The 288358-nt window shown below is 45.2% G+C and overlaps 2 protein-coding genes and 1 pseudogene across 2 annotated transcripts; 1 reads left to right on the top strand and 2 right to left on the bottom strand.

The window, feature by feature from the left end:
* Positions 1-3178: 3178 nt before the first annotated feature.
* Positions 3179-32432, bottom strand: sgcb (sarcoglycan, beta (dystrophin-associated glycoprotein)). The gene is made up of 6 exons (XM_078547805.1): positions 32334-32432; positions 26710-26916; positions 17748-17933; positions 10533-10724; positions 6119-6250; positions 3179-5006 (listed from the first exon to the last, which is right to left on the bottom strand). Exons 1-6 carry the CDS (start codon positions 32346-32348, stop codon positions 4803-4805), a joined length of 936 nt encoding a protein of 311 aa, XP_078403931.1. The 5' UTR covers positions 32349-32432; the 3' UTR covers positions 3179-4802.
* Positions 32433-48103: 15671 nt separating this feature from the next.
* spata18 (spermatogenesis associated 18) lies at positions 48104-153368 on the top strand. The gene is made up of 13 exons (XM_078555551.1): positions 48104-48224; positions 74525-74630; positions 80245-80360; positions 87117-87235; positions 93052-93147; positions 105738-105872; positions 110518-110728; positions 119499-119657; positions 124257-124432; positions 127956-128079; positions 130733-130807; positions 133373-133421; positions 152534-153368. Exons 1-13 carry the CDS (start codon positions 48138-48140, stop codon positions 152560-152562), a joined length of 1482 nt encoding a protein of 493 aa, XP_078411677.1. The 5' UTR covers positions 48104-48137; the 3' UTR covers positions 152563-153368.
* A 21530-nt stretch (positions 153369-174898) lies between these two features.
* Positions 174899-188375, bottom strand: LOC144694739 (developmentally-regulated GTP-binding protein 1 pseudogene; annotated as a pseudogene).
* Positions 188376-288358: the final 99983 nt, after the last annotated feature.

Raw genomic sequence — 288358 nt, forward strand, 5'->3', positions numbered from 1 at the left:
TTGAAGTTTATCACTATCCTCCTCAGTTCGCAAAGCTTCCAAATTTCATGTCATCCGCAAAGTTTGAAATTGTGCCCTGTAGACCAATGTCTTGGTCATTAGTATATATCAGGAACAGCAGGGGTCCTAACACCAATCCCTAGGGAACTTCACTATAAACCTTCATTCAGTCTGGAAAACAACTGTTCACCACTACTGTTTCCTGTCACTCAGTCAATTTTGTATCAAAGTTGCTACAAAAGTGCATATTACTTGTCGTCATATTTTCTGTGGTTATAATGAAAACAATAACCTCTGCACTACTTAGGTCAAATGTTTTTAAACAATGTATACATTGAGTAAAAGTATTGGTTTTAATCAATTATCTTACAATATTGCATTAAATAGCAAGGAATTAATACCCATTTTCCTCAGTCTCGTACAAGCTGGTCAGACTTGTAATCTTCATGGATAGACTTCTGACTGCCTCAGAGCACTCCAAATAAGAGAAAAAAAATGTCCCATTCTTCACTATTTGGCTACTGGTATCTTGGGCTCTATCTATGCACAATAGTATGCATGGGTGCATTCTTTCTGAAGCATGCATTGAGGTTTTTACCTCGGTTCTAATCCTTCAGCCTTCATTTCTGTTCTACAAACTTTGTTTAAAGTACTTTAAATGTGTTGGCCAAGTGGATTGCGGGTATTTTCATTTGTGCTGTCTTAGCGACTGCTCTTCATCTTGAGATGGGCTGTACCTTGACCTGTCATTTGAGTTTTCAAACTGCCTTTGTTCATACATTTTCTCTATCCTCCATATTTGCTCTTTGGCCAAAATGCTAAAGAAAAGACTTCTGGGAAACTTTAACCATTTAAATTATTTGAAATAATCTAACCAGTCTCGTGCTTTTCTGTGTTTTACCACAATGTCATCTTAGTGTTCAATAAAAGGCCTTTATAAACAACTATCTGAAGTGACAAAATGAAAAAATACATCATGCTGTAGAAGAAAATCTATGTTGAAGGAAAATAAATTAGCTTCTGAAAAAATTAACATCCTTGTGCAAATCTCAAACTTCTTTGGAATCTGGCTTTAAGTAAATCACTGTGCCATTCTCACAATATATTACAGCTTAGTTTTCATCAAGTAAGGACCAAAGTCTAAATGAAATATTTTATGTGTAAGAGTTAATAGGTTACTACAAATAATCAAATATAAATTGCTTTGTAAAGCCAAAAGAAGCAAAGTAGAATTCTACATAATCTACCAAACAATGCATAAGTCTCCAAGACTGTTATTCAAACAAATAGTATTTATTAAACACAAAACACAGGGCAATAATTAATACTTGGCAATTCTGAGTTTGTAAACATTAATAAAAAGGTTTCCTACAATTGTAGTGTAAAGACAACTGATGAGATGTACTGCAGGATAATGCACCCATGTTAAGACCAACACTTTTGCCATATTGTCATAGCTCTCAAAATAATAATTACAAACAAATGTAGGTGCTGTTCAAGAATGCCATGATGAGAACTTATTGTTCAGCATGTTAAACTAGCAGTCTGATCACTAACAAAAATGTAATACCAATACGCTGTTTGTTTTTATAAGCGTTAGAGATCTCTATACCACCCTTTTTTTCTGTTTAAGTCTCAAGATTACACTTTGTTTTATTCATTTTTCTTCATTTAAATAATCGATTTGTGTTTGTGGGAGTTTAATTAACAATTAAATTCAGCTCCCAAAGTGTTGGACATAGCAACTCTTTCCAGGATAGTTTTATTTTAAAAAATCAAGAGATGGGGGGAAAAGGAAGTTAAAACAATTTAGAAAAAAGGTTGCAAAAAGGCACTGTGTTAACACTTTCTCCTTAAACTTAATTAAGAAACATTTGTAGTTTTCGCAAAAAAAGTTGGATGGGTAATAAAAGGCAAATGGTCTTTCAGAAAGTGATTATATAGAAACATCTCCAAAATTAGTTGATTTGAACATATTCCAGCACTAGCTGCAATCCATCAGTCATTTTATCTCAATGTTTAAAACTGAAAATTCTTTACATCATGCAACATTATATTTAATCACACAAATAATATATTTTAAATAGATATATAAATATGCCAGAAAGGGCTAAAATTGCGATACAATGTATTGCAAAACAAAAAAGCAATTTGCAATGAAGTCAAAATTAAATATAAACTATGCTGGTTGTTATATATAAAACAGTGCAATCTTTTGAGTTTTAATAAACTGCTTTATGTGATAGAACTATAAGCTGCTACTGTCAGCACTTGGTACCAATAACTGAATAATCAGTTACAAGCAATTATTAGTTTTCCGCTAATTCACTACCATGACAATGTTCAGTGTAGTACTGGCTTATGAGAAAGGAATAGTGAAGAAGCAGCACCATTGTAGCTATATTACAATTTTGTTAAGATATACACATGCAATACTGAATAACAGATACTCGGGAGCAATTACAAAGCAGTAATCCATTTAGTAGCTTAGATGTCAAATCATAAGCATGACGCTCAGAGCACAAAACACACCTCTTTTTTAAAAATATGTAACTTGAATTTAGTGACTACTTTTAAATTTTTACTCTTATTTCTGTTAGAAATTGGAGCTTGTCAAGGCTACAATCATCACTGCACCATGCAAATTACATGGTGTGGTGACTGTTCTTGCTGAAAAACGAAATAAGTGCAATGAACATAACAGATTTACTGTGCAGTTGCAGGAAACAAAATAGTTTGTTGATCGGCATATAGCTCCTATTTTGCTACTCTTCACACTCTCTCGTATTGATTAGGAGTAACTTTAACTTCCCAGTTTGATTTTTAACCACAGTCTGAATTGAATGTTAATCAAGTCATTCACATGCATGAGGGCCAAAATAGACACAAAGATGACCCTATGCTAGAATCTTTCAACAGACCTGCCAAGCCTATATCCTTCAGTGATGGTGAGATTAAATCTTATCCTCAATGTGGTTGTGCTGTCTTCCATTTTCTTTTGCTTCCATTGTTTATACAAAAAGTAACCTTATCTATAAATCTCAACAAGTCATAGCAACATGGTTATCTGGCACATTATGGGCTCCAAAGCTTAGTTACCTATGCATTCACACTTCATAAATGATTAACAGTCTCTTTGAAAAAAATGATTTTCAGTCACAAATTTTACTCTTTCCACAATATTTCAAGCAGGTTTATTCCAATTTTTAATTTGGAAAGTCATTAGTTAAAAGAAAAACAATATTTAACATGGCATTTAAACTATTTGCCATTTTCTTTCACTACAAAAAAGTTTTGTGAGTGATATACATGCAGAAAGATGAGTGTTTTGACTTTTAGCTTAGTCAATGAAAGGTGAGCCATTTCTTTAACTTAGCTTAAAACACGCATAAACAAGTTTAACTCAATGAAAAGCCCACATTTGGGCTTTCAACTAATTAATTTAAATTTTCAATGAGTGCTTTTAAAAGGGTTTTAATCTTGTCATTTTCAGATAACTACAGTGCAGTAAAGTTTGTATTAATACTTAGGTTTTACTTCTACTTTATTATGTTTATTTCTTATTTACTTCTTCCAAACATATTAAATACAATTAAATTAGAATATGGTTGATCATGAGAATTCATTTTACCTATCTTGTTCATGTTTCAAAGGAGTTTTCCATGGTAACTCTGACAAAAATCAAAATTTAAAAAAGGGCACATTTGCCCATTTTCTGCACCCTGAAAATGGAGCAGTATTCCTATTATGCTATAAAGCATGTCCCCTTCTGATTCAAAGCTTAAAGTAAGCGAAAAGAACAGTGCTCAGGGTCTTCTGTTGCACAATTCCCTGCTCATGATTCTTTTCGTTAAAATTAACTGGACAAGAACCATAGGCTCACACCAGCTTGGTGAAAAATCCTAGTCAATCTCTTTAAATGTCATCACAATATTATAGCTCGGGATTTGCAATGCCGTGATTAAAAATTACATTGTAAACCAGTGTTGGTAAAGTATATTCAATAGAAAATTAGATATATAAGATAAGAATTCCTCCAGATAGGATGTTAAAATGAGGTCCCCCATACTCAACTAATTTTCTTCTGATTTTGAATTATTAATACATAGGTTTTTGGGGACATCTACTATGTAATAAAAAGGTAAGTTTCACTTCTAAGTGTTCAATGGCAATTGCATTGTCTTGCTTTAACATCTAGAAATAGGAAACTCCTAGTCCAATTCCACAATAATTATAAACTGCTTAGCTTTATTATGCTTTCATACAAATTCATTGCATACTTGTTGCCAAACTCCAAAATATATTGATGAGGTGGAGCTAGTTTTATAAATCCAAAGGTAAATATAGTGTTCTCTTTGTTACTGATATTAGATGAATGGAATTATTCCATTTTCAGTAAATGACAATGCTAAGAAAAATGCTTTGAGTGAGAATGGAACTTTATTTTTGGTTTTAAACTCCAGCTTTAATTTTATCGGAGGTTTTATTTATCTTTATCTATACTCTCGTCCAATACCTACTGTACTATGTAGTCTTTTTCCACCCAATTTGATTTTTTTCCTGCTTTTAACAAAATGCCACTTTTTCAACTTGCAGATCAGCAATAGCAACTCTTGTATCTTAATTTTTTTGTTACGTTTTAAAATAAATCAGGCACTTGAGTCACAAGCGACAGTGGCTATAATGGGTTGGTTAATAGTGATTATTCTGCATTAAATTGGACTCACTTTTTATATGAAAGACATTTGATAACATGCTATCATCATTCCCTTCATTTCTCATTCTCTTGTAGGTTGTCATCTTCAGTGCATGATTCCACAGGGATTACTGGATGTTTGACAGCCTGTATTTCTGTTTTTCACCTGGACTCGGAAGAGTGTTCCATCTGCACACATGCAGAGTTTATAGCGCTCCCAGCCATTGTCTACCAGGAACTCCCCAGTCGATGAATTTGGAAGCCGTGATGTGTTAATCATCACAGTTCCATTAAGAATAATACTGTTTACCTAAGGGAAAAAAACACTGTGCTTTAGTAAACCAATCACTATTAAGGTCTTTTGGAACAGAACATTAGGTAGGCAGCTTCAAGCATACAGTTCCTTTGAAAAATTAAAAGGGAATTCATAATTTAAAAATTCCAATGCAGTGCCTAAAGTATGTGTTTAAAATCTAGACTCTTGTTGTAAAAATTAAAATTTTAAACTTTCAATTTCTAATGGCTGGCCTCTCTATTTTCCAAACGTGGTCAGCCAGACATTATTTCAGGACTCTTATCGAGTCACACTCAGTTTTTCCACTGAAAGCAATGGACCATTTCCTGGTTATTCAGATACCCACAGGATTCTCTATCTTCCAGATTCTCATTACATTCAAGCCCCATCTATTGCAAAGTTCTTCTTCCTACCCTTCCTCCTTTTTGTTCAAAACCTATTACATTTCCAACTTTTCTCAGTTCTGATGAACGGTCATCAACCTGAAAGTTTAATTATTTCTCTATCCACAGTCACTGCCTGACCTGTTGAGTATTTCCAGCATCTGCAGTATTTCACTTTAGTATTAATTGGCCTGTTGTTCCCTGATTTCTCTCATTCTCCTTTCCTGATTAGTGGGGTTACATTAACTACCTTCCAAACTGCAGGGACCATTCTAAAATTTAAAATCAGTGCATTCAACATCTCTGTAGCAATCTCTTTTAAAACCCTATGATGGAGGCCATCAGGTGCAGGGGATTTCTTGTCTTTTAGTCCCATTAATTTCTATAGTACTATTTCTTTGCAAACACTAATTTAAGTTTCTCATTCTCACTAGACCCTTGGCACCTCTCTATTTTTGGAATGTTTTTATGTCTTCTACCATGATCACAGATACAAAATATTCATTTTATGCCTCTGACATTTCCTTTTTCCTCATTATAATTGCTCCTGTCTCTGCCTGTAAGGATAATTCAAATAAATACTATATATTTTAGAAAGATGACTTGTTAAATGTTCATGAACACTTTTAATGACTCCAGAGAGCACAAATAGAAGAAAAAGAAAAATCTGTTGGAGAGAAGTGAATGACCACTACTACATTCTATTGATTTCTAGACAAAGTTAGCAAAGACTTCCGCACTCACAGCCTTGAGTTCCATATCACCCCTCATGCGAAATTCAATGGTTTTGCCCATGATAAAGACTCCTTCATTTCCACGCACAATCACTCGGCCACCAGCATGAATCTGTAGATCAGTGCTATGATTGCTCGTTATCTGAAAGAATAATGATCTAATTTGTTTCAGTAACATATTGAATGTCAACATTGATATAAAATTTCACAACACACTTAGCTGCTAACTGTGGAAAATCTACAAGATTTTATTTTCATGGTATTAGTTTCCAAATTCTGCTTTAACAGTATCAGAAATGCTTACTGTTGTAAGTGCAGGGAAACTATATAAACCAGTTAATGCAATGCCCTAACTAGCAAACTAAAGAATTAGAACAGAATCCTCTTTCTCTCTCTATTCTGGAAATTCCATAAATAGATATACACCAATATACCAATAAATATGATACTCATGAGACAGGCCATACCTTGTGAATGACAAATGTCATGTGAAAATAAACAGCATGCATACCCATCTATATATACACACTATCTGAATATCAATGCAATGGACACATGCAAGTGCAGTGAAGAATGAAATGTAGTCAATGAAACATGAGTATCAGGACAGCCACAGAAATAGACCTCTGGCATGGGTGAATGCAAATTGATTTTCAAACAAAAACAGCTACAATGTATATTGTGAAGAGAAATATAAGGTATGTCATTAGAAGAAAAAATCTATTAAGATCAGTACTTGGTCTCAAGCATGTATTCCTAATTGGGCTCTATATTATTATTATTTAAAGAATTTCTTCAAAGAGTAAATGGTGCTACCAAGACTGGGGAAGGATTGGAAATGGTGTGCTCCATGGGTCAATGCTGGGTCCACTTTTACTTCAGATGAGGGCGAGTTTCTTCTGGGGTTGAAGACTATGGCTGGAAGAGCTGTGGCCCATAGAAGACTAGCTGTCAGACAACCAGCCAGACAGCAGAGAGATCAAGAGGTAGAACTGGGTGCCATGCGTATACATTTGGAAGCTGTCCCTATGGCTGTGGACAATGTCATCAAAGGGCAGAATGTTGATAAGAGGACAAGGGCAAGGAAGGATCATGTGGGGACTCCAGAGGTTACAGTACAGAGTTTACAGTAGGCTGTAAATAATCTGGTTAGGACCCTTGGGTAAGAATAGAAGCAAGTGAGAGCAGTCTCACCAAGCAAGACAATAGAGAAGAGGTGCTGGAGGAGAATGCTGTGATCAACCACATCAAATGTTACAGAGAGGCCAAGAAAGCACCATGGGCACAGAAAATACCATTGTTAACTTCAGTCCCAAGACATTGCTGCAGGAATTCCTCAGGGTAGTGTCCTAGGCCCAGCCATCTTCAGCTGCTACATCAATAACCTTCCCTCCTTTATAAGGTCAAAAGAGGGAATGTTCGCTGCTGATTGCACAATGTTCAACACCATTTGCGACTCCTCAGATACTGAAGCAGTCTGTATCATTACGTAGCAAGACCAGGGCAACACTCAGGCTTGGGCTGATAAGTGGCAAGTAACATTCACACCACATAGGTGCCAGGCAATGACTATCTCCAAAAAGAATATCATCTCCCCGTGACATTCAGTGGCATTACCACTGCTGAATCCCCCCTACTATCAACATCATAGGGGTTACCATTGGCCAGAAACTGAACTGGACTAGTCATATAAATACTGTGGCTACAAGAGCAGGTCAGAGGCTGGGAATTCTGTGGCGAGCAACTCACCTTCTGACTCCACAAAGCCTGTCCCAACATCGACAAAGCACAAGTCAGGTTCACAAGTACGATGGAATACTCTCCACTCGCCTGGATGAGTGCAGCCCCAATAACACTCAAGAAGCTCGACATCATCCAGGATAAAGCAGCCCGTTTGATTGGCACCTCATCCACCAACTTAAACATTCACTCCCTCGACCACTGACACACAATGGCAGCAGTGTGTACCAGCTACAAGATGCGCTCCAGCAACTCACCAAGGCCCCTTTGACAGTACCTTCCAAACCCACGACCTCTACCATCTAGATGGACAAGGGCAGCAGACACATGGAAGCACCAGCACCTGGAAGTTCCCTACAAGCCACTCACCATCCTGACTTGGGGCTATATCATAAAACGTAGGAGCAGAAGTAGGCTATTTGGCCCATCGAGTCTGCTCCGCCATTCAATGAGATCATGGCTGATCTGATAATCCTCAACTCCACTTTCCTGCCTTTTCCCCATAACCCTTGATTCCCTTACTGATTAAAAATCTGTCTATCTCAGCCTTGAATATACTTAACGACCCAGCCTCTACAGCCCTCTGCCATAAAGAATTCTACAGATTAACTACCCTCAGAGAAGAAACTCCTCCTCATCCCTGTCTTAAAAGGGCGACCCCCTTACTCTGAGATTATGCTCTCTGGTCCTAGACTCTTCCACAAGGAGAAACAGCCTCTCAGCATCTACCCTGTCAAGCCCCTTAAGAATCTTACATGTTTCAATAAGGTCGACTCTCATTCTTCTAAACTCCAGTGAGTACAGGCCCAACCTACTTAATCTCTCCTCATAAGAAAATCCCTCCATATCCAGGATCAACCTAATGAGCCTTCTCTGGACTGCCTCCAAGGCTAGTATATCTTTCCTTGGATAAGGGGACAAAAACTGTTCACAGTATTCCCCGTGTGGTCTAACTATTGCCTTGTACAGTTTTAGCAAGACTTCCCCATCTTTGTATTCCTTTTCCTTTGATATAACCGCCAACATTACATTTGCCTTCCCTATTACCTGCTGAACTTGTATGCTAGCTTTTTGGGATTCATGCACAAGGACTCCCAAATCCCTCTGTGCTGTAGCTTTCTGCAGGCTTTCTCCATGTAAATAACATTCAGCTCCTCTATTCTTCTTGCCAAAATGCATGACTCCTCATTTTCCCACATTATATTCCATTTGCAAAGTTTTTGCCCACTCACTTAAGTCGTCTATATCCATCTGTAGACTTTGTGTCATCCCCACCACTTGCCTTCCCACCTATTTTTATGTCATCCGCAAACTTGGCGATAGCACATTCACTTCCCTCCTCTAAGTTATTAATACGTTCTGTAAATAATCGTGGCCCCAGCACTGATCCCTGTGGCACTCCACTAGTCACAGGTTGCCATCCTGAAAATGCCCCCCTTTATCCCAACTCTCTGTCTTCTATTAGTTAGTCAATCCTCTATCCATGCTAATATACTACCCCCAACACCATGGGCTGTTATCTTATTAAATAGCCTCATGTGCGGTACCTTATTGAACGCCTTTTGGAAATCCAAGCACATTACATCTGCTTGTTACCTCCTCAAAGAATTCTAATAAATTTGTCAGACGCATGATTTCCCCTTCATGAAGCCATGCTGACTCTGCTGCTATCACCGTTCCTTCACTGTTGCTGGGTCAAAATCCTGGAACTCCCTCCCTAACAGCACTGTGGGTGTACTTACACCACACAGACTGCAGCGGTTGAAGAAAGCAGCTCCAACACTTTCTCCAGGACAATTAGGGATGGGCAATAAATGCTGGCCTAGCTAGCGACACCCACATCCCATGGAGGAATTGAAAAGAATTTCCTCCTGGGGTTGGTGAGGGACGGAGGGGGGCGGAGCCAAAACACAATCAAAGTTTCAAACATGCTGTTACAGGAACTATAGACCCGGATTTTGGAAGCAACACATTCAATGTCTTTGGACAAAAGAAGAAAGGTAGAGATCAGAGGTAATTTGCAAGGGTGAAGGTAAAAGGCAGGGTTTTTTTCTTTGAGATTGGATTGATATTGACAGTTTTAGGGCAACAATGAATGAGAAAAAAAATATTTGCAATGTCAATATGCGTGGGACCTGGAAGGAAAGTTGATGATCATCAGTTTTGTGGGGATATTGTAAAAGGATCAGAAGATGGCTCTTGTGAATGAGATGAGCATTAAAGGAATGCCCTAAGAATTAGAGAAAGCAGGGGGTAGAGACTAGCAATAGACTAGGATTTAGAGCTAGGGAGGGCAGCAGCAGAGGCACCCTATCACAGGGCAAAGAAGTTCATGAACTCCTCACGCTTGTTTGAGGTGAAGGGAGTGGGTGTGGCTTAAAGAGTGTTGGTGCTGCAGAAAAGATGGGGGCTAGCTTTGCCCTCTAATATGATTCTATAGTCGTGTGTGAAATAAAAAAGACAATTCAGTAAATTGTACATTATTTATTTTGGACATTAGAAATTTCAATTACGGAGAAAGAAAAGTAACGGATGAAACAATTTTCAGAAAGCATTTGTGGGAGCTCAGTGGCCAGATCATGAAATCACAGGATGATATACTCTCACAATAAAATCGCATATACTGTGTGTGAAATAACATGAGATATTGAACATCGAAAAAACCTAACATGTTGAACACTAACCCTCTCTGTGGATGCCTTTTGTACATTCAGTGTCTTCACGCCTTTGGGCAAATGGAACTCATGGGTATCATAGTCAGTGCTGAACACAGTTTTCTGGGTCCGGGGATCAACAAAAGACATGCCAATATCACTGGTGATGGAGGTTTTATCTTTCTCTACACTGAGCTTCGTTGTTCCCTGCTGAAACACCACCTAAAGGAGCACAGAAACAAAAGTTATGAACATAAATCCACAGATGAACTAATATGCACCACAAGTAAGAACTACACAGAAACTCAAGCAGGTTTGTTTTTCTTTGCCATTCTGCAAGTTACCAAATAAATAAGCTAAATAATAATTTGACCAGTTGTCAGAGGGGCAGGTCTTAGGATTGTATCCATTAGACTTGCTCCAACACAGGGAATTTTCAATTTCAGCTATATTGTTGGAGAGAGGCAGCAAGTGTAAGCCAGACACTTCCCCACAGGACAGGAAAGAAAATATTCCAGGTTACACTTATGCATCTTATAATCTTCTCAAAAACCATCGAAAGAGATAGGGAAGTAGATTAATTACCTTCTTCCATCTCCTTCAAAAGAGGAGGAATGGTATGGTGTACAAAGAAGCCTAAAAAGGGAAATTAAAAAGGTGTCCAATTTCTGGAATACGTTGCAATATAAAAATACAAATAAATGTTTTGCATTGTAACCTATTGGATTTTAAATTACAGAGTAAAACGCAAATTACAGACGACTCAGTATTTATAATAATTCTTACAATTTGTTGTGTTTAAAGGTATTTGCACCCGAAGTCTATGCCTGTACACATTTATTGACTTTAATAATGAAGTAGGACTCTTTTTTAATATAGGCTTAAGTTTAAAGAATGATTTGGTATTGTTAAATTGGAAAGTACCAATATGTTGACTCATACTGTACTGGATTAATTGTAATGGGACAATCGCCATATTTCCAATATTACTAATGCACTTCCCTCCGAGACTGCAACTCGCACCAAGGCCCAGGTGGTGTCCAGTCCTGCCCCTGCCCTGCTTTGTGTCTCAGTCTCTCTCCCCGAGTCGGGGAGGAGAATTTCACCCAGTGAGAACACAATGAACAACAAGTTGAACACGTCAGTCACTGATTTTCTCCTTCCCCATTTCATCCTCTCCCATTGAACCTTTCTACTGGGTCCGATTTTGACAATGGTACCTGGACCCCAGGACTTTTTTCTTCTTCTCAAGACCATTTAAAAAAAGTTGTCTGCAGGGGAATCACCAACTTGGGAGTTCCTGTTCCTTCACCCAGGTGCATTAAGAGATGGGAAGGTGGATTAACAAACCAATTGATTTGAAAAATTTAACTGAAGCCTGAGGAGGAGTCAGTTCTTACATTAGTGAGTATGTGGGTGGTGACAGAGAGGGCAGGGGCTGTCAGGGGCAGGGGAGGGTGTGGCTTTGGTGGGGGAGTAACCTTCCTAATTATTACATGATCCATTCTGAAAGGGGACAGCATCAATTACAGTTTTCCTTCTAGCATTACTTTGGTGGAGTATGGGGGGAGCAAACTTTCTAAGAATTGCAAGTTTTAATAAAAATATTCTTAATAGTAATAGCTGGTAAGTACAACAGCTGCAGGGATTGACGAATCAGCTGCATACTGGCTCGGGCTGTCAGAGATGCCCCACCTTCCCCCTGGCTGCACGCTGTGTCGGGGAAAGAGGGGCTGATTACAGTGTGCGTGTGTGTATGGCCGGGGTTGAGGGGATGGGGGTGGTGGTGCTGAGAAAGTGGCTGATTATGTGTGTGTGTTGGGGGAGGGGTGGGGGCAAGAGGCAAGGAGGGCTGATTGCAGTGTGTGGGGAGGTTGGGGGAGAAGAGGGGATTTGCTAAGTCATCTGCCACCAGGGAATATGGAGAGCTTGGCTGAAATCTAATCTGAATACATAAATAATAATCATAATATTTACATAATAATAACATTTTTACAAAGTACTTTAAAAACAGATTTTCATATTTAAATTATGTATTACATGATCATCTATAATACTTGGACTTTAATAATTGCATATTGGTTGTTACTATACTGTTTTATTGCTGTTTTGTTTTTGTTGGTGTCTGGGTTTCAAGGTTAAAATTAGGCCACATTGGAAAATAGTTTCAGAAGCACTGCCATTGAAGGATTTGAACAGAAGGATGGGAATTTCAAATTTGAGTTGTTGCTGGATTGGACCCAATTTAGGACAGCAAGCACATGGGTGAGCGTGACCTTCTGCAAGTTAGGAAACTGATCATTGTTTCTCCCCTGCCAGGTAAGAGTTTTGAATAACTGAAGTTTATGGAAGGTGGAAAATGGGAGATCAACCAGAAGAACAGTAGAATATCAAATCTGGGCGTAACAAAAATATGGATGAGAGTTTCAGCAAATGATGCAGGGGTGGAAAAGGGTGACATTAGAGGTGGAAGTAGGCAGTCTTGGTGTTGCGAAAGGATTCTGGAAAATGGCAAAATGGGGGTAAGAGAACAGGTCAGATGCCCAACTCTGGGTTAGGATGCCTATAAACAGTCTGGCTCAACCTCAAATGAGGTGGTGTAGTGGTAGTGCCACTGGACTAGTAATCCAGAGACCCATGCTAATGCTCTGGGGACACAGGCTCAAATCTCACCACAGCAGCTTATTAAATGAATGAATTTAAAAAACTGGTTTAATGGTGACCAAGAAACCATAGTCGATTATCGTAAAAACCCACCTGGTTCAGTAATATCTGGCCTACGTGTGACTCCAGACCCACAGAAATGTAGCTAACTCTTAAATGCCCTCTGAAATGGTCTAACGAGATGCTCAGTTATATCATACTGCTACAAAGCCTTAAAGAAAAAGGAATTAAACTGGATGGACCACCCGGCATTGACCTAGGCACTGGAAACGACAATGGCAAACCTGACAGGACAGACCCACCAGAGGTGGTGGCACAGTGGTATACAGACCGGAGGGTGTCCTCAACATTGAATCTGGACCCTATGTAGTTTCATGGCATCAGATCAAACATGGGTAAGGAAACCTCCTGCTGGTTACAAGCCACAACTTTCCCCCACCCCACCTCAGTTGATGAATCAGTATTCCTCCACCTTGAACGCCACTTGGAGGAAGCACTGAGGGTGGCAAGGGTACAGAATGTACTCTGGATGGGGGACTTCAATGTCCATCACCAACAACACTAAAGGACATAGCTGCTAGACTGCGTCTGCAGCAAGGGAACCAAGAAGAGGGAAAAAACTACTTGACCTTGTCCTCACCGATCTACTTGTCGCAGATACATCTGTCCAAGACAGTATGGGTAGGAATGACGACTGCATAGTCCTTACGGAGACAAAGTCCAGTCTTCATATTGAGGATACCCGCCATCATGTTGTGTGGCACTACCATCATGCTAAATGGGAGGGATTTTGAACAGACCTTGCAACTCATCCATGAGGCGCTGTGGGCCATCAGGAGCAGCAGAACTGTATACAACCACAATCTGTAATCTGATGGCCCAGCATATACCCGATATCTACCATCACCATCAAGCCGGGGATCAACCCTGATTCAATGAAGAGTTCAAGAGGGCATGCCAGGAACAGCACCAGGCATGAGGTGTCAACCTGAAGCTACAACACATGACTACTTGCATGCCAAACAACGAAAGCAGCATGGGATAGACAGAGGTAAGTGATCCCACATCCAACGGATCAGATCTAAGCTCTTCATTCCTGCAACATCCAGTTGTGAATGGTGGTGGACAATTAAACAACTCACTGGAGGTGGCTCCACAAATATCATCCTCAATGATGGGGAGCCCAGCACATCAGAGCAAAAGACAAGGCTGAAGCATCTGTAGCCATCTTCAGCCAGAAATGACATGGGGATGATCTACCTTGGCCTCCTCCTGAGGTCCCCAGCATCACAGATGTCAGACTTCAGCCAATTCAATTCACTCCACGTGTTATCAAGAAATGGTTGAAGGCACTGGATACTGCAAAGGCTATGGGCCCTGACAACATTCTGACAATGCTTTTGAAGACTTGTGCTTCAGGATTATTCAGAATTGCCCCTGGCCAAGCTGCTCCAGGACAGCTACAACACTGGCATCTACATGTCAATGTGGAAAATTGCCCAAATGTGTCCTGTCCACAGGACAAAAACAACCCAGCCAATTTCCACCCCATTACTCTACTCTCAATCATCAGCAAAGTGATGGAAAGTGTCGTTGACAGCGCTATCAAGCGGCACTGATGCTCAGTTTGGGTTCCGCCAGGGCCACTCAGCTCCTGACTTCATTACAGCCTTAGTCCAAAAATGGACAACAGAGATGAACTCTGTTGTGAGGTGAAAGTGACTGCCCTTGACAGCAAGGCGGCATATGACCAAGTATGGCATCAAGGAGCCCTAGCAAAACTGAAGTCAATGGGCATCGGGGGAAAACGCTCTACTAGCTGGAGTCATACCTAGCACAAAGGAAAATGGTTGTGGTTGTTGGAGGTCAATCATCTCAGTCCAGGGACATCACAGCAGGAGTTCCTTAGGGTAGTGTCCTAGGCCAAACCATCTTCAACTGTTTCTTCAATGACCTTCCCTCAATCATAAGGTCAGAAGTGGGGACGTTTGCTGACTGGGAGCCAGTGGATGTGATTTATTTGGACTTTCAGAAGGCTTTCGTCAAAGTCCCACATAAGAGATTGGCGTGTAAAATTAAAGCGCACTGATTGGGGGTAGTGTATTGAGATGGATAGAAAACTGGTTGGCAGACAGGAAATAACGAGTAGGAATAAATGGGTCTTTTTCCAAATGGCAGACAGTGACCAGTGGGGTACCGCAGGGATCGGTGCTGGGACTCCAGCTATTCACAATATATATTAATGATTTAGATGAGGGAACTAAATGTAATATCTCCAAATTTGCAGATGACACAAAGCTGGATGAGCTGTGAGGAAGATGCAGAGATGCTTCAGTATGATTTGGACAAGCTGAGTGAGTGGGCAAATGCAAGGCAGATGCAGTATAATGTGAATAAACGTGAGGTTATCCACTTTGGTAGCAAAAACAGGAAGGCAGATTATTATCTGAATGGCTATAAATTGAGAGAGGGGAATGTGCAACGAGACCTGGGTGTCCTCGTACACCAGTCGCTAAAGCTAAGCATGCAGGTGCAGCAGGCGGTAAAGAAGGCAAATAGTACGTTGGCCTTCATAGCCAGAGGATTCGAGTACAGGAGCAGGGATGTCTTGCTGCAATTATACAGGGCCTTGATGAAACCACACCTGGAATATTGTGTGCACTTTTGGTCTCCTTATCTGAGGAAGGCTATTCTTGCTATAGAGGGAGTGCAGCGAAGGTTTACCAGACTGATTCCTGGGATGGCAGGACTGACACATAAGGCGAGATTGAGTTGGTTAGGATTATATTCGCTGGAGTTCAGAAGAATGAGGGGAGATCACATAGAAACCTATAAAATTCTAACAGGACGAGACAGGATAGATGCAGGAAGGATGTTCCTGATGGTGGGGGAGTCCAGAACCAGGGGTCACAGTCTGAGGATACCGGGTAGATCATCTAGGACTGAGATGAGGAGAAATTTCTTCACCCAGAGAGTGGTGAGCCTGTGGAATTCGCTACCACAGAAAGTAGTTGAGGCCAAAACACTGTATGTTTTTAAGAAGGAGTTAGATATAGCTCTTGGGGCGAAAGGGATCAAAGGGTATGGGGAGAAAGCGGGAGCAGGCTATTGAGTTGGATGATCAACCATGATCATATTGAATGGTGGAGCAGGCTCGAAGGGCCGAATGACCGAAAGGCCTACTCCTGCTCCTATTTTCTAGGTTTGTTTCTGTGACTGCACAATGTTTGGTACCATTTGTGACTCCTCAGATACTGAAGTAGTCAGTGTCCAAATTCAGCAAGACCTCGACAATATTCAGGCTTGGGCTGATGTGGCAACTAACAACTGCACCACACAAGTGCCAAGCAATGACCATCTCCAATAAGAGAGAATCTAAGCATCTCCCCAGGACATTCAGTGGGATTACCATCGCTGAATCTTACACTAATGACACCCTGGAGGTTACCATTGACCAGAAACTGAACTGGACTAGGCATATGAATACTGTGGCCACAAGAACAGGTCAAAGGCTGGGAATTCTGTGGAGAGTAACTCATCTCCTGACTCCTCAAACTCTGTCCACCATCTACAAAGTACAAGTCAGGAGTGTGATGGAATACTCTCCGATTGCCTCGATGGGTGCAGCTCCAAAAGACTCAAGAAGCTCGACATCATCTAGGACAAAGCAGCCCACTTGGCTGGCACCCCATGCACCAACTTCAACAGTTACTCCCTCCATCGTCGATGCAGATTGGCAGCAGTGTGTACCAACTACAAGATGCGCTGCACGAAGGCTCCTTCGACGACACCTTCCAAACCCACGGCCTTTACCATCCTAGAAGGACAAGGGCAGCAGCTGCATGGGAACACCAACACCTGAAAGTTCCCCTCCAAGTCACGCACCATCCTGACTTGGAACTATATTGCTGTTTCTTCACTGTCGCTGGGTCAAAATCCTGGAACTCCCTTACTAACAGCACTGTGGGTGTACCTACAACACATTGACTGCAGAGGTTCAAGAAGGCAGCACACCACCACCTTCTCAAGGGAAATTAGGGATGGGCAATAAATGCTGGCCGAGCCAGTGATGCCCATGAACAAATAACAAAATAGTGGCCAGGAATTGGGATGGAATAGGTGGCATGGGAACAAAATGTATTGGGGGTGAGGGGGGCGGTAGCTTCCCAATATTTAACTGGAAGAAATTTCTGTTATTCCAATACTAGATGTTGGACAAGCAGCGTGGCAAATTAAATGTATTGGAGGGGTCAAGAGAAATGGTGGTGATGTCATCAGCTTAAGACAATATCACTGGGGGGCTGCATGTAGATGAGTTGGGAAGAGGGAAGGATAGATCTTTGGAGGACTGTAGATGAATATTTTTATATTTCCAGCCCCCCATGGAAATTCAGTTATTTTTAAAGGATATTTCACTGTTCATCTTGTTCACCCACTGTATGTTATATTGGTTCACGTTGATATCTACTCTCCATATCTCGTTTAGAGCTTTGATAGCCTCAGCATTGTTTCTCAACTCTATTCACAATTTTACCCTTTACTATACTTGCAAAATTTCAAAATATAAAGAGTTAGGCTTACTGGTTGGTCGTTGCCAGTGATTAACAAGTCTTCATCTCTTCTGCCTCCCACGGTGCTCTTGTGCATGGGATATACCACTCCCATGTCAGACTCCTGTTTGAACCGTAGCAACCCTTCCTCATGGAACTCCATACTATTACAGCCATTGGGACCAATTCGAATTACAGCCCAGATAACAAGCGTAATCTGAAATAGTAACAATCATGTTAAACCTTTGCTCCAAATCTGAGATCTAGGATTGCCTGTCACTTGGACTATTTTGAGTAAACAATATATTCGAAGTACTAGACAGTCATGCAAGTATATACAATTGTTTTCAAAATTATCTATTTTCACAAACCTAATGTTTTAAAGCTTATTTTGTCATAGATAATTTCATGAAATCAAAGATCTTTTAGAAACAATAAACACAAAATATCTCAAAGAAAATCACCTGTGAAGCATTTTGACACACAGTCTTATTGAAACCACAAATTACTGCAAGCACACATTCAGACAACCTATAATGCAAGTTAAAATTCTTCAACAGACATCAGATAGAACTATTAGCTGCTTTACTACTTTTCATTGCATCACATGAATTAGTTTCACCACTTTAGGTATCAATCTTGACTTGTTAACAGCACTCTACACTCTGCAGGAGAAGGTCATAGGTTCATATGTAGTTTCACCAGTATAAAGAGCCCAAAAATAATAGTAACTAGAAAGCAAATAACAGTTCTAATTGAGATATTATCAAAACACATGCCATGTATTATAATCACACTGAAGTTAACAGTTTTAAAAAATATATATTTTTCATCAACATCTATCAGAACAATAAGTATGAAAACATATTTATAATACAATTGAGGTGTATCCAAAAAGTTCTCAGGTGTTTAATGTCAGGAGATGCAATCTGCAACATAGATCAGCTCAAGTCAGGAGTCAAAAGCACAACTGACTCGAGATAATTAACCTAATATTTTACAATACTCTTCTTGCTCTAATTTGCCCAAATAATTGCATATACAGGTATTTCTTTTCTGCCAACAGACACTACTAGCATGCATCCATATTGCACTGTGGCAGTCATCGTCAACCTTTCCTCGATTCAAGGATGATGTCTGCTCAGGATTGAACTTCTGCCATGGATCTTCATGTGACTGAACAGGCAGATTCTCAATTCACAGATCTTTGGGCACATGAGGCAGGATGACCCACGAGGTAGTGGGATCTGGTGTGCAGGATTTGCTTCCTTTTCCTTCCTTCTCTGCCCCATCATTAAGACATTGTGACTCAAAGTGTACTGCAACTTGATGGACAAGTTGTCGCCATTTTGAACGATTGGTAGCAAGCTCCTCCCAGTCATTAATGTTAATGTTACTGCACTTCAAGGAGAACTTCAAAGTACCTTTGAAGCGTTTTCTTTGTCCTGCCCTGGAATGTTGGCTATTTGAGGGTTAAGAAAACATGACATGCCGGGGAATTGGTTTTTGGCCATCCAGACACAGTGTTCAGCTCAACAAAGTTGATTTTGCAGGAGTTTTGCCTGAATGCTTGTGGAACTGGCTTCAAGAAGGACACTATGGTTTGTTCAACAGTCCTCCCACCAAATCTGGAGGATGCGGCGGAGGTATTGCTAATGGAATTTCTCTAGCGCTCTTATATGTTGCTGATACATAGCCCAGGTCTCACTGTAGTACAGGACTGTGGTGACAACAACTATACATGAGAACTTCTGTTGATTTGAGGAGGCCTTTGTTGTAAATCACTTGCTGCCGTAATTTGTAGAAGGCTGAAGTGGTGCAGCTGATCCGGTGATGGTTTTCCTCGTCAATAGTGGATTTTTGAGAGAGGTGGCTGCCGAGGTATGGGAAGCACTCAACATTTTCCAGTTTTTCATCAACGTGGTGCTTAATACTGACACCAGAGAGCAGTTGATCTTTGATGACATGAATAGCTTCAGGTCGGGTAGATTGTAACCAGTATGGGAGCTATCACACAGCCTTGCTTGACCCCGGGCCGGGAATTTGAAGGTACTCCCACTAAAGATATTGCAGTCATAGTCATCATGGAGCAATTGCTGGGTTGTCATGAAGTTTCTTAGACATCCAAATTTTTGCAGCACAATCCACAGAGCCTCATGATTTACTGAGTCAGGTGCTTTGGTGAGGTTGATGAACGCAATGAAGAGTTCGTGGTGTTGACATCTTGACATTTTTATTGGATTTGTCTGGCAACAAAGGCCATGTCAGAAGTTCCTCTGGAAGGTCTAAAGCCACAGTGTGTCTCTGGGAGGATTTCTTCAGCCACAGGAAGTAGGTGACTCAGGAGAATCAGGATTTGTCAGGATTTTCCCTATGGACAAGAGGGAAATACCTCCACAGTTCCCACAGCATGATTTATCTCCCTTCTTGAAGTTAATTTCAATTGTCGCCTTCCTGAAGTTGGAGGGTGGGGTGGGGAATTACATATGAACAAGAAGCAGGAGTAGGCCATTCGGCCCCTCAAGCCTGCTCCGCCATTTAATAAGATCATGGCTGATCTGATAGTAACCTCAAATCTGCATCCCCCACTACCCCCGATAACCTATCATCCCCTTGCTTACCAAGAATTTATCCACCTCTGCCTTAAAAATATTCAAAGACTCTGCTTCCACCACTTTTTCAGGAAGAGAGTTCCAAAGACCCTCAGAGAAAAATTTTCGCTTTAAATGGGCAACATTTATTTTTAAACAGTAACCCCAGTTCTAGATTCTCCCACAAGAGGAAACATCCCCTCCACATCCACCCTGTCAAGACCCCTTAGGATCTTTTGTTGCAATCAAGTCGCCTCTTACTCTTCTAAACTCCAGTGCATACAATCCTACCCTGTCCAGCCTTTCCTCATAAGACAACCCGCCCATTCCAGTTATTAGTCTGGTAAACCGTCTCTGAACTGTTTCCAACACATTTACGTCCTTCCTTAAATAAGGTAACCAATACTGTACACAGTACTGCAGATGTGGTCTCACTAGTGCTCTGTACAACTGAAGCATAACCTCCCTACTTTCATATTCAATTCCCCTTGCAATAAATGATAACATTCTATTAGCTTTCCTAATTACTTGCTGTGCCTGAATACTAGCCTTTTGGGATTCATGCACTAATACACCCAGATCCCTGTGCATCTCAGAACTCTGCAGTCTTTTACCATTTAGATAATATGCTTTTTTTCATTCTTCCTGCCAAAATGGACAATTTCACATTTTCCCACATTATGCTCCATTTGCCAGATCTTTGCCCACTTACTTAACCTATCTTTATCCCTTTGTAGCCGCCTTATGTCCTTTTCACGAATTACTTTCCTACCTGTATTTGTGTCATCAGCAAATTTGGCAACCATCCCATCCATCCAAGTCATTTATATAAATTGTAAACAGTTGAGGTCCCAGCACTGATCCCTGTGGCACACCATTTGTTACATCTTGCCAACCTGAAAAAGATCCATTTATGCCTACTCTCAGCTTCTTGTTAGCCAGCCAGTCGTCTATCCATGTCAATATGTTACCCGTTTACCATGAGCTTTTGTTTTCCACAATAAGCTTTGATGTGGCACTTTATCAAATGCCTTCTGGAAATCTAAGTATAGTGCATCCACCTGTTCCTCTTTATCCACAGCACGCTGCTTCCTCAAAGTACTCCAATAAGTTGGTTAAACATGATTTCCCTTTCACAAAACCATGCTGACTGCCTGATTACCTTGAACTTATCCAAGTGCCCTGCTATAGCATCTTTAATAATAGCTTCTAACATTTTCCCTATGACAGATGTTAAGCTAACTAGCCTGTAGTTTCCTGCTTTCTGTCTCCCTCCCTTTTTGAATAATGGAGTTACATTTGCTATTTTCCAATCTAATGGAACCTTTCCCAAATCTAGGGGGTTTCAGAAAATTAAAACCAATGCATCAACTATCTCACTAGCTACTTCTTTTAAGACCCTAGGATGAAGTCCATCAGGATCCAGGCACTTGTCAGCCTGCGGCTCCAACAATTTACTCATTACCACTTCTCTGGTGTTATCGTTTCTCCTGAGTTCCTTCCTCCCTTCCATTTCCTGATTTATAGCTACTTCTGGGATGTTACTTGCATTCTCTACAGTGAAGACTGATGCAAAATGCCTGTTCAATTCATCTGCCATTTCCTTGTTTTCCATTATCAATTCTCCAGACTCACTTCTATAGGACCAACACTCACTTTGTTAACTCTTTTCTTTTTACACTATTTATAGAAATTCTTACTATCTGTTTTTATATTACTGGCTTGCTTTCTCTCGTACTCTAATTTTTCCCTCCTTATTAATCTTTTAGTCACCCTTTACTGTTCCTTATAGTCTGTCCAATCTTCTGGCCTCCCACCTAACTTTGCACAATTATATACATTTTCTTTAAGTTTGATACTATCTTTAACCTTTCTAGTTAACTATGGATGTTGTGTCCGTCACTTGGACTTTTTCTTACTCATTGGAATGTATCTATTCTATGTTTTCTGAAATATCCCCTTAAATGTTTGCCACTGCATCTCTGTTGACATATCCCTTAACCTAATTTGCCAATTCACTTCAACCAGCTCTGCTTTCATGTCCTCATAATTGCCCTAATTTAAGTTTAAAATACTAGTCTTAGACTCACTCTCCTCTCCCTCAAACTGAATGTAAAATTCAAGCATATTATGGTTGCTGCCACCTACGGGTGCCTTCACTATGAGATCATTAATTAATTCCATCTTGTTGCACAATACCAGGTCTGATATAGCCTGCTCTCTAGCTGGTTCCAGAACATGCTGTTCTAAGAAACTAACCTGGAAACATTCTATGAACTCCTCATCTAGGTTACCTTTGCCCATCTGACTTTTCCAGTCTATATGTAGATTAAAATCTCCCATGATTAACACCGTGCCTTTCTGACAGGCTCCCTTTATGCTCCATTCTACCATGTGGTTACTATTAGGAGGCCTGTACACGACTTCCACAAGTGACTTCTTGCCTTTAGCATTTCTCATCTCTACCCAAACCGTTTCCACATGCTGGTTTCCTGAACTTAGGTTATCCCTCTCTATTATGCTAATACCATCATTCACTAATAGGGCCACCCCTCCACCTTTTCTTCACTTCCTGTTCTTCCTAAACGTCCCATACCCTTTAATATTCAGATCCCAATCCATGTCCTCCTGCAGCCATATCTCTGTAATGGCTATCAAATCGTACTTATTTATTTCCACGTGCACTCTCAGTTTATCTGTTTTGTTTCAAATGCTTTGTGCATTTACTCAGTTCTTTTTCCTCCCAAGTCTGTAGGATGAGTGCATGGAGTTTTGATGTAAGCAAATGCCCACCAGCGTTGAAGACCTCAGCTGGAATACCATCAAGGCCACAGGCTTTGTTATTTCTCATCCATTTGATTGCATGTTGCAGCTCTCCCGTCGATGGTGTTCACCCATGGATTCTATCACAGGGTACTGGGTGATAGCCTGGAGAGTATCAGCTGCCACTCTGAATTCATGGCTGAGGAGTTGTTGAAAATGTTCTTTCCATCACTGATAGACTGTCAACCTTAAAAAGGGAAACATTATCCTATGAGCGAAGGTGATTTGACCTTAGTCTATAGATGACCCTGGTGGCTTCAAAAAAACTTTGCATGTCATGATGGTTAGCATATTGTTGGATCTCTCAGGCTTTCTCTTCCCACTGTGTGTCCTTTATTTCAGGATTTGTCTTTGGGTGTCTGCCTTGAGCTGTTGAAATACTGTCTTCTTGACTTGCAACCTTGCATTGTTCTGCCAAACAATGAAGGCTGGTCGTTTTTGTTTTAGGAGGTCACATATTTCAGCATTGTTTTCATCGAACCAGTCCTGGTGATGACAATGCTTGAACTCAATGGTCTGAGCTCAGGAGTTTAGGACAGTTGACTTTATTTGAACCCACTATTCTGGAATTCAGTTGGATGTGTGAAGATTTTCCAGATTGGTTATGAACTATACTTGGAATTCCTCTCTTCGATTGGGTTGCTTTAAGGCTGAGACATTGATCTTCTTCCTCTTGGACGTTTGGGTCTTGCAATGTCTTGGTGTATGGTGTATGTCTAGGTGTATGTTTACTACCGATTGAACAAGTCTATGTTCTGTCTAGCAGGCATCAGTCCCCTGCATGGATTGAGTGATAAAGACATCACTTAGATTTTTAACCCGAACAAGACATAATCCAGGAAATGCCAATGCTTTGATCTTGGATGCCTCCATGTGGTTTTGTATTTGTCCTTCTAGTGGAAGAGGGTGTTTTGTTATAATGACCACACTTTGTCAGCAGGAGGATGCCATTTGCATTGGCTTTTTTGATGCCATTTTTCCAAATGGTTCCTTGCCAGACATTGGTGTCAACCCTGGCATTAAAGTCCCCCAGAAGGATAATCTTTTCTTCTCTGAAGTGCAGTGAGGACTTCATCAAGGTCAGATAGAACTCTTCCTGAACAGCGTCTTCGGAGTCAAGTGTCGGAGCATAAATGCTGATGGTGGTGGCATATTGATTATGGCTGAGCTGTAGGTGAAGTTATACAATCGGGGAGTTCTGGCAGAACATCCAAGATCGTATTCTGAATGGTGAAAACAACTCCGTGGACACAAGGGTCTCTGTCAGCCATTCCTTTCTAATAGAGGATGTATCTCCCTGCTTGTTCCTTTAGCTGCCCCTCCTCAGGAAGGCGGGTCTCACTGAGGACGTTGATTTCAATTTGGAGCCTTGATAGCTCACATGATACGATTGCAGTTCTTCTTCCCGGACAGTCACTCTTGAGATTATCCATCAGTGTTCTAACATTCCAAGTTGCAAAATTTAAAATTTTTCTTTCTTTGACCACAAAGCTGGTAATCCTGCAGGGTGTGGTTCCCAACCAGGAGAAAGTGGGACAACTTATTTTTAGGGCCCCCTCCCCATTTGGGGTGAGCAGAGGGTTTCCTGAAGAGGACTGCTCAGTCAGAAATGCTGTTGACCAACGGGGCCTCTGTTCGAACGTAGGTGGCTATGACTTTCATTCTTCTGTCACCTGTGTGCAGATTCTTGACTGGGGACTCCCAGGTTCATGGCCCTATCACCAGTTCCAATTCTCCGACAAGATTTTGTTAACGTGGCCGAAAAAATATTTAGTGCAAGTCACATAAATCTGACATACCAAATCATTGCTTTAGAGTTAGAATTTAACCATGTGACCATCATAGTTACTAAGCTTGTACAAAACAAAAACATTAATGTGTATAGTTACTCAAATTTCCTCATTACCATAACCAGTATTTGCATGGGTGAATTGATCAACCTAAAGGACAAAATGACGAACAAGATTATGGCAGAAGACAAGCGCCAGTTTCAAGAGTTAAAAAATTAGCACTTTCAGATTTTGCATTCAGATTGCTCATACAATTCTCAGAATAATTTAAATTTTGCATATTTTTTATTCTTTAACAGCGCGTGGACATCACTGGGAAGGCCAGCATTGATTACCTAATTGGTCTTAACTGAGTGGCTTGCTAGGCCATTTCATTGGGCAGCTAGGAGTCAAACACATTCAATGAAGAGTGCAGGGGGGCATGCCAGGAGCAGCACCAGACATACTTAAAAATGAGGTGTCAATCTGATGAAGCTACAACACAGGACTACTTGTGTGCCAAAAAGCATAAGCAGAAAGTGATAGACAGAGCTAAGCTATTCCACAACCAACGGATCATATCCAAGTTCTGTGGTCCTGCCACATCCAGTGGTTAATGGCAGTGGATGATTAAACATCTCACTGGAGGAGGCTCCACAAATACCCCCATCCTCAATAATGGGGGAGCCCAGCACATCAGTGCAAAAGATAAGACTGAAGCATTTGCAACAATCTTCATCCAGAATGGATGATCCAGCTCGGCCTCCTCCGGAGGTCTCCAGCATCACAGATGCCAGTCTTCAGCCAATTCAAATCACCCCACATGATATCTAGAAACAGCTGAAGGCACTGGATACTGCAAAGGCTATGGGCCGTGATATGTTCCGGCAATTGTACTGAAGATTTGTGCTCCAGAGCTTGCTGCACCCCTAGCCAGTACAGCTACAACACTGGCATCTACCCGGCAATGTGGAAAATTGCCCAGGTATGTCATGTACACAAAAAGCAGGATAAATCCAACCTGGCCAATTACCGCCCCATCAGTCTACTCTCCATCACCTGCAAAGTGATGGAAGGGGTCATCAACAGGGCTATCAAGCGGCACTTGCTTAGCAATAACCTGCTCACTGACGCTCAGTTTGGGTTCTGCCAGGGCCACTCAGCTCCTGAACTCATTACAGCCTTCGTTCAAACATGGACAAAAGAGCTGAACTCCCGAGGTGAGGTGAGAGTGATTGCCTTTGACATCAAGGCAGCATTTGACCGAGTGTGGCATCAAGGAGCCCTAGCAAAACTGGAGTCAATGGGAATCAGGTGAAAACTCTCCGCTGGTTGGAGTCATACCTAGCACAAAGGAAGATGGTTGTGGTTGTTGGAGGTCAATCTCCTTCTCAAGGGCAATTAGGGATGGGCAATAAATGCTGGCCTAGCCGATGACGCCCATATTCCATGAACGAATTTTAAAAAAAACACTGCTGTGGGTCTGGAGCCACATATAGACTAGACCAGTTGAGGACAGCAGATTTCCTTCCCTAAAGGACATTAGCGAATCAGATGGATTTTTATGACAATTTGCTAGTTTCATGGTCACCATTCCTGACACTAGCTTTTAATTCCAGATTTATTTATTAACTGAATTTAAATTCCCCCAGCTGCCATGGTGAGATTTAAACTCATGTCTTCAGATTATTAGACCAGGCCTCTCGATTACTAGTTCAGTCGCATAACCATTATGCTACTGTCCATTACATCATATGCATTCCCATTATCACTCAGTATTGTCAACATATTGACAAAGGGTTGTACTCACAATTAAATTAATTACTGCCAGTATAAACATAAGGACAATTACACAAATGGCCAGATTGCCCTTACGACCTCTTAACCCTGTCTTGTGCAGTCTCTCTTCATCAATTGGGACATAACCAGCCTTAAAGTTGCTGTTGTGCTCCTTGTTTATATTTCTACGATCAACTGCTTTCTCATGCATAGAACGCCGAACAGGACCATTTGAACTCTGTTGAAAGAACAAGGAAAAAAACGTTCAAAATTAGCGTAGTAAATAATGTGCAATTGTTTTTCAGCTGTTCCCTACCGAAAAATACAACTCATGTCTTACTGTGAATCAATTTAGATCGTCACTGAATATATCAATTGAAACTGTTTTGAATTGAAGAATATTTGTCAAAGATCTAAGTTAGGTACAAATATACTGATCTTTATAAGTCTTTGGACTGTGTACTTCCATTCCAAGATTGTGCAGTATTACTGTATAGACAGAAATAATCACCAACTATGTCTTTCAAACCAGAGGGGCAAAACTTGGCTGAGAAAAATACTCTCAAGATCGTTATCAGGGAATAAGAGTGACAACAGAGTTATAGTACAATATTGTATCTGGAAACTGCTCAGACAGGATGAAGCTTTTACTGGAGAAAATATTGGCCTTTTTTTTCTTTAGCTTCTCTTCATTTGAAGGGTTTTTACATTAGTCGGCCTGATGACACCTCTAATTGACTGCATTCTCACTTTTTGCATTCTTCTTAAAGCAGAAGACCCCAGGACATGAGAGAAATTAGCACCGATCCTCCAAGCTCCAGGCCACACTAAGAAAATGTTTGAGTATGGGAGGAATCAGAAGGTAAGGTTCAGTTGCAAGTTTGGCATGACGGCCTGCTTCTCTTCCTTCTCAGCTGTAGCAATTTGTAGTATTACAGTCCACTCTGGGGTATGTAGCAGTGCCAGGCTGATCCAACAGTGCAGGCTGCATTGGCCTAACCAGTCAGCAAACTGCATCATACAACTTGTATATCACTCCTACTAAAAGCCATAAAGTCTGGTACTCAGGAACATCATCTAACCTTTTTTCTTGTCCTCCTCTAGATACACCCCACCAAGAAACTCACTGCTTCCTGGCAGTCAGTACGTCATCATGCACGCTGTCAATCACTTTCCCCTTACCAGGCACCAGTCCAAAAACCCAAGAGGCAGTACACAATGAGCCAGAGGGGAGTGCACAGAGTGATGCACAAAGCAAAAAGGGGCAGAAATAGTTGTTGTGCAAAATAGGGAGGAAAGTATCAGTGATTGAGGAAGAGGTCACCCCACCCCTGCTGAAAAACCACATGACTTAGTCTCATAAGTCCACTTTTTCAAAGGATGCTTGCAGAGCATTTGATGTATGTGCAACCACTATTATATCAATTGCAGGAATTCACTATCTACATGTGTAACACCTTGAACAGCGTTGCAGTATTACAGTCCACTCTTGAGCATGCAGCAGCTCCAGGCTGGCCTTAGTGCAGGTTACAATGACAGAGCCCCTGTGGACATCTATACTTCTATCATTGTTACACAGGCTGCTTAGAGGCCTTGTGTACCAGATTGAAGATTAGTCTTTTCCAGTCTCCAAATGATTGTGGCTGGGATATCAACTACCTCTCAGGACTTTATTGATGTGATTGGTAACATTAGGTACTTTTCCCTGCAGATCAGTAGAGAATCATGAGGAATCAATATCTGACACTAGCAACACAGCAGGAAATCACTCAAGATACTAATCTCTCTCAGGGTGGCAGTACATGGGTATCATCCCACTAACCTCTTTCAGATGACTGCATGCTGGACAGAAAAGAGACAAGGCTAATTTGCCAACTTCAGAAGCCTAAGAAGTGAACATGAAGGCCCATCCTTGGGCTTACCTACCATGAGACAACAGGCACATCAGACTCAAGGGGCTCTGGCTGGAAGGCAGCAATAAATGACCTCCTGTACTCTTGCCTCGCAGGTAATATTCAGGAAAAGCACAACCTAGGTTTGAGAGAACCAGCATCATGGGAACATGAGACCTGACAATATTCTGGCAATAGTACTGAAGGCTTGTGCTCCAGAACTTGCCGCACCCCCCTCTAGCCAAGCTGTTCCAGTACAGCTACAACAGTGGCATCTACCCGGCTATGAGGAAAATTGCCCAGGTATGTCCTGTACACAAAAAGCAGGACAAATCCAACCCGGCCAATTACTACCCCATCAGTCTACTCTCGATCATCAGTAAAGTAATGGAAGGGGTCATCACAATGCTATCAAACAGCACTTGCTTAGCAATAACCTGCTCAGTGACGCCCAGTTTGGGTTCCACCAGGGCCACTCAGCTCCTGACCTCATTACAGGCTTGGTTCTAACATGGACAAAAGAGCTGAACTCCCAAGGTGAGGTGAGAGTGACTGCCCTTGAGATCAAGGCCACATTTGACCAAGTGTGGCATCAAGGAGCCCTAGCAAAATTTGAGTCAATGGGAATCGGGGGAAAACTCTCCACTGGTTGAAGGAAGATGGTTGTGGTTATTGGAGGTCAGTCATCTCAGCTCCAGGACATCACTGCTAGGTTCAACCATCTTCAGCTGCTTCATCAATGACCTTTGCTCCATCGTAAGGTCAGAAGTGGAGATGTTCGCTGATGATTGCACAATGTTCAGGACCATTCATGACTACTCAGATACTGAAGGAGTCCATGTCCAAATGCAGCAAGACCTGGACAATATCCAGGCTTGGGCTGACTAATGGCAAGTAACATTCACACCACACAAGTGCCAGGAAATGACCAACTGCAAGAAGAGAGAATCTAACCATCGGCCCTTGGCATTCAATGGCATTACCATCACTGAATTCCCACTATCAACATACTGGGGGGTACCATTGACCAGACTGAACTGGACTAGCCATTTAATACTGTGGCCAAAAGAGCAGGTTAGAGGCTAGGAGTCCTGCAGCGAGTAACTCACCTCTGACTCCCCAAAGCCTGTCCACCATCTACAAGGCACAAGTCAGGAGTGTGATGGAATACTCCCCACTTGCCTGGATATGTGCAGCTCCCACACGCTCAAGAAGTTTGACACAATAGTCCAGGACAAAGCAGTCTACTTGATTGGTACCCCTGCCACAAACATTAACTCCCTTCACCACCGGCGCACGGTAGCAGCAGTGTGTACCATCTACAAGATGCATTGCAGGAATTCACCAAGGCTCCTTTGACAGCACCTTCGAAACCCACTACCACTACCATCTAGAAGGACAATGGCAGCAGATAGATGGGAACACCACCAACTGGAAGATCCCCTCCAAGTCACTCACCATCCTGACTTGGAAATATATTGCCATTCCTTCACTGTCGCTGGGTCAAAATCCTGGAAGTCCCTCCCTAACAGCACTGTAGGTGTACCTACGCCACATGGACTGCAGCGGTTCAAGAAGGCAGCTCACCACCACCTTCTCAAAGGCAACTAGGGATGGGCAATAAATGCTGGCCCAGCCAGCGAAGCCCACATCCCATGAATGAATTTTAAAAAACATTGTGGACTGAGACACTATGTGCACACAATATAGATTTCATTTAAGTTATAGCAGCTGTAAAGTTCCTGTGTGTACAGACTCTTAGCTGCTTTCCTCCAGAGCTTCTATTATAAGGCAGTTTTATAAGTAAAGTTATACAGCTGCTAGCCTATCACCTCAATCTTTGAGATCTGAGGTGGACTATATTGAAGACCGATCCAGACACCTAAAATATACCTTCAGAAATACAATTGTGCATTTTATGGCATCAGTGGTAGAAAAGAAAAGCAGACATTGCTCAAATGCTGCTGCACTGGTGTCCTAAGAATAAAGCACAAATGTCACCAACCACGATCATAGAGGATATCATCGCCCAGTATCCACATAGAAACTTGCCCTCCTAGGTCAAAGTACAGGCTTGGTGAATTACTTTAAAATTAAAGGCATTTTGGCATTTGCCAGAAAAACATGATGTGTTCCTGCTTATCACAAATTAGCTGGACTTCAAGAGATTGGAAACCTTTCTTGTTAAAGCAGTTTATGGGATTGACGAAGGAAATACATATGACTGCGCAGGTACAACCTAGGATTTTTTTTTCAACCTTGTGTAGTCATGACGCTATGAAGTTGCAGCAGCCCCTCACACCACTGGTGCTTATCTCCATAAGGACTGGATCAATTGGCTTTCTTTAGCAAACACATATCTGACATGTTTTATATTTTTATATACAGATGATGTTACTGCTGCCCCCTAAGGAAGCCTGAAATGATCCCACAGGATAAAAGTTAAGAAATGCAATGTGAATGATTGTCAGATTGCAACACAGTTAACCAACTGGCTTCCTTTGTGAAACACAAACACTGCCCGTGGACCAGCTGGAGAACTCAGCCCTAACATTCTGGATGCGGGGTACTGGTGGGTGGCTGCAATGCATATTCTGTGTTCCCAAGGCAGCCTACAATACCGGCATTGGCCCTAACACAGCCTATAGCCCCTGCATTAGCTCTCCTCCTCTTTTAAAAAAGGAAATGAAGGAAAACCATTCCTGCCTCGTAAGAACAAAGGGAAGGCAAAAACAACACACAGAAGCCGATGGTGAGGCAGATGACAACAGTGGAAAAAAAGGAAATGATCCAGATCAGCTGAGAAATAATAATTATTTTCTAATATTTATGTGGAATTACATCAAAATTACAATAAGGAAACATGCCATTTGATCCAACCAATCTGTGTTGTTTATACTTCACATAAACAGTAATCTTAATTCTACATGTTTGCCCTATATAATATACCCTTTTCGTTTGGTCACCTCTTTAACCGATTCTTAAAAGCTAACATGGTGCCTGCTTCAACCACTAACTCTAGCCTGCTGCATAAAGAAATTACTCATGCTCTCTGTCCTAAATCTTTGGCATTTAATCTTAAAGCTGTGTCCCTCACTCTGGATCTCTTAACCACAGGAAACAGTTTGCTGCAAACTACTCTATCTCATTCCTTCATGATTTTAAATACCATCAATTACTCCTTAATTTCCCCTGTTCTAATGAAGGCAAGCTCAGATTTTTTTATTTTTGCTTGTATTTGTATTCCCTTATACCAGGCAACATCCTAATCATTTGGTGCTGTATCCTTTCTATTGCCTCAATATCCATCCTATAGTGTTGGGCTGAAAGCCGCACACAGCACTCCAACTATAATCTTTCTAAAGTTTTGAATAGATTCACCATTATATCTCATATTTCATATTCTATACCTCTTACCATTAATCCTAATTGTATTATATTAGTTATATTTTATGGCTGGATCCACTTGTAGAACTACCTTTAATATCTTGAAGCAGAACACAAAATCCCTGTTTTTCCACAGAACCCATTCCTCCATCAAAGTATAATAACCTTCAGATGTTATAAAAACGCGACATTACATTTACTGCAACTGATTCCATCTGCCACTTTATAATCCATTCTACCTTAACAATAACCTCTCACAACCTTTTCTCCCTCTCTCCATTTGTGTCTCAGTCTCCGCCATTTTTCAAACATTCTGCAAAATCTCTCTCTCTATTTTCCTTTCCCTCTCTCCTTTCTCCAAGTTTCTCACCCTCACCTGTTCCGCCGCCATCTTGTCCCCACTGCAAAGGCCCCGCCCCCCGGACTCAACCACCGAGAGAGGGGGAGAATGGGGCGGAAGAGACAGAGAGGAGCCCGGGGGCGGGGCGGAGGATGGGGGAGGGGGCAGAGTGGGGGAGGGGGAGGGGGCAGAGTGGGGGAGGGGGAGGGGGCAGAGTGGGGGAGGGGGCAGAGTGGGGGAGGGGGGGGAGGGGGAGGGGGCAGAGTGGGGGAGGGGGGGAGGGGGAGGGGGAGGGGGCAGAGTGGGGGTGGGGGAGGGGGCAGAGTGGGGGTGGGGGAGGGGGCAGAGTGGGGGGGGGCAGAGTGGGGGGGGGGGGGCAGAGTGGGGGGGAGGGGGCAGAGTGGGGGGGGAGGGGGCAGAGTGGGGGGGGAGGGGGCAGAGTGGGGGGGGAGGGGGCAGAGTGGGGGGGGAGGGGGCAGAGTGGGGGGGGGAGGGGGCAGAGTGGGGGGGGGAGGGGGCAGAGTGGGGGGGGAGGGGGCAGAGTGGGGGGGGGAGGGGGCAGAGTGGGGGGGGGCAGAGTTGGGGGGAGGGGGAGGGGGGCTGCGGGAGAGGGAGGTGGGCGGAGGGGGAGTGGTGTCGGGGGAGGGGGGAGAGTGGGGGCGGGGGGAAGGTGGGGAGAGTGGGGGCGGGGGGAAGGTGGGGAGAGTGGGGGCGGGGGGAGGGGGGAGAGTAGGGGCAGAGGGAACGTGGGGGGGAGGGAGGAGGGGAGGGGGGAGAGGGGAGGAGTGGGGGCAGTGGGAGAGTGGGCGCGGGGGGAGGAGGGGAGAGTGGGGGGAAAGGGGAGAGAGTGGGGGCGGGCGGAGAGTGGGGGAGGGGGAAAAGGGGTTGAAGGCAAGAGGGGGTGCGTAGGGGAGAAGCGGGAGGGAAGAGGAGTGGGGGGAAGAGGGGCAGGGGAAGAGGAATGAGGGTATAAGCTGAGCGTGGGAAGAGGGGGGAGGTGTCAAAGGGAAGAGTGGGGGGAGGGGTAATGGTGGGAAGAGAAGTGAAAAGTGGTGAGGGGAAGGGGCAAAGAGGGTCGGGTGGGGAGGAAGTGGAGGGGGAAGAGGAGGTGGGGTGTGGGGAAGAGGGTGTGGGGAAATGAATCAGGGGGTCCGGGGAGGAGGGTGGGAAGTGGAGCGGGGTGGGGGGGGTGGGGGGTGGGGGGTGGGAGGGAAGTGGAGCGGGGGGGAGGGAGATGGAGCCGGGGGGGGATGAGGGAGGAGGTGGAGTGGGGAGGGAGGGGGATGTGGACCAGGGGGGTGGCGGGAAGTGGAACGGACATGGAGGAAGTGGAGGGGGGAGGTGGGGGAGTGGAACGGGGAGGGTGGGTGTTGGAGCGGGGGGTCGGGTGGGGGAAGTGGAGCAGAGGGTGGGGGATGGAGGGAGGGAAGTGGAGCAGCTGGTCGGGGGTGAGTCGAGTGGGGGAGGGAGGGAAGTGGAGCAGGGGGTCGGATGGTGGAGTGGAGCAGGGGTTGTGTGGGAGAGGAAGAGGAGTGGGTGGAAGAGGAGCAGGGGAAGAGGGTTGGAAGAGGATGGGGAATGGGGATGGAAGGGGGGAAGAAGTGGGTGGAGGAAAGATAAGCAGGGGAGCAAGAGTGGGGCGGGGGAAGAGTAGCGAGTTGTGGGAGAAGATGGGGTGGGGGGAAGAGAAGCAGGGAGAAGAGTGGGCAGAGAAGAGGAGGGGGCAATGGGGGAAATGTTGCAGTGGGAGGTGGAGGGAGGAGAAGAGTTGGAGGTGTGGTTGAAGAGGACTGGAGTGGGGCAAAGAGGAGCGGGGGCAAGAGCAGGAGGGAGGAGGAGGAGCGGAGGTGGAAATGGAAGAGGGGAGATGGGGGGCAAGAGGAGTGAAGTGGGGGGGGGTGCGGAAGAAGACCGATGGGAAGGGGAGCAGTGGGGAAGGTGCGGAAGAGAATTGGGGAGGAAGAGAGCAGGGGGAAGAGGAAGGGAGCAGGGCAAGGGAGGAGGGGGGAGAAGTATGAAGCATGGGGTAGGGGAAGGGAGCGGAGGGGAGAGGAAGGGAGTTGGGTGGAGAGGTTGGGAGTGTCAGGAAGGGAAGAGGGGGTCTGGCGAGGAAGGGAGCTGGGGGGAGAGGAAGGGAGCGGGAGTGTGGAGAGGTATGAAGCAGGGGGAAAGGTTAGAGAGGGAGGGAGCGGGGGGAAAGGAAGAGAGTGGGAGCGTGGAGAGGAAGGGAGAAGGAGGGAGGGGAAGAGAGCTGGGAGAGAGTTATGCAGCGGGTGGGGGGAGAGCTTTGGAGCGGGGGGAAGGAGGTGCAGAGGAAGGGAGTGAGGGGGGAGAGGAAGGGAGCAGGGGGGGTAGAGGTAGGGAGCTGGGGTGAGAGCTAAGGAGCTGGTGGGAGATGTATAGAGCAGGGCGGAGGGGGTGCTTAGGAAGGGAGTGAGCGGTGGTGAGGAAGGGGGCGGGGGAAAGAGAGGAAGAGCTGGGGGAGAGGTAGGGGGCACAGGGAGAGGTATAGGGTGGGGGGGGGGAGGGAGTGCAGAGGAAGGAGCTGGAGTGTGGAGAGGAAGAAATTGGGGGGAGAGGAAGGGAGTGTGGGTGTCGAGGTGGGGGAGGGGAAGGGAGCAGAGGGGAGAGATATGGAGCAGGGGGATGGGAATGGAATGGGGGTGTGGAGAGGAAGAGAGTGGGGGCAGAGGTAGGGAGCACGTGGGAGGGGAAGGGAGTGGGAGTGTGGAGAGGAAGGGAGCTGAGATGGAGTGGGGGGGAGGGAAGAGGAAGGGAGGGTAGGGGTGGGAAAGTGGAAGAGAGTGGGGGGGGGGGAGGGTGCAACAAGAGGGAAGGGAGTAGGGACAGAGCGGGTCCAAGGGGAGGGAGCAGGGCCAGGAGTGGGCGTGGGAGTGGGGCCCAGGTGTTGGGAGCATGGCCAGAGGGGAGAGGTGAGAATGGGGTATTGAGGGAGTAGAGCTGGGGGGAGAGGGAGAGCGGGGTCTGTAGCCAGGCCCTGTGAGTGCTCCCCGTCCAACATGTCAAGCTGTTGCTCGACTATCGGCTCTACTTGGCCCACCTCAGCTTATGGGAACAGCTGCTTTTGCCTAAGAAGCTGAATGGCTGCCTCCTGTTCATCTGTTCGAAACCAGTTTGAGAGATATTTACAGATAATACAACAATATATAATATATAATTGGATTCCCAAATCGTTCTCTTGGTTGGTCTTTGTAGGCATTTTCATATTTATCCTGATAAAATCCATACCCTAAATACAGGATTTTATCTCCATTCTGTCAGCCCCTCAATGGCTTCTTTTCCCACTCCAGCATCTTTAGCTCTGTTGTCCCCCAAGGATCTATCCTCGACCAATTTCTCATCTAAATATTGTCCTTCAGCAGCCTAGTTCAAAAACAATGTGTTAGTTTTCGCATGTTGGCTGATGATACCCAGCTGTACCTCACCATTACCTCTCTTGACCTCTCTGCTATCTCTAAATCAGTGGTTCTCAAACAGGGGTCTGGGGGAGAGAAAGGGAACAGAAAACAAAAAGACAAGCTGCTTGCTTTTTATAAATTAACAGTAGTTAATGTTGGAGTCTCAAATTTACTTTCAGTAGGAAGGGTGTTGGGAGGCCTGCTACAGCTGTGATACTCATGTTAGGAAATAGAGAGAGTTTAAGTAAGTTATAGTTTTATTTGTATTTCTGTATCTGTGTGATAGGAAAATATCAGACTGAGTTTTAGTTTCACTTTAAAAGGTGCCAATGAAAGTTTTACAACTGTTGCAGCTAAATTAAACAAACAAGAGTAGAGAAACTGGGCTGTTGCCCAGCAACAGGGGTCCGGAGAGACAGGTCCCTCCCACAGACACACACACACAAGAAACTAGAAACAGCAGTTTGATTGGGAAGCTGTTTGAGTTCAGTTGGTTTTGAAAGTAGCTGCCAGGAGAGACTGGAGCAAAGGTGGCATATAGCCAGTCCTCAACCAGAAAGGAAGGTACTGAGGGTGGAAGTGACATTTGAAAGCCTAAGTGTTTTCATTGTAACAAGGTGGGACATGTTAGGGCAGATTGCTTGAGATTAAATAGCAGGCCTATTGCAGTAGTAGGAACGCCTAAGAAATCCTCAGGAAGGGTTGCATCAGAAAAGGAAATGGTTGTGAAAACTATAGCAGTAGTACAGGTGAAACGTGTTCTCTCAGAATATACGAGAAAGGGGATATGGTTCAGGATAGTCCAGAGAATTCTTCTTTGATTACTCATGAAGGAAGCCAGGCTAACAGAGGTTCAGGATGCTTTGTGTTGAATGGAATAGTGTTCCCTTACTCCTCCAACAAAATAAGTAAACAGATCAACATTTTGAGAGATACAGGGACAGATCAATCATTGATGGTAGCTGATAACACAATTTGCATTCCAGGTAGTTTTATGAAGGAAAAAGTATTAATAAGAGGTATTAATGGAATTTATGAACCTGTTTCTTTGTGTAAAATTAACTTACAAAGTCACTTTATAAATGGAGTTGTTACGTTGGGAATTATTCCTAAATCACCTATTGAAGGGGTGGCTTTTATTCTGGGTAATGATTTGGCTAGTGGAGACAGTAATGTGGTAACAGCTGTATTACAGCGGGTGGTTGATCATGTTGACCTTAACCAACTTCAGAATGCTCCTGTGGCCAAAAGTGAAACACTTATTGCTGATAGCAAGCTATTGAAGGAAAACCTGATTAATGTAGAAAAACAATTTTCATGTATAAAAGAGGAGTTTGCTAATGAAAGAAGAGAATTGGTGAGAACAACTGAGAATCAGTCACAGAAAGTAGAACATTTGACTGAGGACATGAAATATCTAAATGATAAACTTGGAGAAGCAAATTTAGCAAAGGTCGATCTTCAGTTAAAACTTGATGAACTACAAGCATAGAAAAACAAGTAGTTGCTATGAAAAATCATGGAAAATGCCTTGATCAGGGAAAGGAAAATTGTTGGTAAATCAGAATAATTGGTTGAATGCAGAGCTAAAAACCAAATTTAACAAACTGTTCGAGTGTCGTTGTGAAAAGAGCAATGAGATTCTCAAACTTCAATGCAAACTGGAGAAGATGAAAAAGAAGATGTGTGGCATAGAGTATCACAGTTCCAAAGTTGCTCCTGTGAATAAAAATTTCTTGCTGAATTGTGGTCCAGTTGAGCTAAAAACTGATCCCAGTAGCATTACTGATGTGTCAACTTCAGTAATGGACAATATGAAAACAACTTATGTATCTGCAGAATTGGAAATCAAAAATTGCCAACAAAAAGGACTGAAAGCGCAAAAAGGCCTGGAAAGGTCAATGACCAGAGACATTGATTTACAAGTGTTTGCCAGTGTTAATACACAAAATACAGCAGTTGGAATCCAGGCAAGTGGATAGTTTGCAAAAGATCATACAAAACCTGTAAAGGAGTGGAATAACATAGTCCATGGGTCGTATAAAGGAGTTGAAGGGTTAGAAGAAACTATGAAACTCCACAGGGCGAATATAATTGACATTTCTCAGAGAAGTGGAAAAGACCCGTTCGAAATGGGATCTGGAGAAACAACAATACACAAAAAGTTTAAAGATCAAACCAAGCAGGAACATGAAACCCTTTTGAGTGAACATAAAAAGCATCTCAACAACATGCTTGAAATGACGAAAAGAGATTTTGACCAGAGAAGGAATGAGATGTTAATACACAAAAATCACATTTTGACTTTGTTAAATCAAAATAAGAATTAACCACATTTGAGTTTGGAAAATGGGCTTGGGGTGGAATTACGCCTACAGCGAACGAAAAGTATGATTGGGCTGTAGACTTAAATGAAACATTCTTTGCTGAGTTAAAGACTGGGAATAAGAGGAAAAAGAAACATAAAAATTGAGTTATAATAATACTATGATGTACAAATTTTGCTAATCTTATTACATTGATTGACTTTGTTTTGCTTAAGTCTTTGTAGTTGTAAGATATAAGGTGTAATTGTGAAATGAGGTGAAAGGTTTATCTATATAGAATGTAATAAGCCATTGTTAGATGTTTGTGATGTTAAGTTTGTGTAAGGTGGATGTAAGACCATTGTAAAGAAACAATGTGAAGCTTTCTTTCCTCCCAAGGGATGGTGTTAGGAAATAGAGATAAGGGCGGAGTGGTATTGTCACTGGACTAGTACTCCAGATATCCAGTACTCCAGATATCCAGGGGACCTAGGTTCAAATCCTACCCCAGCATATGGTGAAATTTGAATTCAATAAAAAATCTGGCATTAAAAGTCTAATGGTGACCATGAAACCATTGTTGCTTGTTGTAAAAATCCATCTGGTTCATTAATGTCCTTTGGGGAAGGAAATCTGCCATCCTTACCCAGTCTGGCCAAATGTGGTTGACTCTTAAATGTCCTCTGAAATAGCCTAACAAGCCACTCAGATCTCAAGGGCAATTAGGGATGGGCAATAAATGCTGGCCCAGCAAGCGACACATGACACCCCATGAATGAATAAAAAAAAGATAGTTTCAGTAAGTTGTATTTGTGGGTGATGGGAATGAGTTTTAGTTTTAATGTTTGAGTTTGATTTGTATTTCGATATCTGTGTGCTAAGAAAAGGTCAAATTGAGTTTTAGTTTCACTTTAAAAGGTGCCTGCTTTTCTAATGAGAGTTTTACGACTGTTGCAGCTAAGTTAAACAAACAAGAGTAGAGAAACTGGGCTGTTGCCTAGCAACAGGGAGGCAGGTCCCTCCCACAGACACACACACAAAAGAAACTAGAAACAGCAGTTTGATTTGGAAGCTACTTGAGTTCAGTTGGTTTTGAAAGTAGCTGCCAGGAGAGACTGGAGCAAAGGGACAGATAGCAAGTCCCAAGCTAACACAGCCTGGCTGCTGGGTATTACCAGCCTTTTATGTTTATATTAATCTCTTGTTGACCTGATCCTTCTAATTGTGGAAAAGCTAAAGCTTTCACCTTGCTGCAATAATAATGTAAATTTCTTAAATGACTAAATCACCCTGAGAAAATGGGCTGGGTTTGCAAAGGTTGTAGAATATTACCAAGTATGTCACGTTCAATAGTCTAATAGAATTGGAGACAAGGAAACTTGTCTGTTTATGGGAAGTTATTTTTAAATAAAATGATATTGTTACGACTAGTCCCCGGGTGAGGTCCCGCAATTTGTTATAATCCCAGACAAGATACCCCAAATTTTGATGCTCCTGGGTGAAGAGGGATGAACTGGCTCCCATTCTTTATTAAGCCCCCTCAGTTGGTCGCAACAGGGTTAATTTAAAAGGATCCCTTCTCCCGTGGATACCTTTTCCCAATCAAAATGTATTTATGTTTTCGAAGGAGCCAATTTAACCAGGCTTTTTTGAGTCAAAGAAAGAGTATCACAGAATCACAGAATATCACAGTGCAGAAGAGGCCCTTCGGCCCATCGAGTCTGCACCAACACGTGAGAAACACCTGACCTACCTACATAATCCCATTTACCAGCACTTGGCCCATAGCCTTGAATGTTATGACGTGCCAAGTGCTCATCCAGGTACTTTTTAAAGGATGTGAGGCAACCTGCCTCCACCACCCTCCCAGGCAGTGCATTCCAGACCGTCACCACCCTCTGGGTAAAAAAGTTTTTCCTCACATCCCCCCTAAACCTCCTGCCCCTCACCTTGAACCTCGTGACTGACTCTTCAACTAAGGGGAACAGCTGCTCCCTATCCACCTTGTCCATGCCCCTTATAATCTTGTACACCTCGATCAGGTTGCCCCTCAGTCTTCTCTGCTCCAACGAAAACAATCCAAGTCTATCCAACCTCTCTTCATAACTTAAATGTTTCATCCCAGGCAACATCCTGGTGAATCTTCTCTGTACCCCCTCCAGTGCAATCACATCCTTCTTATAATGTGGTGACCAGAACTGCACACAGTACTCCAGCTGTGGCCTCACCAACGTTCTATACAACTCCAAAATGACCTCCCTACTTTTGTAAGCTACACCTTGATTGATAAAGGCAAGTGTCCCATGTGCATTTTTCACCACCCACTAACATGCCCCTCCGCCTTCAGAGAACTATGGACACACACGCCAAGGTCCCTTTGTTCCTCAGAACTTCCTAGTGTCATGCCGTTCATTGAATACATGCTTGTCAAATTACTCCATCCAAAGTATATCACCTCACACTTTTCAGGGTTAAATTCCATCCCTCACTTATCTGTCCATTTGACCATCCCGTCTATATCTTCCTGTAGCCCAAGACACTCAACCTCACTGTTAACCACCTGGCCAATCTTTGTGTCATCTGCAAACTTACTAATCCTACCCCTCACATAGTCATCTATGTCCCTTATATAAATGACGAATAATAGGGGACCCAGCATGGATCCCTGTGGTACGCCACTGGACACTGGCTTCCAGTCACTAAAGCATCCTTCTGTCATCACCCTACATCACCCTGTCTCCTACAGCTAAGCCAATTTTGAATCCACCTTATCAAATTACCCTGTATCCCATGTGCCTTTACCTTCTTTATAAGTCTCCCATGTGGGACCTTGTCAAAGGCTTTGCTGAAATCCATATAAACTACATCAACTACCCTCATCTAACACCTGGTCACCTCCTCAAAAAATTCAATCAAATTTGTTAGGCATGACCTCTTTCTGACAAAACCATGTTGACTATCCCTGATCAAACCTTGCCTCTCCAAGTGGATATAGATTCTCTCCTTCAGAATTTTCTCCAATAGTTTCTCTACCACTGACGTGAGACTCACTGGTCTGTAGTTCCCTGGCTTATCTCTACAACCCTTCTTAAATAGTGGAACCACAATAGTTGTTCTCCAGTCCTCTGGCACCTCCCCTGTGGCCAGAGAGGAATTAAAATTTTGGGTCAGAGCCCCTGCGATCTCCTCCCTTGCCTCCCTCAGCAGTCTGGGACACAAATCATCCGGATCTGGAGATTTGTCCACTTTTAAGCCTGCCAACACCTCCAATACCTTGTCACTCCCTATAGCAATTTGCTCAAGAACCTCACAGTCTCTCTCCCCGAGTTCTATACCTTCATCCTCATTCTCTGGGTGAAGACAGATGTGAAGTATTCGTTCAACACTCTACCGATGCCCTCTGGCTCCATCCATAGATTGCCCCCTTGGTCCATTATGGGCCCTACTCTTTCCCTGGTTATCCTCTTCCCATTGATATAGTTATAGAATATCTTGGGATTTTCCCTACTTTTACCAGCCAGAGCTTTCTCATATCCCCTCTTTGCTCTCCGAATTGCTTTCTTAAGCTCCACCCTGCACTTTCTTTACTCCACTAATGCATCCGCTGATTTGCTCCCCTTGTACCTGCTAAAAGCCTTTCTTTTCCTTATAGTTAAGCTAATTAGTTACTAAAAACCCGAGAAAAAAAAATGCAACACACATACACACAGATTAGAAATGAGAAGTTGAGTCCAAAAATAAAAGTTTAAAAAATATACAAATCAGTCATTGGCTTGTTTGCGAGGAATAGATGGTGAAACATTACGGCTGTTAAGCTGGGTGATTTTGGTAGAGCTGACTTTGGGAGTTGAGCAGTTTGGAGACACTTAGTTCTGCAGGTTAGCTGAACGAGCTGTGGTTGCTTTAGATTCTCAGCCAGTTTTTGCTTGTTGGTCTTTTTAAAAAACACATGTCTTCCTTAAAAGGTTCAATATGTCCATAAGTAATTTGGGCTGTGATCCACTGTCATGACAGTAACTTGCTTTGAGTCTGTTAAATATCTAAATACTGTTTTGACAAATAGCTGTTTGTATTGGATGTGATCCGTGAATTGATTGGGTATGTAAGCTATTAACAGGCATTCTTTAACCACATTAAAAGTAGTCCAGTTAGTGTGCACTAGAATATTAGTGAAGTCACACTTACCCTTTATCTCTGGTTTGTTTGATCTGTTTCATTGCTGTCTACATGGTGAAATTGTCCTCAAATTGCTACTCTAATAACTTGTTTTCTTAAATATATTATTTAAACACTATATACAGCACTTTCGTATTATGAGCATTAAACGTTTTATAATTTAGATTGGGCAGTCTGTGATTGCTAATCCATTTAAAATGGGGTTCTTCAAACAAAATAGTTTGAGAATCACCACTCTAAATTATCACGGTACTTGTTCTCGTGCTGGATGAGCATAAATTTCCTCCAGTTAAAGTGAAGACTGAAACCATCATCTTCAATCTCTGCCACAAACTGTTCCCTAGCATCTTCCAGGCTCACGACCTCTACTACAAGGGCAGCAGACACTTGGGAACACCACCTCCTAACTTGGAAATGATTTGCCGTTCTTTCACAGTGCTGGATCAAAATTTTAAAACTCCCAACTTAACACAACTGGGGAAATATCTTTAGTACATGAATGCAGTGATTCAAGGAGGCAGCTCACCAATACCTTCTCAAAGGCAATCAGGAATGGGCAATAAATTCTGTCCTAGTCAGTGATGCATGCATTCTGTGAATTAACATATAAAAAAAAAATCATGATCTTGAATATTGCTGAAAAGAGAGATGTGTTGCTGAAGTTTTCATGTTGCGCTCATCAGGACAAATGCAAGGATGCCAAATTTCAAACAATCACAACAATTTATACTACAGGAGAAGCGGATGCTGATTGGTTGGCGAATTGTTTATGATTGGCCGAGACGTTACCATGTTGAAAGCAACAGGGAATTATATGCTTCCCAAGAGTTCCCGAGTAATTCAAGAAAGATACAAGGCTTGAACATATTCCTTTTGTTTGCAGAGGATGGGTCCCTGCATATGAATGTAAGTTATTTCTAGCAAGTGTAAATGAGCTACGTTACAAGCTTGATCGTTTATCTTAAATTGGTTGTTGGTATAGCTATTAGCGCACTCCGGATTGTTCAGCTAAATAACCCTTTTCTCTTGTTGTGTAAATTGTTTTAAATTTGGCATTCTTGTGTTTATCCTGAATAGTGCAAGACAAAAAGCTTTGGCAACATGACTCTCTTTTCAGCAATATTCAAGTTCTGTCCTACCAAATGACTTTTGTATACCTAAGATCATGATCATTTCAATCCAGGTGCCCCACCTATTACAGCAAAGAACCAGACCTTTCACGCTTAAAATAACCGATAAAAAGACTCTTAAAAATAAAATTTGAACCATATTTATTTACTAGCCACAAAACTAGATGGATTGAATTAATGTGGCATGTTAATGATTTTGTATGCAATTCTTAGCTATTTCAATATTTATTAGTAATAGTACACGCTATAACTTTAACTTCATTTTTTTTAAGGAATATACAGGAAATCTTCTCGTAAGGCTAGACTATTTGGAAGGCTTGCTCTATAGAACAAATAATATGGAAAACAAGGCATGCCTACATAAATGGTTGTGATTCTGGCCATTTATACTACCCATAATGAATAAAATCTAAACTGTGTGACCATATGGTTTCTAGATGTTAGTGAACAATCCCTGTTTAACTTAAAGAAATGCCTTACGATCGTGATGAGCATTTAATACATAGTTATATAGAAATTCCCAATAATCAACTGTAAATCTCAGTATTTCTCAATAAACTTGCAGTCACACTGCCTTGCAAAACAAGCACCAGCACGTTTCCTTAAAAAGTTGATCCTAGATTTATCTTGCCTCCCTATCATCCCACCTCTAACTTTTTCCTTCCTAATGTCCTCAAACGTGGCATCACCTCCAGCCTCCATGTATATCTGTCTCAAAAATCACTATTCCAATCCCTCCAAGTCAAGTTTATCTGGTCATAATCATATTGGTGTTTGTAGAAGCTTGCTGTAGCCTATATTACTATAGTGACTATGCTTCAAATAAAGCCTTTCACTGGCTGTAAAGTGCTCTGGTAACCCCTGAAGTCATGAAAGGTGCTATAGAAGTTTCACGCTGTTCATGGCACTGAGGCTACTGTGGCCAAAGTCACAAATGACTTATGATATGGCTGTGGCACATTAACCATTCTCATGACTTTTCTACAATGCTTGACATGATCAATGGCACCATCTACCTTAATCACCCACATTGTCCAGATCTGTTACATTGTTCTTGCATGGTTCCACACTGCATCTCCAGCAATGTCTCCTCTTTCCATGACAGCACTGTCACTTCTGAAGTCTTTTCTACCCACTCCTTAGATCCTAGTCTACATTTTCATCACAATTATTCCCCATTCCATTCTCTCCTGAACAGAACCTCTTAAGATCCAGCCCAGGCAACAGTTTCTTTTTGACATCGAACTCCAGGGCCTGAACACAAAATTCAAGGCTGATGCTCCAGGAAAGTACTGAGGGAGCGTTGCACTGTCAGGAGTGTCTTTCAGGTGAGATGTTAAACTGAAACCTCATCTATCTACTTGGGTGGATGTAAAAGATTCCATGGTACTATTTCAAAGAGCAACAGGTGTCCTGGTCGATATTTTTCCCACAATCAACATCACAAAAGAACAGATTACCTTATCACATTGTTGTTTGTGGGAGTTTGCTGTGTGAAAATTGGTTGCTGTTTCCTACATTACAACAGTGATGACAGTGCTACATAGATGCAAGTATTTCTTTTATATGCATATGTTACAGTGAGTAGGCGAGCAATAACAACTCTTTTTTTTAACTTTTCAACTGGTTGATGTTGCAAGCATCTGTTATGATCTCTGTAGAGACCAGTAACTTTTTTTAAATAAAAGAAATGCAAAGTCCTTGTAATTTACCTAAAGAATGAAGCCATGAGATTCCACGGTTTAGAACAGAAGAATTTTTACTATACAGGAGTCAACAAAGCAAACATCAAATACCACCTATCCAATTACTCTAAAATCCAGAGTTAGCATGAGTTAAAAATGAATTAACAGGCAACTTGCGGTTGAATTGATAAACTATCAATTGCACATTAAATGGCAAGTACAACTAAAACAGATCTTACAAATTGGCTCAGCAGTCCACTCAGATTTTAGTGATCACAGTGAGTCACAGAGTTCTTCAAACTCTGTCTTCCTCACAGGAAATTCTAACTCCACTCCTCTCATCCAACAGCAGTGCGTAACCAATCTGGGTGTCATGGGCATGGTCTTCACCACCAATGGCATAGATCTGCAGAGCCTGCTCAACCTGGTCTGGATGATGTAGATTCACCAATGTTAACTTCAACTAACAGAAACAGCTGCAGCAACTTATTCTCAGCTTCTGGGTCTAGCCTCTGTCTTCTTCTTCAGCTTGTCAGTACTGCAACAGTTGAATCATCAACTTCTACTGCCCAGTTTGGCCTGATCTGTGTCCTTTTATATCTCTTAAATAAGGCCATTTAGTCAGAAGTTTTGGTTTTCAAGTCTCAGTTTGTTCTTGTTTCCTTAGAAACTGGGAGGGTCAGTTTCATTTCTAAGGGCAGAATTTTGCTTGGCGGGGGTGGGCAGGGGTGGTTGGGAGGCTGACTGCCACCTGCGATTGGCACCGCACTGCGATTTCACACCGGTGGGCCAATTAAGGCCTGCTCAGCATGAAACGTGAGTGGCTGTGTTGAATGCTGCCTGTGCGGGGTGGTGGTGGTGGTGGGGGTGGTGGGGGGGTTGGGGGGGGGGGGGGGGGAGGGGGTGCGGGGACGAACTGCGAGCAGGCCGAGTGTGAACTTCGCTCATGCACATGAGTGAGCGCTTCATAATCTCATAATCTCCCTGAGGCATGGAGCTGATTTAGGGAGATGAAAAGATGTAAAAAAAACTAAAATAAAAATGTAATAAAACATGTCCCCTCATGTGACTCTGTTATTAATGAAAAATTAAAGTTTTTATTTTATCTTTATTTGCTTTTGGAAACCTCATCCTGCCTTTGGATGAGCTTTCCAAAAAAATGCAAAGGCTGCTTGGCCTTTTTGCCTGCCTGCCAGCTGTTAGGTTGGATGGGCAGCAAAAAAATTAATTTACTTGATAACTTAATGGCCTAAACAGGCCTTTTAATTGTCGGCGGGCTCGCTGCCGGCTCCAGTGTACGCTTGCCGACCGAACTATCACACAAGTGTGCATTGACGTTGGCACGCTCGGCCAACGTCATCGTGTATTTTTTAACGCTCAAGCGGGTCGGGCGCATGCCCGCCCGCCAAGCAAAAAATCCTGCCCTAAGTTACCTGTGCTTTTTCTTTTTATGTTCCTGTTTCAGTTCAGTTTCTATTTTAGTTAAGGTCTGCCTCAGTAAATACAAATTAAATTTAAAGACACAGATTCCCTCAAACTTCATTGAGTAGTTCAGTCAAAGAAGCATGGTGACCAGGATAAAAATGTACACCAGCCCTTTCCCAGCCATTGCATACGTGGTTCTCAATGTTCCCTGAAAATATTAAGATGAACAGAATAGGTTTTGGGAATGCCAGTTAGTGATGACAGTGAGCTCCTTGTCTATAATTTTGAAGTGTTTTATGGTGTTCTGGAGGGAGTTACAATGAGAACTGTAGTTACAAGCCCGGGGAACTACGGTAATTTCTGCTGCTTTCAGAGGACTGGGTTTTGTATTGACCCACAGGACTCCCCTGGAGATCAGATAAAAAGGAGAGGCTGGGTGACAAACAGAAGAGGAGACTTGCAGAGAAAAAAGCAGTGAGGAGCATACAGAGAAAAGAAAGAAACTACCTGTGAAACAGACACAGAAGAACTAGTGGGGAGATGAAGAGAAAATTTACACAAGTTATTATGATCTGAAATGCTTGAAAAGGTGCTGGAAGCAGATTCAAAAATAACTTTCAAAAAGGAATTGGATAAGTACTTGAAAAGGAAAAGATGCTGGGCTATAGAGAAAGAGCAGGGGTGGAATTATTTGGATAGCTCTTTCAAAGAACTCACACAAGTATGATGGGCTGAAGGTCTCCTGTGCTATATGGTATAGTACTCTTGCCTCATAGTTTTAAAGTTCTGGTTCAAGTTCCATCCCAGGGCTTGAGCACAAAAATCAAAGCTGACACTCCAGTGCAGTACTGAGGGAATGCTCCAATGTTGGAAGTACCATTTTTTGGATGAGATGTTAAACCCCTGAGGCCCCATCTGCCTACTTGAGTGGATGTAGGATCCAATGATAGTATTTTGAAAAAGAGCAAGGGAGTCATTCCTTGTGTGCTGGCCAATATTTATCCCATAATCAATATGACAAAACAAGTTATCTGGTCATTATCACATTACTGCTTGGGAGCTTGTTGTGCACAAATTGGCTGCTGCATTTCCTACAACAGTGACATCTGATGGTCGTGAAAAGCGCCATATAAACGCAAGTCTTTTTCTTTTACTATATAACTGAAAATTGTTATTGTAAATTGCCTTACAAATAAAACATAATTTAATTGCTCTACATTTTATTCTATTTTCCTATAATATCAAATAAAATATTATTTGCAAGGGATAGCAAAAAAGGTGTGAAAAAGACAGTGCATACATCTGCAATTTTAAGACTGAGTTCAAAAAAATTAGGCATAAATGGAAATTGCAATCATTGTAAAAAATGTTAATAAGGATTCATCTTGTTGGAATGGCATGCAATATTTTGCTAAACAGGGTCAACTGCACACATTTCTGAATGATCCAGTGCAATAACAACTGAACAGGTCGTGACAAGATTGCCAGCAGCGAAGAAAATAGCGTTGCTACAACTAAAAAATAGCGGCGGGAGCACAGCGCAAGCGTAGCGTCCCTAACACCAAAAGCAGCTAACAATCCTGCCAGCCCTTGTATAAATAGTGCAGAGAGCGCTTTGGCTCACGTAGGTGTGGATTGGAGTTCTGTGTGTGCATGCGTGTGGCCGTTCTTAGGAACTACGAGCGGCTGCATCTCAGCTATGGCTGACACCTTGCGAAAGTTGGTTAATACGATGACCTATAAACTGCTGCAGAATAAACTCGAAACCTGGTACAAAGACTATCACGTGAGTTTTATTTTACTTTCATTCTTTTTCACTTGAGAAGTCCTGACGACTTTGCCAGAAAGTCTATGGAAGAAATGCGCTGCAGAATCTGGCAACATTTTCTTTTGTAAAACGTTTTTTTTTGCGAACTAAAACATCAGTTGCAAAATAATTATAACGTTTGCATGAATAAACTATTTGAAAACACTAATGTATGATTTAGTCTCACGTGGTTAGCAAGTGATTAATCTTGATTTTAATTATCTGCAGGTAATTGTTTTTTGCTATTTAATGTGGTAGACTGCAAATATACGGCAGCTCTTTTGTTTGGACACTACATTCCCGTGTGTCCTGGTGAAATCGTTCTTGTTAAAATTTTGCAAGTTAGCGTGGAGATTTCCCGGGAGTTTGGTAACTAAGGACGCCCGTTGCTATGGCAATGTAGAAACCAGTCCCGGTAAAATTGCAACACATTTTCTGCAGCTACACTCTAATGCATTTTTACTCCTGCAGTCAAAATTACACTTAGCACTGACCTGTCAAATGAAGTTGACATTAGTACGTTAGTTAGTTAGGACGAAGTATAAACATTGGTGATATTTTGTTAGGGAATAATACATTTTTCAAACAGCATTTCGAGGAAAAGACTACAGCAGCAACTTGAGTTACTTTCGTTTTGTTTTTGATTTCTATACAGGTTCCAGTTTCAGGGAAGTATAGTATTTGCATAATCGGCTGCAGTCCATGCATGTTTATTTAACAGGGTTATCTAAATCAGTAAAATTTAGAAATTTCCACGGACAAAAAAATGGACTAATTGCCTAGAGTTTTATTTCAATAGTGTGTGATTTCACCCCATAAATATTGTACAGTAGTAATCGTTTTTGAAATATTTGAAAAAATCAATTGGGGGAAGTCTTTCATGATACTATTGCAATTGTTTAATTAACTTCAGCAATCTTGTCCTTTGTATTAGAACAACACCCATTTATTAAGTGAATACCTATTAACTTTTTTTTTCATTCATGGGATGTGGGCTTTGCTGGCTGGGCCAGCATCTGTTGCCCATCCTGAATTGCCCTTGAGAAGGTGGTGGTGGTGAGTTGCCTTCTTGAACCACTGCAGTCCACGTGGTGTAGGTATACCCACAATGCTGTTAGGGAGTTCCAGGATTTTGACCCGGTGACAGTGAAGGAACATAGATATATTTCCAAGTCAGGATGGTGAGTGTTCCCATCTGTCTGCTGCCCTTGTCCTTCTAGATGGTAGTGGGTTTGGAAGGTGCTGTCGAAGGTGCCTTGGTGAATTCCTGCTGTGCATCTTGTAGATGGTACACACTGTGTGTTGGTGGTGGAGGAAGTAAATGGCACCACATACACAAACAATGAAGTGGGCTGCTTTGTCCTGGATGGTGTCAAGCTTCTTGAGTGTTGTTGGAGGTGCATTCATCCAGACAAGTGGGGAGTATTCCATCACACTCCTGACTTGTGCCTTGTAGATGGTTGACAGGCTTTGGGGAGTCAGGAGGTGAGTTACTCATCACATGATTCCAAGCCTCTGACCTGCTCTTGTAGCCACAGTTTTTATCTAGCTAGTCCAGTTCAGTTTCTGATCAATGTAACCCCCAGGATGTTGATAGTAGGGGATTCAGTGATGGTAATGCCATTGAACATCAAGAGGCGATGGTTAGTTTCTCTCTTGTTAGAGATGGTCATTGCCTGGCACTTGTGTGGCACAAATGTTACTTGCCACTTGTCAGCCCAAGCCTGGATATTGACCAGGTCTTGCTTCATGGACTGCTTCAGTATCTGAGTTGCGACTGGTACTGAACATTGTACAATCAACAGTGAGCATCCCCACTTCTCACTTTGATGGAAGGAAGGTAATTCATGAAGCAGCAGAAGATAGTTGGGCCTAGGACACTACCCTGAGGAACTCATTCAGTGATGTCCTGGAACTGAGGTGACTGACCTCCAACAACCACAACCATCTTCCTTTGTGCTAGGTATGACTCCAACTAGTGGTGAGTTTTCCCCCTCATTCCCATTGACTCCAGTTTTGCTTGGGCTCCTTGATGCCACACTCGGTCAAATGCGGCCTTGATGCCAAGGGCAGTCACTCTCACCTCACCTCAGGAATTCAACTCTTTTGTCCATGTTTGAATCACCTAGTCCCACTACCTTGCCTTTCCCTGTATCCTTACACATCATTTCTTTTCAGGTAGCAATCCAATTCCCTTTTGAATACCTCTAGAGGGTGGTGGAGGCAGGTTTGATCAGGAAGTTTGTTCCAGACTCCAACCATCCTCTGGGTGAAAAATGTTTTCCCCACAACACATTTACTCCTTTTGTCAATTATTTTGAATCTGTGCCCTCTAGTACTTGATGTTCTCTTGAGTGGGAACAGTTTCTCAGCATTTACCCTGTCCATACCCCTCAGGATCTTGAATACTTCTATCAAGTTTCCTGTCAGCCTCCTTTTCTCCAAAGAAACCAGTCCGAATCTCTCCAGTCTAACCTCATAGCTACAGTTCTTTATCCCTAGAATAATTCTTGCGAATCTCCTCCATACTCTTTTCAATGCCTTCACACCCTTCCTCAAATATGGCACCCAGAACTGGATGCAGTACTTCAGATCAGACCTAATTAGTGTTTTATACAAGTTCAACATGACCCCCTTACTCTTGGACTCAGTGCCCCTATTAATAAAGTCTAAGCTACTCTATGCTTTATTAGCTGCTCTCTCAACATGCCCTGCCACCTTCAATGACCTATGTACGTATACATCAAGGTCTCTCTGTTCCTGCACTTCCTTTAGAGTGTCTCCCTTTAGTTTGTACTGTCTCACCATGTTCTTCCTGCCAAAATGGATAACCTCACACTTCTCTGCATTGAACTTCATCTGCCACTTGTCTGCCCAATCCACCATGTCTACATCCTTTTGAAGTTCAAGACTATCCTCATCGCAGTTGACAACCTTTCCAATCTTTGCACCATCTGCAAATTTTGAAATCATGCCCTGCACACCACAGTCTGGGTCATTAATATATATCAGGAAGAGCAAGTGTCCCAACACTGACCCCTGGGAAAATCCACTACAAACCTTCCTCCAATCTGAAAAACAAACATTTATCACTACTCTGTTTCCTGTCACTCAGCCAATCTCTTACCTTAGTGCCCACTGTCCCTTTTATTCCTTAGAATTTTGCTCATAAGTCTATGTGGCACTACATATATCAAATGCCTTTTGAAAATCCATGTACACCACATCAACAGCATTGCCCTTAACAACTTCTGTTACCACTTCGAAAAAAAACTCCAGCAAGTTGGTTAACATGATTTTTCCTTCATGAATCCATGCTGGCTTTCCGTAATTATCCTGCACTTATCTAAGTGACTATTGATTTTTATCCCGAACTATAGTTTCCAGCAGTTTCCCTGCCGTTGAGGTCAAATTGACTGGTCTGTAGTTGCTGGCTTTATCCTTGCACTCCTTTTTGAAAAAGGATGTAACATTCACAATTCTCCAGTCCTTTGGCACCTCCCCTGTGTCTAAGGAAGACTGGAAGATAATCACTAGTGCCTCTGCAGCTTCCACTCTCACTTCCCTCAGTACCCTTGGATGCAGCTCATCTGGTCCTGGTACATTATCTATTTTAAGTAATGATAGCCTTTCTAACACCATCTCCTTCTCGATTGTAAATTCTTGTGTGCCAGTTACCTCCTCTCTCGCCTCAGCCTGGGTAGCATCTTCTTTCTTTGTAAATACAAATGCAAAGTACTTGTTCAACACCTCCGCTATTTCTCCAGCCTCCACATGCAAGTCCCCCTTTTTTTTGTCCCTAATCTTTCTTTTACCACCCTTTTATTATTTATATGTTTATAGAAGACCTTGGGATTCCCTTTTCGGCTGTCAGCCTCTTTTCGTGCTCTCTCCTTGCTTTTCTTATTAGTTCTTCACTTTCCCTCTGGTCTTTCTATATTCAGCCTGATTCTCCATTGTATTTTCTACCTGACATCTGTCGTACGCGCACTTCTTCCTTTTCAACTTCATGTCTGTCTCTCCCTCGTCATCCAGGGCGCTCTGGATTTATTTGCCCTACCTTTCCCCTTCAAGGGAATATACCTTGGCATTGCCTGTAATTACCTCTTCTTTGAAGGTGGCCCATTGTTCAGCCACTGTCCTTCCTGTCAACACTTGATTCCAGATACATTCTCATCCCATTGAAGTTGGCTTTCCCCAATTAATTATCCCTGCTCTGGATTGTGTCCTGTCCTTTTCCATGACCAACCTAAATCTTTATGATACAATGATCACTGTCCCCTAGAGGCTCTCTCAATGATACTTGATCCACTTGGGCCTACTCATTCCCCAGAACTAGGTCCAAAAGTGCATGTCCTCTCGTTGAACCGGAAACATACTGCTGTAGACTTTGGGGCCATGATAAGTCCAAGAAATGAGATTTAGAAACTTCAATAGCCCAGGATTCTGAAGGGTCACTACCTGAAACATTAACTCTGTTTTTCTCTGCACTGGTGCTGCCTGACTTGCTGAGTATTCCCAGCATTTTTTGTTTTTATTTTAGATTTATAGTATCCACACAGTTTTGCTTTTTTACTTGTAGTAGATGTTAATTATCATCTGTGTTGACGTAGACTGAATGTGAAATTTTTAACCCATGTTCGAGATGTAGCCAGGCTATCCATCCTATTCAAGATTGTCATGTTTTAGGGTTTATGTTTGACCATATTTCTACCGAGAATTTGGAGAAGGAACTACTCTTAAATTTTGGGGTTTTAAAACAAAATCTATTCGCACAGATGTAAGGAAAAATGTCACCTAGACAAAAGGCGATTAACATGCTATTGGAAATTGTTTTCTACAAAGATTGTAAACAAGCGATTCATTTGCTTTTCTTGTAATCAAGAAACACCTCACACACCCTCTTCTTCTCTTAGGCAGTCCCCTGGGATTAAGAATGACTTGCTTCAACTCTGGTTCGATGGATTCTGAAATGGCTGATAAGTCCAATGTGTGATCTGCAGACTCGCCCACATGCGGGGCAGGTGGTTCTTGAAGGGTAGGGTAGATGGGTTGTTTGGAGGTTTGTGCATTGCTGCCAATTTCTCGACTTTGCTTCGGCACTTTCCCAACAAAGTACTATGATGTGTTCACTGCATTCCCGGATGAGCCTTCTCTATTTTGGCAGGTCACAAGCGAGGGTCTCCCATGAGTTGGCAGAGATGTTTGACCTCTTCATGGATGCATTGTAGACATACCTAAAGCAGTTCCACTGACCTCCTGGGACACTCCTGCCACAGAATAGTTGCTTTGGGAGTCTGGTGTCAGGCATACAAACTACATGCCCTGTGCCACAGCTGGTTTTGAGTGATTAGTGCCTTGATGCTGGATGAGTTGGCTTGGGAGAGGACATTGCTGTTGGATTGCCTCTCTTGCCATTCGATTTGAGGATCTTATGAAGGCACTGGTGGTGATACTCCTCCAGTGTTTTGAGCTGCCTGCTGTGTGGTGGTCCAAGTCTCTGTAGCATATAGGAACATGGGGATCACTGCTGCCTGGTAAACCATGACCTTAATCTCGGGTTTGAGATCCTGGTCCTCAAATAGTATTTTCCTCAGCTGGCACATTGGACGCAATGATGAATTTTTTCATCTATGTCTGCCTCTTTCGACGAGAGGAGGCTCCCAATAAACAGAAAATGGTCTACGCTTTCCAGGATCCTCGCCGTTGATCTTAATCAACAGGGGGAGCTGTTGGGTTGTGCGAGCTGATTGTAAGAGGACTTTAATTTTCCGGGTGTTTAGTGAAAGGCCTATTTTCTCATGTGCTTCGTAAAAGGAGTCACGATGACCCAGAGCTCGGTTTTTAAAGTGAGTGCATGCACAAGCGTCTGCATGTTGAAGCTCTGAGTGGTTTTGGATTAAAGGCTGCACATGCTGAACCGTTTGCCATTTGTTCTGTAATGATGTCTATGCCTGTGGGTAATTTGCTGGAGGTGAGGAGCATTATTGCAGTGAGGAAAATGGAGGAGGGAGTTGGTGCAGAGACCTAGTCATCACTGAGATTGGGTTTGCGGTGGTTTCGTTGGTGAGGATCACAGCTTGCATGTCATAGTGGAGTGGCTGGAGGATGGTGACAAATTTGAGGGGGATACTCGCATCTTCACAGTGGACAGAATCAAAGGCTTTTGGGAGTGCGAAAAAGGCCAGGTGCTGTTCTTTGCATTTATTTCTTGAATTGGCTGCATAGCGAAGAACGTATCTATGGTGCATCACAGTGGGTGAAAACTGCATTGCAGCTCTGGAAGGAGTTCCTCAGCCATTGGGAGGTGGTGGTTGAGGAGACGAGAGGGGAAACAGATAGGAATGAATGACTGATAAGTAGAAAGCAGAAGTGGAAGGCAGAGGAAACGAGGGCTGGCAGCAAATAAGGTCATAGTACAAAAAATATGTCTTTTTGACATTTTTAAACTAAAGGCACTATATCTGCACGGAGTGTTTGCAATAAGGTAAATGAATTAACAGTGCAAATAGATGTAAATGGGTACAATATGATTGTGATTACAGAGACATGGCTGCAGGGTGACCAGGGCTGGGAACTGAATATCTAAGTGCACTCGATATTTAGGAAGGACAGGCAAAAAGGAGAAGGAAGTGGCGTGGCATTTAATTGAGGATTAAATCAGTGCAATAGTGATAGAGGATATTGGCTCAGAAAATCTAGATGTAGAATCAGCCTGGATGGGGCTAAGGAGCAACAAGGGACAGAAAATATTAGTGGGAATTGTCCAAAGGCCTCCAAACAGTAGTGGTAAGGTAGGAGATGGCATTAAACAGGAAATTAAATGCATGTAACAAGGGTACTACAATAATCATGGTTGACTTTAATCTACATATAGACTGGGCAAACCAAATTAGCAATAATACTGTGGCGGATGAGTTCCTGGAGTGCATCTGAGATGTTTTTTTAGACCAGTATGTTGAGGAACTGACTAGGGAACAGGGTATCCTAGATTTGGTATTGTGCAATGAGAAGGGGTTAATTAATAATCTTGTGCAGGGTCCTTTAGGGAACAGTGACCATAACGTGATAGAATTCTTCATTAGGATGGAAAATGAAGTAGTCCAATCTGAAACTAGGGTCCTAAATCTAAACAAAGGAAACTGCAAAGGTATGAGGCATGAGTTGGCTAAGATAGATTGGGGAACTTCATTAAAAGGCATGACAGTGGAGAGGCAATGGCTAATATTTAAGGAATGAATATGCATTGCAACAGTTATACATTCCTTTGTAGCATAAAAACACAATGGGGAAAAGCAGCCCAACCATGGCTAACAAATTAAACTAAGGATAGTGTTAGATCCAGAGAGGAGCTGTATAAAGTTACTAGAAAAAGTAGCAAGCCTGAGGATTGGGAGCAGTTTAAAATTCAGCAAAGGAAGACCAAGAGATTAAAAGGGGAAAAATAGAGTCTGAGAGTAAACTTGCAAGGAACATAAAGGAGGACTGTAAAAGCTTCTATAAGTATGTAAAAAGAATAGTGAAGACAAATGTAGGTCCCTTACAGTCCGAAACGGGAGAATTTATAATAAGGAACAAGGAAATGGCAGAGCAATTAAACAATTGCTTTAGTTCTGTCTTCACGGAGGAAGACACAAATAACTCCCAGAAGTACTAGGGAATCGAGGATCTAGTGAGAAGGAGGAATTGAAGGAAATTAATATTACTAAAACAATAGTGCTGGAGAAGTTAATGGGACTGAAAGCTGATAAATCCCCAGGGCCTGATAATCTACATCCCAGGGTGCTAAAGGAGGTGGCCATGGAAATAGTGGATATGCTGGTTGTCTGTAGATTCTGGAACAGTCCCAGCAGATTGGAGGGTGGCAAATATAACCCTACTATTTAAAAAAGGATGGAGGGAGAAAACAACAAATTACAGACCAGTTAGCCTAACGTCAGGAGTTGGGCAAAATGCTAGAGTCTATTATAAAAGATGTGATAACTGGACACTTAGAAAATATCAACCGGGATTAGACAAAGTCAACATGAATTTATGAAAGGGAAACCGTGTTTGATAAACCTACTGGAGTTTTTTGAGGGCGTAACTAGCAGAATAGATAAGGGAGAACCAATGGATGTGGTGTATTTGGATTTTCAGAATGCTTTCAATAAAGTCTGACATAAGAGGCTAGTGTGTAAAATTAAAGCACATGGGATTAGGGCTAATATATTGGCATGGATTGAGAATTGGTTAACAGACAGGAAACAGAATAGGAATAAATGGGTCTTTTTCGGAATGGTAGGCGGTGACTAGTTGGGTGCTGCAGGGATTAGTGCTTGGGCTGCAGCTATTCACAATGATTTGGATGAGGGAACCAAATGTAATATTTCTAACTTTGCTGATGACATGAAACAAGGTGGGAATGTGAGTGGTGAGGAGGATGTTCAGAGGCTTCAAAGCGATTTAGACAAGTTGAGTGAGTGGGCAAATACATGGCAGATGCAGTATAGTGCGGATGAAGTTATCCACTTCAGTAGGAACATCAGAATGTCAGAGTATTATTTAAATGGTGATAGATTGGGATATGTTGATGTACAAAGGGATCTGGGTGCCTTGTACACCAATCACTGAAAGCAAGCATGCAGGTGCAGCAAACAGTTAAGAAGGCAAGTGGTTTGTTTTGGCTTTCATTGCGAGAGGACTTAAGTACAGAAGCAAGGATGTCTTGCTGCAGCCATACAGGGCCTTGGTAAGACCACGATAAAAGCTAAAAACTGCGGATGCTGGAAATCCAAAACAAAAACAAAAATACCTGGAAAAACTCAGCAGGTCTGGCAGCATCTGCGGAGAGGAGCGCAGTTAACGTTTCGAGTCCGAATGACCCTTCAACAGAACCACACCTGGAGTATTGTGTGCTGTTTTGGTCTCCTTACCTAAGAAAGGATACACTTGCCATAGAGGGAATGCAGTGAAGTTTCACCAGACCGCCATCCCAAGAATCAAATCAGGATTGTTGTTTGAGGAGCGATTGGGCTGACTAGGTCTGCATTCACTGGAGTCTAGATGAATGAAAGGGGATCTCAATGAACTGTATAAAATCCTGACAGGGCTGGACAGGCTGGATGCAGGGATGATGTTTCCTCTGGTTTGGGAATCTAGAACAAGGGGTCACAGTCTCAGGATATGGGGTAGACCATTTAGGACTGAGATGAGGGAAAAACATCTTCATTCAGAGGGTGGTGAACCTATGGAATTCTCTTCCACTGGGGCTGTGGAGGCCAGATCACTGAATGTATTCAAGAAGGAAATAGATAGGTTTTTAAACTCTAGAGGTGTCAAGAGGTTTGGGGGGGGTGAGAGAGAGAGAGAGGACCAGCCAAGATCCTATTGAATGGCGGAACAGGCTCAAAGGGCCAAATGACCTACTCCTGTTTCTATTTTATATGATTTTCCCTTTGGCATCTAGCAGAGATATTCCTCTGTAGTTAACACAATCAAACTTGTCTCTCTTTTTGAATATAGCTTTGATCACAGCAACCCTAAGATCTCCTGGCATGCACTCTTCCCAGATGAAGGAGGCTGTGCAACCATGCCTGGAAAATATCTTTGCCATGTTTTAGAATTTTAGCAGGGATTCCATATGTTCCAGAGGTTTTGTTTCTCAACTGTCAAATGGCTTTTTCAACTTCGCTCCGAACCAAGGTTGTGCTGAGACTGAGCCAGACTGGGTACTGAGAAATGCAGTTGAGGACATTCAGGTGTTAAGCCAGAGGGTGGAATTTTCCCAGAATTGCACTGAGTGCGGTAGAGAGCGGGTAAAATGGAGTCCCACCCACTGATGAAAATGGCGGGTTTTCACGCTGTATTTTCCTGAGCACGCCTCATTATTTATGCATTCCTGTGAAACACGCTGTTTCCATGGCGGGTGGACTCTCATTCGCCTGCTCGCCATCATTCCGCTGTTGCATCACACTGGCCATCATCTTTAAAAGGCAGCCGCCAGCAAAGTGCTCATCACCACCCACTCACCACCGCTGCCTGGGAGACATGGCCAGCAAAGGCAAAAAGACTGCAGCCCCCCTGCTTCAACAATGGGTCCCTCAAGCGACTGCTGGATGCTGTGGAGCCTGCTGGGATGTGCTCTACCCCCACTCTGGCCGCAGGATGGGTAGTAATGTCACCAACCCGGCTTGGGAGGCGTTGGTCAGCACGAACGCTGTGCAGAGGAGGACAGCCACCCAGTGCCACAAAAGGATGAATGTTCTCCTCCGTTCTGCCAGGGTAAGTCACTCTTTTCATCACTCCCAACTCACACACTCACAAACCCATCACACATCCACAGGGCCCTCACTCACTGCCAGTGCAAGGGACATCACCATTCACTCTTTCACACTCACTGTCATTGTCCTCAGCCTGTCCATGGGACCACTCAGCACCCACACAGGCCAGGCATACTTATCATCTGGCCTGGCAGGCATCCTGATACACTTCCCCCTATCTCTATGCATGCAGGACAAACTGCCTCACAACAGGAGGGAAAGGTCGCAGACATGTGGAGGGATGGCGAAAATAAAATTTCTGACAGAATTCGAAAACCGAGCCATTCAGCTGGCCGGCGATGACTGGGACTGGTCCTGTGCTGATGGTGAGGTCAGCGCTGCTCTAACAAGTGAGGATCCAGCAGTGCAACATCCATCACACGACCACGCCGTGAGTAATGTGTCCTCTTTCACAATGCACTAATTATCTCCCCTTGATTTCGCAGGCATACCTACCAAACAGCGACAGAGTCCATGACCCAGGGCCTCCAATCAAGACCCGAAGAAACCTCTGAAGAGGAATCTGGAGACACCATTCCTGATTTCCTGTCACAGTGCTCACCCACACCCTCTACCAGCACAGAAACACACACCTCAGTGGGACCCAGCTATAGAGTAGACTCGGGATCACAATCTGGTCAGCACATCGCACTTTCTGATCCACAGGCGGAGGCAGGGACTTCCCAGGTCTGAGAACTGCTGGAGGCCAGAACGTTGCTGAGTCCGAGTCAGATGAGGGAGCCTCTGGATTCGGTCATGTCACAGTTGCAGGAGCTGCAAAGGCAAGCACTGGAACATCGGGAAGGGATGTCCGCTGTACTCCTCAGATTGCAAGGCACGATGGAGGAGTCAGTCTGTCTTCAGGCTGAGGTAATAGTGCCAGCATTGCAATGCACAGAGGTCAACATTGGCAGGATGGCGGCCGCCATGGAGACCTTGGACCAGGACTTCACTCCTGCATTGCTGTGTGGGCTTAACTCATCGCTGATGCCATAGTTGGCGTTCAACAGTGTGTATGTGAGAGGGATGCTGGGTAGCTTGAACTCACACCAGCTACCCCTTCCGCTCAGAGTCAGCCAGCAGCCCTTGGGCACCCATAGGGAGGAGGATCAGCAGGTGCATGCTATGGGGCATCCACCCAGGTGACTCTGGGAGTGACTGGCCCATCTGACTCCCCTCTTCCTGTGATCTCCGCAGCTCCAGGTTCACGGGCCGAGGAGGGTGCCACTGCCACACAGCAGGATCCTGGAAGCAGGCCGAGACCCATCAGGTCTCGGCCCTCCAGAGGATGCCCGCCAAAGCCATCAGAGACAGGGCGTCGCAGTCAGCAGGCTGCCTCCACCTCTGCTGTGGATGTCCGGGGAGCACCAAGACATAGTGGCAGGGTTAGGAAAATTAGGTAAAAGTAGTTGCACAGCTTGGGCATAGGTGTTGATCACTTGTACATACTGTTCACTATTGTCAATAAACTCCCAAGAATGTCTTCCTCCCTTTGGCTCCTTGTCCTGATGAGCAGTGTTTTTGTCACTCAGATGTGAAACCTTTCTGCACAAGATAAAGGCAGGTGTCTCAGTCCAGGGCCTCTTCCCTGTGCTCTGTGAAGCCTTCAGACCACGGTGATGGTCCAGCCTCACACTCCCTGGTAACATTACTGATGCCTGCACCTTGGCGGTGCTGGTCATTGCTGCCAGCATGTAGTGGGCAGGCACCACAGAGCGCTCTCTCGCTCTCTCGCTCTCTCGCTCTCTCGCTCTGTGTGTGCTCTCAGCACCCTTTTAAGGTCGGGCTGGCCCCCCTCACTGCATGTTATCATCATCTTGCAATCGAGTGACTATGTGTCTCCATGACAGGGGCATTCTCACCGGCAGTATTGGTGCTGTGATAAGCCAGACTGGAATCAAATGTTCACAACTGCGATGTGTGGATCGACAGGGACACCTCACTGTACGTTGTCGTCGTCAACATCCTCCACAAATCTGGCAGCTATGAGGGCCTCCCGAGTGCACCTGCCTCATCTAGCCAGTGCGAGAGCCTCATTGCTGCAATTGTCACCACCGAGGACCCCCTCACCCTCATCCCTGTTGGCATCCTCCTCATTGGAGGAGATGTGCAGCTCCTCAGCCAGCTCCTCTCCCCATTGCAGCGCCAGATTGTAAAGGGTGCAGCAGGCGATGATGATGCATGACACCTTTTGTGGACTATATTGCAGGGCTCCACCAGACCGGTACAGGCACCGGAACCTCATCTTCAGCATCCCGATGGTCGGCTCCACCAAGTTGCGAGCTGCTGCATGAGCCTCATTGTAGCGTCGCTCTACTGCAGTCTGAGGCCACCGCACAGGTGTCATCAGCCGCGGCCTCTGTGGTTAGCCCTTGTCCCCAAAGAGCCAACCCTGCAGCCTCTTTGCGCCCTGGAAGACTGCAGGGATCTGCAAGCGACTCAGGATGTAGGCATCGTGCAAACTCCCTGGAAACCGTGCACAGACCTGCAGGATGCGTTTCTGGTGGTCGCATACCAGCTGCACATTCAGTGAGTGGGAGCCCTTGCAGTTGATGAAGTCCACTGAGTGTAGCGATAGAGACCTGAGTGCCACATGAGTACAGTCAATCGCACCCTGCACCTGTGGGAATCCCGAGATCAGGGCAAATCCAATGACCCTTGCATCCTGGCTGTCCTGGTCCCGGGCGAAATGTACAAAGTTGTATGCCATGGAGAAGATGGCATCCGTGACCTCATAGATGCATTTGTGGGTGGCAGATTGTGAAATCCCACAGAGGTTGCCTGTGGAGCCCTGAAAGGAGCCTCTGGCATAGAAATTGAGCACCGAGTTCACTTTCACAGCCACTGGCAGTGGATGCCCTCCATGTCCCCTTGGCACCAAGTCCTGCAGTAAGTGGCAGATGTGAGCCACCAGGTCCCACCGGTGACACTGGTTCTCAGTCATCTGCAGGAATGACAGGCAGTGTCTATAGACCCTGGGTGTCGCTAGGCGCCGCCCAGCCATGGCTTCGCTGTCGCTCCTCTGCAGCGTGTGCAGGAGCCCCTGCTGCCCCTTGTTCCTGAGGTTGCTGTTCCTGCCTTTGTGCAGCTAGGTGCCTCAGTTGCTCTCGCCACCATCTTCGGTCTTTGTAGACCATTAAGCATACACCTAGGTCACCAAGATCCATGATCCTGATGTCTTCCTGCAGCGTGAAAGAGAGAGAGAGAGATGTGGTTATCATGGCTGTACTTTCCTGGCCCTGTGTGATTGCCCCTTAATGCTTCCCGGAGAGTGCTGGTCACCCCTCGGATGGCCAGAGATGAGTGCGCTGCATGGTTGCCCTGTCAACCTGCAACATGGGGGACACTGGTTCAAACCAGGCTTCTGAGATTGCAAGGGGCTGTGAGCGTCTGCAGCAGTGACTGCTACATGGCCAGCGTTGGGGAGGAGATTGTACAATGTGTGCAGCCCAACTGCTCCGCTGTCCAATAAAGTGGTGGTGGACTTGAAGTCTGTGCCGGGGGTGGGGGGATAGTATGTACCGCTTGGTGGCCTTTTGGTGCCTCCGTGTTGTTTGCATGGGCGGGCAGGCTAGGAACCCGACCCCAATCATATCACTGTGGCTGCGCCTGATCTGTTTCAGTTGTAGAGGCATGGTCAGTTTATACAGGTGTCTGTAATGTGTGGCCACTTCCCTTGCTTACCCTGCCCCCCATCTTGATTTGCCTGTGCGTGGGATGCAGCACCAGGGCAACACTTGACCCCCACCCTGCCCCTCAGCAGTGGCCTCTGAGGCCAGGCATCAGTTGCCCCGGAGTCCCTGAGGCCTGTAAACAACGGGTGAGCTGTGGAGAACGCTGCTGCGCACTCACCTCCATTCCCTCAAAGTGAAGGCCGCCAAGTGCATGTCGCCTGCGTGCTGTTGTGAAAACGTCGGTGTGCTTTCCCGCCGATATGGGTGGATGATACGACGGGGTTCCAAGAGCCTGGCGGGATGGCCTTTTAATTATATGCTGATGTATTACAATTAGCTCTCCGCCGACTGATGGTGGGAAAAGCGGCCCGCTGTTGGCAGGCTGCATGGAAAATCATGACCTGCCTTCACACCATCATGAAGTGGGCCCTGCCATATTTTCAGCGCACACCATCTATCGTGCCCGCCACCAGAGAATTCGGAAAATTCCACCCAGAGTCTCAGTTGAAGAGTTCTTTTTTAATGCTCTCTCCAGTGAGCACTGACTACCCCCCTGTCCTCAATAAGCACCCCCATGTTTGGCTGTCAGCATGGTGGGCCCTTGAGTGCTTGGGCCATAGATCGTCTTGACTGAACTGAAAAACTACATGTTGGATCTCTCACACTATTTCTACCTACCATTTGTTCCTTGGGTCGCAGGTTATTTGCTGTAGGACGACTGCTGCTTTTCTCTTGAGTCGTGTTGATGTTTCCAGTTAATGAAAGCTTTGTGTTTACACTCAGTTTAGGTCCTATATTCATTGGTGATTGTGCTGATAAATTTCTGGTCCTGGATGCCTGGCAGGGTTTCCTGTAGCTCTTCTCTTCACTTGTGGCTTAGAGGAAATCTGATACAGATCTTTATAATTCTGAATGGGTTGGACAGGGTAAATGTTTTAGAGTGTTTCCAGCTCTTGGAGAACCTACTCCCTGTAATCTGTGGCAACTTGAAGTAATGGTGAAAAGCAGTAAATATTTCTGTTATTACTGCAATTGTAGTAATCAACTAACCTGTAAGTAGTTGATGATCTCTAAGTAATGCTGGTGCGGGCTACTGCTTAACATGTATTCAGCTATGTCAGGTTGGGGGTGGGGTTGGATGGAGTGTTGAGCTTTGAAATGGCATTATTGACCTCAGCTGATTGACATTATGATCTGTTTCTGGCAGACGTTAGTTGCACGCGCTAACACCCTCACCAAGATGACATCCAGTGTGATTTGCAGAAGTGTGCATCAGACAATATTTGGTCCCCGAGCAGCATCCTCAGTACCCAAACAACTGAAGCTACAAAGCCCATTGTCACACCCAATATATTCTATTGGATTGTACTACATGTGGTAACACTAACACCATTGAGTGTGTGATGATATGTACTGTTTACAGAGCAGGAAAAGGCAGTGTGATATTTCAAATAATTATAACATTTAATTCACATTTTAAGGGATATGGGGAGTGGTTAGGAAAGTGGAGTTGAGGCTGAAGGGCAGCCATGATCATATTGAATAGCAAAGCAGGTTCGACAGGCCGTATGGTCTACTCCTGCTCCTATTTCTTACGTTTTTATGCGTATTGTTGCTCAGATTTCTGTGTCCATCTGTGTGATTTTGATTGCAAGTACTGAAGTGAGATAAGAAAAGCTGTGAAGATTATCCTTACTGTCAGAAAATGAGCATGTTTGAAGTTTAATGTCCCAGGACTCCAAGTTGCTGAAGTTCTAAACCATCATTTTTTTTATGATGGGCTTGATCCTTTTATCCTGGCACCTCTAGGGCATGTTCAGCAAATGCATAATGTAAGAAAATAAAGAAAGTTTATTACATCCTGGATTAAAATCCTTATTTGTTTTTTCACCTTCAATTATTACACTGTGTATTTTACAGGTGTAACTTTTTTTCCCTCAAGTTCTTCCTCTTCCTGTCCCTGTTGTTTGCACAGTACATTTTCTTCCTTACCTGCATTCTAATTTCGCTCTCCTTCCATGTTTAAGATTACATTTGTTCCTTATTATTTATGTTAAGTATATATTTGTCATTCACATTTATTTAAATAGTTGGCTAATTTTATGCTGCTGGTTGAATTTAAAAATGAGCTTGATGCATTTGTGACTGGATTTATTTAGTGTGACTGCCCTCAACAGTTAAAGCAACATTTGACCAGGTGTGGCATTCAGGAGCCCTGGCAAAATTTTTAAGTCAGTTGAAATCAGGGGGGTGTGGGGGGGAGGTGGGTGGGTTAGGGTTGGGGGGAGGTGGTTGGGTGGGGGTGTGGGTTAGGGTTGGGTGGGGGTGGGGGTGTGGGTTAGGGTTGGGTGGGGGTGTGGGTTGGGTTGGGGTGGGGGTGTGGGTTGGATGGGGGTGGTGGTGAGGGTTGGGGTTGGGGGGTGGGGTGTGGGTTTGGGTTGGGGTTGGGGGGGGGTTGGGGTTGGGGGGGTGGTGTGGGTTGGGGTGGTGTGGGTTGGGGGGATGGTGGTGTGGGTTGTGGGGGGTGGTGTGGGTTGAGGGGGGGGGGTGTGGGTTGGTGGGGGAGAAAGCTCTCTACTTGTTGTATTTATACCTAGCACAAAGGAAGAAGGTTATGGCTGATGGAGGTCAATTATCTCTGTCCCGGGCCATCACTGCAGGAGTTCCTTTAGGATAGCGACCTAGGGCCCAGCCGTCTTCAGCTGCTGCATGACCTTCCCTCCATCATAAGGTCAGAAGTGGGGATGTTTGCTGATATTCAGTAACATTTGTTACCCTTCAGATACTGAAGCAGTCTGTGTACATTTGCAGCAAAACCTGGACAATATTCGGGCTTGGGCTGATAAGTGGCAAGTAACATTCACACCATACAAGTACCAGGCAATGACCATCTCCCCTTGCCATTCAGTGGCATTACCAGTTTTGATGATGGGGGATTCAGCATTCTGGGGTTTATCATTGACCAGAAACTGATCTGAACCAGCCATATAAATACTGTGGCTACAAGAGCAAGTCAGAGGTTGCGAATTCTGCGGAGAGTAACTCTTCCTCTTGATTTCCCCAAATCCTGTCCACCATCTACAAGGCACAAATAAGGACTGTGATGGAATACTTTCCACTTGCCTGGATGGGTGCAGCTCCAACAACACCAAGAGCCCAACACAATCCAGGACATAGCAGTCCTCTTGAATTGGCACCCTATCCCCACCTTAAACACTAACTTCCTCCACCACTGATGCACAGTGGCAGCAGTGTGTGCCATCTACAAGATGCACTATTGCAACTCATCAAGCTGCTGTCAACAGCACCTTCCAAACCTGTGACCTCTACCAGCTAGAAAGACAATGGCAGCAAACGCATGGGAACACATCGCTTTGCAAGTTCCCCTCCAAGCCACGTTCGATCCTGACTTGGAACTATATTGCCATTCCTTTACTGTCGCTGGGTGAAAAAACCTGGAACTCCCTTCCTTCCTAACGGCGCAATGGATCTACCTAGACCACATGGACTGCGACAGTTCAAGAAAATGGTACACCATCACCTTAAGAACAATTGGGCACAAATGTTAACCTTGCCAGTGACACTCAAATCCTATGAAAGAAAAAAAATCCACCTTTTTTGTCAATTGCTATTGAGAGCACTTTTTAAAATTGTTGGGATAAGTATGAATTTAAACACCATTTTAGAATTACATTACATTTCATGTAATGAGCAATTGACAGCAACTGATTAATATTTAATTAGCTTGTGTTTCTACCAACCCATGCATTTTTCCATGCTGATCCACACCTATTGATTCAGCCAACTGCTCCTATTCCAGATTATCCCCAAGTTCTCTTTGCACTTTGCATCTCTAGATTCTATGACTGGTATCTTCTCTAATTCTTTTCTATAATTCAGTGCACCAGTTCAAAAACTATCCTTGTCTTTCCAAGAGATTTCCCTGAACACTCTTGACTCAAACATTCAGTGGTGCTAGGTCAAAGTCTTGGAACTTACTGCTGAATAGCATTGTGTGAGTACCTTCACATAAACTGCAGCTGTGTAAGAAGAAAGCCTCCTTCTCAAAGGCAACTTGGTATGGGTTATCAATGTTGGGCTTGCCAGCAAAGCCCACAAACAATGGGAATACTGTGGGCTAGATGAAACTGTTCCACAGACCACGTGTTTGACATCCCTATTTGAAATCTGCTGAGGTGTATTGGGACGACTGACTGTGTGAAACATTGTTGTCCACTAAAGAAGCAGAAGGCCTTCCATCTCTAATTGAAGCATCTTCTTGGGACATTGTGATGATATTGTTCTGACTTCCAAGGGGGTGGCTTTGTGTGTTCCAACAACATATATTTGTGCAGAGCTTGATGCACCTTACCTGAAATTCCATAGGAGCTGTTACAAATTCCCAAAGCTTACTGTTGGTGAGGGGGGTGGATATTGAATATAGTGGCAAGGGTGCTGATCAAGCATCTACACAACCCCCCTCCTCCCGCCTCCCAGACTGTCATGCTTCTTAAATGTTGTGGTTCCATCAATCTAGGTGAGTGTTCAGTATTCCATGGTAATCCTGATAGATGGTGAATAGGCTTTCAGGGGTCAGGAAATAAGCCACTTGTTGGAGAGTATCCGGCCTTGGCCCTGTGCTTGTAGCTACAGTGCTGATCTGGCTACTCCAGTGAAGTTACTAGTCAACTGTGTTCCCCAAGATATTGATAGCGAGGGAGTCAGTGATGGTGATGCCATTTGAAGATTATGGGCAGATTGCTGGGCTTTCACTTTTTTTGAGATGGTCATGTTCTGGCATGAACAGTACCTGCCCAAGTTGGCTTGTTATCCAGATTTTGCCGTAGATTTGCTTGGATGGCTTCATTGTTGGAGGGATTCTGAATGGGTTAAGCATCATGAAACCTCCCCTCCTAACCGTTAGGATGTAGGGAATATCATTGAAGTAGCAGAAGATGATTGGATGAGGGCACTTCTCTGAGAAACTCTGCCAGTTATGTCCTGGTACTGCAATGACTGGTTTCTGACAACCACAACCATCTTCCTCTGCCAGTCACTAGAGGATTTTCCCTTTGATTCCCATTGACCATGGTCTATTTCCTTGTTACCATACTGGGCCTTGATTGTTGCCTTGATGTTAAGAGCAGCTACACTCAATTCCTCTTTGGCATTCAGCTCTTGGATTTGTGAATTTGAGATCTGCAGCCAAATGTGCATTTTTAAATTCATGGACTGTTACTCACCTCTGAACTACAGGATTAACCTCGTGGCTAACTCTCCACTCCTGGTTGGTTCACTCTTGCTCTCGCTCTTGCTCTTCCACTGGATAACCTCCACCCATGTGCCCGCAGATACTCTTCCCCTCAAACAGCTCCTGGACTTCCTTGCACTCTAGGTCTGTACCTGAACCTGGACATTTTATTACTGCAAGCTGATTCCATTTCCCCCTGCACAGGCCTCCACACTTCAACTTTTGAACTCACTGAAATCATCTCTCAATCCTCTGTTTACAGCCGGGATATGTTTCTGCTAATCCTTGCTGTGACTATGTAACCTAAATTCCTTCTACGTCCAATACGGCTGCTTCTCTCTACTCACACTTCTATATCCATTTTTATTCTCAACCTCTATTGATCTGTTCTGGTCTCTCCTGTCTCATTCCATTCTGGTGACACAATCCTTTTTATTTCTCCCCTCTCTAGTACTTTACTGCCCTCACCCCCTACCCAAACCTATCACTACCCCTTCTGGCTTCCTAGTCTCTTGCTATTGTTTCAGGCTTGAATCCACCTTGAATAAGACCATACGACAAGCCTAAAACACTGGTGATCTGACCCTTGCCATCAAATCACATTTATGGTTCTTCCCATTCTCCATTGACACTACACCTTGCTATACCCCCAATTTTTACAATTTCTGTTTTCTACCACCATCAAGCCCTACCTGAAATTTTTCACTCTTTTCATCCTCAAGCCTCTACACTGAGTAACTCTTCCTTTTCGGTGATTTCCAACAAGCTTAAGGCCTTCTTTTGCTCTAAAATTAAGACCATCCAATCATCTCTGCATCACCCTTTTTGTCTGCCCAACAAGTCAAACCTTCTCCAAGTTCCCCAATCCCCTAGTGAAGAACCTATATCTCTCTAGTATCTCAGATATCTCGCCTCATACCCTCATTTGAGTTCATAAGACCTACCTTCTGTTCTCTCTCTTGACCTCACTCCCATTCAACTTCTGACCACCAAACTTCTTTTCCGGGCCCCAGTGCTAGCTGACATTGTTAATAGTTCCCACTTCTTGGGTATTGCCCCTCTTCAAGGCTGTTGTCCTCACCACCCCCTCCCTCAAGGACCCATCCTTTTACTTGCACACTCTTGCCCTTCCTTTCCTTGAACATGTTCTCTCAAAACTGAGCCAATCTTTCCTACATATTCATGTTTAAATCTCTCATCTGCAACAGCACTGAAGTGGCCCTGAGCAAAGTCACAAATGACATATATATTCTGTCTGTAACCATTGGTGCATTAGCCTTTCTTATCCTTCTCAGCTTGCTGTAACCTTTTAACAAAGTCAATTATACCACATACAAGGAACCCAAAGTTAGCATTCAGGTGCAGCAAGCAATAAGGAAGGCCTGTTTTGCAAGGGGATTGGGGCCCTTTTTGGAAGGGGATTGGGGTGCAGGAATAAAATAAGTCTTGCTACAATTGTATGGGCCTTTGGTGTCCCACATCTGGAATACGGTATGCAGTTTTGGCCTCTACATTGTTATGATCCTAGGTCAGACCCCCAAATTGTTGGTAAGATCCAGTTAGGGACCAATAACATTTTGACACATGCTCAGTGAATAAAGCCGCAAGATTCCACGAATTTTAAACAAACAAAAATAAACTTTACTATACAAGGTCAGAAAGATGAAATAATTTACAATATATCTTGTACTCTAACATTTAAGGTAAGTATGAGGTGCATGTGATTTAACAAGCCAACTGTGGTTGAGCACAGTACAGTACACAATAAATGGCAGATGTGACCAAGACAGAGTCTATGGATTTCTCAACAACCCACCCAGATGTCAGTAACACTGAGTCAACCAATCTCACTGAAACTCTTTCTCAAAGGATTTTAGTCTTTACATTCAGAAATCTCACCTCAGAATCCTCTTCAAAAGTCACTTCAACTTGGACAGCTTCAACAACAGCCTATCTTGCAAGGTTTCAATCTCATCTCCTTAGACTCTATTCCTCTGGATTCCTGACTATACACTTGAGCACCAACTCGCAAGTGCAATTTCAGATCTTTGGCCATGCCAAGCAGAACATTTCTACTCCAAAAGTGTGCCTTTGCCCCAACTGCCCACAGCGTGGAGTCACCAACCTTTGACTGCCGCCTTGGATCTTCAGGGCCTCTCTTGAGCCCCCTTCAATTATCAAACTTGGATGGCATCGACCATAGCCTACTTCACAGGGTTTCATTCTCCATCCCCTGGATTCCTGAGTATACACTCGAGCACCAAATTACAGGCACAACTTCAGATCTTGACCGTGCCAAGCAGAACATTACTGCTCCAAAGGGGTGCCTTTGCCCTAACGGCCTGCAGCACGGAGCTATCTGCCATTTTCACTTAGTCTGCTCCCTGCAACCCTCTTCCTGTTTCTCTGCTCCTCCCTTCTTAAACTGTACTTCGACATTTTCCCGTCCCTGTCCCCTCTCTGACTCTTATTTTGGGGCCTCTCCCTATCCCCTGCCTGGGTCTGCTCTGCGCCCAGTCACCTGACTTAGGTTTTGGTGCCATTTTTCTTTATGTACAGGCACACTGGGCTGGCCGTCAGCCCCAAGAACCTAAAGATGCAGCTCTGTTTATGTGCAGCCTGCTCCCAACTTGTGCATGCATGGAAACTCTGAAGACTTTCGGGATTTGGAATTCCTGACGAGCAGATAAATGTCATGAAAGCCAAATGTACCTGCGTTGGAGGCAGTACAGCAAAGGTTCACTGGATTCATCCCTGGGATGATGGGGTTGTATAATGAGAGGCTGAGTAAATTGGGCCTGTGTTCTCTTGAGTTTTTTTTAAAAAAAAAGAGGTGATCTCTTCAAAACATAGATTCTGAAGAGGCTTGACAGGGTAGACACTGAAAGGTTATTTTTGCTGACTGGAATCTAGAACATGAGGGCACAGTCTGAGGATAAGGGATCAATCATTTAGGACTGAGATGGGGAGAAATTTCTTCACTGAAAGGTTCGCATTTCCCCAGAGTGTTGTGGATGCTTCATCATTGACTATATTTAAGGTTGAGATAGGCAGATTTTTGGTGTCTTGGATTCATGGGATATGGGAGCTATTAGGGAAGGAGAAGGGGAGTTGAAACCCAAGATCAGCCATGATTGTATTAACTGGTGGAGCAGACTCACTGGACATTGTGGTCTCCTTTTTTCTCTTGTTCTTTTTGCATTCACCTACTTTTTAATGCCTCTCCTTCATTTTCCAGAAGGTTGGGACTGCCCAAGCTTGCCTGGTTCCATTCTTGCATATCCAACAGAGGCTCTCCAGGTCTTTTCCCACCTCAATACAGTTAACTCTGGAGTTCTCCAAAGATTTATCCTTGGGTCCCTCTTTCTCCTCTACTTGCTGCCTCCTAGGCAAGATCATCCAAAGACATGGGAGAAGATTTTCCTATTTTTTTGAGGCAAGAATCACAAGTCAGGATATTTTATCCTGCTTCCTGCCCAGCAGTGCCTGTCCATGCTATTTTCATGGTGTGTTTGGGGATCAGACCAGAGGCAGGTGAAGTGAGGCTGCCTGTCAGAAGACCCACCTCTATTTGTTGGGAAGTTGGCCAAATTCTGTACATGTGTTAGGCACCCTAGCCCCCTTTCCCCACCCCAATACGTACCTGCCCAGTATCCACTGTGGACCGAACTCGAGCCCCCTAATAACACTGGAGTAGCTTGACATGCTCTTGACATCAAGGCAGCATTTGACCAAGTATGGCATTAAGGAGCCCTAGCAAAACTGGGGTCAATGGGAATCTGGGGGGAGGGGTGGAATCTCTCCACTGGTTGTACTCATAGCTAGCATAAAGGAAGATGGTTGTGGTTGTTGGAGGTCCATCATCTCCAATTCAGGATATCACTGCAGGAGTTCTTCAGGGTAGTGTCCTAGGCCCAACCATCTTCAGCTGCTTTATCAATGTCCTTCCTTGCGTCATAAGGTCAGAAGTGGAGATATTCGCTGATGATTGCACAGAGTCCCCATCCGCAAACATTCACTCCCTCCACCACCAATGCAAAGTGGCAGCAGTGTGCACCATCTACAAGATGCACTGCAAGAACTCACCAAGCCTCCTTTAGATAATACCTTGCAAACTACCATCTAGAAGGACAAGGGCAGCAGATAGATGGGAACGCCACCAACTGGAAGTTCCCTTCCAAGCTTCTCTCCATCCTGACTTGGAAATATAGCGCAGTCACCTTCACTGTCCTGGAACTCCCACCCTAACAGCACTGTGCGTTTGCCTACATCGCATGGACTGCAGCCATTCAAGAAGGCAGCTCACCACCACGTTCTCTAGGGCAACTGGGATAGGCAATAAATGCTGGCCTAGCCAACAATGCTCTCATCCCATGAATGATTAATTTTTACAAATGCTCACAAAACTGTCAAAATAAACAGCGATGCAAAAACCATTTCCAAAAAACCTTATTCCTCCTTAGGAGCTCAAAACTGTCAATCTAAACAGATCGCAGTCCACTTCACATCTGTATCAACAGTTCCTGCTGAGTTGAATACATTAGTGGGAATTGAAGCTCAGCCAAGCATTCATAATGAGAATCCACTGGACAACTGTCAACAAAGCCTCCAAAGCTGAACATTTTAAAGCCTTTGAAGTAGTGGAACAGATGGCTTAACAGGCTGATCTGTCACCTGATGAAAAGATAAAGGCACAGGGTGCAACAGACATAGTAAAATCTGAATATCAATATTGTTCAATGCAGAAGAGCACTTTATCCAATGGATATCTAATGCAGGCGAAGGCTTTTCCACTTTCACAAAACTGGTCAATTTAATGGTCACTTACCTTTTCTAACAAACCCCTAATATCAATCACTGCATTAAGAATGCATTTAACTTCTCATACAGGATTACATTATGATGTGTGAAGTAGCAATACCCTTAAGCATGCCTGTCAAAATGTTGCTAACTCCAGAACAGACTTTCCCTTATGGTTCATGGCACCTCTGAGCTGACATGACCCACATTTCCTTCAGAACCTGGCCCAATTCCATGGGCAGAATTTTTCATCCCACGGGCGGGTGTGCACCCGACCCAAATGGGAGTGAAATAGTGTGCGATGGCATCGGCCGAGCATCCCGACATTATCGCGCAATCTTTTGGTTGGCGCGTGTGAGAGGTGGCAACGTGCCTGCCGACAATTAAGAGGCCTTTTAAGGCTCTTAAGCAATTAATTAAGTTGCATTTTTTTGATGACCGCTCAACTGTCCTGTTGGCGGGTGGATGAATAGGCCAGGCAGCCTTTGCGCTTTTTATGAAATCTCATTCACAGGTGGGATGAGGTTTCCAACGGTAACTTTAAAAAAAAGTAAACATTTTTTAACGTGTGACTCAGTCACATGAAAGAGGGACAAGTGGGGCATTTGTAAAAAGTTTATTTTTGTATTTAAAATCCTTCAGCTCCCTGAGGCAGCTCTGTGCGCAGACTTCAGCGCTCACGCTGCTCCGTCCCCCGCCCCGGCAGCACTGAATGTTTCCGCGTGCCTTTCATGTTGGCTGGCTGTTAATTGGCCAGCCAGAGTGAAATCACGGTCGGACCCCGATCATGGCCCGTGGTTGGTCTCGCAGCCATACCTGGGCCCGCCCGCTGCACATGGCTGACGAGGGGAAAATCCGTCCCCATGAAAATTGTGGGGTGTCTGAAATCGCCACCCTGTGGAAATGGAGCCACTGGCGTCTGGGTTTGTGTGTGGACTCGTGACCAGCACCCTTAACCTGCACCCCTGAATACCACACAGTGAGAATGAGGGCAAAAAATCCCAGAATAGCGTCCTGCCCATCTTTGTCCTTGCACACACACCCCGCCCCACCCCGCCGCCCCCAGCAACTGCCTGACATGAGTTTGCCCTGCGTCAGGACAGCTTAACCTGGCCCATGGAATCAGGGTTCATATGTACGCCAAGTAACACCCAGGTCTTAGTCTCCACCACTTCTTTCGACTGTTCTATTATCTCTACTGTCATACTGCTTTGTTGCTTTCTTCAGTTAAATGTCAAGAAGACCAAAGCCATAATCTTCAATCCCTCCTGCAAGCTCCATACCCTTCCTTGACCACTACCTCAAGTTGAACTGATAATTCATCCGTGCTGAGCTTCTGATCCCATATTCTCTCTATCACAAAGATAGCCTGCCTCTGTTTTATAGAATTCACTGTTTCCACCTCCTTGTCCATCTGCTGCTTAAATCTTCATTTCATGCACTTCCTGCCTCCAGACTGGACTATTCCAATGCTCTCCTGTGCATACTCCCATACTCAACCCTCAACCTTCAGGTTATACAAAGTTCTGTGGCCTGCTTCCTATCCCTCACCAAGTGCTACTCACCCATCACACTGGGTTCGTTGAGGCTCCTGGTCCTTAAGCCTCAAATATCAAATTCTTCTCTTTTGTGTTCAGATTTCTTCATGGTCCTGTAGAGTCACTAAAACTAAAAGGTCATGCCACTTGCTATCTTTAACTTTCTCTAACCCCGTCATCCTCTGATAAATGTATGCTCCTCTAACTCTGACTTTGTGTGCATTGCCCACTGCGTTTGCCCCATCACTGGTTGCTGTGGCTTCAGCTATCAAGAGCTTGACCTCTAGAGCTTGCTCCCTTTAACGTGTCTATCTCCCTCCTTTTTAGATCATCCATAAAAGGTACCTCTTCAACCAAACTTTTAGTGACTCTACAAAGATCTTATCTTTTGGCTTGTGTAAATGTTTTGTCTGATTACGGTTTTGTGAAATAGCTTGTGACATTTTCTACATTAAAGGTGCTATATAAATGCAATTTTTTGTCTGTTAAGACAGCTCTTGTCTGAGAGTGAAAATAAATTTGGATTAGCCAGATTTCTAGAATTAACATCAATGGCAAAGTATTGAGTGTGCTTCCAGTTGAAAACATGGTGAATTTTAATTGGAAGAACTTCACTGTTAGTAAATGTGAAAAGTAGAGATGTTGTATCTAATTTTTTTTATTTTATTAGATAATATGAAGGGTTCTTCAGTTTTTTCCTTTGCCTTATTCACAGGTCAACTTATGTGACCAAAATTTGAACCGATGCTGTGAACTTATTGAACTGACCTCAAAAGTCCAAGGAGAATTATTCACCATTCTCAGTCTTGCAGCTAGTGAAGGTATCACTTTTAAATTTAAATCTTATCTCTACATCTCTCTTTCACTACCCGCCTTTTAAAATCAAACCTACTTCACTTTCACTATTTACTTGGATTGCAGGCACTAAGTTCCTTTTTTTGGGCCCTCAATAGAAGGATTTGTTGTTTGACATGGGGGTGGGTGGTGGGTGGAAATGAGCCCAGATGGCCATTTTTCCCTATATATATGTATATGGGGTGGGGAGACACTGAAGAAACTAGCTGAGGAATGTTCTCAACAGGTTTTAGGTTTTCTAGGTTTTTGTTCTATAGCATTGTGAAAAGAGTGGCTGCGCTCACACTTTTCTCCACTTTTAACCTATATGTTTTGCTTTAAGTTTCTGGCAGGAGGAGGAAGAAGCTATTTTATGGAATGTGGAAAGGATTAGTCTGCAATTTTTTTTCCCCCAAAATTTTCCGGGTCATGACCAATAAGTTTGTGAAGTGCTGAATTTTCCTTTGTCGTCCTGACCCTGCTATTGGAAACCCACATAAGCTGGTACCTGAAGAGAGAATTTGTAGAGTTATGGGGGAAAGGACAGGGGGATGGAACTATAGCAGCTCTCCCAGAGCACTGGCACAAATGGGATGGGCCAAATGTCCTCCTTGTGTGCTGTAACCATTCTATGATTCTACGGAGGAAACATACAGTTGTCTAGTTGAGGGCCACCAGTTGGACAGCATTGAGGCATGGTCTTCTTGAATGCAGCTGGCACCAATGCTGGTTGCTTTGGAAACTAAAATTGCAGGCGGATGCCCCATATTTGCATATGCAGAAGTATTAATACTGTTTCAGGTGTGGGCCCTGACTGTCTATTGCCAATATATCAATACAGCAGCTGATGCACTTCCTGCTTTGTAATGAGGTTGGGGGGATGGGGCTTCCTGCCTGCCATATCAGAGGCTTAGCACTGATAAATGGCCACAGCACCAGCGAATCACTACATGAAGGATCCTAAATTTTATAACACTTCTACCAGTCTCTCGCCAAAATTCTCAGAGAAATGCTTAAATGATGGGAGCTGAAATTTCAGAGGGCTGAAAACCAGAATCATCTTACACAGGGGATGAGTATGTGGTACAGCCTCTCTACGGGGGCAGTACAAGTGGGGGATGTTCTTGATGATATGTGGCCTTTTAGACTGACCCAATGGGCGAAAATGGTTTTCCCTGATATTCTTAGACTTGGAGCACATGAGGCGATTGGTTGAGAGACTAAAATTAAGCATGTGTGTTAATGCTTCATCCGTAACCTTGGAACTTGATCATTGGAAAGCAGTTTTTTTATACACCCTAGGGCCAGATGAGCCTTGATAGATTTCAGCCTTCTTTTTCCTCCTTTTATCATGTGTCAATGTTGATTCATGGGAAAGTGAAGGAAACAACATGTCCCAGTGAGGTCAGCCAGGAAGAACCATGTCCATTAAACACTGTTAATGTGACTGCGGCTGCTCTAATTTCAGAGCAGGAGCTGTCATTCGAGAATAATGAAACTCTGAGCGGAATTGTCCCAGATTTGCACTAAGTGTGGTAGCAGGTGGGGAAAAAGAACGTTTTACCTGCTGGCCGCAATGGCGGCTTTTCAATGCTGTATCATCCCAATCCTGCCTCATTAATCATGCATTCCCGGGAGTCATGCCGTTTAGCTGGCGGGCGGCCTCCAAATTGTCCGCGACACCGTCACCTCACCACTTCCTCGCGCCAGGTGCCATATTTAAAGTATAGCTGCGTGCACGCCTCAGTGCTTCTAGCCCAGGACTGCTGCGCAGAAGACATGGCCCTGAAAGGTAAGAAGACTGCAGCTCCCCGATTCAGTGACGCATCCCTGGAACATCTTTTGGACGTCATGGAGGCCCGCCGTGATGTCCTCCAACCCTGCTCTGGGCAAAGGCCAGCAAGCAAGGTGACAAACCCAGCATGGCAGGCGCCAATGTCTGCAAAAGAGCACAGCCACCCAGTGCCAAAAGAGGATGAATGGCCTCATCCATTTTGCCAGGATCAGTCACTCTTCTCATCACTCAACTCTCACACTCTGAAACCCATCACACATCCACAGAGATCTCTCACCTCAAGGGACAACACCACTAACTCTCATGCACACCCTCACATCTCCATCAGGCTCATATCCTCTGGAGCTCGCTTACTCATCCCATCCATGGCTCCACTCACCACACAAACACGCAATGCAGTGACGTATGTTCTGCTCACACTCTCTCCATCTGTTTTCATGCAGGAGAAACATAAAAGCTAGGAGCAGGAGCAGGAGTTGGCCACTTGGCCCTTTGAGCTAGCTGTGCCATTCAATATGATCATGTCTGATCCTCTATCTCAATGCCATACTCCTGCTGTCTCCCCATACCCCTTGACATCTTTAGAGTCTGGAAATCTATCTATTCCACTCTTAAATATATTCAGTGACTTGGCCTCCACAGCCTTCCTTCTGCGATAGAGAATTCCATAGGTTTACCGCCCTCTGAGTGAATAAGTTTCTCCTCATCTCAGTCCTAACTGGCCTACCCCATATCCTGAGATTGTGACCCCTTGTTCTGGAACCCCCCCCACCCCAACCAGAGGAAACATCATCCCTGCATTCAGTCTGTCCATCCATGTCAGAATTTTATACGCTTCAATGAGATCCCCTCTCATTCTTTTAAACTTCAGTGAATAAAGGCCTAGTCGGCCCAATCTCTCCTCATACGACAATCCTGCCATCCCAGGAATCAGTCTGGTGAACCTTCACTGCATTCCCTCGATGGCAAGTATATCCTTTCTTGGGTAAGGAGACCAAAATGGCACACAAAACTCCAGGTGTGGTCTCACCAAGGCCCTGTACAGCTGCAGTAAGACTTCTTTGCTCCTGTACTCAAGCTCCCTCGCAATGAAAGCCAACATATAATTTGCCTTCTTAACTGCTTGCTGCACCTGCATGCTTGCTTTCAGTGATTGGTGTACAAACACACCCAGGTCCCTTTGTACATCAACATTTCCCAATCAATCTCAATTTAAATAATACTCTGCCATTCTGTTGTTCCTACCGAAGTGGATAACTTCACACTTATCCACGTTACACTGAATCTACTGGCTGACAACTGTAGGGAGAGGTCCCAGACTGGGGGTGGAGTGGCTGACATTAGTCTCCTCACTCACTTTGAGGAATGTGCCATCACGCTGACTGGCGAGGACGTAGACCCTGCCTTCTGCGACAGTGATGTCGGCGGTGAACATCCACATGAGGATCCTGCACCACATCATCCCTCTCTCGACGCAACTGTGAGTGCTCTCTCTCCTGCTTTTGTCTCTGCTGCCATACGCTAATTATCTCTACTTTGGTTCACAGGGAGCTCTGCCAAGCGACTGACACTGTCAGCCAGCCCGACTCTCAGCTCCATCCAGGTCCTCACCTCCAGCCAAGAGGACTCCTCCATTGAAGAGCTGGAAATAAGCAGCCTGGAAGATCCATCACAGCGCTTACCCACACCCTCCACCAGCGCAGAGACACACACCTCGATGGGATCTAGACCTAGAGTAGGCTCAGGTTCACAACCTGGTGGCCACTGCACAGATGCTTGTCTGCAGCAGTAGGAGGCAGGTTCAACTGAGTTCCCCGGCACTCTGAGGACTGCTGGGAAGAGATATCTGTGACGTCCAAGTCAGATGACGAGCCTCTGGATTTCGCTTTCCACCACTTCGTGGAGAGTCAGCAGAAGGCGGGGAACATCATGGTGTTGGAAGCCTTCAACAGAGTGGCACGCGAATTGGAGGAGTGCGTCTGAGTGTGTGCGCGCATGTATATGCGATTGCACGCATGTGTGCAGGTCTCCATGGGGAGGATGGTGGACGTCATGGAGCCCCTGGTCCAGCAGGATGCAGAGATATGTGCATACTGTCCTCTCCCTCTGAGTCCCCTTTGCCTGTGACCCCCCCCCCCCCCCCCCCCCCCCCCCCAACCTCGTCCTCTGTTACTGCAGAGGGAGCAGCTGGCCCACAGGAGGACAGCCAAAGCAAGCTGGGGCCTCCAAGGCCTCAGCTCTCCAGAGGACCCATGCTGAAGTCATCGGAGGCAACAGGGCCAACCATTGCACAGGCTGTCTCCACCCCTGCTGTGGATGTCAGGACAGCACCTGGAATTGTTATGCCTGGAAAAGTTAAGAAATTCTGACCACGATTTGGTTCCATGGTGAACACATTGTGTCCCTTTTTTTTATAATCTGAAAATACATTCTCTTTCACTGAATAATGTGTAATGGTGTCTTACAGGCTTCAAGCCCTCCCACTGCATTTCCCGTGCCCCCCCCCCCCCGCCCCCCCAGCAGTTCAACTGCACACAGTCGGCCCACGAATGATTCTGGAGGGAGAAGTGTGTGTGTGTGGGGCAGGACCTCCCCCCATCATCCTTCCCCCATCACACTCATCTCACTGTCCTGAGCATTTTCAATGCTCTCTGCTGGGGTTCGCTTTCAGTTGTTCATCTGAGCTGACCTGCATCTCCGCCCGCCCACTGACCACACTCCCATGCTGCACCTGTGTCCATCCAACACGATTCTCCTTTCACTTTTTTGGTTTTAGAAGCATGGTGAGTGTAACATTTGTCTTTAGCACCCCTGTACTTTGCCCTCCCCAAGTCATCCGTGTCCTTTCCCCTCCCCACCATCACCTACCAACCAGGACCCTTTTTCTTTTCGGGGATGTTCAGATGAATGTGCATGTTCCCTACCTTCTTGAAAATCCCACCCCCATCCACATTTACCTACCCGGCCTTCTCCTTCCCAACCCCAGGGTCCATGTCTGCTTCAGAGTCCCCACCAACCACCTCCGCTTTCCCTTCTACTGCTACCGTCGCACCCACACCCTCCTACCCTACCAGTTCTTTTCTAAACCACCCCCCCCCCCCCCCCTGCCCTGGCAAATGATCATCCGTTGCAAACCATGGCCAAGACACCGAAGTTCCAAAGCAGACCCTCGACGGTGACCTTCCAACTTCCATGAGCTGCTTTGTGGTGGAGTCATGTTTATGAGAGTTCACCCAGCATGTGATGCACGTTCCTCCAGGGTCTCATTGCTGTCGGGCTCCAGCATCTTCTGCTGCTCGGATGTCCACAATGTGAGCAAGGTCCTGACAGCAAGTCCTGACTTGTGCATGTCGCACTTGCCAAGACGTGATCCGCACTGGCATGTTTTCCCGCTGACATGAGCAGTAAATTTGATGAGGGGGAGATGATACTGGCAAGCTGGCTTACAATGATATGCAGAAGCATTACAATGAAATTCCTGACATGTGGCGGTGGGAAACACGGCCCATCATTGACGGGCGGAGCGGACAATTGCAAACTGGTTTCATGTCGTTGAGAAACCAATTTTTGGCCTTCCTGCCATATTGTCGCTCATGCTCACGGGCGATGCCTAATGTCAGCATGCATGGAAAATTCTGCCCTCAATCCCTCAATATTTTCCTTTGCCTACTTTTTTTAAACAAAAACAATAAAGGAAGATGTTCCAAATCAGTCAGTGAACACTAAACAAATCGTAGGCTAACATTTGAATAAGTACTTAAACAATTGCCTTTACCTTAAATTATTTTTCCTTTTTTTACAAAAAGGTGGTGTTTATTCTGGTGTTGATACTATCAAATCTCGCTTCCTGCCATGGCTTGGGTCTAGCTTTACTGTCATTAGCTCAGGGGTGACATCTGACACAAGCTTTACTCTCATGCAGGTACGTAAACAGAAACCTGAGTGACTCCTATTCTTGCATTTTAAAAAATCTCTGGACATGTGGCCTTTTTTTTTTGGCTGACAAGTGAAAATGAGAGAATTTCCTATAGCAGGCATCCTCGGTGTTTGTTGTTAATTAGATTTAATCCTTCAGTTTAAAACATTTTTGTTCATAAAGTTGCTGAGAGTGCGAACTGATAATGGTGCAGTGAGGGAAATGGCATCTGGGTGAAAAGAGCAATCAACAGCGCATTTCCTAGCCAGCCACTCAGATTTAAGGATTGAGAAATAAGCAGTAGAAGGAATGTGAATTAAAGGGGATGAATTTAATGTTGGATCAGGTAGAGAAAGAGAAATAGAGGGAATGAAAGATTGGGCTAAGAGACGGAAAAAATGATAAAATGGAAAAGTAAAAAAAAAACCAACTTAAGTGTGTTGTTTTTTTAAAACTCCCTGAAAAATTCAAAACCTGAAGGAATACAGTGGCAGAGAGGATGATTGGCAGTAATTAATAATTATCACGTTGGTAAAAGCTTGCACTACTAATCACTTGCTCTAATTATCTATAGTGGTTTGGTTTGTATCTACTGCAGAAATGCAACAATTTCATGACATTCAATGCAGGTCAAAAGTGAAGCAGACAGCGAAATGCCATTCTTGCAAAGTTAACATCCGAGTTGTTCAGGTATTGGATATTCACGTTTAACCACTATTTAGGCATCAGTGATGGTGAGCACTATTAGCTTCACCATCATTTCGACAGTAACACTCTGCACAATAAACAATCACAGCCTTTGAACTGGTACATCAATTCGAACTTCCAACCAAACACGTAAATCTTGAAATAGAGTAACAGTTAAATTTGTTGTAAAAGAAAACATAATTTTTTAACTTTGTTCTCTAGTGAGCCTTGCCCTCTGGCAGTGTCTGTGGGAAATTCTGATCTATGCTGTGCATGATTTCTCAACTATTTGTTGGAAAATGAGGCAGCCACGCATTAGAAATTATTCTGCAAAGACTGTATGAGAATTTGAATGCTATGAAGAACTAATGAGCACTCATTAAGAATCATCAATTCTGAGCACCACACTTAAGGAATAATGTCATGGCTCTAGAGGAAGGAGGGGAGATTTACTAGAATGGTACCAGGAATGAAAGACTCCAGTTATGTGTGAGACCCGAGAGAAGCCGGGATTGTTCTCCTTTAGAGAAGATTAAGGGGAGATTTAATAGACGTATTCAAAATCATGAAGGATTAGATAGAGTAAATAAGTAAAACTATTTCCAATGGCACAAGTGTCAGTAACCAAAGGACACAGATTTAAGGTATTTGATAATAAAACTAGAGATGAGAGGAAGCAGATCCCGTAATAACTTTCGAATGGGATTGGATGAATACTCAGTCCTGCAATTTTTCACCTTCTATGTGGAAACTGCAGGACAGTGGGTCTAATAGATAGCTTTCAAAGAACCACCTCAGACATGATGGGCCAAATGGCCTCCTGTGCTCTATATCATTCTAAGGCTCCCCAGCTGGAGCACAGTGAAAAATTATTCTCCGTTCTATCTGTATAATTAAAAGTTTTATGTATTGTTTGTGTCACACTAAATCTGTCCTAAGCACAAGTTGTTTTTCTGATTGGCTCCAGCAATAATTTGGTTTATTTTCTCAAATTTGGATGGGTTGCATCTAAACTGGAGGGGCACCAATATCCTGGCTGCGAGGTTTGCTAGTGTCACTCGGGAGGGTTTAAACTAGTATGGCAGGTGTGTGGGAACCAGAGCAATAGGTCCGTAGGTGAAATAAATGATTGGGAACCAGTGAATATGGCCAGTAGGACTAAGAGGAAGGGCAGGGAGGGAGAAATTACTGAGCATAGTGGGACTGGGGGTCTGAAATGCATTTGTTTCAATGTGTGAAGTATAATAGGCAAAGGCAGATGAGCTTAGAGCTTGGATTAGTACTTGGGACTATGATGTTATTGCTATTACAGAGACTTGGTTGAAGGATGGACAGGATTGGCAGATAAACGTTCCAGGATTTTGATGTTTCAGGCAGGATAGAGAGGGATGTAGAAGAGGTGGGGGAGTTGCACTGCTGGTTAAGGGGAATATCACAGCTGTACGACAGAACACCTCAGTGGGGTCATGCAGCGAGGCAATATGGGTAGAGCTCCGGAATAGGAAGGGTGCAGTCACAATGTTGGGGGTTTACTATAGGCCTCCTAATTGCCGGCGGGAGATTGAGGAACAGTTATGTAGGCAGATTTTGGAAAGATGTAAAAGCAATAGGGTTGTGGTGGGTGATTTTAACTTTCCCTATATTGACTGGGAATCACTTAGTGCTAGGGGTTTGGATGGTGCAGAATTTGTAAGGTGTATCCAGGAGGGCTTCCTGAGACAATATGTAGATAGTCCAACTAGGGAAGGGGCAATACTGGACCTGGTATTAGGGAATGAACCCGGCCAGGTGGTCGAAGTTTCAGTAGGAGAGCATTTCAGGAAAAGTGACCATAATTCAGTAAGTTTCAAGGTACTGGTGGATAAGGATAACAGAAGTCCTCGGGTTAAGGTGCTTAATTGGGGGAAGGCTAATTATGACAATATTAGGCAGGAACTGAGGAATCTAGACTGGAGGCGGATGTTTGAGGGCAAATCAATAACTGACATGTGGGAGGCTTTCAAACGTCAGTTGATAAGAATTCAGGACCGGCATGTTCCTGCTAGGATGAAGGATAAGCATGGCAAGTTTCAGGAACCTTGGATAATGAAGGATATTGTGAGATTAGTCAAAAAGAAAAGGGAAGCATTCATAAGGGCTAGAAGGCTGGGAACAGATGAAGCCCGTGGAGAATACAAAGGAAGTAGGAAGAAACTTAAGCAAGGAGTCAGGAGGGCTAAAAGGGGTCATGAAAAGTCACTGGCAACCAGGATTAAGGAAAATCCCAAGGCCTTTTATACATATGTAAAAAGCAAGAGAGTAGCCAGGGAAAGAGTAGGCCCACTCAGGGACAGAGGTGGGAATCTGTGTGTGGAGCCAGAAGAAATGGGAGAGATACTAAATGAATACTTCTTATCAGTATTCACCAAAGAGAAGGACTTAGCGGTCGATTTGTCTAGGGAAGAGTGTATAGATAGCCTGGATCATGTTGAGATCAAAAAAGAGGAGGTGTTAGGCGTCTTGAAGAATATTAAGGTAGATAAGTCCCCAGGGCCAGATGGGATCTACCCCAGAGTGCTGAGGGAGGCAAGGGAGGAGATTGCTGGGGCCTTGACAGAAATCTTTGTATCTTCACTGGCTACGGGTGAGGTCCCAGAGGACTGGAGAATGGCCAATGTTGTTCCATTGTTTAAGAAGGGTAGCAGGGATAATCCAGGAAATTATAGGCCGGTGAGCCTTACGTCAGTGGTAGGGAAATTATTGCAGAAGATCCTTCGTGACAGAATTTACTACCATTTGGAGGAAATGGGCGTATTAGTGAGAGGCAGCATGGTTTTGTGAAGGGGAGGTCATGAATCACTAACTTGATCGAGTTTTTCGAGGAAGTGACAAAGATGATCGATGATGGAAAGGCAGAGGATGTTATATACATGGATTTCAGTAAGGCCTTTGACAAGGTCCCTCATGGCAGACTGGTACGGAAGGTAAAGTCGCACGGGATCAGAGGTGAGCTGGCAAGATGGATCCAGAATTGGCTTGGTCATAGAAGACAGAGGGTAGCAGTGGAAGGGTGCTTTTCTGAATGGAGAGCTGTGACTAGTGGAGTTCCGCAGGGATCAGTGCTGGGACCTTTGCTGTTTGTAATATACATAAATGATTTGGAGGAAAATGTAACTGGGCTAATTAGTAAGTTTGCAGACGACACTAAGGTTGGAGGAGTTGCAGATAGTGAAGAGGATTGTCAAAGGATACAACGGGATATAGATCGGTTGGAGACTTGGGCGGAGAAATGGCAGATGGAGTTTAATCCGGACAAATGCGAGGTAATGCATTTTGGAAGGTCTAATACAGGCAGGAATTTTACAGTAAATGGCAGAACCCTTAAGTGCATCGACGGGCAGAGGGATCTGGGTGTACAGGTCCACAGGTCACTGAAAGTGGCAACGCAGGTGGATAAGGTAGTCAGGAAGGCATATGGCATGCTTGCCTTCATTGGCAGGGGTATTGAGTATAAAAGCTGGAAAGTCATGCTGCAGCTGTATAGAACCTTGGTTAGGCCACACTTGGAATATTGCGTGCAGTTCTGGTCCCCACATTACCAGAAGGATATGGAGGCATTGGAGAGGGTGCAGAGGAGGTTTACCAGGATGCTGCCTGGTCTGGAGGTTATTAGCTATGAGGAGAGGTTGGAGAAACTCGGATTGTTCTCACTAAAGCAACGGAGATTGAGGGGCGACTTGATAGAAGTTGACAAAATTATGAGTGGCATGGACAGAGTAGATAGTCAGAAGCTTTTTCCCAGGGTGGAAGAGTCAATTACTAGGGGACGTAGATTTAAGGTGAGAGGAGAAAACTATAGAGGAGATGTGCGGGCAAGTTTTTTACGCAGAGCGTAGTGAGTGTCTGGAATTCGCTGCCAGAGGAGGTGGTGGAAGCAGGTACGATAGTGGTGTTTAAGAGGCAGCTTGACAAATACATGAATAGGATGGGAATAGAGGGATACGGACCCCGGAAGTGAAAATGTTTTAGTTGACGGGCAATGTGATCAGCGCAAGCTTGGAGGGCCGAAGGGCCTGTTCCTGTGCTGTACTTTTCTTTGTTCTTTGTAAATATAGGTAAGTGGAAGAACCTACTTGTGGTACACGTTACTTCCTCACTGCCCCTTCTATATAATGGCAACCCAGTGTAACTCCATAGGGAGCGTGCTGTAAAGGCCAGGATTTATGCCGAGACCTCAATATACTGGGTTCTAGCTTTGTGTGGGGGGTTTGGCAGGCCTTGTAATAGGAAGAACTTCTGTTACCCCTTATGAGGGGTGTGGTATAGGAGAGGATGGGTCTAAGGGATGGAAACTCTCAATACTATACTTAATATTTCCCTTCCTAACAGCACTGTAGGTCTACCCGCACCAGAGACTGCAGCAGTTCAAGAAGGTGGCCCACCACCACCTTCTCGAGTGCAATTAGGGATGGGCAATAAATATTAGCTTTGCCAACAATGCCACATCCTATTAAAATTGGGGGAAAAATAAACTACAAGTTCCTGTGTCCCTGATTCTCAGCACCAAACTGGTGGGGCACTCGAGTAAGAAATGTTCCTCATAAAAAGGGAACCAGTGGAGGCAGTCCTGAATTGGACTCTCCAACACAGCGTTTTTCTGCGCAACCCCACCACCCCATTCTGGATACATCCAGTCACCAACCGCCACCCCCACACCCCCCACCCCCACAACTATGGATGCATCCAGTCACTAACCCACTTCACCCCCCACTATGGATACATCCAGTCAATCTTTCACTGCAGCACATGACCTACTTGTCAGGTTGGTGTCCGAGATTCTTTTTAAATAAAGGAACCGAACCCTTCTGACTTAAGGAGGGTCAGTGACAAGAGCTTCTGGATAGGCACATTTCAGTACTTAACACCAAGATGTACCCCTTTGTGGATTTTTGGCCACGATATTTATCATCCTAAACACATGTAAAATTCAATCAATCTGAAAAACAAATACAGACTTTACTGATACTTTATGCATTATATCACCCATTGCTTCATCATCTTTCATTTCCATAAGTCTTCACTTTTTTGGCAGCTTATACCTGCTTTCTGCTTCAATCCTGGAGCTCTTTTTCTAACCTTGAGTTAGTGCCTCTCAGTTTGCTCTTAAGATCTCTCTTGTATGATAATTTATATATAAACCTTAATGGAGCAATGCCAGTGCCACAGGATGTAGGTAGCCTGGGTGACAGGAATGGGAGTCAGATCAAAGAAACCATTGGCAAGCTTACATTGTTAACCCTCTTTATTAGCTACAAAACTGGTCTTTCAACCTGAACTATGATTAAAGGGTTCACTAACTTTCTAAATCTTGTGTTTCCACCTCACCAAACATAACAGCATTGTGAAGTATAATTTGGAGCAGTTATGCCAACTATTTACTTCTACGCATTAAAATGAAGTGTAAGGCACCTGCTGAACAACAAACTTGTATTTATATAGCACCTTTTAATGTAATGAAATGTCCCAAGGAGCTGCACTGGAGTGTTATAAAGCAACATTTGACACCGAGCCACATAAGGTGATATTAGGTCAGATGACCAGAAGCTTGGTCAAAGAAATGGGTTTTGGGGTGCATCTTAAGGAAGAATGACGGGTGGAAAGTTTTAAGGAGAGAATTCCAGAGCTTAGGGTCTTGGCAGCTGAAGGCATGATCACCAATGGTGGAGCAATTAAAGTTAGAGATGTGCAGAATTGGAGATTAGAAATATCTCTTAAAGGTAATGGGGCTGGAGGAGATTAGAGCTAAGAAGGGACCAGGCCATATAGCGATATGAAAGCAAGATTAGAATTTTAAAATTGGGATGTTGCTTAACTAGGAATGAGCACAATCCAAATTTGATCCAATCTGTTTGGTTTCAAAATATCCTATATAAAGCTAATGGAAACAGGTTTTACAGTAATGTAAAATTTAAAAGCTGTGCATACCATTAGGATAAATATTCACTCTACCTACTTTTTATACTTGTGCAAACACAGTTGTGATTTAGTAAGAACGCACAAAAACGCTAATATTTATGTTGTTCATTACCTTTCCAGGAATCTGCTGAAAAGGATCAGAAATTAAGGGAGCTGGCAACAGTCCATGAAAAGGAAATGATAGAATTGGAGACTGAATTAAATGCAACGCGTCGTCAACTTGGGACCATCAAACAGGAGTAAGAAATCTAAGCAGAGTTATGAATCGTTCTGAGATACAGCTGATGATTAAAGATTCTTCTGATCTTATTTATTTGAGAGCATCAAGGTAGTTTTTTTAAAGAAGATCTTTGAGCTTTAGAAGGCAACGGCACAACAGTCAGTAGGTTGAGCTTTTAGAAGCCTAGCACTTGCCAATCATCCATATAGAATAACAGTTTCTTGTGTGCCCTAACCCTTTAAAGAATAAATGGGATTGGTTTTGACTCTGGGTGGGATCAATACGTGGAGGGCCCAAAGCCTGCATGCAACTGAAAATCTGAATGCTCGTGATCAACTGGGCCTCCTTTTAAAATATGAAATGTCGCCCCTGCCAGAGATCAGCGGAGATTTGGGATAGTAGTCATTGGGGATCCAAGGAGTCGAGCCACTGCATGTGTTTGGGATGGCGGGGTTTTAAATAGATGCCGGTGAAACTATAGTCCATAACTCAATGACCTTTCTTCACAGACCTTTTGAAGCAAGATTAAACATTTGTAGCTTTATTTAGAAAAAAATGTGGATAAGTTAAATTGCATGATTGTCGTGATGGGTGACAAATAGCTGATTCACAGTTGGAAAAAGAGGGATTGAAGATTATTTGCAAGTTTTGAATAAGTTGAATGTGTAACTTGCTCAGTGAGTTTATCTAGTGAATAGCTGAACCATGTGGATTAGGATGGTTCGATTTGTGATCAGAACTGATATTATCTAACTCAGTAATGAGGCAGTATGGGTGTTATAATTAATCTTTGGTGCTCTGGGCCAGAGTTTTACGCTGTTCATGCGGGCACGCGCCCGACCCGGAACCGCGTGAAATAGCACGAGAAGACGTCGCGTCACAACGCTATCGCGCTCATGCGCAACATTACAGTCGGCGGATGTGCGTGGGGGTTGGAAGTGCGCCCGCCGACAATTAAGCCCATTAAGGAGCCACTTGTCAGCGATTTTACGCGACCCGTCCACTTTTATAAGCGGACGGGCAAACGGCCAGGTGACCTTCACACTTTCACTACAAACTACATCCAGGGCAGGATGAAATATCTGGGGTTAAATAAATAAAAGAAGATTATTTGAGGGATGATCTGCTATGTAATTTGCTGCCAGGTGCTTGTAATTACAGTACCATCACTGTTTGCAACAGTCTTTTGAGCTCATCTAGTTTTTAAATTACTGCAGCTCCTTGAGGCAGCTCCACAGTGTCTGTCAGCCTTTGGGGAGCGCAAGCCCACACCCTCCCTTCTCTCAGTGCCTGCCCTCTTCCTGCAGCCTCCCCACCCCCGGCAGTGCTGAGCCTTTCTCAGCCTGTGTTAATTGACCAGCCAGCCTGAAATTGCGTTCAGGGGCCGATTGCGGGCAGAGGCACATTTTGCGTCTGGTTCCAGGCCCACCAATCGTGCGCGCCCGACAAACGTAAAATTCAGGCCCTGATGATGTAGAGAGTTGAAAATTTTAAGATTTCAACTCCTCATCACTATTACTCCTGTTAGAGATTTCTGAAATAGTTTAATGTTTGCGACGGGGGTCTTGCTTGTCAGCTGGAGAACCTGCAGGAGCCCTGTGTTTGGGGAAGGCCTGCAGGTAATAAGTGGCCATCAGTCACTTAAGTGGCCAGTGACAGGCCTTCCCCAGGATTAAGGATGCCAGGGGTGGTAGTAGCTGCTGGCAATGCACCCACCTGAGGTTCGGGATCAATGTGGGACATCAGGCCAAAGATGGATGAGGTGGGGTCATGGAGGGGGGGATTTGGAGGTGCGGGGGGAGGGGGGTGCTTTTTAAAGGCACCATTTCACCCCCGCCCCCCCCTTGCATCCTGACACTGACACCGGGTCCCTCAACCAGGCAATGTGCCTCTGAATGAGGGACTGCCACAGGAACTCCCAGGGATTACTTTTTGGACACCCCACACAGCGACTCCCCCGCCCGCCCCTGGTTGAATACCAGCAGCGGCCATGATGGGGACCTTAAATGGGCATTAGTTGCCTCAGCTGGCATCCAGGTGGGAAGGCTCTCCATAAGCCTTCCTGCCTCGGATTTATTTGGAAGGAGGCAGAAGGTGGCGCAGTCACCATACTGCATCCTCTCACTTGATAAAATGCCTCCAAACTCGCCTCTGGAGGTCATTAAATTCTGTCTACAGGATCAAGCTTGCCTGTCTTGCCCCCTCCCCTCCACCAAATACCTACCATGGTTCACAGCTGAATAAGGAGTATTCAGAAGAGGGCTGTAGAACTGTACCCCAACAACAAGTGACTGCCTATGGGAGTGGTGAAACTTGGTGAAAAAAATACTGAAACTTAATTTTTAAGAAAGATATTGGAATAGATTTTGACTTTATGTAACGGTGTTAAATGGGTGTTGGAAATCAGGCTGCCAGTTTACTAAAATACAAGTCTGGAGAGATGTAACGTGGGCTGCTATTGACCATTTTACACAATTGTGCCAAACCAAAACCTATCCCACTGTGTATATAACAAACATAACCGTATCATCAAAGTGGATGAAATTTGACAAAACAAATTGTTTGGATGCACTATTATTGATGAAAGTGGAAGGAGAGTACAGCTATAATTTAAAATCTGACCAAAATATAAAAAGGCTCTCTTTAAATCTGTTATAGATGCAGCCCCTCTGGAATAGATGCAATCAGCATAAAGCTTTTCATTTAGATATGATCACATGATTAAATAGGCTGATATTCAGATATTACAACCTTATTATAATTTTCTGATTTCTGTCTATTGTAACTGAAAGCAAAATGTATTTGTGTGGCTGGAAACACTGCTAACTGAGATGGACTGTTAACTCTCCTAATTCATTTAGTGCTGTCTAGACCAAAATCTCCACAACCTCTACAAAATTATGAGAGGAATAGATAGAGTGGACAGGATAAAATTGTTTCCCTTGGTGGAGAATTCTAGAACCAGGGGACATAGATTCAAGATAAGTGGCAGAAGGTGTAGGGGGGACATGAGGAAGAACTTTTTTACGCAGAGGGTAGTGGGTGTCTGGAATTCGTTGCCAAGTTGGTGGTAGAAGCAGAAACTCTAAACTCTTTTAAAAAGTACCTGGATCTGCACCTTAAGTGCTGTAAGCTGCAGGGCTATGGGCCAGGTGCAGGAAGGTGGGATTAGAAAGGGCACCTGGGTGTCTCCGGGCTGGCATGGACAAGATGGGCTGAATGGCCTCCTTCTGTGCTGTAACTTTTCTATGGTTCTCTAGGGTTACAAGGCTGAGCTATATTACCACCACTCTTCCCCCCACCTTCAATTGCATATAATTAAGAAGCAAAGAACTTGCATTGATTTGGCCCCTTAACATTTTTCTCAACTGTCCCAAAGATTTTCGCATTCAATCGATTACTTAAATTTCAGTCAGTGTTATGTAGCCAAATGTGCATTTTTCACACAGGAAGATTCTGCAAATCGCAATGAATTAAATGACCACATAATTTTTAAAAAATGTTGGCCAGGATATTGGATGAACTTTCCACTCTGGGATCTTTAATATCCACCAACCTGTAGAAAAAGGGGGACATTCGTTTGTCTATCCAATTGGCGGCAACTCTAACATTTTCAAAGGGAAAAATTTGCTTTAGTGCAGCATTCCCTGAGTGTTGTATGGAAGTGTTGGTTTAGATTTTATGCTTAAGTCGAAGACGGCTGAACCTGCATCATTTGACATTGGAACTGCAAACCAAATGATGTCGGTGCTTATTACCTACACTTCTCACCAAACCACGATTTACTGTGTTCCTTTCCTGGGTGGCCATTTGTGGCTTTTGCTCTTTTTGGACTAACCATTGTAACCAAAATCTGGTATAGAATCTGCTGGAAAACAGGGTGGTGTTTGAACAGAGTTTTTGAGACAGCTGTTGCAGGATTTGACTCTATTGGACAAGTGCCTAAATTTGTAGCCAATGTTCTGTTTACTGGGATTTCCATGATAGGATGTCACTGTAATTTTAAATTTGAATACCGGCTTTGCCAAGAAATGTTCATGGAACCTTTTGCCAAAACCTATTAATAGATGATGCAGCATTTTAATATGACTACTTGATTTAAACAATAACTTGTACTTGTCAAGTGATTTTATAGTTAAATGATCTCCATAAACACTGCCAAGTGTATTTGCTGTTCTCTGTATCCTCCCCTTATTCAAATCAAGACTCATTGCACATTCTCCTATTCTCTTTTTTATAACCTCCAGATAGTGGCACTTCTTTACTTGCTCAGTTTTCTCTTCCAGCTATGATCTAAATACTTCAAACATCCAAGCTTGATGCCACCTAATAATTGCTACCTGATTTATAATAGACTAGTTTATTGTAACAGGGAAACAAATGCATCTGCCATTAGTTGGACTTGCTCTGCATCCTTCAGCCCAAAGTATTTTTGCCTAGAAGTTTGTTGGTAGAGTGTGATCTAATAATGAAGCAGTGAGGGAAACTACATCTGGAACCTGAGTGACTAGGGCAACCATTGGAGTATCTCCTTAACCCATCAGGTTTAAGGATTGGGAAATAAACACCAGAAGGATAGAGAAGGAAAGTGAATTAAAAATGGGTTAAATTCTATGTCCGAGAAGGTACAGAAAGAGAGGAAAAGGAAGATTGGATTAAGAGGCAAAAAGGAAAAGTTGGGGAAAAATGTTACATTTAAATAATGACATTTTAAAAATCTCTTCAATCAAAACCTGAAAGAATGAGGTGCCACGTTTGTAGTAATTAATTTTCAGTGCCAGAGAGGTTGCTTAATCGACATGATACGTCTTACCATCTGCCAAAGAGGACAATTGTAATAACAAGATTTAACATTCTGAAGAAGAGTCATACAGACTTGAAACATTAACTCTGTCTTTCTCTCCACAGATGCTGTCAGATCTGAGTTTTCCAACAATTTTTGTTTTTGTTTAACTTTCCGTGACTAGCTTAACAGATATATACAGCAAAAAGAACCCTAGAAAACAAAAGCAATCTCGTTTTCACAAAGCTAATGGTGAAACAACACAAATGGGACAGCAGGTTTTGATATTTGCACTTAATTGTACATCTCCTCCTCATCTGAAGTTGCTATATCATTCTCCCATAAATAACAGCAAGCAGTATTATCCACATTGTTATCTTGAGCAAAATCTGATCCATACTTTTTTTTTACATTTTGATGACATCTGCTTTTGACTCTTGTTCTTTCAGCAAACAGCAAAGTTTGTTGGAACAAAGGGAAGATGAAGAACAACAATATTCTTAATTACAGGGCCACCTGTAACTCACTGCTTGCATATTCTATAAAGAATTAGTAAAATTATTTCTTGTGCAGCATCATATTTAAACAAAAATCTGAGGGCCTCTGAATATTTTGCTTTTGTGGAGAAGAGAGGATTTCTTGTTCTGCGTACATTCTTTTATATTTGTTTGAAATGTAAATGTTATAACCTGACACTTCCATGTGTTAAAATTCTTGCACCTTTTTTATTCTTTCATAGGATGTGGGCATTGCTGGCAAGCCCAGCATTTGTTGCCCATCCCTAATTGCCCTTGAGAAGGTGGTAGTGATTAGCCACCTTTTTGAACTGCTGGAATCCGTCTGGTGCAGGTACACCCACAGTGTGGTTAGGAAGCGGTAAAATTCAAACTAGGAATCGTTTCCCGTAAAATTCCTTAAAAAAATCTAGTTACAGAAGACTCGTGAATCAGTGCTAAAAATGACCATATGCTGGTCTGTTCAGAAGTTACTAGCCAGCATTATTGATATTTTGATCCTTATACTGGGTCATTGTTGGTTTCTCTTTGCTGTAGGTTAGCAGAAGCTCATATGGAGCTGGACGATACTCAGAACAAATCAGCTGCAACATTCCTAGCAACAGAGGATGAAATCATTCAACTGAGAGCTGAGTAAGCTTCAAGTCCTTAAATTAATCTTGCTTAATTTCCTGTATACAAATAAATGTATTGAAAGTTAGAGGGGTCAATTGTTAACTCATATTGGTCAGATCCTGTTAGATGCCAAATTTAGCTTGAAATAGCCCTTTGGGGGTCTATGCTGCGAAGGAATGAAGGCCTTTTTGCTCTTTTCACCTTTCTTCAATCATAGCAAAGCCTACTGCACATTAAACTGTGGCATATAAGCCAGGTGTACGAATAGTTCTTCTTTATGGTTCAGAACTCTTAATGTGGAACAGAAAAAGGTTTCCTTCGCTCAATCGCAAATGTTAATTGATGGCAAATAGGGAAACAATTGCAGGGAGAGAAGACTCTAGTCTACCATAGCCAAGAACATATCTTTGCTAAAGTATCTCGCATGACCTGTTGTGGTGTGCAGGTTTCCTGTCTGGCACTAGAATTGACATCTTGTACATCAAAGTGGCTGTCACATGGCAAGCTCCTTCCATTAAAGTGGAAGTGGGTGTCTGTACTATAGCTGTTAACAAAACCCTGAGATTTTGGCTGACAGTCACTGAAAGGCATTATCTAAATAACTCTATAAAGCAAAAAAAAATTGCTCTCATGTTTTGATTGCATGAGGAGGAGCTGCTACTAAATTTCCACATCTCCAACTGATGGAGCCACTCTTCACTGGAGTCTAGCATGCTGTGATCAGGAAGATGGTGACAGCACATTCACACATCGAGTTGTGCTGCTCGCAGTGTCACTCATGAGGAGCTCTTGATATTTGCTGCCCAACTGATGAGGACTCGAAGCTATGCTTGTCAGTTATTCAGTTCCCGAATATCCTCCTTGGTGGTGGAAGTATGTTGGTTCTCCGTGCATTTGAGGTTTGCTTCAGGATGACACATCTGATGATGGAAGATTCCATGGAAGACTCCATGATCCAATACCAGGGAACTGTCAGGGAATGATTAGCTGGCAAGCTTATTAATGGGACCCAGGAGAGTAACATGTCACTGGTATTAGAATCCTTCCCACTTGGCTTCGGAGATGTATGCACGCCAGTTCTTTAACAAAAGCAAAATACTGCAGATGCTGGAAATCTGAAACAGAAAATGTTGGAAATGCTCCGCAGGTGTGGCAGCCTCTGTGGAGAGGGAAACAAAGTTAATGTTTTGAGTTGATGACCCGTTTTATCAAAACTGGGGTCGTGTTAGAGATGTATAACAGGTTTTCAGCAAGTACAGAGGTAGGGGAGGGGAGGAAAGAAAAGGGAAAGCCTGTGACAGAGTGGAAGGCAGGAGAAATTAAATGACAAAAGGGATGACCGTGAATGGCAAAAGGGATGGTAATGGGGCAAGTAAAGAAACAAAAGATGGGTCTAAAGGAGGTATAATTGGAAATAGCTGCTGTTCCCCCGCCCCCAAAATTAGAGCTTTGGGTGCATTCTGAAATTTTTGCACCCTGAATTTGGAAGACTCTAAAGTTCCTGTTCGAAAGATAAGGTGCTGCTCATCTAGCTTCTGTTGAGCTTCATTAGAACAGTGAAGGAGGCTGGCAAGAGGTCAGGAGTAGGAGTGGGGAGGAGAATAAATGACAGGTGACCAGAACCTCGGTCACGTTTGCAAGCTGAACAGAGGTGTTCTGCAATGTGATCCCCCATCCCCCCCGATCTGCGTTTGGTTTCCCTAATGTAGAGAGGACCATAATGTGAGCAGTGAATATGAAAGAAATACAAATAAGTTACTGTTTCACCCGGAAGGAGTGTTTGTGGCTCTGGACGGTGTGAAGAGAGGAAGTAAAAGGGCAGGTGTTGCATTTCCTTCACTTGCATGGAAAGGTGTTGTGGGAAGGGAAGAGGGTATTAGGGGTGACTGAGGAGTAGACCAGGGTATCATGGAGGGACCAATCCCTTTGGAACATTGAGGGCTTGTGTTCTTGTGAGAAGATGTGTTCAGAGGCTTCACATTTAGAGGTGGCAGAAATGACTGAGGATGATCTGTTGATTCTTGGAGGCTGGAAGGTCAGGACAAAGAGGGAAACCCTATTGTGGTTCTGGGAAGGAAGGGAAAGGGTAGTGGCAGAAGTGTGGGCAGTGGCATGGATACAGTCGAGGGCCCTGACAGCCTGGTGGAAGGGAATCCTCGGTTGAGAAAAAGTAATGATTATTATTACGACGATGACGAAAGGTAGAAAGTTTACCAGTCTGCCATTTTGGCTGTTTCACCTCTAGCTGTATCACAGTGCTTATGTAAAGGGGTTTCTTGCTGATCTACACTAGAATTCCCCAAACTTCACTAAGTGGCCTGTGTCCCTAGTGGGAGAAAATATACATGCAGTACCAGCAAACAGACAGTCTACCTGTTTGGAAACTAGAGCATTGTAATGGATTTCTGTACCTGATGGCTGGCTGCTTAAAAAAAAAGGTCTGTACATAATTGAATTGAACGTTGCTTCTGCCTGTTTGCACATTGATTTTAACAGTAAAGGAGAAAAAGTTTGAGCAGACAGAGCCTCCGTAGTCTGAATAATAAATTGTAACCTTGATTGAAATATGGACAGGGGCAGAATTTCAAAGGTGAGGTGGTAGTGACTGTCCTTGACATCAGGGTAGCATTTGACTGAGCGTGGCATTGTTGACCCTTAACAAAATTTGAAGCCAATGGGAATCGGGGGTTGGAGGGGGTGGTAAGAAACTCCCAAGTGGCAGGAGTCATACTTAGCACAGAAGAAAATGGTGGTTGCTGTTGTTGGAAGCCAATCATCTCCATCCCAGGACATTGCTGCAGGAGTTCCTCATAGTCATGTCCTAGGACCAACACCTTCAGCTGTTTCATCAATGATCTTCCTTCTATCATGAGGTCAGAAGTGGGCATGTTCACTGATGATTAGTGTTCAGTACCATCAGCAGTGCCTCACATAATGAAGCAGTCTGTGCCAACATGTAGCAAGACCTGGGCAACATTCAGGCTGATAAATGGCAAGTAACATTTGCACCACACAGGTGCCAGGAAATTACCATCTCCACCAGATGTTCAATGGCATTGCCATCACTGAATTCACTGCCATTAACATCCTGGGAATATCATTGACCAGAAACTTAACTGTACCAGCTACATAAATCCTATAGCTAAAAGAGCAGGTCAGAGATTGGGAATTCTGTAATGAGTGACTCTCTCTAAAGCCTTTCCACCATCTAGCTGCAAAAGCAGGAATGAGGAAATATTTTATGCTTGCCTGCATGAGTGCAGCTCCAACAAAGCTCAAGAAGCTCGAAACCATCCAGGATAAAGCAGACCACTTGTTTAGCATCCCCTCCACCACTATAAACATTTTCTGCCTCCAACATCAACACACCATGACAGCAGCGTGTACCATCTACAGTACAAATGCACTGCAGGAACATACCAAGCCTCCTTCAGCTGCATTTTCCAACCTCCAAACAAGTAGTTTTAAATGCTATTTTTGTAAACCCTATTTTTGAATGTGGCTAATTTGGTTTCATCATAATTTAGCAATGGATCAACATGCCACAAGATTTTATTGAATGTTGTATTTCCCTTTTGAGTACTGATGTTAATAGATGACAATTTTCTGCAATAAACACACAGGTCCTGAGTTTTGCAAAACTTCGTTCATTTTGAATGGCCTGGGCAAATACCTGCTGTGTCTACTGCCTGGCAATTGCACTCACTCCAGATCAGGGAGGGGGGAAGTTGTGAACTGTTGCTAGCCTTAAAGACTTTTCAACAGAGTTAACCTGGTGGGAAATTTAAGGCTGCTGGCTGCTGTTACAGACATGCCAATTCTCCCAAGAGGGCTGTGAAATCTCATGATTTGTCACGCTGACATGGTTGCTGGCTCTCTGTCTGCTGACTGGGGCCTTGCCTGATGACCAAATCACCAAAGCTGCCGCTAGTGATTTTTTTTTAAGGGAAAAGCTATCCCATGGGAGAAAGGCTGGAGATGGTGATCTGCTGTGGGGAAGAGTGGCAGGGCTAAGCTCAGTAGGTCAAAGTTTGCTTAAGACAAGTGCATTAGTGCTGCCTTTCTCTCTTTCTCCCCCTTGCTCTTTCATGGCTCAGGCCTTAGCAAGGCCATTTAAATTTTTGGACTAATTTTCATCTTACGTCCTGTCGTCCTCTCTCTTTTTCTAACACCAAGGCCCAGATTTTTATCCTCGAGGTGGGAGTTACGATTTGGGCCAATTCCTGACTTTACAATTCCACCTTCCCAAAAGTGCCTACCCTTGGTATTTTCATCGTGGGGTAGAAGGGATGGGCTGGAGTCAGGGCTTCCACCTCTGGAAGCAGGATTGAGGTGGGTAGATACTGAAGCTGGCAAGTTTAAAGGCCCACCTCTGTCCCTTGGGACATCAGCCCAGTTTTGTAAATAAATGTTAGGCACCCTGCTCCTCGCACCTCATTCCCCATGTCCCCCATGCACTCTTCATACCCAGTACCAATATGGGCAGAACTCATGAGCCTTATAATAACACTGGGAAATCCTTTGAAATGCCATGGAACTGTCAAAATGAACAAACATCCATTCAAACTCCCCTTGGAATAAAAGATTAATCCAATTAAACACTCAAAGCTATCAAAATAAACAAAAATTCAAAAAGTACTTCAAAGAAACATAATTCAGCAACTCATAAAACTGTCATTCAAACAAAACTCAAAGTCCCCTTCACAATTGTGTAAACAACCCTCAAAGAGCTAAAACAAAAAAATGCTGGAAAACCTCAGCAGGCCTAACAGTATCTGTGGAGAGCAAAACAGACTTAACGTTTTGAGTCCGTATGACTCTGTTTTTATCTCCACGGATGCTGTTAGACCTGCTGAGTTTTTCCAGCATTTTTTGTTTTTGTTGCAGATTTCCAGCATCCATAGTATTTTGCTTTTACCCCATAGAGCTAAACCCATTTGTGGGTTCTGGAGCTCAGCCAAGCATCCATAATGGAACTTCATCTCACAGCTGTCTCAGCAAAGGTCCTAGAGCTGAATACATTGAAATCTTTCAAGCAGGCTGAACAGATGGCTATCTGGCAAACTGTAACTTGTGTGGAGTACCGCAGTTATCAGTGGTGGGACATCAACTATTTGCGATCTACATTAATGACTTGGATGAAGGGGCGACTGTATTGTAGCCAAATTTGCTGATGATACAAAGTTAGGAAGGAAAGCAAGTTGTGAGGAGGATGCAAAGAAACATTGATAGGTTAAGTGAGTGGGCAAAAATTGGACAGATGGAGTAGAATGTGGGAAAATGAGGTTGTCCACTTTGGCAGGAACGATAGAAAAGTACAAAGTAAAATGGAATGTTGGCCTTTATTTCAAGGGAATGGGATATAAAACCACGGAAGTTTTGCTACAACAGTACAGGGCATGGGGAGACCACACCTGTAGTACTGTGTTTTGGTCCCTTACTTAAGGAGGGATGTACTTGCATTGGAAGCAGTTCAGAGAAGGTTCACTAGGCTCATTCCTGGGATGAAGGGTTTGCCTTATGAGGAAAGGTTGATCAGTTGAGCCTATACTCATTGGAGTTTGGAAGAATGAGAAGTTATTTGATTGAAACATATAAGATTCTGACAGAGCTTGACAGGATGGATGCTGAGAGGAGGTTTCTTCTTGTGATGGAATCTAGAACTAGGGCACAACTTAAAGATAAGGGGTCTCCCATTTAAAACAGAGATGAGGAGGAATTTCTTCTCTGAGAGTCATTGGTCTTTGGAAATCTCTTGCCCAGAGAGCAGTGGCGACTGGGTCACTGAATTTATTCAAGGCTGAGTTAAACAGATTTTTGATCGAAAAGGGAGTCGAGGGCTGTTAGGGACAGGCAGGATAGTGGAGTTGAGGTCACAGTCCGGTCAGCCATGATTTTATTGAATGCCTGAACAGGCTCAATGGGCGGAATGGCCTACTCCTGCTCCTGTTCCTTATGACCTTACAAAAATGGGCCTGCCACATATAGCGCGGGGTCTAAAGTTCCTATCTCCACATTGGAATAGGCTAGAGCGGAATGCTGAATATGTTTTCACTACCCCCACCATTATCTTGGGGCCCATAAAAATCCCACGAGGAGAATGGGGGCAGGAATTCTGGAATTGGGTCCCACCCACCATTTTTAAATACCACCCTCCTCTCTGAGATCGACAGAGGCATGAAAATCAAGCCTCAAGCTTCCTATTATTTTTCACTTCTTCACTAATGCAGGCCCCTTGTTTAGCCACGAACGTTCTGCCCTCTCTTCAGTCCTCTGCTTTTTTAAAAAAAAAGCCCCCTAAAACATTTTTCTTCTGTTGTACCTTTCATTTCCCAACGTTCCTTATTCTTTAAATTTATTTTTAAACTTTCCCCTCCTGCTTACCATCCATTGTTTTGCACTCTTCAGTGTAAAGCATTTTAAGGTTAAAATTTTGGGTTCAGGAGCCACAGATACCTAAGATAGGGAATCGAGTATTTGTAAGTAATTTTAAGGTAGTTCATAAATTTATTAAGAAGTAACAGTTTAGATATGATGTGTCAGCTAAATAGACTAGAAAAGTAAACGACTGGTGACAGTGAAGAATGGTTCACTGATCCCAGAGGACAAATGGATAGTTGGCACAGTGTGTGCTGATCTCAGCAGCTTGTGATAGCAGCAGTGTTTGGGAGCTCTCCCCTCCATCTTCCTCCATCTTCCCTGATCCATCTTCAATCTGAACAAGGCTGCTACAAGGACTCCGCCTTTCCGAGCACTTGTTAATATACTTTATTTCCAGGGGCTAGTAGTCACTCACTTGTTTGAACCTTTCCTAATAAATGAATACAGGACAGGTACCCAAGATGTCAGGATGGTCACCTACCCGCCCCTGTTGGACGGGGTGTCCAACACAGCTTGGTGTCACTTTTTAGTTTACCTCGTGCTGAATGTCATTTGCTAGTTAAAGGCAGTATGCAGGGTGCTAGAAGGCTTTTTGCTATCAGTTTCCGGAATGTTTGGAGAGTCTAATGACCTCAATACGGGACATGCAATCTTTGTGACCTTTATCTCTACCTTGTCTTGGCCCCTGACTCCTGAGAATCTTTTGGTTTTTTTTGGAGAGAGAGAAGTAATGCTGTACCAGCTAATTCCATTCAAGTTCTATCTGCATAAAGAACACTGTAGCATTGCAAATTGTTGTCTATTGGTACCAAAGTGCAGCACAACTGTATTATTCACTGTTATTCTACATGACTATTTGTTATATTAAATCATTTCAAGATATTGAAAACAAAAATAAGGATTAAAATTGATCATTGGAAGAGATAATTGAAATCTTCACATTTTATCAATGGGGAGCATATAGATAATGGCCAGAATAGAGGCCATAACTGGCCCGTTAATTAATAGTGGGCGGGCAATGAGAAAGGAGGCGCGTCCGCCATTCATTAACGGGCTAGCTAAGGCCCTTGAGGCACCAATTGTCTGGGAGTTTACGTAGCCCATGCGATTTTCAGGGTGTCGCATGGGCGCAGTGGGCAGGTGGGTAGGCTACATTTTCAAAAACCTCATCCACGGGTGGGATAAGAGGGGTGAGTGGGCTCGCTAATGCGAGTTATTTGTACTTTAGCTTATAAGTTGCTAATGCTTGCTTGTGTGAACAGGACATCTTCATTTCACTTCAGAGCTGCTTTGACAGAAATAAGAGACTTCAGTTCAGGACTCTGGAGGAGTCATACCACTTGGTCCTTCTAGGTATCAGACAGCCTTCCCTTACCCTGGGAATGGGGATTGTGGTCTCCGCAAGAGGCACCTCCTCTGAGAATGAAGAGAGGGCCAGAAGGGGGAGGAGGCCAGGTGTCCCTATTCACCCTCCAGGGGAGCAACCTTTGGGAGGACAGGTGCAGGCACAAGGGGCACAGGGCCAACAGGAAGCCCAAGGCGGAAGAGGCTGTAGAAGATGCCACTATCCTGCTGCCAGGGTTTACAGGCGGCGAAGCAGCTACCTCAATATGTCTGAGGTGCAATACCGAAGGAGGCTCCGCCCCTCAAAGGAGACAGTGACCTCCATTTGTCAGATGATCAGCCCTGAGATCAGCTCCGACTGTGTGGGTGGACACCCCATGCCAGTGGTGCTGAAGGTCACAGTGGCCCTCAACTTCTATGCCTCCGGCTCTTTCCAAGGGTCGGTGGGTGATCTTTGTGGAGTCTCCCAATTTAGCTGTCCACAGTTGTGTGAAGCTGGTGACAGACGCTCTGTTCAGATGTGCATTGACTTTCATTCACCAACGCACAGACAAGACCAGCCAGGCAGAGTGAGCCAGAGGCTTTGCGACAATTGCTGGCTTCCCCCATGTCCAGGGTGCACTCGACTGCACACATGTGGCCATCAAGGCGCCAGTGAGTGCGCCCGGTTCCTTCATCAACAGGAAGGGATTCCACTCCATGAATGTGCAGATAGTGTGTGACCACAGGATGCTGATTCTACAAGTCTGTGCCAGGTACCCAGGCAGCTCCCACGACGCCTACATCCTGAGACACCTCTCAGGTGCCGACGCTCTTCAGTGCTCCAGCCCGGCTGGATGGATGGCTGCTGGGTGACAGGGACTATCACCTCAAAAGATGCCTCATGATGCCTCTCCGCCATCCAAGAACAGAGACTGAGCAGCGGTACAATAGGAGTCACGCCTCCACAAGGGTTGTGGTAGAGAGAACCATCGGTCTTCTCAAAATGCGCTTCTGGTGCCTGGACCGTTCAGGGGGAGCACTGCAATACTCCCCAGATCATATGTCACTGATAGTGGTTGCATGCTGCGCTCTTCAGAATCTGGCACTGGAAAGGGGAGACGCAGTGGAGGAAGAAGATGTTGACGCAGCTGCTCTGGCAGCAGATGATGAGTCCAGTAGTGAGACCGAGGGTGAGCACGCACAGGAGAATGCTGAGGGGATAGACGTTGACCTGGGCAACCTCCCAGGGAGGCAGGGACACCTAGAAGGCTTTGATCCAACACTCCTTCAGCTAGCCTACCAAATAAGAAGCACCACCACATGCCAGGGCTGCAGGCTCCCTACTTGCTACCTGAGAGCAACATTTGCTTGGTGAAGAACATGCGCTATGTACCATTTCAGTAAAGTTCAATGACAAACAAGTCACTCATAACATCATGGGTTACCCTGCACCTGCAGAACTAATGAAGCACCCAGAGGCTTGTTGAACAGAAACACATTTAATGCTGTGGTGCCTGGCATACATAATACAAATTAAATTGAAAGGTGTTATCCATCACACCAAATAATAATTAACGTAAAAGTGTGGGGGAAAAATATCACCAGTGATAAGCCCGTATTGTGCTTAAGGTGCTTTAAGTTTTCGGGTGCTACATCTAGGTGCTTCCCCCCTTCGCTGGCACTGGCATTGGAGACAGCCTGCTCACTCTGCTGTCCTGTTGGCCTTGATGACCTTGGCGGGCGTCCTCTGGCCCATGGAGCCTGTGCTGGCCCCATCTGGGAGGGAGCGGCCAGTGGCACGCTGGCATCTCCCCAGTCGCGGCAGCCTCATTGGATGCCATGGTCACTGGCAGAGGGGCGGAGGAGCTGCTGCCATCATCTAGAGCACCCTGAGAGGAGCCCACAGAGATGACAGGCAGCTGCTGTGCCAATGTCAGGTTGCTTTGGACCTCCCTGCTCACCATTGATGGACGGGCACTTAGCCAGGATACTGGGTGCCCAGACCATCTCCCACACTGACTGTGACCACCAGTAATTGCCGGTGTGACGGCTTGCTGGTCCGATCGCATCCCCAGGAACCTCTGATTCAGCACCTGGAGGAGCCTCTCCATGAGAGTCGCCACCCTCTCCATGGAGGAAGCATTGCGCTCGGCCATGAGGGTCATTGCGTTGCTCATGCTCTGCAAGGATTCCTCCACAACGGAGACCATGGCATGCATTCCCTCATGTATCTCTGCCAGATCCTCCCACACACCCTGCTGGACTTCCAGCATCTGCTGCATCAGGGATGACTCCAGAGGCCCATCATCAGCCACCAACTGGGCATGTTCCTGGTCCACAGCAGTCCTCCGGCTGCTGGCGCCATGGGAACTCTCTGCCTCCACCTGCACCTCGATGTGCACCAAGATACTATCCGCCGATCTAATGCCCACTGAGGTGCTGGTATCTGCGCTGGTGTCTGCTTGGCTGAGAGGGTGTGACGCAGGTGTGTTGTGATGGTTGCTGTTCTCTGGGGTCAGTGGTGGGCATTCAGGCTCCTCACCCCGATGGGCTGCTGGTGAGCCTGAAAGGAAGAACAAGGACATGTCATTAGTTGAAGTCATTACACTCTCACTGTGCATGCCTGGCACCCGGATCAGGGAGCCCTCGTCTTTCCATTATCAATGGGGATTCCCTATTCGAGGCTAACATCAATATAGAGACTACAGTGGAATGGCTGCTATTACAGACATTCTGACCCAAGTGCACTGCACTCTTACCTCCCTGTGGCACCCCAACCTCACCACGGCCGGTTGACCTAGGCTCATGGTGCCTCTCCAGCTCCAGGGCCTCCTGCTCATATCGAGTTAAGATTAGAAGGTGGGGTGGCCCTCTGCCAGTCCGCAACCTCTCGGCATTGTTATGGGATGTCTTCTCCTGAAAGAACAGAGGAGCATTGATTAGTCCACCCTGTGCCTGCAGCGCCATTGCAGCCTGGCCAACCCCACCTGAGGAAAACCTCACAGGGCTCAACCGATTCGTGACCCTGGAGCTGCAAGACACTCATTCCAAGCAGCCAGGGCTCACCCCCTCGCCCAGATGCTGCCTCATTGACATTTGCCACTAAGAACTCTTGAGCTTTGGGGGTGGGGGTGGGGGTGGGGGTGGGGGGCTGCCCCTCCTGTGCTAAGTGACCCATGCCAACACGGTACTCACCCTTCCTGATCGCAGGAGATCATTGAACCACTTACGGCACTGCACCCATGTGCGCCTCACCACATCGTGGGGGCTCACCCTGGATGCCACCTCCTCCTGGGCATGTTTGGTGAGGGTGGGGGGGGGCCTCCTCCCGTCCCTCGGGACAAGCTCTCTCTGTGTGCTGCCACCTCCTCCAGGCGAGCAGCGAGACACTCATCAGAAAAACACAGGGTCATTGCCCCTCCCACCTGTCGTGTTCAGCACTTACAAGCTCCAAGACGAGGTAGGTCTGCTTCACTGGCAGCCTTCACGTGGCTGCCGCGGCCGCTTTCGAATCGGCCGTCGGGTTGCCATTGGACCCGGTGGACATTGAGCCCCCGCTCACCCCTTCTCCCTGTTGCTGCTGTTGCATCTTACACTGGGTGGGCCCTAATTGACCCACCCACGTAAAATGGCGGTGCGGAGCCGATTGCGGGCGGCAGTCGGCTTCCCGACTGCCCCCACTCCCGCTGAGCCCACACACCAACCGTAAAATTCTGGCCAACGATACACAAGACATTGGAATTGTGTGGGGCAGGTTGGATGGACCAGAGGATTATTATTCATATGTTTGTATTAACTTAACTGCCACCATCATATTTTGAATAATTCCAATTTGATGGTAATAGTTACACTACAGTAGATACATGTATTTTTATTTTATTAATGGGTCACATGGTTAAGGTTACATCTGAGAAGGAAGAAGCTGTTTCAGCAAATAGTGACTGTGGTGGGAGGGCAGATCCTTCTTTAGCACACGCGGGGATAGCGGGAGGTTTTTAAAAAAAGTATTTTATAAAACTTTTTCAGATTCGGTAACATAAGCCTTGTGGGCCGGACCAGAAAATTTGGAGGCAGCCAGAAGTCTGGGACCGGAAAATCCCGCTCCTGGTTTTTGTAAAGAGCTCTGACCTGTTAGATTGAATAAACCACTGCTGAGATTTATAAATCAGCTATCATTCTTCTATTGGTTTATCTTTTGGAAAAAATAGAAACTCTCAATTTTTATACAAAACCTTTCAATTTGTTTTAAGAGTTTGCCTCTTGATTTATGCGATGGTGGGGTAGACATTACTGCCGTTATAAACGGCAGCCAAATGGCCTGTGTTTTGCAGGCTTGATGCATTTAAAAAGTATTAATTCAAAGAAAAATCTTGCCTGTCTTGGAAGGAAATTGCTGGCAGATCCTGTGTGCTGAAGGGGTAGCTCTGCTGGTTCTAATGGCCAGTTTGCTTTGGTGGCCTTCTCAATAGGAGCCTATTCACAGAATTTCAGGAAAGTGGGCTGGGATTTTCCAGCCCTGCCCACCGGTGGGATCTTCTGGTCCCGCCAAAGTCTGTGGGGGAACCCCCTGCGGCGGGGCTGGAAAGGCCTGCCTGTGATGTGGGAGGCATCATGGTATCGCTTCTGTATCATTTGTATTCAATTTAGTGGCTTCCTATATGAGGAAGTGCGTGTGGTGGCCTAGGATTACAGATCTATTTTTCTTTCAGATTTCCATCATATGCAGTATTTTGCTTTTAAAATCTCGACCCCTTTTTGCCATTCTCTGAAACCTCCTAAATGATTGCACATGAGCGTTAGGAAAATTGGCCCTGTTATATGTAAACGTAGCCATGAAATCTGATAATTTTTCCTATGGCTTTCTTTGCATTGTGGAATAAGCTACACCCTGTATTCTCTAGACTGAGAGCAGTTCGAGAGCAAGTGAGATTTTATAAACAAAAGGTGGATGTACTGGATGACTATGAGCGGCAGATCAGACAACTAAAGGATGAAGTCGCCTTCCTATCTGCAGAGAAATCCTTGCTGCAGGAAAGGTATAGCCCCTTAACCCCACTTTTTTTTTAAAAAACTCCAGCTCCATCTGTCTTTAAAGGTTTTTCCTTATTGAGAGCCATGTTATTTTGGTTACCAGAAAACAAAAAGGGTGCTCTTTGGAATAACTATTAAACCATGCAATTGAACTCTCACATTTTATCATCCAAACAGGTAATTTGCAGGTGCTCCATTTAAGAGTAAATGCCAGAATTGTCTTATTTCTTCCAAGATTGTATGAGCTGCTGAGGACTCATTTCCTCCATGGGTCTGAATGTTATAAATTGCCAGTTAACAATGGAGCTAAAGTTTAAGGCAGTGATTTTAACAACCGGACAGAAATCGGGCGGGTGGGCCATTAGAAGATTCTGCTTCATTTTCCTCGAGTGCAAGAGTATCAGGAGTGCATCTCCTGTGTCTCCCAGCAAATCTTGGGCTACCCTTGCAATGATCTATCTGTCTGGGGAATGGTCTGAAAGCCAATCCCACCACTCACCTGGTGTCAGTAAACAGCTTCTGAACCGTGTGAATTACAACTGCTCCCCCGCCCCACCCCACCCCACCCACTGGAATGGGTCAGAAGTGCCCAGCAACTTTAAATGAGGTCCAGGAGTTTTTCTCGCTCTCTGTCTCTCTCGCTCTGTTTTGCTGCAGTGAGTAAATGTTGAGCGAGCACCAAACTGGCCACAGTTTAAACCCAACACCGAGGCAGTGTAAATCCCAGAAATGCCCTGACAGTTTCAGTTTTAAGTTATCGGAAATTGGTTTCTCTTCAGTGTCTCCAGATGAAATAACTTGGAGCTGTAGATGACTACTGTGGAATTTATATAATGGTTGTGGTATCCAGAGCAATGTAATAATTCCAGTTATGTTTAAGGGACTACTTTCAACCACTGCAAGCTCCACAATATGCTTCAGTCACTCTCCCTAAAATTTCTGACAGAAACACTACAGATCATAAGATACCTAGAAACAATCTTTTTTTTTTCTTTCCAATTTTCATCACAGCTGAGCCCACTCTGTTGTCACCTGGTGTCCATACACACACACACACGCGCACACTGCTACTGAATTATACTGTAGAGCAGTCAGGAGCAGGAATCTAGCTAATCATTCCTTTCCCCATCTCAGGGATCCTATGGCCAATGCTTTTGATGTAAACAACTATCACAGCGTGGAGCAGGATTAAACCTGAGGCGTTCTCGCCCTGTGTGGCTTAGAGAAGGGGAAGCCCTTGGGATTGCTGGATAAATAATTATAAGCTTCTATTTTGTTTCAAATGAAACCTAATCCTTAGCAAAGTAAGCATGATGATGCTCGAGGAGTCGGGAGGAGGAAGAGGGGGTAGATATTTTCCTGGGTACATCTTGATGGTGGGCAGCTTTGCCCACTGCGGAGTATATAGGAGGCATGGATTTAAAGTAAGATTAGCCGGGAGATGAGGAATTTTGTTTTTCACCCAGAGGGTTGTTGGAGCCTAGAGCTCGCTGCCTGAAAGGGTAATAGAGGCGGAAACCCTCAACTCATTTAAAAGGTGTCTGGATATGCACCTGAAGTGCTGTAACCTCTAGGCCCAAATGCTGGAAAGTGGGATTAGGCTGGGTGGCTCGTTTTTTGGCCAGCGCAGACACGATGGGTCAAGTGGCCTCTTTCTGTGCCGTAAATGTTCTATGATTCTATGATATCAGAAAATTGGAAACATTCCCACTCCTGTCTATGGTTATATGCTATGCACTGGTGGCCCCTCCTACACATAAACATTTCTCCCATAGGCCCTTCATTTGAAAAGTTTTGTCTATTTTAAAGACTATTTGCCTGAGAAAAATGTTCTTGAACAGTGAGGGTTCACACACCTGAGGCCCTGATCTCCAACTGCTACTGTACTGGGCACAACTGTCATATTGTCCAGCTGTGTTGTGCATCAACATAAGGTGGGTCTTCTATCTTTTACATTTCTTTTTTTGTTCAAGTAGATGTTTAAAATATAAAAATATCTATTCTTTTACATAGTAGACCCTGCAGTGCCCATTATCATATATTTTTCTCACTGGGCCTGACAATTTGTCACACAAACAGCAATATTGCAAGTCCCTTCATTTTTAAAAAATCTGTTATTTACTGATATGCTGTGGGGTAATTTCAGTTTCATACAATGCATAAGAAGGCAGTTCGGCCCATTGGGGTTGCGCTGTCTCTTCGAAAGAGCTATCAAATTAGTTCCACTCCTTTTTCCCCATAGTCTTGTACTCGCCCCCTCCCCGCTCCCCCATTTTTAGCTAGATATTCACTTCCCTTTGTAATAGAAACTTTATGCTTAGGTTGCAGATCAGCCATAATCTGATTAAATGGATGACTCCTGATCCTATATTTCTGTTGTTCCTACAAGTGAATTTGCTTCTGCCACTTTTTTCAGGCAGTGCCTTCCAGATCATCATAACTTGAGTAAAAATATTCTTCAAATCTCTCTCCTGGCTTTTTAATTTGTTGTCCACTTATCTTGGATCTGTGTGCTCTGGTATATCTCCGTGGCTGGGATTTTCCAGTCCTTACGGCAGCGGGTGTAATGGCAGACGGGTGGGGGGAGACAATGCAGCGGGAACGTGTGCTCCTGTCTGACATGGCGCATCACCAGCATAAAACCATTTTGCATCCTAAAGCCCCAACTAGAATTCACCCCCCCCACCCCCGACACCTTGCTGCCATGCACCCCCCCCCGCCCTCCAACTGTCCAATTATCTGCGCCGCCAGCAGAATATTATGGTGGTCCAGAACACGTCTGGACCAACGTGGGTGGGCATTTCAGGACTCCTCTGGAGGAAGGCCTGGGGCAGCTTGTGGAGATCATAAGAGGGAGGCCTCCAGTGACTGTGGACCCTGGAACACCAGGTGCAGCAGTGGGTGGGTGGAGCATCATTCATGTGGATCTTCGAGCTGCAGGTGGTCCCCAGAACATTATCCTGGGCCTCTGGATTATCAGTCCAGTGACAAAACCACTACACCACCACCTTCCCCTAGCTGATGTTCTGCCTGAGGGTTCATTTCCCCTGGCAGCATGGATGAGGTCATTTATCCATTTCTGGCGTTACAGTGGTGGAGCCCCTGGGCACTGACCACCCTGGAAACTTCTCCCATGCAGGGTTGGTCTGATGGCTTGGCCTCCTCCTTCCATCCTCTGGGTACAGGACGCCCCGCCTGGCCTCCACTGCATTGAGCAGCACTTCGAGGGAAGCATCGCTGATTCTGCAGGCTGGAGTTCCCTGTGATTGGCAGGTCATCTCCTCCTTCAGCGGTGTGTTCGCAACAGAGAAATTGATGTTTTGGCACCTGGACATGATGGTGGGGCACGCGTCACCCAGCCTGCCCTGCCACACAATACGTCGGGAAAACCCTGACTGCATAATTAATAAGCCCAGCATCGCACAATTCAACATGAATACTCACCGGGCTCAGTGGCAGGAAACGCACCCCCTTCCCGACCCTGCCATGGGACGTAGGCTGGGAATGGAAAATCCTGGCCCGTGACTTTGAATGAGCTGAGATTTCACTCGTTGACCCAAAATCTGAGCTGTTTTTCTTCTCCGTTGGTCCAGTTGTGATATTGAAGATGAATATTGTGGTATTCAGATTGAGATGTGTAAATAGGGGCCAGAGCTAACATTCCAATGCCAGGTTTAGTAAAAAACCATTTAAAAATAATATTGCACTCCAGTATTTAAACAAGCTGCCTGGCTTCCCAGTGAATCTTTTTAAATTTATCACTAGTGTTGCCTCCCCTCTGATCGCCTCCATTTATGTTTCAGGGGCACAGTGTGCTCTCCAGCACCTTGCGCTATTATCATGTGTGAGCCCAGACAATGAGTACAGACAGGTTATCTGATGATATGGGCACCATAGTTGATCATGTACTCATCTGACACCCACACGTGCACTTCCAGCAAGAAATAATAATAATCAGAAGCTAGAACCCTGGCTATTATCTCCCTATCCTGGTTGTAGTACTGTCATTGTGAGCATCAGATAAGTTTTATGGTGTTTAGCTGGATGAGACCTAACAGACAGTGGTCTGTACCATAGCATTAACAGTTTCAATGCAGCCAATAACTACCAAAAAGTCAAAGGGACTACAAGTCTAATCATTCAGGGATAATTTTCTCCATTATCTATTCATGGTCAAATTGTAAATGTAAGAATGAATGTTTATACTTTTGTTACAAATAATGAAGAAAGGAAATCTTGCCCACCTGAGTGAAATAAAAGACAAGGTAGGAAGGTTTGCTTTCTGCCCTTTGTGTAATAGAAGCATAAATGTGTTCTTTATAAACTATTTGTGATTTGCACATATCACATAGAGGAAATATTCCCCCAATCCCCCAAATGAGGCAAGGTTCCAGTGCTAAAAGGCATTTTAAAACTGCGCTGGTACCTGTTGAAAAACCTGACCATGGAAGAAGATGGAGAGGATCATTGTAAGTTGTCTAAGGTTTCTTTCTTTTCCTGCATCCACCGTCGAGAGTTGGCAATTGTCTAGAAAATAATAGGTACAGTTGTTTTATAATGTTAATTCCAAAGTTCCGTTCCATGTTTTATATTGTGAATTACTTGCTTCCTAACTTATATAGTAACGCCAGTGATTTATTTTTCCTTTAGAATCTCAGGACGCCGTTCTCCTATCTCTTTTTTCCCTGTGACCAGTCACTCACTGACCAGTATTAAACTGACTAGTGCCTCTCGTCACGCTCGATTGGTTTCCCGCTTCAATGATCTTTATGCCAATGAACGTCTGAATGCACAAAATCTCCTTCGACGTTATGTTGATGATCTAGAGATGGTGCAGAAAATAATATTCATTGCCACAACAGTAAGTAGAGATTACTGTGCACAGTTCCGGCTTCCGTATCACAATAAGGATATAGAAACACTAGAGAGAGTGCATACATTTACAAGGAAAGTATAAGAACTGAGTGGATACAAGTATCAGGAAAGATTAAACAGGTTGCAACTCTTTCCTCTAGAAAAGGGAAGACAGAGAGATGACCTGATAGTGGTCTTTAAAGTTATGAAGGAGTTCGATAGGATATACACAGAGAAGAGGTTTCCACTTGTAGGGTAGTCAAAAGCTAGAGGCCATTAAAATAGAAGAGAACCCTAATAAATCCAATAGGGAATTCAGAAATTTCTTTACTTAGAGTAGTGAGAATGTGGAGCTTGTTACCACAGGGAGGAGTTGAGGCAAATAGCATGGATGCATTTGAGGGGAAGCTAGATAACTATGTGAACAAGAAAGGAATAGAAGAATATGCTCATAGGATGATAGCAGGTAAGGTGGGAGGAAGCTAAACAATGGCATAGACCTTTTTTGTTGTTTCTGTACTATAAAATTTTATGCAATTCTAATTTATTTGTGTTGAATGAAACTCTGTGCTGCCTCACCGTCACTGACTATTTCTCTGAAATCTCCCCAAATTTGCAAGGAAATTAGAGAGATGCAAGAATTGTAGAGTAGTTGTAATGGGGGAACTTTAATTATCTGAATATAGACTGGGATAGTAGTAGAGTAAAGGGCAGAGGGGCAAGAGTTCCTAGCGTAGTTCAGGAGAATTTTCTTCAGTATGTTTCCAGTCCAATGAGAAGGGAGGGATTGCTGGACCTGGTTCTTGGGAATGAGGAGGGCTAAATGGATCAGGTATCTATGGGAGAATATTTAGGGGACAGTGACCATTGTATCATAAGGTTTAGGTTGGATACAGAAAAGGATAAAGAAGCAATGCAGAGTATAATAACTGGGAGAGAGCTAACCTCAATGGGATGAGCATGGATCTGGGCTAGATCCTTTGGATTTAAAGGATGGCAGGAAAAACAGTAACTGAACAATGGGTTACCTTTAAAGAAGAAATAGTTTGAACACGGGGTATATTCCCATGATGGGGAAAGGTAGGGCAAACAAATCCAGAGCTCCCTTACTAATGAAAGAGATAGACATTGAGATGAAAAAAAAGTGTGCTTATGACAGGTGTCAGGTGGATGATACAACTGAGAAGCAGAGTGAATATAGAAGGTTCAGAGGGGAGAGAGAAAAAGCAAATAAGAGAAACAAAGAGAGAGTATGAAAAGAGACTGGCACCCACCATAAAGGGGAAATCCGAAAGTCTTCTATAGGCATAGGGTGGTAAAAGGAGGAGTGGGGCTGATTAGAGGCCCCAAAAAGGGGATTTATGCATGGAGGCAGGGGGCATGGCTGAAGCAGTAAGTAAATACTTTGCATCTGTCTTTACCAAGGAAGAAGATGCTACCCAGGTCATGGTGAAAGAGGAAGTACTTCAGACACTGAAGGGTTTAAAATTGATAAGGAGGAAGTATTGGATAGGCTGCCTGTACTTAAAGTTGATAAGGTACCAGGACCAGATGAAATACATCCAAGGATACTGAGGGAAGTGAGGGTGGAATTGCATAGGCATTGACCATAATTTTTCAGTCTTTCTTGGACTCAGAGTTGGCATCAGTGGACTGACCTAGCCACTCGGTCAAAGGCAATTGAGGGATGGGCAACAGATGCTGGCCTTGCCAGCATTACCCAGATCCCTTAAAGAATAATAATAAAAGAAAAACTTTGGTGGGTAAACTTCTAGAAACAATAATTCGGAACAAAATTAATAGCCAAATAGGCAAATACAGGTTGATGAATGAAAATCAGCATGGATTTGTTCAGGGCAAAATGTGTTTAACTAACTTGCTGGAGCTTTTTTGATGGGGTAACAGAGGGGGTTGGTGAGGGTAATGTTGTTATGGCGTGCATGAACTTCCGAAAGGCATTTAATACAGTGCCACACAACAGACCTGTGAGCAAAGTCCATGGACTAAAAGAGACAGTAGCAATGTGGATACAAAATTGGCTGAGTGACAGGAAACTGGTTAATGGATATTTTTCAGACTGGAGGAGCGTTTGTAGTCCACTGGGCTCAGTGTTGCGACTCTTGCTCTTCTTGATGTATATACCTTGATATATACCTTGGCGTACAGGACACAATTTCAAAATTTGCAGATGATACAAATGTTGAAAGCATTGTGAACTGAGGAGGGTGGTGTAGAACTTCAAAAAGACATAGACAAGTTGAAGGGTGGACACATGGCAAATGAAGTTCAGTGAAGAGAAGTGTGAAGTGATTAATTTTGGTAGGAAGAATGCAGAGATACGATATAAAATGAAGTGTATAATTCTAAAGGGGTTGCAGGAACAGAGGCAGGTTCAATTGAGGCATTCAAGAGGGAATTACATTACAGTATTATCTGGAAAGGAAGAGTGTGTAGGGATACGGGAAAAGGTGGAGGGGAGTAGCACTTCGTGAATTTCTCATTCAGAGTGCTGGCACTGGGCTGAAAGGTATCCTTCTGTGCTGTAACAATTCTATAATTCAATACATATTGTACTAAAGGCTTGTAACATTTCAGATTTTATACAAACAATGATTATCCAAGAATCATCTGGGGGTCAAATTCACGCTTTTAAAATCTCAAGCTAGGCATCATTGATTAGTACTTCTTGATTCAACTGGTATTTTCTCTTCTCTTTCTCAACCGAGGTAGTGTCCTGCATTATGGACTTTGTTTACCCAATAACTAATCTTGTTATTTATTTTTAAAAAAGCTCAGTCCAAAACCAGCTACATGACAATTCCAATCATTTCAATATTCCCTTACATAGAAAAGATTGAAGAGTGATCTTATCGAGGCGTTTAAAATGTTAAAAGGATTTAATAGGGTAGATACAGAGAAAATATTTCCTCTGATGGGAAATCAAGAACAAGGGGAAATAATCTTAGTTAGAGTGAGGTCATTTAAGAAGAAAATTAGGAGCCACCTTTCACACAAAGGCTGGTAGAAATTTGGAATCCTCTCCAAATAAATGTTGTGGCTGCTGGGACAATTGGAATTTTCAAGTCTGAGATTTTTGTTAAGTAAGGATATTAAATGCTATAGATAAGTGAATAATGGAGATGATGTACAGATCAGCCATGATATGATTGAATGGTGGGACAGGCTCAAGGTACTATGATGGCCTATTCCTGTCCCTATGTCCCTATTATTTATGTTGAAAGAACAGTAATAAAGTAGATTAGGTAGATGAGTTAAATGTAGGATGTTGGTAAATACCTTGGGAGACATACGAACATACGAATTAGGAGCAGGAGTAGGCCATTTGGCTCCTCCAGCCTGCTCTGCCACTCAGTAAGATCATGGCTGATCTGATCGTTGCCACTTGCCTGCATACCCCAGATACCTTTGGCTCCCTTGTTAGTCAAGAGTCTATCTACCTCTGCCTTAAAAATATTCATTGATCCTACTGCTAACACACTCTGGGGAAGAGAGTTCCACGGACTTACCGACCCTTGTGGGAGACCCCTTATTTTTAAACGGTGTACCCTAGTTGTAGTCTACCCACGAAGGGAAACATCCACTCTGTCAAATCCCCTCAGAATTTTCTATGTTTCAATAAGATCACCTCATATAGGTCCAACCTTTCCTCATTAGATAACCCGATCATTCCAGGAATCAATCAAGTAAACCTTCTGAACTGCTACTAATGGAGTTATCTCCATTCTTAAATAAGGAGACCAAAACTGTACACAGCACTTTAGATGTGGTCTCACCAATGCCCTGTGCAACTGTAGCAAAGCATCCCTACTTTTTATATTCCATTCCCCTTACAATAAACAAAGCATTCCATTTGCCTTCCTAATCACTTGCTGTACCTTATCTCTGCAATCTCTCTCCGTTTAGATAATATGCTGCTTTTCTATTCTTCCTGCCAAAGTGAACAAATTCACATTTTCACACATTATAGTCCATTTATCAAATTTTCACCCAATCACTTAAGCTATCAATATCCCTTTGCAGATTCCTTATGTCCTCTTCACAGCTTACTTTCCTGCCTACCTTTGTGTCATCAGCAAATTTAGCAGCCATACATTCAGTCCCTTCATCCAAATCATTGATATAAGTTGTAAATAGTTGAGGCCACAGCACTGATCTGTGGTGCTCCACATGTCACATCTTGCCAACCCAAAATTGACCCATTTATCACTAAGATCAAAGCAAAAAACTGCGGATGCTGGAAATCCAAAACAAAAATAAAAATACCTGGAAAAACTCAGCAGGTCTGACAGCATCTGCAGAGACGGAAATCCTGTTGGAGAGAAGAGCAATACTTCTTCAAGGTAGGCATTCCTTGAAGAGAAGTGGCAGTCAATTAAACACTAAGATAAAAGCAAAAAACTGCGGATGCTGGAAATACAAAACAAAAATAAAAATACCTGGAAAATTTATCACTAATCTCCGTTTCCTGTTAGCTAACCAAAACTCTATCCATGCTAATATATTACTCCCTACATCATGAGCTCTTATTTTGTGTAGTAACCTTTGAGATGGCACCTGTCAAATGCCTGCATTTAACTCATCTACTTGTTTTCATTACCTTTCCTCTCTGAAGTTCTTAAATGTGTGGTTTACCACCCAAACCTGTGCCCATCTTTCCAGCAATTACATGAATGAACCTGTAATCAGGTTGCTATTCCTGCCACAGCACTGAAACGGCCTTCACCAAAGTCATAAAATAACATGCTCTGACAAAAGATCATTGATCTGAATTGTTAGCTCTGTATCTCTACCACAGGTGCTGCCAGACCTGCTGAATTTCTGTGTTGTCAGAAATATGATGAAAGACTTGAAAATGCGGTACTGATTTTGTACAAAATAGGCAGAAAAAGACTGTTTCCATTGAATCTACAACTAGAGGACAGATATAATAAAAGATATTTTGGACAGAAGGCAGGAGAAATGTTTACATGGTTTGTGAGGCTGTAGAATGCACTACTGGATTTAGCAGTTTGAAGCCAAGAACATGACAAGTTTTAAAACTAGAATAAATAGGTGTTTGGAGGAAAGGGGAATAATGGGACTTGGGCACATTGGATTAGGACTACTGCCTGTGTGGAGGATAAAAAATCAGCATAGGCAAGTTGGACTAAGTTTAATGCTTCTGTGTCATAACTCCTGTGTAATTTTATATTTTTTGGCAGTTTGGGATTGGGAAGGCCCAGTGTCACCTTTTAGATGTTCATGACACATGCTATAATGATGGTTTTGTGGTGCAAGTAACTGCTTCATTGTCTATAAGCTGAAGAAAAAATCTTTTCCAACAACTGTGTAGGGTGACATGGCCTCTTTCAGGTCATGTTATAATATTTAGTGCAGTGGCACTTTCTAGCACTGGATGGCAGTGCAGACAGCAGTTTCGCTGCATCCAGCGCTGGTTTTTTTGAAGTATGGGTAATGTTCATTTTCACCTCTGCGCCTTTAGGGAACTAGTGTGGTGCTTAAGTTTGGAGCCTAGGACCTGAGCTAGTATATTAGTGAGAGGCAGGAGTAGCTCATTGTTCATTAAAGTAAAGATAAGGGGATAGTGCAGAAAGGAAAGTGCTGCTGTAACGAAATATCAGATTTGTAATTGTGCAACAGAAAAGTTATTTTTCCTCAAGAAAGGATTCTATCCTAAACTGACAACAGCACAGGAAAGATATCTGTTTTGCATTGCAACAGGAAAGCTCTTACTTTTTGATCTGTGCCAAATGTACAGTTTTCCACTAGTGCACAATCTAAGCCACCGTTTGAAGCTTTGTAACCATGAAAGTAGTTGATATGTAAAGTACATGTTAACTAGGATAAGATAGAAGATGCATGACAATCCAATTGTATAAACCAAAATAAAAAGAGAATTTTTATTCTTTCCGAGGGTTATAAAAAAGAAGTTGGTGGGGTGGGGGGGCGGCAGATGGAATATTGTGAAATATTATAGATGAGGAGCCTCAATTTTTCTTACTCAACCATAAATTGGGTTGTGTACTGTTTGCAAACTCCTGACTTAAATTCTGGAAGAACCTGGCCATTCCAGGTTAATACATTGGGGGAGTGTTGGGTGGATGACTGGCTGGGAATTGGTTTTTGCTCTAAATTAAGAGACAGGTCATGTGCACTGCCTCTGGTCTGTGGATGACTGTTTTGACCTGCTTTCTGCTGACAGAAGTTGGAGCCAAGCCAAATTTCTACTGCATTCGCAGCCCTGCTGCATTAAAGAATGGGGGAAAAAAATACTTGCCTGAGGCAAGTGGAAATTGCTGAAGCTTACTGATGTCCTTTTCCAGATAAGAAGCAGCACTGTCTTTGCAGCTCCTAACTGGCACAGATATATATGGCAGAATCCCTAGTGGGAGGGGATGTTGTTCTTCCTGCACCATTTCCATACCATGCAAACATGTTTTTCAGGCAGTTTCCATGCTGGGTATGTCCTAGAAAATGTTCAAACTGAGCAGTGACCCAGCATTACTATTTGCCTCCTAATGCTTTCAGAACTGATGTGCACATCCATTAGTTCCGGGATGTCATCTCAAAATAATGATGGATGGGTTCAGGGGACAGAGGAAAGAATATTGTATCTCCTAATGGAATTGGTTAATTTGGGTTTCCTACTTATCAAGGCGCTATGGTTGCTGAGGAATGTCTTTTTAACACACAATTGTTCCATAGCCTTTCAATAAAAGGGCAAACAGCTATAGAGCTGTACTTATATTGGTATGATCACAGCTGATGTTGCTACTGGACAAGTCAGATCCAAGAGTGAAACCTGGCTTGATAGATCTCAACTTTTATTTTTTTTAGAAGCCATGGAGGTAAGTTACTGAACGAATTCACAGGAGTCTGCTGATGAGCTTTTGACACACAAAATAAAACATTTATTAAACAAGTAAAATGAACTATATTACACCAGACAAAAAAGGTTGGAAAAATCTTAAGACAAACACTAGAATGTGATTCAAATATTCACTATTCCTTCACTATCTCTTTAAAGACGCATACAAATCAGGAAAGATAAAACAATTTACCATATCTATGTTATATTCTAATATTCAGGGTAAGTATGCAGTACATGTGGTCAGATGCACTGCATTCCAAATTAAATGACAGATGCGACCAAAGCAAAGTCTATGGATCTCTCAACAACCCACCCTGATGCTTGTCACACCATGAGCCAACCGGTCTCACTGAACTCTATCTTTCTCATGAGGGTTTTAATCTCCATGTTCGAAGAACTCGCCTTGGAATTTTCTCCAAACATCACTCCCACTCAGTCAGCTTCAACAAGAATCAAGCTCCAGGGTTTCAATCTCACCTTCTGAGATTCCTTACCCCCGGATCTCCGAGCACACTTGAGCTTCACTTTCCAAGCACATTTTCAGATCTCTGGCTGTGCCAAGCAGAACACCACTGCTCCAAAAGGGCACCTATTCCCTTACAGCCTGCAGAATGGTGTCACCAGCCTTTGGTTGGCTGCCCCCTCAGATCTTCAGGACTTCTCTCGAGCCCACTTCACTTCAAGCCTGCTCCTCGCAGCTCTTTCTTTTAACCTGGAGCCTTTTCCTCTGCTCCTTTCTCTCAACTTTACTTAACAGGATTTGTTTCTGATCTCTGCCCTTGTCCCTTATCTGGGACTGTCTTCTGGGACCTTTTTCTGCCCCACTCCCTAGTTTGGGACCTCTTCCTTGGTTTGGGACCTCCTCTCTGTCCCTTTCCTAAGTCCTACTCCCTGAGACACAGCCTCTCAAATAGCACTTCAATTCCAGGTCACCTGACCTGCTTTTTGTGCCATTTCACAATTTTTCTTCCTTTCCTTCTGTGCACGTGTGCAGGGCTGGTTCCCGGCCTGAAGACGAGAAAAACCACTAACTGTGAATCTATGGCCGTCCCCCAGCCAGCGCATGCGCAGGAGACATGGAAACAGAAAAAGACTCTCCGCTCGTGCGGCCAGTTCCCGACCAGCACTTGTGCAGAATCCCGAGGTCTGGCGGGAACTGGAGTTCCCGAACCCGGAGGTAAGTGTTCAAGTTTTGGAACCAATATAATGAGCTGAAACGTTTTCCTCCACTGGTAGTGGCAACTCTATATATGGCTTTGTGGGTGGTGGTAGCTTTCCAGTACTTCGTCCCAGTAACCATTCTCCCTGTCTAAGTCTAGGCACGAGTGTCCATGGAGTGCACTCTGTGCAAGTCATGACAGCCAAGCTCAATACTCTTTTCTATGCCGCTACCAACACACACACTTCCAACAGTGGATAACAGTCAGGAGCTGGAATCCTGGCCGAGGGATAGTGATTTATCATGCCTTTAGTACCCAACCAGTTGAGATTAGTTAACTTGGCACATTAAATTAAATCCTTGACTGACTTGGTCTCTGTTATTCAGTACCACACCCTGTACACAGTAAAACACTTTCCTACTGAGCATAGAGAGAATAAGCAGAAAAAATTCCTTCTCCAACTATTTAAGTTATTTTGGGCCATGCTATAAAGATTGTTTTCACTCCTTAAATGAAACACAGACTATTTTTCTTGTGTGCTATCATCCCCAGAAGAAATGCAACTTAAGTGGCAAACAGACCAGAATGGACTGTGAGCTTAAATTAGTGATGTGCAATGAAAATCCATTAAGGCAAATATCCCAAAAATGGAACAGCTTATAAAACATCAAAAGGTACAGGGTAATTCTTGTTTCTAACCTGATTGTTTTCCCCATTGAACATAGGAGGCATTCCAAGCAGCCAAAATGGCTTTCCGACAATTCAAACTGCGTGTAAGGAAAACACTTTCTCCCTCTCACCTTGGGCCAGAGTCATTGGATGAAACTGTGATGGATTATATCATTCGCAACCTGGATCTCTATGATGTCCAGTCCAGCATTAATGTATGTATGAATGAAAGTACATTGGAAAAATGTGTCAAGTGCGCTGTAGACTCTTGTTTGTATAATTGATTCAATTTATTATGTGTACGCCTTTTCACTACTGTTAAAGATAATTTTAGGTTCACAACCTGTGGGATTTGAACTTGCAATGTCTTGATTTTCTAGTTCAGTAGCATAACCACTAGGCTATTGGCCTCATGTCCAACCCCACGGCGCAAACCATCGTGTTATGACACAGAAGGCTGTCACGTATTAAAATAATCCAGTTAAATTGAATAATCCATGCTATCCACTTACTTATATAAAAGCAAATTACTGCGGATGCTGGAAAGCTGAAGCAAGAACAGAAAATACTGGAAAATCTCAGCAGGTCTGGCAGCATCTGTGGAGAGAGAAACAGGGCAGAATCTTGCCTCGGATGGCGTGTGGGCCCCACCGGCTCAGCGGCGGGCGGACAGCTGACCCCCGCCACTGAAACGGGGCCCACCGCCATTTTAAGTGGGTGGGCCAATTAAGGCCCACCCAGCGGCCTGCCCAACAGGAAGCGCTATGCGCGGGAAAGAGCGCACTTCTCCCTGAGGCAAAGTCCTGTCTCAGGGAGGTTGCTGACAGTGGAAAAAACTTTAAAAATAGAAACATTAAAACATTTTTAACATGTCCCCTCGTGACAATGTCACACGAGATGGGACATGTTAATAAAGAACACATAAACTTTATTAATTTTTTACAAAACGGACATGAAACTTCATCCCGCCAGTGGTTGAAGTTTCATGAATAATCTGGAGCCTGCTGGGGCTCTTGGCCTGCCCGCCAGCCTTGAGGTTGGCCGGGTAGGTCTTTAATTACTTTAATTAACCTGTCAATGGCTGATTTCGCTGTCCGCCCGCCTTCCTAAAAATTTAAATGGGGCGGGATGACGTTGGGGGTTCCTCCCGTCGTCATCGCGCGTCATTTTCCCCTTGGCGAGTGGGCCCCGCCCCCAAATCGCTGAGGGGAAAATCCTGGCCACAGTTAATGTTTCGAGTCCATGTGACCCTTCTTCAGGACTAAAGGGAAGTGGAAATGTGATGAAATTTATACTGATTAAGGGGGGTGGAGCAGGTGAAGCTGGATAGAAGGTCAGCGATAGGTGGGCACAAAGGAGAGATTGACAAAGATGTCATGAACTAAAGGACAAAGGGAGTGTTAATGGCAGTGGTTAGTGCTAACAAAGATGCTGATAGCGGCGTAAAGGTAAGAAAGCAAAATGCGATAATGGCAGAACAAGGGTAAGCATTGTGTGAAAGAACAACATGGAACAAGTAACAGATGGCCCTTTAGGGGATGGGACGGGGGGAGGGGGCAGTGGTGGGGAAAAACGATAGAAAATGGGATAGATGGGATAAAAAAGGGGATAAAACAATGAATAAATGAATGAAAATAAGTGGATAAAAATAAAAATGAATGGATAAAAAAGGGGTGAGCTTGGAGGAGAGAGTTCATGGTCTGAAGTTGTTGAACTCAATGTTAAGTCCGGAAGGCTGTAAAGTGCCTAATCAGAAGATGAGGTGCTGTTCTTCCAGTTTGCATTGAGTTTCACTGGAACATTGCAGCAGGTCAAGGATGGACATGTGGGCATGAGAGCAGGATGGTGTGTTAAAACGGCAAGCAACAGGAAGGTCTGGGTCATGCTTGCGGACAGACCGAAGGTGTTCCGCAAAGCAGCCACCCAGTCTGCGTTTGGTCTCCTTCCCAATGTAGAGGAGACCACATTGGGAGCAGTGAATGCAGTAGACAAAATTGAAGGAGGTGCATCTGAAAGGAGTGTTTGGGCCCTTGGAAGTTGAGGAGGGAGGAGGTAAAGGGGCAGGGAAGGTGCCATGGAAAGGGGATGAGGTGTTGGGGGTGCTGGAGAAGTGGACCAGGGTGTCCCGGAGGGAACAGCCCATATGGAATGCTGAGGGGGTGGCCGGGGGGTGTGAGGGGAAGATGCGTTTTGTGGTAGCATCATGCTGGAGTTGGCGGATATGGCGGAGGATGATCCTTTGAATGCGGAGGCTGGTGGGGTGAAAAGTGAGGACAAGGGGGACCCTACAATGGTTCTGGGAGGGAGGGGAAGGTATGAGAGCAGAGGCGTGGGAGATGGGTCGGACATGGTTGAGGGCCCTGTCAACCACAGTGGGGAACCTCGGTTAAGGAAGAAGGAAGACCTGTCAGAAGCGCCATCTTGGAAAGTGGCATCATCGGAACAGATGCAACAGAGGCGAGGGAACTGAGAGAATGGGATGGAGTCCTTATAGGAAGCTCTGAAGAAGGGTCATATGGATTAAAAATATTAACTCTGTTTCTTTCTCCACAATGCTGCTAGACCTGCTGAGTGTGAGTTTTTCCACATTTTCTGTTTTTGACCCACTTACTTATACTGGAAATCAAAAAGAGTCGGAATAGTTTTGAATCTTTCGATTTCAGTTTTCGTTTAACATATATTAAAATATTTATTATTTATGCTGAATTTTGCTCTTGGTGTGCGGGATCGGCAGTGGGGGGGGCGGGGTCAGGAAGCCGACCACTGCCCATGATTGGCAGCAGTCTGTGACGTCCAGCGTGATTCGCAAGTGGCAGCACTGAGCGCTGCCTGTGCGGGGCGGAGGGAGTGCAAGCAGGCCTAGCGCGGACTTCACACATGCATGTGAGAGAGTGTAAAATAATCTCCCTGAGGCACGGAGCTACCTTGGGGAGATGAAGAATTAAAAAAAGATAAAGAGCAGAAAAATTAGTGAAACGTTCCATCATGTGACTCTGTCACATGAGCAGGGACATATTTTTAATTACAAAATGAAGTTTTTATTTGTATTTCTTTTGGAAACCTCACCCCGCCCATGGATGAGGTTTCCAAAAAAATGCAAAGGCCGCTTGGCCTTTTCGCCTACCCGTCAACTGTTAGGTTGGACTGGCAGTGAAAAATTGAAGACAATTGATTACTTAATGGCCTTAATAGTCCTTTTAATTGTCAGCGGGCACACTGCTGGCTCTGGCATGTGCCTGCCGACTGAACTATCGTGTGACTACATGTTGAATTTGGCATGCTTGGCTGATGTCAATGCGTGTCATTTCACGCTTGGTTGGGTCCAGCGTGCAGCTGCCCAACGAACTAAAAATTTTGCCCTAAATATTTCAGAAAAATTCTCTTATGCTTGCTATGTTGGTCTCATAAATATCAGCTTAAGAAAATAGAAGTGATTATTGAACATAAGGTTGGATCAGAATAACTAATGCTTTCCTCCAGTATTTTAACAGAGGTGTTAATTAATGCTTCCATCAAATAGTGGAGGAATTTGAAATGTTATGCACTCATATAGCAACATCAGTGATGGTAACTTATATCCTAGCATTTATTTTTGGATATTTGCAAGAGCTGAAAATATCTGTACAGTGATACCCTTGAATACCCAGACCCATGTCTGTAACTATTACAATTCGCTGAAAACAAACAACAAACTTAATCGACCCTCAGCCCTTTTCAGATCATGGTCCATATACATTAGTAATGATGCAGCTCGATTTTTAAAGAGAAAAACTTGCAGCTGGAATACATTAAACGAAACCAAATACTAACCTGATTTGCTTACATGGCCAGTATTTAGCATTCATACATTTTAATTAATGTCTTGAAGCAGAATTTTTTTTTTACACAGGTAGATCCACACACAAGAGAAGGGGAATGAAAAGAAATCTTTAGTGCCTGTTTATTTAGTCATGATGAGCTTGTCTTATTTCTGATTTTAATTTGGACTGATATCTGTCCTTTGTTGTTCTTTTAGTATGGCAGCAGACTTGAGTTCTTTTATAAATAAACAGGGCAGGGTGAAATTATCTTGGGCAGTAGTGCCAAATAGATGACAGTGCTTTAGCGGTTGGTTTTATACCATGCCGATTTTCTTTTCCGTTGATTTCGTAGACTGCTGTTAGTGGGCACCCATTCCACTAAAGCTGCATCTATTGTACCCACAATACAAAGAAGGCTGAATAGCCTGGGTCGAGGACACTCATCTGTTGCAATAGGAGAGCTATCCAGCCTAATCCCACCTTCCAGCTCTTGGTCCATAGCCCTGTAGGTTATACCACTCCAGTGAATATCCAAGTGTTCTTTTTAAATGCGTTGAGTGTTTCTGTCTCTACCACCTATCAGGCAATGAGTTCCATATCGATTCCCAATGAAAGCCTTAAGATTGGATGGGCAGCCCAGACAATCAGTTTAATTAGGTGATTATTGGCCTTAACAGGCCTTTGACTGTTTAGCAGACACACAGCTGACTCCGGTGCATGCCTACCAAACTGAAGATCGGAATGACGCGCGGTGACGTCGGGACATAAGCCTCCCGCACGCCGACCAGAAGATTCAGGCTTATGTTCTGAATCTCTAACTTGTTTGGTGAATTTTTCTAAACTTGCAGGGCAGCCACTGACCTCAACTAGCTTAAAGTCAGCTGATACAACTGTGATGTTATAGCTGAAAGTCTCACTTTAATTCACCAGTATTTTTGTGGGATATAATACTGGATGAGACATATTTAACTATAGGATGGCCTGTTTTTTAAAAAAAAACTTGTGTTTCAACAGGATGTGATCCGCAACATGAGTGTCAATCCTAAGATTTCCTTCCCACCTGAGGTTGACTTTATAATGATCAGCAGTTTTATCCGTGATGTGTGCCGTGTAGCCTTTGCCATGCAGACGCTGGAGCCCCCGCTTGACGTTGCCTTCACAACAGATGGTGAACTTTTCAATGAGAAAAAGTGAGAGTGCCCTTCATTTTATCACAATGAACTAAACCATAGTGTTTGTGGTGAGCAAATTGCTTCCTCCTACACATCTGGAAAAAGCGTGTGCTAAGCAACCCAGCATTGTTCAAAGTTGCTACTGCATTTCCCTATACACAGTGGTGGTTACTCTTCAAAAGGACCTCATTGGCTGTGATATTCTGAGGCTGTGTAAGGCACTATATAAATGCAAGTCTTTTAAGCAAACCTAGCATATCATACCAGAGATGTTATATTTGTAGGAAGTCCATGAATGTCAACATTTTCTATGTTTTTATAGGCATCAAGGGGGATGGGAAGAGTGCGGGTGTACAGTGTTGAGATAGAGGATCATCCCATGATTATATTGAATGGCGGAGCAGGCATGGAGGGGCAAATAACCTACTCCTGCTCCTATATTCTATGTTTATATCCATAAATCATGAATAATGCCTAATTGAAGGGGGATTGTCCCCATTTTGGGAGGGAGAGAGCCTGGAGGAGATAACATAATTTTAACCACAATGGCACCACAAGAAAGCTCCTAGATAGTTTTGAGACACTTTGACATTTTCATAGTACATATTTAGTGTATTGGTGTAGTTGGAATTTATTCCAGTAACTTGCTGATGGTAACAACCTGTCTTTAAAACTTTATTTTTGGCTTTTTATATTTATGTTCCATAAAGCAATCGGTGCTGTGACATTCAATGGGAATTCTTTAAATGTGTTGAGCTACGGGTCAATTAGTGGTATCTAACCTAGTTACTCACCATTGTTTCGTATCCCAATTATATTTCTCTACCAGCGATATCAGCAGACAGAGGTTTAATGGACTTATGTTACAGTGGCCAATAGAGGAATGCCACACAAGTGTTAACCCATTTATTTCATTTGTGTTAACACCCTTCCATGATCATATTGAAAGGCAGAGCAGGTTGGATGAGCCATATGGTCTGCTCCTGTTCCTATTTCTTGTGTTCTTCCAAAAATGGCAATCAGAGGAATTTCATTTTAATGTAAATATTTATCCACTGATATTGCCAATAATTGTTTCTCGGCCTTTATTTCTTCTAAAAAGGGGAAAGCAATGCATCAACCTAATTATTACTTTGTCTGCAATGATACTGGAGAGAAGCGATATTGGAAACATATTTCCTCTCCTGAAGGACATTAGTGAACCAGATAGGTTTTTACAACAGTCTAGTAGTTTCATGATCATTATTAATGAGACTAGCCTCTTATTCCATTTATTGGATTTAAGTTCCCTCATGATGGGATTTGAACTCATGTCTCCGGAGAATTAGTTGGGCCTCTGGATTACTAGTCCAGTAACATTGCTACTGTCCCCTTAAATTTGCTGTCTCTAAAATCTAAATCCACTTCCTCACTTTTAAAAATATTTTATCATCACGAATCACAGCAAAAATAATAAATGCAGATCTTCTTGGGATGTTGCACAACATTAGAAGTGCTACATAAATTTGAGTTTATTATTGTATTCATTGAATTACACGACCTGTGTTTCTCCTGAATTCCCTGTTGGGACTATCCTCCATGTATGCCTGGTTGTGAACTCTCCAAGGTCTATGGGATCGCCTCTCAGCCTTTGCTTTCCTAGAAAGAGAATCCCAGCCTGCAGCAGTCTTTCCTGATACTGGTAATTATGGCCTCAAGTTATAATTCGTATTGGAATTTGTGGACTGCTGACCTGATGGTTTTCTCTTGTATGCTAAATAGAGAGAAACTCTCTTTGCAGAGAATTGACAGCATTGTGGAGCCTTGAAAAAATAATCCCATGGACCTGGCTTCAGAGGATAGGAACAGGAGTAGGCTGTTTAGCACATGGAGCTGCTCAATTAGGACCAGCTCTCAGGATTATGAGTCCAGTAACAAAACTGCTACACTAATGCACCAGATGAGCTTTTTGTACATGATGATCTAAGTCCTCAAGTTTTTTGAAGTATATTTCACTTTATACAAGGCTAAACAGCCACTTGTCCAACTCTGTAATTTGTCACCAGTTCCCTTTATGCCATAGGCAGACTTAGCCATTTGAGCCTGTTCAGTTGTTTAAATAGATATGGGTGATATGAACCTGAATTTCTTTACTTGCCTTTACATGCAGAAAAGGGGTTTCTGCTGCTCTTGCAAAAAGTAACACTAGCAGGCAAAACTCTTGAGAAATCTCCTGGCATAGTCTTTTGGTTAATGACTACATGAGCATCATTCCGGAGTTGAATTAACTAACAACCATAATAAAATGATAGAGACAGAATTCGGTATCACTTTGTTCCTGCTCTGCCACTGCAAGGCCAAATTTAAAATCAAAACTCAAAACAAACTGCTGGAAATTCACAGTGGATTAATCAACACCTGAAAGATAAAGGAAGGTTAAAGTTCTAGGCCCCAATATATAATCTTTCCCTTTTCTCTTTTGGATGTTAATTAACATGCCATGCATTTCTGTCATTTTCTGGCTTTATTTCAGATTCCCAGAATTCGTAATTATCTTTTTAGCATAAAAGTAAGTTTTGTTAAGAAGTGCACCAAAACTTTGAGTCACAACCTTTCTCTGTTTCGTATTGTAACAAAGTAATTTTACACCTTTACTTTAAATTACTCATTTGCTCAGAAATGAGTGAAAAATTATGGGATTTGACAGGTAACTTCCTGATGTGCTGGCATTTATTTTGCAAGGCACAGTTGGTAAATGACCACTTTTATGTATTTGTGTAATGGAAAAAAAAAGATAGAAATTGTAAAATATTTAAGGAATTGAAATTAACATTGTACAAAAGTAGGACACAGTGCAAAGTATTTGACTGTATGTGAAACTGGACTGATCGAGTAGCCTTTTCTCAAATACAGCTATACAAAACTGGACAGAAGCAAGTTCATTTCTTAAAATTGCTGTTAACCACCCCAAATAGTGAGGAAGCAAAAAAAAGAATTGCCCTTTCATGACCTCAGGACATCCCAAAATACTTCACAACCATTGAAGTAATTTTGAACTGTAGTCACTACTGTAATGTAGGGAAATATACCACCCAATTTGCTCATAGCAAGGTCTGCAAACAGATGATCTGTTTTACTGGTGATAGCTGGGGGATAAATCTAGCCAGGACACCAGTGGGGGGTTGGGGCTGCCCTGCTGTTCTTCAATCTTGCTAGGGTAGTTTAAAATATCATTTGAAATCGGCACTACCAACGGTGCAGCACTTGCTCAATATGTCATTGGAGTGCCAGCCTGGATTACACGTTCCAGTTTCTGGACTGCAGCTTGTTTGAATGCACCATCACCTGACCTGAGCGATAGTGCTATAACTGGATGAAGATTGAATCACAATGAAACATTCAGCACAAGTCATACGGAATGACAACAAGATCGAATTTACACATGAATATAGTTTCCTCACAAGCGCTCATTATGTAGATCTATTGTAAGATTCTGTTTTATTGCACAGTTCTGACTGCTTGTAAAATTTTAAAGAACAAAACATTTTTTTGATCCCTTCAGGTATCGCCGCAGCTATGATTCTGATTTCACCGCTCCACTGGTGGTCTATCACCTCTGGCCAGCCCTGATAGAAAATGACACTGTCATTGCTAAGGGAGAAGCATTCACAAAAAGAGGAGCTCTGGTGAGTTGGGAAACCTATGTTGGTGGTTAAAAAGGAATAGCCGATTATGGGCTGTAATTCTCATTCTTGTGTTCAAATCCCTCCAGGGCCATTTTCCTCATCTCTAATATCCTCCAGCCAGCAAGTCTACCAAGATCTTTGCACTTATCCAATTGTAACCTCCTTTATATCCCTGATTTTAATTGCTTCATGATTGGTTATTCCATCTGCTGCCTTAAGCTCTGGAATTCCTTCCTCAAACCTCTCCACCCCTTTATTCTTTTAAGATGCTCACTGAAACCTATCTCTTTGACCAAGGATTTGATCACATGATTTAATATCCCCTAATATGGATCAGTGTCAGACTTTGTTTGATAATCATTTCTGTAAAGCACCTTGGGACACTTTGCTATGTTAATGACATGATATAAATGTGCATCATTGTAACAATCTGACTATAAAGTGGCCAATTCCCCTCTACTTAAAATTATCAGTAGTCTAATGGGGGGTGGGGGAAGAAAAAAACAACAATATGAGGCTGAAATGACTCTAATTCACTGGGTTAACTACTCTTTGTCCAAATTGGCGCACAGCTCACATTTAGACCCATATGAAATATAGGTCACATGTACTACATACTTGTTGTTCACCTAATCTATACTTTTCTGTTGTCATAGTTGATAGGTAGTGAGTAGATTCAACATATAACTTCAAAAAACAATTAATTTTGCTTTTTGAAACAATAATCTGATGCTTGCTAGCCTAATAATGATATCACTCCTTAAAACAATTATGAACATATGAACAAGGAATAGGAGTAGACCTATGGTCCATCGAGTCTGCTCTGCCATTTAATATGATCATGGCTGATCTGATAGTAACCTGAAATGTGCATCCCACCTGCCCCCGATAACCTATCACCCCCTTGCTTACCAAGAATCTATCTACCTCTGCCTTAAAAATATTCAAAGACTCTGCTTCCACCGCCTTTTCAGGAAGAGAGCTCCAAAGACTCGCGACCCTCTGGGAGAAAGAATTTCACCTCATCTCTATTTTAAATGGGCGACCCATTTTTAAACAGTGACCCCTAGCTCTAGATTCTTCCACAAGAGGGAACATCCTCTCCACATCTACCCTGTTAAGACCCTTCAGGATCTTGTATGTTTCAATCAAGTCGCCTCTTACTCTTCTAAATTCCAGTGGATACAGCCTAACCTGTCCAGCCTTTCCTCATAAGACAACCCACCCATTCCAGGTATTAGCCTGGTAAACCTTCTCTGATCTGCTTCCAACGCATTTACATCCTTCATTAAATAAGCTGACCAGTACTCCAACTGTAATCTTACTAGTGCACTGTACCTCCCTACTTTAGAATTCAATTCCCCTCACAGTAAATGATAACATACTATTACCTGCTGTACCTGCATACTAACCTTTTGTGATTCATGCACTAGGATACCCAGATCTCTCTGCGCCTCAGAGCTCTGCAGTCTCTCACCATTTAGATAATATGTTTCTTTTTTATTCTTCATGCCAAAATGAACGATTTCACATTCTCCCACATTATACTCCATTTGCAAGATCTTTTCCCACTCACTTAACCTATCTATATCTTTTTATAGCCTCCTTACTTTTCTACCTATCTTTGTGTCATCAGCAAATTTGGCAACCATCCCTTCATCCAAGTCATTTATATAAATTGTAAACTGTTGAGGTCCCAGCACTGATCCCTGTGGCACACCACTCATTACATCTGGCCAACCTGAAAAAGACCCATTTATGCCTACTCTCTGCTTCCTGTTACCCAGCCAATCTTCTATCCATGTCAATATGTTACCCCCTATGCCATGAACTTTTTATTTTCCGCAAGAACCTTTTGATGTGACACTTTATCAGATGCCTTCTGGAAATCTAAGTACAGTACATCCACTGGTTCCTCTTTATCCACTGCACATGTTACTTCCTCAAAGAACTCCAATAAGTTGGTTAAGCACTATTTCTCTTTCACAAAACCATGTTGACTCTGTCTGATGACATTGAGCTAATCCTAGCACCCTGCTATAACTTCTTTAATAATAGCTTTTAACATTTTCCCTATGACAGATGTTAGGCTAACTGGCCTGTAGTGTCCCACTACTGTCTCCCTCCCTTTTTTGAATAATGGAGTTACATTTGCTATCTTCCAATCTAAAGGGGACCTTCCCCGAATCTAGAGAACTTTGTATCCGGTACATTCATTTAAGAATATTTTAAAATATATTTTGTTTAGTAGTCTAATCTTGCGAGCCTAGGAAACTGCACTGTGCACTCCACATCCACATCTTTAGTATGTTTTCCAAATAAGCTCTTAAGGCTGGTTTGAAGTTGTGGCCTCTACTATTTCAATAGATTCCCCTGGGTTCAAAGTAGCGCCTCTTGATTGAGTTTTGGTGGGGGGGGATGGCAAAGGAGACCCAGTTATTTTTAAATATACAATCTTTGTGTATATTTCTTTCTATAAAATTGGGGATTACTTGAAATAAAAATACTCCCTTTAATCATATGACATTGACATACTTTTTAATGGTAATTTTTTGGGATTTGTACTCAGTTACTGTAGAATGATAGAGTTATTCTAAACTTATGGTAAAAGGCTTCATTTCTATTGGTAATCTTTGCTTTTTTATTGAGTTAGTGGTCGCCAAGTAAAAGCCGAAGCAGAAGTTCCAGTCCCATTCGTTCTCGTTCTATCAGTCCAACCCGTGGCCTGGTAGGTTCTTTTGAAATGTCTCTTGCTGTGACTCTAACAATACAAAGTGATAGTAGACTAACTGCTTTTAAACTAAAGCATTACAGCCATGGTTAATACAAATATGTATGTGATTTTAAATCTATTTTCTTTAATTTTACTTTGGCTATTGCTGGGGGTAGATGATGAATTGTACCACTGCTTTGGACAGGGATTGGACTGGGATCCTCTTCCCCAGTATGCAGAGACTTAGGCCCGGATTTCATGCCTCCATCCATATCTGAATGGAGGTGGGGTGAGATTTAAAAATGGCAAGCAGGAGCCAACTCTGGAATTCCTGCCCCCATTTCCACTTCCATCAATTTTCGCTGGGGTGGGATAAGGGTGTGGGTGGTAAGCCCGTACCCTGCACTCCCAACCTGTCTGGCTCAATTGAGGGAATAGGCACCTTATTACCAGTGGAGTCTGACCAGCTTTTCTAGGCCTTGTGTTTCACGGCTCCTCGGAGGAAGCGTGAACCATAGTCTGGATTTGGGAGCCTTTTGACAGGTAAGTTTAAAAAGAATGGCAACAACTTTTTAATGCCTCCTCATACATGTGCCCCATGCTCCCTGACTTAATCTTCCCATCTCCTCCACAAAAATTGAGCCCCTAATCTCTGTTCTGTACCTCGAATGCCAGCACAACTGGGATCAGGAATTAACCATGTAAAGCATCATTGTCAGCACAATGTGCTGGAGCACCAACATGCAGTGCCATACCATTAATGTGTTAGCTTTAAGATATTTCAATTTAAAAACCCAGAATTGGAAACTATTATTTTCTTTTGGAATGCAATAAATTTACTGTTTTGTGTTTAAAAATACCAAGAAAGCTAGAATTGCATTACCTATTAATGTTTTGTTGATAACTTACAGCTTTTTCTACACAGTTTTTAAAACAAAAACTAATGGGCTGGATTTTATGTAGCCCGTTGCGGTGGGAAACATGGCGGCCAGTCACGCGTCAGTCTCCCGGTGGCACCAAAAGCTACCCCAATAAAGGTGAAGGGTGGAAGGAGCTGATGTAGGATTGGCAGCTGCCACCAGCATGTGTATTAAGCCCAGTAATGAGCCAATTGACACCCATTATCCTGAACCCATCATAATTTAGTGGTGGCCTCCTAGGAAGGCTGTCCAGCAAACACAATTTGGGTTTGCCAGCAGACCTCGGGGTGGCAGCGGGCAGGTCCGCTACTAGGCACCCTACCCAATCTAGAATCCTTGCATCAGATAGTGGGGCGGCCACTGAAAGAAATCCCTCGCCCTTGCCCCCTCCCCCGCAACTTTCATTTCCTGATCCCCATCCTGCCTTCGCTCATCTTTGATCTGGGATCCCACGATAATTATGGGCCTCGGGCAGGGGTAGTGCTGCCAGCTGCCCCTGCTGGTGCTGGTAGTATGAGGGGCTGTCAGTCTCTGGCCGGCAGTTCTTGCCAAGCAGGATTTCCCCTGCTGAGGACCTCAGACACTTGGAAGGCCTGATGGTGACTTAGGTGCCTGAAAGCATTTGATTCCATCAGGCCACTGCCATGGAACTGACGGGGGTTACCTGCCTATTCTCCAACTGGTGGACCAGACATGTGTTGACCCCACAGAATCCCAGCCAATGTATCAGTATCATTACAACTGAACAATCTCACATATTACCTATAGGTTTTCCAATATCCCATTGAGTGGCCACATTAAGTACACATTTTCTGCCAAAGTCGATAGGAAGGATATATGGGCTTTGGAGAGGTACAGTGTAGATTCCCCAGAATTATACCAGAGCTTAAAGGGTTAAATTATCAGGACAAGGTGTATAATTTTAATATTCTCTTGAACTTATAAAGTTGAGAGGTGATCTAATTGAGATCTTTAAAATGATCAAGGGAGCCTTACTGATGTTAGTGCTAGTCACCAACGCAGTTTCTAAAATGAAGGTATTCTCATTAGCTGCTAAGTGCCATGCATCTAATTTTGTGACCTGCACTTGCTTGGCTGTGTGACCCCAGCAAAGCCTCTCAAAATCAGTGCCATAGTTGCTGAAGAGGCACGGCACTCCACCTTGGGGGCAGAATATCCACAGGGGATAAGCATTAATGCAGATTACCTGGACCATGGCCAATTCAACAGTTTATCTGGCTTTAATTTGTATTGCTGATATAATCCTTGAGATAACCATTTCAGTCAAATGATGGATCCAGACAACACTCCTAGCTGTATTCTGCTGCAGATTGTAGTAATCTGTAATGCAGCTTTTCAACATTACATCAAGTATCACCTCTTTTAGCCATCAGGCCTATCCATAATGCCCAGTGTAAATAATAGGATTAGTCAATATTGGGTTAACTTGGTAACGTTGTCCACCTAGCATCCTTGAGGCAGCTCCATTGAGTGTTGCTAAGAACTATAATAAGTCATTTGGCTCAATTTTGAGCTGCATTGTGTGGGTGACTGTGCTCCTTATGTTTTCATTAATCATTTCTTGTTTCATGCAGTAAGAGTGTACAGCTGTTTTGCAGCTGCAAGATTGAGAGCTGACATTTTATCACGTGTTTTACAGTCTTCCCGAAGCCGTAGCCCTTCCCCCGTCAGACGAAGCATTAGTCCCAGTAAGTGTGAAAGCATTTTGAATGCAACAATATGGAATAGTTTAGAGGTTTATTCTTGAATATATGATTTAATCATTGAAGCGATTTAACCACTTCTGCCAGTAGGTTGGTTCATGTGTGTGTGTAAAATTACTTCTTGTATTATGTCAGTGCAGCTGGGAACCAAGGTGTGCTGTCCCTGCACCGATCTATGTATAGGGAAGGGAACAAAATGCTCAAGGCTGGTAAAAATCTAGGAGGACTACTGATGGTCCCCTGAGGAAATATGGCAAGGAGGTTGAGAAATCAACAGCTCCTTGGCAGGAGTCCCTAAAATAGTTGCAAGGGGCAGAATATTAAGCTCGACGGGCAGTTGTGCGCCTGACCTGGCCGAGTGTAAAGTGACGCATGATGACATTGGGCAAGCGTCCCGACGTCATCGTGCAGTCCCGCGATATTATGTTCGGCGGGTGCGCGCCAGAGTCAGCAGCCTGCCCGCTAACAATTAAAAGGCCTGGTAAGGCCATTAAAAAGGTAATTAAATTCAAATTTACACTGCCAGTCCAACCTTACGGTTGGCTGGCAGGCGAAAAGGCCAAGAGGCCTTTGCACCTTTTAGGAAACCTCATCCACAGGCAGGATGAGGTTTCCTAAAGCAAATAAAAATTTTACCCTTGAATTAAAAACATGTCCCTGCTCATGTGACAAAACATGTCCCCTCGTGTGACTCTATGATATTTTTATTTTTTTTTTTAAAGAGTGCTTCATCTCCCTGAGGCAGCTCTGTGCCTCAGAGAGATTATTCAGCGCTCTCTCGCGGCAAGTGCACAGTTCACGCTTGGCCTGCTCACCCCCCTCCCCCTGCCCACACAGGCAGCGCTGAGCACTGCTGCCCGCGTTTCACGCTGGGTGGGCCTTAATTGGCCTGCCAGCATGAAACCGTGGTGTGGTGCTGATCGCGGGTGGTGCTCAGCTTCCCGGCTGCCCCCACTGAGTCATACGCCAAGAGCAAAATTCTGCCCAAGGTGCTGGTGGAGAAGGTGGAGAATTAAATGATCAAAATGAAGGATTGTTATAACTTTCAAAGGTTTTCTCGCATTTGTTTTTTTTTTGAGGGTTGTAATTGGTTCTATTTTGTGAATTGAAGTTTTTTTGAGAGTGTGGCTTATATTGTGTTTTTCATACCACTCACTAAAAAGCAGCTAATCAAACTGCATCACACGCCCCTTATCGTTTGCATCATGCATGTGTCAGGTAAATCCAAAGCTTTCTTGAACTAGATAGATTGGCCTTGAAATTGCACATTTTTAGCAAATGAACACTCAAATCCAACAGTTTTAACACCCGTTAAAACAACAAGGGAAGCAAATCATATCAACATGCCAGAGGTACTTGTAAGGAGCATGAGCTGAGAAATTGGGGACTTTATATAAATGGATGGAAGGTGCACTTACAACTTTTTTTCCAGTACTCTCTGCAAATGTCACTCCATCGCTTTGCATTGGGAGCATCCGACTGCAAATCACTCTCCACAATGAATTCATGCACTAATAATGGCAGTGTAGTTGTAAGGCCATTGAGTTAAAAAGAGGGAAATAGGATGGTGATGATAATGGTGCATTCATCACAATGCTGCCCGAATTACGGCATTTTGTTCCAAATCCCAGGGATGGAGTCATTAACATAAAGGGAATGGGCTTTCACAGCATTTATGGTGCTCCCCACCCTGTGGGAGAGCAAGAATATTGGAGCCTGGGGAGGGTGTGTCCCGGTTGAGGAGTGGAGGTTTAAAAAGGAAAATGCTGCCATTTCTCCCATGCGGCAAATAATTTCCTGTCAGAAAACCAGCGTTAGGATCACCTGGTCGCAAAAGTGTAAGGGGGCATACTATCAACTGACCACCAGAAACATGGACCCAGCAGGGTTTCTTTCAGGGAATGTTCTTCCTTCAGTCCTGCCTCTTGTTAGTGAAGTCAGGAAGGAAGAGGTGGATGGAAGAAATGCCTTTCAACTGTTTGTTTATTGGTAGAAGAGAAGTCATGGAGCCCTAGCGAAACTGGGTGACAGACCAAATTCTGCCACCTCCCCCAACCACCTGATATAGCTCAGCCTCTTGTCCTCTCACGTGTTTGGTCAGGAATTTTGGCCTAATAATTCTTTGTAAAATGTTTTGAAAGGGGGATGCAGTTGATGGAAAGAGCTGCTAAAGTGAATGCAAACTAACTATCAGTTTTTTTCCTGAAATACTCGTGAATCTTTCAGCGCTTTCCATATATTTTTCTTACTATTACACAAAGTGTAATTCCGGACAGTATCTTACTATAAGATGTTGCAGCTTTAAGACATTATGTGGGCAGACACAAGCCCCATGCAGTGCGACTGGAGACCAAAGCATTTGAAACTGCCTTTTGTGTCGTACCACTGAGTTCTAAGGAAACATGTTGATTGAGATAATTGCCAGTTTCTCATAGTTTAGGCAGAACATGAACTAGAACATCAAAGGCAGCATAGCAGAAGGTTTGCAGATTGTTTGTTTGTTTGTTTATTGGTTAATGTTTTGTCACGACATTGTGTTAGTCAGATACAGATGGACTGCCCCTTTGTGTGGGAAAGCTTGTTAAGGTGGGCATATCAGAGGTAGACACTAGAACAGTACTTCCAGTGACAAAACTGACTGAGAACATCCAATACTCCCAATGCAAGCATAATGGATTCGTAGTGAGAAACCTCCTGTCATAATATAGGGACAATACAAATCAATTCCATCTGGAGAAGAACACAGTGTCCATTGATGGACAGACAGTTCAATTCCTTACACTTTGCTTATAATTTTCTCTTCTCTTCCTGTCAAAGTTAGTGACGTACAACTGGGCTATGATTCTATTGCTGTTACCAGCTCTCTGCTACCTCATTAATTGGTGATCCTTCATGTTTAAGCCTTAATATTTGGTGCTGCAGGTTGTTGGGGTTTTGGAGCTGAATACTATCCTATCCTTTTGGATAGCCACACATGTGGACATCCCATCAGTGTGCTGAATTGTTCAGGAACGTGAACCCTAGGTATTTTTGTTTTCTTTCTCGAACCCTAGTTAACTCTGCATACAGGGATCAAATCAAGGATATTCCGCTGTCTCTGAAATGGTATCCTGCATGACTGACCACAGCATACTTTCCCTTCTCAGCCGCTGCATAGATTTTTACATTACATTGAGTTCTCCATCCTGCTCCTCTGTGGCAGTCAACCTATTTTGGTTCCACCCTTAAATGCCTTATTTCAGTCTTTCTATCTCCCTCAGTGGTTCACCTGCTACCTCCTATTCCTAATTTATATGCTGTCTGTCAGTGACATCATTCACAAACATGGGCCCAGCTTCTACTTACGTACCAATGACCTGGTCTTAATAGTGTTAATTCTCCATGTCCATTGTTTTTGCTAAGCTGTTCAGTTGCCTGGTACACGAATTATAAACAGGCATGCCCAATCTTTTTGCATGAGCGGCCACATTTCAGTTTTTTGTTCTAACTTAATGGGCCAGTGAGTAAATTTTGGAAATATAAGGCATTAGAAATTTGTCTTGCTATCGATCAAAATAACAAAAAATGTGCATTTTTATGAACCAGCTTCAAAAGTGAAGATGAATTTATTAGCTTGATGAGAATTTTTAAATCCAAGAGCTGGTTGATCGGGAGCGATTGTAGGCCAATGAGAGCAGGGGGTGATGGGTGAGTGGGACTCATACAAGTTAGTCCTGAGATGGTGAAAGGTGCTGCAATGCAAGTTCTTTATTTTCCTCTTTCTCTTCTGCTGTTCTCTAAAGACTGGACCAATCTAACACTAGATTTGAATCCAACTGCATTGGTACATTAATTCCATTTTAAAAGCTTTAAAAGAATGAAACTCCTGGCCTAACATGGCCATATCTTGTGTTAACACCCTACTTGCTGCTGACAGGATCAGCACTTGAGCTGGCTCACTACAGCGAGCCAGTAAGGTTGATTTTAAGACTGTTGACCTGTAACTGATAAGCCCACACTGACTATCAATGGCTCTCAATGGGAATTAAAGTGAAGGACAGACTGTCGGCGTTTCTGCATGAGCACTTTCTGCTAGGAAACAGCAGGGTTGGCCCAAATAATCTCCCAGAGAGTCAGTGCTCCAACCTGGTAACTCCAGGCTCACAGCCCTGCAGCCCCGTGGAGTTTTCCAACCCAAAGGAAGGTGCAACTTGGGCGCAAGTCCGACGTAAGCAAAAAAGAAACACAGCAGCAATTTGAAAACAAATGGGGGAAGATGTTGTAGTAATATCACTGGAGTGGTAATCCAGAGGCCCAGGGTAATGGTCAGGGGACATGGGTTCAAATCCCACCATGGCAGCTGGTGGAATTTAAACTCCGTTAATAAGTCTGGAATATAAAGCTAGACTCAGTAATGGTGACCATAACAACGATCATCAATTGAGGTTAAAAACCCATCTGGTTCATTAAGGTCCTTTTAGGGAAGGAAATCTGCCATCCTTGCCTGGTCTGGCCTACATGTAGCTCCAGACCCGCAGTAATATGATTGACACTGACACAATTAACTGCCCTCTGCAATGGCCTAGCAAGCCATTCAGTTCGAGGGCAATTGGGGATGGGCAATGAATGCTGGCCTTGCCAGTGACATCCACATCCCAAGAAAGAATAAAGAACAAAACAAATAAAGAAAATTAAATCTACGAATTTCCTCCTGTTCTGAAACTCGGCATTTCAATTCAGTGCTTGTTGCTTATAGGAAATTGACAGAATAATCCAGGATTTGTCAGCGCAATTACATATCAGTTTCAATTCATTTTCTGGCAGATAAACATTCCCTCGCAGCCTCTTTCTCCTCCACCACCTTAACAAACATTCCCTCGCAGCCTCTTTGCACCCCTCTGCAAACAATCACTCTCACAGCCTCATCCCCCGACCCCTTTGCAAACAGTCACTCTCACCCTCATCCCCCGACCCCTCTGCAAACAATCACTCACAGCCTCATCCCCCGACCCCTCTGCAAACAATCACTCTCTCACCCTCATCCCCCGACCCCTCTGCAAACAATCACTCTCACAGCCTCATCCCCCGACCCCTCTGCAAACAATCACTCTCTCACCCTCATCCCCCGACCCCTCTGCAAACAATCACTCTCACAGCCTCATCCCCCGACCCCTCTGCAAACAATCACTCTCACCCTCATCCCCCGACCCCTCTGCAAACAATCACTCACAGCCTCATCCCCCGACCCCTCTGCAAACAAACACTCCTCGCAGCCTCATCCCCCGACCCCTCTGCAAACAAACACTCCTCGCAGCCTCATCGCCCGACCCCTCTGCAAACAATCACTCTCACAGCCTCATCCCCCGACCCCTCTGCAAGCAATCACTCTCACAGCCTCATCCCCCGACCCCTCTGCAAACAATCACTCTCACAGCCTCATCCCCCGACCCCTCTGCAAACAAACACTCCTCGCAGCCTCATCCCCCGACCCCTCTGCAAACAATCACTCTCACAGCCTCATCCCCCGACCCCTCTGCAAACAATCACTCTCACCCTCATCCCCCGACCCCTCTGCAAACAATCACTCTCACAGCCTCATCCCCCGACCCCTCTGCAAACAAACACTCCTCGCAGTCCCTTTCTGCCCCCCTTCCTCACTCTGCAGACAAACACTCCCTTGCAGCCTCTCTCCCCAAACTGCTCCCCCCTCCGCAATCATTGTCAGACAGATGGTTCCGTGCAGTTTCTTGCACCCAGTAACCTCTCTTTTTCACCTCCAACCCAACCAGACTCACGACCGCTACTGCGCCAGGCCTCTGGCTGACCGCTGTCACTCATTGTCACACTGCTCGCTGCTCCTTGATTTTTCTCTCTGGCGTTTGCTGCTGAGAGGCTTCTAGTGAGCTTATCAGCACCAAATGTGGGAGAGAAACAGCCTGTGATTGGAGGAGCAGCTCTTTACAGAATCTGTCACTGCTACTTAGGTGTATTTTGAACGTTGGCTGGCGGGCCAGATGGAAACCCTTGGCAAGCGAGAATATGGCCTGCTGAACAAGCTTGGGTTACAATGTTCTTCATTCACCAGTAATATTGGTAAAAACCATCTCATTTAGCTCCTAGAGGAAATTACTTATTTAGCCTCCTCCTTCTTTGCTTGCTGTGATTGAACCCACAGGTGCACCGTTTTGGTGTCCTGCTTGACCAAAAAGCTCAGCTTTAGATCTTTTACTTTCACCCGAGAGGAACAGATACATGGGCCATCGATCCCTTGTCTGCTCCAGCATTCAGTTAGATCATGGTTGCTCTATATTTCCACTCCATTTATTCACCGTGGCTCCCTATCCCTTAATCCCCTCACCTAACATTTTTTCTTAATTATTCTCTCACGAATGTAGATGTCACTGGCTAGGCCAGCATTTTGTTGCCCATCCCTAGTTGCCCTTGAGAAGGTGGTGGTGAGCTGCCGCCTTGAACTGCTGTAGTCCATATGGTGTAGGTACACCCACAGCATTGTTAGGGAGGGACTTGCAGGATTTTGACCCAGTGGCAATGAAGGAACAGTGATACATTTCCAAGTCAAGATGGTGTGTGGCTTGGAGAGTGCTTTTGGTGGTGGTGTTCCCATGCACCTGCAGCCCTTGTCCTATATGGTAGAGATCATGGATTTGGAAGATGCTGTTGAAGAAGCCTTGGGGAGTTGTTGCAATGTATCTTGTAGATGGTACACACTGCTACTGCTGTGCGTCAGTAGTGGGTGGGGTGCCAACCAAATGGGCTGCTTTGTCCTGGATGCTGTCGAGCTCCTAGTGTTGTTGGAGTTGCGCTCATCCAGACAAATGGGGAATATCCCATCATACTCCTGACATCTGCCTTGTAGATGGTAGAAAGGCTTTGAGGAGTCAGGAGATGAGTTACTCACCGCAGGATTCCTAGCCTCTGACCTGCTCTTGTAGCCGCAGTATTTATATGGCTAGTCCAGTTCAGTTTTTGGTCAATGGTAACCCCCAGGATGTTGATAGTGGGGGTTTCAGTGATGGTAATGCCATTGAACGTCAAGGGGAGATGGCTATATTCTCTCTTGTTGGAGATGGTCATTGCCTGGTACTTGTGTGGCACAAATATTACTAGCCACTTATCAGCCCAAGCCTGAATGTTGTCCAGGTCTTGCTGCATATCAACATGGATTGCTTCAGTGTCTGAGGAGTTGTAAATGGTGCTGAACATTGTGCAATCGTCAGCAAACATTCCTACTTCTGACTTTATGATGGAAGGAAGGTCAATGATGAAGCAGCTGAAAATGGTTGGGCCTAGGACACTACCCTGAGGAACTGATGTGGTGGCGGAGTGGTATTGTCACTGACTAGTGATTCAGAGACCCAGAGTAATGCCCTGGGGACCCGGGTTTGAATCCCACCATGGCAGATGGTGGAATTTGAACTCCATAAAAAATCTGTGTAATTAAACATCTAAAGATGACCATGAATCGATTGTCGTAAAACCCATCTGGTTCACTAATGCCCCTTTGGCCTATGTGTGATTCCAGATCTGCGATAATGTGGTTGACTCTTAAATACCCTCTGAAATGGCCTAGTAAGCTGATAAAAAGGAATGGAACTGGATGGACACCCGGCATCGACCTAGGCACTGGAAACGACAGCGGCAAACCCAGCCCTGTTGAGCCTGCAAAGTCCTCCTTACGAACATCTGGGGGCTAGAGCCACAACTGGTAGAGCTGTCTCACAGACTAGTCAAGCAGCAGCCTGACATAGTCATCCTCACGGAATCAAACCTTACAATGTCCCAAACACCACTATCACCATCCCTAGATATGTCCTGTCCCACCAGCAGGGCAGACCCAGCAAAGGTGATGGCACAATGGTATTCAAGGAGTTCTGGGAGTCCTCAACATTGACTCCAACCCCATGAAACCTCATGGCATCAAGTCAAACATGGGCATGGAAACCTCCTGCTGATTACCATGTACCACCCTCCTTCAGTTGATGAATCAATACTCCTCCATATTGAACATCCCTTGGAGGATGCACTAAGGGTGGCAAGGGCACAGAATGTACTCTGGGTGGGGGACTTCAATGTCCATCACCAAGAGTGGCTCGGTAGCACGTCTACTGACCAAGCTGGCCGAGTCGTAAAGGACATAACTGTTAGACTAGGTCTGTGGTAGGTGGTGAGGGAACCAACAGTAGGGAAAAATATACTTTACCTTACCAGCCTGCCTGCCGCAAATGCATCTATCCATGACCGTGTCAGTAGGAGTGACCACAGAACAGTTCTCTTGGAGACAAAGTCCCGTCTTCACATGTTGTGTGGCACTACCACTGTGCTAAATGGGATAGATTTTGAACAGATAAGACTGGGCATCCATGAGGCGCTGTGGACCATCAGCAGCAACAGAATCTGTAACCACAATCTGTAACCTCATGGCCCGGCATACCCCCTCTCTATGATTACCACCAAGCCAGAGGATCAACCCTAGTTCAATGAAGAGTTTTTTATTCGTTTGCAGGATGTGGGCTTTGGCTGGGCCAGCATTTATTGCCCATCCCTAGTTGCCCTTGAGAAGGTGGTGGTGAGCTACCTTCTTGAACCGCTGCAGTCCATGTGGTGTAGGTACACCCACAGCGCTGTTACGAAGTTCCAGGATATTGACCCAGTGACAGTGAAAGAATGCTGATGTATTTCCAAGTCAGGATGGTGAGTGGCTTGGAGGGGAACTTGCCGGTGTTTCCATCTATCTGCTGCCCTTGTCCTTCTAGATGGTAGTGGGTTTGGAAGGTGCTGTCAAATGAGCCTTGGTGAATTCCTGCAGTGCATCTTGTAGATGGTACACACTGCTGCTACTGTGCGTCGGTGGTGGAGGGAGTGAATGTTTGTGGAAGACGTGCCAATCAAGAGGGCTGCTTTGTCCTTGACAGTATCGAGCTTATTGAGTGTTGTGGGAGCTGCACTCCTTCAGGCAAGTGGGGTGCATTCCATCACATTCCTAACTTGTGCCTTGTAGATGGTGCATAGGCTTTGGGGAGCCAGGAGGTGAGTTACTTGTCACAGGATTCCTAGCCTCTGACCTGCTCTTGTAGCCACAGTATTTAAATGGCTATTTCAGTTCAGTTTCTGGTCAATGGTAACACCCAGGATGTTGATAGTGAGGGACTCAGTGATGGTAATGCCATTTAACATCAAGGGGCGCTGGTTGGATTCTCTTGTTGGAGATGGTCATTGGCTGGCATTTGTGTGTCACAAATGTTACTTGCCACTTGTCAGCCCAAGCCTGGATATTGTCCAAGTCTTGCTGCATTTGGAAATGAGCTGCTTCAGTATGTGCAGGAGGGCATGCCAAGTGCAGCACCAGGCATACCTAAAAATGAGGTGTCAACCTGGTGAAGCTGCAACACAGGGCTACTTGCTTGCCACACAGCATAAGCAGCAAGTGATAGAGCTGAGCGATTCCACAACCAATGGATCAGATCTAAGCTCTGCAATTCTGCCATATCCAGTTGTGAATGGTGGTGGACAATTGAACAACTCTCTGAAGGAGGCTACTCCACAAATATCCCCATCTCAATGATGGAGAAACCCAGCAAAAGATAAGGCTGAAGCATTTGCAACAATTTTAAGCCAGAAATGCCAGGTGGATCCATCTTGGCATTTTTCGGATGTACCCAGCATCACTGATGCTAGACTTCGGCCAATTCTATTTGCTCGATGTGATATCCAGAAACTGCTAAAGGCACTAGATACTGCAAAGGCTATGGGCCCTGACAATATTCCGGCAATAGTACTGAAGACTTGTGCACCAGAACTTGCCGCGCCTCTAGCCAAGCTGTTCCAGTACAGCTACAACACTGGCATCTACCGGGCAATGTGGAAAATTGCCCAGGTATGTTCTGTACCCAAAAAATAGGACAAATCCAACCTGACCAATTACCGCCCCTTCAGTCTACTCTTGATCATCTGTAAAGTGATGAGACTGGTGATCAACAGTGCTATGAGGCGGCACTTGCTTAGCAATAACCTGCTCACTGATGCCCAGTTTGGGTTCCGCCAGGGCCACTCAGCTCCTGACCTCATTACAGCCTTGGTTCAAACATGGACAAAAGAGCTGAAATCCTGAGGTGAGGTGAGAGTGACTGCCCTTGACATCAAGGCCGCATTTGACTGAGTGTGGCATCAAGGAGCCCTAGCAAAACTGGAGTCAATGGGAATCAGGGAGAAAACTCTCCGCTGGATGGAGTCATACCTAGCACAAAGGAAGATGGTTATGGTTGTTGGAGGTTGATCTAACCATCACCCCATGACATTCAATGGCATTACCATCGCTGAATCCCCCCCTATCAACATCCTGGGGGTCACCATTGACCAGAAACTGAACTGGACTAGCCATATAAATACAGTGACTACAAGAGCAGGTCAGGGAATGGGAATCCTGTGGCGAGTAACTCACCTCCTGAATTCCCAAAGCCTCTCCATCTATAAGGCACAAGTCAAGAGTGTGACTGGATATTCTCCATTTTCCTGGATGAGTGCAGCTCCCACAACATTCAAGAAACTTGACACCACCAAGGACAAAGCAGCCTGCTTGATTGGCATCCCATCCACAAACATTTACTCCATCCACCACCGATGCACAGTAGCAGCAGTGTGTACCATTTACAAGACGCACGGCAGAAGCTTACCAAGGCTCCTTCGACAGCACCTAAACCCACGACTGCTGCTATTTAGAAGGACAAGGGGAGCAGACGCATGGAAACGCCATCACTTGGAAGTTCCCCTCCAAGTCACTCACCACCCTGACTTGGAAATATATCGCTGTTTCTTCACTGTCGCTGGATCAAAATTCTGGAACTCCCTTCCTAACAGCACAGTGGGTGTACCTACACCACATGGATTGCAGCAGTTCAAGAAGGCAGCTTACCACCACCTTCTCTAGGGCAATTAGGGATGGGCAATAAATGCTGGCCTAGCATCCCGTAAATTAATTAATTAAAAATTGTCCTGAGACAGATAACTATATTCCTTTGCGCAAGGTATGACTCCAACCAGTGGAGAGTTGTCCCCCTGATTCCCATTGACCTCAGTTTTGTAGGGCTCCTTGATGTCACACTCAGTCAAATGCTGCCTTGATATCAAGCGCAGTCACTGTCACCTCACCTTGTGAGTTCAGCTCTTATGTCTGTTTTTGGACCAAGGCTGTAATGAGTTCAGGAGCTGAGTGGCCCTGGCGGAACCCAAACTGTCAGTGAGCAGGCTATTGCTGAGTAAATGCTATTTGATGGTACTATCGATGACCCCTTTCATCACTTTGATGATTGAGAGTAGACTAATGGGATGGTAATTGGCCGGGTTGGATCTGTCCTGACCTTTGTAGACGGGACATTTCTGGGCAATTTTCCACATTGCTGGGTAAAGGGGAAAGAGTGATCTTCTGGGGTGGGAGGGTACCTCTGGGCCTCGGGGACTTGCAAAGGAGGTTACCCACCCCGCTGTCCTCCCAAATCTTGCTCAACAGCAGCATGTGCAGCGAAAGCTGCTGGGCCTCTTGCATAGCATAGGCCTCTCCCTGCAGCAGGTGAAATATCGGTGTGGGAGGGATGAGGCCCTTAAGTGGCCATTAAATGGGGCCATCCAATGCCGTCCCCCCACCCCCTTTAAAATTTCAGACAGGTCCAGAGCAGGCAGGTAGGCAGCGGGAAGGCCCACCCGCTAGATTTTAGAAGCCCCTCTGCTTTCCAAAACAATAGCCACAGTGCATAAAATCCAGCCCATTGAGTCTATGTTGTTTCTCCCTAATACTTCTGCCAAAATGTATCACCTCACATTACTCTATATTAAATCCCATTCGCCACTTGTCTTTCCACTCTGCTGGCCTATCCATGTTCTGTTGCAGTCTTCGTATCCTCCAAGTTTGGTATCATCGGGAAATTTTGAAATGTTACTCTGTATTCGAATATCCAAGTCACCGATATGTAACAAATAAGCGGTGGTTATAGCACTGACCCTTGGGAAACACTACTGTCGATCACCCTCCACTCTAAGAAATAACCATCTGCCACGGCTGGCTGTTTTCTCTGCTTAAGCCAATTTTTTAATCCAAGCTGAATCTGGCCCTCCTATTCCTTGAGCCTCAATTTTGTTAACCGGCCTTTCAAGTGATACTTGTCGAACACCTTCCTTAAAATCCATATAGATAACCCCCACTACATTTCCTTCATAGCCTCCTTCCATAATAGAGAAGGTTTATGCTGAATTTTTAAAAAGACACTCGTTAGATCTCAGCTGGAGTATTGTGTACAGTTCTGGGTGCCACACTATAGGAAGGATGTGATTGCATTGGAGAGAGTGCAGAAGAGATTTACAAGAATGGCTCTAGGGATGAGACACTTCAGCTATGAAGATAGATTGGAGAGTTTGGGACCGTTCTCCTTGGAGAGGAAAAGGCTAAGAGGAGATTTGATATTGTGTTCAAAATCATGAGGAGGCTGGATAGAATAGATAGGGAGAAATTGTTCATCAAGGGATCGAGAATGAGAGGACACAGATTTAAAGTGATTTCCAAAAGAAGTAAACGCGATGTGAAGAAAAACTTTTCACACAGCGAATGGTTCGAGTCTGGAATGCACTGTCTGGAAGTGTGGTGGAGGCAGGTTCAGTTGAGGCATTCAAGAGGGCATTGGATGATTATTTGAATAGAAACTGAGTAAGGGCATGGGGAAAAAGCAGGAGAATGGCACTAAGTCATGATGCTCATTTGGAGAGCCAGTGCAGACATGATGGGACTAATGGCCGCCTCCTGCGCAGTAACAATTCTGTGATTCATCAAAATTTCAATTAGATTAAAAGGCAGATCATGCTTGACTACTAATCCCTGCTGGCTGCCCTTAATTAACACGAACCTCTTCAATAGTGGGTAAGGTTTTAGAAACAATCAGGAGAAAAAAAAACCAGCAGACATTTGATGTTAAACTAACTGGCCTGTAGTTACTAGGACTGTCCTTACAGCCTTTCTTGAATTAGTGTGTCACATTTGCCACTCTCCAATCCTCTGGCATCTCCCCCACATCTAGGGATGATTGAAAGATCATAACAAGCCCTTCCACTATCTCCACCCAACTTCCTTTAGCAAGTTGGGATGCAAACCATTTGGACCAGGTGACTTACCCACTCTTAAGCTTAACCCAGCCTTTTCAGTACCTCCTCCCTCTCAGTTTTCACCCCATCCTTTACTTCTACTATAGGCAAATCAAATTAGTAACAATACTGTAGAGGAGGAATTCCTGGAGTGTATACGGGATGTTTTTCTGGACCAATACGTTGAGGAACCAGCTGGAGAACAGGCCATCCTAGACTGGGTATTGTGTAATGAGAAAGGAATAATTGGCAATCTAGTTGTGCGAGGCCCCTTGGGGATGAACGACAATAATATGATAGAATTCTTCATCAAGATGGAGAGTGACGTATTTGATTCTGAGACTAGGGTCCTGAATCTTAATAAAGGAAACTACGATGCTATGAGATGTGAGTTGGCTATGATGGATTGGGAAATGTTACTTAAAGGGATGACGATGGATAGGCAATGGCAAACGTTCAAAGAGCGCATGGGTGAACTGCAACAATTGTTTATTCCTGCCTGGCGCAAAAGTAAAATAGGAAAGGTAGCCAAACCATGGCTTACAAGGGAATTTAGAGATAGTACTAGATCCAAGGAAGAGGCATACAAATTAGCCAGAAAAAACAACAGACCTGAGGATTGGGAGCACTTTAGAATTCAGCAAAGGAGGACCAAGGAATTGATTTAAGATGGGGAAAATAGAGTAAGAGAGTAAGTTTGCAGGGAACATAAAAACTGACTGTAAAGGTTTCTATAGGTATGTGAAGAGAAAAAGATTGGTGAAGACAAATGTAGGTCCCTTACAGTCTGAAACAGTGGAATTTATAATGAGGAACAAAGAAATGGCTGACCAACTAAATACATACTTTGGATCTGTCTCCACAAAGCAGGACACAAATAACATACCAGAAATGTTGGGGAACACAGGGTTTAGTGAGATGGAGGAACTGAAAGAAATCAGTATTAGTAGGGAAATGGTGTTGGAGAAATTGATGGGATTGAAGGCTGAAAAATCCCCAGGGCCTGATAGTCTACATCCCAGAGCACTTAAGGAAGTGGCCCTAGAAATAGTGGATGCATTGGTGGTCATCTTCTGAAATTCTATAGACTCTGGAACAGTTCCTACAGATTGGAGGGTAGCTAATGTAACCCCACTATTTAAAAAGGGAGGTAGAGAGAAAACAGGGAATTATAGACCAGTCAGCCTGATGTTGGTAGGGGGAAAATTCTAGTGTCCATTATAAATATTTAATAGCTGAGCACTTGGAAAACAGTGGCAGATTCGGACAGAGTCAGCATGGATTTACGAAAGGGAAGTCATGCTTGACAAATCTACTGGAATTTTTCGAGAATGTAACTAGTAGAGTTGATGAGGGGGAGCCAGTGGATGTGGTTTATTTGAACTTTCAGAAGGCTTTCGACAAAGTCCCACATAAGAGATTAGCATGTAAAATTAAAGCACATGGGATTGGGGGTAGTGTATTGAGATGGATAGAAAACTGGTTGGCAGACAGGAAACAAAGAGCAGGAATAAACGGGTCTTTTTCCGAATGGCAGGCAGTGACTAATGGGGTACCGCAGGGATCGGTGCTGGGACCCCAGCTATTCACAATATATATTAATGTTTTAGATGAGGGAGCTAAATGTAATATCTCCAAATTTGCAGATGACACAAAGCTGGGTGGGAGGGAGCGCTGTGAGGGGTATGCAGAGATGCTTCAGGGTGATTTGGACAAGCTGAGTGAGTGGGCAAATGCATGACAGATACAATATAATGTGGATAAATGTGAGGTTATCCACTTTGGTAGCAAAAACAGGAAGGTAGATTATTGTCTGAATGGCTGTAAATTGAGAGAGAGGAATGTGCAACGAAACCTGGGTGTCCTCGTATACCAATCGCTGAAGGTAAGCATGCAGATGCAGCAGGCGGTAAACAAGGCAAATGGTATGTTGGCCTTCATAGTGAGAGGATTCGAGTACAGGAGCAGGGATGACTTGCTGCAATTATACTGGGCCTTTGTGAGACCACACTTGGAACATTGTGTGCAGTTTTGGTCTCCTTATCTGAGGAAGGATGTTCTTGCTACAGAGGGAGTGCAGCAAAGGTTTACCAGACTGATTCTTGGGATGGCAGGACTGACATGTGAGGAGAGATTGAGTCGATTAGGATTATATTCGCAGGAGTTCAGAAGAATGAGGGGGGATCTAATAGAAACCTATAAAATTCTAACAGGACTAGACAGGGTAGATGCAGGAAGGATGTTCCCGATGGTGGGGGAGTCCAGAACCAGGGGTCACAGTCTGAGGATACGGGGTAGACCATTTAAGACTGAGATGAGGAGAAATTTCTTCACGCAGAGAGTGGTGAGCCTGTGGAATTCGCTACCACAGAAAGCAGTTGGGGCCAAAACATTGTATGTTTTCAAGAAGGAGTTAGATATAGCTCTTGGGGCGAAAGGGATCAAAGGATATGGGAAGAAAGCGGGAGCAGGATATTGAGTTGGATGATCAGCCGTAATCATAATGAATGGCGGAGCAGGCTCGAAGGGCCGAATGGCCTACTGCTCCTATTTTCTATGTTTCTATGTTACTATGTCTGCTTCTACTGACACTTTGTCAGATTTTCCTCTTCCTTAACGAGCATTCTATAACAGTGTTTACTAAGTATTCTAACCTTGCTCTGCGACTCTGAGCATATGTCACCCTCTTTGTCCCTAATAGGACCCACTCCAGCTCCTACTTCCCGCTTATGGTGCTGAAACCTGGGAATGAACCAGGGTCCTCTAGATTGAGCTGAAATCGAGATCCATCTGTCTAAAATATATATCACACTGGGTTCTTACTTAATTACAACCGATACATTGTAAACAAGTGTGAAAAGAGCAGTGTAGCTTTAAGCACATTTCTGGGAGACCGTTTACACTATTTTCTCTTCTCTCAATTCTACAGCTGGATTAAATGAATAAAGCTAGCTGTTAAATATATAATAATAAACAATTTATCTTCAAAATGTTTTTGAAAAAACACTTCAGGAGCCAACTATTGTAACAACTATTAATTATATGCCACAAAAATTGCATTATTACCATATATTGTTCATTTTGTACCTGATTTAAATTAGAAACTGTAATACTTTAATGAGTTCCAGGCAGTACTATGTAATTTTTTTTCCTCAACAGCTGGTTTAACTTTTGTAAATTAAAGGTTATAGCAGCTAAGTTGATCCACTTAAGTAACTTATAAGATTTACTAGCAAAACAGAGAGCCTAACCTAGATAAATTAACACACTATTCTTTTTTCTGCTTTTCCAGGACACTGAAAGAATCGAAGTTCAAGAATTAACAGATTGATGGACTTCTGGTATCACTTGGGGTGCTTTCAGGAGTGTAATCAACAGAAGTAAATTAATGTGAATAATCTGCATGTTCTCATCTTCTGAGAAAGGAATACAATCTCCTTTTGTCTGTGTGTGTGGCTTAATTGTTATGAGTTATTAAATACATCCCTTGTACAGTATCATAAGCCTTACCTTATGGGTTATATTTATTTAACAAGACCTATGGGTGCATATTGAGGTGCCAGGGCAAGCAATAAGGCAGTTAAGTGTGTGGAATATTTGGCTTGGCATTGAATATGAAAACAAAGAAGTTATGTTAAATCTTTACAAATCTCTGGTTAGACCTCAGTGAGAGTTTTGTGTGCAGCACAGTTGTGTACTGTTTCCTCTTGCAAATAGGTCAGTAGCCACAATATTTCACATAATAATTGTGAAAAAAAAAAATCTCCTAATTTCCTCTCTCGTTCTGTTATCAAAAGGGTTGTTAAGGGTTGCAACATACTACCTGAAAGGTTGGTAGGATCAGATTCCATAGGAGCTTTCAAAAGGTAATTGGACATATATTTGAAGAGTCCTAATTTGAAGGGCTATGTGGAAAAAGCAGGAATGTGGGACAATATGGAACAGCTCTTTGAAATGGCATGGCACAATGGCCCAAATGGCCGCCTTCTGTGCCGTAAGATTCTAAGACAATATGTGGGCAATGCATTCCTGACTTTGTGGTCGCTGTGATCACAAAATACATTTAATAGGCATGGAAGGAATTCAGCTGAAAGAATAAAGCATAAACAAGTTAATCTCCCCAAAATTGTAGGAATAACAGAATGTTCTTTCAAAATCCTGAGCTTTTTTTTTGAACTCTTAAGTACTGCAAACCAAGCACAATACTGAACTGAAAGCAAAATACTGCAGGTGCTGGAAATCTGAAATAAAAACGGAAAATGCTGGAAGCTCAGCAGGTCTGGCAGCATCGGCAGAGAGAAGGTACCAATAATGTTTCAATGCAAACATCCTTCATTAGAACTGCTAAAAGAACCAGTTTTAATGAAAGGTCATTGACATGAAATGTTAACCCAACCTTCCTGTCTGCACATAGGCTTCGTGACCTGCAGAGTATTACCAACAAGATGAAGCAGGTTTTTGTACTATTTAAACCAGGGCTGTCAGTGTCCGATTATGGTGCTGAATGTAATTCGCTGGTAAAATAGATTTCAGTCAAACATGAAACTGAATTGTTTTTAAATCATTCAAAATTTTAGTCATGCTAATTTCGGTTGCATAATGGCTCTATAAAGAATGCAAATGCTATTTAAGGTTTTAAAAAATATTACAATTATCTTACATGATAATCTGCAATTAAAAAGGCATTAACTGACACAACTATCAGTGACCCAAGTAGGAACACTTTCATATGGTTCTGCAATAGGAAAATGTTTTAATTTGCCGAGCTATTTGGTCCTGCAGCAGAATTATAATTCAGTAGAATTTACCAGATTGTTCTGCTGTTAACTTTGGTCAATGGAATGGAATGAAAAGCATAGTTAAACCTAATCCACAGGAAAACTTCAACTATTTTCTAATAATTTCTATATAACATTCCATTCTGCATTTCTTTCCTCAAATTCCTTCATTTTACTTCAAACTTCAAGCCTTTTCCTATTATTTTAATGTCATAATCCCATTTCATAATATTTACCAGCTTTTGCTGTTCTCCCCTGATTTCTATTGGTCTGTTTAAAAGGTATTATTCTAGTACTGTATAATTTTACCACAAAGACGTAAGCAATGCAATAATATCATGGTACATCAGTATAAGCAGTATTGAGAAAACAGCCAGGGATTTAAAATACAGAGTTATCTACAATACTTTGACCCTTAAGCTGTGATAAACATGTCGTGTGTGTGTGTGTGTGTATACATGTATGGCATTGGTACATTCACTTTTTTAAACTTCTATAACCTTTATCCTGCACGTAAGCACTTTCTGTTGTGATTGTAGGAGATCAAAGTAGCCTATCGATAGCCAAATGGAATTCCTACCATAGTCTGGTGACTGATTAATGTAGTCAAAAGTTGAAAGCACAGCCACTGTTTTTCTTTAATTATTCACTCTTTCATTTTTTTATGTATAATTTAAGGCACTAACGAAGTGGAATTGGATGATGCCTTGTCCTTTCCCCTGTGTGATCTGGGTTCAAATCCAACTCCAGCAGATAGGACAACAACCTCCAATTCTTTTTGGCTGTATGGATTCCTTGTCAAAAATGAGTTTGAAACCAGTTACTTTGGAGTCAGCCCAAGTCACGGAATTGGCAACTTCACATAGAACTACAGAAAAACTGATGAAGAAAATAGAAAGAATGTTACTGTTGCAGCAGGGGTACTCTGCTAAAATTAGTGCTGAGGCACAATGGCTGGGTTAGAATAGAAGGAGCTTTACTCTGCAGCTGGATATGCTTATATCTTGAGCTGTGCTTAATGCTGACAGAGTGCCTGAAATGAGAAAGTGTTTCATTTCCCTACATTAATCTCCGTTACCTTGACGAGCACAAAATTCACCAAAGCATTTGAAAGGAAAAGGGGCATTATGAGAACTAAAATTTAACATTTTATAGGAAGCAACATGTATTGTAATTTTGTTGTTTATCCCAACACAGCGTCTGGTTTAAGAATACCTCCCTGGTGAACATGCAACCTGCACTTGTTACTCTCTTGCAGTCACTCCCTTAAGGATCCAGCAGCCAAAGTTTTTGAAAGAACAGCAGTATTTAGCAGTTGATAGTAATTGTGTTATCCCACAGATTGGTTGCAAGAAGGCACACAAAAGGCCTGGAGAACATTCTGTCAGTCTACATTGATGATCCCTGGCTTAGAAACATTGTACCTGCCAAAGGTGGCAGCTTAGTAGCAATGATTATAAAATGAAAAATGCATATGCTCTTAATTTTCATTTCTACCTGCTGTTTTCAAAGAGAAGCATTGCTCTTTGTTCCCCGAAGGGAGGGGAGGAGATAATTTTATGAACCTGGAGTGCATTGTTGGCACTTGAATCCCCCAAATTATTCTCTAGGCATTAGCCACAGCGATTCAACAAGTTCCCTTACATATTTTATACTTAGCAGGGTCCTTAACCAGATGCAGATCTAGATTTATTCAGATGGTTTTAATATTAACATTCAAGAATTTTGTGCTATATTTAAAAGTACAAAAGAAAGAATTACTTTAAACTATAGTATTGTGTCCAGTGTTTTGGCTAATGCTTGAAAATAATGCTAAACATTTTTTCATGGTGTGTGCTTTCTTTTTTCCAGAACATTTTTATACTTTAGAAACTTATCTATCAAATACTTTTCTATGATGAATCAATATGATCATATGTCTTGATTTTATTGTATGCATTGTGACCAATGAAGTAAAGCTATATCAATATTCTGTTGACTATTGTGTGATAAGTCATGTAATGTGTTTGGAAGAATACAAATAAATGCCCCTCAATGCAGATCTTCATGTGTTGTTTGGAAATGAGGGTTTTGGATGCAAGTTAGTTACCACTATTAGTGCTGAGGTGCTGAAGGTCTGGCCTGTTCAACGTCCCCATGCCGAATGTACAATAATACATCTCGGAGGAAGCTGTGGTGCACAGAGGCCATGCACTTATCATGCATTAGACATGAATAGTGAGCATTGTTCTCCACAATGTGCCTCAACAGAACTTATAGATATTCGTCACCTGCATAGGAGACTCCCTTAAGTGGGATTGAAAAGTGGAGCTTTGATCATTTTACAGGTATAAAGGGGCACGATGAGACCCATTTTTACAGACCAATGTTTTGTGCCCCAAAGACACTTGGGGGGTGAGAGGGGGAGTGGGGGGGGGGGGGGGGAGGGGAACGACATCAGGCCTGAAAGTAGATTGATCAATTCTTAAGCAGCCTGGGTAACCACCTAGAGCATCAGATAAACACTTTATTTAGGAAGCCTCAAGGGCTGCCCTGAATGGAGGACATTGGGCTTGGTCCACTCGGCGGTTCCAGCCATGGATTTGGGTCCAGCTAGTGACTGCCACCAAAAGTTTAAGTTTTAAAAACTCCAAATGGAGTGATGAGGAACAGGAGCGCCCCCTCCAATGTCCTTTTCCCTCCTTGCACTCTCCTCCTCCTCCTCCATCTTCCCAGTCTTCCTCCACTGTCCTATCTCTCTCCCTCCACTGGCCCCCTCTTCTTCCACTGTCCTACCCCAGCAGGTATCCGAGGGTTGCCACCTCTTCAATCAGGTGAGCTGTTTGTAAATGGACAACAGTGCCTGCAGCTCACTGCAATGATTCAGGTCAGGCCTAAGGACTTTCTAGTGATCCTCTGGCTTCTGTCCTCAGTCGCAGGGATCACTTGCCACTCTTAATTAGTGCCTGAAAACCTGTCTAACCAAACTTCTAGATTGTTATATCTTTTCTCATAAAGGTTTACCCTTCTATCATATTTTGCCTGTTGCTGTTTCTTAGAAATGTTTTTATTGCCCCTTTTGCTTTATTGCTATTTGTGGAGATGGGGCGTTATTTGGAACATGTTAAGGCTGTACTGTTGTGTATGCCCATTCCTTAAGGAACCTGTCTTTGTGTGTTACCTTGATGGAAGCAATGGGGCAGATCTAGGTATTCCAGCTGCTGCTCATGCTAAAATCAGCAAAGGTGTGGCATCCACTGGAAGGTCGAGCCATCAGCGAATACAATTTGAACTTCTTTCTACAAGGAAGATCGTATAAAGTGGCAAATTAAATGGTGGATTTTACAATTGCCCCTTTGGAATGGTTAGTAACAAACAATGATGATAGTTTGAGGCTCTCTGCAATCCATTCAGTTACTGGTTATATTTCACCCAGTTTATTTTTAAAAAGTGAATTGCCACTTGAATTCAAGACATGGAATTAACAAGCTGCAAAGCTAGTTGTTAAATGGACATACATCTACTTATTGCAAAATAGATCAGATTCAGCGCTGGCTAAAATCACACAAAAAAAACCACCAGTCTAAACAAATCTGCATGTCTTTTCTGTTTCCTGCTTTTATTGGCAGTGACAAAGGACGATTATCAGATATCTAACATCAGAGTGGGGAAAGATAGATATAGATAGACTTTGGAAAATATTTCAATTCATTTAAACAGTTGTATATGTCAAAATATTAAAGTATAATATTCATTCTGACTGAAATGAATGATAGTCATCCCAGTCTATTTAAAAAAAGAAAGTAAGGAACATACCAGGCATGTGTGAGCTACATATTCTTGCTAGATGCCAGTAGCTTAAAATTGTATTTTGGGATAAGGATTTGAGATATTTAGATGAGAAAATGCAATAATTTCAGCTCAGCCCAAACAGAATTGTAAACTAAGGATAGCATTCAAATATATCAAACTGCATCTGCTCACATTGTGTAGAATGCCTCACTCTTTCATATGTATGAATGTTATATTCATTGAGACTGAAGGAATATCTCATTCTCTGTCATTGTAGTCAGTTCCTGATTCAGGTAGAACATTTCATGATGCGAGGATGCAAAATCCTTCAGTTCCTCGCCTGAACTTAGGGAACAAGCTCTATCCTCTCTCAACAGTCAGTTGGAAAGAGCAGAACATCGATATTCCTGCTACCCCTGCCCCCTTTAAACACCCCCCCCCCCACCCCACTCCACCCTCCACCCACCCTAGGAGTAGGTCACCCAGAGGTCCTTGAAAATGTGTGGCACCTGCCACCATGAACACGAGCCTGACATATCCCCCAGCCTGGCAGTGGATTGCACCCAGAATCAGTGGCAGACACACAGGAGTGGAACACCAGACCCAGGTGTTTTGGCGTTTAAATTCTAAGATGTTTCTGTTCAGTCAGAAACAAAAGACTGCGGATGGTGAAAACCTAAAACTAAAAGAAAACCTTTGTGACCTGTATTCCTGTACACCAGATGGTGCTGAAAATGCTCAGCAGCTCAGGCAAATTCTGTGACAAGAGATACTTAATGGGCAGAATTTTCCTGCGTTGGGCCCAAATGGGGATCCTGAGCCCCAGGTCGGCATCACAATCTTCTAGGAGGCGGCCTCCTGAAATAAAAACAGGGGGCTGGATTTTCCCTTCGCCGGGTGGGCCGGGAGCAGCCGCGAAACGAAGCGCCGCCTGTGATTGGACCCCGACCGTGATTTCAGGCTGGCGGGCCAATTAAGGCCCAGCCAGCGTGAAATGAGGCTCCGCACTGGCTGGGAAGGGCCGAGCAGGGGCCTGTCGGCCGCTGGGTCCAATGGCGACCCGGCGGCCAGTTTAAAAGCAGCTCACGCAGCCCCTGGAAGGCTGCCACGGAGGACGTTCCCTGAGCCGGTAGTATGGATCCAAATGCAGCTGGACATGGCAGGCGGGAAACATAGAAAATAGGAGCAGGAGTATCGAACTTGGGGAGAGAGACTGCGAGGTTCTTGAGCAAATTGATATAGGGAGTGACAAGGTGTTGGAGGTGTTGGCAGGCTTAAAAGTGGACAAATCTCCAGGTCCGGATGATTTGTGTCCCAGGCTGCTGAGGGAGGCAAGGGAGGAGATCGCAGGGGCTCTGACCCAAATTTTTAATTCCTCTCTGGCCACAGCGGAGGTGCCAGAGGACTGGAGAACAGCTAATGTGGTTCCGCTATTTAAGGAGGGTTGTAGAGAGAAGCCAGGGAACTACAGGCCAGTGAGTCTCACGTCAGTGCTAGGGAAACTATTGGAGAAATTTCTGAAGGAGAGTATCTATCTCCACTTGGAGAGGCAAGGTTTGATCAGGGATAGTCAGCATGGTTTTGTCAGAGGGAGGTCTTGCCTAACAAATTTGATTGAATTTTTTGAGGAGGTGACCAGGTATGCAGATGAGGGTAGTGCAGTTGATGTAGTTTATATGGATTTCAGCAAAGCCTTTGACAAGGTCCCACATGGGAGTCTTATAAAGAAGGCAAAGGCACATGGGATACAGGGTAATTTGATAAGGTGGATTCAAAATTGGCTTAGTTGTAGGAGGCAGAGGGTGATGACAAGGATGATTTAGTGACTGGAAGCCAATGTCCAGTGGCGTACCAAAGGGATCTGTGCTCGGTCCCCTATTATTTGTCATTTATATAAACGACATAGATGATTATGAGGAGGGTAGGATTAGTAAGTTTGTGGATGATACAAAGATTGGCCGGGTGGTTAACAGTGAGGTTGAGTACCTTGGGCTACAGGAAGATATAGATGGGATGGTCAAATGAGCAGTTATAATTTAACCCTGAGAAATGTGAGGTGATACACTTTGGAAGGAGTAATTTGACGAGGAAGTATTCAATGAACAGCATGGCACTAGGAAGATCTGAGGAACGAAGGAACCTTGGCGTGTGTGTCCATAGATCTCTGAAGGCAGAGGGGCATGTTAGTCGGGTGGTGAAAAAGGCATATGGGACACTTGCCTTTATCAATCGAGGCATAGATTACAAAAGTAGGGAGGTCATGTTGGAGTTGTATAGAGCCTTGGTGAGGCCACAGCTGGAGTACTGTGTGCAGTTCTGGTCGCCACATTATAGGAAGGATGTGATTGCACTGGAGGGGGTGCAGAGGAGATTCACTAGGATGTTGCCTGGGATGAAACATTTAAGTTATGAAGAGAGGTTGGATAGACTTGGGTTGTTTTATTTGGAGCAGAGAAGACTGAGGGGCGACCTGATCTTGGTGTACAAGATTATGAGGGGCATGGACAGGGTGGATAGGGAGCAGCTGTTCCCCTTAGTTGAAGGGTCGGTCACAAGGGGGCATAAGTTCAAGGTGAGGGGCAGAAGGGTTAGGGGGGATGTGAGGAAAAACCTTTTTACCCAGAGGGTGGTGACGGTCTGGAATGCACTGCCTAGGAGGGTGATGGAGGTGGGTTATCTCACATCCTTTAAAAAGTACCTGGATGAGCACTTGGCACGTCATAACATTCAAGGCTATGGGCCAAGTGCTGGTAAATGGGATTAGGTAGGTAGGTCAGGTGTTTCTCACGTGTCGGTGCAGACTCGATGGGCCAAAGGGCCTCTTTTGCTCTGTGATTCTGTGATAACATAACATTCAAGGAGTAGGCCATTCGGCCCTTCAAGCCTGCTCCACCATTCATTATGATCATGGCTGATCATCCAACTCAATAACCTGCTCCCACTTTCTCCCCATATCCTTGATCCCTTTTGCCCCAAGAGCTATATCTAACTCCTCCTTGAAAACAGGTCAGGTGGGCATTCGGCCCCCCCTGCCGCTTCTCTGATGAGTGCCTCGCTGTCCTCCTGGAGGAGGTGGCAGCTGGGAGGGACACCTTTGTCCCCAGGGATGGGAGGAGGAGGCCACAGCACCTCACCAAGAGGCCATGGGAAGAGGTGGCAATACTGATCTGCAGCCGTGACGTGGTGCGGTGTTCCTTGGTGCATTACCGGTTCAATGACTTGCGCACAGGAAGGGTGAGTACCGTGTTGCCATGGGTTAGTTTGCAGATGTGTTAAGGTCTGGCCGTCTCTCCGTGGGCCTCAGGGGTGCTAGAGTCTGAGTGCCAACTGTCAATCACGCCGGAGCTGTCCAAGTGGGTGAGCCCTGGCTGCTTGGACTGAGTGCCCTCTGGCTTGAGGACTACAACTTGGATGTACTTGCCAGGTGCTCCTCAGCTGAGGTTGGCCAGGCTGCAATGGCGCTGCAGGTACAGAGAGGACTAATCAACGTTTCAGGAGAAGACGGCCCACAACAATATAGAAAGGTTGCAAAGGCCCCGCTAGCCTCATAATCCCCTCGAAGTATGAGCAAGATGCCCTGGAGCTTGAGAGCTGGCATGCCTCATGTGCAACCGGGTGTGGAGAGGCGGGGGTGCCAGACAAAGGTAAGAGTGCAGTGCCCAGAGGTGAGACTTTCAGGTGGTGCAACCATTCTAATGCAATCTCTTCATTAATGAGAGCCTCAAACCTGGATTCCCCATTGATCATTGGAAGACGAGGGCACCGTGATGCAGATCTCCATGGTCTCACCAGAGTGCCTGGTATGCACAATGACAGTGTGATGGCTTTAACTAATGACATGTCCTTGACCTCACTTTTAAGTTCGCCAGGAGGCGTTTGCACTCCGGACCCCGAAGGGCCGCCCCTGACACTGGAGGACCAGTGGGCATCATTTACACCTGCGTCATACCCGCTCTCTGAAGCAGGCACCAGCGCAGATACAAGCATCTCGGTGGGCATCAGAGCGGCGGCTAGTATCTTGGTGCATGTTGATGAGGGCACTTCACAATCGCTTGAGAAGCAAGTGGAGGCAGAGAGTGGTCAGGGTGCTGGCAGTCAGAGGGCTGCTGGGGACCAGGGCTGCTGGTTGTCTCTGCGGGCTCTTCTCAGGGTGCTCTGGATGACGGCAGCAGCTCCTCTGCCCCCCTGCCAGTGACCATGGCATCTGTTTAGGCTACAGTGACTGGGGAGATACCAGTTATGGCAGTATCTCCCAGGCTGAGCCAGAGCGGGCTCCACTGGCCAAATGACATCAAGGCCAACAAGACAGCAGAGTGAGCAGGCTGTCTCCAATGCTGGTGCCAGTGAGGGGGGAGCATCTCGATGTAGCACTCGCAAACGTAAGTTAAAGGCACTATGAACATAAGAGGGACTGGTCACGGTGATTTTATGTTAATTTTTGTTTGTTTACTGGCCTGATGTTGAATAACAGAAACATTTATGTAAATATTATTGAACTGTCAGAATGACATAAATTATGTTTTTATCGTCATGGCCTGAGTATGTTTCACCTTTTTATTCCATTGGTGTGGGGAACGCCAGTATGTAATGCTGGACATAGGTGGCTCTGAACTTTATTGCACAGGCACTGAGTGTTCTGTGTTCAAATGAAAGGGTCCTTTCAGATATCCGGGATAGAGCTGGCAGCCCTGGCATGCGGTTGAAGCTGATCTTTGGTAGCCTAGCTGAAGGAACATTGGATCAAGGCATCCCTGCCTCCCTGCAGGTTACCGAAGTCTGGCTCCTTGCCCTCAGAGTTCTCCTCACTGTGCCCCTCTTTGGACCCACTACTGGATTCATCCTCTGTGGCCTGTGCAGTTGCATCAAGATCCTCTTCCTCCAGTGGGTCCCCCCTTGCCATTGCCAGATTGTGGAGAGCATAGCATGCAACCGCTATCAGTGACACCCACTCTGGGGGGTATTGCAGTGCACTCCCTGAATGGTCCAGGCATCAGAAGTGTATCTTGAGAAGACCTATGGTCTTCTCCACCACCACCCTTGTGGAGGCATGACTCCTATTGTAACGCTTCTCTGCCTCTGTTCTTGGGTGGTGAAGAGGCGTCATGCGCCGCCGCTTCAAGGGAAAGCCCTTGTCACCCAGGAGCCATCCATTCAGTCGGGCTGGAGCACTGAAGAGCCTCGGCACCCAAGAATGTCTCAGGATGTAGGCATCATGGGAGCTGCCTGGGTACCTTGCACAGACTTGCAGAATCTGCATCTTGTGATCACACACTATCTGAACGCTGATGGAGTGGAAGCCCTTCCTGTTGACGAAGGCACCCAGCTGACTGCTGGCGCCTTGATGGCCACCTTCCAAACCCACAACCACTACCATCTAGAAGGACAAGGGCAGCAGATAGATGGGAATACCACCACCCAGAAGTTCCCCTCCAAGTCACTCACCATCCTGACTTGGAAATATATCGCTGTTCCTTCGCTGTCGCTGGATTAAACTCCTGGAATTCCCTTCCTAACAGCACTGTGGGTGTACCTACAGCACATGGACTGCAGTGGTTCAAGAAGGCAGCTCACCACCACCTTCTCAAAGGCAACTAGGGATGGGCAATAAATGCTGACCCAGCCAGCAAAGCCCACATCCCGCGAATGAATAAAAAATGTGTGCAGTCAATTGCACCCTGGGTGCAGGGGAACGCAGCAATCACTGCAAAGCCTCTGGCTCACTCAGCCTTGCTGGCCTCATCATTACGGGAAAGAATAAAGGTCAGTACCCGCCTAAATAGAGCTTCTGTCACCAACTTAACAAGACTGTGAACAGCTGATTGGGTGACTCCACACAAATCACCCACTGAGCCCTGGAAAGAGCCGGAGGCATAGAAGTTGAGGGCCACTGTGACCTTCAGAGCCACTGGCATGGGGTGTCCACCCACACAGTCGGAGCTGATCTCAGGGCCAATCATCTGATAAGTAGAGGTCACTGTCTTCCTTGAGAGGCAGAGCCTCCTTTGCCATTGCACCTCAGATATATTGAGGATGCTGCATCACCGCCTGTAAACCCTGGCAGCAGGATAGTGGTGTCTTCTGCAGCCCCTTCCACCTTGGACTCCCTGCTGGCCCTGCACCCCTTGTGCTTGCACCTCTCCTCTTGCAGGTCCCTCCCCTGGAAGCTGGACTGGGTCACCTGGCTTCCTCTCCCTTCTGCCCCTCTCTTCCTCAGGAGGAGGTGCCTCGAACCGGAGACCACAATCCCCATTATCAGGGTAATGGAAGACTGTTTGATATCTGGAAGGGTTCACATGGCCTAAATCCTCCGGGGGCCTGGCAGACAGCAATGAGTCCTGAAGTGAAGCCTGGAAATGCAAAGAATGAAGCCCTGAATGGAGGTGAAACTGCCAAGTACCAATAAGCAACCAGCAGCAATCTATCTCCAAAACTTCTCACTACTCACACTGGCAATGCTGCTGACCCTTTTTACCACGCTCTGGATGAGGCTTGTGAAAATGTTGGCTGGCTGCCTGCCCGTTTTGCCCGTGCAACGAGAAAATCGCATGGGCAGGGAAAAATCTCAGTCAATTGGACTGTTAAGGGCATTAAGTGGCCACTTAATTAATGGAGGGCGCTGCACCGGCTCCCATGCACGCCCGCCGAGTGAAATATCGGGCGAGTGTGTAATGATGTTGGGACGCTCGCCCGACGTCACCGCGCACTATTTTACTCCCGGTCGGGCGTGTGATTGCCCGTGGGATGAAAAATTCTGCTCAGAAAGTGCTGTAAAAAACTCAGCAGGTCTGGCAGCATCTATGGAAAGGGAAACAGAATGAACATTTCCAGTCCAACAGTCCAGACTCTCATCGGAACTGGCTGCCACTGAGCGTGCTGTCCTGTCCATGCTGCCGACCCAATCTCGGGCTCGCAGTTTTACAGCCTTGGCAGCCCCACCAGGAGAGGTTGGCGCTACTGAGGCAGGTCGGGGACTGAGAAGCCTTCTCAGCATGGGGCTGACCTCGCAGGCCTGCATGTCGTTAATTAAATAGTCAGGATATAGACAGGTAGGTGAATCGAGATGGCGAGGAAACCCCTCTGATAGATTGGTCTTGGCCACGATTGTGGCCTTTCATGAATGTAGCTCCCTCTTTGCAACATGGCGGGTCCGACTCCAAAGGATCCTGGGCCTGCTGCAGAGAGGCCGCCTGCATTGAGCTGATGGCCTCGTTATGAGGTGAATGGCCAGTTTGCCACTGGGAAAATGTTGACGAGGCCACAAAATCACCTCTAATTGGGTCATTAGCTATACAAATTAACTGCCTGCATCCATGGAGAGGGCAGCCTCTCCAGCCGGTTTTCCAGCCCTGCGCGGGAAAGTTCTCATGCAGCGGGAATGCATTGGGAAGCCATCCCGATGCAGGCCCCCCACCCCCTATTTTCTTGGCGCTCCCACACCCCGCAACTCCAAACCTGCCAGGAAAATTCAGCCCAAAGTTTCAAGACCTTTCATCGGAACAGGAGAAGTAACACAGGTTTTAAGCAGGTACAGGGGCAAGGAAAAGGGGGTAAAAGCAAAATACTGCAGATGCTGGAAATCTGAAATAAAAACAGAAAATGCTGGAAAAACTCAGGTCTGGCAGCATCTGTGGGGAGAGAAACAGAGTTAACGTTTCAAGTCTGTATGACTCTTCTTCAGAGTTTCCAGATCTGCTGAGTTTTTCAAGGAAAGTGGGGGTGGGTGGGGAAAGGACAAAGGGGAAGTTATGTCGTAGTGTGGAAGGCAGGAAAGATTCACAGAATTAGCACAGAAGGAGGCCATTCAGCCCTGTCATGCTCTCTACAAGAACAACTCAGCTAGTTTCACTCCCCCCACCCAGTCCCTCTAGCCCTGCAATTTTATCTCTTCAGGTACTTACCCAATTTCTTTTTGAAAGCCCTGATTGACCCTGCCTCCACCACACTGCCCGGCGGCGCATTCCAGATCCTAACCACTTGCTGTGTAAAAATGTTTTTCCTCATGTCACCATTGGTTCTTTGCCATTCACTATAAATCAGAGTCCTTTGGTTCGCAACCCTTCCAGCAATGCGGACAATTCCTCTCTATCTACTGTGTCCAGACCCTTCATGATTTTGAACGCCCCCTATCAAATCTGTTTTGTTTCAGGTTTCCAGCATTCGCAGTATTTTGTTTCTGGCTTAATTCTTAAATGTCAAAAGGGATGATGGTGCAAGGCAAAAGAAAATGTTAAAAGTGTTAAACTTTAAGTGATTTAAATGGGAAAGCAGAATCATCAATAGCTTCTATTGAAATAAATGGGAGCAGTGGTTATGATCTGGAATTGTTGAATGCAAAATTGAGTCTGGAAGCCTGTAAATCCTGCGGTCAAAAGATGAAATGCTATTTCTCAAGGCTCCGTTGAGCTTTGTTGGAACAAAGTAGCAGGTTGAGGACAGAGGTCAGTGCGGGAATGGGGCATAGAATTAAAATCACAGACTGCTGGAAAGTCAGGATCACACTTACGGACTGAAGGATGGTATCCTGCAAAGTGGACACCTGCTTTCTCTGATCCCATCCTTTCTTTCAATTTCATCCATTGCTGTATTTTCTCTGCCTTTTGATTTCTCACTTCTGACCCTAAATGATCTGTCCACAGCAAAGGCCTTAGCTTCATCCTCTCATGCCTTCACCTCAATGAATTACGAGCTTGAACCAAAGCTGAACACTTTTAGCATCACCTCCAGGTCAGGAGTCCTTTATACCATGGACACCCAATCCCTCTACAAATCCGTCCCCATCAGGATGGTCTGAGAGTTCTCTGTTTCCTCCTTGAACAGAGGCCCAATCAGTTTTCATCCACCATTACGCTCCTCTGCTTGGCTGAACTTGGGTGGAATCTTGTTCTCTCTCTGGTGGCGAGCTTGGAGATGGGAAGGACAGATACTTAGATAGGATGTTGGCATACCTGCACCCTGCCACCGCCCAAATTAAGTTCTGGGTGGGCAGGCCCATGGTAGAACTTCCCACCCCACTGCCAATTGAGGCCCTTAAGGGCCTCATCCCATTGTTGCTGGGATTAACCCAGCTGCAGGTGGGCCTGTCACTATGCAGGCAGCCTGTCACCTCTGGGGGGGTTCTCTTGATTAAAGACATACAGTGCCTAATCTAGGGACTGGACATTGGGAAGGTGGGGCTTCTGAGGAGCACCACTTTCCCTTGTTTCTAAACCCCTGCAACCCTCTTCAGTGACCACCACTTCGCGAAACCCACCCCTCACCCCCCCTCCGCCACCAAATCAACTACCATTGTCCTGGGTCACCTCATAATCCTGGGACTCTGAGGGGTGTTCTACTGGCAGCAGCCATGGCCCTCACATGGCGGTGCTGAGTGCAAGAGCTGCCGGCCTCTCTCGCTAGACAAGACTTCTGCCCCCGGGTCCTGATTCCAGAGGAAGGTCAGCCGCTGGCCTTGCCACTGCCTGTTTGGCATATGGTTCAGCGCACCCTCCGGAAAACAGGCACCCCGGTCCCTCACTGGCTCTCAGCCTGAGGCCTCAACATGATTCCGCCCATATTCTCACATTGAACAACATCTGCTTGAACTCCACTATTTCCTCTAAATAAAAGTCATTGCTATGGTTGACTCTTACCTGCCCTCTGAAATGGCCTAGCGAGCCACTCAGTTATGTCAAACCCCAACGGAAAAGCCAAATATAAATAAGACTAGACAGACCATCAGGCATCAACCTAGGCTTTGGATATAACAAAGGCGCACTCAAACCTGCACAGTCCACCACACTAACATCTGGGGCCTTGCCCTAAAATTGGGAGGGCTGTCCCACAAGCTAGTTTGATATAGTCGTACTGAATGAATCATACCTCACAGCCAATGATCCAGACATCCCCACTGCCATCCCTGGTTATGTCCTGTCCCAGTGGCAGGAGTGACCCACCAGAGGTCGAGGTGCAGTGCTATACAATTGTGAGGGACTGACCCACCAGAGGTCGAGGCGCAGTGCTATACAATTGTGAGGGACTGACCCAGGGGGTCCTCAAAATTGACTCTGGACCTCATGAAGTCTCATGGCATCTGGTCAAATATGGGTAAGGAAATCTCCTGCTGATTACCACCTACCACCCTCCCTCAACTGATGAATAAGTGCTCCTCCATGTTGAACACCACTTGGAAGAAGCACTGGGGTAGTAAGGGCACAAAATGTACTCTGGGTGAGGTACTTCACCGAGACGGGCTCAGTAGAACCACTACTGACTGTACTGGCAGAGTTTTGAAGGACACATCTACCATACTGGGCCTGTGGCAGGCAGTGAGAACCAACATGAAGAATAAACTGAATTGAACTCGTCCTCACCAATCTACCTGTCATAAATGCATTTGTTCATGACAGCATTGGCAAATCCCATCTTCACACTGAGGACACTGTCTGTTGTGCTGTGTGGCATTACCATCGTGCTAAATGGGATAGATTCAGATCAGATCTAGCGGCTCAAAATTGGGCTGTGGGACATTAGCAGCAGCAGAATTGCATTCAACCACAATCTGTAACTTCATGGCCTGGCATATCCCTCACTCTACCATTACTATCAAGCTAAGGGATCAGTCCTGATTCAATGAGAAGTGCAGGACAGCGTGCCAGTAGCAGCATCTGGCATAGCTAAAAATAAGGTGCCAACCTGGTGAAACTACAACACAGGACTATTTGGATACTGAACCACAGAGGTAGCATTGCTATAGACAGAGCTAAGTGGTCCCACATAAGAAAGCTCTGAAATCCTGCCACATCCAGTTGTGAATGGTGGTGGACAATTAAACAACTAATGGGAGGTGGAGGCTCCACAAATATCCCCGTCATCAATGATTGGGGAGCACAGCATGCTCAGCAAAGTCAAACCTGAAGCATTTTCAACCATCTTCAGCTAGAGGCACCGAGTGGATCATCTGTGTCAGCCTCCTCCGGAGGTCCCCAGTATCACAGATGTCAAGCCTCAGCCAATTTAATTCATTCCACATGATAACGGGAAAGACTCAGCATACTGGACAGAGCAAAGGTTATGGGCCCGATAACATTTGCCCTTGATTTCCCTTGACATCAAGGCAGCATTTGTTGAATGTCAAGGGGAGATGGTTAGATTCGCTTTTGCTGGGGAGGGTCATGGCCTGGCACTTGTGTAGTATGAATGGTGCTTGCCACTTAGCAGCCCAAGCCTGAATGTTGCCCAGGTCTTGCATGTGTGGCATCAAAGAATCCTAATAAAATTAAAGTCAATGGGAATGGAGTGAGTTGAGGGGTGGGGGGATCTCTCCACTGGCTGGAATTGTATCTAACACAAAGCAAGATGGTTGTGGTTGTTGGAGTCTAATAATCTCAGGCCCAGGACATTGTTGCAGGAGTTCCTCAGAGTAGTGTCTTCGGCCTATCCACCTTCAGCTGCTTCCACAGTGACCTTTCCTTAATTGGGTTGTTTGCTGTTGATTGCAGTGTTTAGCTCTGTGCCTACATGGAATCTAACCATCCCCCCTCAAAATTCAACAGCATTGCCATCGCTGAGATCCCCACCATCAAAATCCTTGGGGTTATCATTGACCAGAAACTGAACTGGACCAGCCATATAAATACTGTGGATACAACAACAGGTCAGAGGCTGAGGATTCTGTGGCAAGTAACTCACCACCTGACTCCTCAAAGCCTGTCCAACTTCTACAAGGCACAAGTCAGGAAAGTGATGGAATACTCTCCAGTTGCCTGGATGAATGAAACTCCAACAACACTCAATAAGCACAACACCATTCCAGACAAAGCAGCCCACTTGATTGGTATCCCGTCCACTTCCTTAAACATTCACTCCTTCCACCACCGACGCACAATGACAGCAGTGTCTACCATCTACAAGATGCACGGCAGAAATTCGCAAAGGCTCCTTCGACAGCACACTTCAAACCCAATATCTCTACCACCCATAAGGACAAGTGCAGCAAACACACAGGAACACCACCACCTGCAAGTCACACACTATCCTGACTTGGAACTATATCGCCGTTCCTTCACTGTTGCTGGGTCAAAATCCTGGAATTCCTTTCCTAACAGCACTGGAGGGTATACCTACATCACATGGACTTCAGCGGTTCCAGACGGTGGCTCAACACTACCTTCTCAAGGGCAAATAGGGTGAGGTAAGATAGTTGTACTTCTGTCAATTTAGTATTTGCTGCTCACAATGTGGTTTCCTCTGCGCTGGGAGATCAAACACAGATTAGGTGATTGCCTTGCTCCATTCAGTCTGTAAGCGTGACACTAAGCTTTCTGTTGCTTGTCATTTTAATTCTCTGCTCCCCTCCCACTCTGACCTACGCAGCTCTAATGAAGCTGAATGGAAGCTCGAGGAACAACACATCAATTTTTAATTAGGTTCTTTAGACTTGCAGACTCAACATTGAGTTTAACAATACAGATCAGAACTTCTGCTCCCATTTTGCAGACAGTTGTTGGTGATGATTCTGCTTTTGTTCCATAACCATCCCCTTTCGCCTTACACCATCATTCCTTTTGTCAGTTAATCTCTCCTGTCATCTCCCCATGACAGACCTTCCCTGTTGTTCTTTTCCTCCCCCCAAAATCATTCCCTGTTTCAGTAAAACTTCTTACACCTCTTAACTTTTCTCAGTTCTGACAAAACGTCATCGACACGAAATGTTAACTCTGTTGTGGTTTCTGAATGACACGATTTGAGGACATAAATGCCAAGCTTCAAAGAACAATGGAGGGGTAAAGGGTTTTAATTTTTCCCTGGAACATTAGATATGTGGAATAAGCTATCCGCTGGCAAAATAATTAATGCTGTGCTCATTAACTCCTTTTTAAAAAAAGTGATGGGTAAATCAGGTAAATTGGGACTACAGGTGACTAAGTGTGGTGGTGGGCAGGTTTGGTAGTGCCTACCCTGCTGTTCAGAATAGCGGTTACTCGCGCCCGATTCCGCACTTGGACATCATTAATTATGCACAGGTGAGTATCGGACTGAATCATAGTTAAATATGATTCCATATTTAAATGCCACCCGAGCACACACATCTCACTTTCTTCAGCCCACCTGTCTTCAGGACATGCACAGAGATGTCGTCGATCCAGAAGGAGACAGCTGCAAACCTCAAGAAGAAGGCAGCATCCCACTTCGCCCACCACACCCTCAAGGCCCTGGTCAGAGGAGTGCGGGTGCACAGAGATGTCCTGTATCCCAGGGATGGATCCAGGAAGCACACCAGCCTCCCTTCTCCGACATGGGAGGCCATCGCAGGGGGTGTCAGTGTGGCTGGCAGACACACTTGAAATACCATCCAGTGTAGAAAGAGGATCTCACATGCTCCGCCAGGGTAAGTCATCCTTCAGCTCCCTCCAATATCAAACTCTCATCATGGCATCATGTACTCAAATGGCTACTCTCTTCAGGAATCTCACACAATCATAAGCAGGGAACACATATCACCATCAATTGTCTCATGGAAACTTTCACATCACCACCATCCCATCCATCATGTTGCTCACACTCCATCCTCAGCCCTTCCTGGGGAGGGCTCACCATACACAGGGGGCATACATTTTTCCCAACCTATGTTCCATCCCATCTCAGCACATGCCTTTCTTCTGTCTGCATCCAGGGCAAACTTGCTCATAACAGGCGGGAAATATTGCAGACCAGGGGAGGGATGGCTGACATCACTGTCCTCACGCAATTTGAGGAGGATGCTACCGAGATCGCGACCACCACAGACACCTTGGTCCAGCAGGTCTTGCCGGATTTGCGCTCGGCCCTGGACTCCATGGCGGGCACCATCAAGATATAGGTGACAAGGCACCTTGACCTTCCTCCAAGTGCACCATCTCCTGCAGGAGCCATGTCGGGGCTATTGGGCACCCACAGGGAGGATGAATGTCAGCTGGATACCCCGGGGGCCTCCTCTCAGGACACACCAAGCATGTCGAGCCACTCCAATTTCCCTCTGCCTGTGACCCCCCATCCACTCCAGCTGCTCAGGCCGAGGAGGATGCATCTGCCCCTGAGCAGGAGACCCTTATCAGGCTGGGTCCCTCCAGGCCTCCAGCCACCAGAGGACATCTGCTAAGGTCATCACAGACATCAGTATGTAGCAGTCAGCAGGCTCAAACCTTCTGCCTTCTTCGTCCATGAACCCAACCAAACCCTGATAAATTTAGCAGTGTATCAAAGGCATCCATTAATCCGTGTGGGCTGTCACTAAGATAAATTTGTTATTGCTGTGCGTGTCTTAATGTTTGTTGAATGGACGAACTTAATGATCCAATAATGTGTTTTCTATAATGGTGGCGTCTAAGACTGCACAAAGTGCTCTAACTATGACCTACCTATTGCGGTGTACAAAATTATCGTTAAATTCTTTACCCTTGTACTCTATTCCCCTATTTATAAAACACAAATTGCAATTGATCTTTTTTGTCTGTATCTACCTGTCCTTATGCCTTTAGCAAATTATGTATTTGAATGGCAAACTGTCATCCATCCAAACTCTTTCATTTTCATTTCATTTCCATTGAGCATCACCCCATTGTTCCTTTCCCTAACCACCATCTCAGGCTGAACTGGACTGTTTGTGATCTTGATGTCAAATCAATCCCTTAGATGCTTCTGACCCCATTTCCTCTCCATCACAAAGGCAGCCTACTTCCAGCTCAGTAACATTATAAGCTCGGTCCTACCTCAGCCCATCTGATGTTGAAACTCTTAACTATGTCTTTGTTACCTCCAGATGTGACTTTTCTAATGCCCTCCTGGCTGGCCTGCCAAATTACACCCCCTGCATTTTAAACTCATCCAAAACTCTTCCTGCCATATCCTAACTCACACCAACTCCTGCTCACCTATGATCCAAGCCTTTGCTGCCTACATGTGCTCCCAGTGCCTCAAATGCCTGCAGTTTAAACTTCTCATCTTTGTGTTTAAATCCTTTCATGGCCTCACCCTTCAAAATCTCGATAATCTTCTCTAAACCTATAACATTGCTCCCTGAACTCCCCATTCCTCTGACTCTGGACTTTAATGCATTCGATTCTACTTTTGCCCCATCACTGATGGCTATTCTTTCAATGGTCTAATCCCTATGTTCTAGAATTCCCTCCCTAAAATGCTCCATCTCCCTATCTTATTCTCCTTCTTTAATATCCTGAAAATCCAACCCTTGCCCTTCCTAATACCTTCTTCTTCAGCTTGGTGTTAATTTTTTTTTGTCTGATATAAACTTCTGTAATGTGGCATGGGATGTTTTCTTGAGCACAGTCTACAGTACCTGCAGTTTATAGGTACAGGAGAAGACAGTACATTTGGGAATGATGAGACTGATCAACAGAACGAAGGACCAACATAGCACCTTGCAATCTTTTGTGTTCTTGCTTTTTACAACTTTACAGCTCTTTCATTGCATTTCATACACACTGATATCTCAGCAGGAGACGCAGCCAAAGTACAATGTGCAGTAGAAGCCTTGCCACTCATTTTCCACAGGTTTCAGATTGGACACATGGCAGTAATCAGTAACTTCCATTTTGGGTGCAGCATTGATAAAATCACATTTATTCACCATCATTAGCTGCCCAGTGAAGGTGGAAGTTTCTTGACTTAAGTGCGTTGTTGAACTAATTGAGATTGTATTCTAATATCATAACCATTACAATAACCATAAGCTGTGGACCATTTCTCCATTGTGGTGCATATTTCCAGGGAATGGTGATGATGGGTGGAATTTAATGCCCTCCCCTGTGGCAAGTTTGGCAGCGGGGGGGGGGGGCATCTACTCGGACAGTGGGCCACCATCTTCATGCCTCCAGCCAAATTAAGCCTGTGCAATTAATGCCCACCTAAGGGCCTCATGTTGTCGCCACTGGTATTACTCCAGCAGCGGGCAGAGGACTCACCATGCGGGAAGCATGACAAGCAAACTGGTGAGGAACTGCTTGTAGGTTCTCAGGGAGGACCCTCATTCAAAGGCACTTAGTGCCTGATCGAGGGACCCAGCATTGGGAAGGGGGGAAACCTGTAGAAAGCCAATCTCTACAATTGTTGCTGACCCTCGTCCCCTCCCCTCCTCTCAGTCCCCTCCTGTGCAACCCCCACCCTGCCACCACTCACCTGTGGCCTGGGATCCAGTGACGATACTAGGACTCAGGTAGGTCAGTTTTTGGCAGGCAGGACTTCCATCCCTTGATCCTGGGGAAGACCTGCCACCGTCCAGTTAAGTGTCTAAGTGGTACTTAATTCAGTGGGCCATCCCTAAAAGAGGCGATGTGGGGCTCTCATCAGCTACTGACCCCCATCACTTCCATTAAATACTGATGTGTGGGAGCTCTGCGCAAAGGGCTGAGGTCCCATTGTACGAAGGACTTCTTAACTGATCTTGAAGAATATTCTTGCCAACTACTATTGACCAGAATCTTCAGATTCTTCAGTGCCTTCCATGTCCTCCCCCTTAGTAACCCAAGGGTCCTCTTCCTCCAGTAGGCACATGTTTATTCCACCTTGCTCAGTACAGTTGTATGGCATTCAGCAAACCAAAAAGATGTGTGACACTCTGGCCGGGCTATACTGGAGAACTTTCTGTACATTGGAATGATTGCTTCGATTTTCCCTGATCCAGGCTGATGAGGCAGGTGTCCACACCCCTGTCCTGCACATAGGCAATTGTATCCCTGAGCAGCGCGAGGCTGTCAGAGATCTTCCTGCCTGGCACAGTGCAGGTCTGGTCAGGGTGGATCACCAATTCCAGAGGGGGCTTGACCCGATTGGCAATGACCTTGGACAGAATCTTATAGTCCACATTCAACAGTGAAATGGGTCGCCAATTTCTAATTTCCTCCCTTTTCCCCTTGTGCTTGTAGATGAGGGTGATGATGCCTTTCCTCATGGATTCTGACACGCTGCCGGTCAGAAGCATACTCTCATACACTTCTAGCAGGTCTGGGCCCATCCAGTCCCACAGAGCCGAATAGAACTCTGCCGGCAAGCCGTCGCTTCCGGGAGCCTTACTCTTCTCGAAGGACTCAAGGGCCTTAGTCAGTTCGTCAGGAGTTAGCGGTTTGTACAGGCTCTCCCCGTGTACTGTCGTCTAAGACCTCTGTGATAGAGGACAGGAAGGACTGGGAGGCCGTGCTGTCTGTGGGCTTCACGTCATACAATCCGGCATAAAAGGATTTGCTGATCCTCAAAATGTTGGACTGCGATGACTTTACTGAGCCGTCTTCTTCCTTTAGGCTGCTGATCACAGAGCTCTCTCTGTGTACCTTTTGGAAGAAGAAATGTGAGCATGTCTCATCCTGCTCCACGGAGCGGACTCTGGAACGGAAGATGATCTTGGAGGACTCCGAGGCAAAGAGCGAGGCTTGCTGGCTCTTCACCTCTTGGAGTTCCTCATTGACATCGACCCCATCGACTGCAGCCGGAGCAGATTCTGCATGTTTTTCTGGAGTCAGGACATTTCCCTCTGTTCCTTTCTAGCTTTCTGGGTGCCTTTGAGGATGAAAAACCTCTTGATGTTTCCCTTGATTGCTTCCCACCAGCGTGTCAGGGACTCAAACAGGGGTTTCATGGTTCTCCAACCTTTGTAATCCCTCTTGAGCTTCTCAATGTTCTCTGGGGTCAGCAGTTGCACGTTTAGCTTCCATGCCCCCCTGCCCACCCTCTGATCTTCCTCTAAGTGACAGTCAGCCAGTAGGAGGCAGTGGTCAGAGAAGAACACTGGCTTGACGTCAGTGGATCTGACTGCGAACGCACGGGACACAAACAGGAAGTCTATCCTGGAATGGATGGACCCGTCTGGCTGCAACCAGGTGTATCCACGCTGCGCTCCATCTGCAGTTTTGCTGAAGACGTCGCGCAGCTTGGCATCCTTAACTGTTTCCATCAGGGATCTGGACGTAGCGTCCAATCTGCTGTCGGCCCTGCCGGATCGTCCAGCCGCATCGATGATGCAGTTGAAGTCACCGCCCAGAATGACTGGCCTGGAGTTCGCCAGCAGCAGTGGGAGCTGCTGAAAGACCGCCAGCCGCTTGCCATTTTGTGCTGGGGCATACACGTTAATTAACCAGAGTGGAGCACTCTTGTACATTATGTCTGCTACGAGGAGGCGCCCGCCCGCCACCTATTTAACCTCGGAGACGGTGAAGTTGCCTCCCCGCAGCAGAATACCCAGGCCGGAGGAACGAGAGTCGTTTCCGCCCGACCAGATCGATGGCCCATGGGACCACCATCGTGACCATTGCCTGTAGGAGCTGAGGTGCAGTATCGCGCACTCCTGCAGAAACAACAGGTCAGCTTTGACCTTGGCAAGGTAGTCCAAGTTCGCAACACATTTGCGTAGTAGATTTAATGCTACACACATTTATGGATACAATCTTTATACCCATTTTAAAGCATTTAGTCTCTTACCAAACCTGTTACCTCTGAGAGTCCCAGACCTTTGGTCTGCTCCTGCATACCCATAGTCTTCACAAATTGCCTCACTTTGGATGGGCTGAGGAAACTGTCCTGAACCTCCCCATTGGCAATGTTCTGCTCAGGTGGCATCTGGGAGTTTGTGCAGAGAACAGGATTTGAAATGTCCTCTGTTGGAGAAGCTTCTCCAATCCTCTCCTCTTCTGGGGCATTGCTGCTCCCAGGAGCTGGGGTGCACTGAGTGCTTCACTGCTTTTTTTTGCAAAAATATACTTTATTCACAAAATATCTTCAACAACATTTCAAACCATTTCAAAATCACCATCACAAAAGTACAATCAGGTTCAACTTTTACAACGTGTATCACGAAATGCATCAATACAATAAATGAATATTACAATCATTTGCAGACATTCATTTTGAGCTGTACAGCCCGAGGGGATTTAAACAGTTCCCAGTCCCTCGGTGCACTATGGCAGAAAGGTCTTAGGCAGCGACCCTTCCCCATTGCACCTTTGTGGCGGCTGCCCCAAGCTTTAGTGCGTCCCTCAGCACGTAGTGCTGGACTTTGGAATGTGCCAGTCTGCAAAACTCGGTCGGGGACAACTCTTTGCGCTGGAAGACCAACAATTTTCGGGCAGACCGAAGAGCGTCTTTCACCGAGTTGATGATCCTCCAGCTGCAGTTGATGTTTGTCTCGGTGTGTGTCCCTGGGATCAGCCCGTAGAGCACAGAGTCCTGTGTCACAGAACTGCTCGGGGTGAACCTCGACAGAAACCACTGCATCTCTCTCCAGACATTCTTTGCAAAGGCACAATCCACCAGGAGGTGAACAACAGTCTCTTCCCCACCACAGCCACCTCGAGGGCAACGTGCAGAGGGGGTGAGACTCCTGGCATGTTGGAAGGATCTGACGGGGAGGGCCTTTCTCACCACCAGCCAAGCCACGTCTTGCTGCTTGTTGGAAAGTTCTGGCGATGAGGCATTCTGCCAAATGACTTTGACAGTCTGCTCGGGGAACCATCCCACAGGATCCACCCTCTCCTTTTCCCTCAGGGCCTCTAAGACGTTATGTGCTGACCACTGCCTGATGGACTTGTGGTCAAAGCTCTTTTTTTTTTTGATGTTCAATTCTGTTCCTCAGAATATGTCTCAGTCTTTATTAGCTAAATTATACCATAGCAACTGCATGTTAAAACACAAGATTCTCATATCTCTCCTTTTGCAACCATTTTGGACGAAACAATATCTCTGCAGTTTAATCAAACAGGTTCTTATTCAAATTCTTGCAGTGACTAGAAGTTTATCATGCTTGGTATGATGGAGTTTGGCACCAACAGGAGAAAGGAGCTTCCATCCAATGATGGAAATTTCCCATTTTACTTCTTGACCATCTGAATTACTTCCTCGTCTTCCAGCACATGGTCCTTGCCAACCTTCTGCGGGTTGTATTTCACAGAGGAACCCCACACCAAAGCATATTTGAATTCTTTAATTAGGTTTTTGTGAATTTGCATGCAGAAATCCTCGACTGTGGTTTTTCGATGTGGTAACACGACTGGGGCACTGTAGTCAGGTAACTGTCCCTTGGGTTTGGTATAAATCCATACAAGTTGCAAGTAATCCCATAATTTTTCCAGTAGATCATCAAAGTTCCAGTGGTGGTGTGCAGAGATTGGCACACAGTGCGGTATTTTGTAAATGACATCCAGCTCCTCCAAAGAGATCTGGTCAATTTTGTTTAGAATGTAAATACATGGGATATATACCGGATTACCCTCAACCACATCAATTAGATCATCTGCTGTTGAATCGCTGCATAATGTGATATCTGCATTGTGGATTTTGTATTCAGCAAGGATACTTTTAACAGTATCCATGTCCAACTCGCTCTGCACACACGTCGATGCCAGGTTAATGCCTCCTTTGTCCTTCTTCCTGAACCCAATGTTGGGCGGCTGCTTGTTAAGCCGGATTCCAAACCCTTCCACCTCATTCTCAATTATTTTCTTGCATGCCAGCGGTTTCAGCACATCCAGTACAATAAGGATCAGATTGCAGGTACGAACCACAGCAATAACTTGACGCCCTCGGCCTTTACCGTCTTTAGCTCCCTCAATGATACCAGGAAGATCTAGCAGCTGTATCTTAGCTCCTTTATAGCGAATCACGCCCGGTACCGTGGTCAAGGTGGTAAACTCATAGGCTGCAACCTCAGAGTATACTCCAGCCAGGTTACTCAGTAATGTCGATTTTCCAACAGAAGGAAAGCCCACAAACCCAATCCGGACATCTCCAGTCTTTGCAACATCAAATCCTTCACCAGGTCCTCCTCCACCTCCACCCTTAGGGGTGATAAGTTCTCACTGTAGTTTGGCCAGACGAGCTTTCAGAAGCCCCAAATGGTGAGCTGTTGCTTTGTTCTTCTGTGTCCGGGCCATCTCAGCCTCAATCTCAGAGACTTGTGGTCAAAGCTTTTTTTTTTTGCAAAAATATACTTTATTCACAAAATATCTTCAAACAACATTCCAAAACATTTCAAAATCACCAAAGCAAAAATACAAACAGGTTCAAACTTTTACAACACGTATCACGAAATCCATTGATACATACAATAAATATTACATTCATTTTGAGCTGTACAGCCCGAGGGGATTTAAACAGTTCCCAGTCCCTCGGTGCACTATGGCAGAAAGGTCTTAGGCAGCGACGCTTCCCCATTGCGCCTTTGTGGTGGCTGCCCCAAGCTTTAGTGCGTCCCTCAGCACGTAGTGCTGGACTTTGGAATGTGCCAGTCTGTAACACTCGGTCGAGACAACTCTTTGCGCTGGAAGACCAACAATTTCGGGCAGACCAAAGAGCGTCTTTCACCGAGTTGATGATCCTCCAGCTGCAGTTGATGTTTGTCTCGGTGTGTGTCCCTGGGAACAGCCCGTAGAGCACAGAGTCCTGTGTCACAGAACTGCTCGGACAAACCTCAACAGAAACCACTGCATCTCTCTCCAGACCTTCTTTGCAAAGGCACAATCCACCAGGAGGTGAACAACAGTCTCTTCCCCACCACAGCCACCTCACGGGCAACGTGCAGAGGGGTGAGACTCCTGGCATGTAGGAAGGATCCGACAGGGAGGCCTTTCTCACCACCAGCCAAGCTATGTCTTGGTGCTTGTTGGAAAGTTCTGGTTTTTTTTTTTGTAAAAATATACTTTATTCATAAAAAATCTTCAATCACATTCAAAACCATTTCAAAAACAACATTACAAGGGTACAATCCAGGTTAAACTTTTACAAAATGTATCACCAGGTGCATCAGTACAAACAATATTACAATCATTTACAGCCTTTCATTTTGATCTGTACAGCCCGAGGGGCTCTAAACAGTTCCCAGTCTCTCGGTGCGCTGTGGTAGAAAGGTCTTAGACAGCGACCCTTCCCCATTGCGCCTTTGCGGCAGCTGCCCCAAGCTTTAGTGCGTCCCTCAGCACGTAGTCCTGGACTTTGGATTGTGCCAGTCCGCAACAATCGGTCGGGGACAACTCTTTGTGCTGGAAGACCAACAAGTTTCGGGCAGACCAAAGCGCGTCTTTCACCGAGTTGATGATCCTCCAGCCGCAGTCGATGTTTGTCTCGGTGTGTGTCCCTGGGAACAGCCCGTAGAGCACAGAGTCCTGTGTCACAGAACTGCTCGGGATGAACCTCGACAGCAACCACTGCATCTCTCTCCAGACTTTCTTTGCAAAGGCACAATCCACAAGGAGGTGAACAACGGTCTCTTCCCCACCACAGCCACCTCGAGGGCAACGTGCAGAGGGGGTGAGACTCCTGGCGTGTAGGAAGGATCTGACGGGGAGGGCCTTTCTCACCACCAGCCAAGCTACGTCTTGGTGCTTGTTGGAAAGTTCTGGCGATGAGGCATTCTGCCAAATGACTTTGACAGTCTGCTCGGGGAACCATCCCACAGGGTCCACCCTCTCCTTTTCCCTCAGGGCCTCTAGGACGTTACGTGCTGACCACTGCCTGATGGACTTGTGGTCCAAAGGTGTTTTTCTGCATAAATTTTTCCACCAGGGACAGGTGGTACGGCACGGTCCAACTACTTGGAGCGTTCCGCGGCAGCGTGGCCAGACCCATCCTTCGCAACACCGGGGACAGGTAGAACCTCAGCACGTAGTGACACTTGGTGTTTGCGTACTGAGGGTCTACGCACCGCTTGATGCAGCCACACACAAAGGTGGCCATCAGTATGAGGGCGATGTTGGGCACGTTTTTTCCCCCTTTATCTAGAGGCTTGTACATCGCGTCCCTGCGGACACGATCCATTTTCGACCTCCAGATAAAGCGGAAGATGGCTCGAGTGATCGCCATCGCGCAGGAGTGTGGAATGGGCCAGACCTGCGCCACGTACAGCAACAGCGAGAGTACCTCACACCTGATGACCAGGTTCTTACCCGCAATGGAGAGGGAGCGTCGCTCCCACATGCCCAGTTTCCTTTTCACCATAGCCACTCGCTCCTTCCAGTTTCTAACGCATGCCCCGGTCCCTCCGAACCATATCCCCAGCACCTTCAGGCCGTCAGCCCTGACAGTGAAGGGGACAAAGGATCGGTCAGCCCAGTTCCCAAAGAACATGGCCTCGCTCTTCCCACGATTTACCTTGGCTCCCGAGGCCAGTTCGAACTGGTCGCAGACGTGCATCAGTCTGCGCACCGACAGCGGATCCGAGCAGAAAACGGCGACGTCGTCCATGTACAGGGAGGCTTTTACCTGAGTGCCTCCACTGCCTGGGATCGTCACTCCTCTTATGCCCGGATCCTTCCTGATGGACTCGGCAAAGGGTTCTATGCAGCACACGAAAAGGACAGGCGAGAGAGGACAGCCCTGCCTGACTCCAGATTTAATCGGAAAGCTATCTGTTTCCCACCCATTGATTGAGACTGCGCTACTGATGTTAGTGTAGAGCAGTTGGATCCAATTTCGAATTCCCTCCCCAAAGCCCATTTTGGAGAGCACATCCCCCATGTAGGTGTGCGATATTCTGTCAAAGGCCTTCTCCTGATCCAAGCTGATGAGGCAGGTATCCACACCCCTGTCCTGTACATAGGCAATCGTATCCCCGAGCAGCGCCAGGCTGTCAGAGATCTTCCTGCCTGGCACAGAGCAGGTCTGGTCAGGGTGAATCACCAATTCCAGAGCGGATTTGACCCGGTTGGCGATGACCTTGGACAGAATCTTATAGTCCGCATTCAACAGTGAAATGGGTCGCCAATTTCTAATTTCCTCCCTTTCCCCCTTGTGCTTGTAGATGAGGGTGATGATGCCTTTCCTCATGGATTCTGACATGCTGCCGGCCAGGAGCATACTCTCGTACACTTCTAGCAGGTCTGGGCCGATCAAGTCCCACAGAGCCGAATACAACTCCGCCGGCAGGCCGTCGCTTCCGGGGGTTTTGTTGGTCCTGAAGTGAGCAAAAGATGCAGTTGGTGATGTGATAACATCTCTGATGAATTAATTGCACTGCTATATCTGGTAAAGCATCTTTCAGGTTGCACTTATCCAAATGTGGATTAGAAATTAGAAATTACATTTCGCAATATTAGCATTCAAATACTTGACATGTTTAAAATAAATGGATTAGCGTTTCAGGTAAAGCAGTGAACTGAGGACTATCATAAATTTTAGAGTTCATATGCTAATATTAACTTCTATGTTTGTAAGTATCGAGTGTTCTTTTGTATTGCAGCACCTTTGCCAAAAGATGGCAGTGTTGATTCACAACTGATTCATATTTCATTTTCTATTCTGTACGCCCCAACCTCCCTACCACTGCCCCCAACACATCATACACATCCCCAATCATCTTCAGCCACTACAATCTTTACTGAATTTCCAAAACAGTAACATGACCAGTTAGATCTGAGTTAATCATTGCTGCATATGCAAATAAAGCGGTTAAAGCCTTCTTTACAATAGAGACTAGATACAGAATTAATTTACAGAAAAACACTAGCTTTGATTCTAATTACAGTTTCCAACCATAAAACTTAATACTTCACCATCTTAAATTGCAGAAAGAATAGCTGAAAGGAGGAAGAATTATAACGTTTTTCCCCCTCACATCTGTGTTTCTGTCAAAGTGAAGAAACCTATTCCACAAATTGAAAACTGCTTTTAAATGATGTGAGATTGTTGTGTATTTAATCAACAAAGGAAGATAAAAGTGTAGAATATTTAAAGTGGAGTAAACGAGTCCATCAGTTATTGATTGCTTTCCTGTCTGTCACATTCTTCATTCCTTTAGAATGCTGTATCATACAATCTTTCTCAGACACCAAATTGTGGACAATTTTTAAATTACAGAGTAAATATACAGAGCTAGATCCATGAACACCAAGTTTTGCTATGGGAAAGCAAATATGGCACACTGCAAATCTATCAATAAAAGAAAGAGTATGTATGCTTCATATTCATAACTGGGCACATTAAAATGAAGGTTGTTAATATTCAATAATGGCACTGGGATTGTTTCAAAGGGTTGCAAATCATTGTACAAAAACCATATGTATTCAAGAGTTAGAAATTGGGGTTTAGTAGAACAAAATAATCCGAAATGCTGTACACGTAAGTTGGATTTCTTCAAATTTTCTAATGGCTAAGATGATTTTTACATATATAAAGAAAAACATCCATGCATTTGTGTTCATTGGAATTTGACTGAATATAAGGAGGGTGGGATTTTGGTCTGTTTACTGCTGCATTCACACTGGAAAATGAGGTGTTAGGCAAATGAAAATTTAAAATCAAATCTCATGCCCTCTGGTCACAATTTTTGAGTAGGCTTCAAATTGGGCAACCAATTCTTTCAGTTCAACCTAGTTCTGCCAATTGTACTGGATTTATCTTGATGCACCAAGGAATTCACTATTTATATCGTGTAAGTGAAAATCTGATGATTCAGAATTTGAAGATAATACCAAATCCAGGAGGAGCAGTGGAGTTGTAATTACACAAGTTGTACAAAATATGCCAGACGGCAGGATGATAGCAGACAACGCAGACAGCATACAAGGCTCCCTGTGGGAAGGAAAAATAGGCATGGTGCACACTTTATGAATATTGTTCAAATATCTAAGAACAGGGCAGAAAGACACCTATGAATCTTGGTAGAACAAAAGCAAAATGCTGCAGATGCTGGAAATCGGAAACAAAAACAGAAAATGCTGGAAAAACTCAGCAGTCCTGACAGCATCTGTGGAGAGAGAAACAGGGCTAATGTTTCGAGTCCGACTCTGTTTCTTTCTTGGTAGATCAATGGTAGTTTTGTCCAACCAATGCAGAACAGCCAGTAATAATGCCTGTAGGATGCTGAATTAAATAAAGTACTATTTTATATAAGTCAGTAGTGATGCTGATCAAACAGTACAGACTGCACCATGAGTACTGCACCCACTGGGTCACTAAGAAATGTTGAAATCAGAGGAAGACTCACAAGGCTAATAATTTAGGTCAAAGGTCGAGTTAGGAAAGCTATAATGGGTTGAATTTTACAACGCCTCCCAACGGCATATTTAAGAGAGGGGGTCAGGTAAAACAGAACGGGTGGCTGGTCCACTACCTTACTCACCAGCCCTAAGCTGTCCCCCAAAATAATGTGGGCGGATAAGTCGGCCCGCCTGCCCTTAGGCCTATTGAGGCCCATAACTGGCCACTTATTGGTCAGTTAAGGGCCTGACTCTGCCTGCACCGCAATAATACATGCAGCTGGGGAAGGCAGAACATAGGAGGTCAGCCCACTTCTTCACCAACCTGGGCTAAAAGGCAGGAAGGAAGGGTGGGGCTACCTGTGGGGTGCCCATCAGGGGCAACCCCCCCCCCCCCCCCCCCCCCCCCCCACCCACCAAGATGGTACCCTCAATTTGTGCCTCCAAGAGCCGACCCCTCACACCCCATAGCCCCTCCCTGGGGTCTCCAATCCCTCCCAAACCAAAAATCCCGGAATCACCTTTCAGTCCGGCATGCATGCTCCTTCTCCTCGGGACTGCTTGTCGTCCTAGCAGTGGCCATTGACATTCTGGCGCAGCTGGAACTACTTTTGAGGGCAGGACCTCGTTTCCCTGAGGGACGGAAGTCCCACTCACCCCATTAAGGCCACCCCTGGTGGGGCAGTCAGCTTGAGACCGGCTTTTCACCGTGGGCCACTCTGCCCAATCAAGGTCTCCTGAGCAATATGCCCCCACCCCTGTAAAATTTACCCCACTATATTTGTATTTTCAGCTTGGAATGATGTCCAAGAGGTAATTATATAGACTGTATAAGATTTTTAAGGATTAAGAAAAGGTTAACCATATTATTTGAAATTGAAAGATAAAAGCTCTGAATATGGACTCGTAATGTTAACTTTGTTTCTCTCTCCACAGATGCTGCCAGATTTGCTGAGTTCTTCCAGCATTTTCTGTTTCTATTACTTGAAATTAAACCAGGGGACAGAGACTCAAGCCAGTAAAAGATCATTTTTGAGCTGACAGGAATTTTTTGTTCACACAAGGAGTAATCAGCATATGGAGTAAAAGTCCATATATAGCAGTGCAGGCAAAAACTCTGAAATTATTTAAGGAACAATTAAGATCTCTCTGGTTGGATGAAGTAAGATAGGCTGATGGCCTTCCTCATCTGTAATGATCTTGTGATTTTGTGAAAGCAGCAGAATAACCTAGTTTCTAGTCCTTCATCAATGCTGACAGTGTGCACTGTCAAGATGTCAATCCCTGTGCTAGAAGAGATGGACCCAAGACTCACCAGATATTTACCCTTGGGCCTCATTTACATCCATCTGACATCTGCTGGACATCTCCAGGAAACTCGCTGGCAAAAGTCATTTGAAATTTGAGCCACTGCCATTGCTCCAGAGATGGATGACAGGATTGTGCTCAGAACAAACCAATTTGGTAAAAGGTGCATCAAACAGATGTTAGGTCTCTTATTTGCCTAACCCCTGTTTTAGGCACGAGCTTGGAGGGCTCTTTCAATGCCTATACTAAAATGGCGAGAGGCATCCTTCTGACTCAGAATGTAAGTGTACACACCAGGCTGAATTTACACAGGGCAGCAGGGCCCCTGAAGAAGGGCCTCAAAGCTGTGGCTAACCAAGCCTCGGCCGTTTATGGGATTTGCAGCCAGATTTTTCAGTTGTCCGACCACTAATTAGTTAGTGTCAGGCCTCCTGTTCCTTTAAAGGATTGGATCTCCAAGAGATCGGAGGGCAGGCAGCTCTTCAGTCTCAGCAGCGTCACTGGAAGCAATGATCATAGCTGGGACTGCGCCTAGCAGAGTGAATGCAGTGTTGGTCTCCACAGTTGCAATAAGGTGAGTGGAGTCAGGAGTCACCAGGGCCAGTCAGGCATGCCCCGGCGAAGGTTGGGGGGTTGGGGCGGGGCTGGGGGGCGGTGATTGGTGAGGGCATAGCGGGGGTTGTTGCTGCGGGGGTGGCCATTACCACCAGGGCCACACTGCCCAATCAAGGTCTCCTGAGCCTGCTGGAAGGCTGCCAGGGTTCAGCAGGTCATGTACCAGGATCCCACCCATGGCTGGTAAAATGCCAGATGTGGTGGGAGGACATCCTTAATTGGCAACTTAAGTGGTCCAATTGGTCTCTGTGTGGGAGGGCCATCCTCCATCTTCCCCACCACTGGTAAAATGCCATGGCAGCGGGAAGGCAAGACAGGGCACCCCCTTGCCAGTTTATGGGTCCCCCTGCCTCCCAGCCTGTCCCTAGCAGTCTGGTAAAACCCAGCCGATTGCCCGCAATGTCAGACGCTTTGCCACCTGTTTTCTGCCCATAAAACAGATGCAGCATCATCGAATTTCCAGGCTAGCGTGTCCTTCCAATTTCTCATCTCCACCCACAGCAATCTTAATACAACTCTTCCAAATCAATAGTCCTCGATGAACAATAGGATCAAATATGTTTATTCAGAGACTGTCAATTAATTCTTTCTGTTCTACTGCAGAATTAAGCATATGTCTGTCTTTTTAATTACCACTCTTCCCCTAATTAAATCACATAAACCCAACTGTCAATAAAGGATCAAGAAGCCCCCAGAAAAATATGAGACACCATTTTAAATTAAAATCCTCGAGAAGCATGGGATCAGAGAGAGGATTAACCCATGGTGGCTTGATTTGATTTAAGCACAGGAAACTTGCTGCTACAAATCCTGCATAGATATGTTGCATACACCAGTATGACCTTCACACTAATTTATCATCTGGATTAAAAGAGGGGATCTGGGTGTCAAGTTTGATTACCTGCTTGCCTCTTTTTGTGAGATATTGGAAGACTTGACGGGGTAAAGAGAAAAACAAATGAAAACACATCTTACAGAAGTTGCTTCTGCCAAAAAGTTGAAAGCAGGAATAAAAGCCATAAAAATCTGAATACAGTATGATTAGATCTAAAAGGAACAGAAAAGAACCCACAATAACCCTTAGAGTCTGTCTTTAGGCTTCTCATTGTTTTCCATCTAAATTATTGCTGGAAAGATCAAAGACATTAAACTGTAATAACATTCAGTCTTCATCTAATCATAATTCTTTCATATGCTGTTGAATTTAATAAATTATATCAGAATTGATGACCATAAAAATTAAATGGAATATAACCTCTTTCATTTTCAAATGAGTGCATTACAAAAGTATAACTTTACATATATAAAGGTCAGTCTTTTTACTATCCAGACCTCTCAAATTTATTGTCTTTTTACTAACTCCTTTATTGCCACACATCCTCCCCAACAGTCTGTCCTATGCAGCCAAGTCTCATAATCTCACTCCAGCACTTCATCTAAATTATTACAGTTATTGTAGCAATGATTATAACATTTCTTTGCAAGTCAAGGTCAAAGGAAATGAAGAATGGGCACATTTTATACACCATGTTTTTCCCTCAGAGGTCAATTTGACATTTGCTGTTCCTCCACCCCACCACCCCTCATAATCACTCACCATCCTGTCTGCTGTATTCACTTACTCAATCATCCCAAACTGTGCTCCTTGCCCAGTGCAGTTACTCCGTCCAATCACCTTAACCTTTCTGCCGCTGTATCTGTCCTCACTGGCCTGGTCATTCCAGCTCATGTTGCTACCCAGTGCCTTAGGCATCTTAATCTATGCTCCATCTTTCCAATGCCTCTGCAATATCTCTTCCAGTCTCCAACTGAATTCACTAGCACCCTTACTATCTCCAACAGGCAGCAACAGCTCCCCAATTAAAGATAGAAGACAATTCCACATAAGCCAGTGGTCAGGTTATAGGGGCCAAACAGCTCCTTCACCATATGAATACCACTGGCCTCCTCTATAACCCTGCTTCCCAACCTAAGTTCAAAGTAAAAGAACCAATTTATTATTATTCTTATTGCTGAAAAGAGAGACAGTTTGCTGAAGCTTTTCATCTTGCACTCATCAGGAAAAATGCAAGAATGGCAAATTTTAAACAATCATGACAATTTATATAAGAGGAGAAAAGAGTGCTGATTGGTTGGCAAATTGATTCTGATTGGCCAAAGTGTTGACATGGAGAGAGCAACAAGGAACCATAGACTCCCCAAGCTCCCAGGTAATTCAAAAAAGGCGCAAGGCTTGAACATTTTCCTTTTGTTTGCAGAGAACAGGCCCCTGAGTATGAAAGTATGTCGCCTCTAGCAAGCTTAAATGAGCTACGTTATAAGTTTGACTGCTTATCTTAAATTGGTTATTAGTGTAATTATAGTTTTGTAGCTACTTGAGATGGTTCAACAAGTGCTGCCCAATTGCGGAATCACATCTAACAGTAGATGTATTGTTTTGGCTTTTGCAAGTGCAGGTTGGTAGGGTTCTATCTGTACTCTATTACAAACAACCGAGCTTCAGCAACATGTTTCTCTTTTCAGCGATATTCAAGCTCTGTAGTACCAAGTGACTGTTATTATTAGTTTAACTAGCTAATCTTTACAAACACTTTGTTACAGAAAGACACATTAGTGGCACATAATGATCAGCTTCAGAATTCCAATTGGTTAAAGATAGATTTGGAGCCAATCCTTACACATTTTTATATTTATTCACAGAATTGCATTCTACTTACATTACAAGCATACACCTCCTAACCCAACAACAACTGTTTTAGTTAGTATCTACCTATAGGGGCTCAAGTGAATCCATAGTTAATGCCTACCACCTGCACACAATTAAACACAATTAATATACAATTACATAAATGACACAGAAATTTGTCAAACAGAGAAATCAAATAGAAGCTGTTTCCACTAAATTTCCACCTTTGAAACAGTTCCTCCAGTTCCCATGGGTTTTTCAACATTTCTGTGTTCTGCCCACTGAGTCTTGACTGGACCTCATTTGTTTATGACAAAGTCAGCATCAATTGAGGTGCAACTCTGAATTTCCTAGTTTTACAATCCTGGTGCGCTCTGAGTAACTTAAATGCAGATTTATAAGGCATGACAGCTGCCATGATTCACTGATACAGGTGAAAGTGAGAATTGCAAATAGTGGCTGAAGCAACTGTATTTTTCTCAATTCCTATCCCCAATTTTTCTTTTGCCATTCTGATTAGAGACATACACTTTTTTCTCACTGCTCCTGACATGGTCACAACACTAGAAGGTTTTTGTCCCATCACCTCCTCCTCCTCCTGACCCCCTCCCCCCCTCCTCTCAGCCCTCCCTCCCCCAATTCAAGCCATCCACCTACTGTGAGGGCTTCTCAAGAGCAGATATAGCATTCCCTGTGGACACACCCCTTGAATGTCATGATGGAAGAGGAGGAGCATGAGAGATGGATGGCCCTCTTTTGAGAAGAAAACACATCAACAAATGGTTTCTTGTTGACAGTGCCTACCCCTATCGCTCATGGTTAATGACCCCACTAAAATTGGCCCAAACAACAGCAGCAGAGTTCTAAAAACAGGCCACATGCCTTTCCAAAAAGGGTCATTGAGAAGCCATTGGGGTTTGAAAGGCATGTTTTCGCATGCCTGGTCCGGTCTGGGGGAGCTCTGCAGTGTGCTTCACAAATGATTATAGTTCTTCACAACTTTACCATTCAAGAAGAGTTGGATTTACACATCTCATCACTTAATCCCTCCCTTCTTGGTAACAGGGTCAGGTCTGCTTTTGACTATCAATTTACCTCCAACTCTCGCACTTTGCAATAAAGGCAGTCCACCATAACAACACACCAGCCCGGGCCCCTTTGCTCCTTTGTGAATGGAGTGAATAAGTCCCCTTTCCTGCATGAATGTAGCTTCTAATGAATAATCATGACCGTGAGCATTCTATTTCAGTACAGGCCCAAAGTGAACACAATATAATCTTTCTGTGCTTTCCCTGGGTGGCTTTGTGTGCCTTTCTCTCATCTAATCTACTGTTTTTCTTAAATACAACACGAGAGCCAGGAATTAGGGTGAATACTGAACTAAGTGAAATTCCAATGGAATGGAACTCCAGTTTATTTTCTACTCTCAGCTGTTTTATTTACATTAGTGCAGGGGCAGGTTTGATTATAAAATCTAGACGACTGGGAGGAGCATTATCACAATAAACGCAGGAACTAAAAACCAACTAATGGAGGTGTTCCTCCCACCCTCAGCAGTTCTGAAGATCCTTGCCAGCCACAACTCGGCTTTCTAGCAAAACCTCCCGCTTCCAAATGTGCCCCTTTCCTGCTTGATCATGCCTGCCCGCATCTTCTTAATTAACCCTTCCCACCCTGATCATCCCCCTCCTTCTCAATTGTCCATTCTTCCTCGATCTCCCCCTTCCTCCCAATCACCCCCTCCTTCTTGACTACTCCCCCTCCCTTCCTCTTGCTCCCACATCGTCACTCCCTTGATTCCAGGATGCACCTGATTAGCACTACTAGCAATTCAATGGCCCAAAATATGCCTCAGCTTCACTGGCAATCTGCCTGGGGAGTTAGTACCTGTAAACTAGTTCTGTGACATTTGTGTGCTTATGTGTATGGCAAATGAAAAATGGCACCAGACCATCACCTCAGGTGCATCCCCCCCTGCCGAGGCTTACAGAGGTCTGTGGTTCATTATTCCCTTCACTGCCTTAATTGCTCAGCAGCTTCGTTCAGGAGTCGCCCAGCTTATTATTTCTGTTCTACAAGTTTATGAATGTATTCCTGGAGGGTTACCCGATCCCTCCAGAATCCAAAGCAGGAAGGTTATCCTGGGTGTACCACCTTGCCAGATGACCTGGTAAAAGGTAGCCTGCTGACAGTGTTTTTAAGATGATCTAGCTTCCTCTAAGCTCCTGCGGGTAGTGTGTCATCAATGTCAGGCATGCTAATTGCTGTTCATTAGGGAGGGCAGCCCTCCTCATGACTCCCTAACATTGCAGCAGTTCCAGCAAGTCATCTGCAATGGTTTAGGTAGAGCCCAGGGTGCCAAAGGCAGGATTTATTCACACCGCCAATGTAAAAACTGAGATCAACCTGAAGCTTCACAGCAAAGCCAACATTAGAAAAATAACCAACAGCTGGACATCACCACCTTTGGAAAAGGACAATGATGTACAATTGGTAATCTGCAGCAACATTAACTATGATGCTAGGTCAACTTGTTTCATGGTTTTTGTTCTATTTACAATATTTTCTAACCACAAATCAGAATTCAAAGCTGGTATTCCTTGGCGCAAGATCAGTTGCTGCAGACATCCGTACCATGTGCGACATTTGAGAATGATTTGTGGGATTTTTGAAATTGCTTTAATGATGATTTATTGCTCAGAGCACCATTGTCCTGTTGAGCATATGTCATGTTGTCCTTAAGTATACTTTAAAATTGTCTGACTGTATATGTAGATGCTTTTCCTGGTTCCACCACCTCTCCCACTCCATCCCATTCCAACAGTGGCCTGGAAAATTGGATGGTTGATTGGTGGCCCTGGAACCCGATGGCCTGAAGGTAAGGAGGCATCAGAATTGATGCATTGCTCCTAAGGGAGTGTTAGGCTGCTAACGTTAATGTAATCATTCTACCCCTGGATCAATCACCTTTGGAAAAGATCTGGGGCCTTTCCCTGGGCCTCAGCAGGATTTACGGCAGTTTTCAGGTGTGAGTTATACAGAAGCCTGCCAAGGCAACTTTGATAGAATTCCCAGGAATAGCTGCAGATACCACCCCAACCTTCACCATTCACCCACCCCCCCCTCCCCGCCCCTAGTTGAAATGATATGCACGCAGAAGATTTTCCCTCATCCTGCCCACTGGAAAACTCTTCAGCTGCTCCAGTAGACTGGGACTGACTCTTCTCCATTCTCCAGCTTTCCCCTTTGGGTGATTTGTCCCAGTTCCACTCAGAGCTCAATCAAAATTTCTGGTCAATTGAATCTGACAGACACGTTTCTTTTAGGTGATTTTTCGGCTCCATTTTGTTTCTACCGTTGGACCAATGGAAGTCAATGGAAATGAAGCTCGAGAGAGATGTAACAAGGGCTGTCAATTGCTGTTTGTCTTTCCTCCTTTTTTATTTATTTGTTCACAGGATGTGGGCATTGCTGGCTACGTCAGCGTTTATTGCCCATCCCTAATTGCCCTTGAGAAAGTGAACTGCTGCAGTCCATGTGACGTAGGTACACCCACAGTGCTGTTAGGGAGGGAGTTCCAGGATTTTGACCCAGCGACAGTAAAGGAATGGCAATATAGTTCCAAGTCAGGATGGTGAGTGACTTGGAAGGGACCTTCGGGTAGTGGTGTTCCCATGGCATCTGCTGCCCTTGTCCTTCTAGATAATAGAGGTTGTGAGTTTGGAAGGTGCTGTTGAGGAAGCCTTGGTAAGTTGCCACAGTGCATCTAGTAGATGTGCTCCAATGTGCTTCAATGATGGAGGGAGTGAATGTTGAAGGAGGTGGATGGTGTGCCAATCAAGCGGGCTGCTTTGTGCTGGATGATGGTGAGCTTTTTGAGTTTGTTGGAGCTGCACTTATCCAGACAAGTGGGGAGTATTCCAGCAGACTCCTGACTTGTGCCTTGTAGATGATGGACAGGCTTTGGGAAGCCAGGAGGTGAGTTACTTTCTGCAGAATTCCCAGATTCTGACCTGCTCTTGTAGCCACAGTATTTATATGACTGGTCCAGTTCAGTTTCCCCTAATGGTGACCCCTAAGATGTTGTTAGTGGGGGATTCAGTGATAGTAATGCCATTGAATGTCAAGAGGAGGTGGTTAGATTCTTTTTTGTTGGAGCTGGTCATTGCCTGGCACTTGTGTGGCACGAATGTTACTTGCCACTTATCAGTCCAAGCCTGAATATTTTCCAGGTCTTGCTGCATATGGACATGGACTGCTTCCTGCACTCCTTTGAGAAATTAGCCAAGAATCCTCAATCCTGTTTTGTTGGAGTACATGCAATGGAACAGACCCTCCTGACCCCGTGAGAAAATCCATTGTCAGGCTGGCATCAGCTGATTAGAATATTGCCAGCGAGTGCTTGGGCCAATATTGCTCTAACTTGGGAACCTGCTAGAGAAGAAGTGAGCAGATATACAGTGTCAGATGACCACTTGGCAGAGCTGTTGGCATTTCCACCCCCAAAGTTTAGTTATCCATCTGATTGGCCAGCTTCATCAGAGAGCTAAACTTAGAAATTTTAAGGCAGCATTTCTAGGGTCTTCCAGGCACACATGGACTCTACTCCCGCCATGCCCCTCACCCCCCCACCCCCCCCCCCCCCCCCGCCACAAGATGTTCCGTATGTTGTGTTTGTTCCCAACAACTGGATTGGTGGGCATTAGAGAAGTGAAATTCAAAGAAATTCTCGACATTGGAAAGACCTCCCCTTGGCCATGCTTTCTCCAAAATCATGGGCCACATTTGGGCAAACATAAATTCTGCACAGCCCAGACCTCTGCACAAATTGGAAGACACAAGTCTTTGGTTTTGAGACCTGGCACCCTTATGTCATACCCCAATTTTTGTCCTCGCTGGGCTTTCAGTGCTCCAACCTGCACTATCTTCTTGGCAGTGGGCTCAAAGATTTTGGAACCCATTAGTTTATTTTTGTTAGAAGCTGATTATATTCAAAATTGCAAACCTCAATGCCAACCACTTCAAACTCATAGTCATAGAGTCATAGAGTTATGCAGCACAGAAACAGGCCCTTCGGCCCATTGTTGTAGAACTTTACATTATGCAGCAGCAGGAAATTTCCTGCCCACCAAAGAGTAAGTTCCCAGTTACAAACATTTCCCATACCTGGAGCTTGTCCACATTATTCATGTGGAGCTGAATCTGGGCAGATAGGTGGGCTGAACAGTCAGCAGGTGCAATTCTTTCGCCACCCCACTTCCAGTTAGACTGACACCCAATCGGAAAACCTAGGTTTCTGCATCAATTCAATATCCTGTGACCCAGTATATGTATTCTTATTTCCGTTTATACAAAGCTTAGTGTACTTAGTACTTTGCTGCGATACTAACAAAAGGAAGTTCGTAATTAGCGTTGGCCAGTTGGAGAATGAAATGAGTCTTTTTCGCTCAGTGGTCTTCAGGAACCTTGTGCAATAGCTCAAATGCGTTGCCAAGTGGGTGATAAAGTAGAACACAGACCAGTGATTAATTTATCTTTTTTCCATTTATTTTGTGCCAAAATCATTCAGCTGCATTCATTCAGGATGTGTTGGAGCTGCCAAGAGCATCCTTGTCACGACTGTCATGGAAACTACAACGGAAGTTTATCTGTGATAAACATATGAACCAGCTTCCAAAGACTTGTACAAGAAACAGCCTCTATACAAAAATATCTCTAGAAAAGAGAAAATATGCTTTGGGGTATGTGACATCACAACAAGAAAGCAGCTGTTGCTCAGCTGATGTTCCCCCCTCTGTGCATGATGGAACACTCACGGCTCTTGTGCCATATGGAAGTCATTTAATCTCTTTTACAAATTATTAAAACTACAATTTGAGGCACTTGAAGTGAGAGAGGAGCTGAATTCAAAACTCAAAGTGATCGAACTTTGGGCTAATTTCTTATCACTTACATTTTTCCCAGCTGTGGTATTGTGAGGAAGAATCGAAAGAGCGCTGCATGTTTACAGAGATGGAAATATCCTCAGGGTGTGGGCTGCCATCTTCTTTATCGCAGCATAACTCTCCTGGAATGGCTGCCATTTAAGGCTGGAGTTAAAATATTGCCAATTTTTAGATACGTTTCAATTTTTAAAAAAATGTTTTTGATTACATTAGTTCACAAAATACTTCTGTTTATTTTGTGGCCACTACACAGTATGGTACATGGTACTCACAGCAATATACATTGACACATTGGGGTGTTTGTTTGATTGTGTAATCATTAAGCACAATGGTTTGGGGATCAATTAACTTGGTTGCGGTCTCTAGGTTTCAGCTGGGCCATTTGGACTTCAAATGCTTTTCTGACATAGAGAATGGCCTTGGAGGCTTGGGGCATTGGCTTTTGTAAAGATTTGAGGGGTTTGATGTTAACTTGCCTTCTCATTCTGAGTTTGATCTATTTTTAATCTTTCTTGGGGTGGTCTGGGTGTGCACAGTTAATTTCATTGAGCTAGTTTTTCTCCTGCATTCAACAATTTATTATAATAGTCCAAGAGATCACAGATGATTCACTGGACCTTCAGTTCTTACAGACTCATGTCAGGCCTGTGTCTCACTTACCGGAGAGTGAATCTCACCCTACAATGGTCACTGCTAGTTCAAAAAGTAACAATTTTGGCAAAAGGCAACCTCACTCAACAAATATGTGGGTGAAATATTTGTTGGATGTATGTCAGTCAGAATGGATAATGTACAGGTTCTGTCTGGAGCCCTTGTTTTCTGAAAACAGCCTAGAGGCTTTGTTTATTACATAGCTGTTTGAGGGAAGAAACATTTGATAAATTGCTAGACTGTGGTTGAAGTACGTATTTACTGACTGGCATTAGACAGATTGCTTTGGGTGATGGCTTATAATCAACCACTGGTGATGTTGTGGTGAGCATGTGTCTATTTTTCCCAGTGTTATAGAACAATGATATACTCTTGATCCCCACAGGGAGACCCTCAGGATGATCAATGTGATTGGATTTTCTGATTGGCTTTCCAAACACCAAACCCCAGAGTCCAGCCTGAACAATGAGCTTTTAGCCTTGTGGTAGTGTCATCAGTTTAACAGGATTATTAGCTGGAAAGAGGAAGCATTAACTTTTCCCATTACACAGTGCATTTCCTGTGCAGTCATCAAGGTCTTGCCTTAGTAACATGCATGGCTATGCCTGTATCCTATTTCATTTCCTCATGACAGCAACATGTGGGAGGATAATTTGGGGGAGGGAATGAGAAGATAATATGAGAAGTGGGAAAATCGAGAAAAAAAAAATTCTTTTCACCTCAGGGATGTGAGTTTGAATCAAGCCCAAATGAATATGAACATCTTTCTATTTCCCTCTCAAATGGCTATTAAGGGTCCTGAGTGAAATGAATTTGGCTGTCCTCAGTCATATTCCCTGCAGGCATATGTCCACAGCTGCACAAAACTGGCCTTATAATTGGCGCTAATTAGCATTGAAAAGTAGTGAAGCTTCAGTGACCTTAACAAACTGCCTGCTTCACATTTCAGATTTATTTTCCTGTCCTGTTTTGTTTTACTTCAAATAAAATGTTATTGCTTTGGCTTTACATTATTGCTAAAAAGTGACTACCGTACTCTGACAGCCTTTGTACTGGAAACTATGATAGATGTAACTGGGATAACTCAAGAATGGTTTTAGAAATCATGTTCAGTAAGGAAGACTCCTTCCACTCATAGTTGTGGCTGAAAGGACTGGTGAAATAAGTCCCCTTGATTTGCAAGTAAAACTGAATAAACAAGTACTAGTAATGATACACAAGTACTAGTGCATTAGAGGCTATAACATTGTAATAATTTGACATACTGGACAGGTTTCTACTTGAAACAGAGAACTTTATTACAGAGAATTTTTCAGAAGCTACATGCTTGATCTAGGTCCTCGACTCGAAAGCCATACGCTGTCCCCCTGCCCTGGATTATCTGTGCTTAGGGCTCATTAGTTGGAGTCTCCAAGAACAATCATGTGACTCCCTGATAGACAGTAGGGAAGACTGTACCTTCAATTACTACAAACATGAAAGCAATATTACAAAAAAATCTCTTTACAGCACAGTTCTCGTTTGAGAGCACATCAATTTTCCAGTACTGAACTACAGCGGAGTTGCTGGAGATTTAATCATATCTGCCTGAAGGTAAGAAACAAAATTGAGTAATAAGGAGCACAAAGGCAATGGAGAGGAAACAGTTCAGGTCAAGCCAAACTTCCCCAAGCTTCCCCCCATCCTGACTGTGAACTCACATTTTCCCTTGTTTCTCTCCTATGCCCCCTCATGCCCTTTCTGAGCTCACCTTGTCTATTCCTGCTCCCTTGGCCCTTTTCCCATTAAGCTGACAGCCATCCAACTTCCCTTCCTGGTCCCGGTGCTAGCTACTCTTGTTAATGAATCCCTCTCCTCTGGTAATGACCCTCTCCCTTTCAAATCTGCTAACATCACTATCCATGCATGTCGGCAAAACCTCAGCAGAGAAAGTCCAGTGTTCAGGGCAGTTCAATTTTCCTGAGGGGTCCAAAAACAGGCATTAGGCTCCTCATTAGCATAGGCAAGGGACCCTAATGCCTGTTGTAGGTGGCTGTACATCCCAGACATTTTTATGGCTCTTGGACATGTCCTTGGAGATGCAGGATATGGTCTTGTAAAGTTATTCATTTTTGTCCCTGTTTTCCACTTGGAAAGGGGGCATAATGAGGTGCAATTTTTCCAATTGAGCAAAAAATGTTTTGAGTTATTCTGGAGGGAAAGTTACATGCTGCTGCAGCAGCTCCACCCTAACCATAAATTCTGTTTTCTCCTCAAATTCTCACCACTTGTATATCCTCTATTTTAATCACTCCACCATTGGCAGCCATGTCTTCAACTGACAAGGATTTGTGTTCTGGAATTCCATCCCTAAACCCCTCCGCCTCTCTACCCCTCTCTCTTCCTTTAAGATACTTTTTAAAATCTACCCCTTTGACCAAGCTTTTGGTCATCTGACCTAATATTTCCTTAAGTGGGTCTGACAGCATCTGTGGAGAGAAAAGCAGAGTTAACATTTCGAGTCCTTATGGCTCTACTTCAGAGCAGAGTCATACGGACTTGAAATGTTAACTCTGTTTCTCTCTCCACAGATACTGTCAGATTTCCAGTATCTGCAGTATTTTGCTTTTATTTCCTTATGTGGCTTGGTGTCAAAATTTGTTTTGTTACACTAAAGAGCCCTGGACTATTTTACACCAATAAAATGGCATATAAAAACAAACCCTTGGTGTTTTTGATAGTTTGGCACATTATTGCGACCATACAGATTGACTGTGCATGATAGTGTAAATAATAATAGTCGATACAAATTATTAGGCTTCTTTATACAATTGTGATGCCTAAAGAATAACATTCATCTCAGCTCCAATTTTGCACCAGTGGCACAGATACATAATGAGTGAAGATCACAGTGATGGTGAAAAGGAGGTACAGAGTTTGGCACTGATACGTTATGCCAACAAAGAACTATGAATGTGGGTTGATAGAGGATAGAGGCAGGATGAACGTCCCCTAAGCTGACTACTCTTCTTGAATCGTATGGAATTTTACTGGTCCTGCTTTCACAGAAAATTGGTACAACATCAGTTCCATATTTAGGAATCTATATCCACTAGACACTGAATGATGATCTAGTTATGTTGAATGAGCAGTTGTCTGCCAGTGGCACTACATGGTATTTGCCGTGGCAACTTCAGTTACAAAGGCCATAGGTATAGCAGCATCTCTGATTGTCAATAGAGCCCTTTAAGTTCTGTAGGGGTTGTCTCAATCTGAGTCCCTGAAGAAATGGTGCAAACCACCATGGTAATTTGGGGTCAATATGTTAGTAATAGTTGTGTGCCATCTTGCAGTCCTGCAGAAATAACAGTAGGATTCACCATCAAGTTGTGAACCTGCCGCTATTCCAGTGAAAGTGACTCTTGGCATTGGTTACAAACCCACCATGTACTCCATGGGATTTGCCAGCTGGGTCAATGTTACCACCCACCAATGCTACTTCATCCACAGGCAGGCACTTAACAGGAGAGCACCTGCACAAGCAAAACTTACCATTCTCAAGGGCCAGGCACCGCCAAAAAATATTAAATATATATGATGTAGTGGGTATCTTGTTCAGGATGAAGGAGCTACAGAGTATCTCTGTCTGCTATGTCTCTGCAGACCAAATCTGCCCAAATCAAACATGCCTATTAGCTTCACTCAGCCTTGCTTGAAAGTCTTCAGTTGTAATTAATGAGAAAATTTATAACCTCTGCAGCATTTACAAAAGACTTTTACTGTGTCAAGAAATTGCCTAAGAAAATCTTCATGGGTTTAGTTCTGAATAATCCAACCTAAATCTGTTTCTAAACATTTTTACAGCTGTAACTGTGAAAAATAATCATTAGGTGCTTTTGCAGAAGACGATCTAGTATTTAACAAAAAGAATATTTTGCAGTAGCAATGGAATTATGAATTAAATAATTATTTTCATGCAATTTTATATGCTGTTTGAATTCCCTGACACTGACTGAGAGCTTCAGTACTTTTCTTTGTGTTCTGGGACCCCTTCTGAGGAGGTGTGCAAGAGTGACTTGCAGTGAGTTATCCTCACTCTTCTCTCCTTTTGTGTTTGGAACTGATTGTCAAGTCCCTTTTCTTGACTCAATAATTGAGACTAGGGGCAGAATTGTCCCAGATTTGGGAAAAAGAATGTTTTATCTGCGGCCACAATGGCAGCTTTTCACGCCATATTGTCCCAGTCCTGCCTCATTAATCATCCATTCCCAGGAAACATGCCATTTCAATGGCGGGCGGCATCCAATTCGCCCGCCGTCACCTCGCTGCTTCATCATGCTGGTTGCCATATTTAAAGTGCAGCCTTACGCACACCTCTGTGTTTCCAGCCCAGGACTGCTGCAAAGAGACATGGCCCTGAAAGGCAAGAAGACTACAGACTCCTCCAGTTTAGTGATGCGTCCCTTGAGCGCTTTTTGGATGCTGTGGAGGCTCGCCATGATGTCCTCTACCCTCACTCTGGCCGCAGGAGGGGCAGCAACATCACTAATCCAGGAAGGGAGGCAGTGGCAGCAGTGGTCAGTGCCACCGTCCTGCAAAAGAGGACAGCTACCCAGTGCCAAATGATGATGAATGATCTCCTCCGTTCCACCAGGGTAAGTCACTCTTCTCATTATTCTCAACTCACATACTCACAAACCCATCACACATCCACAAGGATCTCACACCTCAAGGGAAAACACCACTAACTCTCACACATACCCTCACATCTCCATCAGACTCATATCCTCTGGAGCTCAAGTCCTCATCTAGCCCATGGGTCACCGCACAAACATTCCACGCAGTGCCATGAGTCCTGCTCACACATTCTCCATCTGTTTTCATGCAGGACAAGCCTGCTCACATCAGCAGGGAGAGGTCCCAGACCGGGGGTGGAGTGGCCCACATTAGGCTCCTCACTTGCTTTGAGGAGTGTGCCATCATGCTGACTGGTGAGGACGTGGACCATGCCTGCGGCGATGGTGATGTCGGCAGTGAACACTCACGTGAGAATCCTGCACCACATCATCCCTCTCTCAACACAACTGTGAGTGCTCTCTCTCCTGCTTTTGACTCTGCTGCCATGCACTAATTATCTTTACTTTGGTTCACAGGGAGCTTTGCCAAGCGACCGACATCCTCAGCCAGCCAGTCCCTAATCTCCACCCATGTCCTCACCTCCAGCCAAGAGGACTCCTCCTCCATTGAAGAGCTGGAAATAAGCAGCCTGGAAGACCCATCACAGCACTTACCCCACCCTGCACACACACCTCAATGGGACCTAGATCTAGAGCAGGCTGGGTTTCACAATCTGGTGGTCACCGCACGGACATGTGTCCACAGCAGTAGCTGAGCTCACCGGCACTCGGAGGACTGCTGGGGAAGAGGAATCTGTGAGGACAAAGTCAGATGATGAGCCTCTGGATTTGGCCTTCCAACTTATCCTGGAGAGTCAGCAGAAAACAGGGAAACATCATGCAGCGCTGTTGGAAGCCCTCAACAGAGTGAACTTGAGTTGGAGGAGTGTGTCCGCCTGCTCTCTGATGAAGTGGTGCCCACAAGTATGCATGGGAAAGATGGCAGATGCCATAGAGACCCTGGTCCAGCAGAAGGCGGAGATGCACGCAGAACTGCACTCTATGGCAGTAGCCATGGGTGAGTTCCTGCAGTGGCAATGCAAGGGGGAAACGTCTCTCCAGGTCCTCCTACTCCTCAAGGAGTCAGGCTGGGGCCCTCAGGCATCTGAAGGGAGGAGGAGCGGCAGCTGGACACCCCTAGGTCATCCACTTAGGAATCGCAGTGGCTGTCCTCTCCCTCCAAGCCCCCTTTGCCTGTGACCCCCTCAAACTCATCCTCTGTCACTGCAGAGGGAGCAGCTGGTCCACAGGAGGACAGTCAAAGGAAACCAGAGCCCCCAAGGCCTCAGCTCTCCAGAGGACCCACACCGAAGGCATCAGAGGCAACAGGGCTAACCATTGCAGAGACTGTCTCCACCCCTGCTGCGGATGTCAGGGCATCACCTTAAAGTGGTCAGGCCTAGAAAAGTTAAGAAATGCTGATCACAAGTGGCTGCACAAGTGAACACATTTTGTCACTTTATAATCTGAAAATATATTCACTTTCACTAAATAATGTGTAATGGTGTCTTTCAGCTTCAACCACAGACTTTGCAAGTCATCCCCCTGCATCCCCCCCTCTCCACTAGCAGTTCAGCTGCACGTAGTCGGCCCATGAGTGATTCTGGAGGGACAAGTGTGTGCGTGGAGCAGGGCCTTTCGGAGCTTTGTGCAAGCACTCTCCCACAATGCGAATCCTTCATGGTTCACACTCAATGTCCTGAGCATTTTCAATGCTGCCTGCTGGGGTTCACTTTCAGTTGTCTATCTGAGCTGACCTGCATCTCCGCCACCCAATGATCACACTCCCATGCTGCACCTGTTCCCGCCCAACACGAGGCTTCACTCACTTTCAATTTAACAAGCATGGTACTGGTACAGCATGTTTTCAGCTCCCCCATCCTTTCTCCTCCCCCAGTCACCCATGTCCTTTCCCCCATTACTGTTGACCCCCCTGGCATCACCTTCCAACTGCCACATACCAGCCAGCATCCTTTTCCTTCGGGGGTGTCCAGGTGAACGTGCACATTCCCTATCTTCCTGAAAATCACACCCCCATCCATATTAACCTCCTCAACATCTTCCTTCCCATCCCCAGGGTCCATGTCTGCCTCCGAGTCCCCACTAACCACCCTCGCTGTCCCTTCTACCGCTACCGTTGCACACTGACCCTCCCTCCCGCCTCACTCTGCCCTCCGTCATTCTCACCATTCCCTCCTACCATGCCCACCCTCAGTTCCCTCCCCAGGATGCAGTCATCGGCTCCACAGATCCCTCCCTTGCACGTTCACCTGGACATTCCTCCCCCCCAACTCCTTCCCCTCTTGGAACTCCTTCCCCCCTCCGAACTCCTTCCCTTACACCTTCCTCCCTAGTTGATGTATTCTCCCCTGTTACCCCATCCTCCCCCGTACTCTTTCCCCACTCCCAACCTCACCCCCACCCCGGCACCTTCGTTCCTCCCTTCCAACCTCACCCTCCCAACACCTTCGTTCCCTCTCCCAACCTCACCCCCCAACACCTTTGTTCTCCCACTGCCAACGTAACCCCCCCCGATACCTTTGTTCCCTCCTCCCCAACCCTCTTAGGCCCAGTGGGTCCTACATTTGGTGAAATTAGTTTATAGAGGACCCTGCATTTGCAAGGGTGAATAGCAACAGATCTTGGAAGTACTAAATGTTGTGTATGCATAAGCCAGATATTACAGGACCGAGAAGTTTTAAAAATGATTTACCTTTCTGTTCAGCCTAATTCACGCCCTGGGCCCTCGCTCCCAGAGGAGCAGGTTGCTGCTCCAGGTTCTGCCTCTTCTGTGGGTCCAACGCACCTTTTATGATACCACAGGCATGAGCACCCAGCTAAATATTTAAAAGAAGTCATCCTTGGTATTTGGGATGGAGTCAGTGACAAGGCAAAGTGGAAGATTGAAGTTCTGTTCCTGCCATACTTTCGCAGGTGCAACTATTACCCTGACGTAATCTGATTGTGCAAGAGTCACACAGGCTGCAAAGGCAGAGATGCCTTAAGATCACTTTGCAGGGGAAAATTTTCATCTCTGAAGCCTTGGAAGCTCTGAAAAAGTGGCATGCCAACTCGAAACAATAACTCTGTTTTTCTGCCCACAGATGCTGTCAGACCTGCTGGCCTGGATTTTACCATTGGTGTGTGCCCGAAGTCGGCACGGCTGGAAGCGGACGTAAAACCCACTCCCGGCCGAGATTGTGCTGTGAATGCGCTTCTACGCTGGCCGGCCAATCAACAGCCAGCTAGCATGAAACGTGCCCAGAGAAAGGCTCAGCACTGCCATTGAGGGTGGGAAGAGGGCGGGCCCCGACGTCACTGTGGGTGCTGGTGAGCGCTCCCACTGAGCTCCCTGAAGACAGACAGCTGCCTCAGGGAGCTGCAGGCCTCCAAATAATAAAATAAAGTGAAAAAATGCTCCAAAAAATGTCCATGCAGCACAATCAAGCACCTGAAAGCATACTTCATTTAAAAAAAAAAGTCCCCAGATATTTCTTTTTATTTTAAATCCTAACGGAGATTTCATTCCGTCCTTGGATGAGGTTTCATCAAAAATGTAAAGCCTGCTTGGCCGATTGGCCCGTCCGCCAAACGTAAGGTTGGACGGGCCATGAAAAATTGGTTTCAATTGGGCCGTTAATGGGCTTAATTGTCAGCGCCCGCTGAGTGAAACATCGCGCGAGTTCTCGTCGGGACACTCGCCTAACGTCATCCTGCCCAATTTACACCCATTAGGGTGACCACGCACCTGCCCACAAGATGTAAAATTCCGGCCGCTGAGTTTTTCCAGCTTTTTCTGTTTTTATTTCAGGTTTCCAGCATCTGCAGTATTTTGCTTTTATTTATGCTTAAATTTTCATCCTCACCTCCTGGCTGGCAACCTGGTGGAGCAGATGGCCTACCCTTTGTAGGACCCACCCAATGGAATGCAAATCAGATGGGTGATCCACTCTGCCAGATTATTCCCCAGGGGGAGAAGGTGAAATTTTACTCCACGCACTTTACATGAAGCAGCAACTTTTAATGCTCTTTTCATGTGCTGATGGTCTTTTGCAAAATTAGTTTTAAATTGTTCTAGCAGAAAGCCAACACAGAGACAATGGTCTATAAAGACCACAATAGCTTTGTTCTTTTCTGTAAAAAGGAGCTGGTTGTACGGTTCCCATATTTTGGACAGAATTTAACGCCCACCCCTGTGGGAAGTTTGGTAGCGGGGGGAAATTGAAACAGCCGGGAGGGTGGCGGGTGTGTCCCTGCCTCCTTCCCACCTCTGCCCCGATTAAGCCCGTAGACAGCCTTCCTGCCCTGCTGCCAATTGAGGCCCTTGATGCCCACTTGAGGGCCTCATCCTGTCTGCTGCTGGTATTCACCCAATGGTGGGCAGGGGACTCACCATACAGGGAGACTGGAAATGTGGGCTTCCCGGGGATCCCTTGTTCAAAGGCACTCAATGCCTGATTGAGAGACACAGCATTGGGAAGGAGGCCCACTGAAAGCCAACCCCCTCTGCACTCACTGCTAACCCCACTCCCCACTGCTCCCTTGTGACCCCCACCCCGTGAACCCTGCTTCTGCCATTATTCACCTGTGCCTGGGTTCGTGGTGATCCTGAGCCTCGGGTGGGTGTAGTACCGGCAGCAGCCACCACCTCCCCACTGGTGCTGACAATCAATGAAGAGTTGCTGGCCTCTGATTGGCTGGCAGTTCTTAGTGGGTGGGTCGTCCATCTCAGGGGACCCTGTGATTCTTGGGAAGACCCACTGCTGGCCAGTTGAATGCCTGATTGGGCATTTAATGTGGCAGGTTTTCCCCAAAGCAGATGACGCAGGGCTCTCGCCGGTTCCCCAGCGGGCGGGTGAGAGCCTGTTTGTTGCAGCCATTAAATACCACCCTTACAGTTTTCATTTGAGATTCCCAAAATTTGCAGGCTTCTTTCTTCCTCCACATTTAATAAAGTCACCCCGATTTTCTGTAGACTTGTAACATAGTAGACTTGACTCTTCCTTTAGCCTTTATAACACAACACAGACAATGTGAGGATTTCAGTTCCGAGCAGCATTAAAATATTCCATTGATTAAAAGAGTGGTTCATTGAATGGTGAACTCAGGGTTGCTACCATGAAATAAGAACTCAAACAAAGAAGACTAAACCACATTTAACCTTTTCATAAAAGATTTTCCCAATCTATTACAACATGTTTTCTCACATCTGTTCTGTAAATTAAATTTTTGTGGTTACATCTCCTGAGTGCAATTTTTTTAGCAAGTTTAAATAATAAATGGCATGGGATCCTGAGGTCCCAGCTTAGAAACTATCTATTATTTTGTTTGTTCTGTGACTCATGGGGGATGAATTTTATGGAGCCTGCAAGGACGTGAAACGTGGCGTGTGGGGTGACTGAATTGGGTAGGAGCTGAAATTTCAATTTCCCGCTGGCGATTGAGATGCAGCAGTGAAGTCGGCAGCGTGTATGTGGTGTGTGGGCCTCACGTTGTCCTGTGGCAGGTTTCCGCCAATAATACACTTAATGCCATGAATACTCATTAGTTGGGAAGCGCACCAAATTCAGTCCTACCTTCAAGATTAAGTCAGAGGCGCACAGGAAAGCTGTTCCTCCTGTTTTCCGACAGCTCAAAGGTGGCATGCACCAGATGAGGTTGTTCAATATTTGGATTTGAGGTGAGGTTTTGTCTTTGTCTAACTTGGCAGCACAGGGCACGTTAGGAGGGGAAGGTAGCGGAAAGGGCCAGGTGGGGGTGGAGAGTGGGAGAGTGTGGTGCTCGGGCCCTCGAATGGCCCAACAGCTGGGCTGGCAAGAAGTTGGAGCTTATGCTCGGATCCTTAAGAGGCAGCACAGTAAGGCACTGGCACCTTTTTGGAGGGGAGGACGTGAGCGAAGGAGGCAACGTTCCAGCCCATAGGGCAGGGTCTTTCATTGCAGTCATCTGGTCTATGTGTCCAAGGGAGGCAGCTGCACCATACATGCTGGGCGTACAGTCATGGAAGGGGTGTCAATCTTGAATCAGGGCAGCTCCAGTGGCAGGGTCAGAGTGTTAGTGTCCATCAATTTGGTTGCTAAAAAACTGCTACCTTGCTGGAGATCAGGTGTCGCTGGGAATCCTTTACCCAACAGGAGGTCAGGTTGTTGTGGGAGGAGGTTGATGTAGGATGGGAGGTGTTCTGAGTGTAGTCCATGGGAAGGTCATGCACTCCCATTGGTTAACTGCAGCTGCTTGAAGAATGAAGGCCATGCCAACAGAGGTGCTCAGATCATTGCCTGCCTTCTTCACGCAGTTCACTTTGTGGATCTCATACTTCCAATCTTCTTGCAACCTCAGGTGGTGGAGGAGAGTATTTGCAAGAGGAGGGCCTTGGTCGCACAACATGGGCTACATGGCCATCTCACATCCTACATGGCCAGAGCCAGGACCAGCCAATGGGAAGGGGCGCCAGGAGGAATTCGACCAGTGCTGTCTTCATCGCTGAAGAGCATTGACGCATCACCACATGTTCAGAGCGTGCACTTACTTTCAGATGTCTGAGGAAAGGCAAGAGTTATAGCTGAATTGTCGTGAAAAAGTACCATCACTTGATCTGATATACAGCCACCAGCTCAGGCACTGTGTAAATTATGTGTTTTGTTTTATTGGACTTGAGTGGGCTGCAGCTAGGCTGGGGGAATGAAAGTTCAGAACAAGATAGCATACAAGTTCTGCTACAGGAGACTGAGATGAGGACTTCAATGGCGCAGTGTGCAGGAGAACATTGATGGACATGCAGACTGAGATGCTTGATGCATTGGCAGACCGTTTCGCTGTCAAGGATCATGGAGGAGTCCGTCTCAAACTTGGCACAATGCCCATCCTATCTACCATGGAAGTGGCGACCATCTTCTTGTCGGCTCAGCCATTACACAGCATCTGGTAGCCTGTGCCTCGACCTCTAATGCAGCACAGGCAGAAGCTGTTCAATGTCTCAGTGCTGCAGTGGAAGCTCTGACTGGGGTGGTGAGATCTATGCTTGTTGCCGTGCAGGCTCAGACTACTGTCATCATTGTTACAGATATCAGTGTTCAAAGCAGGGGGTCTAACAGCGGTCCATTAAGTTTTCCTCCAATAGATGTGAGAATGAGTAAGTGTGAGTGTATGTGTGTGAGAATGAGTGTGAGAGTGTGTGAGAGTGTGTGAGTGAGTGTGAAGGTATATGGGAGCGTGAGAGTGAGTGAGTGTCAGAGTCAGTGAGTTGAGTGAGTGTGTGTGTGTGTCTGTGTGAGACAGAGTGTGAGTGAGTGTGTGAGAATGAGTGAGTGTGAATGAGTGAGAGTGATGTGTGAGAGCAAGTGAGTGAGTGTGAGAGTGTGTGAGTGAGAGTGAGTGTGAGTCTGAGAGAGAGTGAGTGTGAGTATGAGTGATTGGGAGTATGTGTGTGAGAGTGAGTGTGAGAGTGTGTGAGTGAGTATGAGAGTGAATGAGTGTCAGAGTGAGTGAGTGAGTTGAGTGAGTGTGCGTGAGAGTGAGAGCTTGTGAGAGAGTGTGAGTGTGATAATGAGTGTGCAAGAGTGAGCGAGTGTGAGTGACTGTGTTTGAGAGTGTGAGTGACTGTAGGAGTGCTTGTGTGAGTGAATGTGTGAGTGAATGTGAATGTGTGCGTGCATGTGAGAGTGAGTGACTAAGATTGTGTGAGTGTAACAGTGAGTGCGTGTGAGAGACAGTGTGTAAGAGTGTGTGAGAATGAGTGAGTGTGAGTGAGTCAGAGGATAAGTGAGTGTGAGTGAGTGAGAGTGAAAAATTAGAATGTGTTTGAATGAGTGAGATGTGTGAGTGAGTGTGAGAGTGAGTGAGTGCAAGAGTGAGAGTGTGTGAGAGTGAGTGAGTGTGTGAGAGAGTGACTGAGTGAGTGTGTGTGAGAGTCAGTGTGTGTGAGAATGTGTAATTGTGAGAGTGAGTGAGTGTGGGAGTCAGTGTGTGAGATTGAGTGAGTGTCAGAGTGAGTTTGTGTGACAGTAAGTGCATGCGAGGGAGAGTGAATGTGAAAGTGTGAGTGTGAGTGAGTGTGAGTGTGTGAGTGAGTGTGTGTGAGTGAATGTGAGAGTGTGTGTGTATGTGAGAGCGAGTAAGTGAGATTGTGTGAGTGTGAGTAAGAGTAAGTGAGTGTGTGTGTGAGTGTGTGAGAATGAGTGAGTGTGTGAATGAGAGTGACATGTGAGGATAAGTGAGTGTGAGTGAGAGTGATGTATGAGAATAAGTGAGTGAGCGTGAGTTTGAGTGAGTGAGATGTGAGTGATTGCGAGTGTGAGGGTGTGTGAGGGTGAGTGTGTGAGAGAGTGACTGAGTGAGTGTGTGTGAGAGTCAGTGTGTGAGTGAGTGTCAGAGTGAGTTTGTGTGACAGTGAGTGCATTCGAGGGAGAGTGAATGTGAAAGTGAGTGTGTGAGTGAGTGTGTGTGAGTGAATATGAGAGTGTGTGTGTATGTGAGAGTGAGTGAGTGAGATTGTGTGAGTGTGAGTGCTTGTGAGGGAGAGTGAATGTTAAAGTGTGTGTGAGAGTGAGTGTATGTGCGAATGAGTGTATGTGCGAATGAGTGAATGTGAGAATCAGTGTGTGTGAGAGTGATATGTGAGAGTAAGTGAGTGAGTGTGAGTGTGAGAGTGAGTGAGTGTGTGAGAATGTATGTGAGAGAGTGAGTGTGTGAGAGTAAGTGTACGTGAGAATGAGCGTGTGTGAATAAGTGAGTGAGTGAATGTGTGAGAATAAGGGAGTGAGTGAGTATGTGAGTGAGCGTGAGAGTGAGTGAGTGAATGTGTATGAGAGTGTGTGAGTATGAGAGCATGCGTGTGAGCGTGAGTGAGTATGCAAGTGACTGAGTGTGAGAGATTGAGTATGTGTGAGAGAGATTGAGTGAGTGAGCATGAGAGTGAGTGAGTCTGCCTGTCAGTGAGTGTGAGAGTGAGTGTGTGTGAGAGTCAGTGTGTGAGTGAGTGTCAGAGTGAGTTTGTGTGACAGTGAGTGCATTCGAGGGAGAGTGAATGTGAAAGTGAGTGTGTGAGTGAGTGTGTGTGAGTGAATATGAGAGTGTGTGTGTATGTGAGAGTGAGTGAGTGAGATTGTGTGAGTGTGAGTGCTTGTGAGGGAGAGTGAATGTTAAAGTGTGTGTGAGAGTGAGTGTATGTGCGAATGAGTGTATGTGCGAATGAGTGAATGTGAGAATCAGTGTGTGTGAGAGTGATATGTGAGAGTAAGTGAGTGAGTGTGAGTGTGAGAGTGAGTGAGTGTGTGAGAATGTATGTGAGAGAGTGAGTGTGTGAGAGTAAGTGTACGTGAGAATGAGCGTGTGTGAATAAGTGAGTGAGTGAATGTGTGAGAATAAGGGAGTGAGTGAGTATGTGAGTGAGCGTGAGAGTGAGTGAGTGAATGTGTATGAGAGTGTGTGAGTATGAGAGCATGCGTGTGAGCGTGAGTGAGTATGCAAGTGACTGAGTGTGAGAGATTGAGTATGTGTGAGAGAGATTGAGTGAGTGAGCATGAGAGTGAGTGAGTCTGCCTGTCAGTGAGTGTGAGAGTGAGTGTGTGTGAGTGAGTGCGAGAGTGAGCGAGTGTGTGTGAGAGTGAATGTGTGTGAGAGTGAGTGTGTGTGAAAGGGAGTGTGTGTTAGAATGAGTGAGTGAGTGTATGTGAGAAAGTGAACATGTGAGTGAGTGAGTGTGTTTGAAAGTAAGTGAGTGTGAGTGAGTGTGTCAGTGAGAGTGTGAGAGCAAGTGAGTCAGTTAGTGTGAGAGTGAGAGTGTGTGTTGGAGGAAGGGAGTGTGAGGGTGAGTGAGAGAGTGGGCGAGTGAGTGTGTATGTCATTATGTGTGAGAGTGAGTGAGTGTGAGAATGTTTGCATGAGAGTCAGTGTGCAAGAGAGTGAGTCTTTGTGAATGAGAGTGAGTGTGTATATATATGAGTGAGTTAGTGTGAGAGTGACTGTGTGAGCGAGTGAATGTGTGTGAGAGTAAGTGTGTGAGAGTAAGTGCGTGAAAGGGTGATTGTGTGAAAGAGTGAGCGAGTGTGAGACTAAGTATGTGAGTGAGTTTGTGAGAGTGTGTGAAAATGAGCGCGTGTGTGAGACAGTGTGAGTGAGTGTGAGAGTGAGTGAGCGTGAGGGTGAGTGAGTGTGTGAGAGAGTTCATTAGTCATTGTGTGTGAGAGTGAGTGAGTGTGATTGTGAGCAAATCTGAGAGTCAGTGTTTGTTAGAGTGTGTGAATGAGTGTGAGAGTGTTTGTGTGAGAGTGAGTGAGTGTGCAAGAGAGTGAGGGTGAAAGTGAGTGTGTGTGTGAGTGTGTATGTATGTGAATGAGTTAGTGTGTGAGTGAGTGTGTGAGTGAGTGAATGTGTGTGAGAGTAAGTATGTGTGTGAGTGAATGTGTGAAAGAGTGAGTGTGTGTGAGACAGTGAGTGTGTGTGAGGGTGATTGTGAGAGTGTGTGTGTGAGAGTGAGTGAGTGTGAGTGAGTGTGTGGATGAATGAATGAGAGTGAGTGTGTGTGTAAGGGAGTGAGTGATTGTGTGTGAGAGTAAGTGAGTTTGTGTGAGAATGAGTGTGTGAGTGAGTGTGCGAATGAGTGTGAGAGTAAGTGTATGAGAGTGAGGTGTGAGTGAGTGAGTGAGTGTGCAAGTAAGTGAGTGAGTGTGAGAGTGAGTGTCTGTGAGAGTGAGTGAGTGTGTGTGAGTCAGTGTGAGAGTGAGTGAGTGTGAGGGTTAATGATATTGTGTGAGAGTAAGTGAGTGAGTATCAGAGTGAGTGTGAGTTTGTGTGAGAGTAAGTGAGTGAGAGTGAAAGAGTATGTCAGAGTGAGTGATTGTGAGGGTTAATGAGTATGTGTGAGAGTGAGTGTGAAAGTGAGTGTGTGATTGGGTGAATGTGTGTGAGTGAGTGTGAGAGTGAGTGACTGTATGTGAGAGTGACTGAGTGTGTGTAAGGCGTAGTGAGCGTGAGAGTGAGTGAGTGTGTGAGAGAATAGTTATGCACGAGAGTGAGTGTGAGATTGAGTGAGTCTGTGGATGAATGTGTGAGTCAGTGAATGTGTATGAAAGTAAATGAATGATAGTGAGAATGAATGTGTGAGAGAGTGAGTGATTGAGTGTAAGAGTGCGCGAGAGAGTGTGTGTATGAGAGTGAGTGAGTGTGAGAATGAGTGAGCATGTGAATGAGTGTGTGAGTGAGTATGTGTGAGGGTGAGTGAGTGTGTGAGAGAGGGAATGTGAGAGTGAGTGAGTGAGTGTTTGAATGAGTGTGTGTGAGCATGTGAGTGAGTGTGTGCAGGCGAGAGTGTGTGTGAGACAGTGAGTGGGTATGAGAGTGAATGAGTGTGAGAGTGAGTGAGTGTGTGGGGGAGTGAGTGAGTATAAGTGAGTAAGTATGAGAGTGAATGTGTGTGAGAGTAAGTGAGTGTTAGATTGAGCGTGAGTGTGATTAACTGTGAGTGAGTGAGTGTAAGATTGACTGAGTGCATGTGTATGTGTGTGTGAGTGAGCACGTGTGTTTGTGAGCAAGTGAGTGTGTGTGAGAGTGAATGATTGTGTGTGTGAGCGTGAGTGAGTGTGTAATAATGACAGTGTGAGTGAGTGAGTGTGAGAGTGAGTGAGTGTGTGTAAGAGTGAGTGAATGGGCTGCATTTTACCTGCCTTCGCTGGGTGCGTTTTCAGGGGGGGACAGGTAAAATAGGGTGGGAGCCCACCCAGGGCGGGAGCCCACCCAGCACCTCCCCACCCACCCCCGAGCTCACACCCATAATATGAGGGCGAGGTGGGCGCTGAAATTTGACGGCTTGCCTGCCATATTTAAACAGATAATTAAAGGTCAGTTATGTTTGTTACCAGGCTAAGTGACCCTGATAATACACTGCCCACGCCATAAAATGTTTGGCGTGTGTAGTTGGGCGGGAGTGGGCAACCTGACTTTTTATATAACCTCTTCAAAGGATGGGAAGTGGGGGCTGGCGTTCTATCTTCGGGAGCTGCCCTTTGTCGATTGATGGATGTATCCTGATGGTAGAACCCGCTCTTTCTTCCTACCCGCCTGCATCCTTAAACCCACCACCCCCATCCCCCTCCCTAACCTGCCCAATCCCTCCCTGCCCAAGGCCCTGGACTTAAGTATTGCTGAAAAATATTTTTTCTGTTTTCTTGCACTCTTCAGGACAATTCACAAGAAAATAACAATGTTGGGGGAAACAGCAACTTTATACTGTATGAGAAGAGAGTGCTGATTGGTTGGCAAGTGGACTCTGATTGGTAGTGGCGTTGCCATGGAGTATGCACTATTTGATGGTGACTGACCACTGCCAAGCATAGTTTGAAATTTAAACCTAGTAGCTTGGCTCTGATTGGTCAAGACATTGGCCTGGGGAATGAGTCAGTGAATGGCTATCACTTATTTTGTTTAGCTGAAACAGGCGCACTGTGTGAACATGTTCTTTCTGTCTCCAAAGAACAGGGCCCTGTGTGTTAATATATGTAGCTTCCAACCTGGACCCAACATGATGACTTTGGAGGTCAGTGCTGCCATCACATGATTTCCCCTCCCCCAGACCCCACCTCCAATGCCATCCTCAAAGGGGCAGGGAAAACCCGGCTATTGACTTTGTGGTAGACTCCATTGAAATGCTGTCACCCAGTTATTCTTTTAGGATTTCTTTAAAACATTTTTAAGTCATTTAAGTTTGGTCTTTTTAATCTGTAGGGAATTCAAGCAATTTGTTTATAATTACTTGGCAATATACGCCTGGCAATGCACTCTGATCAATGTAGACATCAAATACTTGCTTATTTTGTGACTTTGCTCTGAGCAGACCATACTTCCAGGCTGACCATGAGCATGCCCTAAGCAACCCAGGCCAAGAAATAACTATAACAGACATTGTGCGGGGAAAATATCCCAGTGAGCTTCATTGCCCAAAGGAGTGTTATTTTGTATTTCACTCTGAACTAACCTATACTTCCTGTGAATGTCTCTGTGATTTATGATGCCTAGCACATGCATGATCCTCTGTTAAATATATACAGGCACAATGTGAAGAAACACGTATTTCCCATGATCTTATTTTTACCCGGAAGACTCCATGTGAATATTACAGATGAAAGTCTTGAGTCTGAGAGTTAGAGACATGGAGTCTAGTCAAAATGTGATACAAAAAATGTATTTTTTCATGTCACGATTATAATCCCAGTTAAAGGGACAGAGTTACACCATAGAATCATAGAAACTTACAACGCAGAGGGAGGCCATTCTGTGCTGGCCCTTTGAAAGAGCTATCTACTTCGTCCTAATCTCAGGCTCTTTCGCCATGGGCCTGCAACTTTCCTCCCTTCAAGTATTTATCCGATTCCCTTTTGAAAGTTGCTATTGAATCTGCTTCCTCCACTGTTTAGGTAGTGCATTCCTGATCATAATAACACGCTGCGTAAAAAATGTTCTGCTCATCTCTGGCTCTTTTGCTGATTACCTTAAGCCTGTGTCCTCTGGTTATCAGCTCTTCTGTCACTGGAAGCAGTTTCTCCTTGTTTACTCCATCAAAATTCTTCATTAATGACTCCGTTAATTCTCCCTTTAACCTTCTCTGATCTAAGGACCACAATCCAGTGGCTTAATATTTAAAAAGTAAATAAAGTAAATAATGAAACCTGTATCTTTTCAACTGTATCTTCTTTGAGGAGCATTATAACCAAGATAAATATTAACAGAAGCAAGGGATGGACAACATTTGCAGGAAGAAAGCCGTTTCTGAATGGCCTCAGGAGGCAGTTGTGTCACCTGATTGGTTTATAAAATTCATGAATTTCAGAACCTTATGGTTTATAAAAACTCAGGGAAATCCTTTTATATCTTCCCCTTTTAGCTGTTGCCAGGAGAATATGAGCCATCTATTTCAAGGCTCTCTCCAAAATTATACTGGATACAATGATGGCAAGGAGATTGAGGAAGGTTTTATTTTGCAATTTTCACCCCTTTTTGGGTGGCACTGCATCGGCTTCGAAACATAAGCCAGCGACATTATTCTGGGCAGTGTAAGGGAAGCACTTAAATGTACCCCAATAAACCTGGAAGTATTTGATACTGAGGGAAAAGCTGTATCATCATCCAACACAGTATAACTTCATCTTAAAATAACAAAGGTTTAACAAATTAACATATGGAAACACAGGTCTAATCTTATTGGGCAGGATTGTCCCATGAGCTTTGTGTCACCGATGCCGGAACCAAATGTGTGTCCTGAGTCCGCACTTTCTGGGATCCAGACCTGGGGAGTTGGTTTTCCCAGAGGGGCTTCCTATTAGTCGCCTCCAAGCTCGGTGTCCTATTAAGGATGGCAGGCGGGCTCCCGATACTGCTCGCCCAATCACAGGGCTGACAGCATGAGAGCCTCGGCAGCCCCACTGAGAGAGGTGAGTGATGCTGAGGCAGATAGGAGGATGTGAAGGCACCTCAAAATGAAGGAACCCTCGAAAAGGTGAAAATAATTCAATTTTTTAAAGGGGCCAAGCTGGTAGGCCCCTCTGACAGGGGGGGATTCCCTCTGGCAGCAATGTTTGGGCCTCTTTAGGGGGAGTAGATTCTGGCTCCGAGGGCCCTCTGGCCTGCTGCAGGGAGGCTGCCTAAATTAAGCTGACGACCAACGCTCGCGGTGGGTGGGCCGCCCAGCCACTGGCAAAATGCCGGCGAGCGCTCTAAATGTCTCCTACTTGGATCATAAATATGCAGATTTGTTGCCTGATGCAATGCAGCCGACATTTAATCCACATTCCAGCTGGCCCCAGGGAAATACCCCCGGCGGTGAGAATGCTATTCTCCCGACCCTCCCCCGCCCCCACTCCTGCCAGCTTTCAGCTGGAAAAATACTGCCCATTGTTATTCTCTTTAATTATCCATCCAAAAGTGACCACAGTAGCACACAATGCTATGCTGCCCAACATAGCCTTAAATTATTTTTGGTCATTCTTCTTATTAGCATTTCAAACTTCCAGGGCCTGTCAAATGTCATCAGCAGTATGGCACCAATTTTGACCTTGCTGCTATGGTCACAGCCGTATAACCTAATAACTGCCGCACCATCAAATTAGCACCTATTAATTCTGCGGAGTCTAAAAATATCTTGGCAGGGATAAGAGCCTGGTCTCACAAAAGTACTGCAAACTGAAGTTGATCCCTGCGTGACCCATGCCACCCCACCCGACAACACCCACCCACTGAGCCTATTTTGAGCACATAGTTCGGGAGGTATAAATGAGCTCTGGTCCCCGGGCATCCTGATGTTGGCTTCAGGCATCAGGCAGGCAACATGGTTGTTCTGCTCAATTCAAGGCTGTTGTGGGTAGCAGTGGAAGATTCCCCCTCATATGAGCCATACTGATATCAATTCAATTATACCATATAGAAACATAGAAACTAGGAGCAGGAGTAGGCCATTCAGCCCTTCGAGCCTGCTCCGCCATTCATTATGATCATGGCTGATCATCCAACTCAATAGCTTGCTCCCGCTTTCTCCCCATATGTGCCCATGTGGTTACAATCATAGGGATCAGATAGGAAGAACCATTGGTTTATATTAAATTGTACTTATGCAATCATCACGCATGTAGATTATCAATTGAGCAGGAAGGAGACCTGGTGGAGGGGAGGGCCGTGGACAGAATTTTTCGCTGAATGGGCAGGTGCGTGCCTGACCCGCTCGAGAGTAAAATAGCGCGTGTTGATGTCGGGCAAGCGTCCCGACGTCATTGCGCGCCTCTGCGATATTTCGGTCGCTGGGTGCGTGCGGGATTCACAGCCGCACCCGTCATCAATTATGAGGCCAATTAAGGCCATTAAAGAGGCAATTAGATTTTACGTTGCCCGTGCGATTTCGCACTCGTCGCACGGGCAAAACGAGCAGGGAGACAGCCGACAATTTCACAAACCTCATCCGAGGTCAGGATCAAAAGGGTCAGCAGCATTGCCAGTGTGAGGAGTTTTGGAGGTAGTTTGCTGCCAGTTGCTTATTGGTACTCAGCAGCCTCATCTCTGTTTGGGGCTTCATTCTTCGCTTTTCCAGGCTTCACTTCAGGATTCATTGGTGTCTCCAAGGCCTCCAGAGGATTCAGACCATGTGGATCCTTTCAGGGATCAGACACCCTTCCGTTGCCCTGGTAATGGGGATTGTGGTCTCCACTGGTGGCACCTCCTCTGAGGAGAAAGAGAGGGGCAGAAGGGGGAGGATGCCAGGTGTCCCAATGGAGCTTCCAGGAGAGCGACCAGAGGGAGGAGAGGCGCAGGCACAAGGGGCGCAGGGCCAGCAGGAAGTCCAAGGTGGAAGGGGCCGCAGAAGATGCCACTATCCTGCTGCCAGGGTTTACAGGCAGCGATGCAGCTACCTTAATATGTCTGAGGTGCAGTGCCGAAGGAGGCTCCGCCTCTTAAGGGAGACAGTGACCTCTATTTGTCAGATGATTGGGCCTGAGATCAGCTCAGACTGTGTGGGTGGACACCTCATGCCAGTGGCGCTGAAGGTCACTGTGACCCTCACTTTCTATGCCTGCTGCTCTTTCCAGATCTTTGTGGTGTCTCCCAATCAGATGTCTACAGTTGCATCAAGCTGGTGACAGAAGCTCTGTTCAGGTGTATACTGACCTTTATTCTTTACCCTATGGAGGAGGCCAGCCAGGCTGAGCGAGCCAGAGGCTTTGCAACCATTGCTGGCTTCCCCCGCGTCCAGGGTGCAATAAACTGTACACATGTGGCCATCAAGGTGCCAGCAGGTGAGCCCGGTGCCTTCGTCAACAGGAAGGGCTTCCACTCCATGAACGTGCAGATAGTGTGTGATCACAGGATGCTGATTCTACAAGTCTGTGCAAGGTACCCAGGCAGCTCCCACGATGCCTACATCCTCAGACACTCCCAAGTGCCGGGGCTCTTCAGTGCTCCAGCCCGGCTGGATTGATGGCTGTTGGGCGACAAGGACTATCCATTGTAGAGGTGGTTCATGACACCTCTCTGCCATCCAAGAACAAAGGCAGAGAAGTGTTACAATACGAGCCATGGCTCCACAAGGGCGGTGATAGAGAGAACCATAGGTCTTCTCAAGATGCGCTTCCGATGCCTGGACTGTTCAGGGGATGCACTACAATACCCCCCAGAGCGGGTGTCACTGATAGTGGTTGCACTCTGCGCTCTCCTCAATTGGACCCACTGGAGGAAGAGGATCTTAACGCTGCTCCACAGGCCACAGAGGATGAATCCAGTAGTGAGTCAGAAGAGGAGCACGGTGAGGAGAACGCTGCGGGCATGGAGGCAGACCTGTGTATCCTTCAGGGAGACAGGGACACCAGGCACACCTTGATCTAATGCTCCTTCAGCTAGGCTGCCAAAAATCTGCTTCCACCGCATGCCAGGTCTGCCGCCTCCATCCCGGATGTCTGAAATGACCCTTTCATTTGCACCCAAAGTCCACTCAGTATTTGTGCAATAAAGTACCGAGCCACTCACGTCCAGCAATACGTACTGGTGTACCCTGCACCTAAAGTAAAGGGGAAGCATACTCAGCCCATCAGAACCAAAGCAAATTTAATGTTATTGTCACATTGAATGCATGACCATTACTAGTGTTGATGTCCATACCAGCAGACATATAAACCAAACATAAATGAACAGAAAATCACCCATGAACTGTCCCTCTGGTGCTCATGGTGCCTTTAACTTACGTTTCTAAGTGCTATGCCTTGGTGCCCCTCCCCCCCACTCCATCACTGCCACAGACATCGGAAACAGCCTGCCGACTCTGCTGTCCTGTTGGCCTAGATGACTTTGGCAGTCATCCTCTAGCCAATGGAGCCTGTGCTGGCCCTGCCTGGGAGGGAGCGGCCAGTGCCAGGGCTGGCATCTCCGCTTTCACCACAGCCTCATCAGATGCGACAGTCACTGGCGGAGGAGCTGCTGCTGTCATCTAGAGCACCCTGAGAGGAACCCACAGAGATGACAGGCAGCTCATGCGCCAACGTGTGGTCGCTTCAGACCTCCCTGCTCACCATTGATGGATGGGCACCTTGCTGGGATACTGGGTGCCTCATCCATTTCCCACACTGGCACTGACCACCTGAGCTCAGCACCTGTGTGAGGTCTTGCAGGTCTGAGCGCAACCCCAGGAACCCCTGATTCTGTCCCTGGAGCTGCCTCTCCATGGGAGTCGCCACCTTCTCAATGGAGGAGGCAGTGCGCTCGGCCATGAAGGTCAACGCAATGCTGATGCTCCACATGGACTCCTCCACAATGGAGACCATGGCGCACATGCTCTCATGGATTTTCGCCAGATCCTCCTGCACATCTCGCTGGACATTCAGCATCTGCCGCCTAATGGATGACTTCAGAAGCTCATCATCAACCTTCGAATGAGCATCTTCCTGGTCCCCAGCAGTCCTCTGACTGCTGGCACCCTGGGCATTCTCTGCCTCCGCCTGCACCTCAAGCAAGTGTGAAGTGCCCTCGCCAATGTGCACCGACATTCTAGCCGCCGATCTAATGCCCACCAAGGTGCTGGTATCTGCGCTGGTGCCTGGTTCAGAGAGCGAGTGTGACGCAGGTGCAAATGAAGCCCATTGGTCCTCCAGTGTCAGGGGTGGCTCTTCAGGTTCCAGAGAGGGAATGTGTGCTGGCGAATCTAAGGGGGAACAACAACATGTCATTAGTTAAAGTCATCACACTGTCACTGTCCGTGCCAGGCACCCTGGTGAGACATTGGAGATCTGCATCACGGTGCCACCGTCTTTCAATGATCAATGGGGGATCCAGGTTCGAGGCTCCCATCAATGAAGAGACTGCACTAGAATGGTTGCACAATCCGAAAGCCTCACTTCTGTGCACTGCACTCTTACCTCCGTCTGGCACCCCCACCTCTCCACACCACGTTGCATGTGGAGTGTGGCTCTCTAGCTCTAGGGTGTCTGCTCGAATCTGGTGAGCAGCAGCAGGTTGGGCTGCCCTCCACCTGTCTGCGCCCCCTCTGAATGGTTATGGCTCGTCTTCTTCTGAAACAACAGAGGAGCATTGATTAGTCCACTCTCTACCTGCAGCCCCATTGCAGCCTGGCCAATCCCAGCTGAGGAACACTTCGCAGGGCACATCTGAGTTGTAGCCCTCGAGCTGGAGGGCACTCAGTCCAAGCAGCCAGGGCTCACCCCCTTGGCCAGCTCCAGCGTCACTGACAGTTGACACTCAGACTCTAGCGCCCCTGAGGTCCACCAGGCTTGGGGGGGGGGGGGGGGGGGGGAGACATCCAGATCTTAAAACTTCTGCACACTGACCCATGCCAATACAGTACTCACCCTTCCTGAGCGCAGCAGGTCATTGAACCTCTCCCGGCACTGCAACCAGGTGCGCTGCACCACGTCATGGCTGCTAACCAGTGCTGCAACCTCCTCCCATGCCCTCCTTGTGAGGTGCGGTAGCCTCCTCCCCCCATCTCTGGAGTCAAGGGTGTCTCTCCTGGCAGTTACCTCCTCCAGGAGTACGGCGAGGCGCTTATCAGTGAAGCCGGAGGCCGAGTGCCCGCCTGACTTGCCCTCCCACCTGTCGTGTCCAGCTGCACTTGACTCCATAACTTGATTACTGAAAATGCAGAAGAGCCTTCAAGGGGCTGCCTGTGCCCTTTTTAAACTGGCCGGCGGGTTGCCATTGGAGCCGTCGGCTGACAGGCCCCCCCCACAACCCCACCCACCCCTTCCCGACCATTAGGGAGCTGCGTTTCACGCTGGGCGGGTCTTAATTGGGCTGATTGAGGGCAGCGGCCCATTTCCCGGCTGATCCCGGGCGTGCCAATCGCGCCTGCCCGCTGATCTGAAACTCTGCCCCATGTTTCAAAGTGTTTGTTTTTTATACTTGATAAGTATCTCCAATTTAGTAGCAGATTTGTACTAAGGTGCAGTCGACCGGGAGTCAGCCTTGTTTATTGAATCTCTGGGTGGAGTCTTCCGGTCCCGTTAACCGCAGGAAGCCAAAAATTTGGCATAAGACCAAAAATCAGTTTCCCAACATCAGGATGAACTTTTGGAATTCTGTTCTCGGGACATTATAAGCAGGTCAAGCTTCCTGACGAACAATGTCGGGAAACCCTTTAGCATTCATTAGCATGTCATGCATGCTCATTAAAATGCTACCTCGCCTGAATAAAGATTCTCCCCACCAAATTAATTTCTGACTACCGGGGAGCTTAGAATGTTAATTTTTACAGCTGTACATAAATGGCGTGCATCAGGCAAGGTAGACTTTTACCATGATTAACGGTGAGTTGCCGCTGCATTGACCACTTTGGGGAGCATATGTAAATGGCAGCCCATGCTTGAGACTGGGTGGTGACAGTGCAAATTGCATGGAGGATGACCAAGGAAGGAAGGGTTAGGGGAGAAGAATGGAGCAGTGGTTGGGCAAAGGCGAAAGGGATAGTGCAAGCTGTCGGTGTGCCCTTTAAATATGGCGTCTGGACCTTCGAACCCATGATGTAATGGTAAGGATGGCGACTTCCTGACTGCCCCCACTGCAAGAACCTGCGAGCTCCTCGCAAATGCATATTTAATAAGCTGACCAGCGCAAAATTGTCCCGCTCCCGAGTGGAGGTCCCTCCTACTTTTGCACCTGCCACTGAACTTAGGCTTCAGAGTGGAAGATTCCGCCCGCTGCTTATTTCCCCTTCAAATGTGACCATTAATATATAATGCCACTTCTGCTCGTGTGCTTTCATTCACTTAAACTTTCAGTTCCCTTCAGCTCTCCCGATATGGCTAAACCTTCCCCATCCCATCCTCCCATTTCCTGCTTCATGTCTTTATACACGCAGATCATATAGCATCTGGGAAACACATGGACGCCTGGTAAGCAATATAAGTCTTTTCCTCTTTGCCTCTTTGTTAAAAGTCAAACTCAGTATTAAAGAAACCAGCAGACTATAGAATATGATGTGGGTTGTAATTTGCAAGATAATGCACAAGAGAATATCCTCATTAATTGCAGTGAAATGTCTCTTCCTTAATTCAGAAATCTGATACATGAAAGCAATTTAGTTTATTATCTTTTTTAGGTCTGAAGTGCTGAAAAAGATAATAAATGTCCTCTTCAAAAACCCAGCCAAGTGTAGAAAAACCTAGAGTGAGAAATTGGGATCGTTTGTGGCTGTTTTTTTGGCTGCTATAAATACTTTTAGTGGTCAAAATGGCCTCTGTGGCATATGCACAGATATGTGGGACAATTTGCACGGGTGCCATATTGGTGCAGGTTTTAGCGCATGCAGTCAACGACCACCAGATGCTCGTTGTTGACAACATTCAATACACCCTTTGGATATAACAAATTCCTGTGTCTACCTTTTGGTCTTAAAGTGAGCCATGATAAGTTCCAGCAGAAAGTAGAGGAGACATATAAAGGATGCAAAGGAGCAGTGGCATTGCCGATGATATCCAGATCAGTGGTGTGGATGAATAGGATTATGACCACCATCTACACTAAGCCATAGAGAGAACCAGGAAAGCTGGAATCAAGCTAAATGGAGACAAATGCATTTTGAAGGTGACGGAATGTTGACTCTTCGATATGATGTACACACCTGATGCAGCCAAGCAAGTCCTGAAAACGTCACAGCCATCTCTAGGATGGAAGTTCCAAGAGACAAGAAAGAATAGAGAAGTTACCTTTATTTGATCCAGCACATGAGTTCTTTCATACTTCACATGCCAGAACATAGCTCAAACCTACAAGAGAGGGATGTTGAGTACAGTGGTCAGAGTCACACGAGGGGAGTTTCAGCATCAAAGAAGTAGTATGCAAGGAGACAAGTTTGTCATAATGCAACAGAGAGAAACCTGTCAATCTACAAGCAGATGCTTATACAAAAGGACTGGAAGCGGCCCTGGTACAAGAGGGAAAACCAATAGCATTTCAGCCAAAGCTCTAACATCAGCTGAGACCAGATATACCAACGTAGAAAGAGAATGTTTGGCAGTTATGTGTGGATGTGAGAAATGCCATACAAATCTCTATGGGAGAAAGCTCATAGTGGAGGGTGATCATCATCTACTAGAGCAGATCCACAAGAAAAATGATGTAAAATACCAGCAAGATCACAGAGGTTACTCTTGAGGCTTCGCAGTTACAATTCCCTTTTGAAATACTTGCCAGGAAGAGAAATGCCCTATTGCATCTGCATGAGAAAGATGAGATAAAAAATGTAGGTGTAGATCCATCACCTAGTGAACATAATACTGCTGAAACTGAGTCAAATTAGAGATGAGACCAGTAAAGAGGAAGAGTTACAGATGTTCACTCAACAAGTGATCCAGGAATGGCCTGATAAGATACAGCAATACGCCAGTACTGGCCAATCAGAGATGATATCTCACTAGAAGATGCTATACTGCTGGCCAGATCCAGAATAATCATACCCAAAATGATGCAGACAGAACTTCTTCAGGAGGTACATGAAGGCCACATAGGAATGGAGAAGTGTAAGCTCAGAGCCAGATCAGCTGTGTATTGGATAGGCACCTACAAAGACATGGAAAGAATTGTGTCTACATACAATATATGCCAGAAGTACTGAAATGTAGCCAGACCATGGCATAGTATGGTAGTCGATTTATTCACACGCAATGAAGACTGGCACCTCATAGTGCCAGACATTAAGGCCCAGGTTTTCAGAGCCGTGGGGCAAAATATTTACCTCGGTGGGTGGGCATGCACCCCACCTGCTTGAGCATAAAATGATATGTGTTGACATTGGGCGAGCTTCCTGACATCAATGCGCAGCCGTGCGATATTTCAGTTGCCGGGCATGCGTTGGAATTGGCAGCGTGCCCACCAACAATTAAAAGGCCTGTTAACACTGTTAAAGTCTCAATTAACTTACATTTTTCGCTGCCCATCCAACCTTACGAGTGACAGGCAGGTGAAAAGGCCAAGCGGCCTTTGCACTTTTTAGGAAACCTCATCCACAGGCAGGATGAGGTTTCCAAAAGCAAATAAAAATAAAATAAACATTTTAAATCTTAATTAATAACAGAGTCACATGAGGGGACATGTTTTATAACATTTTTCAATTCTTTATTATATTTTTTGAAAACTCTTCATCTCCCTGAGACAGTTCTGTGCCTCAGGGAGATTCTCAAATGTGCACTCGCACGCATGTGTGAAGTTTGCGTTCGCCCCGCTTGCCCTCCTCCCCACCCCCGCACAGCGCTGCCGCTCGCGTTACATGCTGGGCAGGCTCGCCAGCGCGAAATCACCTTCTGGTCTTGATTGCGGGCGGTGGTTGGCTTCCTGACCGCCCCCACCAAGCCCACCCGCCAAGGGCTAAATTCTACCCATGGAGATTTTGTGCCTTATCCAAAATGGCATCAGGACCCTGGATCCAGAAGTTTAGCCCCCATTTCAAACAAATCCAATATTTGCTGGGAGGGGAAAGGTACTCACATGTGATTAATATGTGGAGGAAATCCAAATCCAGCAGGGCCATTTAAACTCAGTGTTGAGTTCAAACAGATCCCAGTTTTGCTGGAGCGAGATCTGTTTCCCGCAGTGCGTAACTTATGATTTTTAAGAGTTGACGTGAAAGTGCTTAAAAATGGATAAGATATGTGGAACTGTCAGGCTGTCAAGTTATTTAAATACCCTGATCTTTAAGTTTTGAAAAAAACAGTCTGCTGTGTCTCTGAGTTGAAAAAAATCGGTTGATTGCAATTTCAATAGCTGTTTGTTGCCATAAGCCTGAGGATTACCATTATAGTAATATTACTGCTTGGCTGCTCCCACAACCTGTCACTATCACAGTGGAGGGGGCGTGGGGGCGGTGGGAGCTGAAAGTTCACACTTTGATGGATCAGAGGGGTTATTGAGGGATTCACTGGTGTGGGGTTGTGAATACAAATGTTTGTTTTTATAAGGGATTAAGTACTTGAAGGGTATACATGATTTGAATGGGCTTTTATTAATGAGAGCGTTTTTATATATATAGTGAAATCTGCAATTGATACTTAGAACTCTATTTTATTTTATCTCAGCATGGTCCCTGAGGTCTGCCTGGATATTAGGTGAGATGGCATGGAGGGTGTAAGGGCAAAGGGTGATGGGTAGGGAAGGGTTGGCATCAGTTGGCACTAAGTTAGTATAGGATCTATAAGGGCCATAGGGTTGGGTAGAGGGGCATAGGTTGGCATGGAGGGTATGAGGGGCCATGAGGGGTGGGTGGGGGCATGACTTGGCATGGAAAGGATATGGGTAGTGGATGGGGGGTGATGGGGTATGAGGTGTGAGGGCTACAGGGCTTAACTCCTCTTATTATAAATGGGACTAAGGTCCAGAGCACTGAGGTGGGCCTTTTAACCAGCCCACCTTGACACACAGAAGCCCCCATGGCTGCCTCCAAACTGTTTCTGGGGGCTGTGGGCCCTTCTCCAGGACGCACCCGCCCACACCCTCCACCCGGAACGAAGATCCGGCCATTTGTGGCTATTTATCCCAAGGTGGGTTCACTGAGACGGGAATTTTCCCAACCCTGTGCACTCGCCTTGGGATGGAAATCCAGGCCTCATCCCTTTATCAGGAAAGAGAAAGATTTGAGAGTTATAACAGTCACTTTAGCAGTATGAGCTCTGTTTGCTGAGCATAGGATTTCAGAAAGTGTAAAAGTGATAATGAAATCCAATTCACCTCCAGAACTTGAGGAATTTGCTGAACATTGTGGGTTCAATATCATCACCTCATCACTGCCTAACTCAGGGGGACACAGTTTTACTGAAGTACACATCCTGATGGTCAAGAGAACCCTCATGAAATGCTGAGGACAAAGGAAGACCCAAACCTTGCCTTATTGTCACTCTGAGCTACACCTCTGAAGGACATGAAATCATCTGCAGAGCTGGTTCATGGAACAAAGTATAAGACAATTCTGCCAAGCAAGATACTCCGTCCAAGTGATCAGGAGGAAGTAAAACAACAACTCACTGATGCACATTAGAAGGAGGTCAACATTTCAACAAGCATGCCTGAGTTGTTGAAAGCACCAACTGTACACGTACAGGATCCAATCATAAGACCCTGGAACCCAGCAAAAGTTGTTTGTGAAGCTGAGACTTTGAGGCCATACATCATTGAAACCGAAACCGGTAACTAAATGATAAGGAGCAGAGCCCATATATGACTTACACCTGAGCTGGAAAAGCAGGGAAGATCACCAACAACACCAGCAGCATCATTAAACAGCGAGACAACATTACTAGCATCACCAACAAGCAGTGCAACATCAACAATGTCACCAGCAAGTGACACAACATTGCGACATCAAGCACAGCTCCTCCTACAACACCAGGAGCAACATGCACAATATCACCAGTACAGTGTGCACTAAAATCCTGGTCCTTACCTCCAAAGGACAATCTTTGGCTGCACCCACACCCAGGCAGGCAGGGAGGGGCTGCAGGCCTGCCTGGAGTGCTGCACCATCCCCATCCCACCCCTGCCTGCCACTTGGTGCAGGACTCCAGGTGCTTAACTGTCCCACTTCACGTCAGGAACTGGAGGCTGACTGGAAAATCCCAGTCGGCATCTTTTCAGTGCCCTTGACAAGGCTCTTAGTGACCCGAAAATAAAGTCAGAAAGTACTGAGAGTACACAGCAGCTCTGGCAACATCTGTGGAGAGAGAAACTTTTCGAGTTGAATATGATTCTTCAGAACTTCCGAACTTTTAATGAGCCTAATTAGCTACCTGCCTCACGAGGGTGGATAGCCCTGTTAGGACCCTAGCTAAAATGGCCAGCATGGGCAGGGGGTGGGAAACCAGCCCACCAGCTGAAATCGGTATTTTCGGGCCCTGTCCAGCTCTGTTCTTGACCTCAGTGGGGCCTGAAAATTCTGCCTCATTATCTCTGTTTCTCTCTCCACAGATGCTGCCTGATTTACTGGGTATTTCCAGCATTTTCTGTTTTTATTTCAGATTTCCAGCATCTCCAGTATGTTGTTTTTGAATGAAAATATCTCATTCAGTCAACACCCTGGATTTTTCACACCATGTGGGAGTACCATCAGCACAAGGACTGCAGCAGTTTTTAAAATTTAATCTTTCATGGCATGTAGGTGTCACTGACAAGGCCAGCATTTCCTGCCCGTCCCTAGTTGCCCTTGAACCGAGTGGCTTGCTAGGCAAATTCAGAGAGCAATTAAGAGTCAACCTCATTGCAGTGGGTCTGGAGTCACACATAGTCCAATCAGGCGAGGATAGCAGCATTGATGAACCAGATGGATTTGTATAACAATTGTTCATAATGACTGAAGCAAGTTTTCAATTCTAGGTTTATTAACTGAATTTAAATTTCAGTAGTAGTGATGAGATTCGAACCCATACCCCCAGAGCTTAGCCTTGGCCTCTAGATTACTAGCCCAGCAACATTATCACTATGCCACCATCTCCCCCTGGCAGTGTAAGGAGAAGGCCCATCAGTACCTTCCCAAGGCAACATACAAACAAAGGAATTAGGAGCAGACCACTCAGCCCCTTGAGCCTGATCCGCCGTTCAATAAGATCATGACTGATCTGTATGTAACCTCAACCCCACATTCCTGTCTACCACCGATAACCCCCTTGTTAATCAAGAACCTATCTAGGTCTTCCTTAAAAATATTCAAAGGCTCTGCTTCCACTGCCTTTTGAGGAAGAGAGTTCCAAAGACTCACGAACCTCTGAGAGAAAAAAAATTCTTCTCATATCTGTCTTAAATGAGCGACCCCCTATTTTTAAACAGTGACTCCTAGTTCTAGATTCTCCCACAAGAGGGAACATCCTCTCCACATCCACCCTGTCAAGACCCTTCAGGATGTTAAAGATTTCAATTAAGTCACCTCTTGCTCTTCTAAATTCCAGTGGATACACGCCTAACCTGTCCAGCCTTTCCTCATAAGGCAACCCACCCATTCCTGATATTAGTCTAGTAAACCTTCTCGAAACTGCTTCTAATGCATTTACACCTTTCTTTAAATAAGGAAACCAGTACTGTACACAATACTCCAGATGTGGTCTCATCAATGCCCTATACAACTGAAGTATAACCTTCCTACTTTTGTAATCAATTCCTCTCACAATAAATGATAACATTCTATTAGCTTTCCTAATTACTTGCTGTACCTGCCTACTAACCTTTTGTGATTCATGCACTAGGACACCCAGATCCCTCTGAATCTCAGAGCTCCACAATCTCTCATAATTTAGTTAATAAGCTTCTTTTTTATTTTTCCTGCCAAAATGAACAATTTCACATTTTCCCACATTACACTCCATTTGCCAGATTTTTGCCCACTCACTTAACCTACCTATATCTCTTTGTAGCCTCCTTATGTCCTCTTCACAAGTTACTTTCCTACTTATCTTTTTGTTGTCAGTAAATTTAGCAACCATCCCTTCATCCAAGTCATTTATATGAATTGTAAAAAGTTGAGGCCCCAGCACTGATCCCTATGGCACACCACTCGTCACATCCTGCCAACCAGAAAAAGACCCATTTATGCCAACTCTCTGCTTCCTGTTAGCTAGCCAATCTTCTATCCATGCCAATATGTTACCCCCTAGACCATGAGCTTTTACTTTCTGCAATACCCTTTGATGTGGCACTTTTTCAAATGCCTTCTGGAAATCTAAGTACAGTATTTCACTGGTTTCCCTTTATCCGCAGCACATGTGACTCCTTTAAAGAACTCCAATAAATTGGTTAAACATGGGGCAGAAATTTTCGCTTGGTGAGCAGGCGCACGCCCTACCTGCTCGAGTGTGAAATGACATCAACGTGCAGTCGACTGATAGTTCGGTCGGCGGGCACGCCCCGGAGCCGACAGCGCCTGCTGACAATTAAAAGGCCTGTTGAGGCCATTAAGTAATCAATTAACTTGAATTTTTCACTGCCCATCCAATCTAACGGTTGGCGGGCAGGCGAAAAGGTCAATTGGCCTTTGCATTTTTTTGGAAACCTCATCCACGGGTGGATTTTTTGGAAACTTCATCCACCTCATCTGTTTTACAAAACCATGTGGAGAATTTTCTCCCTGTCGGGGGGGGTGCGGAGCGGGCGCAGGTGGGCGCGCAGCCGATCACCACCATTTAACGTGGGCGGGCCAATTAAGGCCCGCCCAGTGTGAGGCGCACCAGGAAGTGCTGAGAGCTCCCTGTGCAGGCGGGGGGAGGAGGGAGAGTTGGGGCCTGCACTTGAAAGAGCGCAGAAATCTCCCTGAGGCACAGAGCTGCCTCAGGGAGTTTAATTTCATTATTAAAAATTCAAATAAAGAAAAAAAATTTCAGACATATCCCCTCATGTGACACTGGGACATAAGCTGGGACATGTCAATGATTATTAATGAAAAAATTTATTTGATTTATAAATCCTTCATGAAACCTCATCCCGCCCGTGGATGAGGTTTCATGATAAATGCGAAGGCCACCTGGGCTCTTTGCCTGCCCGCCAACCTTAAGGTGGGACGGGCAGCTCTGTTACTCCTTTTAATTAGTTTTTAAATGGCCTTAATAGGCCTTTGACAGTTCAACAGGCGCGCAGCTGACTTCGCTGCGAGCCCACCGAACTAAAGATCGAAATGACGCGCGGTGACGTCGGGACCGACATCACCGTACAATATTTTACGCCAACCCGAAGTTTCTGGCCCATGTTTACTCTGCCTGAATGCCTTGAATTTTTCTAAGTGCTCTGCTATAACATCTTTAATAATAGACTCTAACACCTTCCCTAACTGGCCTATAGTTTCCTGCTTTCTGTCTCCCTCTCTTTTGAATAAAGGAGTTATATTCACTATTTTCCAATCTAATGGAACCTTCCCCGAATCTAGGGAATTTTGTAAAATTAAAACCAATGCATCAACTATCTCACTAGCCATTTCTTTCAAGACCTTAGGGTGAAGTCCATTCGGACCTGGGGATTTGTCAGCCCACAGCCCCAACAATTTGCTCAATACCACTTCCCTGGTGATTGTAATTTTCCCGAGTTCCTCCCTCCCTTCCATTGCCTGATTTACAGCTATTTCCGGGATGTTACTCGTGTCCTATATAGTGAAGACCAAAGCAAAATACCTGTTTAATTCATCCGCCATCTCCCTACTTTCCATTATCAATTCCCCAGGCTCCCTCTCTATAGGACCGACATTCACTTTGTTAACTCTTTTCTTATTTAAATATCTATAAGGACTCTTACTATCTGCCTTTATATTTCTAGCTAGTTTTCTCTCATACTCTAATTTTTCCCTCAATAATCTTTTTGTCATTCTTTGCTGTTCTTTCTATTTTTCCCAATCTTCTGACCTGCCACCCGTCTTTGTGTAGTTATATGCTTTTTCTTTAAGTTTGATACTGTCTTTAACTTCTTTGCAATAAACTCTTGGCAATAAATTCAGTTTTGCCAAGCTGCCCACATCTCAAGAACAGCTATGAAAGAAAAATACATCTGACATCTGACTATTTTTATCCAGATATTATAATTTTGTTTTAGCATGCCGTCTATTTGACTTTTATTGGTTAATGTAATCCAGACAAAAACGATCCAATTTTCAGTATTTCAGAATTGTTTTGGTGCAGTTTTCAGTACTGTGAGGTTTACTGTAAATATCAAAAGGAGACTGATTTGAACCATTCTCATATTTGAAAAAAACAATCGACCCTGAAAAATAATGCTAAGTGCCATCAGCAAAAATAGAAGTTACAGCAGACAGTCCCAGGAATTAACTGCAAAAATTCGAGAGCTGCAGCATGGGCATCTCTTAATGAAGGGCTACACTGAGCAACTGGAGTGGGACTTGCGAGAGATGCTTAAGCAGATGCAGTGCAGCTTCAGGAAGAGGCACAATCAACATATGGAACTTCAATCACTACCAGCGAAGTGTTCACTGAAACAAACTAGCTCGGCTGCTACCAACAGGGGGATTCATTCATGCAACTCCCAATGAAGATCAAAGTTGGAACGTGGCTGAGTCCCAGGGGAGTAAAACAGAACAGGCACTGTCTCCAAATCAAGATCAATGGTTAGTTACTTCAGCAAAATAAATGTGAAAAACATGGGCCAGAATTTTTAGCTTGGCGGGTGGGCGGACGCCCAACCTGACCGAACGTGAAATAACGCGCGATGACATTGGCCGAGCACGCCGGAGTCAGCAGCATGCCCGCCATCAATTAAAAGGCCTATTAAGGCCATTAAGTTATTAACTGACCTTACTTTTTTACTGCCCATTCAACCCAATGGTTGGTGGGCAGGCGAAAAGGCCAAGCGGCCCTAGCATTTTTTTGGAAACCTCATCCACAGGTGAGATGAGGTTTCCAAAAGCAAATACAAATGAAATAAAAACTTTAATTTTTAATTGAAAACATGTCCCTGTTCATGTGACAGAGTCACCTGAGGAGACATGTTTTATTACGTTTTTCTGCTCTTTATTATTTATAAAAAAAAATCTCTTCATCTCCCTGAGACAGCTGCGATCCCGCACGCCAAGTGCAAAATTCTGCCTGTGAACAAAGAATGAGCCTAAATCAACATTTCGAATGACAAAGGGAAATTCTTCCAAATACTTAAAGAAATGCCTATGATATAACATACCGAGTAATAATAGGGAGATATCGGCAGTGCAGCTTTGCAGGCAGGAGTCAGGGATTTCCATGATAGTCAGAGAGGTTGCATTGAAACGCAGCTATCTCCCATTCGTTGAATATTGGGCCATGCATTAATTGAAACAACTTCTTCAAAAGCTTTATTTTCCTCTTTACCCCACCCTCAGTCCAGAGTCCAATCCCACCTTCTCTTTGGCATTGGATGGTGGTAACACAATCCTGAATTTCAGCTCACTGAGGACTTATATCTAAAAGTGGTGATGAGTACTGTTAGTTTTTGGGGCTTATGTCTGCTTTTGAAAGATAAAATCAGAAGTGGCTGGGAATGATTAAATATATTCGACCCATATGTAGAGAGTCATTGGCTCATCAGCTTTTCCAGCCAACAGTAGTATTTTTATTGGCTGTATCAGTCAATGACAAGAAAGTCCAATGGTACTGGAAGGTTATGCAGGTGAAAGGTGAAATTGTGTCAAACTATGGGCTAGATTGTCCCAAATTTGCTCTAAGTGCAGTAGCAGACAGCAAAAAGTTATTTTACCCATTGGCTGCAATGGCAGGTTTTCGTGCTGTATCATCCCATTCCTGCCTCATTAATTATGCAGCTGCAGGAAACACGCCATCTCACTCGCGGGCAGCCTCCGATTTGCCCGCCACGCCATTCCCTTGCCGCTTCCTCACACAGGGCGCCATATTTAAACTGTAGCTGCACGCACACTTCTCAGTGCAAGCAGCCCAGGAGGGCACCGGTGCAGACATGGCCACAAAAGCCAAGAAGAGTGCAGCACCCCGATTCAGTGATGCATCCCTGGGATGCCTTCTGGATGCCGTGGAAGCCATCATGATGTCATCTGCCCCTGCTCTGGCTGCAAGGAGGCCCATCAGTCTCACCACTCCGGCTTGGTAAGCGATGGCAGTGGTGATCAGTGCCAATGCTGCATACAAGACGTTGGCCATCCAGTGCAGAAAATGGATGAATGATCTCATCTGTGTCGCCAGGGTAAGGCAACAATCTCATCACTCTAAATTACTCACACACTCACAAGGCCATCACATATTCATTGGCATCTCACTCACTGCCAACTCAAGCGACATCACCACTCACTCTCTCACCCACACCCTCACATCTCCATCTGGCCTCATCTACTCTGGAAAAATGCCTCCTCAGCCCTCGCCATCTTGAGGCCAATTGCACAAATCAACATGTGCCCCCTCACACACCCTGGGATACCCCCCTTCCCAAGTACAGCTCTCGTCCTGCAGCCTCTTCCCTTTCCTGAGGCTACTTCTCCGCAAGCAAGCCCTATCCCTGCAGCCATTGAAAAGCTGCCCCCACCTTACGGCTGGTCTGGTGAGTAGAGAACTGCCCGTGAGCCCCCTAAAAGTGATGTGGTGCTGCCTGTGAAGCCTGGCGCTGATGACTGCAAGTGCTGCCTGAAGCAAGGTAGACAAACAAACCTCGAAATCCCGAGCGAAGTGCAGCTCACCACATCACTTATGCACAGTTGTGAAACACATCGATGTGCAATCACGCCGATGTGCCCTGGTGATCCAGTGTTGGTGTGGGGTGGTGAGGGGGGAGTTGGCGGGGGCTGATTCTGGTGATTATAATGAGATACTAAAGTTTTGTAATTAGGTTCCCAATGTGCAGTGACATTGACGAGTGGAGCTGACGATCACAAACTGGTTTCACGACAGTGTGAAACCAATTTTTGGCCTTCTTGCCATTTTGTCCCTCCACTTGCCCGCCATGACACCCGACGCCAATGGGCTGGATAATTCCAGCCTAAGTCTTCAGCTGGAATTATGTGCAGGATGACAGCAGTTATTCTTTTCGTTAAAACCTAGAGGGTGATATTCTGTAAGTATTGATCCACTTGGAATGGATGAAATCTCAACCAGAATTGGCCATCATCAGACAAATAGACTTCACTTATGGATATTCAATGATATTAGTTTAGCTGGAGTTGTATAATTAGAAGCAAACATGCCTCAAACACTCTCCCCCAGGTGTCATATACCCCAGAACCTTTATGTGCCAGGAATCTTGGTGAGATTTTAAAGGGCATTCCTGCCCGCTGCTGGTATAAGGTTGCTGTGGTCCAGGCCAGCAGAGGAGAATGTGGGGCAGAGATGGGAGAACCCTGTTCTTTTGGCTCTCTGCTCCTTTAAGTTGTTTGTGAAATTCTAAAGGTGGAGAGTGGTAGTTGCTCCTCAGATCTGCCACTCTCTTGTTGTCGATGCTCTCATGAAAAAGGAAGTAAGACAGGTGGGCTGACGACACCCAGCAGAATTCCTGCCAATTTTGCCTCCTTTACCCAAAGCCGCTTTCTTGTCTCATTGTAGCCTGCCCTGCAATCACTGCCGACCCTCCCCCTAATGCTGCTTCTTTGACTGACCCACAAGCCTGTGCTTGCTTCGTGTCATAAGACCATAAGACCATAAGACATAGGAGCAGAAATTAGGCCATTCAGCCCATCCAGCCATTCAATCACGGCTGATAAGTTTCTCAACCCCATTCTCCCGCCTTCTCCCCGCAACCTTTGATCCCCTTACCAATCAAGAATCTATCTATCTCGGTCTTAAATACACTCAATGACCTGGCCTCCACAGCCTTCTGTGGCAATGAATTCCATAGATTCACCACTCTCTGGCTAAAGAAGTTTCTCCTCATCTCTGTTCTAAAAGGTCTTCCCTTTACTCTGAGGCGCTGCCCTCGTGTCCTAGTCTCTCCTACTAATGGAAACATCTTCCCCACGTCCACTCTATCCAGGCCTTTCAGTATTCTGTAAGTTTCAATCAGATCCCCCCTCATCCTTCTAAACTCCATCGAGTATAGACCCAGAGTCCTCAAACGTTCCTCATATGTTAAGACTTTCATTCCTGGGATCATTCTTGTGAGCCTCCTCTGGACCCTCTTCAGGGCCAGCACATCCTTCCTGAGATACGGGGCCCAAAATTGCTCACAATATTCTAAATGTGGTCTGACCAGAGCCTTATAAAGCCTCAGCAGCGCATCCCTGCTTTTATATTCTAGTCCTCTTGAAATAAATGCCAACATTGCATTTGCCTTCCTAACTACCAACTCAACCTGCAAGTTAACCTTAAGAGAATCCTGGACTAGGACTCCCAAGTCCCTTTGCATTCCAGACTTCTGAATTCTCTCATCTTCTGGTTCAGCTGCTCCCCTGTCCATTTCCATTTCTTTGTCATGGCTTCCTTTGTATTTTGTCCTGGACCTACTAGTCCTGCCTATATTAATAAAAGCAGCCCTAATGAGATTTTCATTCATCTTTATATTGAGCTGAGCATGACAGGATATTTGTTCTTGGGATGTGAGTGTCGCTGGCAAGACCAGCATTTATTGCATATTCTTAGTTACCCTTGAGAATTAATGTGGTGGCAAGTGCCTTCTGTGCCTTCTTGAACTGTTGCGAATGTGGTATAGGTACACCCTCAGTGCTGTTGGAAAAGGGGGTTCCAGGCTGTTGATCAAGCTGCAGTGAAGCAATAGTGATATAGTTCCAGGTCAGGATGGTGTGTGGCTTGGAGGGGAACTTGCAGGTGGAGGTATTCCCACTTGTCTGCTGCCCTTGTCCTTCTAGGCGGTAGAGTGAATGGGTTTGGAAGGAGCTGTTGAAGGAGCCTTGGTGAGTTGTTATAGTGCACCTTGTAGATGATACACATTGCTGCTATTGTGAACAAAGTGGAGTGGGGTGCTGATGAAGTAGGCTGTTTTGTTTTAGATGGTGTCAAGCATCTTGAGAGCTGTTGGGGCTGCACTCATCCAGGCAAGTGGAGAGTATTCTATCACACTCCTGACTCGTGCTTTGTAGATGGTGGACAGGCTTTTGGTGAGTTGCTTACCATAGAATTCCCAGCCCCTGACATGCTCTTGTAGCCACTGTATATATATGGCTGGTTCAGTTCAGTTTCTAGTCAATGGTAACTCCTAGGTTGATGGTTGGATGTTCATCGATAGTAACGCTATTGGATATCAAGGGGAGATGGTTAAATTCCCTTTTGTTGGAGATGGTCATTGTTTGGCATTTGTATAGCACAAATATTACCTGCCACTTATCAACCCAAACCTAAATGTTGTCCAGGTCTTGCTGCATATGAACACAGTCTACTTCAATTTCTGAGGAGTTGCAAATGATACTGAACTTTGTGTAATCATCAGCAAACGATGCCATTCCTGACTTTATGATGGAGGGAAGGTCATTGATGAAGTAGCTGAAGATGGTTGGGCCAAGGACTATACCCTGAGGAACTCCTGCGCTGATGTCCTGGGGCTGAGATGATTGACCTCCAACAACCACAACCACCTTCCTTTGTGCGTGGTTAAAATACATTTTTACTGCTCTTTGGGAGCAAGTGATTAAGTTAAAAAATGGCCTCAATAACTGCAATGTGGATAGAGGAGGAGGAAGGCTGGCAGTAATTCATTAAATAAATAAATTTCTGCTCTGCACACATGCACTCAGGTTTCAGCATCATCCATCCAGCTTTCCATTCAATAAATCTGCTTCAATACATGCAATAGCAGGACCACACCAACTGATTTAATTAAATAAGTGCGCTCTGAATGCACGCAGCCGGGCTTCAGAGTGAGTGTGCCAACTGCAAATTAAAGAATTAAATAAACCGCAAAGGAATGGATACAACCAGGATCCAAGGATAACAGTATGGTTAGTCATTTGTTAGTTAATGAATTAATTCAGTCACTTCCCGTTACTATCCCCACCCTTATCCAGTCCTTTATAAAACGTTCTTCCAATCTTCAACGCAACAGGAGAACCATTACTATAATGCTAAAATCACCTGGTCCTCGGTAGTTACCCTGTACATGACAGTCTATTAATAAAAATATAGGTGAATGTTTCCAATGTAACAATATAATAATGTTTATGGGGATTTACCTGGAAATGTTCCAACAGTTATTTTGAAGGTTATTACAGGCTTCATAGAGACTGTGGTCTTTTGCCTTTTTTGTTCTTTCTAGTAATAAGGATTTTATGTCGTCTATTTTTAGTTCAGTTTTGACAAACAAACTGAAATAGAGGATCAGGTATATTTATACATATCATTATAATTATATGTCATTAAATTGACAATTTTAGACATTTTAAACAATGTGCAGACCTGGGAGAAGTGTCATTCTGATGTGTTGTTTTTGTTCTGCTCTTTGATTGCATCTTTATAGGGTTACATAGGCTGGAATCTTACGGAGGTGACAGGGGTCTTGGCTGCCATCTGCAGAACCGATGAGAGCCCCGTGTCACCTCTTTCCAGAAAGGCCGGCTGCATTACCTGTCACTCAGGGACTTAACAGGCCTGCGGCTGGCCTTCCCCCAGGGTCAAGGACTCCAGGGAGTAGAAGTCGTGGGATGAGGGGTGGGAAGTGGGAGGGCAGAATGACACATAGCTAAGTGTTAGTCATCATAAATAATGCAAACCCTGGGACTGGAGAGATGAATCACAATGGGTTCCTAGTCCAAGTTTAAATACTATCCAGTCAGGTCAGCGTTCACTCTTCACTAGTTCCAGACATATCATGAAACATATTGGAATCCACAATGCAGTAGGCAAATGACAATAAATTCCAAAGAATCAGTTGATGTCAGAGAGGGGTGGTTTATCTTTTGCTTTGGCCTAATCTGAATCTTTTCTGATTTCACCCACTTTCCTGGCCTCTGCAAAGTAGCTATGTAGCATAGTTCAGCTGATGTAAGGGCCAGGATTTTTAGGTTTAAGGGGATTCCTGTCCTGCCATGTGAAGAGTCGGTGGGGAACACATCCCCTCCAGCACTGCCTGCCCTGCAGCAATTTCACACTCCAACAAGTATTAATTGGCTGCAGGCGGGCCTTCCACCCTTCACTTGGAAAGAAGTTCGCCTTCACAGAGCTGCCGGACAACCTGATTGGCCAGCAGCTCTCTAGTCCCTGCAGTGCCAGAAGCTGCAGTGGACAGGACTGGTACTGCATGCAGTGCCCCCGGAGCCTAAAACCCGAGATTCCAGGATCAGGTAAATTTTGGGGGTCTGAGGGCAGGGAGGGTAGGGGAGGCCTAGGGGGATGTGGACAATAGGGAATTGGGATGTCAGCTTAGAGGCTGGTGGTGCTGGGGGTGAGGGGGTCAAGGTCCTGTGGTTACTGGACTTTAAGTGGGGTTTGTGGGGGGTTGCCCAATGTTAAAAGGGAATGCTGATGGAGATGACCCCGCCCTTCACGCCTGAGGCCTGAACGCAATTGCTTTCAGACTTGCCCCATAACCAGGAAATCCTCCAACCAGCCTAAAAATTGAGGCTGGGTGGGAAACAACCCTTAAGTGGTCAATAATTAGCTAATTAAGGGCCTCAGTTGGGCCATGCCCACCCCAGCGTAAAATTGCAGAGTGGTCGGGTTGGGCGGGTACCCAGCGGGAAGCCCATCCGAGGAATTTTACGCTCACTCCCACCTACAGATTCGCCAGCAGGGGAGTGTAAAATTCGGCCCAAGAAGTTTATTAGAGTGGGGGAATCAAAGTTATGGGGTAGATTTTATTAATGGATGGACATTAGGTGGTCAGCAGAATCAGCACTTACACTTCCATTATGAAGTTTCTAGGAGGAGGCCCAAGGCAACCTGAGAGTGAGACTCTTTTCCATAAACCCAGATGGTTGTGAGTACAATGGGAATTCCAGTAGCTCCACCTTGGACTCAAACTGAAAGGTTTTTCCTTGGCACAGGGGCCAATAATGGGATGATAGATTTTTATCACAACGACTTTATAAAAGATCTTATCTGATTTTGAAGCAGCCTAGTATGCTTGCTTTCAGGTCCACTGGTTAGACCACTCAACAACTAATACTGATAGACAGAGAGCACTCAGTGCACAGTCTGCTCATTACTATCTTAAAATTGCATTGGGGAACTATGCACATCATAGGACGCTAAATTAGCATATTGGAATAAGGTTCTCAGTTGAAACAAACTGTCACGTGGGCCATCCATACAGAGACCCCAAAGAGAATGGCGGCTGGTGGGAATGGAGTGGCATTGAAACAATAATTACAGCACAGTGATTTTCAGACTGTAAGTGCCCCATTCCTGCCAGTGAAGTGACTGAAAATCAATGGCTATATCTCCCACAGAATATCATGCATTGGCGTGACAACACATGATACTCCTAACCTGACTAATGCGGGTGTCCGTTAGGAGAACTTGGAATATGGGCGGGAGCGCCTGACCCAATCTCCGGCAGGCAGGGAGCTGATCCCCGCCGGAAAAGCGGGCCCCACAGCCATTTTACGTGGGCGGGCCAATTAAAGCCCGCCCAGCGTGACGTCCGCCGGAAGCCTGTGCAGGTGGGGGGGGATTCCCCAAAAGCGAGAGTGCGCTCTTTTGCGCATGCGCACGAAAGAGCGCACATCTCCCTGAGGCTAAGTGCTGCCTCAGGGAGATCGCTGACAGTTTTAAAAACATTGAAAATAGAAGAAAAACAAAATCCTTAACATGTCCCCCTCATGTGACCATGAGATGGGACATGTTCATAATTTACACTAAAACTTTATTAAACTTTTAAAATCCCTACATGAAACCTCATCCCGCGGTGGATGGGGTTTCATGTATTATCAGAAGCCCGCTGGGGCTCCTGGCCTGCCCCCCAACCTTAAGGTTGGACGGGCAGGTCCTTTAATTGTTTTAATGATCCTGTCAATGGCCTCAATTGGCCATTGACAGGTCAGCAGGCCCGCAGCTGATTTTGCTGCACCCCCGCCTTCCTGAAGATTTAAATGGGGCGGGATGACATCGGGGGTTCTCCCCGACGTCACCCCATGTCATTTTGCGCGTCGGTGAGCGGGCCCTACTGCCTGCTTGCCGGCGGCAAAATTCAGCCCATTGCTGAGTTTAAACAGACCCTATTTTCACTGCAGTAAGGACCTTATCCCGCAGTGTGTGACTTAGGTTGTTTTAGAGTAGATGTAAATGCTTGTAAAGGGCAGTTAAGGTATATAGAACTCTCAAGATATCAAGTTATTTAAATTTTGAAAAAAGTCTGCTTGTTTCTGTGAGTTGAAAAAAATCTGTGCTTGCAGTATCAAAAGCTATTTGTTGACGTAACCTTAAGTGCTATCATCATTGCATTATTACTGCCTGAGTGCTTACACAACCTGTCATTATCACAGTCAGGGGCTGTAAATTCACAGTTGGATTGACAGCTCCAAGAGGATTAATGGATTAGCTGCTTTTGATGTGAGGTTATGAATACAAATGTTTGTTTCTATATAGGATTAAGTACTTGAGGGAATTTAAATGTATTGAATGGGCTATTATCAATGAGAATATTTTTTTTATACAGCGAAGGCTGTAATAGATACTTAGAACTTTATTTTCTTTTATCTCAGCATGTCTCCTGAGGTCTGTCCATCATGGATACTGGGTGAGTTGGCATGGAGGGTGTCAGAGTAAAGGGTGATAGTGGGGGCATGGGTTGGCATTAAGCAGGCATAGGGGCTGTAAGGTACAATGGGGATGATCAAGGGGTTCATGAGTTGGCATTAAGTTGGTAGAAAGATTATAAAGGGACATGGTTTGGCATGGGTGGTATGGAGGGTATGGGGCCATTGGGGGTGGGTGGTGGCCATGGGTTGGCATGGATGGGGCATGGCGAGTGGGTGGGGAGTTGAGGGAGTGTGAGGGGTGAGGGCTAATGTTTAACAACACGGTTGGGATGAAGTCCCAGAAACCGAGGTGGGACTTTTAACCAGCCTGCCTTGAAACTGATCAGCCCCTGTGGCCACTTCCCAATCAGTGTCCAACCCACCATAGCATGCACCCTCCCCCCCAACAGGAACAAAGATCCCGCTATGTGGGGCAGATTTTTCTGAGGTGGGTTCAGTGCACTGGAAAATTTTCAGCCTCAGTGCACCCACCTTGAGATCAAAAATCCAGGCATTTGCTTAAATTAAAATATACCATTACAACATCAAATTATTAATTGTACAACATGGTACTGTCAAACCTGTGTTAGCAAGTTAAACACCATATGCAAAAGCAACTGCTGTACTTTGGAATTAACAGAGGTCCCATTAATTTCCTTCTATTGAAATCTGCTTTTAGTAATAACCTTGAACCATACCACAGCCACATCATTACAATTTGATCTATCGTATTCCTCCTATAAAGAACCAGTTATCCATAAATGCTGGGGTATCCAGTGTGATTGTCAAGTGGCAATTCATCACCCTTAAAATGGCAACACAACAACAGATCAAACAGTTTTTCTATCATCAGAACTACTTTCCTGATGCCGGAAGATGAAACAAAGTGAGAGAAAAATATAAAAGCAAATGGAAGTGAAAATACACTTTTCAAGCTACAATTGGCCATGTGGAAGCAACAAAGAGGCAATATAAGAAGGTTTGAGTTGTTTCATATGTGATTTCAGAGTTGAACTGTTTAGAGGGACATCTGGGAAGAAATACTTTGCTTTCCTGCTGAGTATTGCAAAATGGCATAAAAGTTGAAAAGCTGGCAGTTGATAGCAGGGGAACATATTTCTGTAAAAATAATGTTTTATTGGTTATTAGGTGGCATAACAGCCGGGTGCAGGTGGAGGTAGCTAACAAGGACAGCTGTCTCTTGAATTTAGCTCCAGTGCTCTTTGAGCAGAAAGGGGGTCCTGGAGAAATTGCACTCCGGTTGCCAGAGATTTTCCTGAACAGCCCTGTGCATTTGAGCTTCTCGCAGAGTTCTCAGCATCAGTGCCATATGGAAGAGAATTCCACAGGCACGAAGAAGCAATGTGTAAAGCGTCAATGCTTTAGATTTATAAGAGCTGCTGAGGGTAAATTACTTCAGCTCTGTCCCTGGCATAAATTTGGAAATCTAGTTCAAAAGAACTCTGTATTAATGAAGCAGTGTCTGACAAACTTGGAGGAGAGGGGAGGGAAGCGATGTGCCAAATAAGTTGGGCATTATTTTTGTCAAAATGTTAAAAGCAAGCAAGGCTATGATGCATTTCGACCTGATTCACCTCGTTATCTGACATGTCTGTAAGCAACTAAAAGATGATTTGCAAAATTAATTTTTCACGAGGAGGATGATCTTTTGTGTATGAATGGTTTCTGCTCTGTTCATGATCCTGCAGTAGAGACTTTGCGCTGAATTCCACGGGGTAGGGGGGAACATGGCTGGTGCATTGCTTGCATCCCCCCCCCGACCCCATTACAAAAATCACTTTCAAAACAATTGACTTAGAAAAGGCCGCCTCAGCAGCAATGACACACTGGGGCAGTGTAAACAAACTGAGAGTGGGAGGAAGTCTCGCCCTCAAGTGCTGTTGGCCAGTCTGACTGGCCGGCAGCTCTAGCAGTCCCAGCCGTGCCAGAACTCAGTAGTGGGCGCTGCTGGGACTGCAAGCAGGTCCTCAATGAAAAGAGCAATAGATCCTGGACTAAGGTAAGTCCCAGGCATATAAGGCAGATGTGCACAGGTCACCCCATGAAGGATGTATCCCCCCCAACAACCTTTTCTTCCGTGTTTTAACCAGTTGGATTATGAAAACAGACTGGCCACTCCCGCCGGCCTGCCCCAACCAACTGCATTACGGTGTGGGCAGTGCCATATTCATGTCAACTGGATTGTGAACAACCTCAAGTGTCTGTTTATTTATTTTTTACGTGGCAGGTGGGCTGCCGGTTTCAATGCCTGCCTGCCTACCATTTTATGGGCTAGTCATCCATCACATTGTATGTCCCCCACCTGCCACCAAAAACACACCTAGCAGGTTGCTGTAAAAACCAGCCCTTTGATTCTGATTTTGAGGAGATCTTAGTAGTTTTGGAATGCATTAATTGTTTTTTTATTATTTCATGGGACGTGGGCATCACTGGCAGAGCTAGCATTTGTTGCTCATCCCTAATTGGGCTTTAACTGAGTGTCTTACTGGGCCATTTCAGAGGGCACTTAAGAGTCAACCACACTGCTGTGGATCTGGAGTCACATGTAGGCCAGACCAGGTAAGGATGGCAGATTTCCTTCCCTAAAGGACATTAGTGAACCAGATGGGTTTTTAAGACAATCAATTACAGTTTCATGGTCACGAGCTTTATATGCCAGATTTTAAGTGAATTTAAGTTCTACCTGCTGCTATGGTGAGATTTGAGCCTGTGTCCTCAGAGCATTAGCTGGGCCACTGAATTACTCGTTCAATCACATTATCACTACACCACCATCTACCCCTAAATCCAAGGCCAAGGCATGGCTTCTCCTCAGCACTCTACATTTATGTGGTAGGATTTCCTTTCATAGTACTTGGGCATAACAAATTGCCCAAAACCTGCATACGAAAAGAAAATAGGGCAGGGAAGATTGCACATAGAATAATGGGCACTGTTTTATTCTCTTCTCAATAAACGTAATGAAAATAAATCAAGTAAACTCCGTCATGTGGTCCTGCCAGGTCGACGTTCTCTGTGTGCTGGACTCAGCTGATCTTTCATGGCCAAGTGCAATAAGAAGTAAATCCATCCTGTGGAGCAAACCGGAACTTGATACACTTTACAACTATGTTAGAACAACCACTAAACTTCATTGATTGTAAAGTGCTTTGGGAAGTCCTGAAGTTGTGAAAGGTGTTATATAAATGCAGTGGTTTGATTTTCAATTGCCTAAGGGGGCAAAGTCTATAGTGGGAGTGGTTTGAAAATAGCGAACCTGGTCAGTCTTCTGATGCCTCTGCAAGGCTCTGCAATTTTCAAAGCAAGGGCCTGGTGTGAGGGGGAGCCAGCAACCCACTCGCCTCCAAGTAATTGCCAATTAAGCTCCTTGTAGGGTATGTTAGCTGGCTGGGGAGGGCCAGAAGGTGATTTTCAAATCACAGATCAGAAAAAGCAAGCAGTCTGGTGCTCATTAGTGCATAGCTGTTGCTTGCAATGAGGGGAACCATTAGGTGATGTTTCTGCTGAAGTAAAATTGTTGGAAATATTTACACAGAGCAGGTCAAGTACCTGTTCATTGACTGTTTGGCCACTTATCTGTGTCATGAGGCTGCTGGCCCTCTGATCTCCTGTCTCCTCCATTCTGTAAGTCAACAGCAAGCCGAGACACAGCTCCCATCCGCCTTTGAGCATTGCACTTTTGAGTCAGTTTCTGCCTCTTGGCAGTACCTGACACCATTAATTGGAAGCCGAGTTTGCCTCCAGCCTAATTAGGGGATCCATATTTTAAAATAGTGTCACATTAGGGACGCAGACAGGGAGCAGGGTCAGGACCTGGAAATGATTCAGGTGTTGGACTCCCAACCTTGGATTGAAAATCAAGATCCAGTCTTCCTTCTTTTTGTGCTCAACATAAAATATCAACTCTATATATAATGGCTTTTCTGTAGCAAGGCATCTGTCATTAGTTAGACTTCTTTGTGCATATTTTAGGTTTTTAGTATTATTGTGTGGCAAGTTACTGAAAGCGTAAGCTGATAATGTTGAAGTGAGGGATGCCCAGTACCAGAGACCTGAGTGAAAAGAGCATGAAACTGTGTATTTCCTTACCCAATCAGATTGAAGGACCATGAAATTAACAGCAGAAGAACTGAGAAGGATGTGTAAATTACAGGAATAAATTCAATATCAAATTATAGGTACAGAAAAAGAAATGAAAAGATTAGATTGAGAGAGATTCAGAAAAGAGAAAGAAAAGAAAGGTAAAAGAAATTACATTTTTAGTATCTCCAACAACATTTAATACCAGAAGGAATGAGGCTCCACACTTGAAATAATTCATTTTCAGAGCCAGAGAGGCTGATTGGCAGACAGTAACTATTATCAAATTTTTAAAAGGGAACTTATGTTTGTAATGACGAATCTTAAACTGTGGTGAGTTTAGTTCATATTCATCAAGCAATTACAGCACCCCATACCTTTCAATGCATGTCAATGGTGAGGCAGACAGAAGAATTCTGTTTTTCCAAAGCTATTGGTGGAAAGGCACAACTTAGACAGCAACTTTTGGATATTGGCATTTAACTGCACGTGCTCCTCACTTGAAATTGTTGTATCATTTTTACACAAAAATGATGCCAAGTGCCACAAGTTTTACCATTATTTTGGTAGCAACCTCATATAGGAGATCACATCCGGCCACCCTTGTGCTCTAGGATCCCAAATTCCTACATTTAGAGTTTGCCTGTTTCCCAGTACTTCTGTTGTTTTTTTTCCATAGAGAGCGAGAGGAAACAAAGGATCATTAATGAATCTTGAGATGGGCCTTGTGTTCTTAATGTTCTCTTGTTCTTTTCTCACTTTCCAGCTGGAGAATGAAAAACACTCGTGGTATCCCTGGTCAAATGGCCTGTGAAATAGAAAAAGAAATATTGTAAAGTCAAATTGAGAAAAAGCCAGAATAAGGTAAAGAAAGTGAAGAAGAGGGCAATAAGAAACATAAGCCAGAATTTTGAGGTCGGCGGGCGGGTATGGTTGGCAGGCCCGGGAGCGGACAGGAAATGGCTTGCCGCCTGCTATCGGCCCCTGACGTGATTTCAGGCTGGCTGCTTGGACTGAGTGCCTTGCGGCTTGAGGGGCCCGATTCAGATGTGCCCTGCAAGGTGTTCCTCAGCTGGGGTTGGCCAGGATGCAATGGCGCTGCAGGTAGAGAGTAGACTAATCAATGCTCCTCTGTCCATTCAGGAGAAGACAAGCCATAACCAATTGGAGAGGTCACGGACAGGCAGAGGGCAGCCCAACCTGCTGCTGCTCACCAGATTCGAGCAGGACACCCTAGAGCTAGAGAGCCAGCATGCTTCCCATGCAACCAGGCGTGGGGAGGTGGAGGTGCCAGACAAAGGCAAGAGTGCAGTGCACAGAGGTGAGGGTTTCAGATTGTGCAACCATTCTAGTGTAGTCTCTTCATTGATTGGAGCCTCAAACCTGGAGCCCCCATTGATCATTGAAAGACAATGGCACCATGATGCAGATCTCCATTGTCTCACCAGGGTGCCTGGCATGCACAGTGACAGTGTGAAGGCTTTAACTAGTGACATGACCTTGTTCTCCCTTTTAGATTCGACAGCACACACTCACTCTCTGGACCCTGAAGGGCCATCCCTGACATCGGAGGACCACTGGGCATCATTTGCACCTGCGACACACCCGCTCTCTGAAGCAGGCACCAGTGCAAATACCAGCACCTGGATGGGCATTAGATCGGCGGCTAGAATGTTGGTGCGCATTGGTGAGGGCACTTCACACTCGATTGAGGTGCAGGCGGAGGCAGAGGGTGCCCACGGCCCTGGCAGTCGGAGGACAGCTGGAGACCAAGACAATGCTCAGTCGAAGGTAGGTGATGAGCCTCTGGAGTTGTCCATTAGGTGGCAGATGCTGGATGTCCGGCGGGATGTGTGGGAGGATCTGGCAGAGATCCATAAGGGCCTGTGTTCCAGGGTCTCTGTTTTGGAGGGGTCCATGTGGAGCATGAGCACTGTGTTGACCTTCATGACCGAGCGCACTGCCTCCTCCATTGAGAGAGTGGCAACTCTCATGGAGAGGTAGCTCCAGAAATAGAATGAGGGGTTCCTGGGGTTGTGCATGGAACTGCAAGCCCTCACACAGGCAATGACCTCAGGTGGTCAGTGCCAGTGTGGGAGATGGATGAGGCACCAGTATCCCAACTAGGTGCCCGTCCATCAATGGTGAGCAGGGAGGTCCAGGGCGACCTCATGTTGGTGCACCAACTACTTGTTGTCTCTGCGGGCTCCTCTCAGGGTGCTCTGGATGACGGCAGCAGCTCCTCCGCACCCCCCTGCCAGTGACCATGGCATCTGATGAGGTTGCGATGACTGGGGAGATGCCAGCCCTGGCACTGGCCACTCCGTCCAAGGCAGGGCCAGCACAAGCTCAATGACCAGAGGATGACCGCCAAGGTCATTAAGGTCAACAAGACACCAGAGTCGGCAGGCTACACCCAATGCCGCTGCCAGCATTGGGGGAGGTTTGGGGGAAGTGGGGTGGGGAGGGGATGCACCAAGACGTAGCACTCAGAAATGTAAGTTAAAGGCACCATGAGCACAAAAGGGATAGTTCACAGGTGATTTTCTGTTCATTTATGTTTGGTTTATATGTCTGCTGATGTGGACCAATAATGGTAAAGGCATTATGCTTTCAGTGTGACAATAACGTTAAATTTGCTTTGGTTCTGATGGCCTGAGTATGCTTCACCATTTTTCTTTCTGGTGCAGCGTACGCCAGTATGTAATGCTGGACATACAGGCATTGAGTGGAATTTGGGTGCAAATGAAAGTGTCATTTCAGACATCCAGGATGGAGGCAGCAGCCCTGGCATGAGGTGGAAGCAGATCTTTGGTAGCCTGGCTGAAGGAACGTTGGATCAAGGCGTCTCTGGTGTCCCTACCTCCCTGGAGCTTACCGAGGTCTGCCTCCACGCCCTCAGTGTTCTCCTCATCATGCCCATCTCGGAATCACCACTGGATCCATCCTCTGTGGTCTGTGGACCTGCGTCAAGATCCTCTTCCTCCAGTGGGTCCACACTTGCCAGTGCCAGACTGTGGAGAGCGCAGCATGCAACCACTATCAGTGACACCTGCTCTGGAGGTTTTGTAGTGCACCCCTGAATGGTCCTGGCATCGGAAGTGCATCTTGAGAAGACCCATGGTCCTCTCTACCACCACCCTTGTGGAGACATGACTCCTAATGTAACGCTGCTTTGCCTCTGTTCTTGTGTGGCAGAGAGGCGTGATGAGACACCTCTTCAAGGGATAGCCCTTGTCACCCAGCAGCCATCCATTCAGTAGGGTTGGAGCTCTGAAGAGCCTCAGCACCTGGGTGTGTCTCAGGATATTCGTGTCATGGGAACTGCCAGGGTACCTTGCACAGATTTGCAGAATCTGCATTCTGTGGTCACACACTATCTGCACTTTCATGGAGTGAAATCCCTTCCTGTTGACGAAGGCACCCGGGTGACCCACTGGCGCCTTGATGGCCACATACGTGCAGTCTATTGCACCTTGGACACGGGGGAACCCAGCAATCGCGGCAAAGCCTCTGGCTCGCTCAGCCTGGCTGGCCTCCTACGTACGGTAAAGAATAAAGGTCAGTACTCGCCTGAACAGAGCTTTTGTCACCAGCTTGACGCAACTGTGGACAGCTGATTGGGACCCTCCACACAGATCCCCCACTGATCCCTGGAAGAGCAGGAGGCATAGAAGTTGAGGGCCTCTGTGACAATCAGAGCCGCTGTCATGGGGTGTCCACCCACACAGTTGGAGCTGATCTCAGGCCCAATCATCTGACAAATGGAGGTCACGGTCTCCCTTGAGAGGCGGAGCCTTCTTCAGCATTGCACTTCAGACATATTGAGGTAGCTGCATCGCTGCCTGTAAACCCTGGCAGCAGGATAGTGATGTCTTCTGCAGCACCTTCCTCCTTGGACTTCCTGCTGGTCCTGCACCCCTCGTGCCTGCGCTTCTCCTCCCACAGGTCCCTCTCCTGGAAGCTATATTGGGACACCTGGCCTCCTCTCCCTTCTGCCCCTCCCTTCCTCCTCAGAGGAGGTGTCACCAGCAAAGACCACAATCCCCATTACCAGGGTAATGGGAGGTTTTCTGAAGGGTACACATGATCTGAATACTCAGGGGGTCTGGCAGACAGCAATGAGTCCTGAAATGAAGCCTGGTAATGTTAAGAATGAAGCCCTGAACAGAGAAGAAGCTGCCAAGGACCAATAAGCAACCAGCAGCAAACTATCTCCAAAACTCCTCACTCCTCACACTGGCGATGCTGCTGACCCTTTTTATCCTGACCTTGGATGAGGTTTTATAAACTGTCAGCTGTCCGCCTGCCCGTTTTGCCCGTGCAACGAGTGCAAAATCACACGGGCAACGTAAAATACAGCTTAATTGCCTTTTTAATGGCCTTAACTGGCCTTGTAATTGATGGCAGGCACGGCTCCGACTCCTGCTCGTGCCCACCGAGCGAAATATTGTGTGAGTGTGCGATGACGTCGGGACGCTCACCCAACACCTGGTATTTTATGCTCGAGCATGTCGGGTGTGCGCCCGCACACAGAGTGAAAGGTTCTGGCCATGGTTTATTTCTGTTAAGGAAAGCCTCCAGGAAGCTGGACCATGACATTTTAATGACTATTTACTGCCTTACAGGTCTGTTTTCAGATATGTAACCACCAGTTAGAAAATTTTTGTTTGTCTTAGGCACCACAACCCAAAGCAGAAAATGGCACGTTGAATTTTATGTGACCAAGTAATTTGCTTTGGTCTTATCCTCACAGTATGACTGACAATATTATGTCTCAAACAGTGATTGACTAAAAAGACAAATTTATTAAATATATTTGTGTGTGGATGCTAGAGGCACAATAGGTCACAGCTTAGGCCGCCTTTGTGGGAGGACTAGGGGAGCACCTTTATTGCACAAGGTTGTCACATCAGGCACAACTTACATTGCCTTCTGTAGTGGAAAGCATATTCTGACATTTAAGGCAAAATTGGTAAAACTGGATAATGACAGGTACCAGTAAAAATTGTTTGACCAGTAGTACTGGTTTTTGACTATTTTGAACTGGTATGGAGCCCATCAAGCAATCATCTCGGTAGCTTTCAATATATCTGTCCACCTTCAATTCATCTAGTTATCCCTTCTGCTACTGACCCTTTTGAAAGTAATTGTTTTTAAATTCACAAGCTTTATTTACAATACTGTTATAATTTTATATTGTATTTTCTAATTCCCAACTGAAGTTTTAAAAAACCTCAAAGATGTATAAATGCTTTTTTGTAGTCTTATAGTGATACTGAAACTCAAACGCCATGTAGAAATGGTTTGGAACTCACTAAGTTGAATGCTCTTGAATCCCTCAGCTGCAAATTGAGATCTTGAGCCATACTTGCTGTCGACAAGCCTGGCTGCTTTTCAGCCCCAGGAATTGGAACTCCAGACACTAAAAGGGACCCCACAAATGGGAATGGCCACCTTCCTTCTGCAAAACAATGCTCCCTATCATTGTTGTATAAATGTATGTTTTGTTCTTCATCCAGTTCCCATTTACACTTCATTTGCAAAGCAAATCCTGCTTTGAGCAAGAATTGCGCATGTCCGATAGCAGTTCCTAGTAAACACCTCCCTGATTTATTGCTACAATTTCTCTGCACATTTTGGTAGCAGCCTATAAAAATGTCTACGTTTTCAAACAACACATGTTTATCTAGCAAGTATAATTGTTTCCCAGGCAGTGTTTTTCCAACAAGGCTCTTCGTTGATAATTATTGGGCCATGGCAGTTTGATTTGTTGCTTGAGGTCAACCCTAAACGTCAGGAAGGGCAGGCAAAATGAAGTATTCTGGGATGGGGGATGGGGATTTAGTTTATATGTAATTGAGCTAGTTTGCCATCAGCAAATTGAAAGCACTTTTACTCTTGAAATGAAAGAAAAGTTGAGTGCAGCCATTTGAGGGAGATGGAATTCAAAGAAGTAAAAGTTCTTACTGTCCTCAGTTATGAAGAATCTACAGTCCACCCCACTGAGGGCAAACACTAGATATTTATGAAGAGAAATATATTTAACCAAAAAGAAACACTCTCTCGAGTGGAGTTACCAGACCTTTTTTTGTTCCTGAACTGTTTTGTGGAAACTCAGCTTGACATTCTGCCCATCTCCCAGTTATGATGAAACACCAGCAGGATCAGCCAGTTATTTTGGTTTGTGTGACTTAGCTTTGTAAAATGTTGTGCCTGATCAATTCCATCACTAATAGCACAATAATTAGGCAGTAACTAACTCATGGCAATATTGCTCTATTCTTGTTTTTCTGATTCAGTGACCAGAATTTAATCTCCTTCCCCGAGGCAAGTTTGGTGACGGGGGGTATTTATTTGGGCAGGAGAGTGGTGAGAAGGGACTCGCTACCATCCTGCCTCTGCCCCCATTAAGTGTGGGATGGGAAAGCTTGTGGACGGCTGACAATTGAGGTCCTTAAATAGACAATTAATGCCCACTTACGGGTCTCTTCCTGCTGACACTGGGAAGGGCAGTGGGGGCAATGGGGTGACTCGTCATGTGGGAATCCTGAAAAGCAACCCCTGTGAGGGTTGCTTGCGGGCTTCTGGGAAGGGGTGGTGGCCCCTCACTGAAAGGCGCTCAGTGCCTGATAGAGGCACCCGGTATCAGAAAGAGAGGGGCCCATTGAGAGCCACCCTCCTGCTGTTGGTGCCGACACCACCTCCCTCCTCCACCGCAACCCTCACCCGGTGATCTCCCTACTACCATCACTCACCTGTGGACTGGGTCCCTTGGCGATCGTTGGCCTCAGGTGAGTGCATTACTGGCACCAGCCACTGCCTCCCTGGTGGAGTTACCAGACAATGACGAGTTGCTGGCCTCTGTTTGGCTGGCAGCTTTCAGTGGGTGGATCTTCAACCGCCGGGGTCCTGGATGCCAGGGAAGGCCTGCTGCTGCCCAGTTAAGTGCCTGATTGGCACTTAATGTGGTGGGCCTTCCCGAAAAGAGGTGACCTGTGGCTATTGTCAGCACTCCAGTTGGTGGCAAGACCCCAAACACCAATATTAAGTTCCACCCAGTTTGTTTTATTAACAAATGTGGAGGCTTGTTCAAGTAAACTAGACAAGCTGTCCCCTAAACTAAATATGACAATACAATTTGTTACAAATATGAGGTTTATAAGATTGTTATGTTTTGTGACTGTGTCTTTGATTTAAGGTAAAATGGAGGGGTCATGTGACCTATACTGAAGTCCGCTTGTCAACAGGCCTGGAGTGGTTAAAGTGGAAAGGAAGGCCCAGGTTGTGTTACTAGGATGATGGTGTAAGGTGTTCACGGTTGGAGGTAATGGCAGCTATTTTTGAGTTCACAATGGGTAGTCCCTGAGTCTCTGAAAGTCCCAGAAAAATGTTGCAAGTATCAGGCTGTAAATAGGTCTACTGTAAACTGTCCAATTACTTCTAAGATGAAAGAAAGTTTGGATCAAGAATAGTGCATCAGCATTTCTATCTATATGCAAGACTAATGTGTTTCACGTTCCATGGTGAAGAGTGCAGAGGAAGTCATTTTTGAGGTCAGATAACAGGCTTCCCTACAAATCAATAAATATCAGTCAGACAGCAGAGGGAAGGGATATTTTTGGCTTTGTAAGCTACCACAGCTGAATGCAGAAGGGGGATGGTCTTGAGTCAAAGAAACACATCTCATTGCTATCTAAGGATTCTGGGAGATTTGGCCTGGCTTGGCCAAGGGGAAGAAGAATCATTGGAACAGACTTTGCTGCTGGTGCTGGATTTAAAAAACTTAGAAAACTGAGGAAGGTGCCTGGAGACAGTTATTTTAAGTTACTAGTCATTGAAACGAGGATGCAGGAACTCATTGGAAGCTGGGAACAACTGTGGACTATTTGTTATAAGGACTGTAATTCCATGGGGAGTGTAAGGTGTAATGTGATAAGTATAAAGTGGGAATGTTCCTCTCAGTATTTTAAAGTACAAGTTGCCTACCAAAACAAAATAGCGTTTGATCATTAGTGCTTTTTCATCATTTGCTACAGTAAAAGTTTAAAATGTGAAGTCTTGTGTAATTCTTTCAGCTATCAACTGGGAGTTTGAATCTCCTTTTTTTAATAAAGTTATTGGTCTCTTTGGAGCTTGTAACAAGTACTATTTCTGGTTGTTCTGAGCAAAATTATTGGTTTGACTGGACAAACTTGCTGCTCTGTGTTCTACTCTCTTGATCTCTCAGTTGTTCCAATTGGGTCCGCATGTCATCTGTCAATCTGTCTCATATTTTAGCCACAAAATTTGGCTCTGAAGTGCCTCCATAGCTGTTGCAGTTTTTGGGTGAACAGGTCACTTAATCTTCTGCCATCCCTGTGAGGATGCAGCAAAGTACTCTGGCAAATACAGGAACTCAACACAACATCTTCAGAAAGACTCCACAGTGCTTCCATATGGTTTGCATTAGGAGAAGATTGCCTTACTGCAATTTGGGTGCCTGGCCCTTTAAATAGCACTAGCGGACTGTCCACCTTGCAGCTCGCTGCTTGTTCTTTGTAGAGCGACGTGCAAACCTTCAGAAGCTTCCAGTGCAAGCTGGGGATGCCCGCACAGGTGGCATCCTCAAGACGGCTCACTGTGCAGGCTGTGCCAGGAGTGACTGGCAGCACCATGCACTCCAGCAAAAGGGAGCTAGCCTTCTGTAACACTCCTGCGGAGATGAAATTTGTGCCCAGTATTCTCTTTAGAAGTAATTTAACCTGATTGATAGTTAAAAGATTGATAAGTATAATGAATATTAGTTGTTACATTTAGAGTTACTCATCACAGCACCTGAATACCTTTTAACTGTAGAGTACCATCATTTGTAAGATTAAATTATACAATCACCATCTTAATTTATTCTAATATTTAATCAGAAAAGTTAGATTCTTTTGCTCTATTAATCTGTATATGGCAGTATGGTTACTTGTGCAGTTCTCATACTTTTGGGATCAGTATCATATGTTTTCATAGAATCTACATCCCAAGTTTGTCATACAAACCTTTTTAACAGGCCCCCCCAACAAGGACACACTGAGCTGAGTAAGTTAGTCGAGTGGGAGAACTGACTAAACCTACATTCCTCTGGTGTTGCATGTTTATAACCCAAGTCTATCATTTCTGTTAAATTATCTAGACAAAGATAATTGGCTCAAAATAAATCAGGACATCAACTACTCTGGTAAATTGGTATAAACATACATGATATGATCTTGCTCAGTACATGCAAACAGCATTCTTGGTATGATAGTTTTTATGATTCATATGTGGTAATGCTTGTGGTGAGATAGTGTGTGCGAACATACATGAGCCTTACTACACTCAGAACTTGTGAAAATGCATGGTTTTTTTTCTCTCTTATTACTTTTCAAGAAAAGTGAGTGTTATGATTTGCTACAATCGAGGATGCTGGGATTAAGAAAAAAATCGTAGTTTTTTCAGAAAAAAATTAATTTACAGTCTGGGAATTTCTATGTTGGAGAAAACAATTTATAATTATCATTGAGGAAAGTGATAGCTTTGTCAGGTGGTAGTAGAATTTCCCTCCAAAATACGTAGAATTTATAAAAGGCTTTGCATAATTTCTGAGTAATATAAAAGCAAAATGGTGCAGATGTTGGAAATCTGAAAGACAGGAATTGCTGGAAGATCTCAGCAGGTCCGGCAGCATCTCTGGAGAGAGAAACAGGGTTAACGTTTCGAGTTGAATATGACTCTTCTTGCCTCTCAGAATTGCTCTTGAATGCTTTAATGAGGGTCACAGTTGATTAAATAAATACATTTTATTTTAATCACTCCTCCTGAAACCAAGCCAGAGGAAGAAAGAATTGAATCAGTGAAGAGTGTGATGCTACACCTAAAGCTTTACACATGGCTGCACTGCAGTCACTTGAGGCCCTAATGTAGCCTTGGAGTTAACTTCCAGTGACTTGAGTCAGGCAGCATTAGTGAGGGGTCACTGACTGGTATGTAATGGGCAAAAACTTAGCTCGCTCTACTGCAGAGTTACAGTAGCATGTCACTAGTGCTTAACAACCTTCTTCAAATAAATAAGTGATTATTTATTATTTAAGAAGGAGGGGGACAGGGTACTGGTTGCTGTCTAAGTCTCATAAACTGCTTCTATTTCTGCTCATATAGCTGAGAAATGGATAAGATTCAATATGATAGACAACTGATTTCAGCACAACTGGCTCCTGTTTCTGAGCACTATCCACTTCATGCTGGAATTTGCATGGTCTCTTCTGCACTGTGATTCTGTGTTCTGTATGGACACCAGCTGAGGACAGGGTCAGGCTTACATATGATGACCTCCAACATTGTGTGGCAAGTTCTAAATTTCTTGTTATAATCAGTCGAAAATCATTTCATAACCCCTTCTCCAACAAAAATCAAAATCACATGTCCAAGCTAGAATTGCATTCTTAGTTGGCACCAGCATTTCAGTGCAGCCCTATAATTCACTATCTCAACTGCATTTAGTTTCATTCACTGGTCTCCAGGTTGCTATTCTCCAATGAAGAAGAGCCATATGGACTCGAAACGTTAACTCTGTTTCTCTCTCCACAGATGCTGCCAGACCAGCTGAGTTTTTCCAGCATTTTCTGTTTTTATTTCAGATTTCCAGCATCCACAGTATTTTGCTGTCACGCTATTCTCCAACTCCTGGCTTCACACAAACTTGTCCCAACTCACTTGCAATTGTTCTAATGCCACAGACTGCTTTTTGAAGCCAGCCCAGAGTTATACCCTAGGGAGTGGGAAGCCTATAAAGTAGTGGGAGTTCAGAGAGAGAGAGAAAGCCAGGAGTTAACAGATAAAATCTAAAGGTTATGTCTCAGGAGTCCCGTAAGTTGATTGGTCGCTAAGTATAGGCCTAAATATAGGACTGGATGCCGGTGGATGGTGATTAAGGAGCCTTAATTTAAAAAAAAATCTTTTCGTAAAAATCTAATTGTGTTTATATTTAGCATTTAACTGAAAGCTACAGTTTAAATTCTAAAGTTCCCAGCCTTAAGCAGGGCTTTAACAAGGTCTCCACTGGCTGAGTAGTTGGGCTTAATTAATTAAAGAAGCAGCTGAAACTGGTTCCTCTGTAACTGGGTCAACTGGCCTTTGCTTTAGGAGCTTAGCCAGCCAACTTAGTGTGATTTAACACTTGAGTGCGACTTAGAGTAGAGTGCTGGGAGTTGAGTGATTAAGGGAGTTAGGGGAGGAAGTGAAGGAGGTGCTCTTTGTTTTTGCTTTTGGCATTTGATAATGCGAGAGGAGCGGCAGCCTTAAAAAGCGAGGGGAACCAGGCCTGAGACCAGAGTGGGACTGGGAGGCAGCGAGAGAAGAGCAGCGGTCTTGGTAAGTAGGACCTCGTGAGTATTTCTACTGTCCTTAATAATCCTTTAACTCGAGGAAGTAAAAGTAAAGGGAGTAATTTAAGGGTAAGTCATGGCAGGGCAGCTCGGCCATGTGGAATGCTCTTCCTGTGTGATGTGGGATGTCAGGGATACTTCCAGTGTCCAGAGCAATGTGTGCAGGAAGTGTCTCAGCTGCAGCTACTCGAAATCCGCGTTTTGGAGTTGGAGCTGTGGCTGGAGTCACTGTGGAGCATGCACAAGGCTGAGATCTTCGTCGATAGCAGAAAGGGAATGGGTGACTGCCAGATGGAGTAAAAGCACTAGGCAGGTAGTGCAGAAGTCCCTTGGGTCCATCTCTCTCTGTGACAGATTTTATGGTTTGGGTACTGCTGGGGGTAATGGTTTCTCAGGGGAAGGCAGCAAGAGTCAAGTCCATGGCACCACGAGTGGCTTAGCTGCACAGGGCGGGGGGAGAAAAAAAGAGTGAGAGGGCAATAGTGATAGGGGGTTCTATCATAAGGGGAACAGAAAGACGTTTCTGTGGCCACAGACATGACACCAGGATGGTATGTTGTCTCCCTGATCCCAGGGTCAAGGATGTCACTGAGTGGCTGCGGGGCATTCTGAAGGGATAGGGTGAACAGCGAGAGGCTGTGTTCCATATTGGTACCAATGACATAGGTAAAAAGAGGGATGAGGTCCTGAAACAGAATATAGGGAACTATGGCATAAATTAAAAAACAGGATCTCAAAGGTAGTTATCTCAGGATTACTCCCAGCGCTGTGTGCTACCGAGATCAGGAATAGGAGAATAGACCAGAAGAATGAGTGGCTGGAGAGATGGTGTAGGAGAGAACGATTTAGATTCCTGAGGCATTGAGACCGATTCTGGGAAAGATGGGACCTGTACTATTTGGAAAGGTTGCAGCTCAGCAGGACCGGGACCAATAGCCTCATGGGGTATTCACTAGCACTGTGGGGGCGGTTTTAAACTAGAGTGGCAGGGGGATGGGAACCTGAACGGGGAGACACAAGAGAGGAAAACAAAAATAGAAATGAAAGGCAGAAAAGTAGAAAGCAAAAGTGGAAGGCAGAGGAAACAAGGGCTAGCAGAAAACAGGACCGCAGTACAAAAAAAATGTGTAAAAATGTTTAAAATATGAAGTCTAAACACATTGTATTTAAATGCACAGAGCATTCGCAATAAGGTAGACAAATTAACAGTGCAAATAGGTACGGTGATTACTATTACAGAAACATGGCTGCAGGGTGACCAAGGCTGGGAACTGAATATCCAAGGGTATTTGATATTTAGGAAGGAGAGGCAAAAAGGGAAAGGAGGTGGGGATGAAATCAGTGCAATAGACAGGAAGGATTTTGGCTGAGAAAATCTACATGTAGAATCAGTCTGGGTAGATCTAAGAGGCAATAAGAGGCAGAAAACATTAGTGGGAGTTGTCTATAGGCCTCCAAACTGTAATGGTAATGCAAGGGCGGCATTAAACAGGAAATTAGAGATACATGTAACAAGGATGCTACAGTAATCATGGGTGACTTAAATCTATATATAGACAGGGCAAACCAAATTAGCAATACTACTGTTGCAAGTGAATTTCCTGGAATGTGTATGAGATGGCTTTTTAGAGCAGTATGTCGAGGAACCAACTAGGGAACAGATTCCTAGATTTGGTATGGTGCAATGAGAAGCGGTTAATTAATAATCTTGTTGACTGGGGTCCTTTAGGAAACAGTGACCATAACATGATAGAATTCTTCATTCGGATGGAAAGTAAAGTAGTCCAATCCAAAACTAGGGCCCTAAATCTAAATAAAGGAAACTACGAAGGCATAAGGGATGAGTTGGCTACAATAGATTGGGAAACTTCATTAAAAAGCATGATGGAGGATAGACAATGGCTAATGTTTAAGGAACAAATGTATGCATTGCAACAATTACACATTCCTTCTTGGCGCAAAAACACAACAGGAAAAGCGGCCCAACTATGGCTAACAAAAGAAATTAAGGATAGTATTAGATCCAAAAAGGAGTCATATAAAGTTGCTAGAAAAAGTAACAAGCCTGATAATTGGGAGCAGTTTAGAATTCAGCAAAGGAGGACCAAGAGATTGAGTAAGCGGGGAAAAATAGAGGGCAGAAATTTCCGTGCCCGGTGGTAGCGGGCGTGATTAGTGGCATCCACGGACAATATGGCGCAATCAGTTTCACGACTGCAGGAAGGCAGGTCCCGAACGTCCACTCAGCCCGCCACTGGTGGGCCGCGTTTCCCGCCAACGGTCGTTATGCAGATCATTGTAATACATCAGCATACCATTAAAAGGCCATCCTGTCAGGCTCTTGGACTCCGCAGGATCGTCCGTCCACAAAGATGGGAAAGCACGCCGACATATTTCACAACATCACACAGCTGATGTGCACTTGGCGGCCTTTATTTTGAGGGAACTGAGATGAGTGAACAGCATCATTCTCCACAGCTTGCCAGGGTTGCCTGTTGCTTTGCAGGCTTCAGAGGTGCCGGGGGTCCTGGGTGAAGTGCCACCCTGCCACGGAGACGACTGTTTTCAGGGATGGTGGTGGTGTCCCAGGGCAACTGCTGCCCAGCCTCGGAGGTGATTGTTGCTGTTGTCAGGAGGGTAGGGGGGCAACTGCTGCCCTGGCGTTGGATCCCACGCACAAGAAATCAAGGGGAGGCAGGGTAGGTGAGGGAAGTGGCCATGCAGCAGGGACACCTGTATAAACTGACCATTCCTCTGCAATGGAGACAGTTCAGGTGCAGCCGCAGTGATATGATAAGGGTCCGGCTGTTAGCCTACCCGCCCATGCATGCAACATGGAGGCACCAAAGTGCTACCGAGCGCTCCTGACTTACCTCCCTCAACCCCATTATCCCCCCCCAAACCCGGCACAGACTTCGAGTCCAGGACCATTTTACTGGGCTGCGGAGCAGTTGGACTGCACACGTTGTACAATCTCCTCGACAATGCTGCCCGTGTAGCAGTCACTGCTGGAGGCGCTCACAGCCCCTTGCAATCTCAGCAGCCTGGTTAGGAGCTGTCTCCCCCATGTCGCAGGTTGACAGGGCAGCCATGCAGCGCACTCATCTGTGGCCATCCAAGGGGTGACCAGCACTCTCCAGGAAGCATTAAGGGGCCATCACACAGGGCCAGGAAAGGTGCTAAGCCCATTTATGCTAACCATGTCTCTCTCTCTCATGCCACAGAAGGACCACATCAGGAGCATGGAGCCTGGTGATCTAGCTGTATGCCTGATGGCCTACAGAGAGCAAAGAAGACGGGGGAGAGAGCGACCTCAGGAAGAAGGGGCAGCAGGGGCTCCTGCACACCCTGCCCAGGAGCGACAGTGAGCCATGGCTGGTTGGCGCCAAGCAACACCCAGGGTCTATAGATGCTGCCTGCCATTCCTGCAGATGACCGAGAACCAGTGCTGCTGACTACTGCGCATATCTAGGGACCTGGTGGCTCAAATCTGCCACTTACTGCAAGACTTGGCACCAAGGGGGCATGGAGAGCATCCACTGCCAGTGACTGTGAAAGTGACTGGTGCTCAATTTTTACATCAGTGGCTCCTTTCAGGGCTCCACAGATGACCTCTGTGGGATATCACAAGCCTCCACCCACAAATGCATCCATGAGGTCACAGATGCCATCTTCTCCATGGCACACAACTTTGTGTATTTTGCCCAGGACCGGGACAGTCAGGATGCAAGGGCCATTGGATTCGCCTGGATCTTGGGATTCCCACAGGTGCAGGGTGCGATCGACTGCACTCTGTTAAGGTCACTGCACATGGTGGGCTACATCAACCGCAAGGGATTCCACTCACTGATCGTGCAGCTGGTATGCAACCACCAGAAACGTATCCTGCAGGTGTGCGCACGGTCTCCAGGGAGTGTGCATGACGCCTACATTCTCAGTTGGTCACAGATCCCTGGGGTCTTCCAGGGTCCACAGAGGTTACTTGGGGACAAGGGCTACTGCAGAGGCCATGGCTGATGACACCCATGCAGCAGCCTCAGACTGCAGCAGAGCGATGGTATAATGAAGCTCATGCTGCAGCTCGCAACTTGGTGGAGCAGACCATTGGGATGCTGAAAATGAGGTTCCGGTACCTGGACCAGTCTGGTGGAGCCCTGCAATACAGTCCACAGAAGGTGTCACGCATCGTCGTCGTCTGCTGCACCCTTTACAACCTGGCGCTGCAACGGGGTGAGGAGCTGGCTGGGGAGGAGATGGAGGAGCTGCACGTCTCCTCCGATGAGGAGGACACCAATGAGGATGAGGGTGAGGAGGTCCTCAGAGGCGACGACGGCAGGGATGAGGCCCTGGCACTAGCCAGACAAGGCAGGCATGCTCAAAAGGCCCTCATAGCTGCTAGAATTGTGGAGGATGATGACGATATGCAGTGAGGTGATCCCATAGATCCTAACATCGCATTTGTGAACGTTTGACTCCAGTATGGCTTATGGCAGTGCCACTACCCTCTGTGATAATGCTTCTGTCTTGGAGATGCCATGGAGGCCCTAATAGTTGCTCGATCGCAGGAGGATGATGACAACATGCAGTGAGGACACTCCATAAATCTTCACATAGCCTCTCTGAATGTTTGACTCCTGTCTGGCCGAGAGCAGCTCACTTGTGCTCCATGATCAGGGTCATATCATAGAGACACAGCCAAGAAACTTTAGCAGCATCTGCTGCTGTGTCCACCTTCAGTGCCTGAGTCCTTCAGGAGCTGGAGCACAGCATCAGTGCTCACAGATGCTGAAGAGATGGGGGCCAGCCTCTCCTTAAAGGCGCTGAGGTGCAGGCATGACGGAACTCTGTGACACCTGCCCACAACATTCTGGCAGCAATGACAAGCACCATCGAGGTGCAGGCATCAGTAATATTTCCAGGGAATGTGAGGCTGGACCATCACTTTGGTCTGAAGGCTGCACAGAGCATAGGGAAGAGGCCCTGGACTGAAACACCTGCCTTTATCTTGAGCAGAAAGGTTGCACATCTGAGTGACAAGAACACTGCTCATCAGAACAAGGAGCCTTAGGCAGGGAGACATTCTTGAGAGTTTATTGACAATAGTGAACATTATGTGCACCCATGCACACGCTGTGCAACTAATTCTCCTTAACTTTCCTAACCCTGCCTCTATGCCTTGGTTTTCCCCGGACATCCACAGCAGAGGTGCAGGCAGCCTGCTGACTGCTACGCCCTGTCTGTGATGACTTTAGTGAGCGTCCTCTCGAGGGCTGAGACTTGGAGGGCCCCGGCCTGCTTTCTGGGCCCTGCTGTGTGACAGTGGCACCCTCCTCGGCCTGTGAAGCTGGAGCTGCTGAGGTCACAGGAGGAGGGGATCTGGATGGACTGGTCACTCCTGGAGTCACCTGGGTGGATGGGCCCGGAGCATGCATCTGCTGATCCTCCTCCCTATGGGTGCCTGCAGGCCTCTGGCTGACTCCTTGGGGGAAGGGGTAGCTGGAGTGAGATCGAGCTGCTCAGCACCCCTCTCACATACGCACTGTTGGAGGCCAACAATGGCTTCAGTGATGGAGTTGAGCCCAACCAGCAATGCAGGAGTGACGTCCTGGGCCAAGGTCTCGTGGAAGTCGCCATCCTGCCAGTGTTGACCTCGGTGTGTTGCAATGCTGGCGCTATCACCTCAGCCTGAAGACAGACAGACTCCTCCATCGTGCCTTGCAATCTGAGGAGTGCAATGGACATCCCTTCCTGATGTTCCTGAGCTTCCCTTTCCAGCTCCAGTAACTGTGACATGACCGAGTCCAGAGGCTTGTCATCTGACTTGGACTCAGCAACGTTCTGGCCTCCAGTAGTCCTCTGGATGCCGGAGCCTTCAGATTCACCTTGGGAGGTTTCTTTGGGGCTTTATTGGAGGCCCTGGGTCATGGACTCTGTTGGCTATTTGGCAGTTGTGCCTGCGAAAGCAAGGGGAGATAATTAGTACATGGCAGTGGCCTGTGAAACAGGACACATCTCCCGTGGCATGGTTGTCTGATGGATGTTGCACTGCTGGATCCTCACTTGGTAGAGCACCGCCAACCTCACTGTCAGCACAGGACCAGTCCCTGTCATCACCGGACAGCTGGATGGCTCTGTTTGCAAAGTCTGTGAGGACCTTTGGGCATTCCACAACTGGTCTGCGACCTCTCTCTCTTGTTGTCTGCCAGCTTGTCCTGCATGGATAGAGATAGAGAGAGTGTAAGCAGGACACCTGCCAGGCCAGATGATAAGTATGCCTGGCATGTGTGGGTGGTGAGTGGTCCCATGGACGGGATGAGGACAATGATGGTGTGTGTGAGAGAGTGAATGGTGATGTCCCTTGCACTGGCAGTGAGTGAGGGCCCTGTGGATATGTGATGGGTTTGTGAGTGTGAGTTGAGAGTGATGAAAAGAGTGACTTACCCTGGTGGAACAGAGGAGATCATTTATCCTCTTGCAGCACTGGATGGCTGTCCCCTTCTGAAGGGCATTGGCGCTGACCACCACTGCCACCGCCTCCCAAACCGGATTAGTCACGTTGCTGCCCATCCTGCTGCCAGAGTGGGGGTACAGGACATCCCGGTGGGCCTCCACGGCATCCAGCAGTTGCTCGAGGGACCCGTAATTAAACCGGGAGGCTGCAGTCTTTTTCCCGTGGTGGTGAGCTGGTAGCAATGAGTGATGTGCTGGCGGCTGCCTTTTAAACATGGCGGCCGGTGTGATGCAGCGACGGGGTGATGGCAGGAGGGTGAATGAGAGCCAGCCCGCCATGGAAATGGCGTGTTTCCCGGGGGTGCATAAATAATGAGGCAGGTTTGGGATGATATAGCATGAAAACTCATCATTGCCGTCGGCGGGTAGGATGCCATTTTGCCCACCCGCTGCCGCACTTAGTGCAAATTTGGGAAAACTTATGCCCAGGATATGAGAGTAAACTTCAAGGAACATAAAAGTGGACTGTAAAAGCTTCCTTAAGTATATAAAAAGAAAAAGATTAATGAAGCCAAATGTAGGTCCCTTACTGTCTGAAATGGGAGAACTTGTAATAGAGAACAAGGAAATGGCAGAGCAATTAAACAACTACTTTAGTTCTGTTTTCACGGAGGAAGACACAAATAACTACCCAGAAATACTAGGGAATCAAGGGTCTAGCGAGAAGAAGGAATTAAATAAAATTAGTATTACTTAAAAAAGAGTGCTGGAGAAATTAATGGGACGGAAAGCTGATAAATCCCCAGGGTCTGATAATCTACTTCCCAGGGTACTAAAGGAGCTGGCCATGGAAATAGTGATGCATTGGTTGCCAGCGAAAATTCTGTGGATTCTGGAACAGTCCCGGCATATTGGAGGGTGACAAATATAACCCCACTGTTTAAAAAAAGGAGGGGTGGAGGGAATTTCAGACTGGTTAACCTAACATCAGTAGGCAGGCAAAATGCTAGAGTCTATTATAAAGGATGAAATAACAGGACACTTAGAAAATATCAGCAGGATTGGACAAAGTCAACATGGATTTATTTAAGGGAGATCATGTATGACAAACCTACTGTAGTTTTTTTGAGGACGTAACTAGCAGAATGGATAAGGGAGAACCAGTGGATGTGGTGTAATTGGATTTTCAGAAAGCTTTCGATAAAGTCCCACATAAGAGGTTAGTGTGTTAAATTAAAGCATGTGGGATTGGGGGCAATATATTGGCGTGGATTGAGAATTGGTTAGCATTCAGGAAACAGAGAGTAGGAATAAATGGGTCTTTTTTGGAATGGTAGGCAGTGATAGTGGGGCACCGCAGGGATCAGTGCTTGGGCCCCAGCTATTCACAATATATATCAATGATTTGGATGAGGGAACCAAATGTAAAATTTCCAAGTTTGCTGATGACACAGAACTAGGTGGGAATGTGAGCGGTGAGGAGGATGTTAAGAGGCTTCAAAGTGATTTAGACAGGTTGAGTGAGTGGGAAAATACATAGCAGATGCAGTATAACATGGAGAAGTGTGAAGTTATCCACTTTAGTTGGAAAAACAGAATGGCAGTGTATTATTTAAATGGTGATAGATTGGGAAATGTTGATGTAAAAAGGGATCTGGGTGTCCTTGTATACCAGTCACTGAAAGCAAGCAAGCAGGTCCAACAAGCAGTTAGGAAGGCAGATGGCTTGTTGGCCTTCAATGCGAGAGGACTTGAGTACAGCAACAAGGGTTTCTTACTATAGCTGTACAGGGCCTTGGTGAGACCACACCTGGAGTATTGTGTGCAGTTTTGGTCTCCTTACCTAAGAAAGGATATAATTTCCATAGAGGGAGTGCAATGAAGGTTCACCAGATGGATTCCTGGGATGGCAGGATTGTCATGTGAGGAGAGATTGGGTCAACTAGGCCTGTATTCACTGGAGTTTAGAAGAATGAGAGGGGATCTCATTGAAAGATATAAAATTCTGACAGGGTTAGACAGACTAGATGTAGGGATGATCTTTCCTCTGGTTGGTGGGGTCTTGAACAAGGGGTCACAATCTCAAGATATGGGATAGGCCATTTAGGACTGAGATGAGGAAAAATTTTTTTCACTCAGAGAGTAGTGAACCTGTGGAATTCTCTACCACAGAGGGCTGTGGAGGCCAAGTCACTGAATATATATAAGGAAATAGATAGATTTCTAGACTCTAAAGGTGTCAAGGGGTATGGGCAGAGAGTGGGACTATGGAGTTGAGATAGAGGATCAACCATGATCATATTGAATGGCGGAGCAGGCTCGAAGGGCCGAATGGCCTACCCCTGCTCCTATTTTCTATATTTCTATGCATGGATATAGGTATAAGTATTATCAGGAGACTATGTATATGCTATGCACAGCCCTGAACTATCCTCTTCCATCTTTCACACATAAGGCTCCATCTAACTGGCATCCATGGGCTTTCTTTCAATGAATGTATTATACTGAACAAGCTGCATTGGTGACACACCAAGCACAAGATGGAAGAAAGATGGAAAGAGACTTGGAAGAATTCGTTATTGAGCACAGTAGCAGCCTGAGTCTTGTGATCGCACAATTTGAAGACTGGAAATGTTTACAAAAATTGTAACAATGAACTCAACAATGTAACTGCTACAGTACGCAGTTATTTTAAAATGTCTTGATAAAGATAGTTGAGCTTTGCATGGCCAAGATTTGGGTACTACATAGGTAAGTACATAAGAACATAAGAACTTGGTGCAGGAGTAGGCAATTCAGCCCCTCGAGCCTGCCCCGCCATTCAATACGATTATGGCTGATCTCATTTCAGCCTCAACTTCAATTTCCTGCCCTCTCCCCATAATCTTTCAACCCATTACTAATTAAAAATCTGTCTATCTTCTCCTTAAATTTATTCAGAGTTTGGCATCCACTGCACTCTGAGGTAATGAATTCCACAGATTCATGACTCTTTGAGAAAAGTAATTGCTCCTCATCTCTGATTTAAATCTACCGCCTCTTAGACTAAAACTATGGCCTCTCGTTCTAGAATGCCCCACAAGGGAAAACATCCACTCTACTTTGTCTATCCTTCAGCAATTCCACGAAGAAAATTCCTTGATCAAAGAATAAATTAGTATTCACATATGAATTTTTTAAAACCTGTTTGAGTGCACATATATACTAGGTATAAATAACAAATTTCAAAGAGTAATTGAAAGACACAAGCTATAATTATGCTTCATTTCCCATAGAAGACAGATAGACATGTCAAAAATTGCACTGTTACTCCTGTAATCGCTGAAGTATATTCTACTTTTAACATTATTTTCTCATGAAAATTTTGACTAGATCTCATGGACTAGATTTTTCTGTGGCAGTGCATCTAATAGCTTAATGTCATCAGTTGGGCATACCCTTTCACAATTAGGTTTTTAATTTGTTTTGTTTGGCACGATGCTGAAAGTGTGATCTGGTAATGTCATAACAAGCGGCACTGAGGGTGGAATTCTTCTAAAATGAAGCTAAGTGTGGGGGCGGGCAGTTTCGGCAGCGCCCATCCCGCCATCCGTAATTGCGGCAACCCTTGTCCGATTCTACGCTTTGAGCCTCATTACTTATGCAGAAGCGCATTTCGCTTCCAATCACCTGGCATGCTGGGAGCTGATTCGTTCACCTGCTGTCAGCTGGCGGGTTCAAACATCTGGGCGCCATATTTAAACGCTAGCCCAAAGCACAATCTCACTCTCTCCAGCCCACCAGAGGTGTTGCAACCATAAGAGAAAGGCCGAGAGCCTCAGGACGAAGTTTGCACCCCACTTCACCCACCTGGCCCACCAGGCCTTGGTCAGAGGGATGCAGGAACAACGGCACATGCTCTACCCATGATGACTGCAGGAAGCACAGCAGCCTCACCTCTTGGCCCTGGGACACCATAGTGGAGCAGGTCAGAACGGCTGATACCCACACCCGAGTGCCACCCAGTGCAGGAAGAGGATGAATTCGCTCTGTCAGGGTAGGTTATCCTTCAAATCCCTCCAATATCAAACTCTCATGCAGTCAAATGGCTACTCTCTACATGGATCTCACGCAACCATCAGCGGGGACACATATCAACACTTGTTCTCTCACTGAGACTTTCATATCACCAACATCCCATCTATCATGTTGCTCACACTCATTCCTCAGGCCCTTCTGGGGAGCGCTTACCACACACAGGGGACATGCATCTCACCCAACCTCTGCTCCATCCCTGCTCATCACATGCCTTTCTTTCTTCTTCATACAGGCGAAGCTGGTGCACAATAGGCACGAGAGAGAGCAGACTGGGGGAGGGACATCCAACATCCTTACCATCAGTGAATTCAAGGAGGCTGCAGCCAAGCTGGCTGGGGAGGACAGGGGTTGTTCCTTTGGGAAGAGGAGATTGGCTTCTCCAACCAACCTAGTACGGATCACAGCTCCATCACCTCATCAAATCCTGACATTTACAGTGAGTCACATGCAGTCTTATGTAGCTCATGCTCATTAACTAAAACTCTCTTTTCTATTTTCTAGGCTCAAGCACATCGAGGCCCAAAGACAATCCAGCACCACCAGGGCGAGCCCCCGGACATCATCTGCGGACGAAGCTCCAGAGGAACCGTCACAGCACTCACATGCACCCTCCACCAGCTCAGACACACACACACATCAGTGGGGCACAGGTATAGATTAAGCTCGGGCTCGCTTTCTGGGGAACACCTTGCTGCACATCCTCGCAGCGATTAGAGGCAGGGATAGGGCTGGTCTCCAGCACTCAGAGGGCTGCTGGAGTCCAGCCACCCTCTCAGTTTGAGACAGGTGATAATCCTCTAGAAGCGGCCCCAAAATCTATGTTGAGATGCAACGACAGGCGGTGGAACATCAGGCAGCGATCCGGCAGTCACTCAGCTGACTAGAGAGAACGATGGAGGAGTCCACCCGCGTTCTGTCTGATGTCATGGCTCCGACATGCAAGCGCCTCGAGGTCACCATGGGAAGACTGGCAACCACCATGGAGACCTTGCTCCAGCAGGTCTTGCTGGATTTGAGCTCGGCCCTGCTCTCCATGGCCACACACCCTGGTGGGCACCATCAGGATGTAGGCGACATGGGGACGAGGCACCTTGACCTCCCTCCAGGTGCACCACCTCCTGCAGGAGTCAGGGTGGGGCCGTCAGGCACCCACAGGAAGGATGAACGTCAGTCGGATACTCCAGGAGCCTCCTCTCAGGACACCCCAAGGGTGTACAGCTGCTTACAGACCCCTCTGCCTGTGACCCCATCCACTCCTGCTTCTCAGGACGCCGACAGCATTTCTGCCACTGAGCAGGTGACCCTTATCAGGCTGAGGCCCTCCAGGCCACCAACCACCAGAGGACGTCCGCCAAGGTCATCGCAGACTTCAGGACATAGCAGTCAGCTAGCTGCCTCCATCTCTGCTGTGGATGTCGGGGCTGCACCCAGGCGTAGCACTAGAGTTAGGAAAGTTAAGAAAAATTGATGTCACTTTTGGGTCACGGGTGTGCCAGACATGTAACTAAATTAGTTATGTGAATGTTCCTGTGAACTGAAGGCATTGTGATTTTGTACTTTGGAGTGCTCTTATTTCAAGATTTAGCCTTCCTCTCAGTCAGTGTCCCACTGTGAGATTCACATTCCTGTGATGTCAACCTCAGTTGAACTAGTCTCCATACTCCATGTGTGATGTCAGGGAGATGTGTTTAAATCTTTATTGGAAGTGCGTGATGTAAGCATTTCTAACGCTTCTTCCTCAAAGAACACCATTGAGTGAGGGCAGCTCATCAGCATTGATAATCTAGTGGCATGCATGTCTCCTCAGTTGTAGTGGCAGAAGAAAAGAATGCACGGGAGGATGAGATCCCTCGGCATGTCCACATCTTAGTTGAAGCAGTATATGCATCATTAGATGGTGGTGAAACTTCAAGTCTTCTCTCACATTGATCTCGTTCCTAAGTGGACTGTCAGTTCCTAGAATGAGTTCACTCACAGGGCCCCACGGACCAAAGCAAAGATCATGGCCTGGCGATTCATGAAGTAAGAGTAAATGTGGGACTTGTTCTTGCTGCTAGTAGGTCGGCATCCCCTTCTTGAAAGAAGAAGGCATTGAGGGCTATGAGAGGTGTGGCCATATTCCCTCACTTAACTTCACTCTTCCTGGAACCTGTCAACGATTAATGTATCACAGGCATGTCTCCCACATCTTCCTTCCTCCATGGGGTGATCGCGGTCATACTGACCCTCAGCAGTCTCCTGAGGTTCCTGGGCATCCGCATCTTCATCCTCTGATGAACTCTCATTCTCCTCCAGGTCATCCTCTGACAGGGGTTCACTTCTTTGCATTGCCACATTGTGAAGGGCGCAACACACTGCGATGATGCAGGAAACCCTATCGGGAGTGTATTGCAGTGAGCCACCTGAGTGGTCCAAGCACCTGAAGCGCATCATCAGAAGCCCTATGGTCTGCTCTATAAGGGAAGGTGTGGCCCTGTGATCAGCGTTGTACCTCTGCTCGGAAGAACTCTAAGGGCAATGCACCACTGACATCAGCCAGCATTTCAGTGGGTAGCCCTTACCCCCAAGCAGCCATCCCTGCAGATGTCGTGGCCCCTCAAAAATCTCAGGCACCTGGGAATGGCTCAGGATGTAGGAGTCATGGCATCTCCCAGGGTACTGTGCACAAATGTGCAGTTGTGCTTTCAGTGATCACACACCAGTTGTACATTGATGGAATGATAGCTCTTGCGGTTTATAAATATCAGGGGCAGCTGCCAGGGAGGTGGAATAGCCACATGGGCTCAGTCTATTGCACCCTGAACTTTAGGGAAGCCTGAGATGGCAGTGAAGCCGGTGAATCTCGCAGACTGGCTATCTTCATCCAGAACAAACCTGACATAATGATGGGCCTTTCTGTAAAGGGCATCTGTGTCCTCCTTAATGCATCGATGTGTTGTGGACTGAAGGATGCCGCACAGGTTGCCTGTTGATTCCTGGAAAGAACCAGAGGTCAAGAAATTTAGCGCTGCAGTTACCTTCAAAGCCACTGGCAGGGAAAACCCTCAAACTCCACGTGGCGTCAGGTCTTCACAAAGAATGTGACATATGTGATGTACCAGAGCTCGGGACAAGCGCAGACATGCACGGTATTGCCTCTCACTCATTTGTAAATAGGAGACTCATGGACGATAAACCCTAGGTCTGGTGAATTGCCCCCGTTGTCTGGTTCTCTCCTCCTGACTCACGTGTTCATGCTTTGGCTCTGCTTGACCATGTCAGTCCTGCTGGAGATACGCGCGGAGTCATATCTTCCTTCTTCGCCTCCTCCATTGTATTAAGAGCCTGACAAAGGCAGCATTGAGCCCTGGATCTATATCTGCTTTTGCCTTCTCTCTGTAAGGAACCATTGAAGACATTAATGATTCAAGGGGCAAGAAAGCGAAGCGACTGTTGGGGTCCATAGTTCTTCCTGCCCTACTTGCATGGTGGCTGATGCCGCCTTGTCTCTGAGACACTAGCACACACATCGAGGTGATCAAGATAGCAGCACAGATATGTAACATCTTGAGCCCTGCGTGGGATGCTAAAGTTTAAGTGAGATGAGTGACCCAACCTAGCTCTGTGCTCCAGTCTCTGATGTGGCATATTAATGACCAATCAGCTTCTCATGGTCAATGAGTGGATGCCCTTTGTCCCATTTGGAGTGTCACATCTGGTGAACATGTGACAGACCTTCATTGATGGAATGCCATATATATGATACAGCTGTGCCTCCTTCACTATTACCTGCATTCCCAAATTCTACATTCCTCTGTGTTACTCTTGAGATGCATCAACTCTGATGTGAAGCCAGTGAGCTCTGAGTAGCCCATTAACAGTGTTAATGAAGCCATTGGCTTTCAGTGGCTTTCATCGCAAGGAGGTCTTCGTCCTTTCTTTCTAAGCAGACTCCTGCTCACTCTGGTGGCAAAAAGAGGTTAGAGGCAACCCCAGAAAGGCCCCCTCGAATTCGCGCTTCCCCCGGCTGCCATTCCACAGCCTTCCCTCCCTCGTGTTCGCCCTTCCCCCTCACTGCCATTCCACAGCCTTCCCTCCCCTTTGACCCCCTTGTGGTCGTCAGCCCAACCCTTGCCTCACAGCCCACTCCCGGTTGAAATGCTAGTCTCTGAAAGTGGAGGCCTGCATGAGTACCACAGCACAGTGGTGTCCCTAGGGACAATGGACGCAAAGAGAAGGAGCGGTCCAACCCTACAGCCCCAGCAGAGTGGCGTACATCACAACAAGACCAGCACAGCGCTATGGCAGGTATGTTCCACTCACCTTGAAGGTATCAGCGAACTGAGGTCCGACTTGTGCACCCCACCCCTTTTCAAACAGGTTTAACACCGACGTAATTTCCCACCGGTGTGACAGAAGATTGGAAAGTGTGGCAAGATTCCAGTGAGCAACTGTTTTAATGAGCATTCATGACATGCTAATAAATGCAAATAGCCCTCGTGCCACTAGTCCGTGGAATAACCAATTCGCCATGAAAACCTTTGGTAGAATTGCAAACTGTTTTTATGATGAAGAGTTTCCGATTTTTTGCCTCCTGCTGGATTCTCTGTTCCCACCTGCCATGAAACCTGCCGCAGGCGGGATGGGAGAGTTCCGCCCTGAGCATCTGGGATCTTGGAGACCAAAAAAATCCATGAGCTCCTTGCATTGTTGTTGGAGGTGAAGGTGGAGGAGAGAGAGGAGAGAGGCATTTAAGATGACGGTTTGTAGTGCAGAAAAGAAGAAAGGGTTACCTTTGCATTCCAGGATGATCCTGGAATAGGGAGCAGTTTTGGCAGATGGGAGCAAGACCTAATAGTGTTTTATATATTCCAGCCAGATCTGGCGGTGAACGGCTAAACCAGTTGTCTGCCACATCTGTTCAAGTTTGCACCTCTCGGACTAAGGGGAATTGCCTGGGTGAGAGAGGATAATGGTTTTAATGGGTGCTCGGGTGTCGGAGGTGAGGGCGTGGTTGAGCAAATCGGTCGTTGCATATATGTCTTGGTGAATAGAAGGGCAAAGGCTAGGTGATTATGATTTTGAGAGTACAGTTGTAAGTGAATTGGGGGAAATTTTTTTCCAGGATCAGACAGAAGGAAGTTGGGTTTGGAGGGGGAAGTGGGATGTGAGTGGAGAACAATACAAGGAATTGATCAGGGATGACCTTGTCTATGATTGATACAATGGAGATGGTGAGGCCACATGTAATAGTAAGGTCAAGCGGGTGGTCAAATCTTAAATAGCTCTATTAATTATGCTTGTTGGAAGTGAATGCTAGCCCTTGATCCAAAGGTCAAAGTGTCTTCAGGGATGGATGGTTTAGTAGAGTGCTATTAAGGGGAACAGATTATTAGTTGCAGGCTGATGGACCATGAGAGAATGAAAAACATTTAGAGGATACTTAAGATGGGAGGGGAGAAGGGAACCACTAATCATTCTCTGGCAGGGAAAGACTTAAGTAATTATTTGAGCCAATGGGAAATACATAGACCATTGTAAATACATTCCCACGAATGGAGCTACATCTTTGGCCAGAGTTCAAATTGGGTAGATGACAAATGGAATTGATAGGTGGGCATGATATCATTCAAGGAAAAGGAAGAGTTAATTCTGAAAAAAAAAACCAGTATCTCTCTCCTGAAAGTGCTGTTATAAGACAGGATTCTTAACACTGAAAAGGAAAATCGTAATACCAGCTACGGTTACTTCAATGTATTTAGAGGTGGAATGTACACAACATGTTTAATAAGTAACAAACACAAATGAATTTCCAATGGCATTGTACAGAGAGAGTCAAGACCAAATTCAGTACTCAGGTCAAGCCGCTGAGAAGACAGTGGGATAACCGGACCCAAATGAGAGAGGGCAGTCAAGAGGGAAAGACTACATGAGATTTCTGCCTTGTAAGGATCTTGTGACAGGACTTGAAATTGTGATTCGTTATATGTGTGAGGAGAGACTTTTACCATATTGCCAACTTTCACCCCTTCTTTAACCCATCCACAACCTACTGCTTCAGGAAATCACTTAAGAACATAAGAACACAATAAGAACATAAGAAATAGGAACAGGAGTGGACCATTCAGTCCCTTGAGCCTGCACCGCCATTCAATAAGATCATGGCTGATCTTCTTGTGTTTTGATTTCCATCCCATCTACCCCCGATAACCTTTGACTCCCTTGCCTAACCAGAATCTATCTATCTCTGCCTGAAAAATGTTCAATAACCCCGCCTCCACCGCCTTCTGAGGCCGAGAATTCCAAAGTCGCACAACCCTCAGAGAGAAAAAATTTCTCCTCACATCTGTCCTAACAGGACGTCCCCTAATTTTAAAACTAGTTTTAATGTTGTGTTCTATCATACTTCCCACTTAACCTGAGGGAGCAGCAGCAGTTTTGGGTTGCCCCCGAGTTTGAAAAAAGGAGTTGTGGGGGGGTGGGGTGGGGAAACCAAACAATGACATCACAGGAAAGCCAAGAGGTGATTGGCTAGTGATTATTGCTGATGTATTTCCATTTCTCCAAAGGTACAGACTGAGTCCAAGCCAAGAGAATGGAAGGGAGTAGCTGGTGAGTCTTATCTTTTATTTTTAAGTGAGGTTTTACAACTATTAGTAAGGCTCATTAGTCTTGGTAAAGGCTCATTAATAACGGTAAGGTTTATTGTAAGGTTTTGTTAAAAGTAGCAAAGTTTATTAGCAGCAGAAAAGCTTATTAGCAGTAGTAAGATTTATTAGTAGTTGCTAGGTTTATTACCTCTTAGAATAATGACAGGGCTGCTCCGACCACTGAAGTGCACCTTCTGTGTTCTTTGGGAACTCTAGGATGCTTCTTGTGTCCTGGGTAACCATTCATGCAGAAATTGTTGTCAGTTGCAGCAGCTTGAACTCCAGGTTTTGGAGATTGAGCAGCAGCTGGCATCACTGCAGTGCATCTGAGAGGTTGAGAACTTCATGGATGGCACATTTATAAATGTGATCACCCCACAGCTTAAGAGTATGCAGAGAGAAGGGGGTTGGGTGACCTCCAGACAGTCAAGAAGAAACAGGCATGTAGTGCAGGAGTCCCCTGAGTGCATCCCACTCTCCAACCGGTATTCAGTTCTAAATATTGTTGAGAGAGATGGTTCATCTGGGGAGTGTAGCCAGAGGCAAGTCCGTGACATCACGGCTGGCCCAGCCGTACAGGAGGGTACAAAGAAGACTGGAAGAGCAAGAGCGATAGGAGATTCGATAGGGGAACAGACAGGTGTTTCTGTGGCCACAAATGGGAATCCAGGAATGTGTGTTGCCTCCCTGGTGTCAAGGTCAAGAGTGTCACTGAACAGCTGCAGAACATCATGAGGGTTGGGGGAGGAGGGTGATGACCAGCCAACAGTTGTGGTCCACATCGATACCAATGACATAGGTAGAAAGAGGGAGATGGTCCTGCAGTCAGAATTTATGGGGCAAGATAGGAAATTACCAAGCAGGATCTCAAAAGTGGTAATCTCCAGATTACTCCCAATATCACATGCAAGTGAGTACAGAAATAGGAGGATAAAGCAAATGAATTTGTGGCTGGAAATATGATGCAGGAGGGAGGGCTTTAGATTCTTGGGACAATGGGACCAGCTCTGGGAGAGCTAGGACCTGTATAGGCAAGACGGTTGCACCTAAATAGAGCTGGAACTGATTTTATTGTGGGGCGATTTGCTAGTGCTATTGGGGAGGGTTTGAACTAACTTGACAGGGATGTGGGAACCAGGAGGTAATATCAGAGAGGAATACCAAGGTGTACAGAATACTGAGATAGTTAACACTTGAATAGGAAACAGTAAGTTTTTAGGTTGGTTCAAGGTAAGAGAGAAAGAAATAAAGTCTAAATCAAAGTTACTGTGCATGTATGTGAATGCACAGAGTGTGGCAAATAAGGTTGGGGAGTTATAGGTGCAGATTTCCATGCAGAAATATGATGAGGCTATAACAGAGACCTGGCTCAAAGAATGGCAGGACTGGGTATTAAATATTCTTGGATGTAATGTGTTCAGGGAAGATGGGAATGAAAGGAAAGAAGGAAGGGTAGTGGTATAGATTAAGGTGAACGTTGCAGTGGTAGAGAGAGAGGATGTCCCAGATGTGTCAAGGACATTTGGCTAGAGCTAAGGATGAAAAAACGTGCGATTACATTGCTTGGTGTAGCCTATAGGCCACCAATTATTGGGAAGGATATACAGAAACAAATTTGCAAGGAAATTACAGAGAGGTGCAAAATTTAGAGTAGTTATAATGGAGTCTTTAATTATTGGAATATAGACTAGAGTAGTAGTGTGAAGGGCAGAGAGGGGAAAGAGCTCCTAGGGTGTGTTCAAGAAAATTTTCTGTAGCAGAATGTTTCCAGTCCAATAAGAAAGGAGGCGCATTGGGTTGCTGGGAATGAGGTGGGCCATGTGGATCAAGTGCCAGTAGGAAATCATTTAAGGGGCAGTGATCGCTGTATTATAAGGTTTAGGTTGCCTATGTAAAAAGACAAGGAACAATCCAAAATAAGAATAATTAACTGGTGGATAACCAATTTCAATGGGGCAAAATGGATTTGTGCCAGATAAATTGGAATCAAAGACTGGCAGGAAAAAGCAGTAACTGAACAATGGGCTATCTTTAAGGAAGAGATAGTTCAGGCACAGTCAAGGTATATTCCCAAGAAGAGAAAAGGCAAGACGAACAAATACCGATCTCCCTGGATCACAAAAAAGATACAGATTAAGATGGAGAAAAAGTGTGCTTACAACAGATGGCAGGTAGATAATAAAATGGAGAACAAGGCTGAATACAGAAGGTTCAGAGGGGAAGTGAAAAAGCAAATAGGAGAAGCAAAGGGAGAGTATGAAAAGAGACTGGCAGCTAACGTAAAGGGAATCCCAAAGTATATAAATAATAAAACGCGGTAAAAAGAGGAGTGAGACCGATTAGGGACTAAAAAGGGGATTAACGTATGGAGACAGGGGACATAAGTGAGGTAATAAATGAATACTTTGCATCTGCCTTTACCAAGGAAGAAGATGCCAGCCAGGCCATGGTGAAAGAGGAAATAATTCAGACACTTGAAGGGTTTAAAATTGATAAGGAGGAGGCATTTGATAGGCTGTCTGTACTTAAAGTTGATAAGACACCAGGAGGTTCAAGAAGGCAGCTCACCGCCACCTTCTCCAGGGCAATTAGGGATGGACAAAAAATACTGGCCTAGCCAGCGACACCCATGTCTCATAAATTAATAAAAACAATTTAAAAAAAGGACCATATGAATTGCATCCAAGGATAATGAGGGAAGTGAGAGTGGAAATTGCAGAGGCATTGACCAAAATTTTCCAGTCTTCCTTTGACTCAGGGTGGGTGCCATAGGACTGGAGAATTGCAAATGTTACACCCTTGTTCAAAAAAGGGTGTAAGCTCAACAATTACAGCTCAGTCAGTCAGTTGAACTTTGGTTGTGGGAAAGCTTCGGGAAACAATAATTTGGGACAAAATTAATAGTCACTTGGGCAGTGCGGATTAATGAAGGAAAGTCAGAATGGATTTGTTAAGGGAAAATCATGTTTAATTAACCTGCTAGAATTTTTTGAAGAGGTAATAGAGAGGGTTGAAGGTAATGCTGTTGATGTGGCGTACATGGGCTTCCAAAAGGCAATTGATGCAGTGCCACACATAAAAGGGACAGTAGCAACATGGATCCAAAATTGGCTGAGTGACAGGAAACAAAGAGTAATGGTTAATGGATGTTTTTTGGACTGGAGGAAAGTTTGCAGTGGAGTTCCCAGGGGTCAGTGTTGGGACCCTTGTTTTTCCTGATATGTATTAATGACCCAGACCTGGTGTACAGCGCATAATTTCAAAATTTGCAAATGATACGAAACTTGGAAGCATTGTGAGCTGTGAAGAGATAGCATAGAACTTCAAAAGGGCATAGACAAGTTGGTGGAATGGTGTTACGACCAGTCCCCAGGTGAGATCCCAAATTTGTAATGATCCCGAACGAGATATCCCAAATTGTTAACTTCCTGAACAGGACCCCAATTTTGTGCTCCCATGCTCCCAGGTGAGGAGGAATGAGCTGGCTCCCCTTCTTTAGACAAACCCCTCAGTTGGTCGCACCGAGGTTAATTTAAAAAGGATCCCCCCCCAACTCCCCCGTGGATGGTGACTGGGGGAGGGGAAAGGATGGGGGAAATGTTGTACGCGCCATACTTGCTAAATGGAAAGTGAAACGAGAGTCGTGGTGGGCAAGAACAGGTGCAGCATGGGAGTGTGATCAGTGGGTGGGCGGCGATGCAGGTCAGCTCAGATGGACAATTGATAGAGAACCCTAGCAGGCAGCATTGAAAATGCTCAGGACATTGAGATGAGTGTGATACGGAAGAATTCGCGTGTGGGTGGGAGAGTGCTTACATGAGGCTCCGAAAGGCCCTGCCACACACAGATTTCTCTCTCCAGAATCACTCACTGGCCGGCTGTGTGCAGCTGAACTGCTAGTGGGGCGAATGCAGTGTGAGGACTTGCAAAGTCTGTAAATGAAGCTGAAAGACACCATCACACATTATTCAGTGAAAGTGAATATATTTCCAGATTGTAAAGTCAAAATGTGTGTGCACCCATGCAACCAACTGTGATCAGAATTTCTTAACTTTTGAATGCCTCCAACTTTTAATTGTTACCCTGACATCCGCAGCAGGAGTGGAGACAGCCTGTGTAATGGTTGGCCCTGTTGCCTCTGATGACTTCGTGGGTCCTCTGGAGAGCTGAGGCCTTGGGGGCCCCGGCTTGCTTTGGCTGTCCTCCTGTGGGCCTCCTGTGTCTTCTGCGGTGACAGAGGACGAGGTTGAGGGGGCCACAGGCAAAGGGGACTCAGAGGGAGAGGACTCCTGAGTGGATGACCCAGGATATCCAGCTGCCACTCCTCCTCCCTTCGGGCGCCTGAGGGCTCCAGCCTGACTCCTTGTGGGGAAGGAGCACCTGGGGGGAGGGCATTGAGGTGCCCTATTTCCCTCTCGTGTCACCTTTGTGGGAACTCAACCATGGCTACTACAATGGAGTGCAGGTCTGCACACATCTCCACGTTCTGCTGGACCAGGGTCTCCATGGCGTCTGCCATCCTCCCCGTGGAGACCGGCCATATGCGCACATGCGGGTAACACTTCATCAGAGAGCAGGCAGATGCACTGATCTGTTGGGGACTTCCAACAGCTCTTCGTGATGTTCCCCTGCCTTTGGCTGACTCTCCACGATAAGCTGGAAAGCTAAATCCAGAGGCTCGTCATCTGACTTGGACCTCACAGATGCCTCTTCCCCAACAGTCCTCCAAGTGCCGGGGAGTTCGGCCGAACCTGCTTCCTCCTGCTGTGGGCACGTGTCCATGCGGTGACCACCAGATTGTGAACCCGAGCCTGCTCTAGATCTAGGTCCCACTGAGGTGTGTATCTCTGCGCTGGTGCAAGGTGTGGTTAAGCGCTGTGATGGGTTTTCCAGGCTGCTTATTTCCAGCTCTTCAATGCAGGAAACTCTAGACTGGAGGTGTGGACCTGGATGGAGCTGAGGGTCTGGCTGGCTGAGGATGTCGGTCGCTTGGCAGAGCTCCCTGTGAACCAAAGTAGAGATAATTAGTGCATGGCAGCAGAGTCAAAAGTAGGAGAGAGAGCACTCACAATTGTGTTGAGAAAGGGATGACGCGGTGCAAGATCCTCATGAGGGTGTTCATCACTGACCTCCCTATCGCTGCAGGCAGGGTCCACAACTTCACCAGTCAACACAATGGCACCCTCCTCAAAGTGAATGAAGGGCCTAATGTGGGCCACTCCACCCCCACCCCACATGAAATCAGGTGGCGAGAGTGTGAGCAGAACACATGGCACTGCGTGGAATGTTTGTGTGGCGAGTGGATCCATGCATGGGATGAGGACACAAGCTCCAGAGGATATAAGCCTAATGGCGATGTGAGGGTGTGTGTGAGAGTTCGTGGTGTTGTCCCTTGAGGTGTGAGATCTCTGTGGATGTGTGATGGGTTTGTGAGTGTGTGAGTTGAGAGTGATGAGAAGAGTGACTTACCCTGGCAGAATGGATGAGAGCATTTATCCTCTTTCTGCGCTGGGTGGCTGTCCTCGTCTGCAGAACTTTGGCGTTGACCATGGCTGCCACTGCCTCTCATGCTGGATTAGTGATGTTGCTGCCCCTCCTACGGCCAGAGAGGGGATAGAGGACATCATGGCGAGCCTCCACCGTGTCCAAAAGGAGCTCGAGGGATGCGTCATTAAACTGGGGCAGGGCTGCTGACTCCTTGCCTTTCAGGGCCACGTCTTTTGTGCAGCAGTCCTGGACTAGAAGCACTGAGAGGTGTGCGCGCGGCTGCATTTTAAATATGGTGCCCGGCATGATAAAGTGGCGGGGTGATGGCATGGCAGGTGAATGACAGCCGGCCTGCCATCGAAACGGCGTGTTTCCTGGGAATGCATGATTAATGAGGTGGCATTGAGATGACATGGCACAAAAGCCCGTCATTGCAGCTGGCGGGAAAAATGTCCTTTTTCCCCACTACTGCATTTAGTGCAAATCCTGGGTGATTTTGCCCATAGAGTACAAGAGCCAAGGAGGTTATATTAAATGTCCCAAACACTGGTTCGATCTCAGCTGGAATACGGTAAGTCCTCATTTGACATTGCTCCGGTAAATGTTTTTTTGCCTTGACATTGGTATGTTAATGGGGCCTGAAATCTCATTGAGCGTTGTGAGATTTGTTTTAACGTCGTTTCCGGGATGACCTAATTTTTGACCTCCACATGCTCCCTGACCTCTGAGTTGAGGCCGTACACCTCCTCGACCTCCGAGTTGTGGACTCCCCCCTCTACAACCCACCCTCTCGCCGGTTCACTCTCCTGGACCTGCATTCCTAATGAAGATCCAGGTCCGATCTGTTGTGAAAGTGAATCCCCAGGATGTGGAATTGCAGAGTCAGGGTTGCTACAATCCATGTTTCCATTTTTGTTTAAATGTCCCTCCTCGCTGCTCTTCTCACGGGCCCTCACTCACATCAAGAGTTCAGGAGAGGGAAGCGGTGAGCAGGAGCATTTAACAAGAAATGATTGTAGCAGCCCCAGCTTGACACCTCTGCACCATGAGTACTCTCTCACTTCCACAACACTGGAGCTCCGGCTTCAGATCAGATCAGGATCTGGATCTTCAGTAGGACTGCAGCGGCTCAAGAAAGCAGTTCACCACCACCTTCTCAAGGGCAATTAGAGACGGGCAATAAATGCTGGCCCAGCCACATACCTTAAATGAATTTTAAAAATGTCCAGGAGAAGGACGTGGTGGGAAGATGACTCAGGGAGTAGGAGATTCAGCAAGAGGGTCTGGGGATGGGGAGAGGCCACAACTCAGAGGTTGGGGAGGATTAGAGGCCACAACTTGGAGATTGGAGATGGGGTGAGGCCACTGTAGGAATTTAGCAATGTAAGATATTTCAAGTTAGAGGGTATAATGTTTTAATATTTGTTGTTTCTGATAAGGAAGGCCCTACAGAATTTAACTACAATTTTAACATTGATTCCTATGGGAATCAATGTTTCACTTGAAGTAATTTCACTTAAAGTTGTGGTTTTCAGGAACGCAACCACAAATTTCAATTGAGGACTTATTGTATTGTGTCCAGTTCTGGGTACCACATTTTAGAAAATATGTGAAGGCATTAGAGAGAGTGCAGATAAGATTCATGAGAATAGTTCCCGGGTGAAGAACTTTAATTACTTAGATAGATTGGAGAAGTTGGGACTCTTTTCCTTGGAGAAGAGAAGGTAGTGAGGAGATTTGATAGAGGTATTCAAAATCATAAGGTGTCTGGACAGAGTAGATAGGGAGAAGCTGTTCCCAATTGTGGAAGGATCAAGAATCAGAAGGCACAGATTTAGCTGATTGTAAAAAGAAGCAATGGAGACATGAGGAGAAACTCTTCCACGCAGCAAGCGGTTAAGATCTGGAATGTGTTGCCTGTAAGAATATGGCGGAGGCAGGTTCAGTCGAGGTATTCAAGAGGGGATTTGATTATTATCTGAAAAGGAGGAATGTGCTGGATTATAGGGAGAAGTTGGGGGAATTGGGTGGATTGCTCACTCATAGAACGAACGCCGACTTGACGAGCTGAATGGCCTCCTTCTGTGCTGTAACAATTCTGTGATCATTTTTCCCTTTCTGTTGCCATCTTATTATGATATTCTCATATATTCTCCCTTCTGCGGGGAGGCCGCAGGCAACCAAAACCTCAACTTGTCTAATAATGAAGCTAGGCTATTTTGAGACTAAAGTTGTCAGGGATTCCTGGAGATAGAACAGTTCAGAATGAGCAGTCCTGAAGGTTAATGCTCAGAATTGGACTTCAACCATTTCATTGGACTCAGATGAATAGTGGGGTTGTTAAATGAATGTCTAAGTTATTGGCTGTGAAACGCTTTGGGAGATCCTGAGGTCAGGAAAGGCATTACTTGAACCCAAGCTCCTTCTTGCCATTCTGCACTGAAGGGATTGTCACATCCTTGTTTTAACATAAAACAAATTAAAATCAAGAAACAAAGGACGGAACTACACAGTAACATCAGTATTGTTTAGGGATAGTATTTTGGTTTGAAGAAACTGAAAGAAAGTGAACTTTGTGCTTTTTATGTTAGATGATGGAAATAGGACAATGCATATAAAAACAAAACAAGAGCAATTCCTTTGTAACATGAGACTCAAGATTTTTTAATGCCCTGAAACGAACCCTTAATGTAAACCAGTTAGCTGTGGTTTCATGGGAGCATGAATGTTGCAGGTGGTAGGTCAGTGTTATTAGGCTACTAAGAACTGTAAATGTTAAATGCACATAAGAAATGCATCATGCAGCTCATTTTGTGTTACTACAGTTGTATGTGGAGATGGAAAAAGTAATCTGTTCCAGGCTCTTAGCTGTGTTGTATGGGATAATGAAGTATATATTTATATTGGATCAGAACAGTAATTAAAGCAGGATGTACCAGTTTGCAAGCATACATAATTCTTAAATCAAAGAATGCAACTTCATGCTACAAAGTATAAGAAGGTGGGCTTGACTATGATTTTAGCTCTGACAAGATGTTCCTGTTATCTTTGGGGTTGTAAAGGTGAGAATGACATCACCCTACAGATACACTGATATTGATGAGGATCCACTCCCCCTTAATGTTAAGAAGCATTGCTCCTAAAACTTTACATTTGTATATGCTTATATTAGTTAGGTTTCTGTCTATATAATCCACTCTGAAAACAGGATGTAGAAATCATGAGGGTGGCCCCTGCATTTACCAAAGTGATCGCTTCTGTTTCAAATGAGCAGAGAAGCCAAAACTTAAAAGACAAAACAACTTCACAGGAGCAGCTGTATCCAGAATTCACCGCATACAGAGACTGGATGGGATTCTCCCATGATCCTACCCAAAATGGGATGGGATTGCAGTGGAGAAAGAAGGAAAATGAGACAAGTGCCACTTCAGTATCCAACATTAAGTTTCATATTTCTGACCCCTACCCTCACCAGAACTGCAGCTGCTTTTTCCTTATGGCCTGCCACATAGAAAGATGGAGGAGTGGGAAGGGTCCCTAGCAGAATTCTGAATAAGAGTCATATTGAACTTGAACCATTAACTCTGTTTCTCTCTTCACAGATGGTGTCAGACCTGCTGAGTTTTTCCGGCACTTCCTGTTTTTATTTAGGATTTCCCACCTGTCTGCCTTTGTTATTATAAACAGCTAAGTGATCAGTTTATCTTCATTACTCACGTAATTTATTAGTAATTGTAAGGTTTTATTAGTTGCAGTAAGGTTTACTAGCAATAATAAAGTGGCAGTGTGGAGTAGCAGTGTTTTTCAATAATAAATTAATTAAAAATAAATTAATTAACACATAACCAAAGAGAAGGGCGGGTGATGTGTTGTGCGACTGCAGAATTTGGTGCTGCTGGACACTGGTGTGGTCCAGGGCAAACACATCTGCAGTAAGCGTCGGCAGCTTGAGGACCTTCGGCTCAGATTCATTGAGCTGGAGGCTGAGCTGCAGACACTGCGACAATTCAGGGAAGGGGAAGGTTACCTGAACACTTTGTACTAAGAGGCAGCCACACCCCTTAGGATAGGGCCTTTTGATTTGGTCAATGGTCAGGGACAGGAATGAGAGGGTGTGACTGTGAGTGAGGCAGGTATGGGGATCTAGAAAGTAGAAGTGGAGGAGCCTCAGCCTTTGTAATTGTCCAACGGGTTTGAGATACTTGCAACCTGTATGGATGAAATTGGGAGCTGCAGGGTGGTTGAGCGAACTGACCATGGCACCATGGTACAGGAAGTCATTCAAGCAGGAGAAGTAAATAGGAATGTAGTGGTGGTAGGGGACAGTCTAGTCAGGGGGATGCAGTCGAGAGCGAAAATCCAGAAGGCTGTGTTGCCTGCCAGTGCCAGAGTTTGGGACATCTGCTCTTGGCAGGAGAGAAACCTGCAGTGGGAGAGGGAGGATCCAGTGGTCATGGTCTATGTAGGTACCAACAACATAGGAAGGAATAGGAAAGAGGTTCTGCTTAGGGAGGATGAACAACTGGGGGCTGAATTAAAAAGCAGAATCTCAAAGGTATTAATCTCTGGATTATTATCTGCGCCATGATCAACTTGATATAGGGTAATATGATTAGGGAGTTGAATGCTTGATTCAAAGATTGGTGTGGGAGAAATGGGTTTCAGTACTGGGGAAAGTGGGAGCTGTACTGTTGGGACGGGCTTCACCTGAACCATGCTGGGACCAATGTTCTGTTAAGTAGTATAACTAGGGTGGTGGAGAGGGCTTTAAACTAAATAGTGGGGGCAAGGGATCAAGCGTTGGAAGATGTGACCAATTAAGACAAGATGAGAGAGTGAACAAGGCAAGAGAGCAAGGTAGCAATAGGTGAAGAGATAATCAGAGAGTGGCAGCAAGGGATAGAGCATACAAACTTAAGAGTGCACCAGCAGACAAGGCCAGAGATTGAAAAAATGATAAAAAGACAGAATTAAAGGCTCTGTATCTGAATTCACATAGCATTTGTAACAAAACTGATGAATTGACATTTCAAGTAGAAATAAATATGTATGATCTGAGAGTCAGTACAGAGACATGGCTACAAGATAACAAAGACTGGGACCTGAATGTTCAAGGGTATATGGCATTTTGGAAGGACAGGAAGTTAAGAAAAGGTGGAGGGGTAGCTCTGTTAATTAAGGATGACATTAGTGCAATACAGAGATATGACTTAAGCTCTAAAGATCAAGATGTAGAATCAGTTTGGGTGGAGATAAGAAATAGTCAAGGTAGGAAGTTGCTTGTGGGAGTAGTTAATAGGCCCCCTAATAATAACTGCATGGTAGGCAGAGTATACAAGAAGAAATAATGGGTGCTTGTGAGAAAGGTCTGGTGGAAATCATGGGTGATTTTAATCTACATGAAGATTGGACAAATCAGATTGGCAAAGGTAGCCTGGAAGATGAGTTCATAGAGCGTTTTCAGGACAATTTCTTAGAACAGCACATGCTCGAGCCAACCAGAGAGCAGCCTACTCTAGATCCGGGAATGTGCAGCGAGACAGGATTAATTAATGACCTTAAAGTAAAGGTGCCTCTAGGTAGCAGTAATCATAGCATGGTTGAATTTCACATTCAGTTTGAGGGGGAGAAGGGTGGGTCTAAGGCTAGTGCTTTGAACTTAAATAAGGGCAATTCTGAGGGTATGAAGACAGAGCTGGCCTGCTTTTGGAGTCCTCCTGTGTGGCAGTGGAACCGTCCTTGGCCTGTGGAGGTGGAGCTGCTGGGGACATAGAAAGAGGGGTTTGGATGGGCTAGACACCCCTGGAGTCACCTGGGTGGATGGCCACGGGGTGTGCATCTACTGATCCTCCCCCTCCAGGTCTCGGCCCTCCAGAGGAGGTCCATCAAGGTCATCATAGATAGGGCGTAGCAGTCAGCAGGCTGCCCCTACCTCTATTGGGGATGTCGGGGGAGCCCAAGGATGTAGCGGCAGGGTTTGGAAGGTTAAGAAGATGTAACTCTTTTGCGTCAAAGCCAATTAAACTAAATTAACAAAATCTGGGACAAAGTAAAAGGCAGCCCCTAAAGGGAGACTGCAAAAACAAAAGACAAAATTCAAAGGAAACTTACAAACCTCAAACCAAAATGTGATCAAAGGGGTCAAGTCCCAGTCCCCGCAGTGCCCACCCAGCACGGAAGGCCTCGATGGTGCTGGCGGACACCGCGTGCTCCCTCTCCAGGGACACCCGGCTGCGAACATAGCCACGGAAGAGGGGCAGACAGTCGGGTCGGACGACCCCTCGATCGCCCACTGCCTGGACCTGTTAATGGCTAACTTGGCCAGGCCCAGGAGCAGGTTCATGAGGAGGTCCTCCTCCCTCCTCGCCACCCTCTGCACCGGGTGCCCATAGCTCAGGAGCGTGGGACTGAAGTGCAAACAAAATATCAATAAAAGGTTTTTCAAATAACTGAAAAGTGAGTGCAGCCTACAGCACCCTATATATACATGGTCCACAGACTCCACAAGGCCGCAAAAGATGCAGGCATCTTGGGAGTCTGTGAGCCGACACAACCTACGATTGTATGGGACTGCTGCGTGTAACACCCTCCACTCCAGGGGTTAAGAAGATGCAATTGCACAGCCTGGGCACGGGTGTTAATCACATAGAACATAAGAACATAAGAGCTAGAAGCAGGAGTAGGCAATTCAGCCCCTCGAGCCTGCCCCGCTATTCAATACGATCATGGCTGATCTCATTTCGGCCTCAACTCCAATTTCCTGCCCTCCCCCCATAACCTTTCAACCCATTACTAACTAAAAATCTGTCTATCTCCTCCTTAAATTTATTCAGCGTCCCGGCATCCACTGCACTCTGGGGTAGTGAATTCCGCAGATTCACGACCCTTTGAGAAATGTAATTCCTCCTCATCTCTGATTTAAATCTACCACCCATTAGCCTAAAACTATGGCCTCTCGTTCTAGAATGCCCCACAAGGGGAAACATCCGCTCCATGTCTACTTTGTCTATCCCCTTTAACATCTTATATACCTCAATTAGACCTCCTCTCATCCTTCTAAACTCTAACGAGTATAGGCCTAAACTGCTCAATCTCTCCTCATAAGAATAGCCCTGCATCTCTGGAATCAATCTAGTGAACAATCAATCACTTGAACATAATGTTCACTACTGTAAATAAACTCATAAAGATGTCTCCCTACCTATGGCTCCTTGCTCTGATGAGCAGTGTTCGTGTCACTCAGACGTGAAACTTTGTTTCCTGCACAAGATAAAGGCAGGTGTCTCAGTCCCGGGCCTCTTCCCTTTGCTTTATGTAGCCTTCAGTCCAAAGTGATGGTCCGGCTTCACACTCCCTGGACACATTACTGATGCCTGCACCTCGATGGTGTTTGTCATTGCTGCCAGAATGTTGTGGGCAGGCGTCACAGAGTTCCATCATTCTCTCTGTGTGCTCTCAGCACCTTTGAGGCGGGGCTGGCACCCTGGCCTTGCGTGCTCAGTGAGCACCATGGAGACTGGGACTCGACCCCTTTGATCACATTTTGGTTTGAGGGTTGTAAGTTTCCTTTGTCTTGTCAGCATCTGTGACTGGTGACGCTGTGCTCCTGAAGGGGTCAGGTGCTGAAGGCTGAAAAAAGATTGGATGCATTTAAAGTTTCATGGCTGCATCTCCATGATATGACCCTAATCACAGAGCACAAGCGAGCTACTCTCAGCCAGACAGGAGTCAGGCATTCAGAGAGGCTATGTGAAGATTTATGGAGTATCCTGGAGCAGTGGCATGTCGTCACCATCCTCCAGAAATCGAATGACTATTAGGGCCTCCGCTGCGCCTCCATGACAGAAACCTTATCACAGAGGGTATGTGCTCTGCCATCAACCAGACTGGAGTCAAAAGTACACAGGTGCAATGTGAGGCTCCATGGTGTCTCCTTATTGCATGTCATCATCACCCTCCACAAATCTAGCAGCTATGAGGGCCTCCCGAGTGCGACTGCCTCGACTGGCCAGTGCAAAGGCCTCATCACCATCATCCGTGCCTTCGAGGACCTCCTCACCCTTATCCCCGTTGACGTCCTCCTCATCGGAGGAGACCTCCAGCTCCTCCATCTCCTCCTCAGCCAGCTCCTCTCCCCATTGCAGCTCCAGGTTGTAAAGGGCGCAGCAGGTGTTGATGATGCGTGACACCCTCTGTGGATTATATGACAGGGCTCCACCAGACCGGTCCAGGCACTGGAACCTCATTTTCAGTATCCCAATGGTCTGCTCCACCAAGTTGAGTCGCAGCATGAGCCTTGTTATACCTTTTCTCTGTTGCAGTCTGAAGCTGCTGTATTTGTGTCATCAGTCACGTTCTCTGCGGGTAGCCCTTGTCCCTGAAGAGCCTTCCCTGCAGCCTCTGTGGACCCTGGAAGTCGTCAGGGACCTGAGACCAACTGAGAATGTAGGAGTCGTGGACACTCCCTGGGAACCATGCACAGACCAGGAGGATATGTTTTTGGTGGTTGCACACCAGTTGAACATTCAGCGAGTGGAAGCCCTTGCGATTGACATAGTTGACTGCTTGTTGCCATGGAGGTCTGAGCGCCACGTGAGTGCAGTCGATGGCAACCTGCACTTGTGGGAAACCGGAGATCTGGGCAAATCTCAATACTCTTGCATCCTGGCTTTCCTGGTCTGGGCAAAATACACAAAGTTGTGTGCCTTTGTGAAGATGGCATCCATGACCTCATGGATGCATTTATGGGTGGAGGCTTGTGATATCCCACCTGTGGAGCCCTGAAAGGAGCCTGTTATGATGTGGCGTGTGGTATGTGTTAGGCAGACTGAATCCACATGGGAAACTTGGCCTCACTATCACAGCGGTTTTGAAATTTGTAATTATTACGGGAGATTTGTGCACTGAATTCAGAAATAATGAATCTTTAATGATTTTAAAAATTAAACTAAAACATTTAGTAACGAAAGAAAATAATTCAAACACGTACATAAAATTACAGTTACTTAATATTATAATAAATCTCATAATTCCTAATTAACCTGAGTCCCAACTATATACCCCTATTAAGGCAACAATCAAAATTAGATTTTAAATTTAAATAAGCAATCCAGCAAGGTTATCACAGCACCCATTCGACAGTGGAATTCCAAAAGCTTTTAACACAAGCTTTGTTACTGTTTAGTTACTGGAGCAGCACTTCTTCAGAGTGGCTTGGGCTTCTTCCAAGTCTGTGTCACATGGTGTACCTTTCAAGATTTCTCACGCACCCCCCACATAGCCTCCCATCCTTCTTTAAATAGGCTTCTCTCCCTTTAATGTGTAAAATCCCATTGTTCTACATACCTTTGGAATTTTACTTTTCCCATAATATAAAAATCTTTGATGTCATCATTATGGTCAGCACTTCTAGGAAAAATAAACATTCCAGAGAATGCTGGCCACCACTTGGATGGCCAGAGTTTAGTGCACTGCATGGCTGCCCGAGAACCCACCCAACTCCACTCCACTCTACCTGACCAACGGGCGGCAGCTTCGGCCACTGGACTGCATGCTGTGCTCTCAGCTCAGGCACAGGCATTCTCCTAACCCACACTGCAAGGCTGCCCTGTTAGCTTGAACCATGGGGGAGACTGGTCCAAACCGGGATGATGACATTGCAAGGGGCTGTGAGCATCACAACCAGTGACTGCTCCATTGCTAGCTTTCGCAAGGAGATTGTACAATGTGCCCAGTTGTCCAATTGTTCTGCAGTCCACTATAACGCTCATTAGTTTGCAGTCTATGCCTTAGGGGTGAAAAGCTCTGGAGCACTTGGTGGCACTTTCATGCCTCTGCATTGCTTGAGTGGGCAGATAAGCTAGAAGCCTGACTCCAAACATGTCAATGTGGCTGCATCTGAGCTGTCTCAGCTGCGGAGGAATGGTCACTTTATACAAGGCTTCCCTGATGTGTGGTTGCTTCCCTCCTCCCCACCCCACACGTGCTCGTGAACTACCATCAACCGCAGTGTAGCCCTTGGGAAAAAGTGACTTACCTGTGCCCTCGCCTAAGTGTGCAGTGCCTCAACCGTGAAGTCTAACAGGCAACCCTTGCAAGCGTTGCTCAATGTTACTGTGCACTCACCTCCGCGTTCCCCTTGAAGTGCAGCTCACCAGGTGCACACCTTATATATGTTGTTGTGAAACACATCGGCGTGAGAGTGGGGGGATGATTCCAGTGGGCTGGGCTTATAATGATATGTAGATGTATTAAAATGAAGTTCCAGCTGTCCAACGGTGGGAAACGCAGCCAGCCATTGATGGGCAGAGTGGATAACCGTAAACTGGTTTCATGACACCGTGAAACCGATTTTTGGCCTTCTCACCATATTGTCTGCTCAAGCTGCCAAACACGCCCACTGCCAACAAGCAAGGAAAATTCCAGCCTAGGGGTCAGTCTGCTGTTGGACAGAACCATGTGCACAAGCAAGCATGGAGACAGCTCTTAGTTTGAACCCATTACATAGATCTTGTAGTTAATAAATACATACAGTTAACCTACTTTAGACCATGAAGACTTCATTAAGACCTACCAATTGTATCCAACACCCTACAACATGGTGGCAGCAAAAACAAAAACCCAAGGCTTCACAAAAATGCAGAGAAAAACTAAAATCCTGCAAGACTAAAGAAAAATTCAAAGAAGCATTCTGGCCTGAAGAAAAGCTTGAAAAGTAGATACACAGAGGAAAATTGCCAGGGAAAAGCTCCAGAGAAAAGCTTGGAAGCTGAAGGCAGAAATTTAAAATTCCTCACTGCAGCAGAAGATTCCAGAGGATCTCTTGGGGAAGTCCAGCTTCAAATCCCAGAGTGCAGAGTCAGCAGACCATCAGGGGTTAGCTAAAACATTTAAATTCCAGGATAAAGCAAGTTCTGAGGTCAGAAATTGCCATTTAAAGACTCTGTTGGAAAAACCAGTTTCCCGAGCCAGCACCTGAACACATGGCACCCGAGCTCGCACTGAAAAGGGGAAAAAAATTGATTTGGAAGAATCATGACTAAAGAATCAGCTTTGAAGACCAGCAAAGGCCAGGATTCGATGCTTTTGCGACCCTAAAGCATAACGCTGAAACAGAGAAGTCTGCAGCCAATTGATCCAAGCAGGCATTGTTTAAAGTTTTGCAGGGCTGAATATGAGCGTCAGTGCAGCAGAAGCCCACAAAGGCCGGCAGGCGTGATGAACCCTTTCTTCAAACAAACGGCAGTGCCATGTTGAATTTCAGCAACTTCTTAAAGCTGAACCTACACCTTAACATTTTTTAACCGTGGAGCAGAAACCCACTCTCCCAGATCAATTTGGATTTATCCAAGGCCCAGATCAATCTCATAATTGGGGACTTTGGAGAACAAGATTCCTTAGATAAATGATTGCTTCAGGTCTGGATAAAAAGACACAAGCTGATCAGGTTAACGTACTACTTTTCTCGGTAGACTCGATAGCGGGTGACATTATTGCTAGACAAGGAATCAACGAATCATCTGCTAAATTTGAAGAAGCACTAAAATCATTCGATGTTTACTTTAATCTAAGAAGGAACAAAATCCTTGAAAGAGTTAAATTTAATAAGCATGTCCAGCAGCCAGGAGAACCTGTCAACTCATCCATTAATGATCTGTACAGGATGATTGAAGGCTGCGAATATGGAGACCTAAAACCTGGACTTATCAGGGATAGAATACTTGTAGGAGTAGTGGATGACATACTCTCAGACATGCTGCAAACGAAAGAAGATCTAACCCTCGAGAAAGCTATCCAGGTTGTTAGGCAGTCTGAACTCCATGTGCAGCACAAGTCCATTTTAAGAGGAGAAAGTAAACTATGGTATAAAGGAAACCCCACAGTCCAGTAGTGAAACAGCACAGAAACAGGGACACTCCAGGCCAAGGGAAGCAATACCCTAACTGACCAGTAGAGCGACCATGCCAGCGCTTTAGGGCAAAGCGCCCCACAGGCGAGATCAATGTCCAGCAATTTCAGCCCAATGCTTTTAATGTAACAGAATTGGACACTTCGGCAGACTGTGCAAGGCCAAAACACCTAAACACACAGAAGACCCATAAGTGGTTCATGAGGTCGAGACTGCACACCAAGAAGACACACAGCCTTGCCTCTTAGGTGGGGTCAAAGGCCCAGGACTTTTGTATTGGAATACAAAGATTTTGGTTAACGACCATCTCTCAAACTTTAAGTTGGACACGGGAGCCGGTGATAGGGTCCTGTCAGACAGAGAACCAGGGCTGGTGACCCAGCGGCTGATGACCCAGCAGCTGATGCCACCCTTGGCACACCTATATAGAGCAGGAGGCATTAAGCTCCTGGTAAAAGACACCCTGCAGGCGACACTGAGGTGCAAGGATAAAAGAAGCTGAGAGACCCTGTTAGTGTCCCACAACCTGGGTAGGTCACTACTAAGCCACAAAGTCTGTGTCGAACTTAACCTTCTACAAAAGATTCACAAGGTCAACCAACAAGGGCCTGGCTTCAAGTATAAAAGTGAGTTCCCGAAATTCTTTACAGGACTGGGTAACTGAAAAATACATACTGGAGCACAGTGAGGGAGGATGCCAAAGCCGTGTGCCTATTCATGCCACGGAAGATTCCCTACCTACTCATGAAGCAAGTGCAACAGTAGCTGGATGAGATGACAAATGTGGGAGTCATCTCCCCTGTCACACAATCAACCACATGGTGTTCTGGGATGTTCCCAGTCCCAAAACCAAATGGATCCATCTGTATTTGCGTCGAACTGACACAGCTCAATAAAGCTGTAGCCAGAGAAGTACATCCCGTGCCCTCAGTGGACGAAAGCCTGACTAAACTCTCGAAGAGCATGGTATTTTCAAAGCTGGGCGCCAACAGTGGCTTTTGGCAACTTCCCTTTGATGAACAGTTCAGCTGCTGACCACATTCATTACCCCCTGCAGCAGATTCTGCTCTAACCACCTGCCATTTGGACTCACTTTGGCACCAGAAATATTTCAATGTATGATGTCGGTCATTTTTCAAGGCCTGCAGGGGGTCATTTGCCACATGGACAATGTATCGGATCATGGTACAACAGTGGAGGAACACGACAAGAGACTCACAGCCGACTTACAGCACCTGTAGGAAGCAGGCCTGATGATGAATGGGAAACGTGAGTTCTCCAAAGCATCAATTCGGTTCCTGTCAGCAATAAAGTCATCACAGCAGTCCCACAGAAAACTAAAGCTATTAGCGAGTTCCCAGCCCCATCCTCGATTCCACACCTCCAGCGATTCTTGGGGATGGTGAATCAGCAGGCAAAGTTTTTACCAAATTTGACACAGGTCACAGAACCTTTGAGGCATCGGCCTAAGAAAGACCAAACATGGTGCTGGGACTCATGTCAAGAGCAAGCATTCACTTGCATCAGGGCAATGCTGCTGTCCATGACATTCTGGCCCACTGTGACCCATCCATGTCCACCATCACTGTAGCAGATGCTTCGTGCACACGCCTTAAGAATGACCCTATTCCAGGAATAACTGGATGGAAGTCACTGACCGGTTTATTACACTTCCAGAGGGCTACTGGACACAAAGATGAGATACGCCATCATAGAAAAGGAAGCCCTTACAGTCATGTGGGCATGTGAGAAGCTTTCAGACTATATCATTGGCCTCAAAGTCACAATCAAAACAGACCATATGCCACTAGTCTCACACCGTCCTAAAAAGAATGAGGATTTAACCACAGCACTGCTGACCTATAGTTCCACCCTGTTATAATGCGGCCTGACCCCATCCGAACTCCTGATTGGCAAGAAACTCCACACACAACTCCCAATCCTGCCGAAAAAAGCTAATAAAATCTTCTGCCTACAACAAAAGGTGCCACACCAGAAACTTACCACAATTACGAAAGGATGACAAGGCCTGGATTAAAGACCTCGAGAGAGAGGGTACTATCATCAGGAAGGACAATGGTCAACCTCAATCCTACCTGGTTGGCACCCCAGAGGATACAATCAAGAGACACAGGAGGAGTCTCCTCCTCCGCCCTAGACCACCTGTTTCCACAGTACAGTGGAGAGACATCGAGGAGAATACCCAGATGCCAGAACAACCTACAAATCAACAGAATTTGCCTGCAATGACAGAGCCTACCACACCTCCACCAGTAGTACAAGTGAGAAATGGAAAGGTTATAAGCTCTCCAGAGCACCTGAACCTATGAACTCTCTGACTTGAAGGGAGGAGAGTG

This window comes from Cetorhinus maximus, chromosome 1, assembly GCF_964194155.1.
Source record: "Cetorhinus maximus chromosome 1, sCetMax3.hap1.1, whole genome shotgun sequence".
Classification (NCBI taxonomy): Eukaryota; Metazoa; Chordata; class Chondrichthyes; order Lamniformes; family Cetorhinidae; genus Cetorhinus; species Cetorhinus maximus.

Bases quoted from the DNA above. Each gene is read 5' to 3' on its own strand.
- sgcb (XM_078547805.1), bottom strand. The intron at 17,934-26,709 runs GTGAGTACAACC...TTACTATTTCAG, and splicing joins TGGCAGTAATTAATTTAATT to ATTACGCTTGTTATCTGGGC. The intron at 6,251-10,532 runs GTTAGTGTTCAA...TTATTCTTTCAG, and splicing joins AAAAGGCATCCACAGAGAGG to ATAACGAGCAATCATAGCAC.
- spata18 (XM_078555551.1), top strand. From the start codon at position 48,138: ATGGCTGACACCTTGCGAAAGTTGGTTAATACGATGACCTATAAACTG. The intron at 80,361-87,116 runs GTACGTAAACAG...TTACCTTTCCAG, and splicing joins CAAGCTTTACTCTCATGCAG to GAATCTGCTGAAAAGGATCA. The intron at 128,080-130,732 runs GTGAGTTGGGAA...TTATTGAGTTAG, and splicing joins TCACAAAAAGAGGAGCTCTG to TGGTCGCCAAGTAAAAGCCG.